At 43.2% G+C, this 288,358-nt stretch overlaps 1 protein-coding gene and 1 long non-coding RNA gene across 2 annotated transcripts; one reads left to right on the top strand and one right to left on the bottom strand.

Moving 5' to 3' along the window:
- The first annotated feature begins 59,707 nt into the window (after window positions 1-59,707).
- LOC134602677 (uncharacterized) lies at window positions 59,708-203,220 on the top strand. Its single transcript, XR_010090436.1, has 3 exons — window positions 59,708-59,782; window positions 60,235-60,323; window positions 203,027-203,220. It is a non-coding gene; the product is annotated as an uncharacterized LOC134602677 (long non-coding RNA).
- Window positions 171,411-174,573, bottom strand: LOC134602676 (shaker-related potassium channel tsha2-like). Its single transcript, XM_063447805.1, has one exon. It carries the CDS (start codon window positions 174,105-174,107, stop codon window positions 172,659-172,661), a length of 1,449 nt encoding a protein of 482 aa, XP_063303875.1. The 5' UTR covers window positions 174,108-174,573; the 3' UTR covers window positions 171,411-172,658.
- Window positions 203,221-288,358: the final 85,138 nt, after the last annotated feature.

Below are 288,358 nucleotides of genomic sequence, written 5' to 3'. Positions count from 1 at the left end.
TTCCCCAATGCAGCTCTATGAAACATCTTTGCAATACAGGTGCTCTGGTCAATTGCATACCAACCCAACATTTTAAATGGACAAAGAGGGACACTTTAATTTTATAAGTGTAAGTAAAGTTGTGGCCAGAGACAGGGTTTTTCTGAGAAATTTTAGGTGATTTACTAATAATTTATGCAACTAAAAGTTATAACAAGAATGTATATTATTCAGACAGACTTGATATCTAAACAGTTATTGCAGTTTAAAGATACATAACTGTGAGTATTATTACTTTATTGCTCTGTTATGCGCTCAGGCACACAAACAATGTCTACCTCCTAGAAGTATAATTAAGATAGAAAAGAGAGACAGGGGGAATCGAGTTCTATTTTGGATTTATTTTTCCAAAACAAGGAATGTCCCTAGGCAAAGTTGGGAGGTATGCAATTGTCTGTCTGTTGAGTTAATAAGCTCCACTGAGCTAAATCAACCCGGAAGTAACAGGACTGGTTGTCTAATTGACAGCGAGGAGGTGTAACAAAGTAATCAATTTCTAGTGAAATATGCACTTTTTCTACTAGGACTCTTTATCCTTAGCACTAATCCCCCTAACCGCCAATTATATAACTATATCCACTAACTTTCACCCAAATCCCATTTCCATAACCCTAATCCCCCAAACCCTTGACATCGACTTGAAACCCTTGACTATCCCTTGACTATCCTCCTAATCTTATGGCTAATCTCGCTAACCATGCACATCCAATAACTCTACTCTACTCTTACTTCTAACACCAATCCAACCTTTAAACCCCCCATAACCTAATCAACCACAAACTATGTTCTCAAACCTCTAATGAGGGGAACCTGGGGGGCTAGATGGTGGTTTTAACCCTATAGGATCAGGAATACATGTTTGTGTTCCTGATCATATAGTGCTCCTTTTTAATCAGGAATACAAACATGTATTCCTGATCCTATAGGGTTAAAACCACCATCTAGCCCCCCTGGTCCCCTCATGCCTCCCTAAATATAGTAAATCTTACTATTGTTCAAGCCTGAAGCTGCTGGCTTTGTCACTGTTTCCTTTAGACCTGCCCACTGCCTGCTGACATCATCAGAAGTGGTAGCCTGATCCAATCACAATGCTTCCCCATAGGATTGGCTGAGACTGACAAAGAGGCAGATCAGGGGCAGAGCCAGCACAATTCAAACACAGTCCTGGCCAATCAGAATCTCCTCATAGAGATGAATTGAATCAATGAATCTCTGTGAGGAAAGTTCAGTGTCTGCATGCAGAGGGTGGAGATACTGAATGTTTGGATGCATTTTAGGCAGCCACGACCCAGGAAGGATCTCTAACAGCCATCTGAGGAGTGGCCAGTGAAGTTATCACTAGGCTGTAATGTAAACACTGCATTTTCTTTGAAAAGACAGTGTTTACAGCAAAAAGCCTGAAGGTAATGATTCTACTCACCAGAACAATTTCAATAAGCTGTAGTTGTTCTGGTGACTATAGAGTCCCTTTAATCCTAAATGCTCAAAGCCTAAACAAAAACAACTCTAAAGTTAAACCCTAATTTTAAACCTAAGTTTTTATAACTCTCAACACCTACATCATAACAACACCACTAATTTTATTCAAAATGTATGCTTCCTCCTATTTCTTTACCCTGGGTCAGGATGGGGCCATGAGATCCCTGGCGATCCAGGTTAGGAAAAGCACTGTGTCTGTGCGTCTCTTAATCTGGCACAGTGATTCTCACTGATTCTGTGTACATGTGAAATACAGTGACATCATGACCCCACTGTGATTCAGATGATGCTGGGCAGATGATGCCCTGCTACCAGAGGCGGCTCTCTAATTAGGCGGTTTAGGCGGCCGCCTAAGGCCTCGCGCTGGCGGGGGCCTCGCGGCCGCCTAAACCGCCTGTTGGTAGAGTGTGTCAGGTCCTCGGTCACTGACCGAGGACCTGACTACAGGAGGGGGCCCGGCGGCTTGGCCGGTATGCCGCCGGGTGCGAGGCCCCTCCTGGCTGCCCGGCCACCATCGCAGACACTGGTCTGCAGCTTCGCAGTGTGCAGAGCTGCAGACCATGTGACTCGCGAGAATTGGCCAATCAGAGCGTTGCCGCGGGTTACCACGGCAACGCTCTGAAATCTCGCGAGATTACACGGTCTGCAGCTCTGAGGAGCTGCAGACCGTGAGCAGTGGCCACCGGACCACCAGGGAGCCCACTGGACCTCCAGGGAAAGGTAGGCTCTCCCTCCCCATCACACCCCACCACCCTCAGGCTCACCCCCAGCTTCACCACCCTCAGCCTCACCCCCCACCATCATCACCCCCACCACCCTCAGCCTCACCCCCACTTCCACCATCACCCCCCACCACCATCACCCCCACCACCCTCAGCCTCACCCCCACCACCATCACCCCACCACCCCTCCCCACCCTCACCATCACCCCCACCACCCTCAGCCTCACCCCCCACCACCACCATCACCCCCCACCACCCTCAGCTTCACCCCCCACCACCATCACCCCCACCACCCTCAGCCTCACCACCCACCACCACCATCACCCCCCACCACCCTCAGCCTCACCCCCACCACCATCACCCCCACCACCATCAGCCTCACCACCCACCACCACCATCACCCCCCACCACCCTCAGCCTCACTCCCCACCACCATCACCCTCAGCTTCACCCCCACCACCCTCAGCCTCACCCCCACCACCATCACCCCTCCTCAGCCTCACCCCCACCACCATCACCCCTCCCCTCCCCACCCTCAGCCTCACCCCCCACCACCCTCAGCCTCACCCCCCACCACCCTCAGCCTCACCCCCACCATACCACTCTCAGCCTCACCACCACCATCACCCCCCACCACCCTCAGCCTCACTCCCCACCACCATCACCCTCAGCTTCACCCCCACCACCATCACCCCCCACCACCATCACCCCCACCACCCTCAGCTTCACCCCCCACCGCCATCACCCCCACCACCCTCAGCCTCACCCCCCACCACCACCATCACCCCCACCACCCTCAGCCTCACCCCCCACCACCACCATCACCCCCCACCACCCTCAGCCTCACCACCCACCACTACCATCACCCCCACCACCCTCAGCCTCACTCCCCACCACCATCACCCTCAGCTTCACCCCCCACCACCATCACCCCCACCACCCTCAGCCTCACCCCCACCACCATCACCCCTCCTCAGCCTCACCCCCACCACCATCACCCCTCCCCACCCTCCCCATCACCCCCCGCTCCCTCTCACCATCACACCCCCCGCTCCATCTCACCATCACACCCCCCGCTCCCTCTCACCATCACACCCCCTGCTCCCTCTCACCATCAGCTACCCCATACACATAGGGTCTCAGACAAAAATGCAAACATGCTCACAGAGACATACATTCGCACACACAAGGATACTCTCTGTCAGACACACTCTCAGGCACATACACAGGTAGACAGTGCATCAATGTGTATATGTGACACTTTTTTGTTAGTGGGGCCTCATGTTTGCGTTTCGCCTAAGGCCTCATAAAGTCTAGAGCCGCCTCTGCCTGCTACCATAGTTGTTGGCCTGATGAGATCTTTTGATCTCCCAGTCCACTACATACAGTCCTCCATGGGTTGGTGCTTCGGGCAAATACCATGAACTCCTAAAGGTTGTGCTGACCTTGCAGTTAACACTTTGTAACGCAAATGAGGAAAAACACCTGTTCGCTATCTTCAGTAAATGCACACGCAGGTATCCGTAAAATGCGTTGAGGAAGGTACTGTACTATGCAGTTCTCACCTTCAACACAGCGAAACTGGCAAAAGAAAAACCCCCTTCGTGTTCAAGGGGGTACATTAAAATATGCACAGATCACATCATAAATATATTGCTTTATGATATGGTGATTTAAATATATTCTGACTTTATAATAGCAGTTTATATATATATTTACAAAGATTAATGTTTGAAATAGTTAAGAATATATCCATGCATAGCTTTGAATAGGTGAGGTATTTAAAAACTGGACTGCCAGTGGTTTGCAATTTACAATAAACGCTTCCTGTGTTTTTACCTGCAGAGTTATGGGTGTTGCAGCGTAAGAACAGTTAAAGGTCTATTATTTTGAACACCTCAACCAAAATAATGCATTGTTTGAGGGATTTGTTTGTCCCATGAGCACCCGTTGTTGAATAATTCCATCATAACAAACCATCCTTTGAAGATTGTATAATAAATAAATAAATGCCCCACTTATTAACCATGACAGAAATGTATATACATGCAAATGTTAACTGAAAAGGACATACTGTAACATAGTTTTATGACAGCATACATATATCTGCCATAAGGGTTTAAAGAGTGAACGTATTCAGTGCTTGTATAATGGTGCTATTAGAAAATCTGTATTATTTAAACCCCTTAAGGACCATACTTCTGGAATAAAAGGTAATCACGACATGTCACACGTGTCATGTGTCCTTAAGGGGTTAAAATATGACATGTTATGAAGGCACAGTTGCTCAATTCAATCGTATAAGCAACGCAGCACATTTTTATATCTCAGATCTAGTAAAGGAACCTAACAATGGGAAAACATTGTCATGTCAATTGTCAACAGAATACTATAAAATCATTGCAGTTTAACGCGTTTCTGGTTAGCAGAGGGTTAAATATCTGCAGCAACACTTTGCTCAGCTTGACTTGCAGCCACAACAAGATGAGCTAATGTGTATGTCATGTTCATGCGGCAAAGAGGAGACTATACCATTGCAAAGATTCAGTAGGTGTGAAAGGAAATCCTATATTTTTATACGAAAGCAAAGATTGTTTTATAAGCACCCAAGTGGAATCCTGAATTAATTCAGTTGACAAATGAGCACAATATTATTGTGATACCCACATGAATGAGTCTTAATGAAGTATTATTTATGAATACCACCCCCACCACCCCCCACACACACATTGCTTTTCTTATTTGTTTTACTATGTTCCAACCCTCTGTAAGGTCTTTTTAAAAATAGCTCATGGAGACTCTAGGGAATAATCTCAGTGTCTATATTTAGCAGCAAGGTTGGGAGTATGTGCTCTGAGATGACATCATTCATGTCACTGAAGAGAGGGGTTCCCTAGTAAGATGGATGCAACTGGAAATCAATTATTTCTTACAATTATCCTTTAACTTCTCGAACAAATTATGCTGTCGTTTGTTGCCATGCTGGTATATACATGGTACATCTTTCTGTGTACACTCTAAACATCAATTTCAATTAAGATGATTTTTATGTTTTTTTTTTTTTGTTTTTTTTTAATCCTGTCAGTGCTCAGTATCACAGTATCATCAAATAAGTGTTTTATGTCAAAGGAGATATTCCAGGTTATTCACCAAACTGGAAATTCTGGAGAATTGTCAATGGAAGATTTTTATACGCTCAAAAAAAATAGCCAAACTGGGGGGGGGGGGGAAGAGGGGAATAGTGAATAGATGCACATTTTTCCAATTCAGCTACTTTGACCTAAAATGATCATTCTTTTTTAAATTATCCTCAGTTACTGGGAATCTCTACTTATTGTTAGGTAGTCAAATTGTGTTGCTAAAATGTATGGCCACTAAGCAGCTAACAGCTGTCAAATGCAGGTCACTTGCCCAAATTTGTGGTTTCAACTAAAAGCTGAAAATTGTGCAATGTAAAATGAATTTAAATATTTACAAAAGGCAAATGTGCTTATTTCACCATTTGTTTTAGCTTTATAGTTATTTGTTTAAATCAGCCAAATTTTTTTATAACATTTTGTATAAATTTGTCAGTTTGTTTATTCAAATAGCCAAATGCAACCAAGTTGCAACTTAATCCCCTTCATTTGCTTGATCTAATACCCCAATACAGACCAAGGGGTATTAGATCAAAATAGAAATATTCCGTCATGATTCCTTTTTATTTCAGAAGTTGTGTCTTTAAAGGGACTCTCCAGTCCCAGGAAAACAATCTGTTTTCCTAGCACTGCAGGTCCCCTCTCCCTTCCACCACCCATCCCCGGTTGCTGAAAGGGTGAAAACCCCTTCAGTGACTTACCTGAGACCCCCACCGATGTCTCTCGGCGGTGGTTTTGTGTCGCCGCCGCTCCTTCACTTCATCGTGTCAGCCGGCGGGGGAGACTGATCCTGCCCGCCGGCTGAGACCTAATGCGCATTAGAGCTCTCCATAGGAAAGCATTGAAAATGGGGAATTGAGCAACACTGGAGGTCCTCACACAGCGTGAGGACGTCCAGCGACGCTCTAGCACAGAAAACCTGTGCTATGAATCAGGAAGTGCCCTCTAGTGGCTGTCTAGTAGACAGCCACTAGAGGAGGAGTTAACCATGCAATGTAATTATTGCAGTTTATGAAAACTACAATAATTACAGTTGCAGGGTTAAGGGTAGTGGGAGTTGGCACCCAGACCACTCCAATGGGCAGAAGTGGTCTGGGTGCCTGGAGTGTCCATTTAAGGGGTTAAAACATCTCTTCAAAGGCCACCCTTGCAATGTAATAATCACTCTAACAGTAAATCCTCCCCAAACCGTACTCTTACCTTAGTGGAATCCTTTTTTCTAAATCAGGGACATTCAGATGGTACATGATTGTATACAATTCCATTGGCTATCTCGGCGGGCCTCTTTGTATCTTGTTTGTGTTCATGTTAATTTGTTTGACATGTATTTGCTAGTATTTATCCCTCACATTGTACTGTACAACAGATTAAATTGGAATTGCAGTTGTATGCAAAAATGTCAGCAGCCCAACAAAATAATATGGATTTGTTAATTTTCCGTGTGAAAAATTGTTACTACCTGTTTAGGGTGGGAAAATGTGAATATACACATTTCTGCATATTTAAAGCAGCACTGTCATGCGGTACTTACCTTTTTCCAATCGCTTCCTCTTCTCTTCCTCTTTCCTACTCTTTATTTTATTATTATTTTTTTTATTTCTAACTAAAAACATAAGACAAAGTAAGGACTACTTTGTCTTATGTGTTTTTCTTATGCCTCACTTTCTTAGTGACGGCTAGAGGGAATTGCCTCTGTCTATGGAGGATCCCGCGGTCTTGCTGGATCTTCCACAGACCTCAATGCTGTTCTCATGCCTGCAGTGAAGATGGCAGCTCCCGCAAGGAACAGGTCAAGGTAAAAAAAAAATCAACTTTTCCTGCCCCCCTTGCGGGTCTTCGGACCTACAGCGGCCATGTCACCATCGGGGGTCTTTGCAAATTCTGCAATGTCTACAGATATATTTGGCAGAAATCACAGCCACAAAACACTTCTTGTAGACACCTATCAGTCTCTCATCATTGCTTAATACGTATGTATTTCATGGTTCAAATTGAGGTGTGTTTTGGATAATGTCTTATTAGGATATCTATCACCTTCAACTTTAATTTCTTCACTTACTGTGGGACATCAGCTTCCAGAATGCAGTGGAACCTCGGAACTCGAACTTAATCCATTCCAGAATACTGTTCGAGTTCCGATTTGTCCGAGAACAGAATCAACATTTCCCATAAGAATTAAGGCAAATTTGATTAATCTGTTACAGACTCCCAAAATTACTGCACTTTAACACACATTTTACAATAAATGCCTTACATGCATAAAATCATATAGAAAAAATAATAATAAACACAATGTTCAGTAACTGAAAAGAAAATATAACTTTAAGTTACCTGTAATGGGGATTGGTAACTGTTCTTCTGGCATTTAAAATGTGTCTAAATTGAGACATAGCTTTATAATGGTTTCACTTTTAATCAGATGTCACAGCACAGTGTGTTTACTTCAGCAGGTTTTATCTCCGGCACTATTAATTGCACATTAATCATAACCAGGAGGCCACTGTGGACTCTACCAGGCTGTAACAGAGCAGTAAAAAATGCATTCTAAATTAAACAGACTGTGCAAAGAAGGAGGTTTTCTCTTTACAGGAAATGTGTAGGGAGGGACTGAGTAGGTCACATGTAGGGAAGTGTGACTAGGGCTGCATTAATAAAGAGATTTAACTCCTAAATGGCAGCGAATGGAGCAGTTATACTGCATGGGCATGATCTATACACCAAGACCACTCCATTAAGCAATTTTTTGGGGTACTTGTAGTGTTAATTTAACAGCTGTGAAAGTCTCATCTCAAAATAATTTGCTTCCAGAATGCCTTTAGCAATGCAACGTTTCGATCTATACTGAGATCTTTTTCGGCTTGAAAAAGATCTCAGCAGAGATTAAAACGTTGTGTTATTTTCCTGTTGTTTCAATAAAACTGCTGCGTAAGTGATCCAGAGTGCCTGGACCAGGGCCGCCATCAGGGGGTGACAACCATAACGGTTGTCACGGGCCCGGCGGCCCTGGGGGGCCCGGGCCCCACGTGTAGCAGATGAATTGCCGCCGGTGCAGTTGCACCGGGCCCGCACGCTGATGGGGTCCATGCACTTAACCACCCAATGGGCCCTATATCTTCAGGGGCCCGGTCAGCGCTGTGGCCGTGTAATAGCGCGACCGGGCCCCTTTTAAAAAAAAAAAAAATGCAGCCACAGCACGAATGCGGCTGCATTTTTTTTTTAAAGAGGCCCGGTCGCGCTGTTACACGGCCACAGCGCTGAACGGGCCCCTGAAGATATAGGGCCCATCGGGTGGTTAAGTGCATGGACCCCATCAGCGTGCGGGCTCGGTGCAACTGCACCGGCGGCAATTCATCTGCTACACGTGGGGCCCGGGCCCCCCGGGGCCGCCCGGCCCGTGACAACCGTTATGGTTGTCACCCCCTGATGGCGGCCCTGGTCCAGGCACTCTGGATCACTTACGCAGCAGTTTTATTGAAACAACAGGAAAATAAGCCTCACTCTGCGGCGCGCGAGGGAACTGAGCAGACAGCTCAGAGGAAGTGCTCCCTCGCCAGCCGCCCGCCAGCGCCGCCCGACCGCCCAGCAGCACGCCAGCATGTCTGTTAGCTGCAAGGCTAACAAGACATTTGCCTTGGGCATTTGGGGGCGGCTTTTTTTTACCGCCCCCTGGAAAATGCCGCCCAAAGCAAATGCCTTGTTTGCCTCGCGGCTAAAACGTCCCTGAATGTATGTATGTGTATGTATGTGTGTATGGATGTCAGTATATGCATTTATGTATGCCAGTATGAATGTATGTCAGTATGAATGTATGTCTGTATTGATGTCAGTGTCTGTATGCATGTCTGTATGTATGTATGTATGCGTGCATGTATGTCGGTGTCTGTATGTATGTCAGTATGTATGTGTCTGTATGTCCTTATGAATGTGTGTCTGTATGTATGTTAGTATGTGTCTGTCTATCACTATGTATGCCTGTGTGTCTGTATATGTGTGTATGTCTTAGTATGTGTGTGTCAGTATGTATGCCTATATGCGTATATGTCTGTTTCAGTATGTGTGTCTGTTAGTATGTATCTGTGTGTGTGTGTGTTTGCGCCTGTGTGTGTGTATTCCTGCGGGCGGGATTTGGAGGCGGACCCCCGGGGGGCCCAGACCCTTAGCTGAGTTAGGGGCCCCAAAAATTCTGGTGGCGGCCCTGGCCTGGACAATATTGTTCTTTTTACCATTGGAGTCAGGTTAGCCAGCCCCAGATCTGCAAGCACCAGGACCAGTAGGAAATAAGAGTGCATATTCCTCTTTATGTTTGTGACCTTTTTAAAAAAACACAAAAAAAAACAACACAGTCAAGACAATTTGATGTGACAGATTAATATATGAATGTTTTATTTATTATAAAAAAATATGGAAAAAAACAAAAACTAAACATTTTCTCCACATTTTCTGGCAATAATAATTGTGTATAATTAGTGTAGCTTAAGAAAAATCCTAAACTTGACAGAGGGGTGTCCCAGGTATTAAATGATATCTGGGATTCTCAGGGAAATAGACCCTGCTGGTAAAATGCCGCATGATGGAACTATTTCATCATGGATTCTTAAGAGAAGGACAACTAAGACAAAATAATTCTGTCATGTGTTGATAAGGGGTTAATTACACTATTCCTTTTTTTTTCCTCTCAGCAGTCTGATACCCATATTTCTTTTTGTTTAAATGTCGTTATTTGATAAATTCCCATATATTATATTATTTAATAATAATTAAATCTCTTACAGAAAATTTTATTTGTTTCCCCTTTTCATAAGAACTTTCAGTCAGGTTTAGTGCTATTCACCTTTAGAAACTCCTTTTATTCTGCGATAATGACAGATTTGAGAAAATTAAGGGGCTTCTGTACCAGCCTTAAATCGATAGCAGTACTCTTAGTCTCTGTGTCTGCCTGTTCCCTAGCAACCGGACCGATCGGACGCAACGCATGACGTCAGGACATCAGAACGCGCCAGAGATTGGGAGGAGTGTCCAAGATGGCGAGGGGGCGTCAGAAGGAGCTGTTTTTCACTGAATGGAAAAGGGGAGATGCTGGGTATTATGGTCTGTCTTGTTGTATTCTGTCTCTTTATTATTATTGCCATTTATATAGCGCCAACAGATTCCGTACCGCTTTACAATATTAGGTGAGTGTGAGTGTTTATTATAGTTGTAAGGAGTTGCTTTGAGAAAGGTCTCTACTTTCTGTCCTTCAATAACTCTGTATGTAGCACTTGGTGTACACATTTGCAACTGATACCGCTGCCCTCATTGTTTCTTTTTTACTTTTAATGGGAAATCTGCTGACTTGGTTCTTAAGACTACTATCAAGAGATTCTATTTTATACCTATTCAACATCTTTCTACATCCATGATTATGCAGCTTTAAACTAGCAAAACAGGAGCCTCTGTGTCTTGTAATAAAATGATAGGATTTTACGTAAAGTCATGATTTTATTAAAGACACAGAGGTGAGTATTATGCCTCTCTTTATGATTTTTACTTCCTTTACAAATTTGTTCCCACCCAACAAGTTTATCTACTATGTAAACATTTTAGTACTATTTACATAGTTTCTAATCTATTTGTTTTAGAATGTTGTGTTACATAGCATTTCCTGCATTTATTAGTGTCACGTTAGCAATATGAAACCTTAAGTGCAGTACTTGTAGTAGTAGCCAATAAAATAAAGTCCAAGGCAAACAAATCCAGCAGGGGCAAGGCAAAGGCAAGGTCAGGTCTAATATCCAGGCAGCAAAGGTTCAGAAATGGAGGGGCAGGCCAGAGGTCATGACTCCATGACTGCTGACCCCGGACAAAACCCCCACCACCCGTTGCCCAATAAATACACAACACCTTTTGTATGGGTAAGGGCAACGGCCACAGCTTTATTAATAGATTATTATAGATTATCGCCAGCGTCCACAACCTGTCAGCTGTTGGGGGATTACCAACAGACAGCTCTATCAAAATGACCCACGAGTCCGGAGCAGCCTGCCCCCGCCATCAGCTCTCAGCAGGCTGCGACTCCCCAAGCCGCTTGGGCACTTTCTTCCAAACCTCTTCGCTGGCCAGGACTACCGCCACCGCGGTTCCTCCCTACCTACTCCCCTGGGAGGGACCACGCCGCCCGCAGCCAGCGCCTCCTCAATACCAGACTCTAGTCCCGCATTTAGGATATCCAAACCTATGAGGGAGAGGTGTACCCCATCCTTACGCATCAAGTTGGAATTGTCCCCTTCCAGTTCTTTGTGCCTAACGACAAACCAGGCGATGCGGCGAACAAATTTTCCAATGGCCACATTTAGCTTGCGCCTACTACGCTCCACGCCCTTTGCGTGAGGCAGCGAATGCCAACACGGCCTGGACACTATGTCCGACCAAATAAGGGTCAATTCGGGGAAAAGGGCCATACACCGAGCCAGATCATGCCTAATTGCATGCAGGAGGTCCACTGACCTGCTGCGCCCTAGGTCATTTCCCCCTGCATGAATAACTAGAGTCACTCGCTCAACACGTACCTACGAAGGGATATGCACTCGGAATACATCTGCTGCCATAACATACCCCTAATACCCCTCCACCTTACCCTGGCTATCTCGTAGGGAAAACCCAAATTTCTCCCATAGGGACGCTCCTCAGCTCGCCGCGCTGCCCAATACACAAATGAATGTCGCACTATCCAAATGCAGCGGGGCCGAGGTCCTACGGAGAAAATGCGTTATAGTAAATGAGGTCTGACATAGGACCTGTAGCGGTTTGAACCCCATCTACCCAAGCGCTGAATCGCTGCGTCCGAGTAACCCCACAAACTAGCCTGGGTGGCTGCCCTTATCCGAAAAGAGTATTGGCGAGGATTTACCCCGCACTCAGCCAGAGCAGCACGTAACCTGGCTGAGAACTGTTAGCGTGTGAGGGGGGACCCATCCCTATGAACCAGAAAGGAGAGACACCACAGCGGCCTAATCTGCAAATAATCCAAGAAAAGACGGACTGGACAAAACACGCCACCCGTAGCGCCGATACGTCTCCAACCCCGGATAACTCGCTGGATACCAAACCACCGTGAAACGTCTTGCCAACCCATAAACCGACACAGAAAAGATAGAGCGGTCAATTACTTTTCGGCCGCAGAACAGGACTTACCCTGCGCAAGCATCGTCTCCAGCATTGTCAGAGTCGCCTCCAATCGCCCGGACTCCGACCCCAGCACCAGGCCCTGTGAGAACGAGGACAGCCATGTCCGCCAGATGGTTTGATATGCCTTCCACGAAGAGTCAGCTAAGGAGTCCGACGGCTAAGCTTCTCAATCCTCCAAATCAATCTCCCATAAGGAAACTGAACATCTGATACCCACTGCCTCCGCAGCTGGCGCCGACTCCCGAAAACGGTCCCACTGAAACCGAGAAAGAGAGTCATCTACCACGTTATGAACACCCGGGACATGACATGCTTTAATCCAAATATTAAATTTTAAGGAAAGAAGGCCCAACCGGCGCAGCAGCGCAAGAACCGTAGTGTAACTGGAGACCACGATGGGAAACAGCTCTAAAAACGTCAGATTGCGCATCACATCCAATCCCAGCCATTGTGCTGGCCATGCCTCAGTGCACCATTTGCCCTGAAAGTAAGCCCCAAACCCCACGGGGCTGGACGCGTCTGTGAAGAGGTTCAACTCTGAGTTAGACGCAGCCTCCAGCAACCAGCAGGAGCGACCATTGTAGCGCTCCAAAAAGGAGCTCCACACCTGAAGGTCCGCGTGCAGACGCCGTGTGACCCGGATAAAATGAAAGGGCTCCTGAACCCCTACCGTGGACAGAGAAAGGCGCCTGCAGAATGCCTGCCCCATGGGAAGAACTCGGCACGCGAAGGCCAAGTGCCCCAGAAGCACCTGCATTTGTCGCAGCTGTACCTTCTTCGCCCCGCGAACCTGGTCAATCAGTCGCAAGAGGACCGACAATTTTTCTTCTGGCAGACGGAAAACCATACCGACAGAGTCGATCTCTATCCCTAAAAACAACAGAACCTGAACCGGGCCCACCGTCTTAGCCTCCGCGACAGGGACCCCGAAATATCCCATGACTGCCCTAAATGCTTAAAACGCGTAAAAGCCGCTCACACTCACCCGAACCCGGTGGGCCAACGAATAGAAAGTCATCCAAGTAATGAGTAGCCGATGCCAAACCCGCCTCCTGTCTCGTAACCCATTCCAGAAACACGAAAACATTTCAAAATAAAAACAAGAAATTGAACAGCCCATGGGTAAACACATATCGTAGTAAAAAAAAAACTGGAAAGAAGAGCCTAATAGGTGAAAACAGGAGGGGTGAACAGGCAAAAGTCAGAAAACTGATGCTATGTCGGATTTCGCCAACAAAGCACCTTGACCGGCCTGACGAACCAACTCCAAAGCCCTGTCAAATGATGCATATCGCACACGACAAATGTCCTTTCCAATGGCATCATTTACCGACTCACCCGACGGATAGGACAGGTGCTGGATCAACTGAAAGGAACCTGGTTCCTTTTTGGGAACCAGGCCCAGAGGGGAGATGCGTAGGTTAGAAAAAGGTGGCGCAGTAAATGGGCCAGCCATGCGTCCCGCCTTCACCTCAACATGCAACTTTTCTCTCTCTTCCTTGCCCTTAACCGAGCGGAGATTGTCCGCAAACTGAGGCAAGGAAGAGGGAACAAAGGGGATCCAGAAACCTACCTGAAAACCGTCGAACATTGTCTGCGCATCGCGACCCCTATGATACCGGGCGAGCCAAGGGCGCATCTTTAGGGCGTCCACCGGCGTCCTCTCCCCTAGGTATGTCATCTCGAGAGGGACCCTTCCCGGACACTGGCTTCCCCTTTCTGAAGCAGCGCACAGCTGGGTTCCCCCCCCCCCCTGCAGTGTGCACATTCATGGCGAAACCTACAGGAGCTGTACCAGCGGCAGTGGCTCTCGTTAAAGAGCCAACACACACCTTTCTTTTGCCCTGCAGAGGAGCCGGAGGTCCTTCCGGCAGGCCCGGGAAAGAGGGATGGTCTACTGGGAGTCATAATTAACAGCCAGAGACTGCCATCCTGAACGCCGAAATCCATACCTGGGCACACCGCCATTTTTTGACGAAATTGCTGGTCATACCTAAACCAGCATTGTCCCCCATAGATTTTATATGCCCCCCATATCAGGTCGAGGTAGCCAAATAGTGAAGGGGCCTTGTCAGGGAAACGGCGCACCAGAATGCTTGAAAAAACATTAAAACCTTGCAACCAGTTGCCAAAGGTCCTGGGGATATTATTACCCTTATCCGCCTCTGGGACTTCACCCCGGCGCGGTCTGTCCACGGAATCCTTGTCGGGAGAGACCAAGGACAGCAGATCCACATACTCACCTCTCCAAATTTTTTCCTGGATATCCTGCGGAACATGCAACCCTAAAGGAGCTAGGTCACATCCCACAGTACCAGCGCGAAATGCCCCTGCGGCTGGCTGACCCCTGGAAACCTGGACCCCTGGATCCTGAACCCCAGAATGTAAGGACCCTCTATGTAGCCCTGTGCCCTGCGCTGTGAGCCTGCTATCTTGCCCCATGGAGTCCCTACTCCCAGTAATCTCCTGTGGAAACCTATCCACTAGGGCCCTAAGCAGGCGCAACCACTCCCCTGGGTGCTCTAGGGCACCAGCGCCGGCGCTACTAAACTCACCGAACCGCTGGGGAACCGCAGGCACTGGAAGCTCCTCTTCCTCCGATACAGACTCTGACCTGGATCTTCTCTGGTCGTCAATTGCAGGACCTGAGTTGCTCTCCAGGTGAATGCTTCCGAATCCGGCTGCCTGGGGGTGATGGGAGTGTCCTCTCCTTCGTGCCGACCGTCCTCCTCATCTGGCGCCCTGAGCGCCGATGCTGCACCTCACTTCCGGGTTCGCCGACTGAAGACGTCCGGCGCTCACTTCCGGGTTCGCCGACTGATGACGTCCGGCGCTCACTTCCGGGTTCGCCGACTGATGACGTCCGGCGCTCACTTCCGGGTTCGCCGACTGATGACGTCCGGCGCCCTGACGTCTGCCATGTTCACGGGAGCCGGCGCTTACCGTCACTTCCGGCGTCCTCTGTCTTCCCACCATTTGGACCGGAAGAAACGGCAGGCTCCTGGATCTCACCGCCACGCCGTCATCTTGTCCTTCAACGATGGTGCCAGGATCCGACCTCCGGCTCACTCGTCCACGAACTGGTGAAGTCCTGGCAGTGACGATCCGCTCCCCTTGCTGCCGACCACGCCGTCTGGACACTGGACTCGGTGACAAGCGTGTAGGAGGCCTGGAACGCTGGGCCCTCCTACCGCCCTCTGGCACATCCTCTACCGTCTCCGACCTCGTAGTTGACGTCGGTCGGGCCTCAAGACCGGCAATCACCTCCTCCAATGAGCCGGCTCCAACACTACACCTCTGCCCGGGAACTGGTGAGTACCCTCCCCTTTCTCCCCTTCTTAATGTACCCCAGGTGCCACAATGTATCCCCTTATGACCCAACCCCTTATCCCTGCCAGCAGTCATGTCCTCCCTTCCTTAAGTTTCCAGGGAGGTACTGGAGAGCAGAAATAACACAGGTAGTTGCAGGGAAGTAGTACAGAGCAACTGAGCAATGACAGCTCAGCTGTTTACATTGTAAGTAAGGTGCCAAACTAATGGCACACCTCTTCTGACATGCCTCCATAACACCCTGTTGGTGTTATGCGCTGTCAGTCATCAGGGATTTCCATGGGAGGTAATGTGGTTTAATTTGTCCCATTTTTCTTTGTTTAAATTGCCTTAATTGATAAATATGTATTTACTTCCCTAATACTGTATTATATTATTTAATAATAATTAAATCTCTTACAGAAAATGTTATTTATTTCACAGGCAGCGAAGGGAATGGAGGTAAGTCTTGACAATTATACGCTATAACATGTGTGGGCAACCTTATAGTAGTACTGTGCCAAAACACAATTTTGAAATACCTTGGTGTGTCAACCTATTTTTTTTAAATTGAGGTGTGTGGCTAGATTGCACTGGTGTTATTTATTTATTTAAGTGCTGTTATTTATTTATTTAAGTGCTGCAGTTGTTTTGTAACGTTGTATTTGTGTGTTTTTGGGCTGTTATATTGTGTATGTTCATGAGTAGTCTTTAGTATTTTGTATGATATCAATGAATGGGGGCTGCTTATGGAATTGGGTGTGTGGATGACATGTCACATTGTGTGTATTGCACATGTATGTGGATTGTCAGTGGTGTTGAGTTTATGAGGACTGTGTGTGTGTTTGTATGTGGACTGTTTGTATATTTTTCATGAGAGAGAGGATTCTTCTGCAGCTCTGTGTATATCTTGCAGTGTGGTCCAGTGGGGACCAGGCTGGCCAGGTAAAGCTCAAGGGCAAGAGCTGCAGTGCATGAATTGAGAATTGTCCCTCACCATGTGCAATCACCGCTCGGGTAGCACTAGAGTATATCTGAAGGCACACTGGGACTCTTGATAGACCAGAGCCTGTTTGGTTCTGGCAGACTTGAGTGCGGTGCAAAGGCACCTCGAGTGTCATGCATGGCACACGTGCCATAAGTTGTTGACCCCTGCTCTATATTATTAACTTTGTTTTGTTCTTTTTCAATGTTTTAATGTTTCTAATGTTTTTCGGCCTTTCACGAAGAATAGATAGTGTTCTTCAGAGGATACTTATTCAATCCTCATTTTCCAAATTTTCTTAGTCTCCAAATTTTCTAACTTTTCAGCATTTTTGGAAAGAATAGTTGATGTTTGAATGTTGACTTTGGCTTATGTAACCTTGTATGAGCTGTTATTGGATGTCATTGTTTGATATCTTTTATTCAGTTTCTTTATTCATTTGTTTCTCTGCTACTTTCCCAAGTGATCCATGTCTCTGTTCCCTGATGGGTTTTATTTTAACAAGGACAGTCTAGTGCATGCACCATGTGATCTGTCCGTACATTCTAAGGTGCCTGGGGAAAATTCCCAATATTAGTATAAATATCCATGTGGTGTATATTGCCCCCTGACCACCTACTCCCCCTTATATAGCCTTGTGGTCTAATGACGTTAAGTTTGAAATTCCCCTTAATTCCTTATTCCGAGCAGGACATGGGTATTTTAACTATATATATATATATATATATATATATATATATATATATATATATATATATATATATAACAGCTTTTTTTTCATCCTACATACACTTTAAGATAAACTGAATCCCTAAATACAAAATCCATTGTGCTCTCAAATTTACATAATATGGGCAGAAAATATAAATGTCTGATGTGTTTAAAATTAAAAGTAGGTCTCTGAATATGCATGTTTCCTAATGTTGGGAGGTATAAAAAAAAAGGGTAGAGGGTGTGGCTGACCGCCTGGCACCCCAACTGGGTGCCTCCACCAATCGATGTGTCACGTTCACAGTAAATGATGTGGAACACAACTGCAGATTTCTTAGGACTTTTATTAAGACACTTAGATGGAACTGAGACTTCAGTTCCAGAATTACAGTTACTGTTTCTTTAAATAATAAACGGTTTGTTTCATTTAGCATTGACAAGGTTCAGAATTCATTAGAGTCCGTTATTCTTGTTAACAGTTCAAATTATAAGAGATTATATACATTGGAATTATCAGTAGCAAGAATGGTGCAGCAAAACTTAAATAGTACTTGTTTTGAGGGATGCTGTAGCAGGATTGCTGGACAACTTGATAGCAGACTTTAGTATGAAGAAATAAGATTATCTGTAGCAAAACAGGTACAGCTGAACTTGAATAATACTTGATTTGAGGAAAGCTGTAGCAGGATTGCTGGACAACTTGATAGCAGACTTTAGTATGAAGAAATAAGATTATTTGTAGCAAGACAGGTACAGCTGAACTTGAATAATACTTGATTTGAGGAAAGCGGTAGCAGGATTGCTGGACAACTTGATAGCAGACTTTAGTATGAAGAAATAAGATTATTTGTAGCAAGACAGGTACAGCTGAACTTGAATAATACTTGATTTGAGGAAAGCTGTAGCAGGATTGCTGGACAACTTGATAGCAGACTTTAGTATGAAGAAATAAGATTATTTGTAGCAAGACAGGTACAGCTGAACTTGAATAATACTTGATATGAGGAAAGCTGTAGCAGGATTGCTGGACAACTTGATAGCAGACTTTAGTAAGTCGAAATAAATCTTTAGCATTGTTAGCTCTTAACTCAGAGACTGTAAGTTACTTAACTTCTAGAAGTAGAGGGATTGTGTCCCCAGCTCTCCTCAGAGGCGGTTGCTTCAGTGAATGGTTGCCGAGAGTGCTGGTAGTTGTATGTGATGAGGAGAGATGATGGGGACTTGAATATTCCTCCAGTCCGGTCTAGTAGCGAGTGGTCGTCTCAGCGAGGTATGTGAGCCGGTGAGTTTGGCGCGGTACGCGTTTCAATAATCCAGCGTCTATCAGCTGGTGCGGTCGCATTAAATAGCAGACCGCGGCAATGGGGGTGTGGCTAAGCTCCGTCAAACCCGGAAGTATGAGGAGACATCGGGAGGCTTAAGGCCTGACACGATGCTTCTTAGTGCTCACAAGTACTCCAAGCACTCCACCAGACACCATAACCACCATAAAACTCTGCAGTCTGCATTACAGCTTGGTTGAGGTCTCTCTGTCCTCCACTCACCCTGGACCCAAGACCGGGAACCAGCTTCCAGTGGGCAGACCTCTCCTACTCCAGAGAGTATAGCAGGATAGTGTCAGGATCGGGACAGGGATCCAACACGCAGAGTACAAACAGGTACAGGATACGTATACCGGACCTTAGAATGGCCGGACTAACATATGGAGAATATAGAGAATAGTCAAAGACAAGCCGAGGTCGAGGGAACAAGAAGACAGGTAAGCGAGGAACAAGCCGGGTCAAGGGTAACAGAGATAAACAGAGTAAGTCAAACAAGCCGGGTCAGAACCAAAGGGATAACAGAAATACAAGAGCACTGTGTGACTAGGCAGACTAGAACCACGACAGGGCAATGAGCAAATGGGAGAAGCAAGTTTAAATACCCTGGCTCGGAAGGGTAGACACGCCTCCGACGAGTCCTGATTAGTCTCTGAAGGATTGAGTGACAGGTCGTTCCGGGTTGGCGTCATGACGTCGGTTTCCGGACGTCATGCTAGAAAAGGAAGTGAGTCCCTCGCGGCCGGCGTTTACGTGACCGGATGGACCGCGAGGAACAGAGGAAACAGCCCGTCCGGACGGATGGATGTCTAAGTCTCTACCTCTCTCGGAGGTAGAGACTTCAGGTACCCTGACAGTACCCCCCCTCTCAGATACGCCCACCGGGCGGAAGGAACCGGGACGAGATGGGAAGCGGGAGTGAAACGCCCTGCGGAGACGAGGAGCATGAACATCCTCCTGAGGTACCCAACTCCTCTCCTCAGGACCATATCCCTTCCAATCGACCAGATATTGTACTCTCCCCCGGGAGATTCGACAATCGATAATAGAGTTAACCTCATACTCCTCCTGACCCTCCACCTGAACAGAGCGAGGAGAGGATGATGTGGAGGAAAATCTGTTACAGACTAGTGGTTTCAACAATGAAACATGAAATGAGTTAGGGATGCGTAAGGCAGTTGGAAGAGCTAGACGATACGCAACTGGGTTAATGCGAGTTAGCACCCTGTAAGGTCCAATATAACGAGGAGCGAACTTCATGGAAGGCACTTTTAAACGGATGTTTCTTGTACTCAACCATACGAACACCGGAGCCGCCCTTCTACGTTTATCAGCGTGTTTCTTAACCAGCATAGAATTGTGCAGAAGAATCTGTCGAGTCTGATCCCACAACTTCCTCAAATTGGCAACATGAACATCAACCGACGGCACCCCCTGGGAAGAAGAAGCCGAAGGGAGAATAGATGGATGAAAGCCATAATTCATGAAAAAGGGGCTTGAACGAGTAGAATCACAAACGAGATTGTTGTGTGCAAACTCCGCCCAAGGAATCAAACCAACCCAATCGTCCTGGTGTTCGGAAACAAAACAACGTAAATATTGTTCAATCTTTTGGTTGGTGCGTTCAGCAGCTCCGTTGGACTGAGGATGATAGGCAGAAGAGAAATTCAATTTGATACCCAGTTGAGAGCAGAAGGACCTCCAAAAACGGGAAACAAATTGAGAACCTCTGTCAGATACAATTTGGGAGGGTATCCCATGTAATCGAAAAATCTCCCTTGCGAATATCTCCGCCAATTCGGGAGAAGACGGGAGTTTAGGCAGAGGAACGAAGTGGGCCATCTTGGTGAATCTGTCAACCACGGTGAGGATAACAGTCTGTTTTTTAGAGATAGGTAAATCGACAATAAAGTCCATAGCCAAACAGGACCATGGCTTCTCTGGAACCTCTAAGGGGTGCAGAAATCCACAGGGAAGGGTATGAGGTTGCTTGGTCTTAGTACAAACCTCACATGCACCGATGAAATCTTTAATATCCTTCCGTAAATCAGGCCACCAGAAGTCCTTAGAGATCAAAGCACATGTCTTGCGAATACCAGGATGTCCAGCCACCTTGCTGTTGTGGAAACATTGCAACAGTTCCAGTTGTAGAGCAGGAGGAACGAAACGTCGACCTTCAGGAGTCTGTTTAGGAGCTAGATGTTGCAGTTTAATGATCTCGGCAAGTAACGGAGAGTGAATCCTGAGATTCGTGTTGGCGATAATATTGCATTTCGGAACTATAGAGGAAAGAACCGGTTCAGATATAGTACAAGGTTCATATTGGTGAGACAAAGCATCGGCTTTGGAGTTCTTAGAACCAGGTCTATAAGTAAGCACATAATTGAAGTGGGTCAGGAATAAGGACCAACGAGCTTGTCTGGCGGACAGTCGCTTAGCTTCCCCAATATAAGACAAGTTCTTGTGATCCGTCAAAATAGTAACAGGATGTAAGGTCCCCTCCAATAAATGTCTCCTTTAAGGCCATAATGACCGCTAAGAGTTCCCTGTCGCCAATGTCATATCTACTTTCAGGCCCAGACAGTTTCTTAGAAAAAAAACCACAAGGGTGTAGTGGTTTATCCACCCCTAACCTTTGCGACAGAACAGCCCCTACGCCTGTCTCAGAGGCATCGACCTCGAGTAGGAACGGCAGAGTCGTATCAGGATGGACTAGAATTGGAGCAGAAGCAAAAAGATCCTTGAGAGTCTTGAAAGCAGCGAGAGCTTCATTAGACCAAGTCTTAGTGTCAGCCCCCTGTCTGGTCATATTGGTAATAGGTGCAATAATAGAAGAGTATCCCTTAATGAAGCACCTATAATAATTGGAGAAACCAATAAACCTCTGAATAGCCTTGAGTCCCTTAGGCAAAGGCCACTCTAAAATGGACTGGAGTTTGTCAGGGTCCATCTTAAAGCCTTCCCCAGAAATCACGTATCCAAGAAAGTCTATCTGAGACTGGTCAAAGCTACATTTCTCCAATTTACAGTATAAGCCATGTTGCAGGAGTTTCTGTAATACCTTTCTGACCTGTCTGTGGTGGGTCTCAACCTCTCTAGAGTGTATCAGTATGTCATCCAGGTATACAATAACACAATCATGTTGAAATTCCCTAAGAACCTCATTAATCAAATCCTGAAAAACTGCAGGTGCGTTACAAAGACCAAAAGGCATGACCGTGTATTCATAATGCCCATAACGGGTATTGAACGCTGTCATCCACTCGTGTCCTTGCTGGATTCTTACCAAGTTATATGCCCCTCTGAGGTCCAACTTGGTGAAAATTTTAAAGCCTTTCAGACGATCAAACAGCTCGGTAATCAAGGGAATCGGATAGGCATTTCTGATGGTTATCTTATTCAAACCTCGGTAATCAATGCAAGGTCTTAGTGAACCATCCTTCTTTTCAAAAAAAAAAACCAGCCCCGGCAGGAGAAGAAGATCTCCTAATGAATCCCTTGTCTAGATTCTCCCGAATATACTCCTCTAGAACTGAATTCTCCTTAGTGGATAGGGGGTATACATTGCCCCTCGGAGGCATGGTACCAGGTAGTAAGTTAATTTTACAATCAAAGGTCCTGTGTGGAGGTAGAGTATCAGCATTCTTTTTGTCGAATACTGCTCTTAAGTCTAGGTACAGGGGCGGTATCTGTATCTCTGTAGACTGGGTAGAACTACCTGGTGTGTTAATTACACCCAATGGGGAAACCCTCCGTAAACAATTCTCCTGGCAACCCTGGCCCCATGAGAGTATCTCCCCTAACTCCCAATCAATAATAGGGTTATGTCTTTTTAACCATGGGTAACCCAGGACTATGGGAACAGAAGGAGAAGAAATAAGCATAAGCTATAAGTTTTCCTCGTGTAAGATACCAACAGTTAAGCTAACTGGGATGGTCTCACGAGAGATAACAGGCTCAAGTAAAGGTCTACCATCTATGGCCTCAACGGCCAAGGGTGTATCCCTTAACTGGGATGGGATAGTGTGTTTAGTAGCAAAGGCTTGATCGATAAAATTCTCAGCAGCACCGGAATCTATCAAAGCCATGGTCCTTAGTACTCCCCTCTCCCAAGTTAAAGAAACTGGTAGCAGAAGCCTGTGATCTTTATAATTATGCGTAGAGGACAAAATAGAAACACCCAAGGCCTGTCCTCTAGAGAAACTTAGGTGCGAGCGTTTCCCGAACGATTAGGACAATTCAGGCGTAGGTGACCTCTGACTCCACAATACATGCATAATCCCTCCCTTCTCCTGTACTGCCTCTCCTCCTCTGAGAGGCGAGTATTGCCTATCTGCATAGGTTCAGGACATAGTGAGGTAGTGGAATCAGGACTGCGGGAGCTAATTTAAATGAAGGTCTAAGGTTCCTCTCTCGAGTGTTCTGTCTCTCTCTTAAACGCTCATCAATACGAGAAATGAATGAAATTAAATCCTCCAAATTTTCAGGAAGCTCTCTAGTAGCAACCTCGTCGAGGATTACATCTGATAACCCATTCAAAAATACATCTATATATGCCTGCTCGTTCCACTTAACTTCTGCCGCCAAAGACCTGAACTCTAGTGCATAATCCACAAGAGTTCGGTTCTCTTGTCTCAGGCGCAACAGTAATCTAGCTGCATTGACCTTTCTACCAGGAGGGTCAAAAGTTCTTCCAAAGGCAGCTACAAAGGCATTATAATTATATACCAAAGGGTTATCATTCTCCCATAATGGGTTGGCCCATCTCAGAGCTTTCTCAATGAGTAAGGTGATAATAAATCCAACCTTCGCCCTATCTGTAGGATAGGAGCGAGGTTGTAATTCAAAGTGGATACTGACCTGGTTAAGGAAACCACGACACTTCTCAGGTGAGCCACCATAACGTACTGGTGGTGTAATACGGGAAGAGGCACCTACAGTGGCTACCTCTAGGCCTGAGCTCACAGGAGAAATAGAAGTAGTACGCGTCTCCTCTGGCGGGTTATTAGCACGAGACAATAACGCCTGTAGTGCTAGCGCCATCTGATCCATTCTGTGCTCCATGGCTTCGAACCTAGGATCAGAAGGACCAAGCTGACTGTTTGTACTTGCAGGATCCATTGGCCCTGTCGTAATGTCAGGATCGGGACAGGGATCCAACACGCAGAGTACAAACAGGTACAGGATACGTATACCGGACCTTAGAATGGCTGGACTAACGTACGGAGAATATAGAGAATAGTCAAAGACAAGCCGAGGTCGAGGGAACGAGAAGACAGGTAAGCGAGGAACAAGCCGGGTCAAGGGTAACAGAGATAAACAGAGTAAGTCAAACAAGCCGGGTCAGAACCAAAGGGATAACATAAATACAAGAGCACTGTGTGACTAGGCAGACTAGAACCACGACAGGGCAATGAGCAAATGGGAGAAGCAAGTTTAAATACCCTGGCTCGGAAGGGTAGACACGCCTCCGACGAGTCCTGATTAGTCTCTGAAGGATTGAGTGACAGGTTGTTCCGGGTTGGCGTCATGACGTCGGTTTCCGGACGTCATGCTAGAAAAGGAAGTGAGTCCCTCGCGGCCGGCGTTTACGTGACCGGATGGACCGCGAGGAACAGAGGAAACAGCCCGTCCGGACGGATGGACGTCTAAGTCTCTACCTCTCTCGGAGGTAGAGACTTCAGGTACCCTGACAGATAGCTCTTAAAGAGCTAGTGATTAAAATCAAAGGGAGTATAGTGAATATAGAAATCCCCAGAGTGAATATAGCTGTTCCCTCCAAGCATGATATGAGGCTCTATGTGGAGGGTGAAGGAGAACTGGTTTATTGGGAGCCAAATGCAGCCCTATATGCAACTCCCCATGCAAGGGGTTTCCGGATACATATTCTAGGGCCCTTACCCTCTGGACCTGAGAGGAGACTACAGTAAAACATACACATAATTACATTGGCTCTCAGGTCCAGGACACTCCCACACAAAACAGGGCAATCCCTTTCCTGTGCCTAAGAGATAATTGAGTCAGTAACTTTACTAAACTCATTTATCTCCAGGCACAGAAAACATACATTTTAACAACATCCCGAAAGTACCCCCAAAACACATGTAAACCCCACAAAAGACAACATCCCCTGATAGACACGATCTGGGAGACCAACATATCAAAAAATCACCTAGATCGGTTCAGGGATTTGGGATTTCCATAATTTTGACCTACCGTGCACATGGTCCTATGCCCAAAACAGTTCCAGGGAATCAGGGCTAACGGTCGGTCTCTCTTTCTGAAGTACAAAAGTACATACATCACATGAACGGAGCCTTTTAAAGTGCATTGGGCGAGGTTCTGTTCGCCACATATCTCTCCCCCAAGGGAAGACTAACCAGGTACCTAACCTGCTGTCGGTCGGGACCTGAGTTAGTCGGGCAGCCCACCCAACAACAAGTAGTTGACCTGGTGACCTCGGCGCTGTCCTATATGTCCAAGTCTGCAGAGTGGGGGTCCGTCACTCCCGGTCTCTCTTGTACTCCCAGGCATGAAGTTGTGGGTACTTGGTGGGCAGAAGCCAGCGTTGCAGCTGGGTAGGTCTGTGTAATATCAGACCCTAGATAAAGGGAAAGGAGAGGGCAGAGGCCAACTGCTTCTGCCCGGATGCCAGCTCTTCCACAGGGATGGAGATTGCCATCCCATCCACTATCTCTAGAGCTGAGTTGGGCATCTGTCGTGGGGAAGTGGGACCGGTCGTCTCCACCATCAGGGGCTCTCCCTGTACCTGGGGACAGGGGCCATTGGCCCGTGGCGAGGTTCTGTTCACCACAGAGGGTATATAGAGGAGTGTGCCAGTGGTGGTGCTGCTCATTAATGCATGCCAAGTTACCTAACATAGACTTAATGCCCGGTGCAGTTTGCTCGGTGCAAGTGCCTTTAATTATGCATTTATGCTGTGCTTGGTTCCTGTTCTCTCTAGATACGGCACACCAGGTAACAATCCAAGAATGATGGGCAGGCCCGCCATCAGGGTGAAATGGATGCTGGAACCTGGTTCTAAACATGTAGATCATTAGAAAACTTTTTTTTTTCAAAATGTCTGCTTATGGCAACAATTAATATACATATTAAAGGGACACTCTAGTCACCAGAACAACTACAGCTTATTGAATTTGTTCTTGTGAGTAGAATCATTACCGTCAGGCTTTTTGCTGTAAACACTGTCTTTTCAAAGAAAATGCAGTGTTTACATTACAGCCTAGTGATAACTTCACTGGCCACTCCTCAGATGGCTGTTAGAGATCCTTCCTGGGTCATGGCTGCCTTAAATGCATCCAAACATTCAGTATCTCCTCCCTCTGCATGCAGACACTGAACTTTCCTCATAGAGATTTATTGATTCAATTCATCTCTATGAGGAGATGCTGAGTGGCCAGGGCTGTGTTCGAATCATGCTGGCTCTGCCCCTGATCTTCCTCTTTGTAAGTCTCAGCCAATCCTATGGGGAAGCATTGTGATTGGATCAGGCCACCACTTCTGATGATGTCAACAGACTGCTTGTTTTTCTCAGTCTAACAGCATGCAGAGCACAACAATCATGCTGGCTCTGCCCCTGATCTGCCTCTTTGTCAGTTTCAGCCAATCCTATAGGGAAGCATTGTGATTGGATCAGGCCACCACTTCTGATGATGTCAGCAGACTGCTTGTTTTTCTGAGTCTAACAGCGTGTAGAGTTACAGCTTCAGGCTTGAATACAGTAAGATTTATGCTATATTTATGGAGGCATGAGGGGCCCGGGGGGGCTAGATGGTGGTGTTAACACTATAGGGTCAGGAATACATGTTTGTTCTTTAACTTTTCAGCCAATCAGGTTATAACACATGCTGAAAAAAGTAAAACAAGTTAAAGAAATAGCAGTGTGAGGGTAAGTAATATATTGCTGCCCACCTGTTCTATTATCATTAGAGACACTAATGCCTATGGTGTCAGGGATTACCATATCTCCTAATGGTAATCCATATTTGTTTTTTAATTTATAATTTAGATCATAACAATTAAAATATTTTTTTTTGTTGTTTCACCAGCAAAAGTCATGCAAAATGTTTGTGAATAAGCTTCATCCTGGAATGAATTTGAACAAATTTGGTGATTCTTTTTTTTTTCATTTATTGCATTTTCAAATTCTATACTATTTCATAACATTTATCATTGAATTGCCCTTATTGAATGTGCATGTTTGGCATGATTTGCCAATTTTGTTTTCCAGATCAGCCTAAAGTAAATATTCAGTTTGCAAATCAAGGGGTTATCCAGTGATTTCTACAAAATTTTGCTCAGGCAGGACATATTTCGACTACAGTAAATATACCCCTGTAAATCCTTTAGCTGGCATGAAAAGACACATGGCACCAAAACAGATCTCTCAAAGGGTAAAACTTTCCCATTAGTTGGCTATAATGAAAGAGACATATGTTGTTGTTTTTTGTTTGTTTTAGAATGCAGCACCTGCTTACATTCAAGCCATTTATCATGCAGAATTTTTGGCTAAAATATGCCTTAATATGCTTTACAGTCTCTTTTAAAGAGGTGCTTTATCATTTGCGAAGAGTACGTACATTGTCTTGTGGCTAGTATGGGTGGCCACATGTATCTGCATTACGTACACCTGCAAGACTGTTTTAATAAAGTTTGGTAGAGATCTCTAAAATTGACATTATGAATATGCATTTGACATATACACAATCGCTCTGTCAGTACATATGATCTAATAGGCTGAATCCTGCTTAGACATACAAATATTTACATAATTAGGAAGAGGAATGATTATGAAGTCCCAAACTGAGAGGGCGAGTACTGGGAAATCCTATGATTTTTGTCATCCTGCTTGAAAATTTTTTATGAAAACCAGAGAGACTAAATACTTAACAACTACAACAAACTGGTAGCTATGCAGATTGAAATATAAAATAATACAAATTTATATGTATCATCTGTAATACAGATTTGTGATGCTTCGTTCCGTAGATTCCAGGGATCACTTAAAAAAAAAATATATATATATATATTTCCCTTGAATTTGGCCAATCTTGGAGTGCCAACAATGTCAACACTGTCTTTCTTGTTACTATTGCATTGTGAAATATAAAAGTTCCAAATGAAATGTGAATTATAATTTCTGAAACAAAAATTTTAAAAGTGAAAATCGTGAAATGCATGTTTTGAAATTATGTTTATTTAGCTACATTACTCTATAGAGATAAAAGCATATATACAGTTGTTGCATTCGTATTACTTCAATAGGCAGCTTATGTGAAACATTAACAAACACGTTGATAATAAGCCAAGGAGAGGGTCAAGTTTGTGTAAATAATGGAATTCACTATGTATTAAGGTATTACAAATATACTGCAGCATACTTGATAATTTTCCATGGAACTGCTCCACAAATTGCAATAGTCTTCCATTCAACAACAGGTTAGTCATCACTACATCACCTGGTCTAAGGTGGCCCATATTTGGCAAAGTGTTTCTCAAAGGAATATAGCACTCAGTATCATTCCAGCTCACAACATAACTAGTCAGTAATAAAAGGTGGACACTCTATAAGGATTCATTGATCAGATGTGGACTTTTTTATTGGTCCCTTAGGAAAAGCCCACCTTGTAAAATAATCCCCAACAAGACAGCCAGATAGTTACCAGCCATAGTATATCTCCTCTCTATCTTAACCCTATTATAACTGGAAGCTGAAATTCTAAACATAGCAGCAGATGTTTATTAGCTGAATTTTCCATAATGATCAGTCAGTCTGAGTAGAGTAAAGAGTACCAAAAATTATAACATGCTTACCAAAGGATGCAACATGGGGTATGAAGTGGCTGGAAGATGTTTGTAGTGCTAATGCCAAAAAGATGAAATGCCATGGGCGCTATGTCCATAAGCATCATACGCAGCATTGTTATGTTTAGTCAATAAATGTCATAGGAGGGGGACAGTCAAAAGTCATAGGAGGGGAACAGCATACAATGGGATTGAAAAGTAGAGAGAGACCTACAGAGGAGGCAGAGAACATGGAGAGACACACATGGTGGCAAGAAGGAGGGAGAAACACAATAGGGTATATTGAGAAAGAGTGGCACAAAATGATTATTATTATTAGCATTTATATAGAGCCAACATATTTGAAAACAAGTAATTAACATACAGAATATTAACAGAGAGAAGAGGTAAAGAAGGTCTTGTTTAAATAAACTTATTTAAAAGAAAAAAAAGAGTGGAAATAAAGAGAAAAACAAGGGGATGAGGACAAAGAAAGAGATACAGAACAAAGATGGAAAAATAAATACATTGGGGAGACAGGGAGAGACTTTCAAGGGTGGAGATTGAACGAGACGTGCAAAGGGGTGAGAGAGAGACACAAGGGTAATGGAGATGCAGAAAACACAAGGACTGAGATTGGTAGAGTGTTACTGGTGGAGTCTTGGCAGGATTTGAGCACTGTAAATGGACAGGCAGAGATGCATTCAAAGTCACACACTTGCACCATGAAATGCAATACTGCATTCACAGACACACTTGCAATGCACAAAAATGCCACACTGCAGTACACAATAATACTACCTTGTATTTACATACACTTTGCAATACACAAACACACATTCACCCCTACTTAAATTGCACACACGCCACACAAGTATAACCCTGCATTCACTCCTTACAAATACTTTTCCTACATTACAGATTTTGCAACAAACAAAAATATCACCTTACAGTCTCACTCATGCGCACACTACACTGAAAACACCACTACATCCACACATACTGACTATAGAGATAAATAAGAACACTCATGTTAGAGTGCAAAGAGTGATGTAAGGGGGGAAAGGAGATTCTTGTTTTCCTGCATGCTTGTTTTCGGACCTGATCATTGTTAGGGAGAGCATGTCATATTAACAGCCAATAAGAACCTGGGATTTCAACGTATGAGTAGATTAGCATTCAGCATTTTGCTGTGCAGAAAAATAGAAAATTGGTTTCCTTCCTTCTGCCTGATGATCCTAATTGCCATCTGTGCCATAAGAAAATCCAGGTTATAATCTTTTATTCAATTTTAATGAAAAACTGCTGAACAGATTGGGGGAAAAAAAATATCAATACAAAGTATAATGCTATGCAATGGAAATTTCTGATGACAGAGTAATTTTAACTTTATCTCTAAGGTAATCTGTAAATGTATGAGCTAGGCGGGCATAATTATTCCCTCCAATGTATAGCTGCAAACCGGTATTTATCGTGTTTCCTCATGGGAACATTTCTCTCATCTGATAATGGTTCTCTAATAGAAATGAGATCTGTGCTGCAGTCCTGCTTCCCAGTTAGAGGCTTATGTTAAAGAAAACCATCAAAATATTTGTTGATGCAGATTTATGGATTGAGCTGTGTACTTCCGAAGTAGGACACTCCTTGCAGTCCCAAGCACTTTTAGAAACTGCAGCCTCTCAGTTTGAAGTGCTGGCCTCTGTGGTAACATCCCTGGGCTGAGTTAATGTGCTTTATATTTTGATGAAATTACTTCTGTATCTAATGCAATTGCGATCAATAAGAGACTCCTTGAAGGTAGGGGCGATAAATTACTCATGAAAAAAAATCATGCTCTGCAAGCACGTTCTTCCATTTTACTAAAAGGCCTTGTGAGCACTGACAGCCTCAATGATGACATCACTTCTGTCCTCTTAGAGCTAATCTTGATCACATCAAGCATCTCCTCAGGATCTCAGTAACACGTACTTTGTTACAACAGTTTTACATAACTAAATATTCAAACAGTATCTAGATGCTATGTAGAAAAAGGATATCTAGATACATATCCAACAAAGGACTTAAAGAAACACTCAGGGCACCATAACAACGTCATAGAAATGAAGTTGTTATGGTGCCAGGAGGTCCCTAAAACTGGCTCACATTTAGGGGTTAAGCCATTCACAAATGGTTTAACCCCAAAGTCTGTGTTCCAGCGCCAGATCACCTTGCAACTTTCCCCTCTCTACCCCCCTTCCTTATTCTACCTGACATCCTAGATAACAGAAGTTTGGGCAGGGCGCTGCTGATTGGCTTTGAGTTATCAGCTGGTGCACTAAGTCAGTCAGTTGCTCCCCATTAATAAAAAAAGTACAAAGTTGGAGCTACTGATTGGCTTAGAGCGTCAGCTGACCAATTTAATCCAATCAGTGGTGCTTGTGCCCGAGCCTTCTGTTATATAGAATGTCAGAGAGCGGAAGGACATGAGGGCAGAGTGATCCGGCCCTGAAACACAGACTTTGGGGTTAAACTGTTCATATATGGTTTAAACCCAAAGGTGAGCCAACCGAATAATGAAAACCAGTAACCTCCTGACACCATAACAACTTAATTTCAATTAAGTGGTTATGGTGCCCCAAACTGGTCCTTTAATACATAAAAAAGGACCAAGCTGCAAATGCACAACTGCTCTTGGCAATGTCAATCATCATTGAGTTTTATCTGTTTGCTTTTTAAAAAAATATAATGTTCAAATATCACACATAACAAAATTAAACATCTGTGTTTAATCTACAGCAGGTCTGTTTATCGTTTTGATGAAGAATGCACTATATTTTCAATGTTTTGACACTGCATAATTAATTCCTTAATATCTGACAACACAGTGGTTCTGTATTTGTTTACTTTTGTATAACAATAATGAATGCAACCTTTGTGCTCAGAAGGATTTAGAAATATATTGAAAGGTTCTTTCCCATAAATCCTTTATTATTGGATGTGACAAAGTGTCCCCACATTGTAGACCTTTTTGACACTAGTGCACTTAAAGCACAAACTCTACCCGGATATCCTGTTAGGGAGTTAACCATAAGTTCTATTCACGGTTCCCCTGGTTCAGTGCCTTCCCTCTCCCGAATGCAGTCGAACACTCGGCACCCTAGCAGTCGTTGTAAAACCTTGCAAACAGTCTGCAGCAGAACTTAGCCGCGACCGATGTGGAACTCAAATCGGCTATAGGTTGTCACGGCTCCGAGTCATCCTTACACCGTGTAATGACCCCTTTACCAACGTCCATATACATGGTTCAGGAAATGTATATAGCATGTTCCTTGTGGTTTGGTTAAATCTGGTTTTTGATGTGGCTTATTATTGACTCTCCTGATCTCTGGTATTCTTGACCTGACTTGTCTCATCATTAAGTCTGTTCTCTGGTATCTCTCAACCTTAATTTGCCTCTGGTTATTCTCTCATTCTACACTTTCTTAAAAGCATTAAGCCTAGCCATCCTAAGGACTGGTAATATGCTTCTATATGTCTCAGGATAGTATGGGTACAAGTATGGCATGTTGAGGTGCACAGTATCAGGACGTTAGCACAATGTATAATGCCAGATGATTTGGACATATTTTCTTTTCTTCTGACAGTAGTCTTAAAATGCCTGAAACTACAATGACAAATAATGTTTGCATAGTATAGCCAGAGGTTTATACTAGGAATACTAACCAGCCGTGAGTAGCACAGTTAAGAACTGCCACAACTGTTTGTGGTGTTTTTTAGTGCATTTATTACTGTAAAAATATTGGTGATAAAATATTACATGGAACACTGAAACAGAGAAAAGACCTGCGACAGAGAGGCTGCATGAAGCATTTTCTTCCAGGTGTTAGAGAAATTATTTTCGATACTGATGTTGTTTCAATAAACCTTACTGACATGGACAGTAAACACAGGTGACTGTGTTGGAAGCATATGTGTAGTAGGATGCAGACCACTAAATCCTTACATGTTTTGAGCTGCTAAAGTAATTAATGTTTGGGAATAGCAAATGGATAAAAAAACTTATAGAAAACGGTACATGCAGTGATAACACCACAAATAAATCAGTAAATGAATAAAAAAGAAGAGTAGCAGCTACACACCCACTCTAGCGACTTGATGAGTTATATACTCAGAAATGGAAAATAGGGTGTGTGCGCTTAAGATTATAAAACTAGATAAATAGTATAAAAATTATCAAAAATAATTTATTAATTAAGTAAAAAATAAATCAACAAAGGACTAATTCCGATCACCACAGCAAATGGATGCAAAACTTTTTTTGGTAAGGAGGGCAACAGCTTAATGCTTGTCTAGGACACGTGTTAAGTATCTATCTGTTTATCTATCTATCTATCTATCTATCTATCTATCTATCTTTCTGTTAGTTTTAGAGAGTAATTATCCATGATTCTATTCGAATGAACAATCCATAAATGAGTCATTTCCATCTTAAGTCTTTGTTACGAGGGTTCAGGCCACTTTGACCACTCCAGAGAAGCTATATGGAACAAAATGGTAGTCAAACACTTCTTTTCTATCAACCATTCATGAATGTTTCCACTCAAACATAACCGCAGCAGGTAGCACCCATTGGGATGCATAATCCCACAGTTGCCTGTTAACTTCTTTTGGGATCCTGTGTTTATGGGGATACACAATTCCTGTATGTACACATCTATATGCAGCAGCAGAAACACAATATGGCTCCCAATATGTTTTGTTTTTTTTTTGTATCAAGGGGAGTACCGGGATTACTCAAACAGGATGTAATATATCTGCCTGCTAGAGCAGTGGTAACAAACGAGGACACCCTGGTTGAAATCCCAGTCAGACCACCTTACCAGTAAGTGTCCTTGGGCAAGAGACACAACACTATCCACCTACCTCAAATCTTCACAGATTGTTTAAGCAGGCCTTTTTCACCTCTACCCCTTTCTTTAATTGTAAAGTGCCATATACATGATAGCCTCCACATAGTTATATGGACTATCACGTGTATCATATGTATTTTATGTCTTTGTTATTGCTTGAAAAAATTAAAATCCAGCACACTCCCTTATCTACTAAACAGCTACTTTGGTGCTGACAGATTTTGCTAGTTTTATTAAAAACACCTAATCTAGGCAAAAAATAATGGGGGTTTAGTTACATTATATGATCATAGATTGCATAAGCCTGCCACAACGTCAATGTACCCCATCTTTGGCAGGTCCTACTCTTACAACCAACTGTCTACTAAATGAGCTACTCACTTGGGGAAATCCTTCCATCTCGAGTTCTCTGCAGTACAAGCCTAAATAGGGTCCTGAGATGAGGCACCTGTGACAGGGAGGGGTGGAAAACCAAGGAGCTGGCTAGACTCCTAAATATATATATATGGGAAAACATATTTGCTTGAAAACACAATGGCCCACTGCAAACACAATCACTTAATTAAAAGAACTAATGAGACTTAGTATAGAAACCATATGAAATGGTTATAGAAACCAGACTCACAAGAGATACCTCAAGAATAAATACAATATAGGGTAAAACAACATTGAAAGGTGGTGTGGGTACAAATGAGAGGCCTATTTCCAGGACTTTATAGTGGATGGGGTCTAAACAGTGTGTAGAAAGGTTGTAATTTAGAAATGTTTGTTGTGTTGGGTATGGGGTTGGTGGCTAATATCTCCTCGTCCTCCCCCCTCCTCTGGGATTCCGTGTCTGATTTCTTGTTCTTTGACTTGGAAAGCCCTTCTGGTTGCCCAGTGCTAAAAAACTAACCACTTTCTTAAGGATACCCTTAGGGTTATTGTTAGATGTGGGGTTGGAGATCTGAGGTTGGAGCTCTGAAGAGTTGGATTGACTCCCAGAATCTGTATCTGAGGAGTCGTAATCAGAGGTCATATTATTTTTAGAATTGATTCTAGTTCAATGGTTATAGAATTTATAAACGCTCCCAGTCTGGTAATCTTTTGAGTCTCTAATACATTTTTGGTGTTTTCTAGTTTTGATGGACTCTTGGTATCTATCTAGGTTTTGTTTTAATATAGTCTCTAGATAGTTAAAATTAGGGTCATCTTGGAGCTTTCTGATTTTTTCGACCTCTTTGTCTATAATTTCCATAAATTTCTTTGAACAAGCCCCAGCCGCGGACTCCCATTCTTTATAAAATTCAGTATTGTCAGAGTAGGAGGAGGGGATAGTATGAACCCTTTGGCACCTGGGAATAATCTCTTTTTTGATGTAATTCTCAAGAGATGAGATTTCCCAGCAGGTCCTAATTTGTTGTTTATAAAGTTTGTTTAGGTTGTTAAAGGATTGATTCATGTCAGGTAGTGAAGTGTTTGTGTCCAAAGTTTCATTTGCAAAGACACTATCAGCGTCCCTGCACCAAATGTTACTTTCTAATTTGTTTGACAAGAAGGTCCCCAAAAAATCGTCTAGAGACACCCATCTCTTGACACCTAAAAGAATATCAACGGGGGTACCCCAAGGGTATGAGGTTCTGTGGTTTGGAGTTAGTCAAACGTGAACAGAGACATGGTGACTATGATAAAATTCTTAGACAAAGGGAATGCAGATGGATCTACAAGCTCAAAACCTTCAACCGTTGGGACTTAATGAGGGGTTCTCCTTCTCTCCATTTAGCTAGTGTAGTACTGTGTCCCCAAAAGAGATATAAATGTTTTCAAACAAGTTGTTTTAAATAATTTCTTTAGTATTTGACACTAATATGCCAAATAGGTGCTGATTTATTTCCACTTGGGATTCTGCTCTTTATCAGTTTCATGGTAATTTAATAATTCTTTATTGATTTTGTGTGCATTCACTCATAACTTTAAACCCTTTTTAAATTGACCACGGGCACATATATGATATATACGCATGAGGTGACTGACCCCCTCTTTTAAGCAGTGGAGGTTGATTTCTCTCTGTATACATGGAAGATACTAACCTCTACTACTACATTTATGAATACACATTGTGCCAGCATATGAAGTTACTCTAGGAACTAACACTAATATGGGCAGATGTATTTATGTCTGCTATAGACCTAATAATCATTGAAAGTTGGGTTATGTATATTTAATTGTAAGTATATATTTAAGTATGGACTGTAATGCTATATATATTCATTTTACATTTAAATCCACCAAGACGTCTCAACATGTTACCTTATGGTCTACCACATTCAACACTGTTGCTGGCACTTTAACAGATATTGTCCCGTGTTGTAATGTGGATTTGTCTTTAAATAATAGAAGACTGGACGCATTATATGCTCATGCACAATCTAATAGAAACTCTTTTCTATTTTCTTGGGGTAATCATATGCCATATTAATGCAGTATGGCAACGAGCTTTCGGTTTTTCCGAAACCATGCTGTGCCACGCAAGCGCACAAGTTCCCACTGTACTCTCCACCTCTCAGATTGCGATCCCTCCCATTTTAAAGTGGACGAGCCAGGAGATTGGCCGTCCCCATTCTGTGCGGTGTTGATTCACCGATAAATGCGGTTTGTGCGGAGTGAATGTCCTTCAGCTATTGACAAAGGCGGGGTTACCGCCGAAACACACGTCGGGCTGCCGATACTAAACTTATCTAATGCGTGGACACAGCCCCCAGACCACTTCAATGTGCCTACAGTGTCCCTTTAACAGACAACTATGTGCATCTGTTTCTGTTGGAACAGATGCCTTAATCTGTACAGGGCCGGTGCATCCTATAAGCCTAAGGCGCACCGCCAGTGCCAAATTTGAGTGACCGTTAGGAGAGGAGTGCACAGCCAGGCGGCGCGGACCGCGGTACAGGAGTTCTGTTTCTGATACCTGGCAGGACTGAAAGGAAGTGTTCTCTCAGTGAGGGGTGGGGGGGGGGGGGGGAGTGGGAGAGAGACCAGGAGGGGAGGGAGAGAGAGAGAGCACCAGAAAGAGACCACCATTGGAGGGAGAGGGGGAGACACCACCAGGGAGGGGGTCAGAGAGAGAGAGAGACCACCAAGGGAGGAGGGAGAGTCCACCAGGGGTGGGGGAAGGGAGAGAAAGAGACCACCAGGGGAGGGAGGGGGAGAGACCACCAGGGGGAGTGGGGTGGAGAGGATAGACCACTAAGGGACAGGGGAGAGGAGAGACCACTAAGGGACAGGGGGGCGGGGAGCTCACTAAGGAACATGGAAGCAGAGGAGAGCACTTAGGGACAGGAGGGGAGGGAAGATTACTAAGGGACCCACAGATGGGCTCAGGAGGGAGACACACAGAGGGACCTAGGGGTGGGAGGGGAAACCACAAACCCTCTCTTTCACACTACACACATACACAATGCATCCCTACACACACACACATATGCACAGAAACATACAATGCATGCCTATTCACACACCAAAACATACAGTGAATTCTACACACACACAGAAACACACCATGCTTCCCTTACACACTCACCTTTATACACAATACATCCCTTACACACCTACAATACATACCTCACAAACACACACACACACAATGCAGCCTTTGCACACATACACAGAAGCACACAATGCATCCCTTACACACACGCACACATACTGCTTCTCTCAATGCATCTCTTACACACACTCAATGCACCCATTGCATACACACACTGCATTACACAGAAACACACCTTGTATCCCGTATACATACAAACACAGATTCACACAATGCATCCCTTACACACACACACACACACACTACATCCCATACACTAACTGGCATCCCTATACACTACATTCCATAAGAACACAAACATATTACATCTTCTACAATAACACATAACACATCCCCTACACATATAAACTCCACTCTCTGTGAGCAAACTCATGGCTTGGCCCTGTAGGCATAAGGCCTCTGGACGGGCCTTGTAGGCATACTCATGGTCAGGCCCTGGGGGCCCAGACCGTTATCTGTGTAAGGGGCCCCAAAAAATGGAGCTGCCTCCTGTTCATTGATACTTGTTAGTACTGTCTCCAGAGAGCCTGTTTTAACACCAGACCAGTGGAGCCAGACTGCAGCCTGAGCCCATAATCACCCTCTTGTCCCCATCTGGTGGTAAGTAGGCAATCCAGTATATTATTAGTGGCACTAATCTCTAATTTACCTCACATTAAAGGGACACTATAGTCACCAGAACCACTGCAGCTTAATGTAGTGGTTCTGTGTCTATAGCCTGTCCCTGCAGGCTTTTTAATGTAAACACACTGCCTTTTTAGAGAAAAGACACTGTGTGCAGAACTGGCGTCGGCTCATATGGCAGATAATATGGGTGGGGCATTGTGATGTCACATGGTGGGCAGAGCATATGGTGGGGGGGAGGGGGCAGAATTTCTTTTGCACCGGCCCTGATTCTGTAACCCGATTATTTATCCTTTTCTTTTCTAACTAGCCTTTTAATGCAATTGTTTTTTCTTGGATGCTTATAGCTTTATCTAGGTTATTATTTATACAATGATTTTTTGCATATTTTGCTCTAATATTTTATATTGAGTCTATTAAAAGTTATGTTTTATCCGCTCATGGGTTGCTTGAATCTATGAAGGGTTAGGTTTGAGAGGTATTTAATACTGTTCACCTTTAACTCTCCATTCATCTTTCCATTTAGTTATTGTATATTATAATTAGGGGTTACCCCCTCATTACATTTAGCAACCTGACACACTCTCCCTGACTATATCAGTTTGTGTGATATTTGTATATTGCAACAATGAAGAAACAAAGTCCATAATGAAAAAAAACAACAGTAACAATGTCAGTGTCACACAAACATTTTAATTTGTGCACTAAACATACCAATAAAGTAGGTTTGCCCAGATTTACATATTGGGGATTTCATACAACTAAATGTAATCAAACATTATGTATTGGTATGTTTAGTACTCCAACACAAAAAAATTTGTTTGCGTGGCCTTTTAGCTTTGGGGTCATAAAGATACATGAATTGTTTGCACCAGCCAATATTGTTGGTGTTACTGGTGATGCAGCATATGGTTACTATAAAGAGAAAATATTTTTTAATCCTTGAGTCCGCACTTTATATCCATACCATAAAAACGAGAACATAACAGATATGCTATAATAACCATCATCCCGTCTTCTCTGACCTGTCATAATAATTGCATGCACTTTCTTGCAGCCTTTTTGACTTTCTTCTTTCTATTATTCCACCTCTGGGGATTGTCATTGATTTGACATTGAAAGCAATAATTCATGTAAACTTTCTGCATAAATTAAGCAATGCAATAAGACCTTTTAGCTTTAAAATCCATTATTAATGTAATGTAAAATAATGTAAAACCATGCATGTAAAATAACTAGAAGCATGTAGCTCCTTCTGAGAATTTGTATACTTTGTGACTGTTTTTTTCTGTTCTTTTCTTTTAGAGTACAATATCTCCTGTTTCCAGCGTGACCTACAGGCTGGTGACTCACAGATAAATATTTATTCTACTGATTTACGTACATCTTGAATCCAGACTCCAAGGTACATGGACATCGCTGGAACAACGAGGAAGTATTGGTGGAATAATGTGGAGATGGGGATGTCCTAAGATGAAAGTTAAAGAAGAAAGTCAAACAGTCATGAACATGACAGAACATGACTGGTAGCACAGATCACATAAACTGGCATATGGCTTAAACCACTGAGCAGAGTTGTCTTTCCTCGTTTTGAAGTTGTCGTCGCATTTTCACCTAAATCATCTAAAATTCATCTCTTGAATGACTACTCTGTTTTTCCAAAGCTGTATTTTGCTGTGAAGCCTTGCACTATTTTGTCAGTCTTCCTTCAAGTTTATAGCACTACTTTAAATCATACCCTACAAAATAACTGCTTTAAATTTGTAACTGTTGTTATTTCTCTTGCAGTACACAAAATAGCCTAATCTGTGCCCTTTAATCTTTGTGCTACCCCGTGCAGTACACGTAAACACAGTGATTATCCATTTAGACAGCATACAACAATAACTCTCTCTCTCTATCAGACTTGTATGTGCCCTCTTTACCCAGTTGTAGTACATAACAAATTCTTCTTTTAGGACTACCATACTTACTAAATGCAATTCTGACAGCTCGCCCATCTGCCAGTCCTTATATTAATTTATCATGTTCCTTAAGCTTCACCAAAACTGTACCCCAGGGGATGGGGCCTGACCTGCATGGCGGCTGGACGCGTTATGAAAGAGCTCCAAGCTTAACCACTGATTTTCTTATGCTTCATGCCCCTTGGGGCCCTTATTTTTCAGCTGTTTGTGCCTTACTAACACCCTGCCACAACAGGACTCTTGTGGAGCGTCTAAAATCTGGCCTACCTTTACAATCTACAGAGGATGCAGCGAAGCCTGGTTGCCGGATGGGAGAGGCGGCCAGACACTGGATTACCGCTATATCCAACTGCAGCCCCTCCCCCCCCCCCCCTTGGCCCGGTGGGGGTGATGTTGGTCCTCACCCCAGAGGCCCCCTTGCTCATCCTGCAAGCCGCTATGGATCAAGCTTTCTAAATCCGGAACACTCTTGTAATGGCGGACGCCATGTGCACTATAGCCCCCAGCAATGAAACTGTCGATACCCTCACCAAGTTGGATCTTATCTTTGCAAGGTTCTGGAGCATGGTGAGTGAGCGGGTGCAACTACCTACACACCATGTGCCGACACATGGTTCACATAAGCCATGTGCCGACAGGCGGTGCAAATAAGCGTCCAGTACACAGCCGCATTGGGAAGAGAGTGTCAGCGACTCCTGTAAGAGTCAGGATCAAGCGGAGGAAGAAGCCTTATCCCCTACCTGGCAAAGAAGCACCCAGATATGCCTCAGGCCTGGGTCAACAGGCTCTACACCTGGGACCCCACGCACCAACACGCAGTCAACTGAGATCTTCATCACCTCAAGGCTTAACCCTTCTCCTTACCACAACATTGCTGCAGCAATTCCTCTGGTGGAGTAGTGGAATACATCTAAGGCTCCAGTGGGAGAACAAATTTCCCCTGATTGGCATTGGCTGAGATGGACTATCCCGCACACACTCTACAGCGTGGCAAGATGACTAGCTGCTGCTGTTCAGTATTTTATTTTGTTTATTTTGCTTTCCATTTATTACCATGTCTCTGATTTTGCATGTGCCTTTAAATTTGCTTCATGGTGGACTGCTACTAGCTTGACGCAGGGCCTCTCAGGCGGGCACAAGTATACTTATCTACACTGATATCCCAATCTGTTATTTGCTTGTGCAACTTAATTAGTATTAGCCCTGGGAAACATAGCTCACTTATAAGTCTCTTGGTTTTCACACTCAAACCCACCCCCCCCCCAAAAAAAAGAGCGCAGTTCTAATATGTGACATATTATTCTATGTATACTTTCTTTTTTTATATGTCTCAACCTGATTGCACACTCATCTTGCACTGCAAAAAAAAAGAATTAAAAAAAAAAAAAAGAACTGCACCCCAAACTACCTATTCTTACCAATCATCACAAACCATCTTGGTCCCTCTACTCTACAAAGTGCATCTGCTCACATCCCCTCCTGCCAGGGCTAGTGCTACCATAAGGTAATACAGGGGCCGCCTTAGTGCACAGTTGCCCATGGGGAAGGGGGGGAGGGTGAGGTGATGGACTATGGTAAAGGATCTTATTGTCATCTACCCGGTCTGACAGGGAAGCTGCTCGTTGAGAGACACCAGGAGGGCAGCACTACAACTGGGGGTAAGCAGTCATGCAGACTGGGTAAGATGCACACAGAGGGGCTGGGGGGAGAGAATAAGTTGCACAAAGGAACTAGGGGGAGAAATAGACACACAAAACACCATGGGGAAGTAAGAGACACACAAAGGGGCTGGGGGAGCAGCACTACAACTGAGGGTAAGCAGTCATGCAGACTGGGTAAGATACACACAAAGGGTCTGGGGGAGAGAAAACGTTGCACAAAGGAACTAGGGGGAGAAATAGACACACAAAAGACCAGGGGGAAGTAAGATACACACAAAGGGACGGGGGGGGGGAGAAAAAGTTGCACAAAGGAACTAGTTGGAGAAATAGACATATAAAAGACCAGGGGGAAGTAAGAGACACACAAAGGGGCTTGGTGAAGTAAGAGAGACACAAAGGAGCTGGGGGAGTAATAGGCATACAAAGGGTCTGGAGGGAAGTAAGAAACACATGAATGAGCTGGGAGCACCTCAGAGGCCTGGAGGCAAATAAGAGACATAAGGATTGGGTGAAAGTAAGAGACACTCAAAAGGGCTCTGGGATCGAAAGATAAACAAAGGGGCTGGGTGGAGTAAGAGACACAAATATGCTGGGGGAAGTAAAAGCCATATAAAGGGGCTGGGGGAAAGGTAAAAGACACACAAAGGGGCGAGGGAGTAAGAAGCACAAGGAGGGTGTAAGACATACAAACGTTGGTATAAAATACACTGAAAGGGATTAAAGACACACAAAAGGGCATACGGTACACTAAAAGGGGGATTAAGACACAAAAGGGGGATAAAATAGATTAACTAGGTAAGAAATTAAAAAGAGTGGTTAACAAAAACACAGGTGAGATGCATTTGGGGGAGGAGAGGCACCATTATTACAGTATGTTCCTCCTCTTAAAATATCCCTTGGACTCCAGTCTTATAAGAAAACCATAACAACCCAATTATTTGGTAAATATATCATTTAATTTATTCCTCTAACTATATTAATCCATTCTGGCTCACATTGTGTAACTTGTTATCCCACTGTCTTCTTTGTATTCTAGCTCTTTCATTTTCTTACTGTAAACTAACGTTGTAGATTTTGTTAGTACGCATCAAAATCTATCTTTCCTTTTACATGCATTGTACTTTACCTTTTCAAGTACATATAATCAAATTCCTGTAAAGTGCTAATTCATGTGAGCAAAACCTTACTCATCACTTATTCCAGAACATTTAACTTGATTTATCAGAATTTATGCCATGTTTTTTAATCATCGCACAATATCGTGGAAGATGTCATCAGCGTAGAAATAGAAATAATAATGTACACACCTTTGTAAGACTGATTATATACTGTTGAAAGTAGCTCAAATCCAAATCTGTGCAATGCAGATACATTCACTGCACAATGTTTAGACATCCGATAAATGCTGTGTTTATAAAATATACATTTTGGTATATGTTATTGCACATCATAAGTCTGCTATGTTTGTTTTGGTCTGTATACTGTGTATTATCCAAGTGACATACACCATGTAATGTTTGTAAAACAGAGCTATCTCTCAAACCATTGTATGCAAAGGGCAATGAAGAGTCTTAAAGAAAATATGCAGGGGGAATTCCTATAGATCCTGCTGGCAATATGATCACTAGAGCAATTAAATAAGTTATATTGGGTATGGGTCCAAGCAGCTGGTCTAGTTATAAACTTATTAGTACTACTAGCCTGGTGATAAGTTCTTCCTGTGTTTAGTCCTTGTTTAGTCCTTGAGTTGATTTGATAACAGGGTCAGTTTGTGGCCATATTGCTCAAAACTAAGTTAGAACTAGTTGCACAAAAATTATTAATACATTTCACATCCCACAGATGTTTTTGCAACTGATTTGTGTGTGTCTGCCCCCATCCAAGAACTAGTAGAGTTATTCCAATCCTAACTTGATATCACGATAATTTAGAACCCCAAGTACCCGAAACACAGTAAAAAATTGAAGAAAATAACATTGAGTATTACTGGTCCTTAGAGTTGCCAGAAATAACAAATATAATGGTCTGAATGATAGGAGATCCCAGAATAAAGGCTAGACAAGTCAGTAAGTGAGTAGTATGGAGATCAGAAAAAATGGGTCTCACGTTAAAGTCAAAACTTGAGCATAAAGCTATATTGGGCAAACAAGAACCACAACAGACAGAGAAAGCTTAAATAAGGGAAGCTAGAGTCTGATTGAATCACATCATCCACAGGAGGTGGAATGCTAGTTTGGTGTCATTGGTGACATCAGAGGAGTGCACCAAACTTGTAGCCATGGAAACGTCATGTGGACGCGACCCCAGAAGTGCATAAGAGCGTGTGCACTTGATATGTGCTCCGATATGTAGCCCTTGCTTTAAATTACATTCTAACCCTATATGTAATACTATGTAACACTATCATCAATCATGCAGTGTGACGTAATTGTCTGGGTTTGAGTTATGGTTATTCTAGGATACTCAATTTGCCAGGGAGATATGCAAGTAGTCTCAATGTCTCACACCTATGGGTGGTTAAAGGAGAGTAACGATATACAGCAGTGGCCAGAGTGAATCCCTGTTTACTTCTGCTATCTAAGGTACTGAAGAATGGGAGGAGTCTTGAACCCCTTAGTCGAAATAATAATTGACCATTAAGTGCCTATTCTCCTGACTCCCCATGGTGTTCCTCTCTAGCCATGTCCTGGTGTTCCTCTCTAGCCATGTTCTGAAATACTTTTAGTTCTTACTAGTTCTAGAAAATAGTAGTGTGTTGAATACAGTAAGGCTTTTGAGCTAATAGAACTATCACTTTTTTCTCCCACTGGGGAGTTTAAAACAGTGTAGGGAAAAGCATAAGTATTTCTGAGGTGAGCTTTTGGGGTTGAAGTCTCAGATTCTACGGCTGGTATTGGGGGCTGGAGGAAATTTGTGTTTTACTTTTAAATCAGGCAGCTGATTCTTAAAAGTAAGATCAGTAGAATAGGGGTTCTCTTCTCCTTTTGTATTAGTTTATATATTCCCCTGTCTATATAATTACCAATGTTCTTTTTTCATAAATTGTAAAGTACTCAGGATACAAGAGCTATATGAGAACTCTTCAATAAGTAGTGCTCCTCCTGTCTATGTAGGTGGAAGGGTTGGTGCCCCAGGTGATTGTTGCAAAGGGATGAGAAGAGACAACATTATGCTGCACATTCCTCTTAACCAGTGGTGTATCCTGGTTTTGTGCTGCCCTAGCCATGGCAAAACTCAGGTGCCCAATGTGCCTTAACTGGTGACATAGGCTTGCCCGATTAAGATATTAAATCTATGGCTATCTATATACATATATACGTATTTCCTTTCTAAATTTTATTTAAGAGACAAAGTATATTTAGAATGCTACTTACCTTGGTCCACATTATTAAGAGTAGGAAAATTATATAAGCATGTTTATAAAATATTCTATATAGTGTGCATGTGACTACTAAAATCAATGCAGTAAACAATCACATCATTCTGAGTTACACCTACATCTCTGTTATCCCATGTGAGCACCTTCTGCATCAGGACAGATTGGGCCTTAGGTTTACTAGAAAGGCACTTTAATATGCAAACAGAGATCTGCGTATAAGGTAGTAAGTCAATTCTCTCTTTTAACCCTTCCGTTAACGTACATTCAACTGTTTTAGAGGTTTGTAAAGGTATTCAATCCATCCTATAGTTGACATTTCCCCAAATCTGTGCTGCAGATGACACTGTATTCAAAAATTAGTTTTAAGTCACTAATGACTCACTATGTATTGTGCAATATCCTTAAAACCACCAAAAACTCAAGAAGATTTTTTTTAGCATATACATGAATATTAAAGTTTTTCTTCAGGACTACAGGAAATAAGTGAGATATCCTTAATGTGTTGAGTTGAAGATCCAGTAGGAAGTCACGGGATCCCACTGTTTAATGTATATCTTAAACCAAGAGGGCTGCACTCACCTGAACAAGCAAATATTATAGGGTGCTGCTGGGGCCAATTCATACAAAACACAACAGCCACTCATTCACTAAACAGCAATTTCAAAGGTCACAGAATAATAGCTTTTAGGCAAAAATAAAGAGGGTTTAGTTACTGTATATAATCATGCATTGCATATGCCTCTAATGTACCCCTTTCTCGGCTGGCCCTATTCTAGCAAACAAATACCTGCTCGTAAGATTAATTCACTTACTTGGAAAATTCTTCCTCCTATTTAACCTAGCCCTGCAGACAGTGGCGTACACCTGACCCATGGGGCCCCGGTGCGAAAATTGATCCGTGGGCCCCCCCCCCCTCGCGCTTACTCTGCGCGGGCCGGGGCAGCAACACATGGCGGCGGGCACCTGGTCGCAGGGGTTGCGACCGCGGTATGTACGCCACTGCATGCAGATGCACACACACTTAAAGGACCACTACAGACACCCAGATCACATCAGCTCAATTAAGTGGTCCCTCTAGTTTTAACCCTGCAGCTGAAAGCATAGCAGTTTCAGAGAAACTGTTATGTTTCACTGAGGGTTAATCCAGCCTCAGTCTCACTGACAGCCGCTAGAGGCGCTTCCGCCATTTTAAGACACTGAACGTCCATAGGAAAGCATTGAGTAATGCTTTCCTATGGGCGGTTTGAATGCGTGCGCGGCTCTTGCCGTGCATGCGCATTCGGAGCTGAGAGGCAGAGGGATCCCCAGCGCCATGGGAGTCCGGCGCTGGAGAAAGGTAAGTGCTGAAGACACACACACACACACACTCTCACGAACAAATGTATACACACTAGCTAACAGACACACACATTTACTGACAAAGACACACTCAGCGGCAGACATACATACACACTCACTTACAAAACATACACTCACTGACAAACACACACTCACTAACAGACATCAAACAGACTCACTAACACACACACACACACACACACAAACACACTCAGTAACAGACACACACAGTAACACACTCACTGACACTAGCACACACTCTAACACAAACACTCACACTAACACACACACACACTAATGCTCACACACACACTAACACACACACACGCACTAACACACACACACTAACACTCACTCACTCACACACACACACACTAACACTCACTCACACACACACACACTAACACTCACTCACACACACACTAACACTCACACACACTAACACTCACACACACTAACACTAACACACACTAACACTAACACACACTCACACACTAACACACACACACACTAACACTCACACACACACTAACACACACACACACTAACACTCACACACACACTAACACTCACACACACTTACACTCACACACACACACTAACACTCACACACACACTAACACTCACACACACACTAACACTCACACACACACTAACACTCACACACACTAACACTAACACACACTAACACTAACACACACTCACACACTAACACACACACACACACTAACACTCACACACACACTAACACACACACACACTAACACTCACACACACACTAACACTCACACACACTTACACTCACACACACACTAACACTCACACACACACTAACACTCACACACACTTACACTCACACACACACTAACACTCACACACACACTAACACTCACACACACTTACACTTACACATGTTTTTTTTATTTAATCCCCCCAGCCTCCTTACCTTTGGAGTGCTGAGGGGATTCCCTGGGGTCCAGTGGTGCTGCTGGGCTCCTGGGGGGGCCGGTCACCCGGCGGGCTGGCTGGTCCTGCGGGCGCGCGAGGGAGCACTCTCCCCTGAGTGCTTCCTCTTCAGCTCCCTCGCGCGCCGCGTACTGATACCGGCGCCGGAAGATGACGTCATCTTCCGGCTCCGGTATCAGTGCGGTGCGCGAGGGAGCTGAAGAGGAAGCACTCAGGGGAGAGTGCTCCCTCGCGCACCAGCCGGCCGCCGGGTGTAAGCAGGGCCAGCCTCGGGGGGCCCGGAGGTGGCCGGCTCCTGGGCCCCCCAGGAGAAGAGGCTGGCGGAGAGCGTACATACCGGGTCGCAGGGGCGGCCGGGCCCCCTGGTGGGCCGGGCCCGGTCGCAGTCGCGACCCCTGCGACCCTGGTATGTACGCCACTGCCTGCAGAGAGACCCAGGAGGAAGCATTTTCCAAGTAAGTGGGTTAATCTTATATGAGCAGTAATTAGGTTGTTAGAGTAGGACCTGACAAGAATTGGGTGTAAAATGCAATGTAAAATCATATATTGTAACCAGAGCCGAGAGATGGGGCCATGGTCCCAGGTGGCACTTTAACAGGGGCAGCATTTTGTTTCCCCTGGGGAAAGTCCTTGTCTTCCCCAATTAGCCCACTTTGTCGGGGAGGGCTAGGTCGGCCGCCCAAAATGTAAAAAAATCAGGGGCTTCGAGAGGGGGAGGCTGACCTGGGGTTGGCCAGGGACTCAGGGTTAAAGACATTTTTTTCACTGAAGTTCCAGAGCTCTGAAATTACTTGCTGTGTGTGCCAGGACTTCAGTGGTTGGTTTACTTAACGTAATGTTTATTTTAACAGTTGAAACCCTCTTTGTTTGTTTTTTTGTATATTTACTTACAGTAAATTATGGCAGTGTTGTGGGCTGGCTCAACTGCCTTCCAGGTCAGAGTGGCAGAATTCCCTCTGTGTCTGGCTATCTATGTACTGCAGTTGGCCACCAACAGAACAGCATAGGCCACCCACATATCAGCATGGGCCACCCACAGAGCAACACATAGCAGCAGTGGTATAGCTGCTAGGAGTCAGTCCGGACTCCACTCCAGCCAAAAGCCACACAACCGCACCCCAAATACAACAAGTGATTGGCTGCAGTGCACACATAGTGTGCTGCACATATTAAGCCAATCCCCAGCACACAGACACACACTTCATCCAGGGCACACAAACAGACACATGCTTCATCACCAGCTTACACAGAGACAGACACTTCATCCACAGCACTAACACCTATACACACTTCATCCCCAGAACACACACAGACATACATTGCATCTAAAGCACACACATACACACTACATGAACAGACACTCAAACTACTTTCAAAAGCATTCACACAGACAATGCATCCCCTAGACACACTGCATCACCAGCACACACACACTATACATTCCCTAAACACACACTAGATCCCCTAATTCATTCTACATTCCCAACACACCGCATCATCAGCACACAAATATATTCCTTCAACATACACTGCATTCCCAGCAAAAATACACTACCTCCCCTATACACACACACAGTACTTCCTATACACACGCAAAGTCCCGCATACACATAGTGATGAAATTTGCTCCGAACAAACACTCACACTATAGAAATACAGAACTAGCATCAATAAATCCAAAAACAGCACATATGATGCCCATTATTATCCACAACTAACTACTACCCAAACTGCTACTCATTTTATAAGCCAGGAGTGATTTACACACACCAAACTAGCTATAATTTAAAGGAATAACAGACAGAAATACAAAACTTTATTTTAACAGTTGAAACCCCATTTGTTTGTTTTTTTTGATTACTTTATTACCAGCCTGTCTGCAACACAACAGTCACAAAATACCAAAAACAATGCCTGTCAGGGGTACCAGGAGATGGAGGCACACTCTCACTGTATCCTCTAGACACCCACTGTATCACCAGCACACACACAAAACATTATCTACACATTTTGCATCCCCTGTCTAATGCAACATCCCCAACACAGACACACTGCATCACCAGTAAACACAAAACATCCCTTACACACTACATCCTCTACCCACACAGACTGCATTACAAACAAAAGCACACAACATCCCATTCACACTGTGTCCCCTATACACAAACACACTGCATCCACTACCCATGCACTACATCCCCCACACATGCACTGCTCATTGGCATGATATACCAAGTTTATGTATTTACTGCTGATTGCCCTGATATAAAGTCATGGGGAAAGGAAAGTACACTATCTTTGAATTCTATGGTTTTACATATCAGGACATAGTAACAATTATCATTCCTTAGCAGATCTTAAAATTAGGTGTTCATGCACAGTTTAATCCTGTAAAAATCATTCAGGACTCATAAAATGCTTGTTTTGTTGGGGAAGTTTTCCTTAATGATTTGTGATGTCCAAGTGCCAATTGGGCAGGGCAATTGCTCACTGTGTTCTCTCTAGCCACTTTTCACATGTAAATGCCCAAGTGTATAGCACTTTAATTCTTTCAATTCAGTTAGCAGTTAGTTGTATGTCTATCAACACATCTATTTTGTTTGTGCACTTGTGTCCATCGCTGATTGTGATTGAGCTCCTATATGCTGACTGAGAACTTTCGCCAAGTCTGCTTACTCACTACTACAAGGTACTCTGAGCACTTTAGACCCATTAACAACGCTTGACTGGGGTCTCTTAGGAACTCTTTCACCCGACCATGCTGCAGCTCTCTTCTTCCAGGCAGGTATCATCCCCTCTGCATTTGCCTCTTCAGCTCTTCTCCCAGAAATGGAACCAAGGAAACGGAGGATTCAGTTACACTGATGATAATGGGTGGGTTAGTAAAATTGCATTATGGGTCACTAAATTGTTGCCAGCCCTTCCCTGCTCCACCTGCTTGCCTGTCAGCCCAGGAAGCAGTCATTTTGTACCACAGATGTGCCTCTATGAAACATGGCCCCGTGGCCACTGGTTGCATATTGTATATTGAATAGGGGGCCCAGTGCATGCTATCTTCAGTTTCCGACACCACCTCTCACCAAGTCTTGGAGAGAGGATCTGCCGGAATCTGAAGATAGCGTGTGCTGCACCCTCTTTTCAATATAGAAGCTCCTGGCAGTCTGCACAAAGCCACTACACCACCAGGGAGTGTAATGTTTCCCCTCTGTGGTCACAGGTAAGAAGCAGGGAGGGAGGAATAACATTCAAATTAATTTTTTTAAATTAAAAAAAACTACATATTTATTCACATACACACAAACACAGACACACACAAACTGATTACACTACACAAACACACTGCACCCACTACTCACTCTCTGCATCCTACCAGGGCCGGACTGGCCCACCGGTAAATTTCCCGGTGGGCCGTCGGCACCTGGGGCCGGGGAGACATGTGGGTGTCCTGCGGCCGCATGGAGAGCTTGGATGGCGGCTGCAGGGGAAGCTCTTCTGGCAGCCGCAGGGGAAGCTCTTCTGTCAGCCGCTGGGGGAGCAGGCTGTTCTGTCTCTGCTCCCCCTTCCTCGCGCGCTAGAAAGAGACCGGGGCCGGAATATGACGTCATATTCCGTCCCCGGTCTCATTAAGCTGCACGCGAGGGAAGGGGAGCAGAGACAGAACAGCCTGCTCCCCCAGCGGCCGCCAGAAGAGCTTCCCCTGCGGCCGACATCCAAGCTCTCCATGCGGCCGCCAGCACAGCTATCAGTCTGCCCACCCACAGGTACCAAAAAGTATGTATGTCAGTGGGAGGGTGTGTGTGTCATGCTGTGTGTGTGTCATGGTGTGTGTGTGTCATGCTGTGTGTGTGTGTGTGTCTGTGTCATGGTGTGTGTGTGTGTGCCATGCTGTGTGTGTCTGTGTCATGCTGTGTGTGTGTCATGCTATGTGTGTGTCATGCTGTGTGTGTCTGTCTGTGTCATGCTGTGTGTGTGTCATGCTGTGTGTGTGTGTCTGTGTCATGGTGTGTGTGTCATGCTGTTTGTGTCTGTCTGTGTCATGCTGTGTGTGTGTCATGCTGTGTGTGTGTCATGCTGTGTGTGTGTCATGCTGTGTGTGTCTGTCTGTGTCATTGTGTGTGTGTCATGCTGTGTGTGTCTGTCTGTGGCATGCCGTGTGTGTCTGTCTGTCATGGTGTGTGTGTCTGTGTCATGGTGTGTGTGTCATGGTGTGTGTGTCTGTGTCATGGTGTGTGTCATGCTGTGTGTGTCTGTCTGTGTCATGCTGTGTGTGTCTGTGTCATGGTGTGTGTGTCATGCTGTGTGTGTCTGTCTGGGTCATGGTGTCTGTGTCATGCTGTGTGTGTCTGTCTGGGTCATGGTGTCTGTGTCATGGTGTGTGTGTCTGTGTCATGGTGTGTGTGTCTGTGTCATGCTGTGTGTGTCATGCTGTGTGTGTCTGTCTGTCATGGTGTGTGTGTCATGCTGTGTGTGTCTGTCTGTGTCATGCTGTGTGTCTGTCTGTGTCATGGTGTATGTGTGTCTGTCTATGTCATGCTGTGTGTGTCTGTCTGGGTCATGGTGTGTGTGTGTGTGTCTGCCTGGGTCATGGTGTGTGTCTGTGTCGTGTGTGTGTCTGTGTCACGATGTGTCTGTATCATGGTGTGTGTGTCTGTCTGTGTCACGGTGTGTGTGTGTGTCTGTCATGGTGTGTGTGTGTGTGTGTCTGTGTCATGGTCTGTGTCATGGTGTGTCTGTCATGGTGTGTGTGTGTCTGTCATGGTGTGTGTGTGTCTGTCGTGGTGTGTGTGTATGTGTCGTGGTGTGTGTGTGTGTCAGTCATGGTGTCTGTGTGTGTTTTTAAAAATAGTGTTTTACTCACCTTTATTTTTTTCCAACGTCGTGCTGGTCTCTGCCTCTATGACTGAGATCATCAAGCTTGATGATCTCAGCCAATCTGCAGTGACACAGGAAGCGCCTCTAGTGACCGTCTGAGTGTCTGTCACTAGAGGTGTCACTAGGAAGCAATGTAAACACTGCCTTTTCTCTGAAAAGTCAGTATTTACATTCAAAAGCCTGCAGGGACAGGCTATAGACACCAAAACCACTACATTAAGCTGTGTGTGTGTGTGCGCCTGCTAGTGAGTGAGCTTGCTTGAATGTGTGTGTGTGCCTGCTAGTGAGTGAGCTTGTGTTTTTATGTCAATGAGCTTATGTATATTAGTGAAATTGTTTGTCTATGAGGCTGTGTATCAATGAGCTTGTGTGTGTCAGTGAGATTGTCTGTGTCTGCATGTGAGTATGCTTACTGTGTAATTAAATGTTTTACTCAAAAAGGACCAATATTTTATATTAGAAAAAGCAATATATATATATATATATATATATATATATATATATATATATATATATATATATATATAACTCAATCATCTGGGGTGGCAAGACATAGCCCTACATATTACATGCGACAATATATGGCGCAATGACCTATGGGGCTGGCATAGATTTTTTTTTCCAGGGCTGTTTTGTATCCCCAGTCCGGCCCTGCATCCTACTACACTATTCTACACATGCTGCATTCACTCTACACACACACTGCATCCTTGCAAGTGCAGGCACCGGGAGCCCAGGTCTTGAGCTCTGTAAGGGGTCGTAAAATTCTGATGACAGCCCTGCACGTAACCATGGAAGACATTCTGAAAAAACAACAGAAATATGCTTCTAATTCTAACCGCCCACTAATGCATCTTTCTTGATGGAAAAATTTCCTTACCGCCCACCAGTTTTCGCGCAAGTGCAGAATATTTACTTAGCTTACTTAGCTTTCTACGGTTTTTTGAGGCCAAAAGAATTTACTGTTGAAAAAGCATCCAACCTTCAAGCATGCCTTAAGCAAAAGAATTTAAAGAAAATCAACGATCATTACATTCTATCATACTCATCATACATTCTATCATACTAAAACATGCCAATCCGGTCCTCCAGTAGAAATCCCATATTATCCTACTTTTTCTAAATGGCGCCCAGTTCATATTTTAGATTCATTAATCAAAAACCAGGTTAGCTAGGACCCTAATTACCCCTTACTATATTTACAAGGTAAACCGCTTACCACCAAACAATTCATGCTATATATTTGTACATTAATACTTCGTCTATGCCTTAATCCAGCCTCCTTCTCGGGCCACTCATTCCGTATCGGAGCAACAACAGCAGCCTCTAGTAATCATGTTCTAACACACATAATTGTGTTGGAAATCCTCTGCATACAATAGGTACATTCCGAACCCAGAGAAAGAAATAATATGACAAAATGATTGTTAATTGTGAAAAATAAATAAACTTGTTTTCATATTTTTTGCCCTCTTTTATTGCCGGTCTAAACTCTCGTTGGTTTTCAGCACACCTCAACCAACTTATGTTCATATAAAAGTGCATACATTTGATTATTATACGGCTTATAGTGTCCCGGACACAAGAGGAAGTCATAAACCTGAAATTGTGGGAGGGGTTTTGTGGCTTATTTGAAACCCTGGTAACCCCTACTTACCTGTTGGCGCCGATTTTGGAAGTTCCCCTCCCACCTCACCCATTATTATTATATAATCATTATTATTTTTATTATATTAATTTCCTAAGGTGGGCCCTCTTTTACTGCAGGTCTAACCTCGTGTCCATTTCAGCACACCTCAACCAACTTATGTTCATATCGAAATGCATACATTTGATTATTATGCATACACTTGATTATTATACCTCAATCTCCCCAATATAACAATGGGAATCAGTGATTTCTGCCTTATTAGGCTGATTAAATCCTCCCCACAATTAGAACAACATTGTACAATACTCTACAGATGGCACATTGTAACAACCAGGCTGCATGAGATCTTCCTAACTAGTCCTGCTGTCTGCTGCAGATGCAAAAGCCCTAAGGGCACAATGTTCCACATATGGTGGCAATGTGGCCTCCTGCAGCAATACTGGAAAGCGGTACACTCCCTAATCAATGGCACCACCAACTGCAACCTGAACTTCTTATCTAGCACCTACCTTCTGCTTGTCTTGCCAGAATTGATTGTCACAAACTAAAAGTAATTGTACAAATTAACTGCCAAATTAACAGCCAATTAGAGCGAGTAAAAAGGAAATCCCCAACACCTCCAAGATTATTACATGTGATTAAAGCCTTCCACAAACAGTGCATTTATGAGAGAGCCTACACATCTCTCTTCCCCTCCTCTGCAATATTTATATAAGCATGGGTGCTCTGGTACACATTGAGATTGGCCAATCCTCACTTACTGTAAATAATATGTATATATGTTTGTAAATGTAAATTTAATAGTTTTACCCTGTAATAACTTTGAGATATGCCTTATGCAAATATGCAAAAGAGGAACAAGGATTCTAGAGGCGCATAACTGAGGAGATACCCTGAGTGCTGTAACCAACACTCATGTATTATACCTGTTCATGTCCTAACAAACACAAGCTACTAACACAAACACCTACTACTAACATGATGGTTTGCATTAACTTATCTCCTCCCAAAGATGATATACTAAATATATACAAGCTTCAGCAATAGAGACAGGCGGATCTCAACTGTCTAATGTTGCAAACTAAGGTAATCATATTGAGATCTCCACAGGAGCACAGAATACCTCCTAGACAAGATGCCATAACACTACTGTACCATAACATGTTTTGGCTGTATTTCACCTGCTCTATCTTACAAACAGCTAACACTGTTATCCAGCTGTCAATGTCCTGATGTATATTCAAAAAGAAAATTCCAATAAATATACATATTTGCAATTACTCTGTAATTTTTCCCTTCCCCCACCCCATTTTTTCTGTACCTCCTCCCTTATACTTAAGAAGTAGATAAAAATGTATTTAAATGGAAACATTTTTTTTTTTTTTTAGCAAGTTATTCAGGGCAAATAATGCAAATGAAGAGGTGAAATAGAAACATTGTTTAATATATCTCGTCTCTGTGTGTTGTTTTTTTATGTTGACTGCCAAGTGCTAAGCACATAGCTTATTATGATGATTGACAGGGAGCTAAGATGGAGGCAACTAGTGTGGATTTCTGCATTTCATTTTACTTTCCACAGCTCACAAATACATGTTTGTTAATATAGGGATAAGTAAACATGAAGTTAAAAATCCAGAGGAACGGCAGTTCAACTTTAAATTTGGAACAATTCATTGTTTAGGCAATAACAAATAAAATAAGAACTGTTTTCTTTGCATTGTGCAAATTTATATTTAAAGGGACACTATAGGCACTCAGACCACTTTATGCCATTGAAGTGGTCTGGGTGGAGTGTCCCTGTCTCCTTAACCCTGCAATTGCAATTATTGAAGTTATTGAGAAACTGCAATAATTACCTTGCAGGGTTAACTCCACCTGTAGTGGATGTCTAACACTACAGGTGGTGCTTCCGGGTCCTTAGTAGACAATTGGCCGACTAAATGACGCTGGACATCCTCACACTTTGCATGAGGACATCCAGCATCAGCTAAAACCCCATAGGAAAGCATCAATTCAATGCTATTCTATGGGGAAGTCCTAATACGATCGCAGTGCTTGCCGCAAATGTGCTTAGGTCACCTCTTCCAATAGCTGACGTCGTGGAGGAGAGCGGAAGTGGAGCCTGACCAGGCGCCGAGGGACATTGGCTCTGGAATCAGGTAAGTAAGTGATAAAAGTGTTTTTATCCCTTTATGAGCTGCGGAGGGTGAGGTGTTTGCAAGGGAGGGGGTGTCAGAGGGCCCTATAGTTTACCTCTAAGAAAATATATTAGGGTTGGCCCCTGGTGAAAATAATGTTAACTGCTGTCAATAAACAATGTCTTACAAGCAGATCATATACCAGTGTCATTTTGGGATATTATCAGTAATGTACAAAGCATTCATCACAATGTCAGCAAGAAATACTGAAATTTGACACTTCTTTCCCCAATATGGTAAATGACAATGAAAACACAAATAGAATTTAAACAAAACAACAGATTTTAATATAGGTCATGGGTATTCTAGTGGCAACTAAGGATTTCATCATAGCTGGCAAGTTATTAACAGTAAGAACTAGTACATAAACATATAAATGTATAATGATCAAATATATATATTTTTTAAATGTGTAGCTAATTGTAAATGCCACTTATACTTTGAATACAATGTTACACGTACCAAAATTACCAGTTGTTGGGTATTATGACTCCCCCCATGAACACAGGGAGCAGCTCTAAAATATATATTCTAAAGAGCACATAGACATAACCACTGCACCCTGGTGCAAGAATAAAGAAGACCCCTTCTGCACCCCCTTTTAGAATACCCATTATTTAGATGTGTGTGGTGGCTGAATGTGATTGTGGTGGTTGGCTATATGATAGTGAGTGTGGGCCTGGCTTAATGTGATTTTGTGTGATTGTGTTAGTGTGCATAGAGTTGACTGAGTGTGGTTGTGTGTGAGGTTGGCTAAGTGTGATTGAGTGTGATGTTGGCTAAGTGTGATTGTGTCTGGAGTTGTCTGAGTGTGATTGTTTGTGGTGTTGACTGAGTTTGTTTGTGTGTGCGTTTTTTTGTGTTTGTTAAAAGCAGCACTGTAATTAAAATTCTCTTTAAATAAATCCTGTTAATAGAGAATAATATAATTTTATGTAACTATATTACAGTAACCCTAGCTGTGATTACCACGTAAAGATTTTTTGTTGTTGTTGAGATGGCCTTCTTGGAACTGAATTCCAAAAATCATACCTCAGCAACAGTAACAGATTAAAAAGCAAAAAGGATTGTAGTGAACATGTGATGTGAGTAGGCGTCGGTTGATCAGAATCTGTGATATACTCAGGTGAACTGATTAGTTCCCAGCATTCCACTGCATAGAAAGAGGAGAAACTTGTCTGAATTGTATGATGTTACTATATGTCCTTTGTTGGGTTGCAAAATAAACTTTATTTGCATAATGCCAGTTGTACATATACAGTATTGGAGCTTGCATACATGCTATTGGCAGATAATGCAATTAAGCAGATTTACAATTTTGAAAGGTTAAATATGTTACCCATAGAATGCAATTAATGTATATATTTATTCAGTATATCTAATCAATCTATATAATAGATAGGCATTGTCCCTTCTAGCCCCAATATATATAGAATGTTAAAAAAGACAGGAGCCAGCAGTAATATATTTTAGGAGCCAGTGCTCCCTGACTCTTATTTGTCATGCTTAGTCTATATGGTGATATCAAAGAACTCTCTTATTTTTCATTCAGAGACTCCTGATTGCTTCACTTTCAGACAAAAATGTGGCAGGTAATTCTGCTGAACTTCTTCTTCTTTGTCTTGTCATATTGTCCAGATCAGCTGTGAATATATATATGAGAAATTGATAGCCAAAGAATGCAAAACCAACCCTCAAATTTCTTTCAAGTACATCAATTCTAAAAGAACAAAAAATGAAAGTGTAGGTACACTGGAAACAGAGATGGGTCTGTTAGCTAATGAAGACCAGGAAAAGGAAGAAATTTTAAATAATTATTTTTCTTCAGTATATATTAATGAGGATCCTATGGCAAGAGATATGCAAATGATTGCTTCAAAAAACTTGCAGATAACTTGTGAGTGGATGACTCAAGACAAGGTGCTACAGCAGTTAAAGAAAATTAATGTAAAAAAAAAAATCCAGGGCCTGACGGTATTCACCCACGAGTACTTAAGGAGCTAAGTGGGGAAATAAGTGAACCTCTGTATTTAATTTTTCAAGATTCTTTTGTTTCAGGTATTGTACTAGAGGATTGGATGAAGGAAGATGTTGTTCCTATATTTTAAAAGGGTTCAAAATCCTTGCCTGCAAATTATAGTGAAAAAACAAAATATCACCACTGTGAATATTAGTGAATTATAAACAATATTTAGCTTCAAAAATGCAAAACAGCCTCCCCAGGTCTTTACCCAAAACCGACCTTTACATAGCATATATACAACCAACAGTACTGTTGGTTGTATATATTCCCTGGAAATTATAGACCTGTGAGCTTCTGTGACTTGGAAAATTTTTGAAGGGCTATTAGGGGATAATATTCAAGGATTCATTGGGAAGAACTTTGTTATTAGCAATAATTAGCATGGTTTTATGAAACATAGGTCATGTCAAGCTAACCTAATTGCATTCTACGAAGAAGTAAGTAGAAGTACAGATCAGGGTGTTGCAGTGGATGTGATCTTCTTGGATTTTGCCAAGGCTTTGGTATGGTTCCTCACAATGCCAATCTGCAGTTGCTAAGGCCAGTAAGGTTTTGTTATGTATATATATAGGGGCATAAATTCTCAGGATGAAAATATAATTTTGCATCTTTATAAATCGCTGGTAAGACCACACTTGAATATGCTGTGCAATTTTGGGCACCTGTTCTAAAGAAGTATATCATGGCACTAGAATAAGTGCAGAGACGAGCTCGAAAAAGCAAAAAAGGAATGGAGCATTTTAGTTACGAATAAAGGTTAACAAATTTAAGGCCATTGGAGTAACTAAATGACCTCAATTTGTTTAAATACACATAGGGATTTAGGAGAGAGCGCAGGTAATGTTTTCTTAGTTTTTTACTGCATTTATTGGGGCTGATGTGTACTGTGGTTGTTGCTGCCACCCAGGAGTGATGGGAGTGAGCACAGGACTTATCTTTTTGTATTTGTATTCACTTTTTGTATCACACAGCTTTGTTACAATGCTGCCGCCCATCCCATGTGTTCCCTATTAAGGGTTAATAAGTATAAAGGGTGTATATAAAAAATACCCCTCTTTGTCTCATTAGAGATATCTTTCCAGAATCTCAAGGAAACAAGGTGAAATGTCAGTGTAGGACCCGCCTAGGGGGGGTCTGCCTTGACATTGGCAGGCGGGCATCCCTCCAATGGCCATTGGAGTAACTAAATGACCTTCATTTGTTTAAATATACATAGGGATTTAGGACAGAGTGCAGGTAACTTTTTCTTTGTTTTTTTAAAAATGTAAGTCTCTTTAGTTTGGAAAAACGGCGCCTAAGAGGGGATATGATAACATTATACAAATATATTCGGGCCAGTAGAAACCATTATCTGGAAATCTATTCATAAACAGGGATATACATAGGATATATAATGATGTGTAATTCTCTGCCTGAAGAGGTGGTTTTATCAGAGTCCATACAGATGTTTAAACTGCAATTGGATAAATACTTGCAAAAACATGACATACAGGGATATACTTTCTAATTAGTGGGATAATAGCTGCTTGATCCAAGGAGACATCTGACTGCTATTTTGGGGTCCAAAGTGTCCCTTTAAATCACAGATCTAAATACACATCCCTTGTGCATTTGTGAAATTCCAAAAACCGGTACTGCATCACCTTCAAGAACAGATTTGGGGCCGTATTTCAAGAACCTCTGAAAAAGAAGAGATTGCAGAACAGAAATGATTATAGTAATAACAGAAAAATAAATATGAATCTCTGCTGCTTAACAAATTTAAAACTAACAGAAAATAAACTTTTTTTTTTTTATTTAAGATAAAAGTTAAATACTAGCAAGTGCTGCATTTAGCTGCATAATATAAACCCCACCCACTATATAGTCAGTGCCTGTAACAAAATCTAGCCAGGATACTGACAAAGCACACTCGCCCCCAAGAGCATCCCAGCATACAACACAGGAAGCAAAGATCCCATCATGGTACGTTATATTGCATCAGCTATAAACCTGACTATATGCTCTCATTATAAATGTGTGTGTACACAGAGTACATGTATATATACACACACATACATTTTTACAAAGAAACATACATATGCATACCACAGATGTTTGACTATGACTAATATATGCCACATACATAGGTTTGATCAGACCGCATTCATAAAATGACATTTCTTAATTGTAGTTTTAAATGTTTTATTTATTTGCATTGTTTATATGCTGTACGCTTTCATTCTGGTACTTTGTACATATGTCGAATTTCTGATATTTAATGACAAGAAATACACTGCAGACTGCAGCATGCAGAATAACGGTATACTGTATACTTAGAATCATGCAACATTAAACCTCACACTGCTAAACCACAGGGGCCGTGTTAATCCATTGCTTGTAAGATTTCACTGAACTGGCTGTTTTCATTAGAAAAGATGCTGAATAAGGGTATGAGAAGAAGAAGCTGAACTTGACGCACAACTGAATCTGTTCAGCAACATCAAGGGGTTCTATTCACTAAACAGTGAGTATTTGTGAGTTGACAAATAATTTTTCAAAATACATGCATAGATGTGCTAAAAAAAGTGAACTGTTTTAGATTTTCCATCTGTTTTATTTTTGTCTAAATTTTTCATCTCACTTGTTTCAGTGTATACACATCATCCTGGTACACTAAACATAAGTATGCACAAGGGGTGTGCTAGGTGTGCTCAAACACACCATAATGGAGGGCTAAGCTCCCCCCTCTTTTCTCCATTTAGATCAATCCCAAATATTTGCATCAGTCTAAGTTGGACACTTCGGATGTTGTGGTCTACATCTGCCCTGATGCGTTGCCAGCATTATGTCTGTAAGAGCATTAAAGGAGCTGTAGTCCACAATATCTGAAAGCTGCCTATCCCTGAACTATAGTGTAGCTAATTAAAACAATATATTCAGTTAACGTTGAGTTTAATGAATAAAATACATGTCCATATCTTATATATAAAAAATTATTGTGGTGATGAACACCCAAATGATATGTATAATATGCTTCATCATGATACCAATTACCTTTGAAACTAAAAAGTCAATATTTAGATTAAGGTTTACTAAAATGTAAATAAAATGAATATCATATTTGTTGGAATCATAAAGTAGATAGATAAGCTCCACATGGTAATACTGAATTCAAATTTTTGTACTTGACATTGATTATATTTGATTTATTCTAATACCAACTTAACTTTGAATAAAAGCTTCATAGCCCTCCTACACTATATAAAAATGTACCTCCTAACAATCTAGTAAAGAAGCAGTTAAAAGAAAATGTATAAAAAAAACAAAGTCTGCAGAAGTTGCTCAGCGCAAATGTCAGGGTAAAGATTCCACGCTGATTCTTTTTTTGAGTACTGGACCGAACCCAAAAATGTTTTCAGGATAAATATTGGTTCTGTAGCTCTCTTATATTGTCTATTGTGATTCTAAAAAAATGGTTGTACTCAGAAAAATCAATAAACCATGATATGTACATTTTATATCAATTTATATCTTGCAATACAACGATTGAGGATGTTTTGAAATTTCAAATTAAGAATAATGCTTTTCTCTTTAGCACTCGCATAAACATCTCCAAAAATATGTCTTTTAACACTGATTAGCAATTTGACATTAGTGATGTCCCAAACTATTCGCTGGCGAATAGTTCCTGGCGAACATAGCATGTAAAATGACACAGAGCACTGTGATTGGATGGCTTGAAATCCATCCAATCACAGTGCTCTTTGTCATTTTACACAGCGTGGGAAAGTTCTTTGGCATTTTCCCACGCTGTGTAAAATGACAAAGAGCACTCTGATTGGTGGGCTTGAAATCCATCCAATCCCAGTGCTCTGTGTCATTTTACACAGCGTGGGAAAATTCCAAAGAACTTTCCCATGCTGTGTAAAATGACACGAGCACTGTGATTGGATGGATTTCAAGCCATCCAATCCCAGTGCTCTGTGTCATTTTACACAATGTGGGAAAGTTCTTTGGAATTATCCCACGCTGTGTAAAATGACAAAGAGCACTCTGATTGGCTTAAACCAGCCAATCAGAGTGGTCTTAGCCTAATTGCAGGGCGTGGCAAGGCTTTATAAGCCTTCCCCCGACCTGCAGAGCTCAGTCTGCGTGGAGCCCTCCATGGGTGAAGATGGATTATTATTTTTTGCGCTCGTTTTTTTTATTTTATTTTTTTATTGCGTCGGTTATTATGGTTTTTTATTTGGCCTTTTTTGGGGCTGAAAAAATAAGATTTTAGAAGAAAGAAAACATCGAATGGTAAGAATGGTTGTACTGCTCAATGTAGACGCTTGGGTGGAATCATCCCCACCTAAGGATTCTTTAGGCTTCTCGTCAGGTGGACAATATATGTATAGTCAGGGTGAAAAAGGAAAGAAAATGGCTATAAAGTGTTTTATGCCAAAATAATTTCTTTATTTGTGAAGTAATAAAATTAATATCTAAACGCGTTTCGCCTCAAGGGCTTCTTCAAGTAGATAATAGTAAAAAGCCTTTTTACTATTATCTACTTGAAGAAGCCTTTGAGGCGAAAAGCCTTTTTACTATTATCTACTTGAAGAAGCCCTTGAGGCGAAACGCGTTTAGATATTAATTTTATTACTTCACAAATAAAGAAATTATTTTGGCATAAAACACTTTATAGCCATTTTCTTTCCTTTTTAACCCTGACTATACATATATTGTCCACCTGACGAGAAGCCTAAAGAATCCTTAGGTGGGGATGATGACACCCAAGCGCCTACATTGAGCAGTACAAGTCTGCTCTGTATACTGTGAGTAGTATATTTATTCTCTTTTTATACTTTTAACTATCATACAGAGATCACTATATACTCTATATTTTTTTTTCCTGGGTCGAATAATACTAACTTGGACGCCGAATCTGAGCCAGATACTTGCCAAGCAATATTACTCTGCATATCCTTGAGTGGGGATTATTCCACTTCACGTTCGCTATATCAGAGCTAGGTTTTAGCTCTGAAAAATGTGAGTAAGACTACTTTTATTCTATTTTATATACCATTTTATTCATCTATATACTGTGCCATGGGAGTTCCTTTTGTCTTTTTCTCCACATATCACTTCACTGGATTTCAAGTACACCATTGTGAAGACACACTCCATTTTACGCCTCAGGATCCCTGTTTTTATACATGGCATCTACCTTTATGGACTTATGATAAGTGTTTTGGACTATTGCCTATCATTTATTTATATTTCATTCTATATTTGATATTACATTGTACTATTTTATATTATTTATTATAACACTCATATGTTTTACTGTATATTTTAGGCGCAACCTTTCTTTGTTTTGTTTTGTATCACTTCTTACCATTAGGGGATTATAGGGGCCTCCGCTTTAAGGTTTGCAGCCTTACTATTATTTAATTGTGTGGCAACCTAGCGCTGATTTTTTTCTTTTCCATCTTTAGTGCTTGTCTAAATGACTGGATCTTTCCATTCTGGAATAGGATGTTAAAATAACATTTTGTTATGATGGCATTAGGCCTTCATTGCTCCTTAATTGGTTAATATTTGTCCTAACAAGGGAGTTTTTAGAGCTTAAAAGATGAAGGCAGATCTCTGCAGTTTGTTCTGTATATAATACTTGTTAAATGTGAGCCAAGTTATCTTTACATATCCTATAGCTGAATTGGACAGTTAGTCCAAATCATATAATATACCTATAAGTGTTGGGAAATTGTTGGCATAAGAAATAAAACTTATGTATATCTTTAAGCCTACCTTTCCTTTCTCTCTGGAAGTGATGGTCCCTTGTTCCTTTATTCCACTGCATGCTATTGAAGTTCTGGGGTGAATAATGCAGCAATCATGGGGAAAAAAAACACATTTACTTCCACTACACTTTTGTATTCATGCCAACCCATGATGCTCTGCTCTCCCATGAGAACAAAACATCAAAAAGCCATCTATATTCTGTGAGCTAGGTAACCTGGTTACTATATTTTATTCAGGACCTAAATATAAGATTGATGCTGTCCTAAAATGTATTATACACATCCTATTATATGGCTTGCAAGACTACATTGGTTTCAATTTCTAGCCAAATTACAAAGGGTCCAGCACTTTTAGACCCAGGATTTTAACATTCTATTTCCAATTTCTCTTCAGTGTAACAGGGATGCGGATCCACCACAAACCATGTAAGCTAGGACTTGGCAATAGTGTTCCCAATGGTGTCCTATATTATACTCCAATGGCTTTTACAGAGTTCATCAGAATCTTGCAGCACTATGCAGACTTACAGTAATAGTGACCTCAGAAGAACTTAAGCTTATGTTTTTTTTGTCAAGAAACTCATTTGAAGTGCATGTCATTGAACATTATTAACTGAGAAGATATATATATATATATATATATATATATATATATATATATATAGATATGTAAAAAAATACAAATATGTCCTTGCACTCAGACAGAGCAGTTTGAAAAAAGTGCCGGGTGGATAACATCTATAGCCCAAAAATACAAACATACAAAAATGGCTTGCACTCGCGGTCTTAGATGTATTTAAAAATATTTCTTTATTGTAGTAATTCCATTAAAAATTTACGTTTCAGCCCTCGTTCGGGGCTTTCCTCAGGATCAGCCCCGAACGAGGGCTGAAACGTTGTTTTTTTTAATGGAATTATTGCAATAAAGGAATATTTTGGGAATATTTTTAAATACATCTAAGACCGTAAGTGCAAGCTATTTTTTGTATGTTTATATATATATATATTGGAGATTGGATGAGCCATATTAGTCCCGTAGGCAAGTTTCCAAAATACCAGATTATTGCAGATTCAAGAGTATAGCAATCAAGGAATGAGCCAGTACATAACAAAACAAGGTACAGAGAATCATCTATAGTATAGGTTTGGGATCATCAATGGAACCACTCTATAAATTTAATAGCATAGGAATAAACTTGGGCGAGTGTGACAGTCAGTTAGTAAACCTATTAAAATGCAATTATTAGGACACCTGCTCCATTCAAACTCTTCTTTCACAAGGGCATGGAAGTATTTTGTAACATATGTAGTTGCCATAAGTCAATCCCCTTCAGGAACAAATATTATTCAAACAGATCTTATGGGTTAACCATTTTGGTATTCGAACTATGCAAAAGAAATGTTGTCATAAATCAGTCTAAATCACCTGAAACAGTGCCGGCGCTAGGATTTTTGGCTACACAGGTGAAGATGCATTTTGCGGCTCTCAAAAATGAGTCCTCACTTGTGTAGGCCTGTGTGTCTTCTAACCTGACTAATACCCATTTTGCACTTTCTACCCATTCTTTTGCTACATGTAAGTATATTACTCCCTTTTGTGTCTTTCCCCCTCTTTTAAAGGACCACTCTAGGCACCCAGACCACTTCAGCTTAATGAAGTGGTCTGGGTGCCAGGTCCAGCTAGGGTTAACCCATTTTTTTATAAACATAGCAGTTTCAGAGAAACTGCTATGTTTATTAATGGGTTAAGCCTTCCCCCTAATCCTCTAGTGGCTGTCTCATTGACAGCCGCTAGAGGCGCTTGCGTGATTCTCACTGTGAAAATCACAGTGAGAGCACGCAAGCGTCCATAGGAAAGTATTGTAAATGCTTTCCTATGCGACAGGCTGAATGCGCGCGCAGCTCTTGCCGCGCGTGCGCATTCAGCCGACGGGGCAGAGAGGAGGCGGAGAGGAGGAGGAGAGCTCCCTGCCCAGCACTGGAAAAAGGTAAGTTTTACCCCTTTTCCCCTTTCCAGAGCCGGGTGGGAGGGGGACCCTGAGGGTGGGGGCACCCTCAGGGCACTATAGTGCCCGGAAAACGAGTATGTTTAATAATTGTATCCCATTTTGTCATTCCTATACCTGCTTTTGTGTCTTTACCTCCTTTTGTGCTCTTACCACCTCATTTGTCTCTTATCCCCCTTTTGAATATCTTGCCCCCCCTTTAGTGTATCATATTCTCCTTTTGCCCCTTTTTTGTATCTTAACCACATCTTTACTCCCCTGTGTTTCTTAACCCATCCTTGCATCACTCACTCCCCACTTCACTCGTTGCTCCTCGCACCTCCCCACAACTCTTCCATGGTTGGGGATATTAAGCAGCCGCCCACCAGCCCTGGTATAGAACATCCCCATAGGAAATATCCCATGGGGCCAGTGCATCCCTGCAGGTGGGATAGGGAAGCTCTGTGCAGCTCTGTGACAAAGTGAGCCTTAAGGCCACCTGTGCCTCCTCATGGTAGCACTGGCCCTAAACTGAAAGATAGTGCAGCCAGCCCTTAAATGAGCATTACTGTACAAATGTAACATATTCCAAATTATTAAATATTGTGCTTTAACCCCTTAAGGACCAAACTTCTGGAATAAAAGGGAAGCATGACATGTCAAATATGTCATGTGTCCTTAAGGGGTTAATGGTCAAGTGTCAGTATAGCGACACTGAAATGTCCTTGTATTAAAAACAAATACACCAGAAATACAGCACTTTTAACAACCTAGTTCAGGCATAGGCAACCTCCAGCACTCCAGATGTTTTGGACTATACCTCCCATGATGCTTTGCCAGCATTATGGGTGTAAGAGAAACATGGGGGATGTAGTCTACAACGTTTGGAGTGCCAAAAGTTGCCTATCCCTGACCTAGTTTATACACTGCCACTAAGGTAAAGTTACAATTGTTGAAATAAATTAAAGTAATGTTAGGATCATGTGGATATTGAGTAACAATAGGGTAAAAGATGGTTAAAGCAAGATTTTGGTTGGTTATATGCTGTAATAATTCTAGTCTCAATTAAAATGGCACTATGAAAATTCTGCATAATTCACTATTTTTATAGAGAATCTGGCAGACACCCAGACACTGTTCTCTTGAGTGTGTCAGACTTGTGCATAGTTCCCTGAAGGTGCAAATCTGATACTGAGCCCACTGGACCACCATGGTTCAACCTTCCCCCCTCCCTGGACAAAGGTAAGCAAGATGGAGAAGGCAAAAACGTTAGTTTTTTTTTTTTGCCAATCCTAAAGCACCTATAACCCCTGTAATACTGCCACTGTGCCACATATCCCCTCTGACAACTGCTTCTATCTCACTTGTTGCCCTGTTGAATATACAGTACAGCCCCTATATACCTCCACTCATATATACCTCCACTCATTACAGCCCATGTTGCCCCCACACTACAGCCCCTATCCACCAACCACAATTTATAGCCACTATCCCCCACACACACTACAGTACCTATTAGTCCCCACACAAACTACACCCCCTATTAACCCCCACACACTATAACCCCTGCACCCCCTTTACACACTACAGCCAATATCCCCCACTCTTTCTTTCTCTACATGTCTGCTCATTGTGTCTTCGCCCTAAAAAGTTGCATAGTCTGTCTGAGTTTTTTGAAAGGTCTTGTCATTCTGTCTTTTTTTTTTTTCTAAATATCTTCCAACTTCACTAAAGTCCAAATGGCCCCATACCGAATATGACAAAACCATCCTATTGCGTACGGGGACATTGTTCATGCAATTTACCATTGTTTGGATTTTTTAATTCAGATCACGAATAGGTATGAATTTGGTCCGTATTTCAGCCCTAGTAGCCAGTGGGCAAATAATTAAAAAAACTACGTGGAGTAAGGGTTAATTGTCTGCTGGCCAGCACTTGCATATCAGCCTCCACATTGAAAAAAGGAAATGAATAAATGAAATAAATAGGCAAATAGGTCCTTCTCTCTGAATATTGTTAGGGTCCCCATCCACCATCAATGGGGTTGGGGGCTGGGTGAACACTTGATCCTTTACCTGATTATTACTATAGTGCCCCTCACTGCGCGAATGGGTACAGGTGGGGGGTGGGACACTAAAATATCCCCATTTTATTTTATCACATATCTCCACCAATTGGCTGCAGGGCGGAGGGACAGTAATCTGTCAATCCCCCACAATACTCATTTACAACTCCCCAACCTGATGCCCACCCAAAAACCCTTGGGTCTTGGCAAAGTGCCTTTTGGCATGATACGTTTTGATCATTGTGGTGGGGTTTGCTGTAAGCCATATACCACTTTATATCACTGATGGTAAGTAATTTTATATTTCAAATAAGCAGTGATTCTGAAATTACATTCGCTATGTTATTTATTTATTGGTATTTATATAGTGCTTGCTTATTCCGCAGCACTTTACAATAACAGGGGAATATACCATGTGGTGAAACCAGCCTCGCCACTGGGCATTGGAGAATACTGATTGCCAGCCTCCTACCCTGTTACTATGGCCCCATGTTAAAATGCTTGATTTTCCCCTGCAAAGTCCCGAAAGCCAGGTCATTCTGTACTTTCCCTATGTGAGCAGTGTTACCCCAGATAGCTATGCCATGGAGCCCATTCGTATAACGAAAGACTATGTGAAAGACTTTGGCTCCATGGCAATTGAACTGTATGTATGTGATCTGAGCGCCATTCAGTCATAATGTGCACTCAGATCTTTTATGCAATAGCTGCACAGTTATATATTTTTATGTATTTTATTGTATTTTGCTACCATGTGGCTAATGGAGTTTTGCCTCTGTTCTTGGAGATAATTGGATTACTTCCCAATTATCTCCAGGATAGAAGACTCTGTGAAACTGGTTTTGGGCAGAAAAGCCATGCTTCATTTGGTCAAATAGGACTTTCCCTTAACTTTTTAACCCCTGGATGGAATTGGCTGAATTTTGACTATGTTTATAATTAAAGTGTGCTGAGTTTGAATATGTGATTTTTGTGGCATGTATATTTTGGAAGTTATTAATATTTGGTAAAAACTGCATTTCTCTGCCTGTGATAATTATATTAAACATTGTGTTCAGTAATCACATCACAGGCAGAGGGGAGGATTTTGTGTGGGAGTGTCTGTGTGTATTGTATGGATTAATTGGTTGTTCTGTAAAACCCTGTGGGCAGTACTAAGTTTGTGGATTGGGAATAAAATAGGCTGTATGTGCCAGTACAGTCAGTTCTGCTTGACCTCAAAACGAAGTGTTGTCTCGTTATTGGGGGAATTGGATCGTATGCTGATTGCCAGGAGTGTAAGCTGATTGTATGCTTTTCCTGTTCAGCTGTTTATAGCATTCATATGCTTGAGAGCATTGGACTGAAGAATCTAGACATTGTTCACTCTGGCTGAAATCTTGACCAAATGCTTTAAATCCAGGATCAGATGCTTCAAACCGGGGCAGAAATACAGGGGCAGAGCAGTTATACCGGTGCCTGGGACCTGCATAACAACTTCATTGTGATTAAGTTTGTGACAAGAGCAATCTCGCCACATTGCATTGGAGAAGCCTGGTTGCCCGCCTGCTGCCTTTGGACTATGGACCAGACTTTAAAAGGCTTTATTTTTCCCTGCAGAAAGGCTATTTCGTGCCTTTCTGCCAGGGTGTTCAGTAGATTTTATCTACCGAACAAACTGCCGAAGGCGCGACCACCCGGGAGCTGGAGTGTGCCGCCAATTGACCGCCCTGAAGCTGCGGTTAACCGCAGCTTAATTGACGAATGCAGGGTGGTCTTTGTTCGTTTACTGAACATGTGGCGGCGCCCATTTTAAAAGTCCCGTACGGCCAGCGGTGTTCGGTGCTTAAACTATGGAACTAAAAACGGACACTTATTTGCACGAACACCGCTGAGCCGTCCGCCGCCTGGTTCTTATTCGAACAGATCTAACGAATACATGTCCATTCAGTATTTTATGTTATGTAAATGTGTTAACCCAGATATGCCATGGAGCCCATTCGTGTAGTTAAAGACTTTGGTTCCATGGCAATTGAACTGTGTGAATAGGATCTGAGCGCTATTCGGTAGTTTTGTGCACTCAGATCCCAGCTATCTGGGGATATGTGACATGTCTGTGTTTAGTGTATAAAATTTAACTGTGTATTTTATGGTGTTTTACTGTCTTTGTGTCCCCACGTGTATAGTGGCGATTTGCCTTTGTCCTGGGAGATAATTGAATTACTTCTCAAATATCTCCAGGGCAGAAGGGAGGAAGCCAGGATGCCTTGTGGGAAAGTATTGTGACTGTATGTCCTAAATTGATACCTGTCTGTCTTTTGTTACAGTCTCCTATTTAGTCCCCTAGGGGAGTGTCCACCAAGTGGGAGACCTGCATAAATACTGGGCAGGTTGCCCATAGTAAACCAGACCACTGCTTGACCCTCAACACGGAGCCTTGTCTCGTTCTTGGGGGGATTCACTGTATGCTGATAGAGACTGATTGCCAGGAGTGTAAGCCGCTTGGGAGCTTTTCCTGTTCGTCTGCTAGCAGCTATTCGTGAGGTTTCGGTTCGGGAGTTTGGAGTGCTACCTTATTCCCTTGTATGCAGTTCGGGAGTTTGGTGCATTCACTTGTATTCAATTCGGGAGTTTGGTGTTCTACAGTAGCTGCCTTTATATCTGAAAGGGGAATATCGCCTAAACGGATTTTAACCCCTTGTCTGCTGAAACGGTCCGTTACAAAGTTGTTTTGGTGCCCTGAGTGTCCTTATAAAATAAAAACATTAGGAACACTGTTAAATCCACCAATGTAGAGAAGCATTGCAGACATTAAGCTTAGTATTTGCTTCTGAGTGATAATCCATAGAAACAGATCTCAAAGGGAAGCAGTGGGTACGCAAGAACCATTAGATATAAGCGCACTACGCATTTTGATGTTGGATGTAAAATAGATTTCATTATTTACTCTATTTCAGTAAAAGCCCTAGGTTGCCTTACTCTGCTCTAGTGGCTGTCTGTGGAACAGCCACTACAAAAAGGAGATCTGCAAAATGTAAACAATGCCATTTCTTATAAACACTGTTTTGAAGTGCAAGGCTGCAAGAGCAGGGTTTATGCTACAAAATCACTTCATTAAAGGGACACTATAGTCACCAGAACCACTTCAGTTTAATGTAGTGGTTCTGGTGTCTGTAGCCTGTCCCTGTCGGCTTGTTAATGTAAACACTGCCACAGAATGCTTGGTTGTATAGGGAGAGGTATTAGCAGTAGAAAGAGGGAAGTGCTCATGCCATTGTACAGAACACTGGTGAGACCTCACTTGGAGTATTGTATGCAGTACTGGAGACAGGGCCGGATTAACATAGGGGCTGATGGAGCTGCAGCTCCAGGCCCAGGCCCATGGAATAGGCCCATTTAAAAAAAAAAAAAAAAAAAAAAAAATTTAATTTTTTTTTTTTTTTTTTACACACTACTCTTAGGTTTGCCACCTGACTGGTATTTTACTGGCACAGCCGGTATTTGAGGCTGTCTGGCCGTGCCGGTATTGCAGTAATACCAGCAATACAAATGCAGGTATTTTTCTCAGAATAAATAAAAAAAGAGATTACTCTGCAATACCAGCACCGGCCAGTAGGGGTCACTGTGTGTGGAGAGAGGCAGGTATAGGAAGTTACAGCATATCCCTGCCTCTCTCTACTACTCACTGATCCATGAGGGAGCAGCAACACAGCACAGAGTCCAGACAACAGCTCTACAGTAAGTGAGGGATGGGGGGAAAGATAGTAGGGACACATGGGGACACTGAGACACTAGGGGACATATGGGGACACAGACACTAGGGGACACTGAGACACTAGGACATATGGGGACACAGACACTGGGAGACCTGGGAACAGACACATGGGGACACTGGAAAACATGGGGACACTGAGACACTAGGGGACACTGGGACACATGGGGATGCTGAGACACATGGGGATGCTATGAGACATTGGGACATGGAGACACTATGTCCCCATTTCTCCCAGTGTCCCCATGTCCCCCAGCCAGTGTCCCTAGTGTTTCAGTGTCCCCAGGTCTCCCAGTGTCTGTGTCCAATGTCTCTCAGTGTGCCTAGTGTCCCCATGTGTCCCTATATGTCCCAGTGTCCCCATGTCTATGTCCACAACTGTCCCCATGTCTCCCAGTGTCTCCCAGTGTCCCCTAGTCTCCCAGTGTCTGTGTTCCCATGTCTCTGTGTCCCTAGTGTCTTAGTGTCCCCAAATGTTTCAGTGTCCCCATGTCTCTCAGTGTCCCCAAGTGTCTGTCTTCCAGCCAGTGTCCCCTAGTCTCCCAGTGTCTGTGTTCCCATGTCTCTGTGTCCCTAGCGTCTTAGTGTCCCCAAATGTTTCAGTGTCCCCATGTCTCTCAGTGTCCCCAAGTGTCTGTCTCCCAGCCAGTGTCCCCCAGTCTCCCAGTGTCTGTGTTCCCATGTCTCTGTGTCCCTAGTGTCTTAGTGTCTCCAAATGTTGCAGTGTCCCCATGTCTCCCAGTGTCTGTGTTCCTAGTGTCTCAGTGTGCCTAGTGTCCTTATGTGTCCCAGTGTCCCCATGTCTATGTCCACAACTGTCCCCATGTCTCCCAGTGTTCCCAAGTGTCTGTCTCCCAGCCAGTGTCCCCTAGTCTCCCAGTCTCTGTGTCCCTAGTGTCTTAGTGTCCCCATGTCTCAGTGTCTGTGTCCCTAGTGTCTCAGTGTCCCCATTTCTCCCAGTTTCCCTAAATGTCTCAGTGTCCCCATGTCTCCCAGTGTCCCCATGTATGTGTTTTCCCGGGTCTCTGAGTGTCCCCATGTCTCTCAGTGTCCCCGGATCTCACTGTGTCCCCAGTGTCCTAGTGACATGGGGACACACTAAGACATTGGGACACTGGGAGAAATGGGGACACTGAGAGACTAGGGGACTGGGCGACATGGGGACACTGACACTGCGATACATAGGGACACTGAGACACTGGGTGACTTGCGAGACTGAGACACTGGGAGACAGGGAGACATTGGGAGCAATCCATCTATACAGCAGAATCAAACTGTGAGTAGTTTGTTGGTGATTTTACAGAATTTTCTCTGATGTCACTCCTTGTTATTATACAAATGATTAAGGCTGCGATTTTTTCCCAAGAAAGGTGGCAACCCTAACTACTCTTCACATACTCTTGCTTAAAGGAGCACTACAGGGTCAGGAACACAATCATGTATTTCTGACCCTATTATGTTAAAACCACCACCCTGGCCCCTTCTTGCCTCCCTATAGTATAGTAACATATAACTTGTATTCAAGTCTGCAGCTGCTGGCTCTGCCTCTGAACTGACTGTCTGCTGACATCATCAGAAGTCGTGGTCTGAGCAAATTACAATACTTGCCCATAGGATTGGCTGAGACTGTCAACTAGGCAGATCAGGGGCAGAGCCAGCACAAGTCCAACATAGCCCTGGCCAATCAGCATCTCCTCATAAAGATAAATTGAATCAATGCATCTCTATGAGGAAAGTTCAGTGTCTGCATGCAGAGGGTGGAGACACTGAATGGCAGTGCTGCACACTATGCAGTACTGCCCCAGGAAGCACCTCTAGCAGCCATCCAAGGAGTGGCCAGTGGAGTTATTTTCTCTGAAAAGACAGTGTTTACTGCAAAAGGCCTGAATGGAATGATTCTACTTACCAGAACAAATACAATAAGCTGTAGTTGTTCTGGTGACTATAGTGTCCCTTTAAGTTTGGAAGCTTAAGAGGGATGTATGTGAACAAAACCTGTGTGGACTGGCTGACAATAAAATTAGTTTAGGTAATGCTGTTTGTCTCTCTAACACTGTGGTATGTCCCCTCCTTTCTTCTACACTCACTACATACACCTTTTCTCTGTCTCAGACTGTATACCAGGAACATCTGCCTGCTAGTAAGAAGATAGGAGACAAGTGGACCAGCGAGTGCTAGGGGACAGTCCTTAGAAAGCATGGAGTGAGCGCATCATTAGACGCATTTATGTCAAGCTCAGAATGCTGCCTGCATAGTATGCCCTTAGTTGGCCAGCCTGCAGGATTGGCGGGCAGCCTGACATGCATTCATGCCAGGCTGTCCTTCAAATTCTTTGGACAGACATGCCCCCTTTTTGGGCATGTTCTCCCCTTTTGACAGATCTGGTGACGTGATTCGCACCAGTGGCCCACCCTTTTACCCCGCCCATTGACTTCCTGCTTCACTGGACACTGCTGTTAGGGGGTATGGATTTACTTGAAAGATGAAAGCATAAATTAGAGAGAGATTAGCATAGAGTATGTGTTTTCTTATAGCTGCATCCTATGAGTTTCCCTCCAGCACCATCTCCATCAGATACATGACGCTTGTGAGGTATGACCGTTTTAGTGTTTTTGGTCGATAAGATTCTGTAAATAGGCCCATCATAATTGTCAGCACCAGGCCCACTGGGCTCTTAATCCGGCCCTGACTGGAGACCATATCTCCAGAAGGATATTGATACCTTAGAGAGTTCAGAGAAGGGCTACTAAACTGGTTCATAGATTGCAGGATAAAATTTACAAGGAAAGGTTAAAGAATCTTAACATGTATAGCTTGGAGGAAAGACAAGACAGGGGGGATATGATAGAAACATTTAAATACACAAAGGGAATCAACACAGTAAAGGAGGAGACCATATTTAAAAGAAGACAAACTACCACATAGTCTTAAATTAGAGGGGCAAAGGTTTAAAAATAACACAGTAACACAGTAAAGGAGTTTAAGTATGCGTGGGATAGGCATAAGACTATCCTAACTATGAGAGAAGGACGGGGAATCATGAAAGTATTTGAAAAAATTTGGCAGACTAGATGGGCCGAATGGTTCTTATCTGCCGTCATATTCTATGTTTCTATGTTTTACAAAAAAAAGCAGTGTTTACATTGCTGCCTAGGAACACCACTAGAGGGGCTTCATGTGTCAGTGCTGCATAGTGTGCCATAGTGAGACTGATGTGGTGAGGGAGAAAAAGTGGGTAAAACACCTTATTTCTCCACAGAAGGGAGTAGGATGCCTAAATAGCTATTTAACACTATAGTGTCAGGAATGTTTGTCTTCCTGAAAATATAGTGTTCCGTTAAGACTGACTCTTAATCACGATCTAGATAACCCACACTACATTAAAAGACTCCAAAGCAGTCACAGTATGTATGTCTCATACTGATCAAAGCAGAACAACTTATACTGTCAGATTGTATCAGTCACACATAACCAATGGATACACTTTCCTCAAACAGTAGGACAGAAGCCACTCTGAGGAATTATTCTCTAATATGCAATACATGTGAAGTTTAGTGGTTAGCCCCACCAAGCTCTGCCCTACCACTATATTGGGATACAAAACCAACTTATAAGACTACCCTTATCCTGTCCAGATAAACAAGAAAAGAGATGCCCGGGCTAATGATTCAACAGGGTTCCAAGTTATAACAGTAGAATTTTAATACATAGACTAATGCCTTTTAATGACAATGTTAGTGTAGGCATATTTTTTGTAGGACCTTGGTACTAAAGATGGGTTGCCTAGAGATGAATTGGCTATTTCAGGATTAAATGTCATCTAGTTGGTCAATGGGGGGGGCGGAGCCAAGCAGCGAACCAGAGCAGTCGCACTTCTCCCGTGCTCTGCAAACTATTGCCCTAAAACCTGCAAAAATCGAAAGAAATAAGTAAATTAAACTCCACTACTATACGCCTGACAGCATGGGGCGCAAAAACAAGCGACCAAAGGCTGACAAAAGCCCGGTAAGCCATGACATTGGCGAATTGTTCCGCTGCTCGCAGAGGGCCGCGTGGGACAAGATGGCGCTCCTTGATGAGGGCTCATCGTGCTCCTCGGAGGAATCCTCCCCAGGACTGAGGGACAGTGCCACTTCCAGTAAAAAGACGGGACCTACCCTCCCAACAGCGGGAGACAGAGAACCGGTCACGGCATCACAATTAAAGGCGATGCTCGCGGAACTCCGAGCAAACTTACAGGGTGACATGGCCCACTTCAGAAAGGCGATCGAAAACAACACCTCGAGGCTCACCCAGCTGGAAACCTCCAACACCGACCACACTGCCAGACTGACAGCGGTAGAACAAAGTCTGGAAAACCTACAACACAAACTACAGCAGACAAATGGCAGAATCAATGCACTGGAAGAGCACCGGAGGCGATACAACCTCAAGATAAGGGGAGTACCGGAATCACAGGGGATTACAGACTTACCTCATTTCATACGGCGGTTCATGGAAGCTTTCCTCCCTCCTAAACAGGCCAAAGCCATGAAACTGGACGGCATGTTCCGTCTCCCCAGGCCAGCAGAGGCCCCACAGGACATGACACCTGACCTCATCCTCCGATTCCAATCCCTGCAGGACAGGGCCTCACTATTGGCGGCTATCCGGAGGAAGACTCCGATAACTTTTGAAGGAGCGACGCTGCAGGTCTTTCCGGATCTCACAAGACACACACTGAGCTGGCGACGGTCCCTGAGACCCCTCTTGCAAGTGCTCCGGAACCGGGACATCCAATACAGGTGGGGCCAACCACACACCATCCTGCTCACCTTTAAAGGTGCAACACACAGGGCGGGAACGTATCGGGAGTTGGAGGACCTCATGAAGGCCCAGGGTATTATGCCGACGGCTGCGAATGGGGAGCCTAGCCTGGCTGGCCTGGACCCGGCAAGAATCCGGGAGTTTGTTCCCAGGACCGCACAAGCCACCCTGCCTGACAGAGCTGAGACCTGAAAACGGGGTCAACGGCCAAGAAGAGCTCCAGATATCCGTATACAGCCACGGACTGTCTGCTAAAGAGAACATTGGTTTACACTTCTTTCTTTCCTCACAATTCTGTAATGTGTAATATATGTATTCCCACTACCCCAAGACCTCTTAGACTAAAGGGTCGCCCAAACTAGGATGCAATTACCCACTGCCCACAAATAGCCCACACGGACCAGACACGATATAGGAACACCTCCTTGACTGACTCGCCACCCTGACTCTCACCAGGACAGAGCCCATCGCACCCCTCCCCCCCTTCCCATCTGCGACCACACTACGCAACTACCTTGTCCCCCACATAGGGCATATTCCTGCAATAAGGGCCGTACGCCACCCAGCTACATCTCAGCTTGACCGCAGTAACATAGCCCTTCACCGGGTGGCATGCTGCCCAGACAGGGAGAAGGCCTACCGTCCCCCTGCCATACTGCAACAGCCTACCGTGGAAACGCGAAACCACAAATAAGGCTACAACAGCCTAGCAATTTAATTACAACCCGCCAAAATGGCTTAACCAAATTGGAATGTCACCTCACCGCCCTGCCAAACAGGCCACCAGTTGTGGTGAGTGCCACTTCCCAGAGGTAGCTCCCGCTCCTTAGTCTTCTGGAACAGCCCCCAATAGATAATAGATAATTGTCCTACCCGTCCGCTTGGCGGCGTTAGTGCCACTAAATGTTTGACAACTATCCACGCTCCGCTTAACTCTTATGTGATGCAAGCCTGTCTCAGCAGGCACAGTTTAGAATTAAATAATATTTGTATTCTTACATAGCGCATTTGTGCAAAATGTTGATGGTTTAATATGTTTTCAAAAAAAAAAAGTGCAGTATTATAACACTAATGCTAACTAATTTATATAAAAATTGTGCAGAATACTTCACATGCCAACCAAATGTTAATTGTCTGTATATATGCTGGTCAAAGCTGTTGGGGCATGACGAGCCCACTTGTTATACTTTCATGCACGCTAAAAATAAAGAATTTAAAAAAAAAAAAAAAAATGTCATCTAGTTATGGGAATAGGAATTCTCCATATTGCACTCTAGAAAAACAGAAACAGGCTGATTGTTTGCTACATTTATACAGAAAACTGCACACCTACCTATTTACAAGTATAACACAAACACAGCCTTTTAGATGTAAGAGATCAATTATTCATTACTATCTGCTGTATTAATGGTTTATTATGGGAATTTCTGCTATGTCATCAAAGGAACCAAGTGCTTGCTAAATTAGTAATGAAATTATTGATTCTCGTGGAGCCAGATGTTACAATCTTTTGGAATAGCAGGAGTGCTTGGGAGAGGATGAGAATAGCTCTTTCCCCTTCTCGCTAGGCACCCACGGCGGAAGGTCGAATACAGCCGAATGAACTGCAAGTGTAATGATATTGATGTTACAAAGTTTTGGAGTCCAGTAGCCAGATCAGCAATGTTTTCTGCCAGAGGTAGCCACTCGTTACCCAGGTGGTTGAGCCCCTGAGCCTTGAGTGGCCTTCTGGTCTTAAGCAGAGATGGGAGACTGGAACAGAGAGATGATAATCGTAGTGAGGCAAGCCGAGGTCAGTGGGAAGGAGAAGCAGCAAAGTCAAAACGGTCCAAAATCAGCAACAGGTAGGAGAAACAGGAACAAGCTTGATTAGAGAGTACAGGAACCACAATAATCTGGCAAAGGTACAGAGACAGGAAGTGGCTTTTATAGGCCAAGAACCAGACACATGACCAGACACAGCTGAAGAGACTTGTCACTGATACCAATGCTTGTAGAGTCGAGATTACCAGATCTCAGGTACATTTGCAAAAGGCAGGCTGGTGTACTGGTAAGGAAGAGGTTTAGCAGCGTGTAAACCAGGGTTTGAAACCCAGCAGAGTCAGTTCCTCACAGCAAGAGAGCACGCGGAGATTCATAATCCTGTGCAACCTTCTGTACTTCCAGCTGCCTGTGGGGGAGAAAGAAAAGGAGGATGAGTGAGAAATGAGGAGAATGAAGGGAGCAACAAGTGAGGGATGGAGAGAGTGAAGGGGGGACAAGTAAAGGAAGAGGTGAAGAAAGGGGGAACAATTGGAGAAAGGGAGGGTTATGGGGAAAGGGCATAAGTTAAGAAAATGGCAAGAGGAACATGTCTGAAGGGGAGATAAATTAATAGAGGGAGCTGGAGAGTGATAAAACAGACAGATGGGAATTGGAAACATAGTGCACTAACAACTATACATGCACACTAATTACTCACACATGCACACTCAAACTTAACACAAATATGCTCCTACTTGCACTCTATAACAAAACGCTACTAAATTCACACACTGGCACCTGCCATTCACATTCACTAACACTACAGACAAATATGCTTGTACGTACACACTGCTATTCAGCCACTCAACCAGCCACTCGAACTGATCATATTTCCATATTCACCCAGCCAGATAGTCTCATCTTACCTCCTAGCCAAACCCACTCACTCTGTCACATTTACACACTTGGCCACATAACATATCACCCACCGCCTCACACCTTGTACTTATTGCTATCCAACCACCCACCTGGTCATAATTACCATACAGTCATATCCCAAATTAGTTACAGTTATCCATCTGATCACATACCCCAAACTAGTCACATTCAACCTTCCAATAACATACACCAAACTTGTCAGATTGATCCTCCCAATCACATACACCAAGCTTCAATACATAACAGACTGGGACGCATTGAGGAAACTGGCCTTGGGGCAGCAGAGTTGGTAAATCAGGCACTGTCGGCGGGATTAGAGGTCGGAGTATTTGGAAAGGCTTTTGACAAGAGATCTGCAACTTTGCAAGCTGTTTTTATATATATCCCCAATGAAAAAATGCATAATTAAATGCATGCATGCATGTTTTTACTGGGGTGACTAAATAATGTTGTTGTTTTTTCTTGGGGGGGGGGGGGTATTTGGGAATTGGAGTGTCCCTTTAAAGAATGTTGTCAGCATTATTCACTAAAGTGTGGGTTGTTGGGAATTCAAAGTGAAATTTAAAAATTGGGTAGACAAAGTAGTTAAACTGAAAACATAAGATTTTGTCCAATTTAGCAATTTTTGATAATTCACACTTTAGATAATAACTATGTGTGAGATGAAAAAAACACTAGAATGTTAATCTCATGCCTACTCAACTGTCTTTGTGAATAAAAATCTTAAAGGGTTTATTCACCAAACCATGATTAGTAGCGAATTAAAAACGAAATCACAAAACTTACAAATTTTGCAATTCAATGTTCAATGCTCTACAATTCTTGTAATCTCTAAACTCTTAGAAGCTGTGCAGTCTTCATTGTTTTATAAGTCACCAGTAATTGGCATTGGTTTTTCATTGCACAGAGCTGTTTATACTGTGGTGTGTTGTAAATGCTAAAATTAGTTCTATATATTCAGCACTAGATGGCGCTGTTTGTGGATTTTAAGATAAATCTAAAAGAAAAATCACAAAATATGTGTAAAATTAATAATATATACCAAAATTATGTTATTTTCTCAGAGTTTTATTTGATAATGTAAGTTATTGTATCTATTTTAAAAATATATGACATAATTGGTTTGATCTGCCCAAATAGAAAGATTACCTAATAGTACAGTAAGATATATCCCAGGCTTCCTGAGATTGATAGGTATTACACTCCTACACAGCTGTTATTAATTCTCTGCTTTTCGCACACTCACAAATTATGGGTTAAAGGTTAAGAATTGAGAGAGACAGATTTTTTCCACTGATGGGCCTCGACAATAAAACATATATTGTGTAAGTCCCCTCGTGCTGCTAATACAGCTCTGATGGACTCCACAAGATCTTTGAGTGTATCCTGTAGTGTCTATCACCAAGACATTAGCAGCAGATCTTTTAATACAAATCAATTATGGCCTTACATTAGAACTTCACTTTGTATTCTCACATTAGTGAATAACCCTCTGCAAGCCACTTCTAACAGTGGTTCACTAAGAAGAGGGGTCAAGTGTGGGAAATCATCCAAGATACAACCTCCCCCCCTCCACCCCAAAAAAAATATAATAAATAATATATATATATACACGCTCATATGCAGTGTGCCATGGTTACGGAGGCTAATGTGCCAGGGTAAGGAAGGTTAGTATGGTAGGGTTAGGAAGGTTAGAGGGTTAGTAAGACAGGGGGATTAAAAATACAGGGTTAGGGAGCTTAGTGTGGCAGGGTTAGGGAGGTAAGTATGGCGGGGTTAATGAGACAGGGTTAGGGGGTTAGAGAGACAGGGTTAGGGGATTAAAAATACAGGTTTAGGGAGCTTAGTGTGGTAGGGTTAGGGAGGTAAGTATGGCAGGATTTGGAAGGTTAGGGGGTTTGAGAGACAGGGTTAGGGGGTTAGAGAGACAGTGTTAGGGGGGCTAGTAAAACAGGGTTAGGGGCTTAGAGAGACATGGTTAGGGGCTTAGAGAGACATGGTTAGGGGGACTAGTGAGACAGGGTTAGGGGGACTAGTGAGACAGGGTTAGGGGGTTTGAGAGACAGGGTTAGGGGGTTTGAGAGACAGGGTTAGGGGGGCTAGTGAGACAGGATTGGTGGGTTAGAGAGACGGGGATAGGAGGTTAGAAAGACAGGGTTAGGGGGGCTAGTAGGACAAGGTTAGGGGGTTAGAGAGACAGGGTTGGGGAACTGGTGAGATAGGGTTAGGGGGTTAAATAAAAATTAATTTCATGGTGGTCCAGTGGGTACCTGGTGGTCCAGTGTGCTGCTGGTTCGGTCCCTGGTGGTCCAGTGTGCTGCCAGTAAACTCCCTGGTGGTCCAGTGTGCTGCTGGGGCTGCTGCACGCCCTCACGGTTCTGGCGCTCTGTGATGAGGTTAGAGCGCAGGCTGGGAACACGGTGCCTGTGCCTTGACACTCACAGTGCGCCTGAACTGCGAGGGGGTGCGGCAGCCCCAGCATCACACTGGACCACCAGGGAGTTTGTTACAGATGGCAGAAGATATTTTGATCTCCCTGCTGGCTCAAGGAAGGGGGCGCGATCAGAGCCTGCAGGACTAAAAGTGCAGTAACACCATTCCAATGCGTTCCTGTAGGATGCGAGCCCTGACTAAGATCACATTCGTTTTCCATTCTGATGCTTTGTTTGAAGAGCAAGTGAACATCTTGAACATGTATGCATGTTTGTAGGAATGTATGTGCTGTTATACGATTGGCTACTGTAGATTTACAATAATAAGCAGGTGTACAGGTGTACGTAATAAGGGTCACTAGGTGTATATATCCTTTGTTATGTTTTAGCTTGTGTCTGCTTTTATTTTGAAGTTTGTCTACTCAAAATTGGTCTTTATGCATGGACAGCTAGCAAAGCAATCCTTTTCTGCAAAGATATAATAATATTAGAAGGATAAATGATTCCTGTGGTCTGTTTTCAGACATAGTCTGTCCTGTGAGCACCATCTTGTGGCCAATGTTGTTTTGCAATTCTAATTTGAATTTAAATTTACACTACACAATGTCTCAAGGCATATACTCTGAAACTGACATCAATGTTGTTACATTAAATGCATTCCTTCTGATATGCAAATTACATTAGACAATATTGTACTTTGTTTTAAATTTACTGGCTTACACACAATATCATTAATAACACACTTATGTTTAGCTCTAATACTATAGTAAATGTGTTTATTGAATTCTGTGCAAACGTCTTTAAAGCCACCCTTGTGAAAGAGTGCGTTATACAATGTAACAGTGCCAACATGTGCAAGCACTTGCATAAAAAATACAACTTAAGTGATTTTACACTTTGTGAATGAAAAATAAATAAATATATATTATCATTATTGGCATTTATATAGCGCCAACTTATTACGCAGCGCTTTACAATATTAGAAAAAGGGGAAATTTAACAATAAGTTAGATAGGTTGATGAGGTCTCTGCTCAAACGAGCTAACAGTATAATGTGTATCTATATATAAACACACAAGCAGCACTTTAATGCAGCACTTTAAAAACAAGTGTCATCCAATCCAACACCCAATAATATAGAAAATACATGACAAAGAACAAAAAAAAAAATAGAGTGTGCAATGAAAATAAATAAATAAGTGAATTGTGATAAAAAAAGGTGTGTATATCTCTTTTAGTAGTTGCAGCACCAAATATTTAGCACAGCAACTACTTAAAGGGGTATACACACTTTTTACGTGACAACTCATACCATGTTTAGCTAAATGTGCATAGTAAATTTGTAATTTGTCAAGATGATTCTAGTAACTTTCCATAGTGGAACCTCAGGTCAGTCACAATTTTACATGTAACAAACAAGTATCCAGTCTAGGGAACACATAGAGTTCTCTTTTTTTTTTATCTTGTTTTTATTTAAATTTTTATGTTGATTACATCGGTCATTGAAGATATAACCCCAAAAAAATAATCAAATACATAGGATACAGAAAAGAAAAACAAGGGCGGGGGGCAGACCGTAACATTTTTGCCAATTGAATATAGATTTATAAACAATATCATCACATGCAGTATCATTTATCTCTCTTATGTATATTGCAAACCATTATCTTGTCTTGTTTACAAGTGGGGAAGGGAAAAAAAATAGATTAAAAAGATTTATTTCTTTACTTTCTCTTTTCCTTTTCATATTTTTTTTTTAAGGGCTTTGTAGCAATATTCATCATTGGCACATACTGATCTCTTATTTCCAACCACTGATGCCATCTTCGTTTGTATAGATCAGGGGTAGGCAACCTATGGCACTAGTGCCATGCACGGCACTCGAGGTGTCTTTGCACGGCACTCAAGGCTGCTAGAGTCAAACAGGCTCTGGCCTATCAGGAGTCCCAGTAAAACTTCAGATATCTGCTAATTCGAAGGGGTGGTGAAGGACAATCCTCAATTTATGCATTGCAGCACGTAGAGGTAGTGATCTCAGATCACTTCCTCCCAGCACTTGTGAATAGGAAGCCACACTGTAGTAGAGCAGCTCGCAGTTGCTGTTGAAGCTCCTGTCCTTGACATGTACCTGGCCGGACTAGTCCCCACTGGAACCCAGGGAAGCCACCCACACTGCTAGATATACACAGAAATGCAGAATAACCCTCCCCTCATACAAATAATACGGACAGCCCACACACAAACATGCACACAATCCGCACAAACGAAACACCACTAACAATCCACATACATGCACACAACCCCACATGCAATACCCCATACAGCCCCCACACACTACCAAACACACACTTTGACATATCCATCCACACACACACAATTCCACAAGCAGCACCCATACACAGCTTACATTCATATGTATCATACACAATACCATAAACTACTCATGAACATAAACAATATAATAGCTCAAATACGCAGGGCCTTCTTTAACGCGGGGCAAACTGGGCAGCTGCACCATGAGCCCTGCTGGCCTCAACTATTTCTAACCCTCTGGCTGGTAATCTGCACACTAAGGAGGCCCACCGGGTGGCCCATGCACAAAGGACCACCCGCTGGGCTTCTGTCAGCAGGGACCCGGCACACGCTGAGGTGCTTTAACAGCGCGAGCGGGCCCCTTGCTTTTCGGCAGCAAGCTGGGAGGAAGTGACGGCCACGCATCACTTCCTCCCACAAAGAGAGGAGCGCGCAGGAAAGAAGAGTAGGCAGATTGGAGGGGTACTGGCCAAGAGCTCTAGACCCCAACTCCCAATGCCTTCAGCCACCAGCAGGAAAGGTAGGAAACTGGAGGGTAAGTTTTAAAGTGTATGTCTGTGTCAGTATGTCTGTCAGTGTGTGTGTGTCAGTATGTTTGTGTGTCAGCATGTCTTTGTGTGTCAGCATGTCTGTGTGTCTTTGTGTGTGTCAGTATGTCTGTGTGTGTGTGTCAGTATATCTGTGTCAGTATATCTGTGTGTGTGTCAGTATGTTTGTATGTCAGCATCTCTGTGTGTGTCAGTATATCTGTGTCAGTATATCTGTGTGTGTGTGTGTGTCAGTATGTTTGTATGACAGCATGTCTGTGTGTATGTCAGTATGTCTCTGTGTGTGTCAGTATATCTATGTGTGTGTGTGTGTGCTTGCAATCACGCCAACACCACATACACACATATTTCACAAAAACACACAAAAACTGCTTAGTGCTAAATACAGACCTGCAAACATGAGTAAATGGTAGAGCCCCAGCTGTCAATGCATTTCTGGAGTTGCACGCCAGACTGGGATCTACCTTTTAATCACCCGTGCAACAGGGAGACCGCCAAGAATTCTTGCAATTCTTTAGGTCCGCCACTGTGTTGAGGTGGAGGACGTGATTGCATGCCTGGGAAGGGGGGACAGGGTCCAGGGGGCCCTAAGCAAATGCTTTGCCCAGGGTCCTGTCATTATTAAAGACAGCCCTGCATATATATGCACAAATACAACGATACAAAGCAATTACAGTACAAATAACACAAGCAGAATACGGCAGCACACACACCTCGATTTATAAAAAAAATAGTACCGGCACGCTACGGGACATCACAATCCTATATCGGCACAGTGCTGCTAAAAGGTTGCCTACCCCTGGTATAGATCCTACCCTTAACTCGGCTTGCCATTTTTTCATAGAGGCTAAAAGAATCAAATCTGCTCAAGACCTCTGATATTGTTGATGTTTGTGTTTGTTTCCATTTATAAGCAATGGTAATTTTTGTTGCTGTTAAGCAATGAATAATTGCTTCTTCCTTGAGTTGTCTAGGAAATATATGGAGTAAAAAACATTCTGGTCTGAATGGAATAGTAACCTTCAATGCTATCCTAAAAAAAATTTCTATATCCTCCCATTGTTTAGTAATGCTCGGGCAAAGCCAAAAAATCTGAAGTATAGACCCTTCGTGTTTTAAACAACGCCAGCATAAGTTGCTCGTCCCTGGAAAAGTATGTGCTAATTTGGCTGGCACCCAGTACCATTGCATAATAATTTTGCAGTAAGTTTCCCAGTGATTAAGACTACAGGAAACCTCTTTAGTTTTCCTTTGTGCCTGAAACCAAGTTGTTAGCGGGAATGATTCCCCTAAATCATTTTCCCATTTTAGAACATATTTCTGTTTCTTAGGTTCCCCCTGTGTTAGCAGAGTGTTATAACAAAAAGACAATGATTTGCTGTTAGGCAATTTCCTCATGCATTTTAGTGCAAACGGTGCTGGTGACTGAATCTCTTTAATTTTGTTTGTGTGTAGAATATTCCTAATCCTTAGATATGTGAATATTTCTCTGGGTGGTAGGGAGTACTCTTTAACCAATTCGGTAAATGATTTAGCACCTGAGCTATTAAGTAATGACCGTATATGGCATACGCCTAGCTGTGTCCAAGGTTCCAGCTGCAGGTCTGGTGTAAAAACAGTCAGAGTCTGCAGGGGTGCAACGAATAATAAATCTTGTCCTACTGAAAGTTTAAGAATTGACTCTCTCCATATATGGAGAAGAGTTTTTGTAGTTGGGAACAACTCTGTTGCCTTATTAGGTACTATACTCCCAGACCATAGTGCGAACGATAATGAGCCTTGTAAAAACCGTGCACTTTCTAGTGTCAGCCATAACGGAGGAGAAACCCTTTCAAGTATTGAAAGACCTTGAGCAAGTAGTGTACCCTTATAATAAGTTTTAACATTTGGAACACCTAAACCACCTTTCGCAAATGGGGGCCAAAGCTGGTCTTGTGCGATTCGTGGGGGTTTCCTTTTCCAGATATGCGCATTGATAAGTGCCTAGAACTTCCGAAGTATGGTATTTGGAATGGTAATTGGTAATGTCCGAAAAAGATATAGAATATAGGGCAAAATCATCATTTTTATTGTTTGTATACGACCCAACCAGAATATTTCTTTATTTTCCCATTTTTTGAGTTGGTGGTCTACTTTATGTATTAATGGTAGATGGTTTTCTTTTATTATCAGCGTTTGTGTTATGGGAAGTTTGATACCTAAATAGGATATGGATGTTTTGCCCCAGTCAAATGGGTATAGTGATTTTAAGCGTTGTGTAGTAGCTGTTGAGAGCCCTAATACCAATGCCTGTGATTTTTTTTAATTATTTTTATAATATGACAATTGGCCATATCTTTCAAGCATGCTCAATAATTGAGGTATTGATGATTCTGGATCTGATAGAAATAATAGGACATCGTCCGCAAAAAGAGCGATTTTTAAATCCCCTATTGGGGTATTTAAACCCTTAATTCCTTTCTGGGCTTTGATATGTCTTACTAGGGGTTCCATGCACAAAATGAAAATCAGTGGGGATAGTGGGCATCCTTGTCTGGATCCATTTGTAATTTGAAATGATCTGGCCAAAAATCAAGTTTTATATATTTTGGCCACAGGATTAGAATAAAGAACCCTTATATTATTCAAAAAGGCTAGGGGGAACCCCATTCTTAGCAATACTTCCTGCATATAAGACCAGTTTAGTCGATCAAACGCTTTCTCTGCGTCGAGGGCTAATAATAAACCCTTCTGTTTGCTGACTTGTGCCCAAGTGATTAAATTTAATAAATGGCGGGTATTGTCTCTTGGTTCTCTTGACGGTACAAACCCTGATCGCTCCGGTGAAATCAAATCTGCTAACATAGGTTTTATTCGTGTAGCCAAAATTTTTGCATATATTTTTATGTCTGTATTTAGTAGAGAAATCTGTCTTAAATAAACACATTCATTGGGCACTTTACCTGGTTTGGGTAAAGTAATAATATGGGCCAAAAGCATTTCTTCCGGTAAAGACCCAGCTACCTTAAAATAATTAAATAAATTTGCAAGATGTGGTGTAAGTTGAGCTTCAAAAATTACATAGAAATTATTTGAAAACCCATCTGGGCCCAGAGCTTTATTTTTTAGGAAGTGTATATATCGCCTTTCTTACTTCATCTTCAGAAAACTGTTCAGAAAGAACATTAATTCACTAAGTTTGTTTAAGAGACTTTCTTTATCTGCCAATATCTTTCTTTTCTGTATTGAGCCTGCTTGAATAAATAACCCTCTCAGGACTGCCTTAAGTGTCATCCATTTTATTACAGTGCTTGAAGTATCAAAGAGATGATCATTATAAAAATACCTAATTGCCGTGCTTATTTGGGAGACTAGGTTTGTTAGATTTAAGAGAGATTCATTAAGGCGCCATGTGCTTCTATCCCTTACTGCGAATTGTGTTCTAAAAGTGGTGACAACCAGTGCATGATCAGACCAAACCCTAGTCCCTATTTTTATCTCAGAGACATTCATTAATGTTAATTTCTCCACTAGACACATGTCTATCCGAGAGTAAGTGCTATGTGCATTTGAAAAAAAGGTGTAATCTTTATCGTTTGGGTATAAACTGTGCCATGTATCATACAAATTAATGAGTTTAGAAAATTTTGTACTCAGGAGGGTGGTCTGGTATAACGGATGTTTACCATTACTCCTCTTTATGTCCATGTTTGGATCCAATATTCAGTTAAAATCACCGCATATTATAGTATGACCTTTGCGAAGAGTTATGATTTTAGAAAATGCTCTACTCAAAAAATAAATTTGTGACTTATTAGGGGCATATATTGAGGCAACTGTTAATTGTATTTCATTTAAGTTTCCTACCACAACTAGTAGCCTCCCTAGCTTGTCCCTATATATTAAATCCTTTTTAAATATCCAATCCTGATGGAACATTATAGAGACCCCTTTTGATTTATGAGGTGAGAAAGCATGGTAAATCTGTGGGTATTTAATGGGTTTAACCCCTTAAGGACACATGACATGTGTGACATGTCATGATACCCTTTTATTCCAGAAGTTTGGTCCTTAAGGGGTTAAAGGTAGGAGGGTTCCTTATACAAAAAATGTGTTTCTTGAAAGCATAGTATTGATGCTTTAGAGTTATTTATCTCCTGTAGTGCTGCTCGTCTCTTAAACGGGCTATTTAACCCGTTGACATTCATAGACATACAATTGAAATATTGAGCCATATTAAGAAAAAAATAATTGTTAGCTTTAACTTGTAATAGCCAGGCATATCTCTGTGAATATAGGTTCTTTTATGTTTAATTTGACAAGGAGATTTATCTTTCTTTCTTTTCTTTTCCTTCTCCCCTTCCCCTATCTTTCCCCTCCCATTTCCCTTTATTATCTTTGCATGGTTGTAACATATAAAAGCAGAACGCATTAGCTATAAACTTTCAGTCATATATGCCCCAGTTATATATCTAATATTTCTGAACCATATGTGTCATTACAGCAAAAAAAAAGGAAATTAATTAATTAAGATATTTTTATTATTATTATTATTATTATTGCCATTTATATAGCGCCAACAGATTCCGTAGAGCTGTACAATATTTTGAGAGGGGATTTAACTATAAATAGGACAATTACAAATAAACTTACAGGAACAATAGGTTGAAGAGGACCCTGCTCAAGCGAGCTTACATTCTATAGGAGGTGGGGTGTAAAACACATTAGGACAGGAATTTGCAATCAAATAAGGTGGGCTGCCCTTTAGGAGAGGGCAAGAGACAGGTATGTGAGGTAGGGGTTAGTCTTGGAGGCCATAAACTTTCCTAAAGAGATGGGTTTTAAGGCACTTCTTAAAAGATGCAAGACTAGGGGAGAGTCTGATGGCGGTAGGCAGGCTATTCCATAGGAAGGGAGCCGCCCGCGAGAAGTCCTGCAAGCGCGAGTTGGCCGTACGGGTGCGGACAACGGACAGGAGGTGGTCATGGGCAGAGCGGAAAGACCGAGAAGGGACATACCTATGGATCTGTGAGGAGATATAAGAGGGGCTAGAGTTGTTCAGTACTTTATAGGTGTGAGTTAGTACCTTGAATTGACTCCTATAGCATACAGGAAGCCAATGTAAGGACTGGCAGAGGTGTGAGAGAAACGACTAGAGAGGAAAATCAGTCTAGCAGCAGCGTTCATTACGGACTGTAGGGGTGCAGTACAGCTTTTGGGAAGACCAATCAGGAGAGGGTTACAATAATCCATGCAGGAAATTACTAGAGCATGGACAAGCTCCTTGGTAGTATCTGGTGCAAGAAAGGGGGCGGATGCGGGCTATGTTTTTAAGATGGAATCTACAGGATTTGGCAACATGCTGGATGTGAGGCTCAAAGGTGAGACCAGAGTCAAGTATGACGCCAAGACAGCGCGCTTGCAAGGATGGACTGATGTTGGTACCACAAACTTGAAGGGAGGGCGAAAGAGGAGGATCAGTATTAGGAGGAGGAAAGACAAGGTGCTCAGTTTTTGAGAGATTGAGTTTCAGAAAGCGGGAGGACATCCAGTCAGAGATGGAAGAAAGGCAAGCAGTGACACGTTGCAGGACGGCAGGGGAGAGGTCCGGGGAGGAGAGATATAGCTGGGTGTCATCAGCGTACAGGTGGTAGTGGAATCCAAAAGAGGTAATAAGTTTGCCAAGAGATGCAGTATAAAGAGAAAATAGAAGGGGACCAAGGACGGAGCCTTGGGGGACTCCAACCGAGACAGGGTGAGGGGAGGAGGTATCATTAGAAAAAGAGACACTGAATGAGCGTTGGGAGAGATAAGAGGAAAACCACGAGAGGACAGAGTCACAGAGACCAAGTGATTGAAGAGTTTCAAGAAGGAGAGCATGATCAACGGTGTCAAAGGCCACTGAGAGGTCAAGAAGAATTAGTATGGAGTAGTGGCCTTTGGATTTAGCTGCGATTAGGTCCTTAGTAACTTTGATAAGGGAAGTCTCTGTAGAGTGGAGAGGGCGGAAGCCAGATTGAAGGGGGTCAAGGAGAGAGTTGGAATTGAGGAAATGAGACACACGGGTAAAGACAAGTCTTTCCAGAAGCTTTGAGGAAAAAGGGAGCAGGGATATGGGACGGTAGTTAGAGAGGGTGGATGGGTCGAGGGATGTTTTTTTTAGTATAGGTACTACAGTGGCATGTTTAAGGTCAGCAGGGATGATGCCAGAAGAGAGCGAGCAGTTGAAGATGTGTGTTAGAGAAGGCACGAGACAAGTGGAGAGAGATCTGATAAGGTGAGATGGGACAGGATCGAGCGGGCAAGTGGTGGGGCGAGGGGAGCAAAGAAGAGCAGCCACCTCTTGGTCAGTAGCTGGGGAGAATGTCTGAAGGGTAGGAAAGGCATGATCTATGTGTGATTGAGAAACAGAAAGGCAAGGAGGGGAGAATTCTTTCCTTAGCTGTTCAATCTTGTCAGTGAAGTAACATGCAAAGTTATCAACAGTAAGGTTAGTTTTGGGGGTGGCCACAGCAGGGCGAAGAAGAGAATTAAAGGTTTTTAAAGAGTCGCCTGGGGTTGCGGGAACATGAACTAATGAGAGAGGAAAAATAGGACTGTTTGGCAAGGGCAAGGGCTGCACTGTATGAACACAATATGAATCTATAATGGAGAAAGTCTGATTGGGTACGAGACTTCCTCCAGGAGCGTTCAGCACAACGGGAGCATCTTTGCAGGTAGCGCGTTGATTTAGTATTCCATGGTTGGGGGCGGGTCCTCCTTGAGGTGCTTGTTTGGAGTGGCGCTGCAGTGTTCAAGGCAGATGTAAGAGTAGAGTTATATATGGAAATGGCCAGTGAAGGACAGGAGAGGGAAGGGATGGACAGCAGTTGTGAATCAATGTCAGCTGACAACTGTTGGAGATCAAGAGAATTAAGGTCCCTCCTGAGTTGAGGGGGGTTAGGCTGAGGTTGTTGGGTGAGGGGGTACGCGAGAGCAAATGATAAGAGGTGGTGATCAGAGAGTGGATATGGAGTGTTGCAGATATTAGATACTGTACATGCATAAGTAAAGATTAGGTCAAGGGTATTGCCAGCTAAATGGGTGGGAGATATAAACTTACTAGTGTGTATGCTGCTGCTAAATCAAAACATAGCTCCCGGCAGCAAGCTACTTAAGAGAATAGCCTCGGGTGCAAAGTCTGTCCCTTATCAATTCTACAATATACCGGCTGGTCAAAATAAACCAGTTAAATGAGACTTTTATTTATGTCCCAGCTAACCTGGCTAGTCCTGCTTTAAATCCTCTTTGATTTATAGCTTTAAATTATAACTGTAAAATAAAATTAGAAAGCCTCTTCTCTTTAAAGTGTAACCTAGCACATCAATTACTTGTTACCTATTCAATTAATCAGTTAATAATTCCTTTGATATCCAAAAAATAAAAAATAATTACATTAAATTATGTCCACTATTAATTATTAATAAAGTAAATATAACAACATAATTATCTGTTTCTATAAGCAAAAATATTGGAAAAGTAGTGGAAAAGAGAGAGAAGAAAAGAGAATACCATAATGTAAAAAAAAGAAAAAAAAAACTGTTTAAACATAGTATACCAGACTGCCAGTATTATCTGTCTTTAGTCCCGAGGTCTGTCTTGTCATGTAAAAATCCACTGCAGGAGTCTTATAAGATTAGTTGCGGGTGACATTGCCACAGTTATTATACTTCACAGACTCACTGTAACTGATTTATATCCGGCTTGTTAAACGTTCGTGGTGCTTGAAGTTAGCAGGTAATAACAGCGATGCTGAATCTGAAAGTTTTTTCTTATGTTTTAAACATTATTTCCCTTGCAGTTGTTACGACTGCTTTTGCCGGGGGTGCTCTCAACCATCAACCATTCTGGCTGAATCTTCTTAGGGAAATACTTGGATACGGCTAGTGCCGTTCTGGACTCTTTAATTTCAGCTTCTTGAGTAATCTCTATACCCCACTCCTTTAAAGTGACCATCATTGATGGTGGTCAGTTTGTTGTTATTCCAAATCAGCAGCTTTGTTGGGAAGCCCCATCGATAAGCCATTTTGTGATCACGAAGATGCTTGGTAATGTATGCAAACTCTCTTCGTCTGGCCATAGTTAATGTTGATAAGTCTGTAAATAGCGATATCCCGCTATAAGGTGCTGGTAAGGTTGGTTTTGATCTTGTCTCTTTAGGTGCCTCTTTAGAATTATAATGATGAAGTCGCACAATTATGTCCCTTGGAAGATCTGCTGCAAGCCTGCGTGGTTTTGGCAGACGATGTGCCCTATCCAATTCCCACAGATTGACATTTAAAGCTGGTACCAGCTCAGAGCACATAGTCATAATGTAAGTCTGAATTTTATCACCTGTTACAGACTCTGCTACACCACGAAGACTGTTATTCCGGCGAGACCTGTCTTCCAGATCTGCCATTTTATGCCAAAGTTTGGCATTCTCCTCCTCAAGTTTGTGGAGTTTATCTACCACCTTGTTGCTCAGAGCTTAGCTTCTCAGCTCCCTTCTCCAAACAATCAGTCTGATCTCCTAATTCAGCCAATTCTCAATGGAGGGTTGAAGTGATATTAGTGAGGTCATCTCGGGTGGTAACCCTCAAGTCTTGGAGTATTTGCTTCAGGTATTCTTTAGTCACCTGCCCGTCTTCCATGCTACTTTGTGGCGAGTCTGTGTCTATTTGACTTTCCGTCTGATCCCCTGACTCCGGAGAATGAGCTCTGATCTGGGCGCCTTGGGCGTCCTCTTGGGACTGTTTTTGGCGCTCCCTCTTGCTATACCGTGCTGTATCTGTCAGCTTAGTTTGTTTAGCTGGAGACATACCAAACAGTTTTTAGCAATCTATAGCAGTCTCAAACCGGGAGCTATTTTTTTTTTTTTTTTAAATACCTCGTAAGCTTCCCTAAATCGCCGGCTTTCTATGCACTGGAGGCAGTAACAGCAGCAAAGGCAGCAGATAAACGTTAGACTGTAAGTAGTGGCCAAAACGCTTCTCTAGCGAAACACTCGCTTCTCGAGGCTCTCACGGAACGGAGCTCTCACTCCATGCGTCCGATGATGCCGGAAGTCAGGCACACCCCCCGACTGCCAGGGAACACAAAGAGTTCTGAATTAACTAACTGCAAACACACATCTTATTTATCTATAATGTGAAAATCACAAAAAAATCCAGAACAGTGAAAAGCAAAAAGGGATATACCCCAAAGCACTTCCTCTGGTCTCCAAACATATATATATATATATATATATTTGTTCATGTTTATAATTTTTCTTTTTTTGTATATCACTTCATTTTATATATATATATATACATACATATATATATATATATATATATATATATATTATTTTTTTTTAAATTCTGTTTTTCTTGTGCATTTGATTATTTAACAGAGAGGCCTGTAGCGCCACAACAGTGTTTACAGGCGTTTCATTGGCATACATAGTCATGGCATAAAGTAACCACACACATTTTTTTTAAAGAGATAAAACAGGCTAGTAACACATTAAGGTTCATAAACATACTGAGTACAGGCTAGCTTTGCTTGTCTATTGTGTTGGGTCACGGTGGGGTCATCCAGGTTAGTACAATAAACATGCTATGATTCCAACATGTATAGTAGTGATTAGTGACGTTTAAACATTGCCTAACTGGCTGAAAATATTATCGCGGTTATCCGCCAGCATGGCATTAAACCAGCAGCATATTGTTGTTTACTGAGCAAGCAATATATTCAATTATGAAATAACATGAAATAACAGGAGATTAGTTCTACAGGTTAGAGCGTTGATACCCAGACTCACAATACTAACACAACTTAAGTGGGCAGTTATTCTAGCATGATGTTACATTAGTTAGGTGTAAGCTGGGTGTGCAGTTCAGTGGCGGCTCTAGACTTTATGAGGCCTTAGGCGAAAGTCAAACAAGAGGCCCCCACTAAAACTCATAGTAAAAAAACATATAGGGGTTGCATCGTGTGTGTATAATGAGCTGCTGTTATATTGAATGACAGGCTTGCAGCACTGGATACAGAGATTTACTCTCTGTATTCACTGTTGGGGTGAGTGTGGCACGGTTGAAGGAGAAAGTGTACCAGTGCGAGGGTAGGTGAGAGTGACAGGATGAGGGAGGGTTATGTGGCAGGGTGAGTGTGGCATGTCTAGGCAGGATGAGTGACAGGATAGGAGAAGTTAATGTGATAGGGTGAGTGTGGAAGAGCGAGGGCCGGTTATTGTGGTATGGATGGAGAGGGTGAGAGCAACAAGATTAGGAGAGGTTGGGTGAAGGGGGCATGACAGCATGTGGGGGGTGAGGCTGTGTAAAGGGGGCATGACAGCATGTGGGGGGTGACAGTGTGGGGGTGGCTGTATGTGTGTGGAATTGTGACGGTGGGTAGGTGAGAGTGTGGGAGGCAGTGTTGAAAAGGGTGACAGTGTGTGCAGGGGCAGTGTGTGGGAGGAGTGACTATGTATTGGTGACTGTGTTGGGGGCTGACAATATGGGGTGCAAGTGTGTGAAAGGGTAACAGGGTGAGGGAGCAGTGTAGAGGAATGTGACAGTTTAGGGGGCAGGGTGTGAGTGGGTGATAGTGAGGAGGAAGATGGCAGTGTGGAGGATGGCGACAGTGTGTGACAGTGTGGGGGGCAGAGGCGGCTCTCTAATTAGGCGGTTTAGGCGGCCGCCTAAGGCCTCGCGCTGGCGGGGGCCTCGCGGCCGCCTAAACCGCCTGTTGGCAGAGTGTGTCAGGTCCTCGGTCAGTGACCGAGGACCTGACACCAGGAGGGGGCCCGGCGGCTTGCCCGGTATGCCGCCGGGTGCGAGGCCCCTCCTGGCTGCCCGGCCACCATCGCAGACACTGGTCTGCAGCTCCGCAGTGTGCAGAGCTGCAGACCATGTGACTCGCGAGAATTGGCCAATCAGAGCGTTGCCGCGGGTTACCACGGCAACGCTCTGAAATCTCGCGAGACTACTCGGTCTGCAGCTCTGCAGACCGAGAGCAGTGGCCACCGGACCACCAGGGAGCCCACTGGACCACCAGGGAAATCAAGGTAGGCTCTCCCTCCCCATCACCCCCCAACACACTCAGCCTCACCCCCCCAGTCACCATCACCACACTCAGCCTTACCCCCAGCCTCACCATCCCCCCACCACCACCCTCAGCCTCACCACCCCACCACCATCACCCCCACCACCCTCAGCCTCACCACCCCTAGCCCCCACCACCCTCACCATCACCCCCCACCACCACCCCCACCACCCTCAGCATCACCCCCCTCAGTCTCACCCCCAGCCCCCCTCAGCCTCACCCCCCACCACCCTCAGCCTCACCACCCCTAGACCCCACCACCCTCAGCATCACCCCCACCACCCTCACCACTACCCCCACCACCCTCAGCCTCACCCCCAGTCCCCTTCAGCCTCACCCCCACCACCCTCAGCCTCACCACCCCTAGCCCCCACCACCCTCACCATCAACCCCCACCAACCCTAGCCCCCACCACCCTCACCACCACCCTCAGCATCACCCCCCTCAGTCTCACCCCCAGCCCGACTCAGTCTCACCCCCAGCCCCCCTCAGCCTCACCCCCAGCCCCCCTCAGCCTCGCCCCCCACCCCCCCTCAGCATCATCCCCCTCAGCCTCACCCCCACCATCCTCAGCCTCACCCCCCACCACCCTCAGCCTCACCATCACCCCACCACCCTCACCCCCTCACCCCCTCACCATCACCCCCCTCACCCCCTCACCATCACCCCACCACCCTCAGCATCACCCTCAGCATCACCCCCCCACCACCCTCAGCATCACCCCCCCACCACCCTCAGCATCACCCCCCACCACCCTCAGCATCACCTCCCCCCACCAGCCTCACCCCCACCACCCTCAGCCTCACCACCCCCCACCACCCTCACCATCACCCCCACCACCCTCAGCCTCACCACCCACCACCCTCAGCATCACCCCCCACCACCCTCAGCATCACACCCCTCACCACCCTCAGCATCACACCCCTCACCACCCTCAGCATCACACCCCTCACCACCCTCAGCCTCACCACCCACCACCCTCAGCATCACCCCCCACCACCCTCAGCATCACACCCCTCACCACCCTCAGCATCACACCCCTCACCACCCTCAGCCTCACCACCCCCACCACCCTCAGCATCACCACCCCCACCACCCTCAGCATCACCACCCCACCACCCTCAGCATCACTACCCCACCACCCTCAGCATCACCCCCCACCACCACCCTCAGCATCACCCCCCCCCCCACCACCCTCAGGCTCAGCCTCACCCCCTCTCACTCTCACATTATCCCCCCTCTCACTCTCACATTATCTCCCCTCTCACTCTCACATTATCCCCCCTCTCACTCTCACATTATCCCCCCTCTCACTCTCACATTACCCCCTCTCACTCTCACATTACCATTACCCTCCCTCTCACCATCAACCCCCCGCTCCCTCTCACCATCAACCCCCCGCTCCCTCTCACCATCAACCCCCTCTCCCTCTCACCATCACCCCCCTCTCCCTCTCACCATCACCCCCCCTCTCCCTCTCACCATCAACCCCCCTCTTCCTCTCACCATTACTCCCCCTCTCCCTCTCACCATCACCCCCCCTTTCACCATCACCCCCGTCTCCCTCTCACCATCACCCCCCTCTCCCTCTCGCCATCACCCCCCTCTCCCTCTCACCATCACCCCCCCTCTCCCTCTCACCATCACCCCCCCTCTCCCTCTCACCATCACCCCCTCTCACCATCACCCCCCCTCCCTCTCACCATCACCCCCCCTCCCTCTCACCATCACCCCCCCTCCCTCTCACCATCACCCCCCCTCCCTCTCACATCACCCCCCTCTCCCTCTCACCATCACCCCCCCTCTCCCTCTCCCTCTCACCATCAACCCCCCTCTCACCATCAACCCCCCTCTCACCATCACCCCCACACCATCACCCCCTCTCACCATCACCCGCCTCTCCCCCCCCCCCCATACAGACAACACACTTCAAGCAGCTACCCCATACACATAGGGTCTCAGACAAAAACGCAAACATGTTCAGAGACATACATTCACACACACAAGGATACTCTTTGTCAGACACACTCTCAGGCACATACACAGGTAGACAGTGCATCAATGTGTATATGTGACACTTTTTTTTGTTAGTGGGGCCTCATGTTTGCGTCTCGCCTAAGGCCTCATAAAGTCTAGAGCCGCCTCTGGTGGGGGGTCAGGGTGTGTAACAGTGTGGGAGGGCAAGGTGTGTGGGACACAGTGTAGAGAGGGCAGGGTGTGCGACAGCATGAGGGGGCAGTGTGTACGACAGTGTAGGGGGGGAAGGGTGTGTGACCGTGTGGGTGGCAAAGTGTGTGGAAGACAGTGGAGGGGGCAGTGTTTGTGACAGTGGAGGGGGCAGTGTGTGTGACAGTGGAGGGGGCAGTGTGTGTGACAGTGGGGGGGCATTTTGTGTGAGAAACTGTGTGGGGGCAGAGTGTGTGAGAGACAGTGTGTATGACAGTGTGGGGTGCAGGGTGTGTGAGAGTGATTGAGTCAGGGGAGGAGGCAGAATGTGTGGGAGACAGTGTGGGGGGCAGGGTATGTGGGGTGCAGTGTGGGGGTCAGGGTATGAGGTGGTCATTGTGGGGGGCAGGGAATGTGGTGGTCATTGTGGGGGACAGTTTCTGTGTTGGTCAGTGTGGGGGGCAGTGTATGTGGTGGTCAGTGTGGGGGTCAGGGTATGTGATGGTCAATGTGGGGGGCAGTGTATGTGGTCGTCAGTGTGGGGGCAGTGTATGTGGTGGTCAGTGTGGGGGCATTGTATGTGGTTGTCAGTGTATGCGGTGGTCAGTGTTTGGGGTAGGGTATGTGGTGGTCAGTGTGGGGGGCAGTGTATGTGGTGGTCAGTGTGGGGGGCAGTGTATGTGGGGGTCATCAGTGTGGGGGACAGTGTATGTGGTGGTCAGTGTGGGGGGCAGTGTATGTGGGGGTCATCAGTGTGGGGGGCAGTGTATGTGGTGGTCAGTGTATGTGGGGGCAGGGTATGTGGCTGGCAGGGAAACGTAGGTGCAGTGTACGTGGTGGGCAGGGCAGTGTGGGGGCAGGCAATGTGGGTGGCAGGGCAACATGGGTGCAGTGTATGTGGTGAGCAGGGCAGTGTGGGGGGCAGGGTATGTGGGTGGCAGGGTAGTGTGGGGGTGGGAGGGCAGTGTTGGGGGCAGTGGGGGTGGGAGGGCAGTGTTGGGGCAGGGAAGTGGGGGGTGGGAGGGCAGTGTTGGGGCAGTGGGGGTGGGAGGGCAGTGTTGGGGACAGGGCAGTGGGGGTGGGAGGGCAGTGTTGGGGACAGGGCAGTGGAGGTGGGAGGGCAGTGTTGAGGACAGGGCAGTGGGGGTGGGAGGGCAGTGTTGGGGACAGGGCAGTGGGGGTGGGAGGGCAGTGTTGGGGACAGGGCAGTGGGGGTGGGAGGGTAGTGTTGGGGCAGTGGGGGTGGGAGGGCAGTGTTTGGGCAGTGGGTGTGGGAGGGCAGTTTTGGGGCAGGGCAGTGGGGGGATGGGAGGGCAGTGTTGGGGACAGGGCAGTGTTGAGGACAGGGCAGTGGGGGTGGGAGGGCAGTGTTGAGGACAGGGCAGTGGGGGTGGGAGGGCAGTGTTGAGGACAGGGCAGTGTTGAGGACAGGGCAGTGGGGGTGGGAGGGCATTGTTGAGGACAGGGCAGTGTTGAGGACAGGGCAGTGTTGAGGACAGGGCAGTGGGGGTGGGAGGGCAGTGGGAGGGCAGTGTTGGGGGAGGGCAGTGTTGGGGACAGGGTAGTGTTGGGGGAGGGCAGTGGGGGTGGGAGGGTAGTGTTGGGGACAGGGCAGTGGGGGTGGGAGGACAGTGTTGGGGACAGGGCAGTGGGGGTGGGAGGGCAGTGGGGGTGGAGGCTGTAACAAGCCTCCACACAATTAAATACCTTATTTTTGACCCTGGTGGTCCTGTGGTTGAAGTCCCTGGTGGTCCGGTGGGATAACTGTTCCGTCTGCAGCTCCGCGAGAGCTGCAGACCTTGTTCTCGCGAGTGCCTATCAGAGCGTTGCCGTGGTAAACCGCGGCAACGCTCTGTGTGCTCGCGAGAACCACATTTGATCTGCAGCTCTGCACTCGGCGGAGCTGCAGATCTGTGGGCAGACCATGTGGAGGGGCCACCCGGCGGCATACTGGGCAAGCCGCCGGGCCCCCTCTCACTGTCGGATCCTCGGTCATGGACCGAAGATCCGACAGTTCAGTCTGCCCTAAGGCGATTTAGGCGGCCGCGAGGCCCCAGCAAGCGCGAGGCCTTAGGCGGCCGCCTAAATCGCCTAATTAGAGATCCGCCTCTGGTGCAGTTAGTAAGATCCTGTGGAAAACAGACATGCGTACAGACGTTTTTATCCAGTAAATAGCTTAGCTAGGGCAATTATTCAAATAAGATAAAGTAGAGTAAAATAAAATAAAATGACACCAGGCAGATCGCGGCACATTGGGTCGTCATCTGCGATAGGGTGGAAAAGACCGCTATGTGTTGCCGGTTTGGCTATGGCATTACTAACGTTTATGTCCGTGTAGCGGTGCATGCCGCCAGAGTGTCCCTTGGTGAGGCTGTCTGCGATGAGTGCCTTTCATGACTTCCGTAGTGTGAAGTTAGGGCAGCCATCGTTGCTTGCGTCGTGCATGTTGTTGATAGGCATCCTCTTCACAGGCATGGGGGTACACCCTGCAGGTCACTCAAAGTCCACTGGGCCCCGACGGCCCGCCACAGGGCATAATGTCCGGGGGTCGCTGTGGTCGTGTTACCCAGTCGTGGGGTGAGTATGGGTGTTGTGCTGTACCATCCACAATGTCCAGGTGCGAGTAGCGGTGTAAATAAGCTGTTACAAGGGGATATATTTTCTGGGCCTTCCCCCAGTGATGGTCTATGGTCTCGGTGGTAGGAGGCTGAGGTAAGGCATTCTCGCTTGGGGCATGTGCTGAGCTTGCAGTGCGAATAGGCAGTAGAGTTGTAGGCTGCCGTCTTCTCCTCTCCACCACATTTGCATTCTGGGGGTGTTCATAGATTCAGCTGTGTGGTGTGTGGGGTCTGCATCGGCGCGGCCTGCACAGCCCAACTCCAGTGGCCTGTGGGGTAGTCGCATCTCGTTCGGCCGAGCGACCCAGGAGCGCCTTAAGGGAATTTGCTTGCCTGGTGGGGACCGGGATAACCCCCACCGGTCCAAAGGGGGGGGTGGGTGAACGGGGCCACAAGGGCCCCAGTTGCATTGTGATTCCTTTTAGCTGGGGTGGAAAGCGAGGCAGCGGCCGTCTTCTCCACTCCCCTCCCGGGTAGGCCTCAGTCCCCAAGGCATCTCACCAGGACCCAGATCCACCCGATATCAGGTGCTCTAGCTGCACCGGGACACACCAGGATCTTGTGCCACGAGTTTCCAGGGTGTTTCAAGCTGAGTTAAGTGGGTATTTGCCCAATATTAGCTGAATTCCTAGGGAGCCGTAGTGACTTGCAGCCTGCTGCCGCCCCCCCCCCCCATATATTTAAGTTTATACATTTTCTTTATATTTTTAATTTTTTAAAATTTCTCATTCCATACATTTCTCATTTTACATAAATTTTGAAAGTTTTTTTAATATATATTATCATGTTCATGGTCAGACTTGTGGGTCTTCTTATATCTTTATTCCCTATTTATTCTTTTCATATATGTATGCTTATGGAGAGACTATTGGAGCAGAAATCATTGTTATATTTGCGAAATGTATTAGAGACTCCAGCATGGACAAGTGGAATGCACTGTCAGACGCAATATTTCTAGGTTTGGAAATGAGAGAAAGTCACTGTGGTGCGCCTGCATTGATGGAACGCATGATGATATGCATGGCGTTGTTGCGTCTTGAACGTGATGACTTCTTTGTGCCCAAAACAGATTTATCACAGAAAATAACTCGATCCAACTAGACAAAGAGAACACCAATGGGAGTTGGTGGAAAATAATTAGAAGGGTTTATACTGATGCCAGGGTGCATGGGGGATTGTATTTTTTTTCCAGTAACACATGCATCTTCCCTGAGGAACTCCCTAAAAGGGTGAAATGCATAGGACAACTTTTGAAGTGATTGTTGTGAACCAAGATGTAAGTGAATAAACTATTTTGGATTTATTTCTACGTATATGTTATATTCCTTTGTCCATCTTCTTCATATCCATTGTTGCGTAATGCTGGGAGTGAATATTGATCTTGGAAATCTGAAATATGATCAATTAAAGGCATACCAACATTCTCACTGCACTGGACTGCACTACGTTTATAAGGATATATAATGTGACATACCAAGTGTGAGTGGCAAATTGGAAACATAGTATTATATTTGATTTTTCACAGTTCAACACTATGTTTTGGTATTCTTTTCTGTAATCCTAGCATTTCCCCCTACTATTTTTGCATTTACACGTCTGCTTTATCCTGGTAAAGTCTTCCTTAATATTTTAAAGGGTTACCTACTGAGTTCCTAAAAGGTTACAAGTTGAGAATTTGGATAAGTGTTTCATTTTATAGTGTTACATGGAACTGTAAAAGATAAATTCCTAGAAATAAACATGACTTGTCATTGATTCATTAAATAGTGATCACAATTCTATTAAATTGTTTCCAATAAAATACAAACATATCCTTCATTTTTTTTTTTATAAGGGCCATCTGTGTCTAATAAGGAACCGTTTTTCCTACGCAGTTAAACATTTACATCTGTGCATTTCCGCTTTAAAATAGGTCATAAAATGTTTATTATATTTTACTGGTAAATTGTATATTCATTTGTTGTAGGGCATATAGCTGTGAGAAGAATTCCACCAAAGTTTTGAGACCCTACAAATGTTAAGGGACATCATTGCAATATACACAATGTTATTTTCTAGGTCCACCCAGCCTCCCTTTTCTTACCTTGACAAGGAGAGCTGGATTGAAACCCCATTCCTGATGTCCAGCGGGGAGCTGTGGAAGCTGCAGAGATCGCTCTGTAGTGATTGCCTAGCTCCCTGCATGCAGCAGGGGTGGTATCATGTTCTCACTCCAGCATCAGTAGAGGAGGGACTGACGGACCTGGGAAATCCCAGCACCCCCTCAGCTCTTACTCCACATCCAGCTTCAGTTTAGTGGTAGATCAGGCCCCAGCCACACAGTACAACCACCAGTAATGCCCAGTCAGAGGGTGCCTGCTCCTGCTGGAGACAGATGCTCTGCTCTGTGCACCCACCTCCCCCTACTAGTATGCTATTGCTCTAGACCTCAAATCAACCAGCCAGCTCTTGGGCACCCAAATCTCATGGGGGTGGACCGCCCCATCTCGCTTTCTCTTCTTATTAGTACGCTGCTGCTATAGAACTCAAAACAACATGCCAGCTCTCAACACAGTTTTTCCATTTTTATTGCATTCAACTTAATAATAATTACACTGATCAGCCACAACATTAAAACTAACCTTCCTAATATTGTGTAGGTCCCCCTCGTGCTGCCAAAACAGCTCTGATGCATTGACGCATGGACTCCACAAGACCTCTGACTGTATCCTACCAAGTAGATCCTTCAAGCCCTGCAAGTTGTGAAGCGAGGCCTCTAGGATAGAGTTTGTGGTTCCAGCATAACCTACAAATGAGTGAGTGAGTCACATTGAGATCTGGGGAATTTGGAGGCAAAGGCAATACCTTGAACTATTTGTTAATGTTTTTCAAACCTATCCTGAACAAGTTTTGCAGTGTGGCAGGGTGCTTTACTCTTCTGAAAAAGGCCACTGACATCAGGGAACACCATTGCCATGAAGGGGTTACATGGTCTGCAATAATCTTTAGGTAGGTTTTACGTATTAAAGTAACATCCACAAAATTGCCAGGACCCAAAGTTTACCACCAGAGGATAGCACTGATTTCTTCCCATTGTGTATCCTGCTGCCATATCTACCCCAGGTATATGACGCACACGAACTTGGACATCCACCTGATCTAAAAGAAAACATGATTCATCAGATCAGGCAACCTTCTTCTCTTTCTGATGCTCACATCCCCATTGAAGGTGCTGTTGTTGGTGGACAGGGGTCATCATAGGCACTTTGACCAATTTGTGTCTATCAGCCCCATACACAGCAATGTATTCTGACACCTTTTCATCATGGCCAGCATTAAATTCTTCAACAATTGGAGCTACGATAGCTCTTCTATGTAATCGGACCAGACGAGCTAGCCTTCACTCCCTGTGTGCATCTATGAGCCTTGTGTGCGCATGTCCCAGACGCCAGTTCACCAGTTTTCCTTCCTTACACCACTTTTGGTAGGTACTGACCACTGCATACAGGGAACACACCACAAGACTTGCCATTTTCAAGATGCTCTCACCCAGTTGTCAAGCCTTTACTATATAGCCCTTGTCAAAGTCACTCAGATCTTTCCACTTGCCCATTTTTCTTGACTTCAACACATGAAATTCAAGAACTGACTGTTCACTTGCTGTCTAATATATCCCACCCTTTGGCAGCTACCATTGCAACAATATAATCAATGTTATTCACTTCATATGTCAGTGGTTTTAATTTTGTAGCTGACCAGTGTATATCAGGATTTGCAGAGTGGATAGTGGGAACCGCACTCAATCCCAACAGCTAAGGGTGCTCCGGATCAGGACCAGCAATCCCAGGATAATATACAAAAAAGAGAAGACCACAGGCACTCCAAATTAAAGCCGTATGCAGATTTATTGGGAAAAAATGCAACGCCAAGCAACGTTTCGACCAACAGAGGTCTTTTTCAAGCTTGAAAAAAAGCTTCTCTTTTTTGTATATCAGGATTTGCATCATATGGAAAAACAAATATCAATGATAAAAACAAATTTGTACAGTACTTTGTTAAAAGCATGTGTGAACCTCTTCCAATGAGTGGTTAAATCTATATTGGTCACTCCCACTGCTGAAAACTGTATAAAATACACAACCATAAGGTCCCATACAAAACTCTGGCAGAAGAATGGCCTATGGCACATATCTGCATTCCTTCTTTCCATCAAGTGCAGAGCTCCAAACTGTTTCTAGAAGCAGATGTACAAGAACTGTTTGTTAGACACGTCTTTAAATGGTCTTCCTTGGCTGAGCACACAAGTGACACTGTGCAATTCCATTGATCATCTTCAATTACTTCTGTGATTTTCATGGCACAGTATTGGTCAGGGGTAGCAGCATTTGGCTTTCCAGATGTTGTGATCTCCACTAATGCTCTGACAGCCTTAATGCTGGCAAAGAATCAGGGGATATGTAGTCCACCACAACTGGAGTGCCAATGGCTGGTCTTGGTAATTGCTTCTCAATCCTTAGTACACCCTAGAGTCCAGCGGGGATACTGACAGAACTGCCTGCCTACCCCCATCAGACTCTCCCTCAGTCTTCAATTGTTTAAGAAGTCCCGCAAAGCACATCTGTTCAGAAATGCTTATGCACTCCCAGAGTAACTTAGCTATACTTATCCATATATGTCTACACACTCCACTCTCACCCCCAGTTCTGCTACTTTTCCACCTTGTTTGGTGGCTGTCACCCTAGCTGTTGTGTATTTGTACCCCACCTCATCTAGACTGTAAGCTTGTTTGAGCAGGGTCCTCATATACCTATTGCTCCTGTGTCACTGTGTAATTGTCTTATTTATTGTACATTTCCCCCCCTTTCATAATATTGTAAAGCACTGCAGAATTAGTTGGCGCTTAATAAATGCCAATAATAATAATAATAATAATAATAACATAATGCACAATGACAATCATGATTGGTAATTGCAGCAAAGTGGCAACATTTTGAACATGTTGAATATATCACCAACACTGAGAAAGACTGATGCAAAAATGGTTTGCCACGATTAACGTAGAAGAATATGACTGAACTACACAGAACCTAAATTTCTAACTTATTGAACAACTTTGGATGAATTGGAAATCAGACTGTGAGCAAGACCTAGTTACCCAAAAAAAATCACCAGTGTTCTAGTTGTTGAATAATAGCAAAACTATATAATTAATTACATCTCTATAAAAGTCTCCTACGGGTCCGAAAACCTCTTGTAGCGGCAAATTGGAACATACTCCATATTAATAACCATGAATCTAGAAAATGGCCATAGCAATGTATCTTATTAGTGGTGTTCCCCCGAGTCTTGAGAGGAGTCACTTTGCTAAAAATCTGTAAACACTTTAAAAAATAATAATGTTTATTTTATTGCAGAGACACTGGTGATAGGTGAAATTCAGTTCCACTCAACGGACTATGTTAACAGTGCAGTGCTGGAATTACTGTTATAATATTCCGTGTTAATGAGGTATCATTACACTTCAAATAATTAAATACGTGCTGTTAAATATATCAGAATTAATATTTAGCATCCTGTGCTATTTCCACTTGTTTATCAAAACAGAAAAGGTTTGCACATGCATATATTATCTATTTGAATACATTTAATTCTTATTTTGCTTCTTTAAAGGATAACTATTTCTAAAACAAATTGATTAAAAAAATAGACCTGTAGAAATTTAGTCAATTAAGAAACCACTAGCAAGATGCTGTAGATTGTAAATGTCACAATATTCACAAGAACAATTCCACCAACAATTCTTTACTGAACACTGTACATATTCATTAAAGTACAGCGGTAGTGCATTTAAATATAGTGATGTTGCGAACATAAAACTTTCGGTTCGCGAACGGCGAACGCAAACTTCTGCAAACGTTCGCGAACCGGCGAACCGGGCGAACCGATATAGACTTCAATGGGCAGGCGAATTTTAAAACCCACAGGGACTCTTTCTGGCCACAATAGTGATGGAAAAGTTGTTTCAAGGGGACTAACACCTGGACTATGGCATGCCGGAGGGGGATCCATGGCAAAACTCCCATGGAAAATTACACAGTTGATGCAGAGTCTGGTTTTAATCCATAAAGGGCATAAATCACCTAACATTCCTAAATCACAATGGATATGGATTGACACCTGACATATGACATATTGACACCTTGACATATGGATTGACACCTGTCCTCAGAGACCCTGATACACACTGACACAGAGCAGAATAGGGACTGTTCCCCCTACATAGGGTCACTTGGCAGATATGGATTGACACCTGTCCTCAGGGACCCTGATACACACTGACACAGAGCAGAATAGGGACTGTTCCCCCTACATAGGGTCACTTGGCAGATATGGATTGACACCTGTCCTCAGAGACCCTGATACACACTGACACAGAGCAGAATAGGGACTATCCCCCCTTGGCAGATATGGATTGACACCTGTCCTCAGGGACCCTGATACACACTGACACAGAGCAGAATAGGGACTGTTCCTCCTAAATAGGGTCACTTGGCAGATATGGATTGGCACCTGTCCTCAGGGACCCTGATACACACTGACACAGAGCAAAATAGGGACTGTTCCTCCTACATAGGGTCACTTGGCAGATATGGATTGACACCTGTCCTCAGGGACCCTGATACACACTGACACAGAGCAGAATAGGGACTATTCCCCCTACATAGGGTCACTAGGCAGATATGGATTGACACCTGTCCTCAGGGACCCTGATACACACTGACACAGAGCAGAATAGGGACTATCCCCCCTTGGCAGATATGGATTGACACCTGTCCTCAGGGACCCTGATACACACTGACACAGAGCAGAATAGGGACTGTTCCTCCTACATAGGGTCACTTGGCAGATATGGATTGACACCTGTCCTCAGGGACCCTGATACACACTGACACAGAGCAGAATAGGGACTATTCCCCCTACATAGGGTCACTAGGCAGATATGGATTGACACCTGTCCTCAGGGACCCTGATACACACTGACACAGAGCAGAATAGGGACTGTTCCTCTTACATAGGGTCACTTGGCAGATATGGATTGACACCTGTCCTCAGGGACCCTGATACATACTGACACAGAGCAGAATAGGGAATGTTCCCCATACATAGGGTCACTTGGCAGATATGGATTGACACCTGTCCTCAGGGACCCTGATACACACTGACACAGAGCAGAATAGGGACTGTTCTCCCTACATAGGGTCACTTGGCAGATATGGATTGACACCTGTCCTCAGGGACCCTGATACACACTGACACAGAGCAGAATAAGGACTGTTCCTCCTACATATGGTCACTTGGCAGATATGGATTGACACCTGTCCTCAGGGACCCTGATACACACTGCCACAGAGCAGAATAGGGACTGTTCCCCCTACATAGGGTCACTTGGCAGATATGGATTGACACCTGTCCTCAGAGACCCTGATACACACTGACACAGAGCAGAATAGGGAATGTTCCCCCAACATAGGGTCACTTGGCAAATATGGATTGACACCTGTCCTCAGGGACCCTGATACACACTGACACAGAGCAGAAAAGGGACTGTTCCTCCTATATAGGGTCACTTGGCAGATATGGATTGACACCTGTCCTCAGAGACCCTGATACACACTGACACAGAGCAGAATAGGGACTGTTCCCCCTACATAGGGTCACTTGGTAGATATGGATTGACACCTGTCCTCAGGGACCCTGATACACACTGACACAGAGCAGAATAGGGACTGTTCCTCCTACATAGGGACACCATTTTTAGCCCAAGGCAGCTCATCTCATCAGGCCTTTTTAGTTGAACGTATCGCCCACTGTCAGTCCCTTCGGGATCCATCCCTCATTCATCTTAATAAAGGTGAGGTAATCTAGACTTTTTTGACCTAGGCGACTTCTCTTCTCAGTGACAATATCTCCTGCTGCACTGAAGGTCCTTTCTGACAGGACACTTGAAGCGGGGCAGGCCAGAAGTTCTATTGCAAATTGGGATAGCTCAGGCTACAGGTCAAGCCTGCACACCCAGTAGTCAAGGGGTTCATCGCTCCTCAGAGTGTCGATATCTGCAGTTAAGGCGAGGTAGTCTGCTACCTGTCGGTCGAGTCGTTCTCTGAGGGTGGATCCCGAAGGGCTGTGGCGATGCGTAGGACTTAAAAAGCTCCGCATGTCCTCCATCAACAACACGTCTTTAAAGCGTCCTGTCCTTGCCGGCGTGGTCGTGGGAGGAGGAGGATTACTTTCACCTCTTCCCCTGTTAGATTCCCGTTGTGCTGTGACATCACCCTTATACGCTGTGTAAAGCATACTTTTTAATTTATTTTGCAAATGCTGCATCCTTTCCGACTTGTTGTAATTTGGTAACATTTCAGCCACTTTCTGCTTATACTGGGGGTCTAGTAGCGTGGACACCCAGTACAGGTCGTTCTCCTTCAGCCTTTTTATACGAGGGTCCCTCAACAGGCACGACAGCATGAAAGACCCCATTTGCGCAAGGTTGGATGCCGAGCTACTCCTTTCCCGTTCCTCCTCCTCAGTGATCTCAATGAAGGTATGTTCTTCCCCCCAGCCACATACAACACCACGGGTACCAGATAGTTGACAACGAGCACCCTGGGATGCCTGTTGTGGTTGGTCTTCCTCCTCCTCCTCAAAGCCACATTCCTCCTCTGACTCCTCTTCCTCACAATCCTCTTCCAGCATTGCCGCAGGTCCAGCAAGCGATGCTGATAAGGCTGTTTCTGGTGGTGATGGTGACCACACCTCTTCCTCTTCCTCTTCACGCTCATCTACGGCCTGATCCAGCACTCTTCGCAGGGCACGCTCCAGGAAGAAAACAAATGGTATGATGTCGCTGATGGTGCCTTCGGTGCGACTGACTAGGTTTGTCACCTCCTCAAAAGGACGCATGAGCCTACAGGCATTGCGCATGAGCGTCCAGTAACGTGTCAAAAAAATTCCCTGCTCCCCAGAGGCTCATTAACGGCTTTTTCTTGTTGGAGCAGGCGGTCGAACATTAGGAGTGCTGAATTCCAACGCGTCGGGCTGTCGCAAATGAAGCGCCTCACAGTCATGTTGTTTTGCCGCTGGATATCTGCAAAGTGCGCCATGGCCGTGTAGGAACGCCTGAAATGGCCACACACCTTCCTGGCCTGCTTCAGGACGTCCTGTAAGCCTGTGTACTTATTCACAAAGCGTTGTACGATCAGATTACACACATGTGCCATGCACGGCACATGTGTCAACTTGCCCAACTTCAATGCCGCCAACAAATTTGTTCCGTTGTCACAAACCACTTTGCCAATATCCAGTTGCTGCGGAGTCAGCCACTTTTCCACCAGTGTGTTCAGGGCGGACAGGAGTGCTTGTCCGGTGTGACTCTCTGCTTTCAAGCAAGTCAAACCCAAGACGGCGTGACACTGCCGTATCCGGGAAGTGGAATAGTACCTGGGGAGCTGGGGGGGTGCCGTTGATGTCGAGCAAGACGCAGCAGCAGAAGAGGACTCAGCCGAGGAGGTTATGGAACAGGATGGAGTAGGAGGAGTAGAGGAGGTGGTAGCAGGCCTGCCTGCAAGTCGTGGCGGTGTCACCAACTCCTCTGCAGAGCCACGCAATCCATGCTTGGCAGCCGTCAGCAGGTTTACCCAATGCGCAGTGTAGGTGATATACCTGCCCTGACCATGCTTTGCAGACCAGGTATTCGTGGTCAGATGGACCCTTGCCCCAACACTGTGGGCCAGACATGCCATTACTTCCTTTTGCACAATCGAGTACAGGTGTGGTATTGCCTTTTGTGAAAAGAAATTTCGTTCGGGTACCTTCCACTGCGGTGTCCCAATAGCCACAAATTTTTTGAACGACTCAGACTCCACCAGCTTGTATGGTAAAAGCTGGCGGGCTAATAGTTCAGACAAGCCAGCTGTCAGACGCTGGGCAAGGGGGTGACTTTCTGACATTGGCTTCTTACGCTCAAACATGTCCTTGACAGACATCTGACTGTGGGCAGATGAGCGGGAACTGCGGAGACGGAGTGGCGGATGGTTGAAAGGGGGCAAGGAGGACAGCAGTGGTTGATGTGGCTGAAGATGGTGGACCAGGAGGAGGATGGCGGCTTTGAGTTTGTGTGCTGCCTGTACTCATGTGTTGATCCCATAGGCATTTGTGATGTGCGATCATGTGCCTACGCAAAGCAGTTGTACCTAGGTGGGTGTTGGACTTCCCACGACTCAGTTTCTTTTGGCACAGGTTGCAAATGGCATTGCTGTTGTCAGAGGCAGACACACAAAAAAAATGCAACACTGCTGAGCTCTGCAATGACGGCATTCTGGTGGTGGACACAGCATCCGTTTATTGGCGTGCTGTCGGGCTGACCCCGGGTGCCGATGCATGCTGTCTGACTGTGCCACTAGCTCCTTGCGACGACCTCCCCCTGCTTCCAACTCATCTCCTTCTCCTCCTCTCTGTCTCCTCATCTGAACTTTCACCCTGTTCTTCTTCTTGCCGAGTGGGCACCCACGTGACATCCATGGACGCATCGTCATCATCAACCGCTTCACTTGTATCTGACAACTCAGCAAAGGAAGCAGCAGCGGGTACAACATCATCATCATCACAGCGTACGTCCATGTGTGTAATGCTGCCTGACTGAGACATATCTCTGTTATCTACATCCTCTGGCAATAATGGTTGCGCATCACTCATTTCTTCAAACGGATGTGTAAATAACTCCTCTGACAGATAAAGTGAAGCGGCTGTGGTGCTAGTGTTGGTGGTGGCAGCAGGCGGGTGAGTGGTATCTTGAGAGGTGCCCGAAGCTAAGCTGGAGGTGGATGGTGCGTCAAGGTTCCGAGCGGAAGCTGTAGAAGATTGGGTGTCCTTTGTTACGGTACGTGGCCTCTGAAAATTGGGCATTATTCTAGGGCAAAAGGGAATCACAGCACCACGACTACGACGGCCCCTGCGGGGTTGCCTGCCTCTGCCTGTCATTTTTCTTGGATTAGTGGTACTATGCGTGCAAGCTACTGTGAGACCAGATATGAGTGGCAATGTGCACTGGCAGAGGTTGGCAGAGTACATGCTATAGGCCTGACACCCGCTTGAAGACAACTAACTGCTATTCAATCTATAACAGTGGAAAAAGTTTTTTGGTTTTAAATGCACGTTATTGTGACACCAGATATGAGTGTCAATGTGCACTGGCAGAGGTTGGCAGAGTACACGCTGTAGGCCTGACACAGCCGCTTGAAGACAACTAACTGCTATTCAATCTATAACAGTGAAAAAAGTTTTTTGGTTTTAAATGCACGCTATTGTGACACCAGATATGAGTGGCAATGTGCACTTGCAGAGGTTGGCAGAGTACACGCTGTAGGCCTGACACCCGCTTGCAGACAAGTAACTGCTATTCAATCTATAACAGTAAAAAAAGTTTTGGGGTTTTAAATGCACGCTATTGTGACACCAGATATGAGTGGCAATGTGCACTTGCAGAGGTTGGCAGAGTACACGCTGTAGGCCTGACACACCCGCTTGAAGACAACTAACTGCTATTCAATCTATAACAGTGAAAAAAGTTTTTTGGTTTTAAATGCACGCTATTGTGACACCAGATATGAGTGGCAATGTGCACTTGGAGAGGTTGGCAGAGTACACGCTGTAGGCCTGACACCCGCTTGCAGACAAGTAACTGCTATTCAATCTATAACAGTGAAAAAAGTTTTTTGGTTTTTAAATGCAATCTATTGCGACACCAGATAAGAGGGGCAATGTGTACTTGCAGAGGTTGGCAGAGTACACGCTGTAGGCATGACACACCCGCTTGAAGACAACTAACTGCTATTCAATCTATAACAGTGAAAAAAGTTTTTTGGTTTTAAATGTACGCTATTGTGACACCAGATATGAGTGGCAGTGTGCACTTGCAGAGGTTGGCAGAGTACACGCTGTAGGCCTGACACCCGCTTGAAGACAACTAACTGCTGTTCAATCTATAACAGTGGAAACAGTTTTTTGGTTTTAAATGCACGCTATTGAGACACCAGATATGAGTGGCAATGTGCACTGGCAGAGTTTGGCAGAGTACACGCTGTAGGCCTGACACACCCGTTTGAAGACAACTAACTGCTATTCAATCTATAACAGTGAAAAAAGTTTTTTGGTTTTAAATGCACGCTATTGTGACACCAGATATGCGTGGCAATATGCACTTGGAGAGGTTGGCAGAGTACACGCTGTAGGCCTGACACCCGCTTGCAGACAAGTAACTGATATTCAATCTATAACAGTGAAAAATTTTTTTGGTTTTTAAATGCAATCTATTGCGACACCAGATAAGAGTGGCAATGTGTACTTGCAGAGGTTGGCAGAGTACACGCTGGAGGCATGACACACTCGGTTGAAGACAACTAACTGCTATTCAATCTATAACAGTGGAAAAAGTTTTTTGGTTTTAAATGCACGCTATTGTGACACCAGATATGAGTGGCAATGTGCACTTGCAGAGGTTGGCAGAGTACATGCTGTAGGCCTGACACCCGCTTGAAGACAACTAACTGCTATTCAATCTATAACAGTGGAAAAGGTTTTTTGGTTTTAAATGCACGCTATTGTGACACCAGATATGAGTGGCAATGTGCACTGGCAGAGGTTGGCAGAGTACACGCTGTAGGCCTGACACAGCCGCTTGAAGACAACTAACTGCTATTCAATCTATAACAGTGAAAAAAGTTTTTGGGTTTTAAATGCACGCTATTGTGACACCAGATATGAGTGGCAATGTGCACTTGGAGAGGTTGGCAGAGTACACGCTGTAGGCCTGACACCCGCTTGCAGACAAGTAACTGCTATTCAATCTATAACAGTGAAAAATGTTTTTTGGTTTTAAATGCACGCTATTGTGACACCAGATATGAGTGGCAATGTGCACTTGCAGAGGTTGGCAGAGTACACGCTGTTGGCCTGACAAACAGACGCTTGCAGACAACTAACTGCTATTCAATCTATTACAGTGAAAAAAAAGTTTTGGGGTTTTTAAATGCACGCTATTGTGCCACCAGATATGAGTGGCACTGTGCACTGCCAGAGTACACGCTGTTGGCCTGACACACAGACACTTGCAGACAACTAACTGCTATTCAATCTATAACAGTGAAAAAAAATTTTTTGTTTTTAAATGCACGCTATTGTGACACCAGATATGAGTGGCACTGTGCACTGGCAGAGGTTGGCAGAGTACACGCTGTAGGCCTGACACACAGACGCTTGCAGACAACTAACTGCTATTCAATCTATTACAGTGAAAAAAAAAATGTTTTTGAATGCAAGCTATTGTGACACCAGATATGAGTGGTGGCACTGGGCAAGTGGGCACAGTATCCACTGTGAGCCTGACACAGAAGCTGGCAGGCAGGCAGGCAACTGCAATTAGATTACACACAATAAAAAAAAAAAAAAAACAGACTGATGTTCTAGCCCTAAAAAGGGCTTTTTGGGGTGCTGTCCTTACAGCAGAGATCAGATGAGTCCTTCAGGACTGTAGTGGACACTGAATACACTAGCCTAGCTATACATTTCCCTATCAAATGAGCAGCAGCTACACTTTCCCTCCTCTATCTAAGAATGCAGCTTCAGAATGAATCTAAAATGGATGCTGTACAGGAGGTGGGAGAGTCTGGAAGGGAGGGTCTGCTGCTGATTGGCTGGAATGTGTCTACTGACTGTGAGGCACAGGGTCAAAGTTTAGTCAATGATGACGAATAGGGGGCGGATCGAACCGCGCATGTGTTCGCCCGCCGTGGCGAACGCGAACACGCTATGTTCGCCGGGAACTTTTCGCCAGCGAACAGTTCGGTACATCAGTATTTAAATATACCAATTGTTGCATTTTACAGCTCAGGAAAAATATTTAAAATAATATATATATACTGAACATATTTCATTATATACCATTACCATTTTTTACCATATACCATTTTAAATATTTTGCCCCATATGTATTTGGTATATTTTATGTACTATTTTATATGATTTTATTGATACTAAAATGTGTGTCTATTTTTTTTTTTTACTTTCTTTCAAACCACTATTTTTATTTTTATTTTTGTAATTCTTGCTTTATTGGAGTCCAAAAGTATTTGCATTTGACATTAATATGTGACAAATCAAATAACAAATATTGTAGAAATTACGCATATCCAACCAACTAAGATAGTACAGAAATTGGAATGGTGTGCTAATATTGATTAACTGAAGGATATGAAATTGTGTTACTGAAGGGAGTAAAAAAGAAAAAAGGAACATGCTTTCACTCTTTCTGTTCCTGTTCCCTTCTTCATTTATCTTGTTTGAAGGGGTGGGATACTACAGGTAGTAGAGTGGAATAGGGAATAGAGGGAAAGGAGGAAAGGGGAAAAAAGAGGGGGGTTGGGTCGATCATTAATCCAAGGCCCATGCACATACTAGTGTAATGTAGCAGCGGTTGTCTCTATGTGTGCTCCTGTGTCCCTGTTACAGGTGTAATGATCCCTAAGGACAGCTAACACATCCACTATAACCAGGTTGAGTTGTATTTCTGGAGGTTGTTTGAAAAGAACAAAATGAACTCTTCTATTGAGCATTATCCATCCACTCTAGTGACCCAGTCTTGGACCATAGGTGCAGACCTCTTCCACTAGAACATCAGAATTAGACATTTACTAGATATAGAAACACAGATTTATGGTATTGTCTGACCGGGATTTGAGTGCAATAGATACACCTCTGGTGTAAACAAAATAGTTTTGTCAGTGCGGTCTGAGATTACATTGTAGATGTGCTCCCAGAAGGACTGTATATTGGGGCATTCCCACCAAAAGTGGAAAAATGTTGTGAGTTATCTTTTGCATCTCCAACACTCCAAGTGTTAGTCTAGCAAGAACATTGAAATCTCATCTGGTGTTGTGTACCAGTGGGTAAGCATTTTATACTAGAATTCTTGAAATGTGTTGCAAATTGAAGACTTGTGTGTTAGTGTGAATAGGTTACCCATTCCTCAATTGTGGATAGGATGAGTGTTTCAGATCTCTCTCTCAGATCTCAGTATAGTACAGCTGTGTTCTTCGGCGGGGCGGGGGGAGGGGGAGTTGGTGGGTAGGGGGGAGACCTGGTCTGCATATAATAGGGTTTAGCGTGATGAGGATGAAATGTGTGTTCACATTTCATAGGGATTCAAACTTGGTTTGTAGGCGCAGGGAGATAGGGAGGTTTTGTTAATCCAGGAGAATTTGTGTAAGCTGGAAAAAGCTAAATTATGTCAGCAAATGATGTGGTTGTGACATATTTAGGTACAATAGTGTGCAGAGGTGGTCATCTATGTATACGTCCTGATATGGGAAAAGGTATAGAAAACCTAGTGAAGTAACAAAGCATTTGGAAATGCCCTGCAGAAATTGTGGGTTCCTGGTGATGGGTAGTTAGAGGAGACAAAGGTGGTGAAAGTGAGGTTTTTTATGGCTATTCATTTCCAGAGGGAAGTAATGTTTGGTATGGTAGGGTGGTTTTGTGAGACGTTGGGATGCACCCCAATTCATATAGTGGAATGTCAATGAATTTGGATTCTAACTGTATCCAGAGTTGGCTGGGTGGGGCTATGTGCCATTCAGCAAGTCTCTGTAGGTAGACCGCTTTGATGTATTTTGCTAGGGTAGACAGTCCCAAGCCCCCTTGGTGATTCGATTGATGAGAATTTCGTATTGCAGAAAACATTTACGACCTTGCCAGACGTATTCCATGAACGTCTTGCATATTTGTTCTGAAAAAAGATTGCGGAATGCATATCGGTAGAAGTTAGGTTTGTAGAAGTTAAAAAAACTGTGGGAGTATGTTCATCTTCAGAACAACAATTCTACCACACCAAGTGATATGTGAAGGGCCCAGAAACTTAAGTCTCTTTTGACTCTCTCCAGCAGTGGGGGGGGGGGGGGGGAGGGAGAGTTTAATTTGAACTCGCAGAGACCCATGGGGACCAGGGTTTTTAAATACTTAATCACAGGGCCGTCTTTAAGGAGGGGCAAACGGGGCAACTGCCCTGGGCCCAGTTACTCATGGGGGGCCCAAAGCAGCTGCCCCATGGGCCCCGCCACCTGCAATACATTTTTTTTTTGTAAAAAATATTTTCCTACCTAATGGGCCCGCGGTGCTAGTATTGCGACTGCACCGGGGCCCGCACACTAAGGGGGCCCACCGGGTGGCCCATACCCTTAGGGCCACCCAGTGAGCATGTTCCAGCAGGGGTCCGGTCGGCACTGTGGCCCTTTAACAGCGCGACTGGGCCCTTGCTTAACGGCTGCATGGGAGGAAGTGACGTCCGCGAATCACTTTCTCCCACTTCACAGACATCGGGCCGCGCAGGAGGCTGATGAGCCAGGATCCAGTGAGGAGGGGGAGCAAGCAGAGCCAGACTCCCAACTACCCCAGACAGCACACTGGATCCCAGGGAGGGAAGCCTCTTTCAAAAGTAGGAAACTGAAGAGTGTCTGTCTGTGTGTGTGTGTGTGTGTGTCAGTATGTTTGTCTGTGTGTCAGTATGTCTGTCTGTGTGTGTCAGTATGTCTGTGTGTGTGTGTCAGTATGTTTGTCTGTGTGTCAGCATGTATGTCTGTGTGTGTCAGTATGTCTGTGTGTGTGTGTGTCAGTATGCCTGTGTGTGTGTCAGTATGTATGTCTGTGTGTGTGTCAGTATGTCTGTGTGTGTGTGTGTGTCAGTATGTCTGTCTGTGTGTCAGTATGTATGTCTGTGTGTGTCAGTATGTATGTGTGTGTGTCAGTATGTCTGTCTGTGTGTCAGTATGTATGTCTGTGTGTCAGTTTGTATGTCTGTGTGTGTGTGTCAGTATGTATGTCTTTGTGTGTGTCAGTATGTCTGTGTGTGTGTGTCAGTATGTATGTCTTTGTGTGTCAGTATGTCTGTGTGTGTGTCAGTATGTATGTATGTCTGTGTGTTTGTCAGTATGTATGTCTTTGTGTGTGTCAGTATGTCTGTGTGTGTGTCAGTATGTATGTCTGTATGTATGTATGTCTGTGTGTGTGTCAGTATGTATGTGTCAGTCATCATATGTCTGTGTGTCAGTTTGTATGTCTTTGTGTGTGTCAGTATGTATGTGTGTGTGTCAGTATGTATGTAGGTCTGTGTGTGTCAGTATATATGTGTCAGTCAGTATATGTCTGTGTGTCAGTATGTATGTCTGTGTGTATGTCAGTATGTCTGTGTGTGTCAGTTTGTGTGTCTGTATGTATGTCGGTGTGCCAGTCAGTATGTCTGTGTATGTGTCAGTATGTATGACTGTCACAGTGTCAGTATGTCGGTCACAGTGTCTGTGTGTGTGTGTCAGTGTGTATCTGTATGTTGTCAGTATGTATGTATCTGTGTGTGTGCCAGTGTGTATACCTGTGCATGTATCTGTATGTAGCCAATGTGTGTATCTGCATGTGTGTCAGTGTTTGTATCTGCATTTGTCAGGTTATGTATCTGTGTGTCTGTATGTTGTTATTGTGTGTGTCTGTGTATCTGTATGTTGTCAGTGTATCTGCGTGTGTGTCAGTGTGTGCATCTGTGTGTGTGCGCATCTGTGTGTCTGCATGTGTGCCATGTTCTGTCTCTGTATGTGTGTGTGTCAGTGTGTGTAAATGTGTCTGTATAGCTGCATCTGTAGGATTGTGTATATCTGTGTATCTGCAAGTGTTTCTGTGTGTGTATGTGTATCACAGTGTGTGTGTTTGTGACCGTGCATGTGTATTTGTGCATACATCTCAGCATTTAACACTACACGCAAATACACAACTGCATTCAAAACTCAAAATTCAAACTTCAACACTACATATAAACACACCTCTTTTTTTAAACAACAAAATTATATATAAACACACCAGTGTATTCATAAACCAACACTACACATAAATGCATACTTGCATTTAAATGCCATCTCCACATACAAACACACCCCTACATTCACACAAACATACTCCATACAAAAACATGCCAACACTCAAACACACAAATACTGCTCAGTGCTAAATACAACCCTGCATGCGTGGGAAAATGGTAGCGCCCCATTGTTGGAGTTGCATCACAGATGGGGATCTACCTTTTGCCCCCTCTTGCCCAAAATAATTCATGCACCAGAGCCCTCTCTACTTTACGTCCGCCTCTGCATTGGGGTGGGGGGCATGATTGCATGCCAGGGAGGGGACGACAGGGTTATTATTGATAAAATTATTTATAAAATATTTTACCAGGAAAGATACATTGAGATTTCTCTCGTTTTCAAGTATGTCCTGGGCTCAGGGGGCCCAAGCAAATGTTTGCCCAGGGTCCAATCCATATTAAAGACGGCCCTGCTTAATCATTCCTGTACACCATCAGAGATTATACTTATTTTGCATTTTAATGACTAGCTGAACATTATGAGTATCTCCGTCTTGGTGAAATTTATTTTCAGGTTCAATATGGACTCAGAAGTGTGAAATGCTTGCATTATAGAAGGTAGGAATTCTACAGGGTTTGTAATAGTGAAAAGTAAAACATCTATCACTTGACCGCCTCCTAACCATTTCTCCTAACTCACTCTATCACTTGACTGCCTCCTAAAACTTCCCTTGATATTCGCGTTAGTGAGTATTGCATTCAAGAAGAGTAGTTGTAGAAGTAGTCCTTCCGCCTCTCGCTTGGCATTGGAACTACCTGGCCAGTGAGCAAGATCTCCGATCTCCCCACCAGCCTTGAAGATTGGTGAGATACACAGGGGGAGCAAGACACAATCCGGGGGATATCAATTGCACCCTTTAGCAACACATATGGCTGACAAGAACTATATGAATGCTTTTTCATACTCTTGTCCAAATGAATGACACAGAGAGTAGGCATATGATATCATACACTATCAGTCCCTGATGTGGAAGAACTATCCAGGTTTTGGGGTCCTGTCTCTCTGTTAATGGTTGGTTCCCTGGTGTCTTACAGCATGATTGTGTCTAATGATGTGCTCATGCTGTGCTGGGGGGACATAGTATGCCTCGAGCTGGTCCGACCAGTGAGGCACAGCGTAATTAGCTATTGCACCTCTCAGCATTGCCAAAGGGTAGACCTACTTGCAGATCCTATATATGAGCATATGTGCTGGGGAGAATCATATATCCTGACTATGCCCCCGAAAAGTTACAAAATGCAAGAAATCAACCAGTGTGGATGAGAAAATCAAGTGCATGCTGGGAAATAATATGTTCTAAACACAAGTTACAGTTATATATACTTTAAGCACTGAAAAATAAAGAATAATGATTTTATAGGTAACAAATTAACCTTGAATGACGATATTCAGTAAGCCTCGAAATTAAAAAATATGCAAATGTAAATTCTCAATATAATAACCAGATGGTTTGCAACAGAAACATAGATTAAGCAAACTGCACCGACTGAATCCAGTGGCATTTTATTTTGTTGCACAAAGACTTGTTTGCCAAATTCCAAAGGAGAACCTGGGCCAAAAATTCATGAATACCTGAGTGCTTGCCCAAACCTATTAAAGATGTGGATGTAACATAAGCTGCCAGAAAAGTTAATACCTTTGTAATAGACTCTTCCTGTGTTCTACGGTATAGAATTACTATTAAATATAAAGGGACGCTTCCATTTAGGTTTATATACGATCATACGTAGAGACATTTACTTGTATATCATAACGTTAATGAGTATGCATATTTCATTGCTTTTGGAAGTCTACATTTTATAGCACAAATTGATTTTCCATTTGTTTATCCTCACCTTTGCACTTTCCGAACAATAGCCATTATTTCAATTCTGGCAGTATTCCATGTGGCTAAAAACCCCACAAACCAATCAGAAAACAGATAATTAAAATGGGGCGGATCTAATTTTTTTGTGTTGTTTTTCCTTTTTGTATCTCTCTCTCTATAGATCTCATTATCGTATTTTGCCAAAATGTAGGACCTTTTGTTGAAAGCATAAGTTCTCAGTTTTCATAACATAGAAACATATTTAAATTTATATTGACATGTTCATGCCCAAATCTATTAGCTAAAATAACATACAAGCTTCTCTAAAAAATGTCTATTATGTTTAGAAAATGCACAATGCACTGAAAAGGAGAAAGGTAAAGGAAGGTTCCCTCCCAGACCGCTGGACAATATATGAAATTTCATATTTCTGACAGGTATGTAAATGTATTTCTTAGAAATAAATGTATGAATGTTCTATTACATGATTTGATATGTATTGAATATATGTAATTTATCGAGTTACTTGATAATGGCTATCCAAACTGAAGAGTTGTTTAATAACCACAGAATTTAAAATAATTTCACCAAGAGAGAAATTATAGTCAAATTAAAAAGGCAGCCAAGGTACTTTAACAATTATATGTTAAGGTAGCAGTTATAGTACTAGTACTAGGTTGTACTATAGTTAGGTTGTGGGCACCGTCCAAAGGTTTTCTATTAAACCACATTCATATGGTGACCAAATTATGAGCTAGAAAAATCCTGGAGGCAGTTTTGAGGACTATGTGTGTGACTGTAATTGTGTGTGTGACTCTAATTGTGTGTGTGCCTGTAACTGGATAACTCTAACTGTGTGTGTGCCTGTAAGTGTGTGTGGCTATCAATGAGTGTGTGACTGTAACTGTGTGTGACTGTGAATCCTTGTAACATTGACTATGTCCTTGTAACAGACTATGTTTGTGACTGTGTGACCGTGAATATGTGTGTGGTGTCTGACTGTGTTTGTGCCTGTAACGATATGTTTGACTATGTGTGGTGTGTGCATATGTCTGTGTTTGTATGTTATAAAGTGTATGTATTTGACTGTGTGCACCTGACTACTTTGTGACTGTGTCTATCTTACAAAATGAGAAGTAAGAACAGCACCTACCAACCAAACAATGGTGCAAGGAATCTGGCCCCGCCTTATACCAGTATGCACTATATATTCAGAAAAGTATAAAAATAAATTCTAGCAGTTCCTTTTGAAAGTACTGGCCATTTATTTAGGCGCTTTTAGTGTAAAACAGCCGCATTTGGACCGTGCAACTTGTAACAGATCACCTGGCACCCCGACTGGGTGCCTCCGTTGAAGGATGCTCCTAGCGTTTCCTGAGGACTTCAAGCAGTGCAGCAGACACCATAACCACCGTAGACTCCTCCAGAGAGCAAAACAGGAACCAGCGCTTACAAGAGCTTAGCAGTGATTCAGCAAGGGAATATGACAAGCATAGCAATCCCTTCTAGCAGATTCCCCCAATAAGATGGGGAGCACTCCAAATTGAGGGTAAAGTAGAACTCAGGTTTAATGACATACACTCTGCTTTTATGCAATTCTTCTCTGCAAGGGAGACACCCACATACAATTATCCATTACCCAATCACAAAATGGTTACATCCCACAGATTCCCTCCCCTTAGCCTGAGAGGTAACCCAATTATACGTACAGTTTAAACATACTTTTTACTCAACTTTCATAACTCTAAAACCATACATCCAATATTAATAACAGTTAAATATTATTAATCAGCACATTCCAAATACAAACATATCCAAAAATCGTTCGAATCCGTTCAGCCGTTCGGGAGATAAGTATAAGTCACTTTTGACCGACCGCAGGCACATTTTCATGCCCAAAACAGTTCCATGGATTTGGGCTGTGCGGTCGGTCTATTTTACACCGAGAAAACGACTAAGTCCCATTCGAACGAGCGTTCGAATCTTCAAACGGGACTTAGTCTCCAGCCACAGTGTCGAAGTAGGTACGGGTCAGCGGTGTTCGTGCAATTGGGTAGCCGCAAACAGTTCCATAGATTTGGCTGCACACACCGCTGACCGCGTTCGAATAAGTTAAAATGGCCGCCGCCACGTGTTTGTTTGTCGAATGGCGGCCACTTCAACGACTTCGGCACTTCAACGACTTCGACTGCATTGAAGTGCCAGTTTAAAAGTTGTAACACTGCTCCCAATTATTTAAAGAGCCAGGAACAGCATACAAAAATCCATTGTGCCCAAATACACTTCTTAAAGGGTAAATACAGCAGGAGGCTAGCAACCAGGCTTCTCCAGTTCACAGTGGCGAGGTTGGTTCCGTCACACAACTGTCTTTATCTGACTCTGTATTTCTGGATGTGTAATCGTGTGTGTGTATGTGACCATGTGCCTGTGTATGTTTGTTGGACTATATGCATGTGACCTTTCTGTGTCCGTGTGTATGTATGTGTATGTGTATGTATGTGACTGTGTGTCTAGGTATATATGTGTAAATGACTGTGTTTAATTGTGTAATTATTTATGTTGTGACTGTGTGTCTGTGTATGTGACAGTGCATGTTTATGTTTGTATGTGAGTGCATATATGATTGCATATCTATATATGCATACATGTCACTGTATATGTATGTGACATGGATAAAAGCAGGGAGAAACAATAACCTTTGAATCCAAATATTTGGACCTTACAGAATGCAGTAGACACACACACTAGGGATATAGCATGACAAGTCCACAACTCTTCCTTGATATAGAGCATTGATAAAATAAATAGTGGGGATATTGTAATAAAAATGTATATGTATATGTATAATATGTATGTAGTGGTTTATAAAAATACCCCTCGAGATTTTTTACCCTGAAGTTGAAAGCAGTAAGGTGAATTGTTAGCATAGGACTCACCCAAGAGGTTTTCCTTGACCTGGCAGGTGAGCTTACATCTAATGGCCATTGGAGTGATACTAAAAGCCTCCAGTAAATTAAATATTCATAGGGATTTGGGATGCTGAGCAACAAACTCTTTTCTTTGTTTTTTTTTTGCAAAGAAATATAAAAACTGATATAAATATGTATATAAAAGTCATATTTGAATCACTTCATGCCGACCCTAAAATCCACCACTTATTGTTACTACACTATTTTCATGCAGTGTGGGCAAAAGAGAAGGTCCACCTATGGCACCAATGGCACGTCCCCACGTGCAGGAGTTACTAATCTGAAAATCTACTTCTGGCTTAGCAATATCAGTGTTATCTATATTTGTATTGCAAGGATTGGCTTAGCAGGTCATATGATACCGTTAGTGTTTCAATAACATTCAAATATGGATGACATTGACATAAATAATAATAGGATAGCAAAATTTCCACATTAGCTATACTGGTGAGCAGAGGCCAGTCTGCCGGTGTCTTGAGGACCTCCAGTATTAGTCAAATCACTCCAAAATGGATTAACCAAGAACTAGGGGATTTTACTCAATGCCTAACTGTACCATAACCACTACATTGACAGGTAGTGATTCTATTGCTCCAATTACTTTCTAGAAAAAGGAGGTTTTTTTTATTTAACGGTGCCCCTAACTTTAGCACATCTGTAATCAACACTCCAAGGTCCCTTTCTGTGTGCGGTTGTTAACAAATATATATTCTTTTTTTTTTATAATTCACATTTTTATTGAGGCATATAGCTTAAAATCACAGGATTGTACAGCAGTGACATTTTGGTTTTTCAGACAAACAATGAGTAGACAGGCTTCATAGTACGATTCAGTGGCTAAGCATCAATTGCACAGGCTAAGTGATGTATCTAGCAACTCAGGATAGTACATTATGTCACGTACAGGTGATAGAGGCCTTGTTTTATGGTAAAGGGAATTAAACTAAAAAGTGACCACGATTATATTTGTTACTATACATAGGATCTCAATAACAGAAATCAAGAGATAACCAGTGGATTTGTAAAACACGTTAGGATATCACAATTGATGATAAACTAGAAGTAAGGACATGAGTAGGCAATATAAACACCAATCTTGGTTAAGTGTCTAGGCATTAGATGAGCCAAGTGTTGTTTCTCTCCCCAGAGTCCGGTATGATGCTGGTAATCTATAATAACAATAAGAAATTTCAAACAGATCTGTGTGAGCATGTGCATGCCAATTCACAGTTTAAGGAGACTATCGCTCAGTGTATGTTACATTCATGGACGTGATTGGCACTGGAACAACTTCCACTTCTACCCAGTACAGCTGGTATGCAAGTATTTGCCTGCTGGGCATTTAGGGACTGCCAGTCCCGGTGCAGGTTATTCACACGGCATTACGCCGTCTAAAAGGGTTGATGTCTATGGGTCCTATGTCGCAGGATGCTCTGAGGATCTACAATTGTAGGGACCTCTATCCGAACTCAGAGGTCCCCGTTACTCATTCAATACCCATTGTTAAGCGCTACGGAATCGGAAGGCGCTATATATAAATACATGATATAATGATATAATGGTAATTCACAACCCATTGATTGGCTTGCTATGTCTGTGCCCCATTGTTTGGCCTGCTATGTCTGTGCCCATAAGAACGGCCTGCTATGTCTGTGCCCATAAGAACGGTCTGCTATGTCTGTGCCCATAAGATCGGCCTGCTATGTCTGTGCCCATAAGATCGGCCTGCTATGTCTGTGCCCATAAGATCAGCCTGCTATGTCTGTGCCCATTAGAACGGCCTGCTATGGCTGTGCCCACTAAAACGGCCTGCTATGCCTGCGCCCATTAAATCGGCCTGCTATGTCTGTGCCCATTAACACGGCCTGCCATGTCTGCGCCCATTAAAACGGCCTGTTTTGTCTTTGCCCAATTGATTGGCCTGCTATGTCTGTGCCCCATTGATTTGCCTGCTTTGTCTGTGCTCCATTGAATGGCCTCTATGTCTGTGACTATTTGCTTGGCGAACCATTCTGTGTCCATTCGTTTGGCCTGCTGGGCCTATGCCCTAATGACGGGCCTGCACTATTGGTACCGAACCCCTTTTGGCCGCAGGCCTGGGGGAATATCACTGAGGAAAACCCAGTGCCCACCGGTGACATGGAGATGGGCAGGTGTCCAGACAAACACCATTGCCATAGTATTCAAGAGGACACCAGTATACGGCCATCTGTATATGGTGGGAAGGGTGAAGGCCCTAAACCTCATGCCTGAAGGGCAAAGTTTCTTATGAAGATCTGGACACATCCACGGTTTACTTCAAACCGGCGTGGGCACATCTCCAAGGAGAACATCACACAGGCAAGGACCGGTACTCAGACACCTACAGGATAATGCAGTGTTTTTTCTTTGTCTTTACTAGCTACTCCGTATCTGCCTCCCGGACTCCTTATAGGTGTCGGTAGTTTTTTCCTGCGTTGGGTTAGCTCCTGGCCCTGCCCAGTGGGACTTACTTTTTCTACCTCCCGGCCTGCTATTTGCCTTCTAGTCGAGATAGAAATGGTGTTTTATTTCTCTTATCTACGTTAATTGTTGCCTTTTGTTTTTTTCATGACTTCTTTTTCCTTTTCGCTCGGGTTGTCGTGAGGCCTGACTTGACCTCCTCCGACCTCCCGGGCACTCGTGGATTGCGGAGAACATCTCCAGCTTTCCTCAGACTACCAACGGTCTACCTGGACCCCGCGCGAGCGCACGGGTTTCGGATAGTCGGTTGATAGTTTTCCATCGTTGTTTCCGTAGATTGCCCTCAGCCTTATGCTGACGTTAATAAGTGGTGTGCCCTTCAGTTTGGTCACCCTGAGTCTCTAGGGACTCTGGTTTGCATCACAGGAGGGTGCGGCCCTCCATCACCTCGATCCGAGTATATTTATTTTCTGGAACAGAGGGCGAACCCTCTTATACAGATCCGGATGCTGATTTCTTATTAGGGGGTGCAGCCCCTCCCTCGACCTCAGATACTGGGCTGGATACAGAGGACAGGTTTGGAGGCCTCATTCTCATGGTGAGAACCGGTCACAGAGGTAGACTCTGCTGTTGGTTATTAACGGGTGCGTCCCGCTCAGGCTAGCAGCCGGACGCTATCACGGTATGCGATCACATTAGTAGAGAGCACGGCTCTCTCATACGCTCGACGCTCTACAGTACCGGCCTTTTGTTCGTCACGCAGGGTTGTACCTGTCCAAGACATGGATGACTACATAGAGGGGCGTCCCTCCTGCATTCAATTAGAGCTGACATCCAGGCTGCTGACTTCGTTCTAGAGGACTGCCTGGTCATGCAAGATATACATATTAGACTGGATCCCTCTATTCTATCTCCTGTAATGGATCTACTGGATCCAGACCGCTGTACCACATGCGAGTAATACTCTCAGGGGTACAACGGGGGGAGTCTCCCACTTATTTACACACACTCCTGGAGATGGTACGGCTAACGGATGGTCCTCCGGTATTACGAGAGTACAGGTTTTTGGTATATTCTGCACCATATAATACAGAGAATTGCTTTCTGTTTTGGATATCCAGACCATTACGAACAAACTGCGCAGACAGTTTCTCCCATGTCAAGATGTCAGGGGATACGGGGACCTTCATGGAGCAAACGAGCACTACCTTGCTCGGGTAACAAGATTAAGGAAGGCATATTACCCGGTCTGAAGGTAAAACCATATGTATGGATTACATGGTAAGTCCGGAAACCCCGGTTGTCTTGACTTCCCCGGTCATTACGATCTTGGGATAAGATGGCTGGACTGCCCCGTCTACTCGGAGCGCATACCTGGTGAACATGGTTCGGAGATGGAGGACCCTCCGTCTATATTCTATTTATCCCTCACGGGAGACGTTTTGTTGGAAAAAAGGAGAAAAAGAATATTCATGCTAAACATGTGACACAGGGGCAATCTTGTACCGTGGAGGCCCTATGCATGTATCCACTTTGCTCAGAAGGGTGACAGCTGCTGCAAGAGCTGTGTCTCGGCCTCTGGTAGGTATGCCAGCTCACGGGGGGATGCAGTCAGCCAATGCCTCGACTTGGCATGATACTTGGGTAGTAGTCCAGGCTGTCCAAGAGGGCCACACAGCGGAGCCTGGGTGAGGCACCCCTCAAGCCCCAGACCCCTTTGAGAACCGGTTCCACCTTTCCACTGACCCGGTATCTTCTCAAGTCCATGCCCTTCCCCTGTGGGGGACAACATGATGCTCTACGCCATTGCTTTCGGAAGCATTTGGAGTTCCTCCGCTGGCGTCGGTGGTATATTGGGGTCAGACCCCGAGTGGCTCTCTGCCTGGGTGGGCTATCAGTAGTGGAAGGAGTAGAGACGACTTCTGCTTTGCCCGGTTGGGGCCTATCTGGCTTTACTCCGCCGATCTTTCCCTCTGTCACAGCAGATCGAGACTCCATTTGCTGCTTTCGGCTCCTCAGCTTTGCCCAAAATATTTTTCTGCAGAGGATAGAGGTGAGCTTGTTGGATTAGGTGGTTTTGGCGCCAAGACCCGGGTCGCCCATTCATGAGCGTCAGCCATCTTGTTTTATGCAAGGTTTAGCTTTGCTGGGATTTGGTAACAGAGGCAGCTTTAATATGCAGAACTGCACGGATCTGGCCAAGCGGAGACCGGGATAACCCCCACCGGCCGAAAGGGGGGGAAGCGCGACCCAAACAGTAGACGCGTCTTCAAGGCGAGTGATCGGCCGCGTCCCTCGCCTCGGTACAGGCAGCAGGCCACAGGGATCCTCTGGGCCTGGTAAGTATGTGGCAGTGCCAACTGAGTCAGCCCAGTGAGAGCATAAGTTCTCTTTATACAACCTTATATATTTTTAGTCACCAGGTTTGCAGAATTATATGCTTTTAAAGCTTAAATTGTGGTCTGAACAGAGGAGCTCCCCTGGCCCACGTCCTGCTTGCTTGATGGTCAGGCCACGCCCCTGTTAACAAATATATATTCTATATACAAATAAATGCTTGCAGCATCATTGACAATTTACTTTACACTCCATTAATTTGCATTTACCCAAGACCCCTAAAGCTTTGAAAAGATAATACATTGTGTAATTATATTATGTTATTTTATATTATTAATAATTATAATCAACTCCTGGTTAAAGGCCAAGAATTTTTTTTAAACAAACTCCTCAAAGATTTAATTAATTGTCATGAGTTGCAATACCAATTTCGAGAAGCCCACAAGGGACTCTCTAGTTCATTTAATTTGTGAGAAACAAATTGAGTACATCTTCCATGCAGATAATATTCATGGGTAATCTTGCTGCCAATACCTAACAAGAACGCTGTCATTTATGCAAAAAAAAAAAAAAAAAGTCCTACTCCTTTTAAATTTAAATACACAATGCTCTATGTAAATGAGCCCACCCTTTTGGCATTACTATCGTCTCCTAAAGCAAGGGTGTGTAACCTTGACCTTTTAGCTGACTGTTTCCAAACAATTATTGGAAAAGGTATCCAAAAAAAGTTCAATAATGGCTAGTCCTAATCCCAATTCATTACAAAGGGCCAATAATCAGGTCTATTTTTCCTCTATTTCTCACAAAAAATACCTCTCGCCATTCCTTATTCCTGCACCGAATGTATTTTTAAGGGAGAAGGGTTTCTCAGGGCACCAAGGCTATTATAGGGCTATTTACTTAAGAGAGAATTCAAAGAAAATGTAAAATGTAAAGGAACACTACAGGCATGCTGAACACTTCATCTCAATGAAATGGTCTGGGCAGGGCCGGCCTTAGGGGTGTGCGAGCTGTGCGGTCGCACAGGGGGCACCATGCAGCTGACACAGCTCACACATGGCCGGGTGACAGTAGTGCAGGGGGGCGCTAAAGCAGGTAACCGGGTGGAGGATTTCATTATTCGTCACCTGGGTCTATGAAAAAAATATCGAGGTGGTGGGGGCGGGGATTACCGAGTGGCAGGGCGATGCTTATCGTGAGGTGGAGGTGGAGCTTAAACCTACCAGAAGCCCCTGGTAACTTCTGCACAGGAAGGAAGGAGCCCCTGCTTCCCCAACAACCAACTGCCTCCACTCCCTCTTCCAGCCATAATGGAAAGAGGTAAGTGTGTGCTTGTGTGTGTGTGTGTGTGTGTGTGTGTGTGTGACTGTCTGTCTGTGTGACTGTCTGCCTGCCTGTGTGACTGCCTATGTGTGTTACTGCCTGCCTGTGTGTGACTGTCTGCCTGCCTGTGTGTGTGTGACTGCCTGCCTGTGTGTGACTGTCTGCCTTCCTGTGTGTGTCTGTCTGTGTGTGTGACTGTCTGCCTGTGTTTGTGTGTGTGTGTGTGTGACTGCCTACCTGCCTGTGTGTGACTGTCTGCCTGCTTGTGTTGTATGTGTGTGACTTCCTGCCTGTGTGTCACTGCCTGCCTGTGTGTGTGTGACTGCCTGCCTGTGTGTGACTGTAACTGTTTGTGTCGCTGTAGCTGTGCCTTTGTGTGTGCTAGTGCCTTTATGTGAGACTGCAACTGTGTTTGTGACTATCTGCCTTTAACGGATGCAGGGCCGTCTATAATATGATTAGGACCCTGGGCAATGCATTTTCTTGGGCCCCCTGGGCCCTGCCCCTCCTATCCCTCCCCCCAATTACGCCCAATGCGCAATCACACTGACAGACGTACTGGCACATACAGACACAGACAGACATTAAAACATTCACAGATACACACTGACACACAAATATATACTGGCAGACATACTGACACACACACACATACATACATACATACACACAAAGACACACACTGGCAGACATACTGACAGATATACTGACACACACAGACACATACACTGACAGACGTATTGACACACACACACACACAGGCATACTGACACACACACAGGCATACTGACATACACATAGACAGACGTACTGGCACATACACACAGACAGACATTAAAACATTCACAGATACATACTGACACACACATACATTGACACACAAATATATACTGGCAGACATACTGACACACACACAGACATACATACATACACACACAGGCACATACACTGACAGATAAACTGACACACAGACACATACACTGACAGACGTATTGACACACACATACATACACACACAGACTCATACACTGACAGATATACTGACACACACAGACACATACACTGACACACACAGACACATACACTGACAGAAGTATTGACACACACACAGGCATACTGATATACACATAGACAGACATACTGACACACACAGGCCTACTGACATACACACACACATACATACACAGACAGACATACTGACACACACAGACATACTTACACACAAGCATACATTTAGCCACCCTCCAGGTTCTTACCTTTTCCTGGAGGGTGGTTTCCCTGGGGTACAGTGGCAGGCTGATGCAGATGGGAGTTCTCCTCTGGAACTCCCCTCCCTGCCATTCTCCTCCCGCGCGGCTGTGCTCTCCATCCAGGAAGGGGCCCGGTCGCGCTGTTTCAGCGTCACAGCGCCAGACCGGGCCCCTGCTCACACATGCTCCCCGGGTGGCCCTTAGTGCATGAGCCACCCGGGAGCCTCCTCAGCGTGCGGGCCGGTGCGGCTCTGTGCAGCCGCACCGCCGGGTCCAAGGGGGGCTGCGCAAATCGCGGGGCCCACGGGGCAGCTGCTCTGGGCCCCCCAGGAGCAACTGGGCCTGGGGCAGCTGCCCCGTTTGCCCCGCGTTAAAGACGGCCCTGAACGGATGTGTGTGTGCCTATCAGTGTGCGTGAGTGTCTGCCTGCCTGTAACCGAGTGTGTGTGACAGTCTGCTTGTAATGGAATATGTGTGACTGTTTGCTTGTGAATGTGTGACTGTCTACCTGTAACTGTGTGTGTGACTGTGTGCCTGTAATTGTTCGTGATTGTGTGTCTGTAACTGTGTGTGACTGTCTGCCTGTAACTGTGTGTTTGTCTCTGTGACTGTCTGCCTGTAACTGAACATGTGTGACTGTCTGCCTGTAACTCTGTGTTTGTGTCTGCCTGTCTGCCTGTAACTGAGCATGTCTGACAGCCTGCTTGTAACTGTTTGTGTGACTATCTGCCTGTAACTGTGTGTCACAGTATAATGTGACATACTTAGTCTGCCCCTCTGTTAGCTGCAGACCATAAGTAGCTGTCTTCTGAACTCCGGACAATCTCTGCGGATTACCAGTGTAAACTCTAACACTGTAAGTGCCTGAGCTAACAAGACAGTTACTTGTAGTCTGCACACGTTGAAGGGGCAGACCAGATTCCCAGCACACACTGGACCACCAGAGATCTTCATCCCCCCCACACTGCAAGTTAACAGGGGAGGGGGGAATGAATATTTGTTTTTAAATCCTTATTAATTTAATAATTCACCTATACAAACCAACACCCCTATACACGCACACACATATGGATGAAGGTGCATGGCCGGAAAGGATGAAGGAGGTGGGGGGGAGGAATTGGACTTTTCACACAGGGCGCCTTATGGCCTAAGGCCGGCCCTGATTTCATACTTACAGCCACTAGAGGTGCTCCAGCAAAATAACAGAGTAAAACTGCTATTTCTATCAAATGGTTTCAGAAGAATGACAACTTGTAAGACATAAAATCAAATTGATTAAATAAAATCATAACATTTAAATAAGTCTATATTCTTTCAATCCAAACGCAGATATTTTAGATATTCCTATTAGGATTCACAACCCATTGATATAAAATTCCCACAGAATGGTAAAGAAGTGTTATTTTTTTTCAGTAAAAAATATATATTCAGGAAATCCGTGCAGTCATTTTAACACGACAGCATATTCATGTGACACCTGTGGATTTAGCTTTTGCTGTCTATCACTGTCACTATGTGAACAATCTAGAGAACTGTAGACTGTAAGCTCACATAAGCAGGGCTTTTCCTGCAGCATAAATATTTTTATATCTGTGCTATTCTCATTGAAAATACCCTCCAAACTATACACCTCCTTGGAATATGCTGAAACTTTTAAAAATGAAATTGTAAAAACTCGGGCCAATGTCAGCAGTCAAATATATAAATACATAAATAAATAGATGACTATTTACCCATTTATCATATAGCCACACATGCGCGCAGCGCACTAGTGCTTAACAATCTATTATATTTTATGGATTCTACAATCTGAACTGACCTTTGTCGAATCTTGGCAAACTACCCAGAGTTTATTTCAGTAGATAAATGCAGAAGAAATACAAGCAAGTTGACTTTATTGATTGCTTGCATTGGTATTTGTCATTTTTGAATACAATAATTATCAACTCAACCCGATGTTTCACAGACAGAATACCATTATTTATTTTAAAAAATCCCTAAGTCATTCATGAACAATCTTGTATGAGCTATGATGACGTTGTACATTTTGTAAGGGTAAAGGACATTAAAGGAAAACTCCACTATGTTGCTCTCCAGATTTATTTTTCAAAAAAGTTTAGATCAGTTTGACGATTCTTGACACATCTAGTCTTCTTCTGCATCGGAAGCTGAATGCCAGCAATGAGCTTATCCTGTCATTTCAAGTAGTCCAGATCCAGTTGGCAGAACCTTGCTTATTGGCTAAGAGAACTCAACTAACACTTGACACTAACTTTCAGCCAATAAGCGCTGCCCTGTATGAACATCAAGCAGACTCTGAAAGCAAGGGCTTACAGGCACAGGCCCCCAGCGGAACCCAGGTAAGTTGTCAAACTAAAAGAGTTTTGATAAATTATACACTCTGAGAGGGTGCAGGCACATTTCTGGAACCATAACCACTAACGTGGGCTGTAGTGGTTATGATGCTTATGAAGTGTTCCTTTAAGGACTGTAAAATTACAAATTTCCTTTAGTTGTACCCCCGGAACAAAAAATGCAGATGTTATGGAAAAAAGATTAAAGGGATACTATAGGCACCCAGGCCACTCATTGATCTGTGTGCACTGTCCCAGTTCCCTAAACCCTGCAATCATAATTATTGCAGTTATTGATAAACTGCAATAATTACCTTGCAGGGTTACCTCTACCTCTAGTGGCTGTCTACCAGACAGCCACTAGAGAGCGTTCCAGGTGGATAGGCGACTGGTAACCTAACTTACGCTGGATGTCCTTACGTCCAGTGTAAGTTAGGACGTGCCGGCTAACGTCGGTGGAGGACGAGCAGGCGCATCGGTGCTGGAATCAGGTAAGTGACAAAACAGCTTTCAACCCTTCCAGCGCCATGGGGCAAGGGTGACGCGAGGAAGCAGAGCATTGTATGCCACTATAGTGCTAGGAAAATAACTTTGTGATCCTAGCACTATAATTTTCCTTCAGACAAATTGTCTCTCCAAACATAATACAAATCAAGCATTACATATTAAATCTTTAAAGGATAATTTTGTGGGTTAATATGAGCAAGTCTCCATAATGCAATTCTCATGCTCAGCGCGCATTTCAAAGTGACCTCATATATCTGGTCTTATAAAAGGATATAACTGTAGAAACATTTCTCATGGTAATTTATGCTGGCCTAGAACCAAGTAATGGCAATGCTTAATGTTAAACTATAAAGGTTTATTAGCTAAGAGTAATTTTAATTTAAACAATGCATGTTCCCATGATTTAAAGGGAATTATCATTAAAGGATTTATAGTTGTGTTTGTGTATATATGTATATGTGTGTGTGTTTCACAATAAACATTCTAAAAACTATTCACAAGATTGCATGTTGGCAAAGTTTAAAACAGTTTTAGATAATATATACTTGTGGTCGGTTAATATCGTATAGTGAAATACCTTGTGATTGGAATTAAGTCGGTGTGGTGTGCCGGAACCGACGTAGGGGGTAGGCCTGTAAAAGAGGGCCTCCCCGAATGAATTGTATAAGAGGGAGAGGTGGGTGGGGTGAACAGCGGCAAGGTAGGAAGGGGGGAGTAGCGTTTATATAGGAACGTTAACTCCTCCCACAAATACAGGCCTTACGGCCTTAAACTTGTGGTCGGTTAATATCGTATAGTGAAATACCTTGTAAGTGTGGTGTGCTGGAACCGACGTAGGGGGTAGGCCTGTAAAAGAGGGCAAAAGGAAATGCAAGAAAACACACTTATTGCAATATCATTATCATATAAAATCCATTTGCCTTACTTCTTATCCGTTCCTGTTCCTGTATAATGTAGCTGATTCTAGTGACTCTAATTATGTGTACCGGCGTACTGCTTCTGGATGCCGTGCTTATTGAAAGGATGTGCTAAATAGGAGCCAGTGGTCCCAACCTACTCTAATGCCAGGAGTATGAATGTAGAACCGTATTGAGAAGTATTTAGGAAAGGATTAGTAGGTCAAGTGTCTTGATTGTCTGGTTTGAATGTTGGCGTGACATGATGTAGTGTTTGTACCTTCTTCCTTGAGGAGACGTGATTTGCCGGTCTGATTAGTTGTGATCGTGGAGTTGTAGGGTTCCGGAACCCTTGTATGGTTGCAGGCACCTAGATTTAAGACCTGGTTGTGTGGTGCGGATGCTGTTTAGGGAGTCTGATACTGCCCAGAATTCCCATCTGTGGACGTACGTTACTGTAGAGTGATAAACCAATTATTTATCTTATGGTAAGACGGGGTATGGTTTGAAAGGCTTGTCAGAACGTGTTATTGTATGTCAGTTCGGTATAGTGCGATCGTGTAGTACGAAGGTTTGAATAAAAGGTGGCAAAAAAGCAGAATAGACTACAATTGTACAGTATGCCTGTGTTCCACTGAGTCTTGTAAGAATGTCACGTTCTGTCGTACGTATTCTTAGTGCAATTGAAAAAACGCTATAGGTGATCACTTGTTGTCGAGTCCCAAGAGCCGGGTGACCGAAAGAGGATGTTAAAAATGCAGATTATGAAATGCGGAAAGTAGTAGTGATGACCAGGAACTGGGTGTTGTAAGTTGGGTGAGGTACTAAGCCAATTGACTCTTGACCAGGAATCCCTAATAGTTATGTGGATGCTTCCAACCAGGATATTGGTTTAACTGTGCAAATTGGGAGTTGGTCGGAACCAGGCGGATGAACTCATAACCGAATTCAAGCTCTATTGACTCCCTCTACCTGACCCGGACTGCAACGCCGAAGGACCTTCTAACCCTGTTTCCGTCAGTCTGCGAACCATCTACCCAAAGGTTGAGAAGGTGAATTATTGTACTGAATATGTTGCAGACCGCCATGCCGTCGGCCTAACCTTCAACTAACCTGCTTGACTAGGGGTCTGTCTGTTAATGCGGCTACCGCTATTGGTAAGCTTGACTAAGGCCGGTATTGCCATAGACTGAGCGCCACTTAACCGGCAGTCCCCAACCAATAGTTTGTAGGGATGAATGTCACGTGGAGGAGTTGGTGATCTCCGTCCTGCTAGCTGCTAGGCCAAGCAGTTACGCCTGTCCATGATATGCTCCAATCGCTAGTGATTATAGTATCGAGAGAATTGGGTGATGATATTTAAGGCAGAGGATGCGACTGAAAGCAGAACAGACAAAGTAGTGCTGAGGCGATGTTTATTAGTATATCCGGTGGCGCATATTAAATAATACGTGATTAGCTTAGGAGATATGGACATTTAGGGTGCACAGTGTGAGTGACCCCCACCTAGTGTAGAATCCGTGTGATGAATATACCACCAAGTGCCGGACGGATGTGACTCCCGAAAATGTTAAGTTGCAAGTTTGGAATTCATGATGTTCGATACAACGTGTATGGGTAGACGGTCTTGACATGAGTCCCGAGGCATATAGCACATACGTGAAGTAACCCACAGTTGGCAGGCCTACATATGCCCAGGTTAAAATCATTGCAAATAAGCGGGTGAGTACCCAGACCGTGAGGGGGTGTGAAAGGTGATGCGGGGGGCCAACTCTGTGGGGTGGAGGGAATGAGCGTGTGTGGAGGGCCTATATGAGCCGGGCTGGTGTTCTCTAAGACGGAGAGTCTATTATTGAACGACTGAAGATTGGCCAGAATGGTGTTTAGACTTCCTATTATGGCAGAAATTCCTCCTTGTGAGCCGATCCCCAACACAGAATCCCCCGGGTTCGGTTCAGTAGTCGTACAAGGGAGGAATGGTTCGTCTCCCATATTACCTTCTTGGGATGTGCTAAAAAAAAAACATCACAACAACAAAGAATTGATTAATAACAAAACAGTTGAATAAGCGTAGAACTGGCTGGCTAACTAGTGCCAAAGCGAAAAGCTCTCTACCCCGTGACAGGTGAGGCCCTGCTAGTTGCCAAGCAGCTGGTGAGAGGCTCTACCTATGATTTGGGCGTGGGGCTTGAGCCACTAGCGTGGTGGTGGGGTGTTGGCCTCTCGGTGACAGTAAAGATCCAAATACGTGTGGCCGTGTCAGGTGAGGCCCTAGCTATGAACCCGATAGGTGGGCTAATGCGAGGCTCTAACTATGATTTGGGCCGAGGGGCAAAATCTCTGTGTTGAGATTGGGGAGTTGGCCTCGCGGGACCCGATCCGTAGTACAACTAAGGCCAGCAACCTAACCCTAAACAGCCAGTTCTCTAACCCTAGACAGGGGCTTGATGAGGGTGGAACGTAACGTATTCAGCAAACCGATTCGAGGTTGATAGGCACCGTGAGGAGGTTGATAGGAACTGTGAGGTTCATATTACAGGGAGGTAAAAAAGAGATTAGAAGAAGAGGAGGAACTGGGATAGAAGAGAGAAAAGTATGAGCAGCCCAGTGTAGTTGTTGGAGATGTGGATAATAGCATAGTAACCATAGACCCTGAGGGTACTGAAGAAACACAGGATATAACCCTGAAGGGAGATTTTCAGGAAGGCGTTGTGCCAAGAAAAGCATGATAGTATCAGAGGGGGAGAGGAGGTTGACAAGAGTGAGGCTTGTGTGAAACAGGAAGACTGTCCATAGATAGCGAGTTTGAGTAAACGTATAATGAGTTATCGAGTAGAGCCGTGGCCTGTCAAGGCAAGGTGGGAAATCAAGCCCCCGTACCACAATACCCCAACGTGTAAATTCGTGGCCTTGATGAGGCAGTAAATGAACGAAAAGTATTCCTTGTTCGGCAGAATTAAATGAATGACCGTTTTAACGAATGAACAACTGTTCGCATGTATTGGGAAGGAAAACCGCTGAATAAAAATGTGGAACGGCGGGAATAGCCCGAACGCGGCTATTCTTGCCGATTACCTGGTGTTCGTTTGTTTGTGCGAACGAGGGTGCCGACTGGCGGGAAAAGCTGCGAGGATGATGGGAGCGGAAGAGCTCTGACGGGAACCCGAAGTTCGCTGACAAGGGGAGGCGAGCAGGCCCGGAGGTGAACAGCGTGCGTACGGCAAGGTAGGAAGGGGGGAGTAGCGTTTATATAGGAACGCTAAGCCCTACCACAAATACAGGCCTTACGGCCTTAAACATGTGTACAAAAGAGGGTTTTTTGGGGGGGAGGAGGAGGGGAGGTTATGGTACTTCTCGCAGGACCCAAATACTGTTAATTTTGATGCTGTGGTAAGGGTTTTGGGATAAGAATCTTTTACCAGTTTTCAGTTGACATTTTCTTTTATTATTATTTTTGTGAAATGCATAGCTGTTTTATAGCTAATGTTCTTAACTGGGTAATGTGTACTGGGGCCATTACATGCTAAGGCATCTGTGTTAAGGATCATTGAGATGGGGGCAAAAAAATATATAAATAGATGTGGCGATTTTGTTTATGTGCATTAAAATATTTATGCGTTTTGTACCTAGCTCCCTAATTTAGTATCCTTAAATATGGCAATCCCGCATAAGAATCTGCTAAAAAGCTGAGAATAAATAAGAATATAAAATAAGTACCAGTTTTAACAGCACATGAAGAAGATACTGCTGGGTATATTTAGTTTAATACACGAAAGGTACTACATGTTTGTGACATCATCAAGTACTTATAAGCAAATTAATTATTGAATGAATAATTCTAAATTTGCTAATTGGGCTCCATGTAGCACTATAGACAGGACCAATTAACAATAACAGTGGAGCTTGGAGCCGGCACTGATAAGATGCCATATCTGACAGCCCCAACATAGCTGCTGAAAATCAACAAATATCTTATCTTGTGCATGCCATCCAACCTTCTCTGCTTCAAGCTGCATCAATAGATGCCTTCGAGCTTCGAGCTGCATCGATAGATGGCTTTCTTTCAGCTCCGAATTTGACAAACATAGGCGCAGATCTGGGTGCTACCTCATGCTGGCCATCGCTGGTTTGGAGAAACTCCTCAGTGGAGCTGGCGTGAGCGGAGAGCCTGGCACAGTGGGGTTCCTTTCACATGCCTACTGCAACACCCCAGTGACCATGAGGCGAAGCACACAGAAATCACAACCTAGTTCCTCTGCTGAACAACCCGATATAGTTGGGGTTGTTCAGCTTAAGTTTTCGTGAAATATCTAATGTTTTCATACCTCGTCCAAAGCATTGAACTATTTCACTCTTTTCGGCAGCAGAAAGATCTTTTTTCCCCCATATTGCATGAAAATGGTGCTCTGCTTAATAATGTGGAACACCTCCTTTAGTAGTTTTTCCTTAAATTGGGCTCACCTGGCAATCTAATTATCACAGGTGTCCGAGATCAAAAGAGCCCTGAGAAACAATGCCATCCATGAGTTAAACTGAAAAACAAAATATTTAATCTTTGTTACACTTAAATAGAATTTGCATAATAATTTGGAACAGGGTGTAATTAGGGATTACCAGCAATCCTATGTCCTAAAATGTACCCAATGAACCCTATTTTTCGACCTGCCTTTAATTATTTCTGATCTCGCTGGCAATCAGATGGAGCTCTCGACATGTAGGCTTTGTAAGTTACTATCCAACATTTTTAAATGTTCTCTGATTCTCATTCATGTTTGATTTTTATTATTATTTTCTTTTCTTTTAATCTCTGAGCCTAGCATTGAGAACTCACTCTAATATATCTACATATACTATACGATAACACTACTTTTGCTACACCATGCCAATAACAATCGCTAGGACATTATCATTTTGTACTTCATTTAAAATGAGGTCTCTATGTTCAATACTATTTGTACAACATATCGAGCTAAGACAGGGGTGGGCAATCTGCGGCCCTCCAAATGTTTTGGACTACATCTCCCATAATGCTCTTAGGGTCATAATGCTAGCGAAGCATCAAGGGAGATGTAGTCCAAAACATCTGGAGGCCGCTAAGATATTCATGTGATAACTTGTTATGCTTAAAAAGTGCTTGTGCTGCTTCTTTCACATGCCTCAATAATAAAAATAGATTGACAAAAATAATTTAACAAGCTTTTGCCAATAGTGATGTACCGAACTGTTCGCTGGCGAATAGTTCCTGGCGAACATAGCGTGTTCGCGTTCGCCACGGCGGGCGAACACATGTGCGGTTCGATCCGCCCCTATTCATCATCATTGAGTAAACTTTGACCCTGTGCCTTACGGTCAGCAGACACATTCCAGCAAATTAGCAGCAGACCCTCCCTTCCAGACCCTCCCACCTCCTGTACAGCATCCATTTTAGATTCATTCTGAAGCTGCATTCTTAGATAGAGGAGGGAAAGTGTAGCTGCTGCTCATTTGATAGGGAAATTGATAGCTAGGCTAGGGTATTCAGTGTCCACTACAGTCCTGAAGGACTCATCTGATCTCTGCTGTAAGGACAGCACCCCAAAAAGCCCTTTTTAGGGCTAGAACACCAGTCTGCTTTTTTTTTTCTGTGTAAAGTAATTGCAGTTGCCTGCCTGCCAGCTTCTGTGTCAGGCTCACAGTGGATACTGTGCCCACTTGCCCAGTGCCACCACTCATATCTGGTGTCACAATAGCTTAAGCTTGCATTTAAAAACCAAAAAAAATGTTTCACTGTAATAGATTGAATAGCAGTTAGTTGTCTGCAAGTGTCTGGGTGTCAGGCCTTCAGCGTGTACTCTGCCAACCTCTGCCAGTGTACTTTGCCACTCATATCTGGTGTCACTATAGCGTGCCTTTAAAAAGAAAAAAAGTTTTTCACTGTAAGCTAATAGCAGTCAGTGTCCCTAAAGCGGTTGTCAAGCCTTCAGCGTGTGCTCTGCCAGCTCTGCAAGTGCACTTTGCCACTCATATCTGGTGTCACTATAGCGTGCCTTTAAAAAGAAAAAAAGTTTTTCACTGTAAGTTAATAGCAGTCAGTGTCCTTAAAGCGGGTGTCAGGCCTTCAGCGTGTGCTCTGCCAACCTCTGCAAGTGCACTTTGACACTCATATCTGGTGTCACTATAGCGTGCTTTTAAAAAGAAAAAAAAGTTTTTCACTGTAAGCTAATAGCAGTCAGTGTCCTTAAAGCGGGTGTCAGGCCTTCAGAGTGTGCTCTGCCAACCTCTGCAAGTGCACTTTGCCACTCATATCTGGTGTCACTATAGCGTGCCTTTAAAAAGAAAAAACGTTTTTCACTGTAAGCTAATAGCAGTCAGTGTCCTTAAAGCGGGTGCCAGGCCTTCAGCGTGTGCTCTGCCAACCTCTGCAAGTGCACTTTGCCACTCATATCTGGTGTCACAATAGCGTTGATTTAAAAACAAAAAAAATGTTTTCACTGTTATAGATTGAATAGCAGTTAGTTGTCTTTAAGCGGGTGTGTCAGGCCTACAGCGTGTACTCTGCCAACCTCTGCCACTGCACAGTGCCACTCATATCTGGTCGCACAGTAGCTTGCACGCATAGTACCACTAGTCCAAAAAAAAATGACAGCCAGAGGCAAGCCACCCCGCAGGGGCCATCGTGGTCCTGGTGCTGTGATTCTCTTTTGCCCTAGAATAATGCCCAGTTTTCAGAGGCCACATACCCTGAACTTGAAAAGTTCTGAGGACATAGTTGACTGGCTAACACAGGACACCCAATTTTCTACAGCTTCCGCTCGGAACCTTGACACACCATCCTCCTCCAGCTTAGCTTCGGGCACCTCTCAAAATACCACTCACCCGCCTGCCGCCACCACCAACACTAGCACCGCAGCCGCTTCACTTGGTATGTCAGAGGAGTTATTTACACATCCGTTTGAAGAAATGAGTGATGCGCAACCATTATTGCCAGAGGATGTAGATAACAGGGATATATCTCAGGCAGGCAGCATTACACACATGGACGTACGGTGTGATGATGATGATGATGTTGTACCCGCTGCTGCTTCCTTTTCTGAGTTGTCAGATACAAGTGAAGCGGTTGATGATGACGATGCGTCCATGGATGTCACGTGGGTGCCCGCTCGACAAGAAGTTCAAGAAGTTCATATGGGGAGACAGAGAGGAGGAGGAGGAGACAAGTTGGAAGCGGGGGGAGGTCGTCGCAAGGAGCTAGTGTCACAGTCAGACAGCATGCATCGGCACCCGGGGTCAGCCCGACAGCACGCCAATCAACGCATGCTGTGTCCACAACCAGAATGCCGTCATTGTAGAGCACATTTTTTTTGTGTGTCTGCCTCTGACAACAGCGATGCCATTTGCAACCTGTGCCAAAAGAAACTGAGTCGTGGGAAGTCCAACACCCACCTAGGTACAACTGCTTTGCGTAGGCACATGATCGCACACCACAAATGCCAATGGGATCAACACATGAGTACAAGCAGCACACAAACTCAAAGCCGCCATCCTCCCCTTGGTCCAGCATCTTCAGCCACGTCAACCACTGCTGTCCTCCTTGCCCCCTCTCAACCATCCGCCACTCCGTCTCTCGCCTTGAGCAGTTCCCGCTCATCTGCCCACAGTCAGGTGTCTGTCAAGGACATGTTTGAGAGTAAGAAGCCAATGTCAGAAAGTCACCCCCTTGCCCAGCGTCTGACAGCTGGCTTGTCTGAACTATTAGCCCGCCAGCTTTTACCATACAAGCTGGTTGAGTCTGAGGCATTCCAAAAATTTGTAGCTATTGGGACACCGCAGTGGAAGGTACCCGGACGAAACTTATTTTCACAAAAGGCAATCCCCAACCTGTACTCGATTGTGCAAAAGGAAGTAATGGCATTTCTGGCACACAGTGTTGGGGCAAGGGTCCATCTGACCACTGATACCTGGTCTGCAAAGCATGGTCAGGGCAGGTATATCACCTACACTGCGCATTGGGTAAACCTGCTGATGGCTGCCAAGCATGGAATGCGTGGCTCTGCAGAGGAGTTGGTGACACCGCCACGACTTGCAGGCAGGCCTGCTGCCACCTCCTCTACTCCTCCTACTCCATCCTCTTCCATAACCTCCTCGGCTGAGTCCTCTTCTGCTGCTGCATCTTGCTCCACATCAACGGCACCCCCCCAGCTCCCCAGGTACTGTTCCACATCCCGGATACGGCAGTGTCACGCATTCTTGGGTTTGACTTGCTTGAAAGCAGAGAGTCACACCGGACAAGCACTCCTGTCCGCCCTGAACGCACAGGTGGAAAAGTGGTTGACTCCACAGCAACTGGATATCGGCAAAGTGGTTTGTGACAACGGAACAAATTTGTTGGCGGCATTGAAGTTGGGCAAGTTGACACATGTGCCGTGCATGGCACATGTGTGTAATCTGATCGTACAATGCTTTGTGCAAAAGTACACAGGCTTACAGGACGTCCTGAAGCAGGCCAGGAAGGTGTGTGGCCATTTCAGACGTTCCTACACGGCCATGGCGCACTTTGCAGATATCCAGCGGCGAAACAACATGCCAGTGAGGTGCTTGATTTGCGACAGCCCGACACGTTGGAATTCAACACTCCTAATGTTCGACCACCTGCTCCAACAAGAAAAAGCCGTTAATGAATATTTGTATGACCGGGGTGCTCGGGCAGCCTCTGGGGAGCTGGAATTTTTTTTGCCACGTTACTGGACGCTCAAGAGCAATGCCTGTAGGCTCATGCGTCCTTTTGAGGAGGTGACAAACCTAGTCAGTCGAACCGAAGGCACTATCAGCGACATCATACCATTTGTTTTCTTCCTGCATCGTGCCCTGCGAAGAGTGCTGAATCAGGCCGTAGATCAGCGTGAAGAGGAAGAGGAAGAGTTGTGGTCACCATCACCACCAGAAACAGCCTTATCAGCATCGCTTGCTGGACCTGCGGCAATGCTGGAAGAGGATTGTGAGGAAGAAGAGTCAGAGGAGGAATGTGGCTTTGAGGAGGAGGAGGAAGACCAACCACAACAGGCATCCCAGGGTGCTCGTTGTCACCTATCTGGTACCCGTGGTGTTGTACGTGGCTGGGAGGAAGAACATACCTTCATTGAGATCACTGAGGAGGAGGAACGGGAAATGAGTAGCTCGGCATCCAACCTTGTGCAAATGGGGTCTTTCATGCTGTCGTGCCTGTTGAGGGACACTCGTATAAAAAGGCTGAAAGAGAACGACCTGTACTGGGTGTCCACGCTACTAGACCCCCGGTATAAGCAGAAAGTGGCGGAAATGTTACCAAATTACAACAAGTCGGAAAGAATGCAGCATTTGCTAAATAAATTAAAAAGTATGCTTTACACAGCATATAAGGGTGATGTCACAGCACAATGGGAATCTAACAGGGGGAGAGGTGAAAGTCATCCTCCTCCTCCCATGACCACGCCGGCAAGGACAGGATGCTTTAAAGACGTGTTGTTGATGGAGGACATGCGGAGCTTTTTAAGTCCTACGCATCACCACAGCCCTTCGGGATCCACCCTCAGAGAACAACTCGACCGACAGGTAGCAGACTACCTCGCCTTAACTGCAGATATCGACACTTTGAGGAGAGATGAACCCCTTGACTACTGGGTGTGCAGGCTTGACCTGTGGCCTGAGCTATCCCAATTTGCGATAGAACTTCTGGCCTGCCCCGCTTCAAGTGTCCTGTCAGAAAGGACCTTCAGTGCAGCAGGAGGTATTGTCACTGAGAAGAGAAGTCGCCTAGGTCAAAAAAGTCTAGATTACCTCACCTTTATTAAGATGAATGAGGGATGGATCCCGAAGGGACTGACAGTGGGCGATACATTCGACTAAAAAAGGCCTGATGAGATGAGCTGCCTTGGGATTAAAATGGTCCACACGCTGCTGTATTTTAGCTCTGAATGCCGGTTGACTTGCGTGACTTATCCACCACCAACTAGGGTTCAAGCCGCAATGTTTTAGGGCACTTTCTGCCTGGGAAACAAACATCAAATTTTATGGCCGCTGCAACAGCTGTAGCAGCGGCTGCAACAATACCTAATTTTTCAGGCATGTGTACATGCCTAATTTTTCGGCCCTCTGGTGCTGCACTGTGGCTTCAAAAACTAAACCAAAAAAAAGGCACATAACAGGGATTAAAATGATAGGAATAGTACTACTTAACACACCACTCCTATCTGGTGGCACATTAGATTGCACGCGCAGTGCCCCAAATTTGAAGTAGGAGGACTGACCAAGCATCTTTTTCCATCTCCCGGTTCCTAAAATCGATGCCATATACACGTCCCCTGATAGGGCGCCAGCTCGTTATTCTCTTGGGCGCCAGCTCGTTATTCTCTTTTTCACTTCACTAGGGACACTTTACTGCACTATGGGCACTTAGACCCACTCTTTGTCTTGCACACTGTTATTCCTAGCCAGCATCTGTGATGGGAAATCAGGCAGTCATCTAAACGTTTAGATTGAGCTTTAGCTTAGAACACCCTTGAAGGTGTTTAGGGGATTAGGGCTAGTTTAGAGGATTCTTCTTAGACCTCTCTGAGTCTTTATAGCCCTTCTACCTATCCAGCATTTCTGGAAACGAGCTAAGAGAAAGGGTGGCTGTGTGTCTGTGATACATTTAACTTTATATCACCTTATTGACACTTTATCACTCCGGTCTCCATATTCTCTGCCTATACCCATCTATTTAGAGGGAATTTCCTTGCCCCTGCCAATATTATATAATAGGTAATAGTATTACCATTATTACACAATTAGGTCTCTGAGGACAGGTGTCAATCCATATCTGCCAAGTGACCCTATGCAGGGGGAACAGTCCCTATTCTGCTCTGTGTCAGTGTGTATCAGGGATCCTTAGGATAGGTGTCAATCCATACCTGCCAAGTGACCCTATGTAGGGTGAACAGTCCCTATTCTGCTCTGTGTCAGTGTGTATCAGGGTCCCAGAGGACAGGTGTCAATCCATACCTGCCAAGTGACCCTATGTGGGGGGAACAGTCCCTATTCTGCTCTGTGTCAGTGTGTATCAGGGGCTCTGAGGACAGGTGTCAATCCATATCTTCCAAGTGACTCTATGTAGGGGGAACAGTCTCTATTCTGCTCTGTGTCAGTGTGTATCATGATCTCTGAGGACAGGTGTCAATCCATATCTGCCAAGTGACCTTATGTAGGGGAAACAGTCTCTATTCTGCTCTGTGTCAGTGTGTATCATGATCTCTGAGGACAGGTGTCAATCCATATCTGCCAAGTGACCCTATGTAGGGGGAACAGTCTCTATTCTGCTCTGTGTCAGTGTGTATCATGGTCTCTGAGGACAGGTGTCAATCCATATCTGCCAAGTGACCCTATGTAGGGGGAACAGTCTCTATTCTGCTCTGTGTCACTGTGTATCATGGTCTCTGAGGACAGGTGTCAATCCATATCTGCCAAGTGACCCTATGTAGGGGAAACAGTCTCTATTCTGCTCCATGTCAGTGTGTATCATGGTCTCTGAGGACAGGTGTCAATCCATATCTGCCAAGTGACCCTATGTAGGGTGAACAGTCCCTATTCTTCTCTGTGTCAGTGTGTATCAGGGGCTCTGAGGACAGGTGTCAATCCATATCTGCCAAGTGACCCTATGTAGGGGGAACAGTCTCTATTCTGCTCTGTGTCGGTGTGTATCATGATCTCTGAGGACAGGTGTCAATCCATATCTGCCAAGTGACCCTATGTAGGGGGAACAGTCCCTATTCTGCTCTGTGTCAGTGTGTATCAGGGGCTCTGAGGACAGGTGTCAATCCATATCTGCCAAGTGACCCTATGTAGGGGGAACAGTCTCTATTCTGCTCTGTGTCAGTGTGTATCATGATCTCTGAGGACAGGTGTCAATCCATATCTGCCAAGTGACCCCATGTAGGGGGAACAGTTTCTATTCTGCTCTGTGTCACTGTGTATCATGGTCTCTGAGGACAGGTGTCAATCCATATCTGCCAAGTGACCCTATGTAAGGGGAACAGTCTCTATTCTGCTCTGTGTCAGTGTGTATCATGGTCTCTGAGGACAGGTGTCAATCCATATCTGCCAAGTGACCCTATGTAGGGGGAACAGTCTCTATTCTGCTCTGTGTCAGTGTGTATCATGGTCTCTGAGGACAGGTGTCAATCAATATCTGCCAAGTGACCATATGTAGGGGGAACAGTCCCTATTCTGCTCTGTGTCAGTGTGTATCAGGGATCCTTAGGATAGGTGTCAATCCATACCTGCCAAGTGACCCTATGTAGGGTGAACAGTCCCTATTCTGCTCTGTGTCAGTGTGTATCAGGGTCTCTGAGGACAGGTGTCAATCCATATGTCAAGGTGTCAATATGTCATATGCCAGGTGTCAATCCATATCCATTGTGATTTAGGAATGTTAGGTGATTTCTGCCCTTTATGGATTAAAACCAGACTCTGCATCAACTGTGTAATTTTCCATGGGAGTTTTGCCATGGATCCCCCTCCGGCATGCCACAGTCCAGGTGTTAGTCCCCTTGAAACAACTTTTCCATCACTTTTGTGGCCAGAAAGAGTCCCTGTGGGTTTTAAAATTCGCTTGCCAATTGAAGTCTATGGCGGTTCGCCCGGTTTGCCGGTTCGCGAACATTTGCGGCAGTTCGCGTTCGCCGTTCGCCAACCGAAAATTTTGTGTTCGCGACATCACTATTTGCCAACTAACTCTGGAACAAAAATTCAGGCTACAGTGGATAGAAGCATAGGTCCCCTTTATAGTCAAGCCAGCGGCAGCGGAAACATTAGAAGCATTTTAAATTGGCACTAACAGCTGAGCCTCTAATACATCTGGTTTATATTCAGTTTTTCATCTGACGTTTGATGATTAACAAACCTGTATTTTTACAGCATGTGGTGATTAGCATAAACTGATGTAAACCAGTCTCACAAAAAAAAAAAAAGAAGTGGAATGGTTTACATCTAACTTACGGGAAATCATTTTTACTAGAGAACGCATGCATCAGATGTCATTTCACACAGCACAAGCTGCAACTTCTGTAATTGCTATGAGTAATCTATCTCCCTTTCACCTTACGCCCCCCTCTTCCATTGTCTGCTACTGATTCTCCAACAGAAAATTCTAATCCAGAAATCATTTTTATTTTTCCAAAGATAAATTTACTGGCTTAGAAAGACAACAAGGAACTAGCATTTGCTTCATAGCAATGGAATCTAGAAACAGTTCCAAAACCGGCAGACATTTTAAATTAAATATATTTTCTATGAGAAAAAAAAGAGGACTATGTAAGATTTTTAATAAAAAGCAAAAAATGGTGTGTGTGTGTCTGTGATTATGTGTGTATGTCTGATTGTGTGTGCTTATGTGTAATTGTGTTGGTGTGTGTGTGTATGTTTGTGTGTGATTGTGTGTTCATATATCTGTGTGTATGTCTGTGGTTATGGGTGTGTGTATGTCTGTGGTTATGTGTATGTATGTCTATGATTATGTATGTATATGTCTGATTATGTGTGTGTTAGTCTGATTATGTATGTGCATGAAAATGTTTTTGTTTACTATGTGTTTAGTAGCTAGTTTGCTATCCATAATATGACAATGCCACATAAGGATAGCAAATAAGAGAGTTATCTACTAAACAGATGAGAGAACAAAATTAAGAGAGGTGTAATTATGCAGTCCAAAACAAGAATTCCCTGTGACTGATGTGAATTCTGTGCAAATTTGGTGCCTGACATCAGTATGCATAGCATGCTGGTGCCAGACAGCCAATGGCGGACCATTATCAGTCAGCCTGGCCACTCTCTTTCAGAGTAGTCCTGACACTTTTGATGGTGGACCCATCCCTTTGAAAGGCAGGCTCACTACCTAGATGAGCCAACAAGCTGACTGCACAGAGCCTGCTGTGTTTCCTACCAACCAGTGGCGGAAGAACTGCCGGTGTAGCCACACTTTGGCCCATGTGCTGAGCGGGCCCTTTGGGTAGGCTATGCACTTAGCGCATTGCTAAATCCCTGTAGAACTGCCGATGCTGGGAGAAAGGGAAAGCCTGTCACTTCCTCACAGATACAGAGGGACATATGAAGGAGTTTTACTCAGAGAGGAAGTGGTGACACAGGCAGGAGGGGAAGTAGAAGCAGCAAAGAGTGTGTTTTCCAGCCAGTACGACCCATGGAAGCCACCCTCCTGCACATAAAAAGGTAGGCAAACATCTTTCCTTGGTATCGCCCATCTAGGAAAGAGATTTTTAGCTGTTAGTTTGTTGTATGTTTTTCTTTCTGTTTATGTAATAATTATTGCCTGTTTTGTTTGTTTTCTCTTGTATATATAATACAATTATTAAAAAAAAAATTTTTAAATGGTATGTAAACACGAGGGTAGCTAATATTATAAAAAATATTTTATGTTTAAATTATACATATTGTACTAATGTGTGTGTATCTATGTGTTTGCCAGTGTGTATGTGCTAGTGTGTGTACCTATGTGCATGGGCTTCCACATGAATTTTTCCAGGGGTGGCATAATTGTAATGACATACATGACAGTGTCATAAAAGAGAAGGGGCATAGTCATTATCACATAAAGCCAGGGTGAATAGCGTTTTCACAACTATGGTGTCAGGAATACATGTTTGTATTCCTGACACTATAGTGTTCCTTTAAGCAAATTAAAGGAACATTCTGGTCACCATAACAACTTCATCTAAATAAAAAAGGCTATGATGCCAGGAAGCCCATGGGTGCTCTCTGTTCTTTAAGGGGTTAAACCGCTCTCAAATGGTTTAACCCCAAAGGCTTCCTCCAGCTCCAGATCTCCAGGTCGCTCAGTGGTATTCGGCTTCTGAAACGGAGTGTCAGGAAGTGCAGATTGACATCAGGCATGGGTGCCACTGATTGGCTAGAGTGGTCCATTGATGCTCTAAGCCAATTACTAGTTCCCGGTTCATAAAAATGTTTTACTTACTTACTCAGTAAATAAAAGTGAACACATTAACACTGATATTTTTGTTACCTGGGGAGATGAGAAGGTCCAAAGTTTTCCTGCCAGGCCCAGGTACCAAAGCCTTATGATGTGGTGTCCAGAATAAAGTGGAGAGTTCACTTCACATGTCCTTCCTGCTCCAATCTTCTTTTCTTTTCCTTCATTTGACACAGTCTTCTTTTTCTTCTGACACTGTCTTCTCTCCTCCTTGGCTCCTTCTTCTCCTTTACCTTTCTGCTACTTTCTGCTTATTTTGCGCCCTTCTGCTCCTTTCTCCTACTGATCCCTTTCTGTTCCTTGCAGACCCTTTCTGCTCCTTCACCTACTTTACCTTAGTGCTCCTTGCTACCCTTTTCTGCTCCTTCTCCTACTTTACCTTTGTGCCCCTTCTGATTATTTCTGCTCCTTTACCTTTGTGCTCCTTCTGTTCCTTTCTGCCCTTTGCAGACCCTTCCTTCTCCTTGCAGACCCTTCATGTCCCTTGCAGACCCTCCCTGCTCCTTGCAGACCCTTCCTGCTTCTTGCTGCTTCTTCTTGCTCCTTGCAGACCTTTCCTACTTCTTGCTGCCCCTTCCTGCTCCTTGCTGCCCCTTCCTGCTCATTGCAGACCCTTTCTGCCCCTTTTCTGCTCATTTCTGTTCCTTCTCCTACTTTACCTTTGTGCTTCTTCTGTCCCTTCCTGCTCCTTGCTTCCCTTTCCAGCTCCTTGCTGACCCTTCCTGCTCCTTGCAGACCCTTCGTGCTCCTTGCAGACCATTCCTGCCCCTTGCAGACCCTTCATGCTCCTTGCAGACCCTTTCTGCTCCTTGCAGACCCTTCCTGCTCATTTCTGTTCATTTGTGCTTCTTCTCCTACTTTACCTTTTGTGCTCCTTGCTGTCCCTTCCAGCTCCTTGCTGCCACTTTCTGCTCCTTGATGTCCCCTCCTGCTCATTTCTGTTCCTTCTCCTTTCTGCTCCTTCTCTTACTATACCTTCCTGCTCCTTGCTGACCCTTCCTGTAGGCTGTCTCTCCCATCCCTCACTTACCTGATCTATAGGCTGTCTTCCCCCCCATCCCTCACTTACCTGATCTGTAGGTGGATCCCCCATCTCTCACTTACCTGATCTGTATGCTACACCCCCCATCTCTCACTTACGTAATCTATGGGCTGTCTTTCCCCTCCCCCTCCCTCACTTCCCTGATCTGTAGGCTGCCCCCATGACTCACTTCCCTGATCTATAGGCTGCCCCATATGCCTCACTTCCCTGATCTGTAGGCTGCCCCCCATGCCTCTCTTCCCTGATCTGTAGGCTGCCCCCCCATGCCTTACTTCCCTAAAATATAGGCTGCCCCCCATGCCTCACTTCCCTGATCTGTAGGCTGCCCCCCCATGCCTCACTTCCCTGATCTATAGGCTGCCCCCATGCATCACTTCCCTGTGGTTTAATATAAGAACAGTGACTGAGTCACACCACACAAAAAACAAAACAGACTTTTCTAAAATTAGAATATGTGTAAAGGAGTCATTATCAGACTGGATCAACTTAAATGGAGTCCAAAAGAAATGAGATTATTTAAAAGCTGCACTACTGAAGGCAACAGAAAATTGCATTAGGCTTGTCAGCAAAAGCAAAAAATTCAAGAAACCACTGTGGTACTCCGCAGATGTGGCCAAAATAGTAAAAAACTAAAAGTTAGCATTTAGTAATTATAAAAAAACCCAGAGTGAGGAAGACAGAATGACCTATAAGATTAGGCAGAAAGAGGCTAAGCAAGTTATAAGAGCTTCCAAATCACACACAGAAGAGAAAATAGCACAGTCAGTAAAAAAAGGGGGACAAAACTTTTATTAGATACATAAATGAGAAAAGAAAAGTAAAACAAGGATTAGTTAGATTAAAAACAAAAGAAGGAAGGTATGTAGATGAGGATAAAGGTCTAGCTGACTGCCTCAATGAATATTTTTGTTCGGTATTTACAGATGAAAATGAAGGAAAGGGACCTCAGTTAAGAAAATGGATGAATGAGTCATTTATTACACGTGAGTTTACAGAGGAAGAGGTTCTATTTCAACTGTCAAAAGTAAAGACAAATAAGTCAATGGGACATGATGGAATACACCCAAAGCTATTAAAAGAGCTTAGTGGTGTACTAGCAAAACCATTAACAGATTTATTTAACCAATCATTGTTAACAGGAGTAGTCCCAGAAGATTGGAAGTTAGGGAATGTTGTGCCCATTAACAAGAAAGGTAATAGAGAGGAGTCGGGCAACTATAGGCCAGTAAGCCTTACTTCAGTAGTGGGGAAAGTGATGGAAACCATGTTAAAGGATAGGATTGTTGAACATCTAAAAACACATGGATTTCAAGATCAGAGACAACATGGGTTTACTTCAGGGAGATCATGCCAAACTAATCTTATTGATTTTTTTGATTGGGTAACTAAAATTATAGATCAGGGTGGTGCAGTAGGCATTGCTTACCTAGATTTCAGTAAGGCTTTTGACACTGTTGCACATAGAAGGCTTATCAATAAACTGCAATCTTTGAGTTTGGATTCCAATATTGTTGAATGGGTAAGGCAGTGGCTGAGTGACAGGCAACAGAGGGTTGTAGTCAACTGAATATATTCGAAGCTTGGGCTTGTCACCAGTGGGGTACCTCAGGGATCTGTACTTGGACCCATTCGCTTTAATATTTTTATTAGTGGTATTGCAGAAGGTCTTGATGGTAAGGTGTGTCTTTTTGCGGATGATACTAAGATATATAACAGGGTTGATGTTCCAGGAGGGATAAGCCAAATGGCAAATGATTTAGGTAAACTAGAAAAATGGTCAGAGTTGTGGCAACTGACATTTAATGTGGATAAGTGCAAGATAATGCATCTTGGATGTAAAAACCCAAGAGCAGAGTACAGAATATTTGATAGAGTCCTAACCTCAACATCTGATGAAAGGGATTTAGGGGTGATTATTTCTGATGACTTAAAGGTAGGCAGACAATGTAATAGAGCAGCAGGAAATGCTAGCAGAATGCTTGGTTGTATAGGGAGAGGTATTAGCAGTAGAAAGAGGGAATTGCTCATGCCATTGTACAGAACACTGGTGAGACCTCACTTGGAGTACTGTACACAGTACTGGAGACCATATCTTCAGAAGGATATTGATACCTTAGAGAGAGTTCAAAGAAAGGCTACTAAACTGGTTCATGGATTGCAGGATAAAACTTACCAGGAAAGGTTAAAGGATCTTAACATGTATAGCTTGGAGTAAAGACGAGACAGGGGGGATATGATAGAAACATTTAAATACATAAAGGGAATCAACACAGTAGAGGAGGAGACTATATTTAAAAGAAGAAAAACTACCACAACAAGAGGACATAGTCTTAAATTAGAGGGACAAAGGTTTAAAAATAATATCAGGAAGTATTACTTTACTGAGAGGGTAGTGGATGCATTGAATAGCCTTCCAGCTGAAGTGGTAGAGGTTAACACATTAAAGGAGTTTAAGCATGCGTGGGATAGGCATAAGGCTATCCTAATTATAAGATAAGGCCAGGGACTAATGAAAGTATTTAGAAAACTGGGCAGACTAGATGGGCCGAATGGTTCTTATCTGCCGTCACATTCTATGTTTCTATGTTTCTATCTATTGGCTGCCCCCCATGCCTTACTTCCCTGATCTATTGGCTGCCCCCCAATGCCTCACTTCCCTGATCTTCAAGCTGCTCCCCCATGCCTCACTTCCCTGATCTACAAGCTGCCCCCCTATTCCTCACTTCCCTGATCTATAGCCTGCCCCTAATGCCTCACTTCTCTGATCTATAGGCTGCCCCCCATGCCTCACTTCTCTGATCTATAGGCTGCCCCCCATGCCTCACATCTCTGATCTATAGCCTGCCCCCAATGCCTCACTTCTCTGATCTATAGGCTGCCCCCCATGCCTCACTTCTCTGATCTATAGGCTATCTCTCCCCCATGCATCACTTTTTATGATCTATAGGCTCTCTCTCTCCCCCCATGCCTCACTTCCCTGATCTATAGGCTATCTCTCCCCCCCCCCCCCTCATGCCTCACTTACCTGATTTGTAGGCTGTCTCTGATGGCTGCATGTGTTGCTCCACTGCGGTTTCAGTCAGCAGAGAGAAGCATGGATAAGATGTAGATTCCTATCCCTGTCTCTCTCCATACACACCTACTGCCCGGTGCCGGTATTGCAGTGCATTTTCAATCTCACACGAAAAATAGCAGAACAAGCTGAAAAAGCCAGGGGGGGCGGCAAGTGCCACCCCCCCCCCCCTCTTACCCTCCCCTGCGGACGCCCATGGACAGAGATTTACCTTTTGGCCACCCTTGCACTAGAGAAGAACCCAAAAATATTCTCTCATTCCAACACACAACTCTCTACATTAACTCTGTCACTGCTACCCACCTCCATATTTTAATAACATGTCAAAATATCTTAATAGGGATTTGGATTCATTGTCAAGTGAAACCTTTATTTCAAGTGAAACCTTGTCAAGTGAAACCTTTATTTTACAGGCTGTTATATTGCTAATGGAAACCTACAAAAGTAAGTAGCAAGCATATAAGTACCGCACAATAACATACTCTTCAGTAAACTGAAAATTAAGCAAAACTATGAATGGCGGCTGAATAACATCCAGCTTTAGCTGGGCTGCAGAAACGAGCACTCAGCCAATGAATGAGTGCATGTTCATAGAATATGCACAAGATTAAAGTAGTTCTGTCGCCAAAATTAAACTTTATCTGCTTCTAAACAGCTACCTTTGCCTAAATCTCTTTTACTTTTTTATTAAGAGAGCTCAAGTTGCAGTTAAATACATAAGGACAAATAGTGACTATTCTTCCTCATGTACAGCAGTCAAAATGTGACAATTAGTAAAACTTAAATAAGGTTATGTTTCGGTTACCAATAAATTATTTAGATGATCCATCAGTAAAGTCAATCACACGGAAAAGCAAACAGCAGACATCATGGGCACAGGAGAGTAAAACAATGACTGCTCCCAAATACTGAGATCTGGGAAAAGGAAGAATATACTGGAGCAGACTTGTTCCCCGTTTGGTTGTCTGTACCCCCCTTGTTCATTTCCCGAATGAAGACAAGTTTTCCCCTTTTTCTACCCCCTGAACACCGACCACCCCCTGGCTTGTTAACTGCAAAGAAGTAATTAGCTCAAGTACTTTCCTTGGGTGGTCGCCATTCGTATAACCAAACACACGTGCTCTAGTGAATGGTGGCTATTTTTTTCTCCCGAACGTAAGCAGCGGTACATGGTCATTGAATGTCTGGAACTCCTTTCGGATACGTGATCCTGCGAACCCCAGGGAAAACTGCACCACTGCCTGTTCCGCTTACAGACGAATTAGGAGAGCGCTGTTCGGGAGAAAGATACTACCAACTGGGAGGGGCAGTTGCTCTCTAAGAGGCATGGGGAGCATTCGTTGGTGTTTGCACAGGAACTCCCGAAAGTTGACGAGCGGTTGCCTCTTTTTCTCTGGAACTGTTTTGGGTTACTACCTAGTGGCCGGTCCGTCCACGATATGGATCTGAGCGCTACTTGGACAATTTGGGCACTCAGATACGGGCTATTCGGGGATATAAGATTTATAGGGTTCCTGTGTAGTTTGAATTTATTTTTGGGGGGGTTTGTATATTTTATGTATGGTTTCCTGTAACATAGAAATAATTGAATTACCAGTCTTTTAGGATTTAAATAATTTTGTTTATACAGCCCAAGTCACACCTCCCTGTGTGTGACTTGTACAGTCTTCCTAAATATTTCCTGAAAAGGAACCTATATATTTCAGATTTTTTGTTTTCGTGCAGTCTGTTTAATTTAGCACAGTCTGTTTAACCCCTTAAGAACCAAACTTCTGGAATAAAAGGGAATTATGACATGTCACACATGTCATGTGTCCTTAAGGGGTTAATTTCTCATCTACTGCTCTATTAATAGCCCCCTCAGCCTGCTCTGTGCGATGAACTTTTAATTTACAGAGCAGGTGATAAAAACTTCTAAAGACAGTTAACATCTGATTGAAAATTAAATTGTTTTTTTCATGCAGGCTGTGTGAGTCACCGTGGCTAGGACTTCATAAACAAGAACAAAAGTAATTTAAGTCATAAACGGCAGATAATGGAGCAGTGAGATTGCAGGGATATGATCTATACACTAAAACTGTTTCATTAAACTAAAGTAATAGTGATGCCTATAGTGTCCCTAAAAACTGCAGACATCGTGGATCTTAGCACTTCATTCCAGTTTATTAGAATACCTGGTTTCTCACACAATCCAGAGATTTGTATACTTTCTATCAACCCTGAGTCTGAAAACTATGCATATAAAATGTAGACTATATATAAGCCACTTCTAATTACATAGGTGCCACACAACTAGGGATGTATTTATTTCACCAGATGAATTAGCCAGGGACAGTTCATCCTCAGGAACTTGCTGTCTCTGACGTGGGGCCAATGCCTGGCAGGAGACTATTCTATCGGAGGAAAACACAGCTAAGCTGTTTTAGGGGATACACAAACATAGTCTATTTGCAATATGTATCCACAACAAAACTACATACAATCTGTGTGTTACATAGAGTATTAAACTGTTGCTGTTCATTTGTATTGTACTGCAGCAGCTGTTTCTATTCAATTATATTTATACCAAAAATGACTGACATAATCATTCCAAGTGCAAGAGGGATTGCTTGTTCAATGTTGTATTTCATTGTAAATCTATGTTGTTAACAGTTACAAAATACCCTTGTTATCTTTTTTTTTAATGAAAATTCTAAATCTTTAGCTGTCAATCCTGGCAGATAATAAGGGGATTGTTTACCAATTTGGTCACAGAGGAGAATTGGCATGATAATTGCTAATTACAAGTATTAAAATATGACACCATTATTTCAGACATTTGGGGGAAGTATTAGAAATGTAAAAAGATCACTATCATATAGTTTAAGGAAATCTACAAAATGTTATTTTTTTTTTCTTTCTGACACTGTTTGGTGTAAATTGGATTTATTTTGCTATAATTGTATTTGTTAATGTTTCCATGTCTGCTGTTTGGCAGACACTTCACTGCATTCGCCTGGGAGTTCCAATGACATTATGAGTATCAATGTTGTATTCCTAACACTATATTGTTCCTTTAGATTGCAATTGGATGGATTTCAAGTCATTCAATCACAGTGCTCTGTGTCATTTTACACAGCGTGGGAAAGTTCTTTGGAATTTTCCCACGCTGTGTAAAATGACAAAGAGCACTGTGATTGGATGGATTTCAAGCCATCCAATCACAGTGCTCTGTGTCATTTTACACAGCATGGGAAAGTTCTTTGGAATTTTCCCACGCTGTGTAAAATGACAAAGAGCACTCTGATTGGCTTAAACCAGCCAATCAGAGTGTTCTTAGCCTAATTGCAGGGCGTGGGAAGGCTTTATAAACCTTCCCCCACCCTGCAGAGCTCAGTCTGCGCGGAGCCCTCCATGGGTGAAGATGGATTTTTTGGGGGGCGCTCGTTTTTTTTTGGGGGGGGGGGTAATTGCGTCGGTTATTATGGTTTTTTTCCCCCTTTTTTGGGGCTGAAAAAATAAGTTTTTAGAAGAAAGAAAACATCGAATGGTAAGTTTTTTTTTTCAAATTTTTTTGACAGGTTCTTAGTTAAAGGTCCCCCCCTCAATATTTTTAGGGTGAGGGGGGTAGGTAGGGGGATATATTTTTTTGTGGGGGAGGGGTGACTAGGGCCCCCCCATTTGTATTTAGGGCCCCCACCCGCCGCTCAGGGGTGGGGGCCAGGGGGAGGACATTAGGTCCCCCCCCTTGTTAGTATTTAGGGCCCCCACCCACCGCTCAGGGGTGGGGGCCGGGGGGGGAAGTAGGTCCCCCTTATTGTTTTTTTAGGGCCCCCACCCACCGCTCAGGGGTGGGGGCCGGGGGGGTACAGTAGGTCCCCCCTTATTGTTTTTTTTAGGGCCCCCACCCACCGCTCAGGGGTGGTGGCCGGGGGGGAAAAGTAGGTCCCCCGCTTATTGTTTTTTTAGGGCCCCCACCCACCGCTCAGAGGTGTGGGCTGGGGGGGACAGTAGGTCCCCCCATTGTGATTTATGGCCCACACCCACCGCGCAGGGGTGGGGGCTGGGGGGAGGACAGTAGGTCCCCCCTCATTATTTTTATGGCCCCCACCCACTGCGCAGGGGTGGGGGGGAGAACAGTAGGTCCCCCTCTCATTATTTTTATGGCCCCCACCCAACGCTCACGGGTGGGGGGGAGGACAGTAGGTCCCCCATTGTGATTTATGGCCCCCACCCACCGTGCAGGGGTGGGGGCCGGGGTGGAGGACAGTAGGTCCCCCCCTTATTGTTTTTTTGATGACGAATAGCGGGCGAATCGAACATCGCATGTGTTCGCCCTCGGTGGCGAACGCGAACATGCTATTTTCGCCAGGAACTATTCGCCAGCGAATAGTTCGGGACATCACTAGTAGTGGTTACTGTGCCAGGAATGCCTTGCTGCTGCCCAGTGTAAATAGGTAAACCATTTGCTAACAGGTTGACTTCTAATCTTGGGTCCGCTGGGCGCCGCTTCCTGTCTCACTGCAGAAGGAAATTCTTTACATTAAGCTAAGCCTAGCAGTGCCTCTCAGGCTAAGTGCAGTCAGCTGTCAGGATTTGCTCAGGAGAGCTAACAGATGCTTCTAGCATGGATTGTATGGCTACAGATAGGCAGCGAGTGGAGCTCTACTTGGCAGAGCCCAACAGGAATCAAACCATCTTCAAATGGCTTGACTATTAACATTAAAGAATGTTTAAAAAGACACAAGAAATGAAGGTGATATAAATACTTTGGTTTATAGAATTTTTGACAAAAATGAAACTAAATCAATATGTTCCATTGCTATTGATTTGATTGGACAAGTGTATTCAGATATTCACCCTACAGCTAAAAAGCAATGGGAAAAGATGGTAATATTAAATTATCTGACAAGAGTTGGTGCTCACCTATGAAATGACTTAGAAAACATATACATTGCTTAAATTTAATCAAAACTTTTTTTAAAGTTCTTCACAGGTGGTACCTAGTACCAACAAGGTTGGCCAAGATATCCTCGTATAATTCCTCCCTGTGTTGGAGATGTTTAACACATGAGGGAGACATGTTACATATCTGGTGGGGTTGCCCAAAAATTAGCACCTTATTGGAATCAGTATATCTTTTTTTGGAGTTCTTCAATATTAAAGTTAAAAAATGCCCACAGGCAGGTCTACTCCATCTTAATTGGGATAGACTCCCAAGACACCAATTAGTTTTGACCATCCACTCCTTAATTATGGCAAAAATACTAATAGCAAGAACTTGGAAACAAATAACCACACCAGATACGAAACAGTTTATAGCTCAATTGTTATTCCAGCTTGAAATGGAGAAAAGAGTTGCATGTTTAAATAATAATTGAAAATACATACATCATTTTTGATAATTGGATAAAAAAGATTAAAGAATGTTTCCAATAAATATTGATTCTCCTTATCATAATAGATAACATAGGTTTTTTCTTCAAACTATTTTTCTTTTGTCAAATATATAGATTCCAACCAATAACTATGAATGACTGCTATGTTTGTTAAGTATGTCTTGTTACGTGTTAAGTAATTGCAATCTTTTTTTATATATATATATATTAATGGTAACTAAAGTAATTCTATGTATTTATAAATATTAAAAAATATTTCAATAAAGAGAAATTTAAAATACAAAAAAAATAAGACACAAAAGCACATTCAAAATCTGATCATCATAATAGTGTTTCCATGAGAAATTAATATGTGAAAATATGTGAACAAAAAAACACTTACTTGTATGTTTCATCATAGTCATTGACTTTATCTCCAAGCTTCATTCAAGTCCACAGAGCATCTTTTATGAATAAAGATTTTGAATCTCAATTTAACTTCTTTTAAATGGACACCTTGGTACTTAAAAGGTCGTCAGCTGGGGTGTTTTGCTAATTAATCTCTCAATGTAACAGTAATGATGCAAATTCAGAGAAGACTCTGTTCTTTTGTCCGTAGGTCAACATGCACAAGGTTGGTCTTCATACAGCTCAAATTACGTTGTAACATTCTTTAGCAATTCCTGCTATGCTAAAACTGTAGCTTCCCATTGAAATTATAGACTGACCTTAAAACTTTATGACTTTCTAAAAAAAACACTGAACAACTATGGTATTTTACATTTGAAGATGTTTTGCCTTTTTTTGGTCCTTTCCTTTTGAGTCAACAACTGAAAAATAGGAGGATAACCAGAGCCAATGGCAAAATATTTTTGGAGATGCACAAAATTAAATATTCATTAACATTTTACATTTCATATTGGTGGAAATGTGAACTGCATGATTGCAGAAGAGATACATAATATATTTTCTATGCATCTGGTAGAACTGGGAAAATATTTAAAGACCTCTAAAAACTCGTGACATACTTGCTTCTTGTTCCCCACCTTGGCAGACATTTTTTGCGGAGTTTTGGGTGGGCAGGGGGGTTGTTTGGTGAACTACCAAGAGGAATTGTACTTTTTTTTTCTCTACTGCTGTTTCTGAAATGCATACGTGATTGTGCATAAAAAGTTTTATTGGACCTTTCAAGTTTAGTTTTTGTTTGTTTTTTAAATGGGTTTGTGGGGGGTTTTGGGGGGAGAGGGGGTGAAGGGTTAATAAATAATAAATAGCAAATGTATGTTTATTAAATCGTTCACTAAGTGGTTGTTTTAACACAGGGCCAACGGTGACTGGGAAGGGGGAGTTACAGAGGGAAAAGTTGAGATACATTATAAGATGCATTTGAGACCACCCAAAAAGGCATGTCATTTGTCTAGCACTCAAAGCAACCAGGCTTCCTTTTACATACTTTATATTTATTATATTGATACATAAAATTTGTATATAGGCATTTGTAATTCAATTATATTTATGCACTTTTTTAGCGCGACAGACAGATGATGCACTAAAAAAATACTTACAATTAAATGTATTGTATTTGTGTATGTAGCTTCTGGAATGAGTTAAATGTTCATTTAACTTTATTTAGATCTGCTATGGGTATCCCAAAAACAGTACTGGGAGTTATGTTCAGTTGTCACCTTTCTAATATGGAGAGGAAACAGCCGAACTGCATTTTATAAAAACCTAAACTAGTGTATTATGTAGTACAGCATTATATTATTTACAACATTTTAGGAGCAGAGAGACATAAAGGGTAAGTTTGTAAAGCAAAATAAATTAATTAAAAAAGAAAACAAGATTTATTGAACCAAACACGTGTGGTTGGCCAGACTGCCTATTCAAGGTGTATTAAACTATCCATGAGTTTAATTGCACAGGTAAATGGCACATCTATTGAAAGTATTAAGTGGGTTAACAAGGAATTGCAGAAAGTGGGCTGTATCTTTTAGGAAATTTAGCCTTAGAATATTTACTTGTAGCCAATGTCAGAAGGTACACAGAACAGTCTGGATTGGTTGCTATAGAAACTAAAATCTCTGGAGAGGCCTGCTTTCGAAAAGGCACGCACTGGTTTGAAATGGAAATTTACTTTTATACAGCCTGTGTATAAATCAATTATATCCATGTAATATTTGTTTAGGATATATTTTTAAATAATTTATAATTTTTTTATTTTTGTTGTTGTTGCTACAATCATGATAATATTGCTTTGGAAATAAATGTAAGCCATTACATTGTTAAATGCTGCAAGACAAAAGGCTTGTCTTTTAATTTGTCTTTGCAATTCAGTTAACCTTGGGTAAGGAAGGAAATTATAGTAGAGGGCATTTTAAAAGGTGATGTTATTCACATGAGATAGCAACGGATGAATCTGTCTCTATGAGTATCCTTTCCTTTGTCCCCTATCTGAGAGTTGCTGTGCATAAAGGTTTATTACTTGTGAAATATTTGCATTATGTTGTGTTGGAATTGACCAGATAACTGATTATGCACCACAACTGTTACAGTTGTTTATAGAATGGTGGCAGAGAGGTTATAGGCTTGCAGATATTGGCGGGAATCTACCATGCTAAGAGTTTTTAGCTAATTTTGCTATTCATAACATGGACATTTCCAGTAATTCAATATTAAACTATTTAAGGGACCAATCTTGGGGAACAACTCACAAGGGCCTCTTGAAAATCTGGATTCTAGTGGGGTTAAAATTAAAGGAACACTCTAAGCACTATAACCACTACAGCCAACTGTAGTGGTTGTGGTGCCTACAGCGCACTGCAACATCCAAGTGTAATTTGACAAACCGTTTTTGAATGGTTTGACAAATTACTTGGGTGACCACAGCCATGTTCCCTGCTCTGGATTCTCCTGCAGAAGAATCTGGATAGCTCTACTGAACTAAAGAGGGCAATGCATGTCTGAGACCATCAGTAAAGAGCTCTCAGCCAAAGAGCATGGTCAAGTATTGGTAAGGTGTAACTGCAGAGAGACATCTAACTTCTGCTAGGGAAGAAAGGTTGCGGCATCAGGCACTCCTGACACCATAATCACTACAGTGGGTAGTAGTGCTTACGTTGGGAGTGTTTCTTTAAGCATAGGAAAAGTCCAAGATGTTTGGCATGTAGTTTATAGGCCTAGTATCTCATAATAAATGAATTATATGTTTTCCAAAAGTTTCTATAGGTTTTTTTTTGGCTAAATGACGATGTCTAGTAAATAGTTTGTCTAGTGTTGTGCTTTAGAAAACTGCAAAAAAAAAAAAAAAAAAGAAAACTGCAAAGTTACAATGACCTAACACAGCATCAGATAGAATAGAAGGAATTCCATAGGGAGGCAGACATAGCAACACAGAATTTGTAGTGCCTGAGAATGGCTCTCCTTGATTTCAAGTGCTATCTATCGGATACAATTACCAATCCAAACTGTGTAGTGTGATAAGGAGATATAAAAATTACTGAGGCATTTTACACACTATTCTAGGCCAGGCATAGGCAACCTTTGGCACTGCAGATGTTTTGGACTACACCTCCCATGATGCTTTGCCAGCATTATAGCTGTAAGAGCATTGTGGGAGATGTAGTCCACAACATCTGGAGTGCCGAAGGTTGCCTACCTAGCACAACAACATTTTGTTATAAGAAGATTCCAAAGCTGCACGAACTGAGACATATTTGAGCCTGAGCTCAAAAGGGTTAATTTGCTGAACAATATGTTGCTCCCATTTCAGTTGTCAGCTTACTGAAACTCTATGTAAATCACAGATCTGTATCTAAACAATCCCGTATTTTCAAATTGCCCTATATATATCTTTCAGCCTTTAAATCTTTCACTTTATGATCTCTGAATAACGTGTTCCCGTTTTTTGTTTTTTTTACGGGATATTATATGAAATCTTTCAAAAAGATTGATGAAATTAGTTTTTTTCCAGATCATTGAAATCGACCTAACAGTGTTATAACAATAAACTTTACAATAAAATCAAATGAGAAAAGATTTATTGAAAATTAATGTAAAAGGGATGGCTAATGGCTGGTATTTCCAATTGCTGTTGACTATGAGCCATATGTATAAAGAGAATTTTTGAGAAAGTGCTAAAAGTGGAGCAATCATCGGGAACATTTCCTGGTGATTTACACATTTAGGACTTTGATGCATATTTGTCTTAATACAATATGGCTCTATAAATACTATCATGGCCAGCAGCAATATGAGTCATGCTCTACAACAAATAGACTTTCAGAGCATGTCTACCTGACTACATAACATTCTAGTCATTCCAATTAAACACATATATTGGAAGACACATTGTACACGTAGACATAAATAACATATTTGATTGTTACACATTACAACCATACATCTTTAAAATTATGTATTCATTTTCTTTTTAATCTGTACCATATCTTTTAAAATGTGCATATTTAATTAAATACATATTATTAGCAATTTTATGTATATATCATGTTATTATAACATACGTTGACTAGACTTCACCTTCAACTGAAGACACATAAAACATACACCCTTCAAACAGATAATTATAATCGTGATTTCAACAAAGCCCTGCAATATATACATATAGATATAGCTTTTTTTCTCATTACCCTATATCAACATCTAGCAATTTAACAGTTAATAATTTAATTTAAAAAGTCTATTAGGATTTTGTCTTTTTTTAAATCTCGAACATATTTATTGATATGGTTTATTTTGTCACAATTTATGTATTACCCATTGTACAGCGCTGCGGGATTAGTTGGCGCTTTATAAATAATAATAATAGTTCATATTTTTGGTGCTCTTTTATGAATCAAGGGTAATGTATATGTACAATAAATGTAGCATAGTAAGAAACACAGTGAATTATTCATGTGATGCCACTTAAAGGTCTATCGTAAATAAGTTATCTTGTACTGGCAGACATACACTTAACTTATTTAGCTATGGATGGATTGAGCAAAATAACTCAAATGTGCAAACTCTTTACTGCTGATGAAAAGATGCAAAGCTTTGTTCAGCTTATTATATAATACTGTAGTTGATGTAAGAACATGAAAACAAGACTATAAATCAAGACAAGAAAATCATAAAGATCATGTCCTACAACTCTTTCCCAAAGTAAGGAGTTGTGATAAGCTGATATGCAAATGTCACAAATTGGACTTAAAGAGTCTAATAGATAAAAAAAATCTTGGAATAAGAGTTATTCACTAAACTGGAAACTGTTAGGAATTGGTCATGGAGTTAAACATCTTGGCCAAGATATCTGAGTTTTAAAATTCTTCTGTTCAGCTATTATTCAGAAATGCCATTGTTGGCATCAATTTCCAATTCTCTGATGTTCTATATTCCCAATAAACCTGGAAATCAAAAATGTTTGAGACTAATGTTACCTTTATTAAATTGGGTTAATGCTCAGCTCATTACAGCATCATGTCTGATTAAAATGAAACTAGAGTGTTTTTATTTCTAATTTTAGCCATGCTTGATATATATCTACTATATATATTGCTAAATAGCAGAAAATATGGCAAAATATCAATCTAACGGCAAAATGCTTGGTAACGCATCACCACTGACCTAAAATTACATCAATATTTTTCATGCTTATTTTTCTTTAAGCACAAACCGTGAAAACCCAAACAGCAAGATGTGAAATTTTGTTTTATTGCTGGTTGTTTTCAATGTACATATTTGAGTTGGACCTTAAGCAGTGGCTAACATTAATTAACATTTTGTTTGTTTCTGTCATTTTGGAAGAATATGCTGTATCATGTATCATTCCTCCACAAGGCTTTTCCCTTTCAATGGCTTTACTGGAATATAGTGTGTGTACATGTGCACATGTTTGTAAGGGCAGGTAAACAGGTAGAAAAAAGAAAGCTGAGGACCCAAACATTTTATTTTTTTTACTATTTATAACTGCTATTTTTTTTTAATATCACTTTATGTATTATAGCCAAATTAATGTTCTAATAAATATGTATTAAATACTTGAGATGTATTTACATAAAACTACATCTTATTTTTGGAGCGTGCAACGAAACATAAATTACCTAATATTAATACAGGCGTTTCTCGTGGGTAAACCACGCAAATAAAAAAAGATGAAATATAATCTAAATCTGTGTGGATAAAATATATGTTATATATTAATGAATAAATATGTGGTGATTTCCAAATGGCGACTCACATAATACAGAGCCAAAAACAATTGGGTTTGTGATATCACACATAACTTGAATGGTTTAAAACCAGAGTCACCACAGCAGCTAAACGCTGATTGAGGAAGCTGATATATGCAGTGAAACTCATATCGGAGGATTACAGGGATCTTTGATTTTACTGTTTTTTTTATTTTATATGTACAGCAAAGGGGATTTATTTATACTGTAAGCAATAAAGTTCTTTTACTCTATATATTGATCTGATTGTCTGAAGTTTGTAGCTGTGTTCCTGCTATCTGGAGAAGCTGTTGCTATCCCTATAAAGCACACTGCTATATACCCTTAACCCAGGATTTATAGGCTCTTGGTTATGTGAGTTTTGACAACTTACTTTATTCAAATATTCCTGATGTACATAACCATCTGCACTAGTGGATCTTTGTATTTCCGTTTATCCAGCAACATCATTCATCCACAAGGTAGGATGTAACCTTTAAGACACCAACTGCTACACTACCTAAAGCCAGGTGTTTTTTGGCTCTGTATTATGTGAGTTGCTATTTGGAAATCACCACATATTTATATATGTTATCCACACAGATTTACATTATATTTATTCTTCTTTATTTCTATAGTTTACCTGTGAGAAACTCCTGTTTCCAATATTAATATTAGGTCATTTATGTTTCTTTGCACACTCCATCATTGAGGTTTTTGTGTACATTAGAGTTGTTTGTAACATTTGTTATTATGCACATTGTATACCATCACATATTGTCATTTTATATGTTTTTACATATCCAAACCATTGATTCAACCTCTTCGACACAGGCCAAATTAACATGCATAGCCTTAGTTTGGCAACATAATAAATAACACACTAAGAACTATAGCCACTATAGCCCGCTGTAATGTCATGGTAACAGGAACGTCCTAGCATAATCTCTTAGTAGGTAGAAAAACCATTTTAGAATGGGTTGACAACTTAACTGGGTCCCACAGTCAGTCTGGTTGCACCTGATCTTCTACTGCAGGAGGATCTGGATGTCTCTACACAGCTAAACAGGGCCAATGCAGGACCATACTCAGTGGCTGAGAGCATCAGCTGAGCTTTCTCAGCCAATGAGGTCAGTCCTGCCTGGCTCTACTTAGCTTTGTAGAGCTAACCATATTTTGCCCAGTGGGAACCAGGTAAGTTGTCAAACAGTTTGACTACTTGAAATGGGACAGTGTCAGGGCACATCCCTGCAGAATTTATTGGTGCTTTATAAAAAAACAATAACAGGCTGTACTGGTTATAGTGCTTGGATTGTTCTTTCTCCAGTGCACCGGGGAAGGTAGTGCTACCATTCTAAAGAATTTATTGTGAGTAGTTATCTGAGGCCTGATGAATGAGATGTGTACAGGCTAAAGATTCGGGACTCACTGAAAAAATATGGGAACTAATATGGGTACTATCCACGGGCTTATGAACCACTGTGTTAGACAGACAGACAGATTCTAGTCACTGAACGATGAAAACTGGTGAATTGACAACAACTGTACAAAATGTAGATAAAGAGCTTGATAGATAGAATAATCAACTCAGGTATTCAGCAATATTTTTTTTTCAAACTTAGCTATTTTGGAAAAAAAATCTACACCTTAATTCTTTTCTAAGTGACTTAATTCCAAAAAGAAACAGAAATATGGAAAGATAGATATGCACGCAAGTGGCATTTCCATACCCTCTAAAATCACCAGTGCTCAGCTATAGAACATACATTATTCATGTATGATATTTACTGCTTATGTCTACACAACAGCAAGTCGTAGGTCAAGCACGTGCACTGTTCTAAGATCTATCATAGAGGAATTTACCTCTGCACACATAAAGGTCTATTCATTGCTTCACATCAGGCAGGTTGTCATGGAAACCAGCAAAATGGATAAGGGAGGGAGCTTGGTTGAGCATAACCACTAAGAGATAGAAATTGGATGAGCATAGCGTGAACCAATTACCATAGTTTGGCTGGCATAATTCCACAGATCTAAACATAATTAGGTAAAAAAAATATATATGCAAATAAAAATATTTTGATGTGTATTAGACACAGAGGCTCCCATTAACAGGCCAACTGTGCATGTATTGTTAAACTATTTGGGACATGTTTATATATGATTTTATTATGATATTGATAGATAAAATGACATTAAAGGAAAAAGTCAATTTATTTCTGAAATGCTTTTTACCATTCACAAATTAAATCTGAAAAGCATTGGTATCTTAAAAGATAGCTCATGGCTTTGAGAGAGGGGAAGAGATAAGAGTGTATTTGTTGTGCATTTTCTGTACAAACAGTTGTATTAGTTAGTTCCTGAGATACTAAATGTAGGCCAAAATGCACCAACTGCAAACATAGTTCACTTGTAGAATACAATGCAGATATTATTGTCTACATATTGCAATTTGATTGTATAGTGAATAAATCACTTTATGGCAGTCGTCAAATACCATAACATCTCTGCATGGAAAGTAGTGAAATCATGTCTTTATCATCACTAAAGCTGTACCGTGTTTGGCATCACCACAATCATTTTGGTACCTAGCGTTTTGCTAAAGGAAAGTGGTGGTAAGTAAAGACATAATTCCACCACTTAGTGTGGTGAAAATTCATCTTCTTAAATTCACCATTGGTGAAGGTAAGCCATCACCCTGTGTTTCACAATTGTGGTCATTGGCGGTTTACTCCACTTACATACAAGCCAAAAACAAATCTTGACATCACTAAAAGACATACAGGTAGGGTAAGAACTTTTACCATTGGATACCAAGTAAATAATAGGATCACAGAAAATAAATTTAGAAGTTTCATAATATTAAAAGTGCTATTAGAATCCACACAAAACATTTCGAACAGAGACACGTTAGAAAAAAGAAAGATGATTTTCACTGGGAGTTTCAGATACTCGTATTATAACCTGTTATATTAGGATGCAAACTATTCGCCATTTTAGACAATAGATACACAATGGTACATATAGTCCAGTGATTCTTGATGGACTAAGTTCTCAACAGATGTTTTGACTATATATTTACCATCCTAAAAAAAGTTCACAAAATAAAGAAAAAACTTAATTCAGAGCAGCATTAGAAAATAACAGAAGGGAATATAAAAGGTGTAAACAAAATCTAAAAAGAACCAAAATGTTTAATATATAAAAATATAATGATATAAAAGACCTTTCAACTCAGGATAAAATATGTAATGTTCTTATATTTGAACCAAACGCCTAATATCAAATACTAAGACAAATAAAGACATGAGATCATATGGGAGTTATTTATCAATGATGCAGAAGGAATGAAGATTCTAAACATGTATATATTATATGTCTTAACTTCCGTAAAAAAAATTAATAACTATGTGCAAATTGTGCCAGTTCGTATTCTCCTCTTGCTATACACTTGTGTAATTTTCAAGTGCAGAATAAGATTGTTAATGTATTTAGTGTTTCTACAAATAAAAACAGTATTTTCAAAGGAATTGGATATAAAAAATAACTCTCGATGAGACAAATGATCAAAAGGCACAAATGACTGTGAGAAGTATATGTCTACTGTATTAATATTCCCTCGTATGTATGACACCTATATGTCTGTTTTTGTTACCGAAAAAAAAAAGGACTGACTATATGAATTATATATGAAATAGAGTATATTATATATATTTTTACTAACACTAATATTAGACCTTGTGCAATTTATTTGTGCTGAAAATATTTAGTAGAAAAACTTTATATGACAATCAAAAAGTATGTTTCCTATAAAGAAAATGTAGACTTTCTAGCAAAAGAAATTATAAAATTGGCACACACCCAGAAAAGCCTCATGAGGTTTTCCACATAATGTATGAAATAAAAATGAAAGGTTGTTGAGATATGTATCATATCTTCCTATGAGGTTGATGGGTTTTCAAACTGTGCTGCTATTTCTGATTCTATGCTTAGCAACAGTATATTGCATAAAATGTTTTAGATATAATGTGAGAGGTACTAATTAGACACATTTGTAAAAAATGATTGTGTATATGAAAAGTATGTGAAAGAAAAGTTTGTCTGATTTCCCTAATTATTAGCTTACCAATAAAAAAAAATAATTTTGCCAATACAATTTAGCAAATGTGATGAATAGTGAAATAAAGCATATATAGTAGACATCCTTTGCGCAAAAAAATTGTATGTTTGTTAACGAACACATTGCTGAATATTTCAAAGTTTTAAAGTGTGGTCAATGTGGTCAAATTGTTCACATTTTTGAATATATGTCCAGAGTTACAATTCACTTAGTAAATTACTACAAGTGATAAATTTAAAAAATAACTGATTATTTGTTAATGTTTCCCATTGAATCTACCAGACATTGTAATTATATTGTGTGTCATACTTCACAATTTGTATATAAGTATAATTCAATCATTGAAGGGATTGACAGTAATTTTAAAGTTTATTCACGTACTATATTACCACATCCTTTATAGTTCTATTTAAAAACAATAAACTATCCTAAAATCTTGTAAGATCAATGGGAATGTTCATATTAGGCTATTGGATTTATTAGGAAAAGTGTAAATTCCAGGAACGTTTCTGAATTGCTGGAATCAAAATCACATTTATGCCAAGATAACCAAGAATAATACTGACTTTTTCCAATTTGGGCCAAAATTTTAAATTAACTTTGAATTCACTTTATTTTCATGAATATTCACACTTTACAAAATAACTTGTGTATTCTTTTTTTTTGTGATATTAAAATAGTGATTTTTGCACAATGCCTATCCATTTATAATAGTTTTAGAGATAGTATAATTAATAGTAAGAATACATTTCATCTGAAGAAATGTATATTGTACCATGTTTGGTCTAGTGTGGAAAGTCCTGTGCAATTACATATTTGTGTTATATCTAAACTATTTCTAAGCTATCTGCAGTGGTTGTTCTCTTTAATAAACATCAGAATGTTAACTGAACCTACCACACACCTGCTACAGTTCACAATGAATTTGGTAAAATGCACGTCTTAGAATGAAGACAAAGTTTGTATGAATTAGCTAAGAAATGTGCTCACTACAGAATTAACATTAAAGGACCACTCTAGGCACCCAGACCACTTCAGCTTAATGAAGTGGTCTGGGTGCCAGGTCCCTCTAGGATTAATCCTTTTTTTTTATAAACATAGCAGTTTCAGAGAAACTACTATGTTTATAATAGGGGTTAATCCAGCCTCCAAATCCTCTAGTGGCTGTCTCATTGACAGCCGCTAGAGGCGCTTGCGTGATTCTCACTGTGAAAATCAGCTCTTGCCGCGCATGCGCATTCAGCCGAAAGGGAGGATCGGAGGCGGAGAGGAGGAGGAGAGCTCCCCGCCCAGCGCTGGAGAAATGTAAGTGTTTAACCCCTTCCTCTCCCCAGAGCCCGGCGTGGGGGCACCCTCAGGGCACTATAGTGCCAGGAAAACGAGTATGTTTTCCTGGCACTATAGTGGTCCTTTAATTTTACCACCATCTAGTTATTGACATTTTGCTGTCAATTAACTTTCCAAATAGCTTAAAATATTAATGCTAACCTAATGATGTGTGAGCTTGATGTGCAGTTAATAGGCATCATAGTAAAGGTTCACTAACATTTAATATATATATATATAGTGATTACTGATGATAGCAGCAGAAGGTGAGTTAGGGAATATGTGCCTAAATTCACAATATCTTTTTTGATAAGAAATGTTAATAGTGCCAAGGATGTCCAACATTGGCTTTCCAACTATTGGTGGACTATATTTCCCAGATTTCTCTGCCAGTGAAAGGTCAGGTTTGGACACCCTTAGATGATTTTTAAAAATCCTATATTTGATTTTCTTGCAACTCTACAGAATGAAAGATACACCATAGGGAACACCAAATTGTAAAATTTTAGCAAAAATAGCTGATTTTGAAATACATCCAAGTCAAGCATAATCACAGTTTGGTTATTTTTTGCCATATGTAACAATTTGGTTTTCAATCCACTGCAGTACACAGTTTAGTGGATAAACCTTTTTGTTTTCAGTGTATCCTAATGTGAGTGCAGGTGGGTCTAGGGATTGGAAGGTTAAAAACATATAGAGCTGGGAGGATGTTCATTAACAGAAAGTAAAAAAATAAATAAAAACATATATATACATATATACATATATATATATATATATATATATATATATATATATGTATATGTATATGTATATGTATATAAATATGTATTTGTATATATATATATGTATATGTGTATGTATATATATATATATATGTGTGTATATATATATATATATATGTGTGTGTGTGTATATATATATATATATTAGTGATATAAATAGACATCAGATTTTTTAATCAAAACAATACTATTAATCAAGGATGTGCTGTGCATTATGTTAAAATCTGCTTTGCTTCCATCTCATTGATAAAAAAAAAAAACACTCCCACGTGTCTAAATTAGGCATAATTGATATATTAAAATATGGCAGTAACAAACAATCACTTCTCTGTCATTCCTGCTGATGTTGAGTACAACCCTCACAATATGCTTCATCAGGCATAAAACTGCATAAGCATCATGGAAGTTGCAGAACAGAGCAGCTGGAAAAACAGGGGTTGTAAATTACAAGTAATTGGCCTAACCCAGTGGTTTTCACACCAGTTTGAAAAAGTGCCAATGGTCCTTCTTTTATTGATATACTTCTTTAACAGAATCTCTAAAACCTGAACCATTAGTTATATCATTGAGAACCACTGGCCTAGTCAACACACGGAGAGGGGAACAGAAAACTATGCTCAGACATTACCTTGCAAATCAAGGCACTTACAGATATGAATATTTGGTTGTAAAAATAAAATAAACCCCTTTTTTTCCAGCTGAAGAGGCAAGCAGTGCAGAGATCTCTAGCAGCAAATGGGTTCACAATGCCCTGGCTGGCACCCATGTAAACAAAAAAAAACACTAAACGCTGTGCAAAAATCGCAGATGTTCATAGGATGGGGTGAGGAAATTAACTTAATACCAGCTCCTCCATGCCATTAAATGTAAATTTCTAAAGTGCTTACAATGATTATTATTTTGTGTGTGTTTGTTTGTGGGCAACAAAACAAGAGATACCCTTGCAATGCCAGGTTCTAAGAGACAGGACCATACCATTCGAATTAAAAAAAGAGGGAGATTTTGAGGTTGAGTTTTCATCACCTCCCAAAGACAACTGTTGTTCCCTCTGTGGCTTGTAACAGTCCTCACAGAACATACTCTTGTTGTGACAGGCTTTCCATTAGACACAAGTAATGGCACGGATGCAAAAATGTATCTGTAGCAGTTAATACCACTTAAATGATGTTAGCTAGTGTGATTGTGGTAGAATGGCATCTCTGTGAACACTGTTATGATATTCCTTGGGAAATACTGAGCCACACATAGTAACTATGTCCTCATTCAGGAACACCTGCCAGGATCATCATGAGGGCATTGTCCTTGATAAGAAGGTACGAGATTCATTGATACAATCATACTGAACCAGTCCTGCCATGGATTTTCATAGGGTCATAGTATCATACTGAGTAGATAGCAGTAAGAGGTAAAAATCTGTAGCTCCAGCTGCCGCAGACTGCTACTCCCAGCAAGCTCAGGAAGCTGTGTCAGCTTGCTGGGAGTTGCACTCTGCGGCTGTTGTAACTCTAACGTTTTCTTGCCATGGGCAAATGGTACATTTGCACATTAGACATATAGCTACAACATGTACAGAATCAAGACCATTAGTTGTAAATTATGTTGTCTGTTTGTAGCATTCCCTCCTACACACAAAAAAAAAATAAAAAAATAAAGTAATCTCAGGCATATCAATTTTCTATGTTTTCTCCCAGCACATGAAACCCCATTGTATACAATGTCACCTGCCTAAAATCTCTACCCTTTTAAGTATCACTTTATGAGTGATGAGGTCATCCTCATAGTCAAACAGACCTATTTTGATCAGAAGTCCTTGTGTGTGCATGTGTGTATGTTCATCAGTATTTCATACTTCAGTTAACTTTTTTTGCTCTGGATAATGTTGGTTTTCTGTGTACTGGTGGTGGTATTTTGCTTCGTCAGGGTCTTCTGAGTCCATGTAATTTGATTTATTAAACGATTGTTTGCTATCACTCTTTTTTAGCTCCCCAAAAGAGCTAGGTTGCTGGCCACAGGTGACATGGGTGTACTGTGTTTGCTCCTCGTGATCTGTCTCCCTGTGGTAGAAATAGTTAAAATTAGAAACGATAACTGGGACTGGGAGAGCAATGGTCAACACACCTGCTATGGCACACAGGGAACCAACGATTTTGCCACCTATGGTGAGGGGGTACATGTCCCCATAGCCAACAGTGGTCATGGACACCACAGCCCACCAGAATGCATCAGGGATGCTGGTGAACAATGACTCGGGGTCATCAGTTTCTGCAAAATAGACAGCACTGGAAAACAAGATGACACCGATGAAAAGGAAAAATATGAGAAGTCCCAGCTCCCTCATACTGGCCTGTAGAGTTTTCCCCAAGATCTGTAGTCCTTTGGAGTGCCTGGACAGCTTGAAGATCCTAAACACACGAACCAACCTAATGACCCTCAAGATAGCCAAGGACATGGCCTGTTGCCCATTGTTTCCTTGTTGCTCAGCCAGCTCTGTCCCCAGAGTGATGAAGTAAGGGATGATGGCTACAATGTCTATGACATTCATCATGTTCTTGAAAAAAGCTGGCTTGCTAGGGCAGGCTAAGAACCTCACCAGGAGCTCAAAGGAGAACCAGATGATGCACAGGGTCTCGGTGAGAAAGAAAGGGTCGGTGAATGGACTTTCCTTGAAGGTCTTGGTTCCATTGATCATAATGTGCTCTCCAGACAACCTGACCTCTTCTCTGAACTCGGGCAGGGTCTCCATGCAGAAAATGACGATGGAGATGAGGATGATGAGAACAGAGACAATGGCAATGCCCCTGGCAGGTCCAGAGCTCTCAGGGTATTCAAAGAGTAACCAGACCTGTCTCTGGAAGTCATTGTCAGGCAAGGGTCTCTCTTCTTCCTTGATGAAACCTTCATCATCTCGAAATATCTCTATCACTTCTTCTCCCAGCTCATAAAACTTAATTTCCTCCAGGAAAATATCCACAGGGACGTTAACAGGTCTCCTGAGCCTACCTCCTGACTGGTAGTAATAGAGGATAGCGTCAAAACAAGGACGATTGCGATCAAAGAAGTACTCATTCCTCAAGGGGTCAAAGAAGCGCATCCTTTTCCTGGGGTCCCCCAGCAAGGTTTGGGGGAACTGAGACAAGGTCCTCAGCTGGGTTTCGAATCTAAGTCCTGAGATGTTGATGACCACCCTTTCACAGCAGTCCTGGGTCACTCTTTCTGGGTCATATCCTTCCTGACCCAGGGCACTCAGGGACACCAGCGTCTCATCCACGTTCTCTCCGGACACCACAGTCATCTCTTCAGCTTGTAGATGACCTCAGGGTCTTCTTCTGATGGTGCCACACTGTATCTCTCCACTCCAGCTTCTGGAAGGCTGGGAAAACCTTCAGCAGCCGCACCCCAACAATGAGAAGATGCCACGGTGCCTGGTCCTATTCCTCTAGGCTATGGCTGGGCACAGTCTCTGATTGTCTCTATTGCTCCCGAGCTGCTGAAGCAACATCTGCTCCATTCCTGAAGACCACATTGATTGATGCCTCTTATCACCTCTGTTTAATTCTATTTTCCGACAGGCATATTTGTGCTTGCAATCACTCAGCTGCAGCCATTCATTTCCCATCAGCGTTCTTCTTCTCTCTGCTCCTAATGTCAGTGTTCCACAATCTGTTGATTGTAAAAAGTCTCTCTTTTTTCTCTCTTTTCTTTCACCTTAACTGTTTCCCTCCCCTGTCTGTGTGACTGTGTATGTGCTGCTCCACTGCACTGGCTGCCACCAACTGCTCCAACCAGCTCCTGTCTCTCGCCCTCCCCAGGAGCTCTGTGACGTCCAGACGCCCAATAAGAGAGGGTGGGAGTGTGGGTGTCACACTGGAAGCAGCCACCTCTCATTCCGAGCACTGCTACTCCTCTCATCCTCAGCAGCAGCACTCACACCACTGGAGCAATGCTTGGTGCTATAGACACAAAGAGGATGACTGCGAGAGTTGGCAGATCTGCCTGCCAGACTGAGAGTGATAAGGGGCAATTAGTACGCTGGGTCTATACCATATAGAAATGCAAGTGTTTGCACTGCCAGCTGGAGTGAACTATGACTATAATGACTATCAGCAAACGAAAAGTTCGGCTGAGAACTACAGGAGTTATAATCCACAGCAACAATAATGCAAAGCGTTCCATTCCTGGCCAAACGAGATATGACTATCAGATGTGACTGTCCCTGGCTGGGATTAATTGGAGTCATACACATCAGCAACATTGGAGCAAAGGTAGAATGTGCTTACTAAAAAAACATATACTATAGATTGCCAACTACTGCCTATGAGACTGAGAAGCATGTTGATGCTGTGGAACCTCTTAAACAGGTACAGCTAATCAATCAGTGTCTGTTTAATAGCACTCCCCTCAAATGATCACTGTATCCAAGAGCAGAATGGAGATTGACAGTTGTGTCCCCGAAGACATTCAGCATGCATTTGTTACCCCATTAAAATTTCACATATATAGATGTCTATCTCTGTCAAGGGTATTCAACATTAATAGTGGTAATAGAATTGTTTAGAAATAGAGTGGGCATTTCACAGGAAGGAACTATTGAGAAACATTTAAAGACAACATGATGTATTACTGGTGGTGTATTCTGTCAGGTACAGTATTTGTTCCTTGTCAGAGAAACAGCTGTGATGCCTATTGGAAGGATAACACCAAGGTCATAGTGTGAATCTGAATGCTCAGTGCAAACATTTTTCCTGCTCCTAACAATGTCATGCTTGATTTCATTGCTAATTAAATGTTTTACACTTGACTCAGTTTGCTATCTAAGATCGGTGAACAGAAAGATAGAAAAAGCTCATACACTGGTTGAATACCCAATTATAACTAATGCTACTTCTGCTTACTCCCTAAATGTAATGTTTACAGGGAGTCTGCCACCTTAACAGTGATTGCAGTGCATCAAGGGGATACAATATTTCCATGCTGGTTGGCCTGGCTAAGTTTATGACCTCATCATTTTATGCAAATGAGTCAACAGAATCCAGAATAATTAAAGAGAAATGTCATCATGATTAATAATAAAGAAAAATAATGTTACAACTTGCCCTTTAATTGAAATAGAATTTTATCAATAATGATATAAAAAAAAATATACACTTTAGAAACACCAACATGTAAATGTATCTCTTTTGTAACAAATGAATGGGATCTGATGATTTTCCTGTGATGTGATGTCTGATTCAATTAGGTAATGGCTGAGATCTCTCAGCCAATTCCCGGTGTCACTGCACACACATTTAAATAATTTAACAAATTAGGAAGTATAAACAATATGTTTTTTATGATCTTGCACGCTTTTTCATATCAGTAGTTTACAGCACACCTTGCCAGCACTCAATTTAAATTAATATTTTTGTTGATCCAGCATAGAGATTTTAAAATGCTATGGGTGTTACTTACTTTAAAAGAAGTAAGCAACATTCCATTAAGTTCCATAGTGATTGTTCAACTTTACATTTTCTAATATTTCTTCAGAGTCGCTATATATATTACACAAGATCCAGCGCACTCCCTTATCCACTAAATAGCAACTTCAATGCTGACAGATTTTATTAGTTTTTTTCTTTATTTTTTTTTTAAACATCTAATCTAGGCAAAAATAATGGGGGTTTAGTTACATTATATGATCATATATTGCATAAGCCTGCCACAACGTCAATGTACCCCATCTTTGACAGGTCCTACTCTAACAGCCTAATGTCTGCTCTTATGAGATTAACCCACTTACTCGAGGGGAGAGGGCGAGTGGATATACATATATATATATATATATATATATATACAAAACCTAGAATTTTAATTTTATTATTAGTTTATAATTTTTCCAGAATATCTCTAAGGTTGATAAAGAAAAAAATAGATTTTCTTGCTAGTTTACTAAGGATTAATAGTTGAAAAAAAAAAATCAATAATACGTCACATAATTTAAAAGTGGAATTATTTGCATACTTTAGAGAAAGAAAATATGTTATTTTTCTCACGGCTCTCAGACTAGACTACGACAGCCATCCCTGCTCTTCGTAACAGATGCTTGATACAAATGGCACCAAAGCAATAACATACTGTTTCCACTCTAATTTTAGTCCAGATCTTTGGAAAGTAACCCACATATTTTATTTCCTGTCAAGATATTTCTCCTTCTGTTTTGATATTTAGTGCTGTTTATTGTAGCAGAAAAATATTTCAAAGGGATATTCCAAGCTGGAGTTGACACATTCTTTTTCAAACCGTTCTATAGATAATGTATAACAATGATGCTAGGATACAGAAAATATAACAAAAAATAGTAATGATAATTAAAGATACCTACTAATAAATGTATTGCAAATTCCTATACTCCACAGTTTTGGAATGAGCTCTCACCAAGCCAGAGAGTTACTCAGGTCTCCTGTAACAGGGCATGGGAACACCATTCCCTTACTATATTTGTCATTTTGCAGTCGGGAATAATATTCTCACACTTCCTACTATACTCAGTCTTTTTACTGGATAGAGACATAAGTGGATAGAGGTGGGGGGAAGAGGAACAAGGGGAAAGGATGAATGTACTGAGAGACACAAATGGATCAGATAGAGAGATGTGTAGGAGAATGGGGTAAATAGACAAGGGAGAGGGATAAAAAAATTGGATCAGATAGAGACATGTGGAAGAATGAGGTAAATAGACCAGGGAGAGGGATAAAAATGAATCAGATAGAGAGATGTGTTGGAGAATGGGGTAAATAGACAAGGGAATTGGATAAAAATGAATCAGATAGAGAGATATGTTGGAGAATGGGGTAAATAGACAAGGGAATGGGATAAAAATGGATCAGATAGAGATATGTGGGAGAATGAGGCAAAAAGACCTGGGAGAGAGACACAAATGGATCAGATACAGAGACATGTGGGAGAATGGGGTAAATAGACCAGGGAGATAGATACAAATGGATTAGATAAAGACGTGGAAGAATAGACTAGGGAGAGAGACACAAATGGATCAGATAGAGAGATGTGTAGGAGAATGGAGTAAATAGACCAGGGATAGAGACACAAATAGAGGACTAGAGAAGGGTGGCCGAAGTAACCTCTTACTGGAAAAAACCCACAAGCTGTTAAAAGATAGGAGAAAAATAGTATGAGATTGATGGACACAGTCACATAATGGAAGGTATGTGATATAGAGACACAACCCCAATAAACCTAGGCCTGGGTCAAACCATTTTAGGGGGTTTGACATAAAGCGAGAGTCCCCCAGGCACCCACAGCCCAGACCTTTCTCTGCTGAATTGTTAAAGGGACACTATAAGCATCTAGACCACTTCAGCTCATTGATTGGCATTGGGAAGGTTTTTTTTAACCCTTTTCATGCCAGGGAGGGGGACTAGAGGGAACTATGGTGTTAGGAATACAACTTTGTATTCCTTGCACTATAGAATCCCTTTAATGCGCAACTTACACTTCCTCATTAGTAATGTAAATTTTATACATACAGTGGAACCTCAGAACTTGAACGTTCCCGTTCTCGAACAATTCAGAAGTCAAACTTACATTTCACATAAAAAATGTCTCGGTACGCGAACAATCCTCGGTACCCGAACACATCACGTGACATTCACAGAGGGATACAAGTGTGAGATGAGGAAATATGGGCAGATGGACTATGTAAAGGGATAGGGGGGAATACAGGGAGAGGAAAACCAGAGAGCAGAGGGACACAAGTAAAGGGTGAAGGGATACGGACAGAAATATTATGCAAGGAGAAAGAGGAAAATATAAGGAGAATGATACCAGAGGACAAAGGGACACGAGTGAAGGGAAGAGGGTCTACGGACATAAGGATACAAGCAGAGGAAAGAGGGGCATTAGATATTTTGAACCTGATACAGCCATTTTATATGCTTTTGTATGCCAGAAGAACAGTTATCTATCCTCATCCATGTAATTTTGGGGGTCTGGAACGAATTAAACAAATTTACATTAATTCCTATGGGAAATGTTGATTTGGTTCTCCAACAAATCATAACTCGAACAGCCTTCTGGAACAGATTAAGTTCGAGTTCCAAGGTACCACTGTATTTGGATGACACTTTCTTGCCGAGAGCATTAGCTTACAGGCTAGCATAATAATAATTAGCTGACTATATAGACCAAATGATTTTCATCTGATTTCAGATTTTCAGCCCTTACAGTACTACATTACATTGCATTGGTGCACCAATCATAATAATTCAATTTGCTTGTTCTATTGACAGAAGAATTATGTGAAACCAGAATGAATTAAAAAAAAAAAAAACAACTAAAAATGCACCGGCTAACTTCTCTTTTCTATAGCTATTTATCTATATGTGCTGCCATAGTGACAAGCATTAGGGTTGCAAGCATTGGAAATCTTCTGGCAAAATTGGGACAGTCGGAAGTCAATATAGAAATGATAACAACAAGAGTCGAGATCACATTGTACTGTAAAAGCATTAGTGAGCTGACTCATTTCCTACAAATTGCTTTAAGCAGTGCCTTTCTATTCTGTGCAAATACAAAGATTTCAGTATCAACTGAGTTTGGACACAAGAACAACAACTGTGGGGGGAAGAGCCTGACAACCAAGATGGCCGGACGTGTTTTCTAAGAGCTCCAGCACCGGTGGGCTAATAAACACTAATCCTGGCTAAACTACTAACGCTACTGAATCACGGTGATCAGAGAGCGACAAAGGAACAACCGGAGAACAGGATGATACCGGAGAACGAGACGATATTGCCTGAACCGGCCATGCGGCCTAAGCCAGTGCGGAGCCTGATGCCTGGGGGAGGCGGCCGGTCTCCCGGCGGAGGGCACACTCACACACTCGATACAGCTCTGCTACCCCCCCCCCCCCTCTGGACCGGCGGGGGTCATCCCGGTCCTCGTTGGGGACGATCACCCCTATAACACAGCCCGCAACTCACCAGACTCAGAGTACCGCCGGGACCACTGCCGTGAGAGCTCCTGGTCGACTCAGAGAGAGTACAGAGAAACCTGCAGAATGCCACGCAGAGCAAGCTGACTATACAGCAAGGCTGGAAGCAATATTTACAGCTTTTTGGCAGAAGCTTGAAAGGCGCATGTAGCAGCACGCCGATGCCACACACGGATTTCGTCCATCAAAGCGACCACGAGGAGAACACAAAATGGCTACCGCATACTCACCTCAGCGCTCACAGGGCCAACTCTGGTGCAGGCTAGCAAGTAAGCAGCAACAGCCTGTTCGGAACCAGCCGGGTGACCACTCGCGGCACAAGCCGACCCCAGCTACAAAGCAAAAGACCGCAGTGACGACACCCACCCGAGCACTATCATGGCGGCGAGGCGGGAGACGCGCCAAGCCGAGTGGCGCACATACCCACCCGGGTGGATTCCCAAAGGGTGAAAGCCTGCCTCGGGGTTACCCCCCAACATCAGCAATGGTACCAGTGGGAGCAAGTTCATCATGGGGACGCAACTTCCATAATGCCCTCCACAAGCACCGATACCCACAATACACAAGGTACCTCAGCTGAAACAGAGGCATAAATACACCACCTGCTCACCGCACCGCCGGCTCCACAGCCCTGAGGGACAGAGATACACAGCCACCCGACACTCATCCAGCCAAAGATGGATCCTTGCTACAGGTAGGACAAGGGACGCCACAGCCGAACAGTACCTGCATGTACAAGGCCCTACACCGGCAGCAGATTCATTAGACGGCGAAGGGGATCACAGCTGCACCTCCCGCATACCAGAGGCTCCTGCCGAAAGCCGGAGTTGGGTGAACCCCCGAGACTGAGGTCCCAGTGACTGTAAGCACCAACCATTGTGGACTCACGATGCGACCTACCAATGATACTACCTTCCTCTTTGCCCTTTAGCCTAGGGTGTATTACCCTCTAATCTTGCATAGTTATTCCTGTACCTAATCAGTGTAGCAGGTCTTTTATATATTTCCTATATATCTCTCATTAGGTGCCATATACCAACCAGCTACCACCATACTGCAAAACATGCTAATATGCTATACTAACCTAGTATTGTCAATCATCAATCATTTTAGTTACGTACTTAGCCTGTATACCCTCATACAACTACAAAAATGTTTTCTTAACGTTAGAAATATGTTTCAACTGACATGCCATTATACCGTTGCCCCTGTAGTTTTGAAGTATCAACACCCTTGATACCTACACTTTCTTCTCGCCTGCAGCCTATACAAACTACAGGACCAAACATGATGCTAATTACTGTTATCTTTATTTTGTTTTTGTTTTTTTTACTTTTTATGAATCTTGCTGTTGAGACCAGTATAGCGAGGGAACAGAATTATTCATAGTCCTTTGCATTGTTCTTGCAGATACACTAGCCTATACACTAAATCTCTCTCACAGGAGTTTCCCGCTCTGCTAACTTAACTCAATTCGTGCATAAGAATAGCCTATCAATTGCATAGTAATACACCCGGCAATCACCGCGGGTATGGTGGATTACACCGCTGAGCCCGTTTCCCACTGTGTGGCTTCCCTATACCTGCATTAGCTAGCAGTGTTCAGCCTATATTTCATTGTAGACTAAATGTTTATCATCTAGCTAATTAGACAGTGAATCTTACAATACAAATCTACTGTACCAGCGTACACGGAGTATGAATGTTAAGCCTGATTTAATAATATATTTTCTAAGCATGTAAATTAATACTCACACGCTTACTTTTCGATTGGTTACCTTTTTATTTAAAAATATATGCAAACCCAACATGCCACAATACTGGTATGTTATGACCATGAAAATCGAGCCTGCTGATGCCGTTGTGGCGATACAGGCACTGTTTTACTCACCTGCATATCAAAAAAAAAGAATAAAAAAAAAGAACAACAACTGTAAAAATGATACCAGATACTAAGGTTGATAAATAGTTCTATGCTGGTCAAAGGCAATAGCTTAAAAGGAATCACATACACAGGATTAATTATCTTAAGAGCATTGAATACTCAACCTTATAGTCACTTTTGTGACCTTTGCCCCTTGACATGACCAACAATAACTCAAACTTCATGACATGGAGCAATTTATTCTGCTACTGAGTGTTAGTGCAAGAAGCAAATGTATATTATTGAGTTCAGTCAACATTTCATGGAGGAACTGTTTGTGATCTCCTAAGATGCTTGAGAGAACACGTCTGTGTGGATATAACGATCACAATCTAAATTAAAATAAAAAGGTTAGAAGTGTCTTCAAGACTCTGCCTTTCATCCATTGCTAGATGGGTTATAATTACATGAGGACATGTGGAAACTACAGACAGCTAAATGTACCTATACTAGCTAATTACTTTGGCAATTCTATTATTACTGTTATTGTTATCATTATAATGTAGCAGGCAATTCTGGAATAAATCTAGTATGCCAGCCACTATTGACTGATGCTTAATTTATTTTTTTATTAAAGCTCCATACCACTTTCCTGGAAAAATTAGCAGTTATATTCTAGTGAATCAATATTTCTAAGCCCAAGAGGTACAGTGTTGGCTTTCCAACTGGCTGGCAGAAACAACAGCTGAAGGGCCAAAGCTGGATTCTCTTTGCCAATATTGGTCATCTTTGTTCCATTGCACTGGATTTGACAATACCCAAAATATGTTTGCATTGCGTTAGATTGTGTTATGGAATCAATTACCATCCTAATATTATAGAGGAGAAGGTTGAACGGACTGGTTCCCTAGGTGGGCGGGCTGCATGCATGTGTTAATCAATTTACTCCCACCCCCCTGTTTTCTGCCATATTTTCTCCCCTTTCTCTAACTTCTTCTTCTCATTAGACATGCTGATGGGGCACAACCCTTTTATGCAATCTCTCAGGTGCTAAACCTGGATGAGGGACATCTCGTATGTCCCGTGGGAGTTGTGTGTTTCATTTTGACATGCCCGCCATAATCTCCACCTGCCTCCATCTCTGATGATACAAACAAATTATACCTGTCAGCTCTGTTTGCTGGTAGAATGGAGCTGTTTGCAGACAAAATGGAGCTGTTTGCAGACAGAATGGAGCTCTATTCGCAGACAGAATGGAGCTCTGTTCATTTTGTCTAGTGCTAGGAGGCGATGCGTCCCACTACCAGTGCCCCTCCCAAGATTAGGTTCTGGATCTGCCCCTGTCCAGAAGTGAGGTTCCACTGTATATATATATATATATGTATATCAAGTAGGGTGGCTCAATATTGAGGTAACAGCCGTGCAGCAAATTGGCAACAAATAAATAAATCTCAAATAGCACTCATAATAATAATCTTAAATGCAGGATACCTCAGCAACAGGAGAAACCTTGTTTTATTCAACAAGAAATTATACCATTAGTTTATATAGTTAAATAATTTTGTTTATTATAATTCTTGAAAGTGGACCATGTTTAAAGTGGTAAGTATAATATAATTTTATACCCTAGGAAAACAGTACCATGTATATTAAACATATGTCTATGCTGTTCATAAATACATGCAAAATTGAATCTGTTGTATTTATTAGAGACAGAACGTTTCGAAACTCCTTGCAGGGAGCTTTTCATTCCCCGTTTGGATACAATTTATTGTGAAATATCCTTTGTTCCATTATGTCAGCATCAGTATGTACAGAGCAATAAAATGGCAATTACAGATTAGATCATTTTTTTTATGTCTAGCACATGATTGTAACAGATGAAATTAATCTAACAATCAGTCTTTTGGGGGAAATGTATCCAGGCAAAGTAGGTGCTATCCTGAGTGCAATGTGGAAAATTTTGAGAGACACTGTTGGTTTCCATGGTGATTGCTCTTTATTTAGCATTGTCCTCCAAAATCGCACCGGCCTTTGACCTTTGAGTGCTAAATTAGCATTAAAGCAATGGGATGTTCATCCCATAGTGTCACAGAGTTAACACAGCGAGTATTTGGGGTGATTTGAAGAAAAGATGTGAGTTCTTGGTAGCATTTAGGTTTTTTTTTTTTATTTAAAAAAGTGTTATGGAATTATTTTAATGCATTCCAATTCTTAAAAATAAGTTCTTACAGTGCCAGGCAGGAATGGACTTAACCAAATAAAGCAGACTCTGTAGGCCTCTATCCAAATCTGAGCAGGTGAACCTTGATATTTTGACTGCTGCCAGGAACACATTCTGCTCCGCATTCATTCTTTTTGAAACTGTTTTCGAGAGACATTTTTAACCAACACATGCTAACCATTTTTCATGAGAGACTTGTCACGCCATTTATCACAGTTCCTTTTCATAGGATGATTGCCATCCTGTTGTCTAGACAGATTCTCATATATACATAGACATTGGAGAATTTATTTATTGTTTCTTCATTTATTGTGTTTGAAAATTCGTGTTGAATTTAAGAAAATTAGTCTGATATAAATTAATTACTGCATGGGATAGATATTCACAGAACAGTAATGTTAAGTGCTAGCAAACTTAGCCACTTATGCTAATTTCCTATTTACTACTTTGGCAAGCTCTGCCATACAGCTATTGTGGTTTTAAACCCAGTGATTCAGCCAGTTGCTCCATGGCTAATTCACTAATTCAGCCTTGTACAAAAATTTTCTAAACAATGTGTTTTAGAATATTTTTTTGGCTTTGTTAATTTTGCCTTAATTTAGCCAGTTTCCTGCTCATTTTATTGAATAAAATCAATTACTTTGTGAAGTAGCAAATCTAATTCTGCTTGATGAATGTCCTTAGATTAAAAACTAGGTCAAGGTGAGTCCATGCTGGACTGTGCTTGTCAAATAATTTTGTTGCACACGGAGACAAAATGCTTGAAATCACAAATGACCTTAATGTATTTGTCCAAAAGACTTGAGTACTAAGTGACTCAGAGCTGTATAATTTAAAAGATTGCCTATTAATAGAAGTTAACTACATCCAGAACCTAAAAATTATTTTTGCAAATAAGGCAAGGTAAGTAAAATATTGCCAGGCATTTACTATTATTTATGGGACAATTATGCTTTGCTATATAAAGGTAACCAGGCATATAATTAATTACGGTAAATCAAATGCAATAAATAATGTGTTTCCCAAATATTTTAAGAAGATTATGCTGTAGGCGCATCTTTTATTAATGATTGCTTGATTGCTCAAATATTGATTTTTTTTTTATTATTATTTGCATTTACCCTGCTTTCCTACTAGTGTCCCTAATGTCCCTATTATTCAAAGCAGAAATGTAACTACAATTCAAGACTTTCCTAGTCTTGATGTCAGAAAATATAGATTTTATTAAAGACAGGAGGCGAGTATTATGCATAAACTTTCTTTACTTAACTCCAGCAGCAAAGACATTTTTTCAATAAAGTTTAATGAATAAAAAAGGTAAAACAACAGAGTAACTGAGATGGAACGTTGGTAGCCAATCAGCATCCAGCATAGTCCATATAGTGAATGATCCCCCAATATTCTCCCTCTTTCGAGCTGCGAATGTAGAAGAAGTGTCTAGTAGAGTAACTCCAAGGATAGAATGATGAAACTCCAAACAGGATTAAGCTGAAATATAAATAACAGGGTGGGTTAATAGTCGCCTCCTGTCTTTAATAAAATCTATATTTTCTGACGTCAAGACTAGGAAAATCTTGAATTTTATAACAAGACAGGAGGCTCGTATTATGCATGTTCAAAGCTATGTAGTCATAATATAACATACATCAGAAGTTATTACAATATTATTTTTGAAACATGCTGGCTAGGTCTAAAATAAAACTGTTTAAATGTAGATTCTGAAGACCAATCTGCCGTTTTTAATAGATCTGATAAAGAGCCTCCTGCTTGAAACACTTTAGTAGTCATAGCTCCTCTTGATGAGTGAGCTCCAAACATTGAAATATTAATACCTGCCATAGACATGGTTTGTCGTACCCATCTAGCTAAAGATGTAGAGGCGACAGGTAGAAAAGGTTTACGAAAGGAGATTAGTAATTGTGAGAAATTATAATTTCGAATCAAAGAGGTTTTAAACTCATATGTTTGAAGACAACTAACAACACATAGAAGAGGATGGTCAGGAAATGAAGGATAGAATACAGTACGGAGATTAGTTTTGGTACGTCTAGCAATAAAAAATTTAACACCATCAGGAGTATATTGTCTATTATTTAAGTCTAAAGCCTTAACGTCAGAAACTCTTTTGAAAGAGATGAGACCTAGTAAAGTGGTAAGTTTAAACAAAAGCAATTTTAAGGATAATGAATCATTGCCCCCCCATGATTCTATCAACTGGAGTACCAGAGTAACATCCCAGGTGGAATTATATTTAGGGCATGGAGGACGTTTAAATCTGATACCCTTCATAAGTCTGCAGACTAGAGGATGTTTACCCACAGGGAAAAATTCAATAGGGTCGTGATTCGCTGAGATAGCGGATCTATAGATATTAATGGTGCGATAAGCTTTCCCTGAGTCAAAAGAGGCTGACAAAAAATTTAGAATGTTTGCTAAATCTGAATGTATGGCATCCACTGCCCGTTCCATGCACCAATTAAGCCAAATTTTCCAGGCTGATCTGTAATTTGCACGGGTTCCCGGTGCCCATGCTTCTGAGAGAATGTTTCTAGTAGTGTTTGAAAATTCACTATGAGATTCGAATGACCCGAAATGAGGGATGCAATCAAGGGTAGTTGGCCCGACAGTACTAGAGGATGACAATTTCCCTCCGGGTCGCGAAGCGAATCCCGACGCATCTGTATGAGTCAAGGGTAGTCTATCAGCATGCTGAGAAGCTGAGGGAACCATGGTTGTGATGGCCAGAGAGGGGTTATAATCACTAAGGTCGATTTCTGGGACCATGCTTTCAGAAGTACCCGGGATATCATCGTAAATGGGGGAAAGCATAATTGACTCCATCCTTCCAACATTGGAGGAAAGCATCTTAATCTACTGCTTCTGGATCCGGCCGCAAACTGAATTTTTTTTCCAATTGGCGATTGAGCCGTGATGCAAAGAGGTCGTATTGAAATGGACCCCACAGAGTAAGTATTCGTTGGAAGATGTTGGGATCCAACATCCAGTCGCTGTAATCCACTAGGAAGCGGGAATTCCAATCTGCTACTGTATTGGAAAGGCCGGGAAGGTATTCTGCTCGTAACGTCATGCTTCGATCAAGGCAAAAATGCCGTAATTCTTTGGCAATGTCGGCCAGTTGCTTGGATTTTGTACCTCCTAAGCGATTTATATATTGGACTGCTGATATGTTGTCCATCTTGAAAAGGATACAACAATGGGATTTGTGTTTCGCAAAACTGCGTAGAGCGAAAAACCCTGCCATGAGTTCCAGGCAGTTTATATGCATATTCGTCTCTTCTAGAGACCATTTGCCTCCTGTGGAATTCCCTCCACAATGAGCTCCCCAGCCTAAACGACTTGCGTCGGATTCTATAGTTAGGTCTGGGAATGACGTTAAAAATTGGCTTTCCCGTTCCAAATTTGAACGTGATCTAACCACCAGGAAAGTTCTATTCTTGTCTCTGAAGTTGGAGAAATCTCATCTGAATAAAGGAGACCATTGTTTAGATGTTCTCTTTTCAATCTTTGAAGAGCCCGATAGTGAAGGGGGGCTGGAAAGATAGCCTGGATCGAGGCTGATAAAAGTCCTACAATCCTTGCTAACGACCTGATGGAAATTAATTCCTTCTTTAGAACTGACCTGATCTCTTTTCAAATTGTTTTCAACTTTCGTGATGGAAGGCTGAGAGTGGCTAAATTGGAGTTTACTAGAAATCCTAAAAATTCTATCTCCTGAGAGGGAGTTAAAATCGATTTTCCGTAATTTATTACAAAGCCAAGGCTTGTTAACAGATTCAATGTCCATTGAGAATGTAGTTGAAGAGTTTGCACACTCTGTGACATAATCAGTATGTCGTCTAGATATATTATCATTCTTATTCCCCTGCTTCGAAGTAGGGATATTACTGGTTTCAGTAATTTGGTGAAACACCAAGGTGCAGAGGATAAACCAAATGGCAATCATTTGAATTGCCATTTTTTCCCTTGCCATAGGAATTGTAAATATTTCTGACATGAATGGTGGATAGGTACCGTAAGGTAAGCATTCTTCAAATCTATTTTGATCAACCAGTCGTTGAATATCAACAGGTCTTTGAGGTAATAAATTCCCTCCATTTTGAAATGGTGGTATCTGACAAAATTGTTTAAGTATTTCAAGTTTATGACTGGTCTGTGACCAGAATCTTTCTTTTCCACCATGAATAAATTGCTTATGAAGCCTGGGCTGTTCATGGGCACCTGTATGATGGCATTTTTTGAACATAAACTTAATATTTCTGGTCCTGGGCCAAAAATTTTATCGGGAAAGGCATGTTTCTTTGGACGGGGAATGATATAAAATCTATTTTGTAACCTAGAACCGTGTCTAGTATCCAAGAGTCGTTTGTAACCTGACTCCAGACATGGAAAAAAACAGTGAGTCTGCCCCCTAACCTTACTGGGAAAGAACGGTTAGTTGTCATACTCACCGGATGAAGATCTGAAGCGAGACATTCCTTGATGGCCTCTTGATCTCCAAGGTCTGCCATGTAGTGGAAAGAAAGGAGTTGATTGTTGGGTGTCATATGAGGATCTGGAGGGTTGAAAAGTGTTCCTTGGAACCTGTCTATGCTGAAAGGAATGGCTGGAAGAACGGTTCCTTCCTCTTCCAGCCCTTATGAAAACCTTAGGGTTGAAAGCTTTCTTCAGGGATGACTGAGCCTTATCAAGGGAACTAAATAGATTCACATATTTATTAATGTCTTTAAGAAAGGATTCTCCGAATAGGAGACCTTCCGCAGCTGGACCAGGTTCGGAAGTAGCTAGATTTGACAGTTGAGGGTCAATTTTCATTAAAATAGACCTGCGGCATTCGCTGGTCAGCGCTGCATTACCATTCCCCAAAAGACATATAATGCGTTGGGTCCAGCCTCTCAAAGTATCAATGCTGGGAGGATTCCCAGAAGCTGCCGCATATTCCAAAGTTTCAAACATTTTAGTCACAAGATTTCAGTGACCTGTCAAGGCCTTTATTTGGGTTCTTCCCTGATTTTGATAAAAAATTGTACAATAGTAGGATCTAGATCAGGGGTCTGTGCGACTTTCTTTGATAAGGTCGGTCAAGGGCATTTCTAGTCGCTTGGTCAAGGGGTTTCCTTAACCAGTGTTCAGGATATTTGGCTACATGAGCCATAGGGACCCATTCGTCTGACCTGGGGTGTTTAATATAGTCTGGGTCAAATAATGGTTTACCATTAAAATCCAAAATAATGTTTTCATCGTCAGATTTAGAAATAAGCTCAGGTGTCTCTGAGATATATGAACAAATTGAGGCAGAATCAGAGTCAGACTTTTCATCCTCTGAGATTGATGATTCACTATCTGAGGAGGTTTTATAGGAATCAGGTTTGTTCCTGTGAACAGGGCCGGCGCTACCTGTTAGGCGTACTAGGCAGCCGCCTAGGGCGCCCCTTGGGAAGGGGCGCCGCCAGGAGCGCCGGCCCCTCTCATGCTGCAGCCGCCAGAGCGCTCTGCAGCGAGCCTCAGGCGGCTGCAGCTTTGCCCGGGCTGGTGCGTCCATGAGGGCGCACCGCCCGGGCGCAGCATGAGGAGAGGGGCTGACAGGAGGGAAGCGCTCAGTGCTCCCTCCTGTCACTCCCTCACTGTAGCGTGGCCGAGCCCTGTATGGTCTGCGGGTACAGGGAGCATCTGTATCCTGTACCTGGCCGGACTAACAGGAAGTGCACACTTATCTCTACTGGAGCAGCAAAGAAAGAGGGAGAATATTGGGGGATCATTCACTATATGGACTATGCTGGATGCTGATTGGCTACCAACGTTCCATTTCAGTTACTCTGTTGTTTTACCTTTTTTATTCACTAAACTTTATTGAAAAAATGTCTTTGCTGCTGCAGTTAAGTAAAGAAAGTTTATGCATAATACGAGCCTCCTGTCTTGTTATAAAATCAAGGAATTACAAAATTATTTTCTTTTGAGAGTAAAACCATAAACACAAAAGACACAGAATGAAGCTCACAGAGGTCTGCAAGGCACCTACGTGTACAATACAGGACTGACATATGAGCTCCATTAGCACTCAATAAAAAAATAATAAGCTGTGACTTATCTAACCTGAGGTTCCTACATATGACCTACATCCTTTAGTTCATCAGAAGGTCTTCAATGTCCGTGACGAAGCAGCAGAAACACTCCATGACCCATTAAACCTGGGCTTTTGGTGTTCCTTGAGAACTAATGTTCTATAACAAAGATGTTGTGAAATTAGGCTTTTAGTGAAAAAAAATAAGTGTTCTTGTCAGGTCCCCTGCCTCATGCCACTTGCAGTAGCTTCATAGCCTCACAGCAAATCTTCACATTTCCACTTACTGCGAGCGGATGCTTCCAGTAGCCTTGAAGCGTGTTTAAATAGGCGCCCGAGTCAGCCACCTGACTCGGAGTGCAAAAGTGACATCACAGGTCAAAGTGGGAGGTACAGGTACCTCCTACGTGTGATAGTTAATTCCAGTTGGAGACGGGTCATTCAGGATCACCCTAACCCTATTTAACCCCTTAAGGACACATGACATGTGTGACACGTCATGATTCCCTTTTATTCCAGAAGTTTGGTCCTTAAGGGGTTAAACTTACCTCCTCCTTGCCTTGTTGCCCTGTTGTGATTTTCTGTTAGCCCAACAGCGCAATATGCTTTGATTAATTACTGGTTACTGGACTTAAGCTTTGTTTCTCATTTATTCTGTCTTCTGTGATCCTTGACCTCGGCTTGTTCTATCATGTTCCGTATCTCCGTTATCCTTGACCTTTGCTTGTACTCTGACTACTCTTTCTCTCTGCATAGCCTGGCCACTCTAAGGACTGGTATTGCAATCCTGTCTGTCGTGATCTAACTGTGTGTTAGGTTCCCAGGAAACCGTGGCAATTCTAGTACATTTGAGGCTTAGATTTAGCTATCTGCTACAAAAAAAGATGGTTAAATTCTGACATATGTATTAAAGTGTTTTAAAAGTCATTGAAAAAGCTGTGTTTTTTTCTGTAGTAAATTCCACCCGTTTTCACAGACATTTCTATTTTAGAAAACCACTAAATGTAGAATGGCACTAAAAAGAGTAGTGAAACAAAACACTTAAAATAGGCAGGCGGGGGGCGTGGCCTAGCAGCGGAGCGGAATGGCTGCCTAATCTCTGAGCTCCTCCGTACTCGCCCTGCAAATCGCTAGAAAGCTGCCCCAAACGCAAATATGGGGAAACACACTAAGGCTGGGGGTACCCCCAAACCAGCGGCCACCCGCCCACCTGCAATCCAGGCATCGGTCAGGCAATACATGACCACACAGCCGGACCCATCTTCCCAGGCCTCCGCTGAGGCCTTCCTGTACTCGGAGGCCTCATCCATGAGCCCGAACTCCCAGGTCGGCGACGCGAGCGGAGAACCCACAGAACACCCGCCGGCAGACTGGATGGCCCTGTTGAGAGCACTGCCTACCAGAGCTGATCTGACCCAAGCCACATCGGCCCTCCATGCCTCGATCCGGGCCGACCTCCAACTGATGAGAGCGGACATGCAGGGTATGGCGGACCGCATGGCGCGGCTGGAAGAGGAACAAGACAACCTCACTGTGGCCCACACAACCACAGAGTCCACGCTTCTCAGCCACACTGCCCACTTACAAGCCATGGCGCGCCATGTAGAAGATCTCGACAACAGGGGCCGCAGAAACAACCTGCGGATCCGAGGCCTACCTGAAGGCGAAGAACCCTCAACCCGGCTCACCGACACACTTACCTCCTTATTCAACGACCTTCTAGGCCGTCCTACGGACACGCCGATTGACTTTGTCCGTGCACACAGGGCATTAAGACCCAGAGGCCCTGAAGGAGCGCCGCCAAGAGATGTTATATGCTGCTTAACTATCTTCTCCCTCAAAGAAGACATACTACAGGCGGCTCGTAATGCGGGATCCATTACCCATGAGGACCACCCGATCCAGATATTTCCTGATCTCTGCCCGGCCACATTGGGCTACCGCAGGGCCCTGAAACCCCTCACTCGAGCCCTGACGGCTCAGAAGGTGAGATACCGATGGACTTTCCCGACCGGCCTAATTGCTCACACCCCTAATGGTCCCATGCCGGTACGCAACCAACAGGACCTGCAAGATCTCACCATTGAGCTCCAGCTACCACCTTTAAACATGCCTTGGCCGGACCCATTGGACTTCTACGTAGGCCCACCGAGGCCGGCACGAGACAACCCACTGCCACAAAGAAGAACCAGATCTAGACTGGAGACGGCGCGACCAGTCGGCAACACCCGCTGAGTTCTACGGCTCCTAAGAGACTTTGAGACCCACAGTTTGAGGTACCTGCCTATGAACAATGACCCGCTGGGGAGCTTCCCATAAGGTATCTCACAAACCACACTGAACTGCCGGACTCCCTCTCTTGTTACACTTTTGGGTGGGGGGCTGAAACGGGGGATTTGATGACTCTGAGGCTCACGCTATGCCCCGACTGCCACTCAGAAGGGGAACATTCTCTTAACCGGCTGCGTTGCCATAGAGGGATTGACATTGCCACACCACCAAACACGAGCCGCAGAGACGGGGAGACTCGGTGCCACCGGCACATTTTGTGACTACTAATAATGGTGATATAGGGTCTTTGTCGGAGGGCCCAACCTCCCCCTCTATTGAAGTGGATGGGTATATACCATGGGGAAGGATAGGCAGGAGGGAAACACAACCACCACACACACGCCTGACGCTAGAGCTCAGGGCCACAACACGACACGCCACCCAACTAGACACGCCATGATGCTCGCACACACGCACGACTCACAAGGCTCGAAGCCTGGTCCACACGACATGCATAATCTTTACGATACCCCACTCACAAGATCACAGATAACCTAGGGGCTAGAGTATTTTTTGGGCGGGGCGGGTAGGGGGTAGCCAGAGGGGCCTTCCACGTGGGAGTTTTTCTTTTTTTTGTTGTCACCGCTGTAGGTGACCCCACGGGGAAACACCTCGTTTCTTTTCTCCTTTTTATCCTTTCCTCTCCCCTCTCTGAACCGGGACCCCGGAGAGAGACCGGGTATATCCGAGAGGCATTCAGTAACCAGTAGGCCACGTTCCCACCTGGTCGGGGTGTCAGGTAGAAAGGCAAGGGGACTCGACCGAACCGCTAGTACGGACGGGACGACTCCACCTCGGCCTACACCCGAGCCATTATTTTGTATAGTGTTGTTTTATTGTTCATTGTTTACTTATTGTTTACATAGTGTTTATTTTATTTTTCTTTTTTTTGTTGTCTCTGTATCTAATCCTAGGCACTCAAAGTCCGGCTGCGGTGTCCGCGTGGGGACTCGGGAAGGGGCCTCATCAAGGACCACCCGTCCAGGTAACACCCTTTCCCTGTACCTCTGACACGCTCCTCCCCTGAACCCACCCACCACCTGAGTGGTACTGCAAACCGTAGGCCCACCATTTATCTGCCCGCACTACCCCTCCCAGAGTAGTCCACAGGTACTCCGTCATGCAGAACCCGAAACCGGTAACCAGAGCAGACATCAACATTATCTCTATTAACGCCAAGGGCCTTAACCAACCTGAGAAACGATCACAGGCGCTCCGCCACTTTCACAGCCAAAGAGCCCACATAGTATTCATACAGGAGACACATTTCAAGGAAGGTCTGACACCTAGAATGACTGACAAACGGTTCGCCCAATGCTATCTCAGCAACAACCCCTTAGGAAAATCCAAAGGCACGGCCATCCTCCTTCATAAATCCCTACATTTCACACCCACAGCAACCATGAAAGATGACTGGGGAAGGTATATATGTGTTAAGGGAACGATAGCTGACCGTACGTACACGCTAGCCAACCTGTATGCTCCTAACACTGCGCAACACCGTTTTATGACTAAATCACTGAAAGCCATCATGGCCTTTACGGAGGGTTGTCTGATCATGGGAGGAGACCTAAATGTGGCCCTACAACCGAGCCTAGACACCTCTACGGGCACCTCGACGATACCCAGACATGTGTTGACCACTATCAACAAAACCCTTAGAGACCAACGCCTGACCGACTGTTGGAGAGCGACACACCCTGATGACAGAGACTTCACCTTCTATTCCAATCCAAACAAGACGTACTCCAGACTTGACTACTTTTTCCTACAACACTACTACCTGACAGATGTTAAGTCTGTGACGATTGGGACAGCGACATGGTCCGACCACGCACCACTCACCATGACGCTAACGTCTCCCCTCTATAAGCCGACGTGCAGCAACTGGCGACTGAACGAAGCCCTACTTAACGACCTAACAGTAGCCACGGAATCCCGAACCGCACTTACTCAATACTTCACTGACAATGTTACCCCAGATGTGACACCCCTCTGTGTGTGGGAGGCCCACAAATGCGTGATACGAGGCTACTTCATAGCTAAAAGCGCAGCCCTGAAAAAAGCAAAGGCTGCCAGACTGGCGACCATAATCACGGAGATACAGGTGGTGGAAGCCAGGCACAAACTTACACGGCTCCAGAGCGATGGTGCCAAGCTACTGACACTACGCAGGGAACTGGCATCCATCATGAATGCCTACCACCAAAGGGCGCACCTGCGCACCAAAGCCTTCTTTCACACACACGCCAACAAATGCGGGACCTTGCTGGCCCGTATGATCGCCAAAAAGAGAGCAGAATCCTACATACCTAAAATTCGTGATAAAGAAGGGCGACTGAAACATCTCCCGGGAGACATGGCGGCGGCTATACGGGAATATTATGCGGAGCTTTATGCCATACACCCCGACAGGGAGCCACCACGCCAAGGTGACGCCTTACCAGAGACTAGACAATACCTACGCACACGCATACATAACCGACTTCCCAGGGAAGCTACGAATGCCCTTGACGAACCGATCACACCTCGCGAGTTAGCCTGGGCCATAAAAGAGTCGAAATTGGGCAAATGCCCGGGCCCTGACGGTCTCCCCACTAGATACTATAAAAAATTTGCTGACGTGTTATCCCCACATCTCTTGACTGCCCTTAACACCTTACGTGACGGAGCCAGCCTACCCACACAGACTCTAGAGGCCAACATCTCCCTAATCCCAAAGGAAGGTAAGAACCCGGAACTCTGTGCGAGCTACAGACCTATCTCCCTACTAAATTGTGACCTTAAACTCTTCACAAAAATACTAGCCCGCAGACTACAAACCTACCTCCCTGATCTCATACATAGAGACCAGGCAGGGTTCACGCCCCAGAGAGAAGCGAGAGACAACACCATCAGGACACTAGATCTCATCCACAAGGCACAAGACAGTCGGGAGGGCCTCCTCTTGCTCTCCACAGACGCGGAGAAGGCCTTCGACCGCATAGATTGGGGCTACATGCTGGCGGTATTGGAAGAGATAGGTCTGGGCCCGCACATGATGAGCTGGATACGAGCACTATACTCCAAACCCACAGCAAGGGTATGCGTGAACGGACTGTTCACGAACCCGTTCCCCATCCGGAACGGCACAAGACAGGGATGCCCCTTGTCCCCATTGCTGTTTGTACTGGCACTGGAGCCCTTTCTTAACTCTGTCCGGGACAACCAAGCCATAAAAGGGATACAGATAGGGCAGACGAGACACGTAGTGGCTGCCTTTGCAGATGATCTGCTGTTTTATGTCACTCAGCCTGAAACATCAATGCCAGCAATTATGGCAGAGTTCCAGCTCTACGGCCAATTGTCGAATTTCAAAGTCAACCTCGCCAAATCTTCGGTTCTGAATGTCTCGATCCCACCCAATAGAGTTGCAGCCCTGAAGCACACGCTCCCATTCCAATGGTCTGACACTACTATAAGATACTTAGGCACCTCCATACCAAGAGACCTGTCACAAATATACACCGCTAATTTTCAACCCCTCCTAACCACAATGCGTAGAGACCTGGAGGAATGGACTAAAGTTCGCCTCTCCTGGTTTGGACGCATTGGAGTGTTAAAAATGAACATTCTACCCAGGCTGCTCTACTTGTTCCAGACACTGCCAATTCACATACCTGAGGCATACTTCTCAACGCTGCGCTCCATGGCACTCAGATTCACATGGCACAACCTACAGGCACGGGTCAAACACGACACTCTCACATTACCAAAACGGAAGGGCGGCCTGGCCCTCCCAGACTTCCAGGTTTATTACAAGGCAACCCATCTCCAGAGGGTGATGGAATGGTCCAAATCGGAGGTCCACAAGTTATGGAAGGAAATAGAGTCAGACCAAATATCCAGACCAATAGGGCTCCTACCGTGGCTAGATCACCACCAGGGCAGACAGCTGGCTAACCCACACCCGCTAATTAGAGCGACCTTAATGGTTTGGCACAAAGTGGGGACACCCTCCTCCCTCACCACGCCCATCTCACCACTCTTACCCCTGACGCATAATGACGCCTTCCCACCTGGACTAGACGCAGGCCCGTTCCAACAACTGTTAGGAAACTCACTGCCTAGACTCTGCCACGCTACCACCAATGGCACGATACGGACTCTTGAGTCCCTGCTGCCCGTGGGGAGACCGACGTTCATGCTGCAGTTCAGATACAAACAACTATCCGCTTACCTACTAATAGTCACCAAAGACATCCATGCCCACAGGCCGCTCACAGACTTTGAAAGGCTCTGCCATGACCCAAGCCCACTGGCCAGGGGACTGTCCACACTCTACAGCCTCCTCATGGACGCAAAGAGACTTCCCCCACCGAGCTTCATGAGTAAATGGGAAACCGACCTGGGAATTACACTCTCGCCAGCCCAATGGGAAAAGATCTGTACCCTGTCCCTTCACTGTTCAACATCCAGCGGCATACAAGAAACGGCCTATAAGGTACTGTCTCGCTGGTACCGCACGCCACTGGCCACCCATTCCTACGACCCAACCGCCACCAACAACTGTTGGAGATGTGAGAAAGCCCTAGGCACTCTCTTCCATATCTGGTGGACGTGCCCCCTGATACGACCCTACTGGGCAGCGATCCACACGATCATCACCAAATTTTCTGATACTCCCCCCCACTTAGACCCAGCAGCCTTTCTCCTGCACCACACCTCCACCCGTAGCTCAGCTTACAAATATTCCCTAACGATCAGGATCTTAAATACAGCCAAGAGTCTCATTCCCTTATACTGGAAACAAAAGACCCCACCACCTGTGTCGACCTGGTTTAAGCGCATGGAAGAGCTCAGGGCACTAGAGGAACTCACCTCACACGCAGAGGGGAGGGAACAGTCGTATATGACGACCTGGACACACTGGATACTGACCACGACGAAACCCGACTTCCAGACGCTTATCACAGACTGAGTAGACGTCAGAGGGGACATGACCCGAGACGATGGGTAGGGGTGACAAGGAAGGACCGACAAGACAGCGCACGTCATACATAAAGCTACCACTGACAGAAGTTAACTCGACAATTCTGGCCCTGACAGAGACGAAGGACCACATAAACCTAAAGGGAAGGGAGGACGCTTTCTCAAACGCTGAGGGATCCCCCCCCCCATTTTTTCTCCCCCCCCCCCCCCTCTCTCCCCCCCCCCTCTCCCCCCCCTCCCCCCCCCCCTTCCCGGGTGGACTTGCGGGCCGCGCAGCCGGACCAGGATACAGCAGACCACAGGTATGCCATTAAATGCTTAACTACGCATGTTCCGACCTGGAAACCTGCGCGTTTCCCTGCATTACTTTACCGACACCTCGGAATCGCTAACAATGTGCCTTATTACCTGTATCTGCCAGTTGTTGGAAACGTGCGTGTTTCACTGAACCACACTTGAGACGTTTACCTTTATTGATATTTGCAAATTTATTCTTGAAAATCTGAATAAAACTTAATTCACAAAAAAAAAAAAAAAATAGGCAGGCGAATTTTAAAACCCACAGGGACTCTTTCTGGCCACAATAGTGATGGAAAAGTTGTTTCAAGGGGACTAACACCTGGACTGTGGCATGCCGGAGGGGGATCCATGGCAAAACTCCCATGGAAAATTACATAGTTGACGCAGAGTCTGGATTTAATCCATAAAGGGCATAAATCACCTAACATTCCTAAATTGTTTGGAATAACGTGCTTTAAAACATCAGGTATGATGTTGTATCGATCAGGTAGTGTAAGGGTTACGCCCGCTTCACAGTGACAGACCAAACTCCCCGTTTAACGCACCGCAAACAACCATAAACAGTCCATTTGCACAACCGCAAACTCCCCATTTGCACAAGGTTGGATACCAAGCTAGCCATGTCCCGTTCCTTGTCCTCACTGATGTCATTGAAGGTCTCTTCCTCCACCCAGCCACGTACAACACCAAGGGTCCCCGAAAGGTGACAACAAGCCCCCTGTATTATTATTTTTTTTTTAAATGTACACTACTGTTACACCAGATATGAGTTGCACTGGTGTGACACTGTGCCCTGGCAGGCCCTGAAACGCACACGTGTGAAGGAAACTGACTGCTATTATTTCACAGTCAAATTTCTAGTTTTTTTTTATGTACACTACTGTTACACCAGTGATTTGCCCACGTCATGCTTACGCCCCCAAAACGTTCGTGTGTGGGGGTGCTGGAATGACGTGGGCCAATGGGAGCCTGAATCAACTTTTGGCTCCCACTGCCCCTTTAAGAGTGAGCTTGTGACTCGAGACGTGCTCCTAGAGCCAGGCGGGCTACGTGACCGATCACTGCGGTCAGTGCACGCAGCTAAGTCAGAAGAGAAGATCAAGCCGCATGCGGCTCGTGTGGAGGCAGGAGTGATCCAGCCACGCGCGGCTCAAGCTTAGGAGCCAGGCCGGTCCCAGGATAAGGTTAATACTGCCACAACCACTTATCCCAATCACATACCTTTCCTAACGTCCTATCCCATTAAAAGCATATTACCGCGTATTTAATAAAACAGATAGACCCCCTACTTCATCCAGGTTACCAATCGATGGTTCTGAGCCCTCTCTGATTTACTGTACATGACTATTCAATATTCCCACGAATTTTATATAGCATTTTATGTTTGTTTGAGACCACCTTAAAAATATTGGATATCGCTAAAAATCTGGATCACTATATACTTTCTCTACAAACCTCTAAAACGAACCAAACTACTCATCCATCCGCTATACCACTTCATCCCACCTAGAACTAGTGCCCAGTTAAAATACTTGACTCTTACTTACCCACACTCAGTCATGCCACACACATTTCACCACTACTCTCACTGAATCCCTCTGACTACGGCTAAATTCATCTTCTACATCAGAACACTACTCCTAAGATTGGGTTGTATCCATGTCTCGGGTCTTTCATTTAGAATAGGGGCAGCTTCAGCCTCCTTCAACACTGACACTCCAGTGCATATTATTAAAAGATTGGGCAGATAAAATCCTCAGTCTACAACCGATATATTCCTCATCCCGAGAAAGAAATGAGGAAAGCTTTTAAAAGTTTGGCTTTGTAAATTTGATGCAATAAGTGTGTTTTTCTTTAATACTTTTTCACCCTCTTTGCATGAACCCGATTTACATATATTACTAATATGTTTCTGAACATATATATTATATTATTCACTCACTCACTCACTCACTCACTCTCTGGGCCGGCCTAAGACATCATGCTGCCTAGGTCCAACGATAAATGACTATGGGGGATAATGTATAGTAAACACAGGTTACTGGCTATGGGGGGATAATGTATAATAAACACAGGTTACTGGCTATAGGAGGGATAATGTATAATAAACACAGGTTACTGGCTATGGGAGGATACTGTATAATAAGCACATGTTACTGGCTATGGAGGGATAATGTATAATAAACACAGGTTACTGGCTATGGGGGGATAATGTATAATAAACACAGGTTACTGGTTGTGGTGGGATAATGTATAATAAACACAGGTTACTGGTTGTGGGGGGGATAATGTATAATAAACACAGGTTACTGGCTATGGGGGAGATAATGTATAATAAGCACAGGTTACTGGCTATGGGAGGATAATGTATAATAAACACAGGTTACTGGCTATGGGAGGATAATGTATAATAAACACAGGTTACTGGCTACGGGAGGATAATGTATAATAAACCCAGGTTACTGGCTATGGGAGGGATAATGTATAATAAACACAGGTTACTGGCTATGGGAGGATAATGTATAATAAACACAGGTTACTGGCTATGGGGGGGATAATGTATAATAAACACAGGTTACTGGCTATGGGAGGGATAATGTATAATAAACACAGGTTACTGGCTATGGGAGGATAATGTATAATAAACACAGGTTACTGGCTATGGGAGGATAATGTATAATAAACACAGGTTACTGGCTATGGGGATAATGTATAATAAACACAGGTTACTGGCTATGGAGGATAATGTATAATAAACACAAAAAAAGAAAAAAAAAAAATACAAAAAAAAAAAAAGAATGCAGCTTCAGAATTAATCTAAATTGTATGCTGTCTAGGAGGTGGGAGGGAGGGTCTGCTGCTGATTGGCTGGAATGTGTCTGCTGACTGTGAGGTACAGGGTCAAAGTTTACTCAATGATGACGAATAGGGGGCGGACCGAACATCGCATATGTTCGCCATCCGTGGCGAACGCGAACACGCTATGTTCGCCAGGAACTAGTCACCAGCGAACCATTCGGGACATCACTACTGTTGTGTTGCCAAAAAAATTGTTAATTAAAAAATTATGGTTAGGGAGCAAATGATGCAAAGGATGAAAAAGTCCAAAACAATTAATGAACTGCACAGAAAATTGGTTGTAAAAGTTCAGTGACAACCCGCCCGAATCGACTGATACCCGACTCACCACCCGGGATGACCGGGAGCCATACCAGCAAACTGAGGCCTACCACAGGAGGTGGCGAGGTGAGACGGCCGCTCTCCCGCCAACCGCAAGCAGCCACAGCAGAACGACACGAACCCCCCCCCCCTATGGACCGGTGGGGGACATCCCGGTCCCCGTCAGACAGGGAGCCTCGGGCCCTAGACCTCTTGACTAAGCCTTCAAATTACCCAAGCAAAGAGGGTCCCAAGGCCTCCAAGATGGCGGACACACACGCCCTAACAAGGCAATGCAAGCAACCATTTATAGTGATGGGCACAGGCACCGACTACTCCATAGTGGACGATTCACTCACCACAGCCCAACGCGAGATCTGGGGGGAAACCGAGCTCCGCTACAGCCGCCTATTCAGAGCACTATGGGTAAGGCTGGAGGCCCTCATGCAGACCCCCATAACGGAGACCACGTCAGGTGCCGCACTACAGGGCCCGACGCACAGCCATGGCGCCCGATCACCAAGGGTGCTGACACATGGCAAGACAGCTCAAATAAGCCCTCACCACCCACGAAATCGCCCACGAAGGCGGCGCTCATACGCTGCAGCGACCAGGCGACGGGGTAGCACACGCCAGATGGCAGGGCAGAGGCGACAAAAGGGTCACATTCGACTAAAGCCGACATGCGGAACCACCGACCCCAACAAGGCGGATCTAAAGAGCCAACATGCCAAGTCTCCTAACCTGCCCACAATCAGCCATAACACACCTCGGCAGCCCGGGCCTGGGACGCCGCGGATGATGCAGCGGGCCAACACGTCAGCGCAAGGGAAACCCTGCACCCATCAGAAAATCCAATGGCACCCTTGCAGGGTGGGAATTGGATGAAGGGGACTCGCCCGGGCTTCGTGGCCAACTCTGGCCCATTCTCAGCATGGCATATGAACGTTGGACTCTTGTGGCACACCCTATCACACCCCTGAAAGTTCTATGCCTCATATCTTCCTGGCATCCTCTCTCATGTTGGGATTGTGGGCAGTTAAGTGTGGGACCAGCTCCTGTAGCAAATTATTAATATGCTTATTCTGCTTGTTTTATTAATTTTCTTTTGTTCACCACCTCATGATCAAAACGATATATGCATCCCCCACTATGCTCTGTGATGGACCGCCATAAGCCCATGCATCCACGAGCCTAGTCCTTCATATGCAATGTAGAGATAAATTGGATTCAGGGAAGCAAAGCCTCCGAAATCCAGGCCAACATCACTGTACAGCTACTCGGGAGGAGTCAGTTAGCTCAGCTATATGCGCCATAGCTGGCATAGCGCACAGGTAAAACAGATTACCCAGCATTTTTAGAGTGTGTTCCTGCAGCATGACATAGCTTTGCCTCACCTTGATTTTAGCAAATCAAAACAGCATACTCATGCGACAATTAACTCCTGTTTATTAGCCCCTCAAATTGCGCAAGTTCACCCTCGTATGAGTTCGTAGCCAGAAGTATTTCCAAATTAAGTTGCTCCTAGACTCAGCATGTACACTTCTATTATGTTGCCTTACCGTTAATAAGCTTGTTTTCTTCTTTAAAAAAAAAAAAAATGTGCAGCAATTACTGACCGTATTTTGTTTAAACTTTGTTATATCTCTTGTCATAAGTCATTACGTCATTACTAAAGCTTGTATCTCTCACTGCACGTCCAAAATAAAGAATTAAAAAAAAAAAAAAAAAAGTTCAGTGACATTTTAATAAATCTCCCCCTTTGGCTGAAAGTAATGGACCCTTTTCACTTTTATATGAACAGATGGGAACATTAGCTGAAGTTCGCTTTAATTCCCCACCATTGGACAGAATCCTGTATCTAACAAACCAAGGTTCCACTGTCAAGAACTAGCATTCAAATTGTTTACTTGTAGTACAGAATGCAATGTCAATGTTGTTTTCTAATTACATCCCCTACCAATGTCCAGTTACTCATTAGTACTGTTTCCTTGAAAAAAAAATAGCTATCATGTCAAGATAGAAGAAACCAACATTTATTATCTTGAAATATGTCCTGACATTTAACGGGGTCCAACAAGGCTTCTAATCTTGAGATGAACTCACAAATCTTTAGATTCTACCAATAACCATGAAAAACCGACTCGAAGGAAAAATGCCTAATGTTAAATTGTCTATTCCCAATGCTATCATATTTGAAATGTAGTTAAAATGTATTTGTGTGAATTGATATGTCCATTAATGTATATATGATTATAAATTAATGTTTTAAAACATTTTTTTTTTTTCCCCCTGAGAAATATGCATGGAAATACAAAGAGTGAAAAATGTTGAACCTGAACGAGGTCACGGTTTATCTTGAATGAAGAAATGACAGACTACACAACTGGGAAATTGCCTTGTAGATTAAATGGGAAGAAGCTGAAATTGCCGTAATGCAGATGGGAAGTCTATGACCAAAAAAGAAATGCAACATCTATCATAGTTATGGTGATCACTCGATGCATAGCAATGGATATGTGTCAATGTGAGTAATTACAATAATAATTAAAGTGTTTCACCAGGAAGGTAAATATGTTTTTCTGAATTTAGGAGTATTTTGTTATGCATCTCAATATTACTCATTTTATTGACCAGAAGGTTAAGTTGATTGCTTGGTTGCTAGGAAACAAAATTACATTTATTAGGCTGGAATAAGTACTACAGTATTTCAAACAAGTCATTAAACAATGCTTTGTGTACAGAATCAGATTTTTCATATTTCCAGGTAATTGCTCTGATGCTTACGCAACGCTCTTCCAACAACATCAACTTTTACTTCTTAGTTTTTGCTATTCAGATCCTGATGGGACAGGGTGATCAGATCCACCATGTTTTCTGGGACACATATCACATGTACACACTGTACGGCAGCACATAAAAAGGGTAGCCCTGTAGTATGTAGAATTCAGAAGACGATGTATAAGTTTAAGCAATTAGGCAATGAAGAATGCTACAAAATATGAACTATACATACTGCAGGGTAACCCTTTTCATGCATTTTCATAAATGTGACACAATTATATGTATCCCTGTTAACATGGTGGATCTGGTCAACTTGTGATGGGCTCATGGCTCAACTCCTTGCTACAATGTATAGTGAGGTAATTATTAAGGGAGAAATTGGATAGGGTGGACTGTACACTACGGAATTAAAACTATTACCAGGTACACTTAACATTAATAGTATATTTTGCAGGACATTCATATTTCAGGGCAAAACTGGAGTAATTCTAAGGCAAATTTCAGAATTTCAAGAAATCAGCTGGCACACTTCATTGGTTGGTAAAGTGACTGCTCTGTATTTAACACTTTGCTCCAGGATTGTTTAACTTTCATACACACACAAACAAGTATATCCCAAAGTGTGAAACTGCTCAAACACCAGTGAGGTATCCCCTTCACCTTCACAAATACAGTAATATTATACAACAAAAATAGGTGGAGCGGTGAGTAACAAATATTGTAAATACTTTCCTCTCTTCAATATTACAGCCAAAAAATAAAACTGAAACAGAAACAGAGGGAGATACAATAGTGTAAATCTGATAAAACAAAAGTATGTCACTATATCTTTAAAATGGCACACTCACAAAAATAGAGCCATAAAATAACCTGGCTCTAGTCTGGATTGCAGTAGGATCCTTAAGGGAGATCCAAATCCCACTCCAGTGGATGGAAAGGATGATGCAAGAACAATAACTGCTTCAAAATTAATACATTTATTTCAAAAAATAAAAGAAAAGCGTAAAACAAAGTCCATATAGTCACCAAAACGCGTTTCGCCGAATAGGCTTCCTCAGTTGGTGAGTATTCAATATAAAAAGTCTCTTTCTTCTTTAATATACTTGATTCTGGCGCCTTTTTTATCCGTGGACCGCATGACATCAACTTCCGGTTTCGTCTGTGGAACGCATCGCTTCCGGCTTGGCGTTCAATTCCTATATTGTCCAGTCATGTGATCGGGTAGCGTGGTACTTGTGGAACGCACATGCGTTCCATCCCTCCCCACATCCGCTTCCTACTCCAAAAGACCGGCGGACATGACGACCGTGGAACGCACATGCGTTCCACCCACGGGAATTTAAAGAAACATGTGCCTTCAAACAAAAAATCATTCTTAATGGGAGCCCACTTGCACAAAAGTGCATTGCTCACTTATAATGTAAGAAAGACATAATAAACTCTCATCTTAAAATCATACAAAGAGATCAATTAGAATAATAGTAGAATAACATCTTGATATGTAAAAGTGATAGTAAAAAATAAAATAAAAAATAAATGCAAAGTGTCTTTATAAGAAATGGAATATAAAAACAAAGAGCAGGAAGGAGAATATATGAATAAAATGCCAATGTACAATGTTTTAAAAATATATACAAAAACTTATAAAAAAACAATATGTACCACAAACATACATTGTAAAAGGCTTTATAAGAAATATATAATCAAAAACATTATAAAAAGTGGCATAATTCAAAGTCTTGATTCAGACCATTTGGAATAAGAGTATTGAAATTATATATACATCTCATTTCTTCTTCACCAATCCTTTTAGTGAAATCTCCTCCCCTCCAATTTTTTGAGACTAATTTAATTGCACAAAACATTAATTTCTTTGGATTGCTGTTGTGACATTTTTTATAATGTTGTGAGACGCTATGTGTCTCTAGACCTTTTTTTATATTCCGTATATGTTCGGCAATTCTAGTGTGTAGGCATCTAATGGTTCGTCCAACATAAATTAAGTTACAGGGACATTTTAAAATATAAATCACATTTTTTGAGAAACAAATTAACTGATCTTTAATAATAAATAATTTTTTATCTTTATATGTAAATGAAGTGATATGTCTTTTGGTACTATTGGTTTCCCTACAAGCAAGACAGGATCCGCATCCATAAAACCCTTTATGTCTATTTAAAAAATGTGTTGAAGGTTGTGCTCTAAAACTACTTTTCACTAAAAACTGTTTTAAATTCCTACATCCGCGATAAACCATTTTCGGTCGATTAGGTAAAATTTGTCTTAATACTGGATCTTCTTTTAAAATTGGCCAATATTTAGTAACGATTTTATTAATTTTATGATTATTACCACTGTGGTTGCATATAAAGGGCATATTCAGTATATGTTTATCGGCAGTTTTCTTGTATGGCTTTTTATAACGTATAAGGTCTTTTCTATCAATCTTTTTAACTTCTTCAATGCAGTTCTGTAAGGTTCCAGTCTCATACCCCTTATCTAAAAACTGCTCTTTAATTTTTCCTACCTGTGAAATATAGTCAGTTTCTTGTGTACAGTTCCTACGTACTCGTAGAAACTGACTTTTTGGTACATTCTTTAGCCATGGTGGATAATGGCAACTGCTCATTTTGATGTAACTATTGGCATCAACATCTTTAAAGTGATTCCTAGTGTTAATAGTAGAATTTAAAATAAAAACCTCTAAATCTAAAAAATTAATATGGTTTGTGCTATATGTGGAAGTTAAAAGGATCCCCCAGTTGTTAACATTCAAATCATTTAAAAATAGATTGAGGCTTTCTTCTCCTCCTTTCCAAATTAAAAATATGTCATCGATATATCGATGATAGGACACCAAATTCGTAGCAGCAAGATGTGAAAACACTATTTTATCCTCCCAGTATGCCATAAAAAGATTGGCATAACTGGGAGCGAATTTGGTGCCCATAGCAGTAACAGTAATTTGCATAAAAAATGAGTATTTGAACCAAAATATATATTTTTTTTTTCTAAAATCAGTAAAATTCCTTCAAGTATAAAATCTATTTGCTCCTGTTTAAAACTCGATTTCTCTAAAAAATATTGCACTGCTTGTATACCTATATTGTGGGGTATTATACTGTATAAAGTGCTAGCATCGCAGGTGACTAATAAATATTCATCTCTCCATACTATATCTTTAAGAATCTGTAATATATGTATAGTATCTTTGAGGTAGGAAATTGTTTTCACTACCACAGGTTGCAATAAGACATCGATGTACTCTGATACCCTGGATGAAACAGAATCTACTCCGGCAATAATCGGCCTTCCTGGTGGATTAATTTTATCTTTGTGTACTTTAGGAAGATAATAGAAAACCGGAATTATGGGATATTTAATACACAAATATTCTGCTTCTTTTTCTTTAAGAATCTTCATTTCTAACCCCTTCTTTATATACTGTTCAAACTTTGTCTGTATGCTTGGACCTGGATTATTGGGTATTTTTTTATAAGTACTGGTGTCTAAAAGAATTCTTTCTGCCTCTTTGACATAGTCCTCTTTATTCAAGATCACTATGCCTCCTCCTTTATCAGCAGGTTTAATAATATGTTGGTCATTATTAAGTGTTTTTATAGCTTTCTGTTCTTTAATAGAGAGATTTTTTTGGAATTTGTTCAATTTCTTAATTTTTTGTACATCTTTCATAATCAATTTTTCAAAAGTTTTCATTTCATCTGAGACCATGAATCTAGGATAAAACTGTGATTTTTGTTTAAGCTCTGTATGTATGTATTCTTCATTTGATATTTCGGTAGTGCTAAAATCTTTATTAAAACATTTTTTTTTAAGAGATACATTTCTAATAAATCTATTTAAATCTATAAAACAATTCAATTCATTAAACTCTGTGGTGGGAGCAAATTTAAGACCTTTATTTCAAACTTGTATATGATCTGGTTCTAAAGAGGATCCTGTCAAATTAAAAATACCCTCTGTTGTTAATTCCTTCCTCTTTTTGGTAGTAGGTTTTCGTCTACTTCTCCTTCTTCAAGGGACCTTCTCCGTTTGCCCAGAGATTCCCATGTTTGATGGTGTGTTAATCGTTTTAATTGAATTGGGTCCTGTTGAAAAAAAGGATCTGTTGGGAGATTTTCCAAACATTGGAATCTATTATTAGTCATAATCCCTTTTGAAGGAGGGGTTCTCTCTTCCTCTTCTCTATATCTCAAGTTCTGTGTTCTTCTATTGGGTATTCTCTCCTCATTGCTCCTAAATTTTAAATTCCGTGTTCTTTCAACAGGCCTTTGGTAATGGTTGACATTTCTTACTACTTCACTATAACTTCTGTTGGTATTAGTTACCTCATTTGAATGTCTGTTAATGTTTCGGGAGGGGAGTCTATTCTCTCCATTTTTTTTCCTCATATAATGTGATTGTGTTCCTTGGATATTATCCCCTATTCTTTGAATGGTATTTCTGTTTCTCCTATTTTCATTATATTGATTTGATTTATTTTGTTCCTTTTTATGGTATATCCTCACATTTCCTGTTTTATAATCGTTAATATCTCTAAGATATTTTTTCTTTTGTTTAACTTTCAAGCTGATAAAGATGGCACTCATTTTTTCAGTACAAGGTTTGAAAGTTAAATGCAACATACAGAATGGATTTATGAATACATAAATATGTAACATATATAATGGGGGTAGAAACAGCCTTTTTATTAGAATACATGAATATTGGCAACATAACATTCAGCTACTAGCTGCTGATATTATCATTAAAAGCAAATGTCTCTCACATGAGAACTTGTGAGGCCCAGGTCTTCACCCGCATAGAAAACCTCACGTTTCCAAATTGAAGGTGCATAATATATATTTTATTGTACATTATATCACTGACACTTAAGGTGCACTTACACTTTTGTTTTTAATGTTTCTCCTAGATTGGCTGACTGCAAATAACATGGTTGGAAAAATATCCAAATTCCATTTTTTTTCCAATTTGACTATTTTTATTATTTTTGGGGTAAAGGATGAGGTGGTACAATGCATAAAATGTATACAATACTGTCATCTCACCAGCACAGATTGCATGACTGCTGACCCAACCAGTCCCAACCAACAACCCACAGCTTTATTTAAATAAACAATTTTACCCAGTCCAAATCTGCCAGCTGTTGGGTGTTTGCCCAACAGGCAGTTTTCACACATTCGGTACCATGAGCCTCGACAGTCAGCTCCTCGCCATCAGCTCCGTGCCGGCTGTCGTCTCCCCAATGTCCTTTCTTCCTCTGCGCTGTCCAGGGAAACCGCCAAGCTGTGACAACACAAAAACAACAGCACGAGACACAAGCCACAACACCAGAAACAGGGAGGGAGGGTGGGAAAACAGTCAGGAGCCCTCAACTGATCCTGCCGACTGGTAAGTCCCCTCCCTCTCCCTTTCCTTAAGAACCCCCCAACCTTGGCAACATTGTATCTTCCCTGATCCATCCCACAATCTTGGGCAGCAGTCATGTTCCCTTTTCCTTATTATTCCAGGGGGAATCTTTACATCAAGTACGGTATACCTTATGATCCCAAACATCAATATGCAAACAATATACCTGGTACATTGTGTTTCAAGCAGTTCCCCTAGGTCATTAGCTAATCAACCAATTTTCCTCCTTTGTGGTTCAGTGTGTCTCATCTGCGATTGAGGTCTATGGTGGTAGAACTTTGTAATATATAGGGTGGGCAGCTGCCCAGGTTAACCTTCTAATGTATCTACAACTGTTTCCTTGATTGAAGTCAAGGTTGTCGGTATTTGGGTGTTGTGATGGCTCCCATTAATCATGGCTGTGTTCCACGGGTATCTCGTGTCACGGGCCTAGGTTGGGGTTTGGAAAGGGGTGCAGGGGTGGTGTGCGCACTTTCAGAAAGTGCCCTCTCCTCTTCAGCATGTAGGTATACATTATGTTGTAGGTTGGTTTTACCAGGGGGTCTGTGGGCGCTGGGTGGACAGTATCCACAATTTTTCTTTTCTTTTTTATCGAGGTTAAAACATCAGGGTACAGAAAGTAAAAGGGTAAAAGGCTATTACTAGGGGGGAATGGTCATCCATTATTCACATATCTTCACTCGGTAATATACTTGCAAGTGTTGGCATGGGCTTATGTATAGCATATGTGACACTTGTAGAATACAAATAACTTATGCATGCAGAGAGTAGGGTCATACCATGCTTGTGAAACCCTGTAGGTTATTAAGCGTACATGTCGGTTTACAGGGTGGATCCCAGCTTTTCCCCACAGAAAAATGGGATTATTTAAAAGTTGCACTGTTGAAGGCAACAGAAAATTGCATTAGGCTTGTCAGTAAAAGCAAAAGATTCAAGAAACCACTGTGGTACTCTGCAGATGTGGCCAAAATAGTAAAAAACAAAGAGTTAGCATTTAGTAATTATAAAAAAGGTCAGAGTGAGGAAGACAGAATGATCTAAAGATTAGGCAGAAAGAGGCTAAGCAAGTTATAAGAGCTTCCAAATCACACACAGAAGAGAAAATAGCACAGTCAGTAAAAAAAGGGGACAAAATTTTTTTAGATACATAAATGAGAAAAGGAACGTAAAACAAGGATTAGTTAGATTAAAAACAAAAGAAGGCAGGTATGTAGAAGAGGATAAAGGTCTAGCTTACTGCCTCAATCAATATTTTTGTTCAGTATTTACAGATGAAAATTAAGGAAAGTGACCTCCGTTAAGATAAAGTACAAATGAGTCATATATTACATGCAGTGGCGTACATACCAGGGTCGCAGGGGTCGCGGCTGCGACCGGGCCCGGCCCACCAGGGGGCCCGGCCGCCCCTGCGACCCTGTATGTACCCACTGGGCCAGCCTCTTCTCCTGGGGGGGCCTGAAGCCGGCCACCTCCGGGCCCCCCGAGGCTGGCCCTGCTTACACCCGGCGGGCAGTCAGGCTGGCCGGTGCGCGAGGGAGCACTCTCCCCTGAGTGCTTCCTCTTCAGCTCCCTCGCGCACCGCACTGATACCGGAGCCGGAAGATGACGTCATCTTCCGGCGCCGGCATCCCTACGCGGCGCGCGAGGGAGCTGAAGAGGAAGCACTCAGGGGAGAGTGCTCCCTCGCGCACCGGCCAGCCTGACTGCCCGCCTAGGAGCCCAGCAGCACCACTGGACCCCAGGGAATCCCCCTCAGCACTCCAAAAGGTAGGGAGGCTGGGGGGATTAAATTAAAAAAAATGTGTAAGTGTGTGTGAGTGTTAGTGTGTGAGTGTGTGTAAGTGTGTGAGTGAGTGTGTGTGAGTGTTAGTGTGTTAGTGTGTGTTAGTGTGTGTTAGTGTGAGTGTTAGTGTGTGTTAGTGTGAGTGTTAGTGTGAGTGTTAGTGTGTGTGTGTGTTAGTGTGTGTGTTAGTGTGAGAGTTGGTGTTTGTGTTAGAGTGTGTGTGTCTGCTAGTGAGTGTCAGTGAGTGTGTTACTGTGTGTGTTTGTGTGTGTGTTAGTGAGTCTGTTTGATGTCTGTTAGTGAGTGTGTGTTTGTCAGTGAGAGTGTATGTTTTGTAAGTGAGTGTGTATGTATGTCTGCCGCTGAGTGTGTCTCTGTCAGTAAATGTGTGTGTCTGTTAGCTAGTGTGTATGCATTTGTTCGTGAGAGTGTGTGTGTGTGTCTTCAGCACTTACCTTTCTCCAGCGCCGGACTCCCATGGCGCTGGGGATCCCTCCGCCTCTCAGCTCCGAATGCGCATGCACGGCAAGAGCCGTGCACGCATTCCAACCGCCCATAGGAAAGCATTACTCAATGCTTTCCTATGGACGTTCAGTGTCTTAAAATGGCGGAAGCGCCTCTAGCGGCTGTCAGTGAGACAGCCACTAGAGGCTGGATTAACCCTCAGTGAAACATAACCGTTTCTCTGAAACTGCTATGCTTTCAGCTGCAGGGTTAAAACTAGAGGGACCTGACACCCAGACCACTTCATTGAGCTGATGTGATCTGGGTGTCTGTAGTGGTCCTTTAAGTGTGTGTGCATCTGCATGCACTGGCGTACATACCGCGGTCGCAGCCCTGCAACCCCTGCGACCAGGTGCCCGCCGCCATGTGTTGCTGCCCCGGCCCGCGCAGTATAAGCGTGAGGGGGGGGGGCCCATGGATCAATTTTCGCACCGGGGCCCCATGGGTCATGTGTACGCCACTGATTACATGTAAGTTTACAGAGGAAGAGGTTCTATTTCAACTGTCAAAAGTAAAGACAAATAAGTCAATGGGACCTGATGGAATACACCCAAAGGGATAAGCCAAATGGCAAATGATTTAGGTAAACTAGAAAGATGGTCAGAGTTGTGGCAACTGACATTTAATGTGGATAAGTGCAAGATAATGCATCTTGAACGTAAAAACCCAAGAGCAGAGTACAGAGTATTTGATAGAGTCCTAACCTCAACATCTGAGGAAAGGGATTTAGGGGTGATTATTTCTGATGACTTAAAGGTAGGCAGACAATGTAATAGAGCAGCAGGAAATGCTAGCAGAATGCTTGGTTGTATAGGGAGAGGTATTAGCAGTAGAAAGAGGGAAGTGCTCATGCCATTGTACAGAACACTGGTGAGACCTCACTTGGAGTATTGTACGCAGTACTGGAGACCGTATCTTCAGAAGGATATTGATACTTTAGAGAGATTTCAAAGAAGGGCTACTAAACTGGTTCATGGATTGCATGATAAAACTTACCAGGAAAGGTTAAAGAATCTTATCATGTATAGCTTGGAGGAAAGACGAGACAGGGGGGATATGATAGAAACATTTAAATACATAAAGGGAATCAACACAGTAAAGGAGGACACCATATTTAAAAGTATAAAAACTACCACAACAAGAGGACATAGTCTTAAATTAGAGGGGCAAAGGTTTAAAAATAATATCAGGAAGTATTACTTTACTGAGAGGGTAGTGGATGCATGGAATAGCCTTCCAGCTGAAGTGGTAGAGGTTAACACAGTAAAGGAGTTTAAGCATGCGTGTGATAGGCATAAGGCTATCCTAACTATAAGATAAGGCTAGGGACTAATGAAAGTATTTAGAAAATTGAGCAGTCTAGATGGGCCGGATGGTTCTTATCTGCCGTCACATTCTATGTTTCTATGTCTTGGTGTTTGTCGTGGGCCTACCCATGTTCAGTTGGTCCCTCCCTCTGCAGTTGTCTTTTATGTTAATCTCCAGTTATAAATTAGGTAAGGGTGAAAGGTGTGGGGGGCAAGTATCACCGCTGGTAGTCATGGATGTATGCCACTCTGTGTCTGGTTGTGGGTATTTACCCTTCTATCTATGGTTGGTTGTTTCTCGGGATAACCCTCCTTCCCCCAGCACGGGATAACTTTAACTATATACACTATATATAAAACGTGGGAGTATTGCAAGCGTAAGTCTGCGAGACCTGTGAGTATCAGCGAAAGTTGGTATAGCTAGAGAGTTATGTCGTGCCTTTCCACTGCAGAGAGGGCATCTACGGGCTTGGGGGCAATTTTTTTTCTGTCCCCTCTCAACTTCCAGTCATGTCATGGGTAGTGCTAGGTATTGTCTCCATTTCGCTTTCACGTCTGATATATGTTTCCCTGATCTAAGGTGTGTTCTTGTCATATGTTTATAATCTAAGTTAATTGTGATTTGCTGTACAAGGGCACTCCATGATGGGGTATCAGCCTCCCTCCATACATTTGCTATTAGTGTGACAGCTGCTATCAGGATATGGAACACTAGGGTGGAGTCATCGTGTTTGAAATCCTTTAGTCCCATAAATAGAAGTCCAAGTTCGGGTTTAAGGGTAAAGTCCATTTTTACTAGGTCTGCTAGTATGGTCGGAGGTGCATGCACGGCCACCAAATGTGGTGCATTGTACATCTGTCGGTAGTTCCGGGGTAAATGTGTGCCAGCCTTTCAGGCTCCACATACCATCTGTAGTCTATTTTCCTGATTTGTTCTACGTGTGTGGTGCATGCTGTCCCAACTCTTGGCTTTTGGCAATAATACAGTGTAGACACGCCTGCCAGGCCTGTTGGTGTGCGTATGATGGAGATGTGGTGCAGTTAAGTAGCGAGTTATAGCAGAGGGACATCGCATTCGTTGGAGTGTCATGGGCCAGACATATTTTTTTTCGAAAGGGAGTTATGGTACCCGGTGGGTCGTTAATCTGCGTTTGGTTGTGTAATATCGATTTAATTTGTAGATAAGGAAAGATTGCTCTTTGTGGGAGATTAAATTTAGTTACTAAGTCTGGCAATTGTAACAATGACCCCTTAGAGTACAATTGTTGAATGTGGTTACATCCTCCCTTGCCCCAAACGGTGGTCAAATGTTGGATGTGCTACCTGTACACTTTAAATGGGTATTACGGGTGACCAGGGTGCGCTAGAGCACATCCAGTGGCGAACCGAGTCCCAGGCTTTAAGCAACAAGTCTGTACTTGGTAGTATTGATTCCCACTTCTGTCTTTGCCACTTGGGTATCCAGAACAAATATTTCAGTTCTGTTCGTGCCCAGTGAGACTCTATCTCCACCCATTGTGGTGATCGCTGCTCGTCATGGGTCGTCAGAATAGACAACAATATGTATTATATTTGGATGTTGGGTAAATCCAGCCCTCCTTCGTCAACCGGGCATTGTAAAATTTTGGTCGCTGCTCTAATTCTCTTTTTGGCCCAGACAAATTGTACTATCTGCCCCTGGACATTGTCTAGGAAGGTCGTAGGTAGTTTAATTTGTAAGGTCCTGAAGAGGTATTGGAGTTTTAGCAAAAGAGACATTTTCACTGCTGCAATTCTGCCCCTCCATGTCAAGTATTTGCCTTCACAGTTTCGTAGTGTGGTAGTCAGCTCTGTTTTTAATGCTTCATAATTAGACTGGTATAGATTATCTAAATTTTATGTCATTTTTATTCTCCGGAAAGTTGACGTAGTCATCCCTCCAGTCCAGGGCGAAGGTTTCCTTTAGGACTTTTAGTGTGTCCGCTTTCATTCCCACCCTCATGGCCTGGGTTTTTAGCACATTGAGTTTATAATATGAATTTTCTCCATAAACCGCAATTTCGTTTAGGAGATTAGGGGAGGATATTTGGGGTTGTGTTAGGGTTAGCAATACGTCATTGGCAAAAAGGTTAGCTTTATATTCTTTGTCTCCGATTTGGATACCCCATATGCAGTGTGCCAGTGGCTCTAATGCCATTAAGTACAACAGTGGTCAAACCGGACATCCCTGCTCGTCCCATTGGTTATTTGGAGTGGTTCCGAGAGAAACCCGGCGTTCAGTACTTGGGCTGTTGGTGAGTTATATAGTGCCTGTACTGCTGAGAGAAACACACCCGAGACTCGGAATCTGCACATGACCTCCCCCAAGAATTTCCAATGCAGGAGGTCAAACACTTTCTCCACATTCAGGGATTCGAGTCCTCCCCCTATCTTAAGCTGGTTAAGGCTATACAGTATGTCCAGAACTTTGCGTGTGTCCTTGTCTCCCAGCCACGAAGCCCACCTGGTCAGTATGGACTATGTAAGGCAGGAGGGCCCCCTACTCTAGTGGCCAGTAGTTTTGCAAATATTTTGGCATCAGTGTTTAGCAATGATATGGGTCTAAAATTTTGGGGTTGCGTAGGGGTTTGCTTGGCTTAGGTAAGGTTTTGATATGTGCCGCAAGCATGTCTTTGTGTAGTGTCTGGTTCACATTTGCGTCTCTAAAGGTTTTTACGAGATGTGGGGTCAGGATAGTAGTAAAGGTCTTGTAATACAGGTTGTCAAACCCATCTGGCCAGGGCGATTTGCCTAGAGGGAGGGTCTTAATTGCAGCTGCGACCTCGTCCTCTGTGATTTAATTGGTGAGTGTTGCACATTGTTGCGGTGTTAGTTTAGGAAGGTCTACTGTGTCCAGATAAGCGTCAATGGTGTCTGTGAGCGGTTGATGCGTGTTTGGGTTGTAGAGGTTGGCGTAATAATGAGCAAACACGTCACTAATCTCTTTGGGAATCATGATTCCCCCCCCCCCCCCAGTTTTTGATACTAGGTACACTATTTTTTGTTGTACTTGTTTGGCCTTGAGGTTATGCACGAATACTCTACCAGCTTTGTTTCCCTGGGCAAAGGAGGTGGCCCTGAGTTTTCATAGGTAAAGCCCTGTTTTATCTAAGGCATGCTGATGCAGATTCCTAGCTACTTGGGCAATTTTAGATTTTATGTCTTGTGATGGGTTAATCTGGTTTTGGGCGTTCAGGTGGTATAGTTCCTTCTGCCACTTTTGAAATTGTTGTCGTGCCTGTTTGCGCAGGTACGTTGCTTTGCTTATTAGAATTCCCCTAGATACAGCTTTGTGTGCAACCCATATAGTGCTGAGGGAGATACCCGGTGTGTAATTCTCTGTAAAGTAGTGTTGGAGTGCTCTCCTTAGGTGGTGTGTAAAAGTTGTGTCATGTAACATTGTGGATTGGTGCTTAAAGTTATATTGGTCTTTTAGTTCCAGCGTAACCAGCGCGTGGTCCAACAATGTTATGTCTCCTACGTTACACTTCTCTTCTAGAGACAGGGCTGTCTTGTGCATTAAGAACCCGTCTATCCTTGAATATGAATTGTGCACTGGGGAGAAGTGAGTGTAAGTGCATTCGCCCATATGTGTAATTCTCGAAATGTCATACATGTGGCGGAAGAAAAGAGTTTTGTAACTGTTTACATTGTTTTTTAAGGGTTCTAAATCTGTTGCTATGTATAGATAAAGTTGTGTCAACAGTGGGATCAAGGACGTGGTTAAAGTCCCCACATATGACCATTATCCCCTGCTGTATCCATGACAGTTTTTGTAGTATGCTACGTGAGATGTTTTTTTGGCTGTTGTTTGGTGCGTAGATGTTAGCAATTGTGTAAAGCATGTTGTTGAAGAGACCTGTGATTATGACGAATCGTCCCTGGTCATCTATATCTTCCACCTGTAATGTGAAGGTGATAGAATTGCTGATCAGGATTGATGCCCTTTTGATTTTGTGGGTGCAGTAGAATAAAACTGCCAGGGGTATCATGTCTGCAGCATGTTGGGGTGGTCGTTTGTCCTGTAGTGTGTCTCTTGCAGGCACACCACATCAGCCCTCTGTGATCTGAGTTCCCTCCCCAATAAATGCCTTTTTACTGGGATATTTAATCCACTAATGTTCAGTGAACTTATTTTTTCATGGGGGCTTGTATGAGAGATGTGCGCAGTGGTAGCATGGGCCTGAATTTACCTTATATGGGAGACTCACTCGTCCCAGATCTTTCGAGCCGATTGTCCTGCCCCTAGAAGAGTGCGTGTGGTGAGTTCGCTGTATACAGTCCGCGGTCTCAGGGTCTGCATTTGCATAGTCAGCGCTCACTCTCAGCACTTTCCTAGCACGAGAGCTGACCTCTCTGTGGCCTCCCACATGGCCATGAAAATTAACAGTTACACCTTGAGTGATACAGATAAGCAACAAAAAACAATAGAAAAACAAAAAAACTGAACTGTCTGGTTGGTGGCTGGGCACTGTGGAGTGGTGCCCCAGGGGCAGAAGAACATGGCTTCTTCCTAGAAGAACAGAATGCTCTGAACAGTGGCCAAGATAATCTTGGTATTAATATTTTAGGCTCATCATTTTATGTTAAGGAGGCATTGACCGGCATTGAGCACAACAAGACCCAGTTGGCTAGTTATGCTGACTTTTCCCATATGTGTCCTCCCCAACCCAGTGCCATCTCTCACGACTTAAAAGTTAGGGGTCATATATTTCTTGTCTGCCTTGGGGTGCTAGGAGTGGCCTTGCTATGCCCTTTTTTTTTTAAAATAGTTTTTGGTCATTCCCTGTATCCTCTACCCCCTACTAGTTGAGCCGCAGTGCTCTGGGTGCTTAATTCCCATAAGATAATCTGGGGAAGAGGAGGTGGATTGTAGTGCCAGGTCAGGCCCCTCACTACCCATAGAACACCCCAGCATAAGGGTTACATCAAAAATACTTGCTGTTGTCGTTCAGCCCACTACAGTCTGTGTGTATGCCAGTGCCAGTAAGCAGTATCAATGTATTTTCGTTTTCTTCCACTCTGGAGATAGTCTTCCTATCTGCAGTGAGTGGTTTGGGGTGTGTCCGTTTTCCAGTCCCCAGCTCCTCAGGACCCGGTCACCTTCCTCTGGGCTCTGGATCACGGTAGTCTATCCATTTCTGTTGACCAGTAGCTTTACAGGAAAACCCCATCTGTAGGCTAGGTGGTGTGATCTTAGCGTTGTTGTGATGGTCCTGGAAGTCCCTTTGGCATTTCAGTGTGGCTGCAGAAATATCAGAGAACAGTAAAAGCCATTATAGGGTTCAGTCAGGGTCTTTCTGGTCCTGCTTGCTTTCAGGATCGCCTCCTTAGCTTAGTAGTAGTGCATACGCACCAACACATCTTGAGGCGTTGTGGGAGAAACCTGGGCCTTGCTGTTCGGTGTGCTCTATCCAGCAGGAGTATGTCATGAGACAGGTCCCGTACAAGGGATTGCAGGAGCCCATGATGTAAGTTGCGAGGTCAGCCGGAGTGACCGCTTCAGCCAACCTGCTGATGTTGTTACGGCGTCCCCTGTCCTCTAGGCCGCCATTTTAGCCTCATGCGAGTCTATTCTGGCAAGGAGGCTTTCCACCTTTCCCGCAAGGTCATTATGCATTTCGTCCATTTCCGCCGTCTTCTACCGCTGATGTCCTGTTGCCAAGCTCTTGGACGTCTCTTTTTTTTTTTTTTTTTTTATAAATTCTTTATTTTGAATTTTTCAGTAGTATTGGGGTTAGGGTACAGAAAGTAGAACTTGGGAGCAAGGTTAATTTTACAGAGTCCATAGATCGTATTAGCATTACCCGTAACAGTCGAAGAGAAAAAGTAATTACACGGCAGTTTACTTTTTGTTACCATAGCAGTCCTTTGCTGTCACTGTTTGACTCTTTTCCTTTTAGGGGGAGGGTTCTAAAACGTAACTACAATAACGAGGTTACTGGTGGTTCACATGTTGTGTCGTTATGTTCATAGTGTGTCATTTTTCCTGATGTATGGTCGGTGTATGTTTATGAGGCTCCCTTCGGAGAGAGTTTGGGGTACTAGAAGGGGTGGGAACAGGAAGTAAGGGAAGGGGGGGGAGGGGGTAGTCTGGTAGGAGTACTGGTCCTTATGCCTAGTGTATAGACCTGGCGTCGTGTGGCGTCGTATGGCAGGGCATGGGCGTTTCTAGTGATTTTTTCTTCAGGGTTGCGTGATGTTGATTCGAGGTCATCTGTTGTCCTTCCTATGAACTTTGTGTGTAACTCTGCATGGGCTGCCACCTTGGATAGGGCGTGTTGGTCGGGGCCTCGTTGGGTGTTTCGTGATCAGTGTGTTGTGGGTGGCGGTCTGCTGATTTCGGCTTCATTGTATGTGGTCATTAGCTCCTTAGTTCTGGAGTCGTTGCTTCTGTCAAGAATGTTGTGTGTGTGTGTCCCGCTTGTTGTTCCCTTGTGTTGCGGCAGTTGGGGTGGGTGTGCTCATGACCCTATATAGGGTGGTGGTCTGTGTTGTTTTTGCTCAGGTCAGGGCTCGTGTTTTAGACGTCTCTTTTGAGGTCTCCAATGGCAGTTTGCAGGGTAATCAGCAGTTTGGTGGACATTGCATCCAGCATTGTTTGCATCACCGCTTGTGTTGGCGTGGCCGCCGGTTCCGGAGTCGGCTGTGGCTGATCAGATTCCTCGTCTGCGCCATCTTGGTCGAGTGACTGGGCCTGCTGAGACTTGGTCTGACCCTTCGAGAAGCGAAAAAACAGGATTTTTCAGACATGTCTTCATGGCTCTTGTTTTTGGGTTGGGACATGGTCCGTTTTAGTTTGGTAGGTAGAGCCTAATTTAATTTTTTTGGCCTGTTCATCACGGATCGCTCAAATCATGCGTCTGCGCTGTTCAGAGTCTAGGACACGGCCCCCCTCCAAATTACATTTTGACTGTTTTGGCCTTCATTTTCCAATTTGGTTATTGGTTTATCAAAACTTAGTTTTTTAGTGAACAAACAACCTTGGCAATAAGTCCTCAGACTTAAACCCAAAAGGAAAACAATAACCCCTACACTAACAGACAGTTGGGGATATCCTGTGAGATTTCCCTGCCTTTTTATGCTGTGTCCCATCCTCTACTCATGAGCAGCATGCTGCTGAAGCTCTCCAAGATCTTTGAGAAGCAGCTGCTTAATGTAAAATAAAAAAATAAAAAAATACTAATATCTTTTTGTACCAGCTGTGGAGATCAGGGGACAAAAAACCACACATCCTTTTGACAGCAAAGTCTGGTGGCAGCCATGTTAATTCATATAACTGAGGTGAATTATTAATTATTATTACCCAGAGTTCCCTGTACACATTAAAACTTACTTTATATTAGAGTCCAGATACTCACTTCCTGTTGATTGGTAAAGCTTCTGAAATGGAATTCTATTTATAGGAAAGCAGACACAGGATGGTATTATATGGGTAAAGGGAAATCCTTGCAAGAGGCAAGCTTTTGTGTTTATATATGAGTTTCTCAGAATTCCATAGAAACTCTTTGAACCTCCACAAAAGATTCCAATCACATTTTACAGAATGTCAAAATATAGATATACTGAGCACTGTAAATGAGGGCAACTGCTTAAATAAAAAGGTTTAAGTTGATCTATTGAGAATTAATGAAAATTTGCAGTCAATTAGACAGATGTGTGTTTCTTTCATGTCATCAGCTACTGTGTTTCCTGTTCTTATTAACAGAAGCTCCAGACAGCATCCATTAAGTCTATAAAGAACACAAACATCTCTCTATAGATATAAAGTAATGTGATAAAACTGTATAACCGTGTGTAGCAGTGTGGCCTACCCTGCTGCTTTTAGATGTGCAGATTTTATGCTCACAAAGGGAAGAGGTCTAATGAGGATTAAGCCAAAGCAGTAGACTTGTGTATGACGAAGAAAATTGGTTCATCCAAATTTATCTGTTAAAAACTAAATTGGTTGGGGATTCGGGATTCATCCATGTGGCGTTTAATGAATTTTATTAATGCAATTGTTTCGGTAAAAACTAATCAGAGGAACCAAGATGGCACAAAAATTGGTGAGTTTGTGTACTCCCATGTATTGTACTGTAAAATTTACAAAAATAAACAACCAATAAACTAGTCTGCTCTTGACAATGTCTCCTTGTTTATTATAGTTTGTCAATGGTTGCCTTGCCTTTCATAATACCAGATATTTACATTGTTAAATAACTGCCTGTTAATTGTTATTTGAACTGGACGGCTGAATATTCTGCTGTTTGTAAGTCAGTAACAGACCAAAGAAAGTACTATTCCAAGCCATGTCTCAGCATTTTAAATGCTTCTTGTCCATTGAGATCAGTGGTTCCCAAGCCAGTCCACATTGCCCAGTAATAATCTAGGGGCTTTCAGTATTTCCCTTTTCTATTCCAATGACGATTGTGACAAAACCTGGAATGTTGCAGGGCCATGAGAACTGGTTTAGTAAGCACTGATTTGGATGGACACTGTACTGTCGCAGCATTTTACATTCTGTCAAGTTTACTGTACCCTAATCTGACTTTGATCAAGCTCATTGGATGTGTAATTCATTAGCAGCCCTAGCAATATCAATATCCAAGTTCTCAGCTCATGGATCAAGAAACACAGTTCTACTACTACACCATGGATCATTTCCCTTGAATCAAATACCTGATTCCACTGAGTTGAGTCTAATTTCTTAAACTTAAATAAAGGCTGGGCCTATATATCTGATAACATAGATAAAATAGTTTTACATTATATAAACCTTGAGATCGTTAAATATAAGCCTTATAAATAAGGGAGAGTAAATGCAGATTATATATCTCTGTTTAGCACTCACAAGATGAACACATTTTTCTTTAAACTAAACAGTGATTTGTGATGAGATGTAAATACTTTGAAATATAGAGACCAATAAACAATTTGGAAATAAATAACCGTGTGCATTCTGTTTCAAACTTATTGGGATATATCTGAATTTGAGAGATTGGCGATTTATCCGAATTCCAAAGCTCTGAACTACTATATGGAAGAATCATGAAAGTACCAAAATGGACAAATTATGAAAAGTTTTGTTTGGTTTGTGATTTCAAATTCCATCATTGGTACCAAAAAAAAAGGATGATTGATGGAAAAAAAGATGATTGAGAGTTACAGGACAGCCACTAAATGTTTTATTTTATTTACAGATCATGTGAAAAGTGGCCAATACAGGTAATGAGGAGGAGCAGTAAAAATAAAATCTATATTTATATTTTGTATAAATATATATATATACATTTTTATACTGTTCTTCCATTTTTCCCTCTAGTGGTTACTTCTTTTAACTTGATCTGTGAACCAAATGGTGGGAAAATGTGCCTATCAGTGTACCACAAAATATATTCATAAATCACTATAAAAGGCATCATGGAAATAGCCAGATGGAGACACCCCAAGCTATTTTTCAAAAATGATAAAAAAAAAATACGGAATATGTCGAAGTCATGATATAGGCACAGGTTTGATACAAAATGTATTCCACATTTGCCATCAACCCTACATGGCTGAAGTATATACAACTGTGCATATAAATATAAAATATGGCAAACAGTTGGCTGGTTACATTTATCCAGGAAGAGAAGGGGGTGTGGTGGGGTTGTTCCCCAAGGTTACTTAGGTTGATTATCTATTATAGAAATAATTTTATGGAGGTGGTGAGGATCCATGGGGACCCGATGTTGACTGTTGTCAGTAGCGTTGACAGTAGCACTGCATACCAACTATCCTATGGAGTGAAGCCCCTCCTTCTTTGTGTACCAGGTACGTGAAAAGAAGGTACAGTATATTGGTTGTTTCCTGAACGGGGGTATTTGGTGCTTAGCTAAATAAAGGATTCTGATAGTAATTGATGGTTTTCTGAAGCCCTTCGTATGGTGGGTGGCATTAGAGAACATGATGATTTCATGTATAGCCCTTCAGTAACCCTGACTAATATGTCATTCCAACCAAATGTAAAGCAGGGATCTTGAAGCAACAGTTATCATCTTGAGTTGGAAAAACGTTCTTTACAAATGGTATGCTATGATGTGGGTAAGGTGCATTTGCGCGCTAACACCTTCACTCAAAATTGACACAGCCATATTAGCCTGGTTATCTAATTTCTCAGTATTATGTACATTGCACATTTGTTGATGAAACTCCTGTGTACATTTCTGTCATGTTCCCATTTAAAATCAGAAAATAAAGAACATAAAAAAGGTTGACCTGGGCCCAGTAATGTAATCAGTGGAAATAATAAATATGAAAACATTAGCTGGCATGCCTGCAGTTTGACCCTATAACTTTGTTAAATTCTGTTAAAAGTCAACACGGAGTAGTGTGTCTGTACTCAGGGGCAGTAGTAAAATATAAATCTAGGTAGTGGGATTCATGGTAGTGGGATTCAGTCCGTGAAATCTCTTGTGAAAATGAAAAATGTGAAAAAACAAAAATAATATGACCAGCATTTTGGCAGAGGTTGGTGTAATTAAAATGTGTACAAGTGATCTTAGATAAATAATCTGGAGGTTTGGATTATCTGACTGCTATTAGTCTCAGCTGCATAAATTGCAGCTGCATTTTGCAAAGGTATAAATTTAAATTGTAATTCACTTCATGAAATGTTTGTCTTCATGAAATGTTTTTCCTTACATTGATTGAAAGCAGACTCTATTAAGTAGACTCTTTCAAGTAGGAGTTAGAAAACCAGGAGTTCGTTGGAGAGTGGTTTGTATACTGTGGAGAGTGGTTTGTATTTTATTTTTGTTTAATCTGCTTTATTAGCCAAGGTTAAAAAAAAATGAGAATAAAGAAAATGTTTTGGTTTTTTTTTTTTTCTTCTTTTTTTTCTGTGTTCTGTTTTTTCCCTCCTTTGTGCTGCTGCTTGAGTAATTGGGGGAGTGTTAATTAATTGACACCTGTGTGGGATTTGTATTCCCATATAAGCACACCCCTAACTCACTGAGCTTGCTCACATTGCTTAAAAGCAGACTGTGTTAAGTAGACTCATTCAAGTAGGAGAAAACCAGGCATGTTGCTGACAGAGTGGATGGATTATTGGAAGGGGCTGGGGATGACCCAGCGGTCATGGTCCATGTTGGTACCAATGACAAAGTAAGAGGAAGATTAAAGGTCCTAAAGAATGATTTCAGGGAATTAGGTAGCAAACTTAAGAAAAGGACCTCCAAGGTGGTATTCTCTGAGATATTACCTGTTCCACGTGCTACAGTTGAAAGGCACGGGAGATTAGAGAGGTCAATGCGTGGCTGGAGTCTTGGTGCAGGAAGGAGGGTTTTTTTTTTTAGAGCACTAGGCCGACTTTGAGCTTGGGTACAACCTTTCTTAGCAGTGATGGATTGCACCTAAACGGGAGAGGGTCTGCAGTGCTGGGGGATAGGATGGCTAGAAGGTTGGAGGATATTTTAAACTAGTAGTAGGGGGGAGGGTCATAGCAATCTACAAAATGGAGATAGGACAGAAAGAAGATGGGCCTTCGCTCAGTATAAAGGAGGTCGAGATGGGGGGTGGGGCAAGCTCAGAACAGAGAAGGTATGTAATGTTGATAATTCACAAAAAGTACAAGTGACTCATGATATTAAATGTATGCTTACTAATGCAAGGAACCTAAATGACAAAATGGGGAACTAGAGGCAATAGCATACACTAAACAATATGACATAATAGGCATAACTGAAACATGGTGGGATAAGACACATGACTGGGCAGTTAACTTAAATGGATACATGTTATTTAGGAAGGACAGAAAAAACAGGAAAGGTGGTGGGGTATATTTGTATATCAACCATGAGTTAAAACCAAATCTTAAGCAAGTGGAATGTGATGAGGAAAATGTAGAAGCTTTATGGGTAAACATCTGTTTGGGGCAGAAGAATGGAAATCACCTATTGGTTGGGATATGTTATAAACCACCTAATGTTAATATTGACAAGGAACAACACCTGTTTGAGCAGTTTTGCATAAACTCTTTAGTGAAAAGAACACTGAGGATAAATGGAACATCTTCCAACAAATATTAGTAAGGTACATTATTCAGTATGTACCATTAGCTAAGAAGTATAAAAGAAAGAGATTGAAACTAATGTGGCTTAGTAGAGAAGTAAAACAAGAGATTAAAAATAAGAAAAGGGCATTTAAAGCATTTAAATCGGACAAATCAGATGCATCCTATAAAAGATATAAGGAAGCCATTAATGCGTGAAAAAAGGCAATTAGATTAGCTAAACTTCAAAATTACAAAATGATAGCCAAATAGAGCAAAACCAACCCCCAAGCATTCTTTAAGTACATAAATTCTAAAAAAACAAAAAAATAAAGTGTAGGTAGGTACACTAAAAACTGGAATGGGGTAGTTAGTTAATGAAGACCAGGAAAAGGCAGACATTTTAAATAACTATTTCTCCTCCGTATATATTAAGGAAGAACCCATGGCAATACATGAGAAAATGATTGCTGCTAAAAACTTGCAGAAAATTTGTAATTTGTTAACTCAAGGCAAGGTGCTGCAGCAACTAAAGAAAGTTAATATAAATAAAGCTCCAGGGCCTGACGGTATTCATCCACGACTACTTAAGGAAATAAGTGTAGAAATAAATGAACCTGTGTTTTTAGTCTTTCAAGATTCTTTTCTTTCAGGAAGTGTTCTGGAGGATTGGAGGAAGGTAGATGTGGTTCCCATATTCAAAAAGGGTTCAAAATCTTTGCCTGGAAATTATAGAACTGTGAGCTTAACGTCTGTGGCTGGAAAAGTATTTGAAAGGTTATTAAGGGATAATATTCAAGAATTCCATGAACATCTTGCCTTGTTCTGCGGATCAGTCTGGTGATGGCTTCTGGTATGCTGTACTCTTTTTACAATCCTTGCTTAGTTTTTTGGTTTTCTATTCTATGTCTGGTTTTCATTATGCTGGGTTTTTCTGGGTTCATTCCCGTAATCCGTCCCTGGAATTCCCAGTGTCCAGGTTTCCTTTAAATGTTTGTTTTATGTTGCCACACTCGTTTGTTTTCCATTTCCCTTTTGTTTCAGTCTGGATCTGCAGCAGTGTTTAAGTATCTGCCCTTTCTTGCAGGTGCTATTGTGGTTTAGTATGGTTCTTTTAGCGATCATTAGGCAGTGTAGGACCTGCCGAATATGGGCTACATTGGCGTTGTGGCAGGCTTATGCAATGAAAAGTTATGCACAAGCAATAATGTGCATAATGGAAGCGAATTAGGGAGAACAACACACGAAAAGGACTTGAGAATTTTTATAGACAACAAACTATGCAACAATATGCAATGTCAATCAGCAGTGGCTAAGGCCTGTAAGGTATTGTCATGCATGAAAAAGGGCATTCATTCTCGGGACGAGAATATAATTTTGCCTCTTTATGAATCACTGGTAAAACCACATATTGAATATGCTGTGCAATTTTAGGCACCCATTCTAAAGAAGGATATTATGGCACTAGAATAAGTGCAGAGGCGGGCTACAAAATTAATAAAAGAAATGGAACATATCGGCTATGAAGAAAGGTTAACACATTTAAACCTCTTTAGCCTGAGAGGGGATATGATAACATTATACAAATATATTCAGGGCCAATACAAACCATTGTGTGGAAATCTATTCACAAACCGGACTTTACATAGGACATGAGGTCATGCGTTTAGACTGGAAGAAAGAAGATTTAATGTAAGGCAAATAAAAGGTTTTTTTACTGTAAGAACAATAAGGATGTGGAATTCTCTGCCTGAAGAAGTGGTTTTATCAGAGTCCATGCAAATTTTCAAACAGCAAGTAGATGCATACTTGCAAAAACAGAATATTCAAGGATATAATTTTTCAATGTAGGGTAATAGCTTCTTGATCCAAGGATAAATCTGGCTGCCATTCTGGGGTCAAGAAGGAATATTTTTTGCTAGTTTGTTGCAAAATTGGAAGTTCTTCAAACTGGGTATTTTTCCCTTCTTTTGGATCAACAGCAAAAAAAACAAATGTCAGAAAGGCAGAAATTGATGGATGCAAGTCTCTTTTCAGCTATGTAACTATGTAACTTCCAAGAACAAAGTGGAGTCCTGGACATTTGAGGCATTTTAACAATCTGAAATATTAAGTACATCTATTTTTAGTTATTTTTTTTATTTCCAAAATTAAAAACAGAGTGAAAATGGTGCTAAACTCTGGGTAAAAGGCGCTGCTACACATCACCCAGTGTTAGGCCACTCAACATGACAAAAATAAATTATAATAATAATGTTTAAAAAAATAATCATACATTTACACCTTGCCCCCCCCCCCCCCCACACACACACACACACAATCCCTCCAGACATATTCACACACAGAACACACACACACAGCACACACAGCACCCTCAGACACACACACAGCACCCTCAGACATACACAGCACACTCACCCACACAGCCACCCTCAGACACACACATCACCGTTAGACACATACACAGCACACTAACAGCACCCTCAGACACACACACACTGCACCCTCACACACAGCACCCTCAGACACAAACATCACCCTCAAACACAGCACACTCACACTAACAGCACACTTACACACACAGCACACTTACACACACTTACACACTTACACACACTTACACACTTACACACACTTACACACACTTACCCACACAGAACCCTCACGCACACAGCACGCTCAAACAGACAGCACGCTCACACACACAGCACACTCATAAACACAGCACATTTAGACAAACACACAGCACCCTCACACAGCACACTTACCTACACAGCGCCCTCACGCACACACAGCACGCTCAAACACACAGCACCCTCGCACACACACAGCACAATCAGACACACACACATATATATATATATCATAAAAAATAACCCTCAGTGAATTAACAAAGATAATTAGACACATAGAATGTGATGGTAAGAACACCCTCACACACAACACACTGCACGATAATGCATCTTGGACGTAAAAACCCAAGGGCAGAGTACAGAATATTTGATAGACTCCTAAACTCAACATCTGAGGAAAGGGATTTAGGGGTGATTATTTCTGATGACTTAAAGGTAGGCAGACAATATAATAGAGCAGCAGGAAATGCTAGCAGAATGCTTGGTTGTATAGGCAGAGGTATTAACAGTAGAAAGAGGGAAGTGCTCATGCCATTGTACAGAACACTGGTGAGACCTCACTTGGAGTACTGTACACAGTACTGGAGACCATATCTTGAGAAGGATATTGATACCTTAGAGAGAGTTCAAAGAAGGGCTACTAAACTGGTTCATGGATTGCAGGATAAAACTTACCAGGAAAGGTTAAAGGATCTTAACATGTATAGCTTAGAGGAAAGACGAGACAGGGGGGATATGATAGAAACATTTAAATACATAAAGGGAATCAACACAGTAAAGGAGGAGACTATATTTAAAAGAAGAAAAACTACCACAACAAGAGGACATAGTCTTAAATTAGAGGGGCAAAGGTTTAAAAATAATACCAGGAAGTATTACTTTACTGAGAGGGTAGTGGATGCATGGAATAGCCTTCCATCTGAAGTGGTAGAGGTTAACACAGTAAAGGAGTTTAAGCATGTGTGGGATAGGCATAAGGCTATCCTAACTATAAGATAAGGCCAGGGACTAATGAAAGTATTTAGAAAACTGGGCAGACTAGATGGGCCGAATGGTTCTTATCTGCCGTCACATTCTATGTTTCACCCCTCACACACACATGCTGCACCCTTCCCACACAAGACACTGCACCCCTCACACACACATGCTGCACACAGCACACCCAACACACTGCACCCCTCACACACACATGCTGCACACAGCACACCCAACACGCTGCACCCCTCACACACACATGCCGCACACAACACACCCAACACACTGTGACCCTCACACACACATGCTGCACACAGCACACCTAACACATTGTGACCCTGACATATACATATATATTTGGATGTATATAGTCTATATATATATATATATATATATATATACACATACTATAGCACCCCTCACACTGCACCACTACACACATTAAGCTCCAGATACACGCTAGATCCCTTACCCAACTCTGGATCATCTAATCTGCACACACTACATTCCTTGTTAACAAACACATGCTACATTCTCTAAACACACACTCTTTACAACCCTTACACACACTACAGCCAGTATGCAGACACTCGCTACATTCCCAATACACACTATGCCCCCTATACACACACTCTACAGCCCCTAGCACGATACGCTTTCCTGGCCTTTTTGTCCTCTGGTATCCCACTTACTAAGACACCAGAGACAAGTGAAAAGCAAACACAGCGCAAGCATGTTATTTGCTTGCGCTGCACAGACCAAATACAGGGCCTTTTTCTCATGCTAGACCTCTTCAGCAGGGCTCTGCACATTGAACTAAGCTGCTCACTTTGAGAGGGGGTGTGCTTGTCCTTAGTGATGACAAAACACACCCTCTCTGGCCCCGCCCCCTTCTCAGGGGCCGCTGTGATTGAAAAATGCCCGGACCGAATTTTTTTCCCAGTCCAGCCCTGCCCATGAACCTGACTCCAGTTCACCAGTTGTTCCTTCTTGCAGCACTTTTGGTAGGTACTAACCACTGCATACTGGGAACACCCTACTTAAATGAACTTGCCGTTTTGGAGATGCTCTAACTCTAGTCATCCATTACTATTTGGCCCTTATTCAAGTTACTCAGACCTGTATGTTTGCCCATGAAATTCAAGAATCGACTTTTTACTTGCTGCCTAATATAGCCCACCCCTTTACCATTGTGACAATATACACAATATAGCGTCAACATTGCGGACCTACTCAAGACTCAAGTCTCAAGTGTCTTGAGAAAGGATCGAAAGCAGGTCAGAAACGTTGCCGCTACACAAATAAAACCAACAATTTTTTTCTACTAATTAAGACCTACGAGTGCCCACTTTGCTGTGTAAATATTTTGTTATATATTTGTTTCAGCGTGGTGCACCAAGCATTACAACTTTGGATTTTTTTCTGAAAAGAAATTGGATCATTGAGTGTCCTCATCCTTGCGTTATTGTATGTATGTGTGTGTGTGTATATATATATATATACACACATTATGTATGAGTGTATTTCATGGGAAAGAGGGAAAGTACAATGGAACAAACACATAGGCTTCAGTTATGAATGCATGGAACTTTGGAAAAGCTCCAGGCAAAAAGGGGACTACAGGAAGCTTTAGCCGGATAGAAGATACAGTCTACGTTAGCTATAGGCCCAGTGTCTGTTAATTTCTGTAGCAGAGAGATAACTTCACAATATAAGGCAGTGATGATTATCTGACAATAGCAGGGTCCAGCGTGGCCTAGAATAGTCAGATCACATGCTATTTATAGAGAATTAGACACAGCTGGAGTAGATAAGCAGATACCAGATCTCAGTAAAACAATGAAAGTATAATTATCAGCAGGTGTTCAGTCATATCGCTGATGCCCACAATTAAAAAAAAAAAAAAATGGGACATACATCCTCTTCTCATTAGGTTTTAAGAGGTGTGTGAGATTATACTTTTCAAATAGCACTGTCATCTCCTCCAGAGGATAGGCTACAGACAGTTGACACATTACAACAAACACAATGTTACAAACGCTTGTCACACTGTCATATACAGCACACTTGTGTTTATTGCTGTGTGTAACCGGTCATTTTACACACTTGTGTCAGACTGCATGTGACTATTTTCTGTATTGTACTAGGGCTGTTTCAAAAATAAAGAATTGGAAAAAAAATAGCACTGTCACTGGCAAGTTTAAAATGCTGTGCACAATTCAGTGGCAGAACTAATGTAGAGAAGGACTTGGTGCAAGAAATGTTTTGGACCATGTCTAGAGCAAGGGTGGCCAAAGGTTACATCCTCAGATATTGTACCACTTCCATGATACTTTATCAGCTGTAGATCTACCATTTGACCATCTTTACATGTGCGTAGATAGAGGGTATAGTGTATGGGCAATAAAACTAGAAACCCATCCGCTGATCCCCACTCTCTTTACCCTAAATAACCAAACCACAGACTTAGTTGGTGAAAAGAGGCCACAGCTTTATTAAATATTCTGAATGTATATATATCTTCAACATCAACTTTATAACATATTAACGTAGCATATAACTTACTCAGTAAATAAGTAACGTCACTGAGTTACCACCTTGCCAACCAAACACAATCAATTGGGCATCTGTCTCCCCCCTCGTCCCAACCAGCACAAAGGCCTTTCTTGGGCTTTCCATTGTCATAATGCTAACCACTAGCCGATCATTGGCTCAGTGGGCACGTATGTTATCCATACCTGTACCTGAAAATAGGGGTGGGATCAGCCCCGACCATACATATTTCAAAGGAACAGGGGCGTAACTGGAGCTTTTGGCACCAGGGTGGATATTATATTTTGCCCCTCCTCCATTCTGCCCTCCCTCCCCCACCTCTATTTTAAAATGTAAAAGCACCCACACTTTTTAAAAAAAATCTATTTAGCACTGAGCAGTGTTTGCCTTTTTTTTTATGTATTTAGCTCTGAGCAGTGTTTGTGTGTTTGAATGTAAGTATTTGTTTGTATGAAGTATGTGTGAGTGAATGTAGGGGTTTGCATGTAGTGTTGGCATTTAAATGCAGGTGTGCATTTTTGTGTAGTGTGTTTTTTCCATATGTGGTGTGTTTTTATGTAGTGTTGATATTTTATGTAGGGGTGTATTTGTGTGTAGTGTTGGCGAAATGCTGAGATGTATGCAAATATACACCCACTGGCACATACAGATACACAGACATATAGGTATACACATGCAGACACATAGAAACACAGTCATGCACAGATACAGATCAACACTGACACACATACAGATAGAGACATATAGATACAAAAACACACACTTACAGACACATACACACACTGACACACATGACACATAGGCACAGACACACATACAGATACACACATATAGATACACTGACACACAGATACAAACACAGATACACAGATACACAGACACACATACAGCTATGCATATACACACCCACATACATATACACAGACACACAGGTATAAGTGTGTATGTGTTTATTGTATGCAGTGTTTGTTTGTTTGTGTAGTGTATGTGTTTGTGTACTGTATGCAGTATGTGTGTGTATAGTGTATGTAGTGTGTGTGTGTGTGTGTGTGTGTCCCTCCCTGACTCTTACCTGTGTCCAGGGAGGGGGGACAAACTACATTCCCTGGTGGTAAGGTGGCACAGTATGGTTGCCCAGTGAAGAGGGGCCTGTCACATCATGCCATGTTCTGCGGAGATGTCTGGCTTTGGCTTCTGGTATCCAGTACTCTTTTTACATTTCTTGTTTAGTTTTTCTGTTTTTTTCTGGTTTTCTATTCTATGTCTGGTTTTCTTTATGCTGGGTTTTTCTGAGTTCATTCCAGTAATCCGTCCCTGGAATTCCCAGTGTCCAGGTTTCCTTTAAAGGAAACAGTGTTTGTTTTATGTTTTCCATCATTCCTTTTTTTTTTTTTTTTCATTCTTTATTTTTCGTTTTGCAAGAAATAACATTGCGTCTTACACTGCCACAACGGCGTATGTAAGCACAGTGATAATACAATCAGACATATATGTGGCATTATGGTTTCGGCACATTTTTTGTATATAGTGATAGTCCAGCAGTTTGTACTCGTCTGGTTGCAGGTCTAGACTATATACACAGCATAAGTAATACATATAAATGAAGCAAAAAGGCATGACCTGCTTAAAACTGGTGATTAGCTTACTATGTGAGGTGTCTGCGCTTCATGGGATTTAGACCCAGGCTATGTACTTCTATGTGGTCTGCAGGTGCAGTAATGGGTTAGAGAGAGCATAACAGGCATATGTGTTATAGGCATAGGGGTTGTCCTGCACCTTATATATATGGGAAACAATGCTAGGGGTGCAATACCCTATAGTACAGAATTGGGAGATAAAGAGCATGTGACTGGGAGTACATTAGGTGTTTGCGGTAAAAGCATACTTGCGTCAACTAAGTAAACTGAACTTTAGTAACTTATAGAGAAACATCGGGTGGTAATGAGCAGGATAGCTTTCATTTTGTGGGGGTTGCACGCCATATCACTTGGTTGACCATGGGACATGTTAGCCGATGCCTGCCCGAGGGTATACAAAGACCCGTAGCCAGATTATGTACCGTAGGCCATCCCAGATTGCTGTGAGTAGGTAGATGGAAACTGTCGCTGGGGGGGTCTCCCTGGTGCCGTCATTGAGCTGTTTTCTCTGGCGCATTCCGGCCGTTGTCATGGCTGTCGCTTATGGGGGTTCCCAGGCTTTGCTCTGTGTGGTCGGGTGGAGTGTCGGGCAGGCTGGAGGTGCTGCTCTCTCCGGATCCTGTTGCTAGCCCTCTTCAGCGTGTGAAGTCGGCTCCGCTGTAAGTGAGCTGTGCTTGGCGGCAAAGTTAATGGTCGCAGGCGGGGGTACTCGCTGTGCTGCCTCCCACTCCTCCAGCACTTCTGCCATAATCATTGGGGACAAACCCTCTCTGTTAGGTTGGTGGGAGGTCGTGTGGTGGAATCTCGGTAAAAAAATAAATTTAGTAGGCCGAGATTACCACGTGGCATGTGTACGTGCATATGCTGACGTATCGATCAGTTAGTTGCGCGTGGCAAGATACGATCAGTAGTGTACGGAGCATGTGCGAGAATACAGGATGTAGTATTCCCCTCCTCCATTGTGCTGGACAGGCCATGCGGTCAAGCAGGAAGTTAATTCTTATTTGTATTGATTGGTCAAGAGAATGTGCGGGTGGAGCTTAATATGGGAGGAGTTATATGCCTATATAAGGAGCCTGCACTATTGTCCGGGGCTCAGAACTTGCTGTATTTTGGTGACATTAGTCCCTCTGAGTCCCGATCGGTGAACCGAATAAAGAATCTCTTCCTTCCTGAAGAAACCTGTGTCCATCTCTCTGTGCTTGGCTTCCGTCAGTTTCTCCGGTATCATTTGGTGCATTGGCCGGGAAGCTCATCGTTCAACGGTAGCTGAGAAGCAGAGGCGTGAGACGGTCTATCTTTGCCCACGTTCTCTACGGCTGCACCCCTGAACTTCTGCGTGGACCTCCCTTCGTCTCGGCGCCACTGGTCTGTTGTCCAGGAGATCATCGGCCTCTACGTAGTAAGTGCTGGGGTGTCCCCGTCGATGAGTGTGAACTCAGGTTCAGGAACGAGGAGGTAAGACGACCGCTGTTTTAGACGGCGGACCCACTAGGGGTATAGCGATTGTGCGGTAGGCCCATAAGGGGTTAAATCTGTGTATGGAATCTGCCCCCTCTGTCGGAGGGAAGGAGCGAAGGCGCACCGCTCAATCGAACGCTCTTTAGTAAGACCGTTTGATTTGGTTTGGAGTCAGGCGGGGTTCTGTGTAAATAGCCCTAGCCGGACACCGGTGTCTTGTCTAGACTAGCGTTCTAGGGTGTACAATTTGTTCGCTAGGTCGGAGGGACCGGGAGACTAAGCAGACTCTGATGTACATTATCGTTTGCTATATCTCAACCTATCTTGGCTAAGTGGGAAGGCGTGTAAATTTGGAACCCACTAGACTATTGATAGAGTAGAAAGACTAAAAGGGTTCTGTTGTAAATTCTGCCCTCTAGTTCGCTATATGTGGTGCTTGGGCAGTGTGGCTAACCAAAACGGATGTAGATAGTTTTAGGTAGTCCATCAAGGTACTGGCCAATAGTTTAGTTGGGATTGTATATGTGTTAAAGATTGTTAGTAAAGTGTATATCTTGATAGATAGCGCGAGCTCAGCCATCTAGCGAGAGTGTTAATAGTGTGTTGCTGTATTATAGTGCACGGTACCATAACCTTGTATATTTACTGACACTGTATATAAGTACTAATCATTGTCGTCGATTGCATGTCTAACACCATAACCACTAATAATTGTATTGTGACCTTAAATTGTACTTTGAACTATGCTAACCGTACTGTAACTACTATTTGTAAAAGACGATGTTACTGGGGTGTGTTATAGACGGGTAATTCATATATAGAGAATTATAGCGTGGGTGACTGTATAGTTTCGCCAAAGGGCATAATATCGATTACTTAGTGACTGGTGTAACAGCTGTGTGTACGGGAATTCCCTGAGTGATTATCGTGTTATTGTGTACGTTTCACTTGGTAATTGTACCACATGGTGCTGTTGCCGGAAGAAACGGGTGTGACTGTTGAATAGAGCGTGTGTATAGTATTCGTTGTCAACGACACTCCATTGCTAAGTATGGGCGCGTCGGAGTCAACGATTTTGGATCCCTTAGGTTGTATGGTGAAGAATTTTAAAAAGGGATTTACAAAATGTGATTTTGGGGTTAAAATGTCTTCTGTACGTTTGGTCACTTTGTGCACTAGGTAGTGGCCTACTTTGGTCGCGGCGTGGCCGCCACGTGGCAGTTTGGATCCAAATCTGGTACAGCGTGTACACGTGGCTGTATCAGGTAGGCCTGAACTTTACGGACAGTTTCCATACATAGATTGTTGGAGGCAGGCCGTAAACGACTCGCCAAGATGGATTCGGATATGTCACGAGGAGCAATGTCGCCTCATGGTGGCCAGGACTTGTTTGTCCACTAGGACCATGGTTAAGCCCATTTTGGACACGCCCCCTGAGTCCGAGATCCCTATGCCGCCCCCTTACTTCCCTGTAGAGGGAAGTGATACAAGTACAGGAAGTTCCACACCCACTTGTCCGTTGTCCCCATCTACTTCCTCCTCCAGCTCAGAATCCATCCCACCCGTTATTAAACCTCCCCTTCCGGTACCAACCCCCGTTAAACCCATATATCCTGATTTGGCGGTAACTCAAGCTTCCGGTCAGGCTTTTTCTAGCCCGGCTCGGAATATTCTATTTACCGACCTTCCCCAAAATCAAGCTTCTACATCCTCATGTCTTACTACTCCCCGACCGGAACCTCTAACCGACGCCCCTCCACGTAGCCCTATACTAACTCGACAACTGACCGGTACCCAACGACCCAAACATTATCAGATGCCTCTTCGTTTGAATCCTGGGTCAGCCTATCTTGATGCCACAGGTCAAATGGTGTATGCTGACCCAGTCTTCGTATATGTCCCGTTCAAGACTACCGATCTCTTGAATTGGAAGACCCACAATTCCTCGTATACTGAGAAACCACAAGCCATGACTGACCTGTTCACCTCGATAGTCCAGACGCATAATCCAACCTGGGCTGATTGCCAGCAATTACTAATGACATTGTTTAATAATGAGGAGAGGACTAGGATTAACCAAGCGGCCATTAAAGCACTAGAGGAAGAAGCCCGTACTTTAAATCAAGCCAATCCAGCAGCATGGGCCGCAACTCATTATCCAAATACCGATCCCGAATGGAACGTTAATGGCGCAGATATGCGTCACCTAAAAGCCTATAGAGATGCTATAATTGCTGGCATGAAAGCCGGAGGGAAGAAAGCCATAAATATGTCGAAGACAGTTGAGGTGATTCAGAAAAGTGATGAAGCGCCCAGTGTCTTTTATGACCGATTATTGGAGGCATACCGCTTGTATACCCCCTTTAATCCGGAAGACGCTGATAATTCCCGAATGGTAAACTCTGCCTTTGTCAGCCAAGCCTACGGAGATATTAAGCGCAAGCTACAGAAGTTAGAAGGGTTTGCAGGAATGTCCATCACCCAACTAATGGAGGTAGCAAATAAGGTGTACATGAATAGGGAATCAGAAAGCAAGAAAGAGGAAGAGCGCAAGATGCGTAAAAAGGCGGATATGCTAGCGGTAGCGTTCGCAGGCGTAGATAGACGGGGCCCAGATAGAGGCGATAGTAGGTGGAATAGGGAGCCCCTGAGTGGGAATCAGTGCGCGTATTGCAGAGAAGAAGGGCATTGGAGAAGCGAGTGTCCGAAAAGAGAGCAGCACGAGAGAGACCCACCCAGGGCAGGTTATGGAAACTTTAGAGGCAGAGCGAGAGGTAGAGGAGGTCCCGGAGGGAGTAATGGTAATAGAGGGAGTGTAAGAGAGGATAGGTACTATCCCGCAGCGCAAAGATCCCGCGATAGAGAAGGTAGGGACTTTGTAGGATTGGCTGACACGGTCATGGAGGACTATTGATACCGACCGGACTCCATCCCCCTTGGTCGAGCGGAGCCTATGGTCGATGTATCAATAGGGGGAAAAGGAGTGCATTCATGATCGACACTGGTGCAGAACATTCGGTGGTGACTAACCTAGTTGCTCCTCCATCTGGAAGAACTATTACTGTAATAGGAGCAACTGGAAGGAGTGCTGCAAAACCGGTTCTTAAAAGTCGACTCTGTACATTGGGAGGCCACGTAGTAAGACATCAATTCCTTTACATGCCTGAATGTCCAGTCCAATTGCTGGGACGTGATTTGCTATCCAAATTACAAGCGCAGATTACGTTCCTACCAAACGGAACAACATCCTTAAAGTTTAATGGACCTTCAGGTATTATGACATTATCCATACCAAAGGAAGAAGAGTGGCGACTTTATACAGCGTTGACTAGCCAAAACCCTAGGAGTGATGAATCCTTATTCAACATACCAGGAGTTTGGGCAGAGAACAACCCACCAGGACTGGCCCGCAATATTCCACCTATTAAAATCGAACTAAAACTTGGGGTTTATCCAGTGAGCCTACGGCAATATCACATCCCGCAGAAGGCTAAGAAGAACATTCAATCTTATCTGGATAAGTTCATACGGTATGGTATCCTAAAATTCTGTACTTCCCCCTGGAACACCCCATTGCTGCCTGTTCAAAAGCCCGGTACAGATGAGTATCGCCCTGTGCAGGACTTGAGAGCAGTCAATGATGCGGTTGTTAGTATACATCCAGTTGTGCCCAATCCGTATAACCTGCTTGCTTTAATTCCGGGCGGGGCTACCTATTTTATAGTCTTAGACCTCAAAGATGCCTTCTTTTGCCTCCGAATTGCCGCAGAAAGCCAATGTATCTTCGCTTTCCAATGGGAAAATGCTGTAACGGGCTCAAAACGCCAGATGACTTGGACAAGACTGCCCCAAGGGTTTAAAAATTCACCTACCCTGTTCGGTTCAGCTCTAAGTCAAGATCTACTGGATTTCGAGTCAATCCCAGGAGAGTGTGTATTGTTACAATATGTAGATGACTTGTTGATAGCCGCAGTCACAAGGGAAATATGTCAGCAAGCCACGCACGATCTACTACACATTCTCTGGAAGGCAGGAAACAAAGTGTCTAGGAAGAAGGCTCAGTTGTGTCTGCCAACTGTCAAATATCTGGGATTCCATATCTCTGAAGGTCAAAGGATAATGGGGCCAGAGAGAAAAGAAGCTGTGTGCCAAATACCAACACCCAAGAATAGAAGACAAGTGCGAGAGTTCTTGGGGGCAGCAGGCTTCTGTAGGATATGGATTCCCAGTTACGCGATATTGGCAAAACCTCTGTATGCAGCTATCAAGGGTACAGAACACGATCCCTTCCTATGGACCCCAGAAACGCAAAAGGCATTTGAAGATGTGAAGAAGGCTTTGATGAGTGCCCCAGCATTAGGTCTGCCTGATCACACACGACCATTCTACCTGTATGTACACGAGCAAAGAAGAATGGCTGTGGGAGTATTGACACAGTACTTGGGATCATGGCAAAGACCCGTTGCCTACATGTCTAAGCAATTGGATGCAGTGGCCAGCGGACTTCCACCTTGTCTAAGAGCCATAGCTGCAGCCGCCTTGCTGGTAGCTGAAGCCGATAAACTCACTCTGGGTCAAGAACTTTATGTACGAGTCCCACATGCAGTACAGACGTTGTTGGATTACAAAGGAAATCATTGGTTTAGTAACAGCCGTATGACTAAGTATCAAGCAATGTTGTGTGAAAACCCAAGAGTGCATTTAGAGACTGTAAATACCTTAACCCCTTAAGGACACATGACATGTCTGACACGTCATAATTCCCTTTTATTCCAGAAGTTTGGTCCTTAAGGGGTTAAATCCAGCTACCCTTTTGCCACAACCTACTGAAAGTCAACATGATTGTTTGGAAGTGATGGATGAAGTATTCTCAAGTAGACCAGATCTTCGTGATTTTCCCATCCAGAACCCCGACGTTCAATATTACACAGACGGCAGTAGTTATGTGAAAGAAGGGATCCGCTATGCAGGATATGCAGTAACAACGATAGACAAGGTGATAGAAGCTCGGCCACTGGCAAAAGGAACATCAGCACAGAAAGCAGAATTGATAGCACTGACACGAGCGTTACAATTGGCTGAAGGTTTAAGAGTGAACATCTACACGGACTCCAAGTATGCGTTTTTAACCACTCATGCCCACGGAGCTTTGTATAAAGAAAGAGGACTATTGAATTCAGAGGGCAAAGAAATCAAGTACGCAGCTGAAATCCTACAACTATTGGAAGCAGTATGGGAACCGAAAGAAGTCGGAATTATACATTGTCGAGCGCATCTGAGAGGAGATGGTGATGTAACCAAAGGAAACCGGATGGCAGATAATGCAGCTAAGAGTGCCGCTGAATCAGGAAGACAGGAATATGTGGAACATATAGCTGCTCTTATACCAACCCCACTGTCTCAATGGACTCCAGTTTATACAGCTCAAGAAGAGGAGTGGTTAAAGACTGAACCTGGAAAGTATTTGGAGAACAAATGGTATCAGTTAGAAGATGGGAGAATAGTTATTCCAGCATCACTAGAAATTGTCCAAAACTATCGCAACGGGACACATTCTACAGAAGAATCTCTCAGAAAACATTTCTACATACCAAGATTGTCCAACTTAACTCAAGCCATTGTACGAAGATGTGTGACGTGTGCTAAAAATAATGCAAGGCAAGGACCAGTAAAGCCACCAGGAGTCCAGTTTATGGGGGGACTCCCTATGTCCGATCTACAAATTGACTATACAGTAATGCCTAAATCTGGTGGACATCGCTACCTACTAGTAGTTGTGTGCACCTATTCAGGCTGGGTAGAAGCATGTCCTACTCGTACCGAGAAAGCAGGAGAAGTTGTGAGATTCCTGTTACGAGAAATAATACCTTGATATGGACTACCCTGCTCTATAGGATCGGACAATGGTCCAGCTTTTGTTCATCAATGCCTACAACAACTGACTCATATGCTTGGTATAAAGTGGAGACTTCATACGGCATATAGACCTCAGAGTTCTGGTAAGGTAGAGAGAATGAATAGAACTATTAAGAACCAGTTGGCAAAAATGTGTCAGGAAACCCAACTTAAGTGGAATGTTCTTTTGCCTATAGCTCTGTTACGAATCCGCAGTACACCTACCAGAAGGATGGGCCTCTCTCCTTTTGAAATCATGTATGGGCGACCACCTCCCGTACTTGGTAACTTAAGGGGGGATTTGAGTCAGTTGGGAGAAGGAATTACTCGGCAGCAGGTTGTAGAGTTGGGTAAGACTATGGAGGAGGTACAGAAATGGGTACAAGATAGATTACCTGTGAATATTTATCCCCCTGTTCATAGTTATCACCCAGGAGACCAAGTGTGGATTAAAGAGTGGAATAATGTACCGTTAGGGCCCAAGTGGAGAGGTCCTTATGTTGTTCTTTTGTCTACCCCTACAGCGATAAAAGTGGCCGAAGTGACTCCGTGGATACATCACTCCAGGGTTAAACCAGCAGCAGTCGATTCTTGGCAAGTTACAGCAGATCCAGAGAATCCCTGCAAGATCCGGTTAAAGCGCACGACTCAGTCGGAGTGACGAGGAACCTTGTGGATTACAAATTTTATTGTTTCAGAGATTGGTAAGTGAGTGAGACGGCCATAATAAAGCCTTTCCACTCACCGACGTGTAGTTTAAAAGTCAGGAGAAGTCTCGAAGGGACCCCTGTGAAGACGAGCAGAACTCCATTCCCTGCAGCCCTTACATCCTGGAAGCTGAGGTGCCATCGCACGGACGAAGACTGAGGATGCTGACGAAAGATGTGCTTATGATAATGTTTATTTATATGTATTTTTATATTCAGGAAGGTAGAGGTACCGACACTCCTAGCTGTGAGGTATGCATTAAGACTACAAGAACAGGTAACCATATTTCCCAGACCCTAATTTGGCATTCGCAATATGAATGTAAAGGAGATGTATCTAGGTGTAGATATCTAAATGTAGAGTAGAGTGTATGCCATCTAGGGGTAGGAGAACCTAGGTGCTTCAATCCAGAGTATCAACCCCGTACAATTTGGTTGACTCTCAGGAATGGAGATCCTCAGGGGACCCTAATAAACAAAACGATGTTAGAATCCGTACATTCTTCGGGTGTTCTGCTATTTGATGCGTGTAAAGCGATATCAAGTGGTAGAAAGCCGTGGAATGTATGTGGGGATCTTAGATGGCCCAGAAGTCTCCACATTCAGCAGCAGCATGTCCTCTGTTCTCGCGGTCTGCAAGAGCGTTGCCGCTGGTTGCCTTAGCAATGCTCGGCAACACTCTAACAAATCGCGAGAACAGAGGACATGCTGCTGCTGGATATGGAGACTCCTGCAAGCGCCCCGGGAACCCCCCTTGTGACTGGAACCCGACGTGGACCACCCCCCCGCCCTTTGTACACCACTGCCAAGGACCTATGGCCATTTACCACCAGGCAAAAACAAAACAAACTAGACACAACCAACAAAAACACCACAAGGGGAGGGAGGGTGGGAAGCTGTTACCAACTGATAATTAAGATGGCTGCATGGCCTGCAAAATGCCCTCCTATTTATACTGTCACACCATTTAGCTCTAAACATCCACCCACCGTTCTTAAGACCACCTTACTATTTCCTTCTATACACTTCCCTCACTCTCACATGTCCCTGTTCTGTCATCAGTGTCATAAGTTTGTAGTGTGGCTGCATCGGTTCCACCACTGCCATTCAAGAATGGACCCTTTCGGATAAAGGGATGCATAGAGTTTTGGTAATCACATCCCTAGCCATGTTTAAAGGGACACTATAGGCACCCAGACCACTTCAGCTCATTGTGTATGAGTATATATATATATATATATATATATATATATATATATATATATGGCAAGAAAGGGAGCACTCACATGTCTTTTTTGTGCAAAATAAGTGTTGTGGTTTATTCCAAAATTTTACATTGCAGTGATAATTGCTCGATCGACGTTTCAACCCCTCAGGGTCTTTCTCAAGATGAAAATATAAAGTAAATGTGAAGGTTTATATTGGAAAATATAAAGTGTACTCACCAATAGAGTGTGTAGTTCTCCCTCTCGGATCCGTTTACAACCCGGAAGAGCGCCCGTAGGGTCACGTGACGTGACATGGATAGCGTGAAATGTGGTTGCTTAGTAACCCATGTATACAGTAAATTGTGAACCCAGACGCACTGATATCAGTACTAAACCTTTTTGTGGAAGAGAATAGTAAACGGTTTTAACGATATTTCTAATAGAAACACTATAGAGATAGCCAGAGGCGAGTATAGGAAAGAAAAGACCAAAAGTGATCATATAAGTGGACTAAATAAAGTGCCAAAAAACACACAGGGATGCAGATGTGTAGATAAAAACATAGTGAAAGAGATGATGTGATGTCCAAATCCTCTGGAACAGCATACAACTAAAAATAATATACACTATTATGATTAAACAAATTGTTCTAGAAATATATTCTTGTTTCCCGTTTAAATTACCTATATGTATACCAATGTACAAATAGCATGAAAGCAGTGTCATCATAGATCAAACAAATAGAAATAAATATATATGAAAAAATATCTGATGCATGAATTTTATACATGAATCTTATTAAAGAGAATACTAATATATCAAAAAGAAACTGTCTGATATTTACTACTTAATCTGTAGTAAAAAATAATTACCAGATTTTACTAATTACATGACGTAAAGTCATGATTTTATAAAGGACACGGAGGCGAATATTATGCTTATCTTTCTTTATTATACCTCAGCAGCAAAGAGAAGGTATAAGACATTCATAGAAAAAAATAGAAACAAGTACTCAAAGGGTTAACATAGCATCATAACCCTTAACCAATGGGAACAATCCACATATCAATAACCACCTATGTGATCTTAACTCTCCCCAGGGCCGGACTGGGGATACAAAGCAGCCCTGGAAAAAAAATCTATGCCAGCGCCAAAAGTCATCGCGCCATATATTGTCGCATGTAATATGCAAGGCTATGTCTTGCCCCCCTAGATGATTGATTTTATATATAATATTGCTTTTTCCAATATAAAATATTGGTCCTTTCAGAGTAAAATTTTTAATTATACAGTAAGCATACTCACATGCAGACACAGACAATCTCACTGACACAAGCTGATTGATACACAGCCTCATAGACAAACAAACATTCTCACTGATATACATAAGGTAATTGACATAAAAACACAAGCTCACTCAGTAGCAGGCACACACACACACACACACAAGCAAGCACACTCACTAGCAGGCGTGCAAACACACACAGCTTAATGTAGTGGTTATGGTGTCTATAGCCTGTCCCTGCAGGCTTTTCAATGTAAACACTGACTTTTTAGAGAAAAGGCAGTGTTTACATTGCTTCCTAGTGACAGACACTCAGACGTTCACTAAAGGTGCTTCCTGTGTCAGTGCGGATTGGCTGAGATCATCCAGCTTGATGATCTCAGCCATAGAGGCAGGGCCATTCGAGGGGAGACCAGCACGACGTGGGGGAAAAAAAAGGTGAGTAAAACACACATACACACACATACAGACACACACACACCACGACACAGAGAGACCGTGACACAGACACACACACACCGTGACACAGACAGACACACATTACATGACACAGACAGACACACACACATACCACGACAAACACACACACCATGACACAGACCGTGACACAGACACACATTACATGACAGATACACACACACACAATGACAGACACACATTGCATGACACAGACAGACACACACACCATGACAGACAGAGACACACACACACCATGACACAGACAGACACACACACACACACCATGACACAGACACACCATGACAGACAGAGACACACACACACAATGACACAGACAGACACACACCATGACAGACAGAGACACACACACATAATGACACAGACAGACACACAATGACACAGACAGAGACACACACACACACAATGACACAGACAGGCACACACACACACACACACTATGACACAGACAGACACACACACACTATGACACAGACAGACACACACCATGACACAGACACACACATACACTCACACTGACACTCATAATTTCTACCTTTGTGCTAGCGGCCGCATGGGGATGCAGGGAGCTCAGTATGATGGTGGCCGCCTGGGGGAGCTGGCTCTTCTGGCGGCCGCAGGGGAAGCTCTTTTGGCGGCCACTGGGGGAGCTGGCTGTTCTGTCTCTGCTCCCCCCTCCCAGCGCGCAGCTTAATGAGACTGGGGCCGGAATATGATGTCATATTACGGCCCGGTCTCTTTCTAGCGCGTGGGGGGGGGAAGCAGAGACAGAACAGCCAGCTCCCCCAGCGGCTGCCAAAAGAGCTTCCCCTGCGGCCACCAGAAGAGCCAGCTGCCTGCCCAGCCCCAGGTGCCGACGGCATCCCGGTGGGCCAGTCCGGCCCTGACTCTCCCTCTTTCTTTGGTCATGCTGAAGCCTAATCAGCTATTAAACTCTGGGCCGGTGCAAGGATTTTTGGGTACATAGGCGAAGATGCATTTTTCCGCCCCCCCCCCCCCCCTCTAAAATTAACATCTTCACCTATGTGCCTCCTAACCAGCCCCTCTCTCTTCCCTGTCCCTTAGTGTTCCTTTCCCCTCCCCCTCTTTTCCCTGTCCCTTGGTGTTTCTCCCCTTTTTGGTGTACCTCCTACCTGTCTTGTAGCGTTGCGGAGCAGATCCTCTACAGGAGCTTCAGTTTTCTGTACCTGGCTGGACTGACAGGAAGTGCTCTCTCAGTGAGCACTTCCTGTCAGTCTGGCCGGGTACAGGAAACACAAGCTCCTGTACTGCGCTCCGCTCCGCCACGCTACACTCAGTGGTGTATACACACTAACAGCCACACACACTCAATGACAAACACACAGACGTCACTGACAGACACAGACTCACTGATCTGACACACACTCATTCATTGACAGACACACACTCAATCACAAACATACTCTCACTGATTTGACAGACACTCACAAACACACACCGATAGACACACTCACACTGACAAAACACACTCATACACTGACAGACACACACATTCATACAATCATTCACAGACACACACACTCACAAATGCATAAACACACACACACTTACAGACACACACTCACAGACAAACACACACTCACAGACAAACACATACACAGACACACACACTCACAGACAAACACATACACTCACAGACAAACACATACACAGACACACATACACAGACACACACATACACAGACACTCACAGACACACACACTCACAGACAAACAGACACTCACAGACAAACACATACACACACATACACACACTCACAGACAAACACATACACAGACACACACACTCACAGACAAACACACAAACACACACTCACAGACAAACACATACACAGACACACACACTCACAGACACACACACTCACACACACTCACAGACAAACACATACACAGACACACACTCACACAATCACACATACACTTTCAGACACACATAAATTATTATTAATATCCACCCAGCCTCCCTACCTGGAGAGCTGGCGTGGATCCGTCCCTGGGGTCCAGTGGGGCTGCTGGGCGGCGTGCGGCAGTGTTCTAATGAGAGGCGGCGAGGGAGCTCTAACCTCTCTGCTCTGCTCCCTCGCGGGCTGTCTGCTGATGCCGCGGGAGACGGAATATGACGTCATATTCCGGCTCCTGCAGAATCAGCAAACGGCCCGCGAGGGAGCAGAGCAGACAGGTTAGAGCTCCCTCGCCACCTCGCATTAGAACACTGCCGCACGCCGGGGGTCCAGGAGGTGACCTGGCAGGAGGGAGAGCTTCCCTCCTGCCGGTCACTGGAATCTTGCGCCCCCAGAGCCGGTGCGCCCTAAGGCGGCCGCCTGTGCCGCCTTATGGACGCGCCTGCCCTGATTAAACTTGAGTATAACAAAAACTGGAAACAACATATCCGGTCGTCGCTGTGTCGAACTCCTCCATATGAACGGATCTTGTGAACTGATCCGTGTAAACTGTGAGGATAACTGGTCATCCAAGACGTCGACTGGTGTGCATCAAGCTGAAATGGGATAGAGAAAGGAAATGGTAAAATGTGGTCTAGAGACTATTTGTCACGATGATACTGATTAACGCATACTATACATGTTATTGTCTACAGACTAAATTACATGCTGTAGTTGCTACTGTATGCAATATATTTACGCCATACATAACAGAATTGAATCTAGACAAAACCCAAAGATGACTCTCAATTTTAAGACTTACCAGGGTGTTAATTTTTTTTTTTTTTTAGTTGGTAGAAAAATAGACTCGTACCGGGAGGGCTAATATTCGCCTCTGTGTCCTTTATAAAATCATGACTACATCATGTAATTAGTAAAATCTGGTAATTTTATTAAAGGACACGGAGGCTCATATTATGCTAGTGTAAAGCTGTGCAATAACCGTCGATGATACGTGGTCTGTAGGATGAAAATAATATTCCTTGAAGGTGGATTCGTGGGACCAATCTGCCGTTCTCAAAAGATCTTCTAATTTACATCCCAAAGTAAAAGCCTTAGACGCCATGGCTCCTCTAGTGGAGTGTGCCCCATATGTTGAGGTATCTATGTTCGCAGAGGTCATTATCCATCTCACCCATCGGGCTATTGTTACCGTAGATACTGGTTGGTGTGGTGTGTTAATGGCCAGAAACAATTATTTGTTATTGGGAGGGGCTGGGGATGATCCAGCTGTCATGGTCCATATTGGTACCGATGACAAAGTCAGAGGAAAATGGAAGGTCCTAAAGAGTGAGTTCAGGGATCTAGGAAGTAAGCTAAAGAATAGGACCTCCAAGGTAATATTTTCAGAAATATTACCTGTGCCGCGCGCTACAGCAGAAAGGCAGCGGGAGATTAGAGAGGTCAATGCGTGGCTGAAGTCTTGGTGCAGGAAAGAGGGTTTTGGGTTTTTAGAGCACTGGGCCCATTTTGCGCTTGGGTACAACCTGTATAGTCGTGATGGATTGCACCTAAACGGAAGAGGGTCTGCTGTGCTGGGGGATAGGATGACTAGAAGGTTGGAGGAGATTTTAAACTAGTAGTAGGGGGGGAGGGTCAAAGCAATCTAGAAAATGGAGATAGGATAGAAATGAGATGGGCTTATAACAAAATGGGGGAACTAGAGGCAATAGCATACACTAAACAATACGATATAATAGGTATAACAGAAACATGGTGGGATGAGACACATGACTGGGCAGTTAACTTAAATGGGTACTCCTTATTTAGGAAGGATAGGAAAAACAAGAAGGGTGGTGGGGTATGTTTGTATGTCAACCATGAGTTAAAGTCAAATCTTAGGCATGTGGAGTGTGACGAGGAAAATGTGGAAGCTTTATGGGTAGATATCTGCTTGGGGCAAACAAAGGGAAATACGTTATTGGTTGGGATATGTTATAAACCACCAAATGTAAATATTAATGAGGAAGAACTGCTGTTAGAGCAAATTGGTAAAGCTACAAATCGGGGTAACACGTTAATTATTGGAGATTTTAATTACCCGGACATAAATTGGGATAGAGGGACTAGTACTTCAGCAAAGGGAATCCGTTTTTGAATGTGTTAAATGACACCTTTATGTCACAACTGGTACAAGCACCAACTAGAAAGGATGCTTCTCTGGATCTCGTTATAACAAACAATGTTAATCTTTTAACCAACATTCAAGTAGGGGAGCATTTGGGAAATAGTGATCACAATATGGTCACTTTTGAAATAAACTCAAAAAAAGCAAAAGCACGTGAGGTATATTAAAACGTATAATTTTAAAAAAGCCAATTTGAATAAGATTAGGGCAGCTCTACAACATATCGACTGGCATATACTCCTTAGTGATAAAAACACTGAGGATAAATTGAAACTATTCGAACAAATATTAGAAAGGTACATTTCACAGTATGTACCATTGGGTAATAAATATAAAAGAAACAAATTAAAACCAATGTGGCTTAGTACAGGGCCGGACTGTAAATGAAAAGCAGCCCTGGAAAAAAATTCCATACCAGCCCCGTAATGCATCGCGCCAGCATAGTGCGCAGATATGGAAGCGGGAAAAAAACTGAAAACTATCACTCAAACATGAAAGAAATCGTTTGTGCGTGGAGGGGTGCTGTGTGCGTGAAGGGATGCTGTGTGCGTAAAGGGGTGCTGTGTGCGTGAAGGGATGCTGTGTGCGTAAAGGGGTGCTGTGTGCGTGAAGGGGTTCTGTGTGCGTGAAGGGGTGCTGTGTGCGTGGAGGGGTGCTTTTTATGTGTGGAGGGGTTCTGTGTGCGTGAAGGAGTTCTGTGTGCGTGAAGGGGTTCTGTGTTTGTGGAGGGTGCTGTTTATGTGTGGAGGGGTTCTGTGTGTGTGGAGGGGTTCTGTGTGCGTGGAGGGGTTCTGTGTGTGTAGGGGTTCTGTGTGCGTGAAGGGGTTATGTGTGCGTGGAGGGGTTCTGTGTGCGTGGAGGGGTTCTGTGTGCGTGAAGGGGTTCTGTGTATGGGGGGCATTCTGTGTGTGTGGAGGGATTCTGTGTGTGTGGGGGGTTCTGTGTGCGTGGAGGGGTGCTGTTTATGTGTGGAGGGGTTCTGTGTGCGTGAAGGAGTTCTGTGTGCGTGAAGGGGTTCTGTGTATGTGAAGGGGTTTTGTGTGTGTGAAGGTGTGAAGGGGTTCTGTGTGTGTGAAGGGGTTCTGTGTGTGTGAAGGTGTGAAGGGGTTCTGTGTGTGTGAAGGGGTTCTGTGTGTGGGGGGGTTCTGTGTGTGTGAAGGTGTGAAGGGGTTCTATGTGTGTGTGGGGGGTTCTGTGTGTGTGAAGGTGTGAAGGGGTTCTGTGTGTGTGAAGGTGTGAAAGGGTTCTGTGTGTGGGGGGGTTCTGTGTGTGTGAAGGTGTGAAGGGGTTCTATGTGTGTGGGGGGGTTCTGTGTGTGTGAAGGTGTGAAGGGGTTCTGTGTGTGTGAAGGTGTGAAGGGGTTCTGTGTGGGGGGGTTCTGTGTGTGTGTGGGGGGGTTCTGTGTGTGTGAAGGTGTGAAGGGGTTCTGTGTGTGTGGGGGGGATTCTGTGTGAGTGGGGGGTTCTGTGTGTGGGGGAGGTTATGTGTGAGTGGGGGGTTCTGTGTGTGGGGGGGTTTGTGTGTGTGTTGTGGGGGTTCTGTGTGTGTGAAGGTGTGAAGGGGCTCTGTGTGTGTGGGGGGGTGCTGTGTGTGTGGGGGGGGGTTCTGTGTGTGGGGGGGGTTCTGTGTGTGGGGAGGGGTGCTGTTGGTGGGGAGGAGGAGTGTAGTGTGTGTATGGGGGGGTTATAGCATTGATATATTTATATAAAAAAACTTTTTTTAATCCCCTCCCCCTTTACCTTTGGTCAGGGCCCAGGGGAGAGGGGGAACTTTTCAATCCCTGGTGGTCCAGTGGTGGCGCGTGCTGTTCAGCCTGCAGCTCCTCTGGCTGCAGGCTGACTTCGCTTTTCTCCCGCGAGAACAGCAGGCAGGTCGGAGCGTTGCCATGGTAACGCACGGCAATGCTCCAACCTGCCTGCTAGCGGGAGGAGCGTTCTCGCTTGCAGGTTCCTGTCAGACCGGGTAGGGGAACAGAAGCTCCCCTACCCAGTGGTGTACACATGACCTATGGGGCCCCGGTGCGAAAATTGATCCGTGGGCCCCCCCCGCACGCTTACTCTGCGCAGGCCGGGGCCGCAACACATGGCGGCGGGCACCTGGTCGCAGGGGTTGCAGGGTTGGACCAAACTTCTGTAATAAAAGGGAATCATGACATGTCACACAGGGGTTAAAGGACCACTACAGACACCCAGATCACATCAGCTCAATGAAGTGGTCTGGGTGTCAGGTCCCTCTAGTTTTAACCCTGCAGCTAAAAGCATAGCAGTTTTCAGAGAAACTGCTATGTTTCACTGAGGGTTAATCCAGCCTCTAGCGGCTGTCTCACTGACAGCCGCTAGAGGAGCTTCCGCGATTCTAAGACACTGAACACACACACTAACAAATTTTTTTTTATTTAATCCCCCCAGCCTCCTTACCTTTTGGAGTGCTGAGGGGATTCCCTGGGGTCCAGTGGTGCTGCTGGGCTCCTGGGGGGCCGGTCACCCGGCGTGCAGGCAGGCTGGCGGGCGCAAGAGGGAGCACTCTCCCCTGAGTGCTTCCTCTTCAGCTCTCTCGCGCACCGTACTGATACCGGCTCCGGCTCTCGAGTATAAGCCGACCCGAATATAAGCCGAGGCCCCTAATTTTACCCCAAAAAACTGGGAAAACTTATTGACTCGAGTATAAGACTAGGGTGGAAAATGCAGCAGCTACTGGTAAATTTCTAAATAAAATTAGATCCTAAAAAAGTTATATTAACTGAATATTTATTTACAGTGTGTGTATATAATGAATGCAGTGTGTGTGTGTGTATGAATGCAGTGTGTATATGTATTCTGTGTGTGTATGCAGTGTGTGTATGAATGCAGTGTGTATATAATGAATGGAGTGCAGTGTGTGTATATGAGTGCAGTGTGTGTGTATGAGTGCAGTGTGTGTGTATGAGTGCAGTGTGTGTGTATGAGTGCAGTGTGTATATAATGAATGCAGTGCAGTGTGTGTATATGAGTGCAGTGTGTGAGTGCAGCAGGGCCGGACTGGGGATACAAAGCAGCCCTGGGGAAAAAAATCTATGCCAGCCCCATAAATCATTGCGCCATATATTGTCGCATGTAATATGTAAGGCTATGTCTTGCCACCCCAGATGATTGAGTAATTTTATATATATATATATATATATATATATATATATATATTTATATATATATATATATATATATATATATATATATATAGCTTTTTCTAATATAATATATTGGTCCTTTCAGAGTAAAACATTTAATTATACAGTAAGCATACTCACATGCAGACACAGACAATCTCACTGACACACACAAGCTCATTGATACACAGCCTCATAGACAAACAATTTCACTAATATACATAAGCTCATTGACATAAAAATACAAGCTCACTCACTAGCAGACACACACACACATGCAAGCAAGCAAACTCACTAGCAGGCGCACACACACACACAGCTTAATGTAGTGGTTCTGGTGTCTATAGCCTGTCCCTGCAGGCTTTTGAATGTAAACACTGACTTTTCAGAGAAAAGGCAGTGTTTACATTGCTTCCTAGTGACACCTCTAGTGACAGACACTCAGACGGTCACTAGAGGCGCTTCCTGTGTCAGTGCGGATTGGCTGAGATCATCAAGCTTGATGATCTCAGTCATAGAGGCAGAGACCAGCATGACGTTGGAAAAAAAAAAGTGAGTAAAACACTATTTTTACAAACACACACAGACACTACGACTGACACACACACACCATGACAGACATACACACACCATGACACAGACAGACACACACACACACCATGATACAGACACACAGTGACACAGAGACACACACACACACAGCATGACACACACAGCATGACACAGACACACACACACAGCATGACACAGACACAGACACAGCATGACACACACACACACAGCATGACACAGAAACACACACAGCGTGACACAGACAGACACACACACAGCATGACACAGACAGACACACTCCCACTGACATACATACTTGTTGCTACCTGTGTGGGTGGGTGGGCAGACTGATAGGTGCCCCTCCCCTTCTGTGCCCTCTTTTGCCCCCTGTGTGCTTTTTAGCCCCTTCCCCTCCTGTGCCCTTATGTAGCACCCTCCCTTCCTGTGCCCTCTTTAGCCCCCTCCCGTGCCCTCTTTAGCCACCTTCCTTCCTGTGCCCTCTTTAGCCCCCCTTCCAACTTGTACCCTCTTCAGCCCCTTTTGTGCTCATCTTTTGGCCCCTCTCCCCTTCCTGTGACCTCTTAGCCCCCTCCCCTCCTGTGCCCTTTGTTACCCCCCCTCCCCTCCTGTGCCCTTTGTTACCCCCCCTCCCCTTCCTGTGACCTCTTCCTGTGACCTTCCTGTGACCTCCGCTCCTGTGCTCACCTTCCAGCCCAGCCAGTCTTCCTGAAGCTCTTCTCGCGGCCACAGGGGAAGCTCTTCTGGCGGCCGCTGGGGGAGCAGGCTGTTCTGTCTCTGCTCCCCCTCCCTCGCGCGCAGCTTAATGAGACCGGGGCCGGAATATGACGTCATATTCCGGCGCCGGTCTCTTTCTAGCGCGCGAGGGAGGGGGAGCAGAGACAGAACAGCCTGCTCCCCCAGCGGCCGCCAGAAGAGCTTCCCCTGCGGCCGCAAGGAGAGCTTCCCCTGCGGCCGCCATCCAAGCTCTCCATGCGGCCGCAGGACATCCACATGTCTCCCCGGCCCCAGGTGCCGACGGCCCACCGGGAAATTTCCCGGTATCCCGGTGGGCCAGTCCGGCCCTGGAGTGCAGTGTGTATATAATGAATGCCGTGCAGTGTGTGTATGAGTGCAGTGTGAATGCAGTGTGTATGTATGAGTGCAGTGTGTATGTATGAATGCAGTGTGTATGCAGTGTGTGTATGAATGCAGTGTGTGTATATAATGAATGCAGTGCAGTGTGTGTATGAGTGTGTGTATGAATGCAGTGTGTGAGTGCAGTGTGTGTGTGTGTGTGTGAGTGCAGAGCATTGGTGGGGGTGGGCATTTTATTAATTATTATTATTATTTAATTCTTATTGTAATATATATTTTTTTTATGTTATTATTTTTTTTATTATTATTATTTTTTTATTTTATTATTATTTGTTTTATTTATTTTTTCGTCCCCCCTCCCTGCTTGTTAGCTGGCCAGGGAGGGGGGTTCTCACTCCCTGGTGGTCCAGTGGAAGGGCTGTAGGAGGGGGGCTGTCAGGAAGCTGTAACTTACCTTCACCGCAGCTCCTGTCAGCTCCCTTCTCTCTCCTCCGTCCATGCAGCTCCCAGGTCAGCTTCCTCTGCAACTCTCGCGGCCGCACGGAGCTTTGCCACGGTAACCCGTGGCAACGCTCTGACCCCGCGGTCAGAGCGTTGCCACGGGTTACCGTGGCAACGCTCTGACCCCGCGGCTCTCGCGAGAGTTGCAGAGGAAGCTGACCTGGGAGCTGCACGGACGGAGGAGAGAGAAGGGAGCTGACAGGAGCTGCGGTGAAGGTAAGTTACAGCTTCCTGACAGCCCCCGGTCCTTGTCTGTATTATGGCAATGAAAATTGCCATAATACAGACAACTGACTCGAGTATAAGACGAGTGAGTGTTTTTCAGCACAAAAAATGTGCTGAAAAACTCGTCTTATACTCGAGTATATACGGTACATTAATTCTAAAAAAACAGAAAATGAAAGTGTAGGTACACTGAAAACAGAGATGGGTCTGTTAGTCAATGAAGACCAGGAAAAGGCAGAAATTTTAAATAACTTTTTTTCTTCAGTATTTATTAATGAGGATCCAATGGCAAGAGATATGCAAATGATTGCTGCAACAAACTTGCAGATAACTGTGATTGGACAAGGTGCTACAGCTAACTCGAGACAAGGTGCTACAGCTATTAAAGAAAATTAATGTAAATAAAGCTCCGGGGCCTGACGGTATCCACCCACGAGTACTTAAGGAGCTAAGTGGGGAAATAAGTGAACCTCTGTATTTAATTTTTCAAGATTCTTTTGTTTCAGGTATTGTACCGGAGGATTGGAGGAAGGCAGATGTTGTTCCTATATTTAAAAAGGGTTCAAAATCCTTGCCTGGAAATTATAGGCCTGTGAGCCTAACTTCTGTGACTGGGAAATTATTTGAACGGCTATTAAGGGATAATATTCAGGAATTCATTGGGAAGAACTGTGTTATTAGCAATAATCAGCATGGTTTTATGAAACATAGGTCATGTCAAACTAACCTAATTGCATTCTACGAAGAAGTAAGTAGAAATATAGATCAGGGTGTTGCAGTGGATGTGATCTACTTGGATTTTGCCAAGGCATTTGATACGGTTCCTCACAATAGGTTAGTCTTCAAACTAAAAGAAATTGGTCTAGATGAATATTCTTGTTCTTGGGTAGAACATTGGCTTAAGGATAGAGTACAACGAGTTGTCATAAATGGTAAATTTTCAAGCTGGACAAAAGTGGTAAGTGGTTTCCCTCAGGGTTCTGTTTTGGGACCGCTTCTATTTAACATATTTATGTTTCAGTGTTTGCAGATGACACAAAACTTTGTAAAGTAATAAAATGTGAGCAGGATATTGCCTTGCTGCAGAGGGATTTGGATAGATTGGGGGACCTGGCACTAAAATGGCAGATGAAATTTAACGTAGAAAAATGCAAAGTTATGCACTTCGGGGTTAAGAATGCACAAGCAATTTACACCCTAAATGGTAGTGAACTAGGGATAACCACACACGAGAAAGATTTGGGAATTGTTATAGACAATAAATTAGGTAGCAATATGCAATGTCAATCTGCCGTTGCTAAGGCCAGTAAGGTTTTGTCATGTATAAATAGGGGCATAAATTCTCGAGATGAAAATATAATTTTGCCTCTTTATAAATCGCTGGTAAGACCACACCTTGAATATGCTGTGCAATTTTGGGCACCTGTTCTAAAGAAAGAAATCATGGCACTAGAAAAAGTGCAGAGACGAGCTACAAAATTGATAAAAGGAATGGAGCATTTTAGTTATGAAGAAAGGTTAAAAAATTTAAATCTCTTTAGTTTGGAAAAACGGCGCCTGAGAGGGGATATGATAACATTATACAAATATATTCGGGGCCAGTACAAACCATTATCTGGAAATCTATTCATAAACAGGGCTATACATAGGACACGAGGTCACACATTTAGGCTTGAAGAAAGGAGATTTCATCTAAGGCAAAGAAAAGGTTTTTTTACAGTAAGAGCAATAAGGATATGGAATTCTTTGCCTGAAGAGGTGGTTTTGTCAGAGTCTATACAGATGTTTAAACTGCAATTGGATAAATACTTGCAAAAACATAACATACAGGGATATAATTTCTAATTAGTGGGGTAATAGCTGCTTGATCCAAGGAGACATCTGACTGCTATTTTGGGGTCAAGAAGGAATTTTTTCCTAGTTTGTTGCAAAATTGGAAGCGCTTCAGACTGGGTTTTTTTGCCTTCTTTTGGATCAACAGCAAAAGCATATGTGAGGAAGGCTGAACTTGATGGACGCAAGTCTCTTTTCAGCTATGTAACTATGTAACTATGTAATTCTCCTAGGGTTTTGAAATGCCTGTATCCGTTTCTCGTATTCCTTGAGACAGGCCACTGGACATTGGTTTTCATTGTGAGGGAATGCTGGGTATGACACTGATGAGATTGTTGATTTAGTCCGTCTGGAGATGTTGCATGTCACTCCCGTTTGGGTAAATGAGCGTGCATCAACATCCAATGCTCAGACATCTGAAACTCGTTTGCATGATATCAGGCAGAAGAGCATTGCCAATTTCGCTGATAGTTGTTTGTGTGAGATTTGTGTTCTATGGCCATTTTTCTAATAAGGTTAAGACTAGGTTAACGTCCCATACTGATGTATATCGACCAAGGCTGTGCTGTCCAGAATGGTGTTATGAGAACCAGGGACGTCCGTGAATGGTCGAGGTGTACCAGGGTCCGGGCCAACAGAGCGAAAGGGGGGAATGCGTACAGTCGTCTGTTTGGCCATGGTTGTAGGAATGCGTCCGTAGCTAAAGCCTTCGGGTCTGGTCTCCAGCTGAATAACTCTGGGAGTTGCGTATTCAATCGAGATGCAAACAGGTCTATGTATGTCAGACCCCAAAGCGTTTGTAGCAGTAGGAATGCTCCACGGTCCAGGCGCCAGTCGCTGGCATCCCGCAGGTGTCTGGAGTTCCAATCCGCTACGGTATTCAAGAGCCCCAGGATGTATCCGGCTCGTACTGATATGTTGCGCTCCAAGCAAAAATGCCAGAATTCTGTGGCCAAATCTGCCAATATTTTGGATCTGGTGCTGCCGAGGCAGTTGATGTAGCCTACCGCCGATATGTTGCCCATCCTCAAGATGATGGAGCAATGTGTCGTGGGACCTAAGAGGCTTTTCAGAGCGAATGATCCCGCCATGAGTTCCAGGCTGTTGATGTGTAGTTCCCTCTCCGATTGGGACCATTTTCCGCCTGTGGAGGTATGACCACAACACGCTCTCCAGCCTCGTGGGTTGGTGTATAGGATATATAGGATATAGGATGCAGAAAAAGAGGAGATTCCTTGGCAAGACAAACCTCTTCATGGGGTGTACCACAGGCAGTTAGTGACAGGGACTGAAAGACAGCACCAGGTCACTAATCCTAACAGAACAGGCACTCAGCACCAGATCAATAAAAGCTGGAGTCTACCACACCAGGCAATACCCAAGGAGCAGACTGTGCAAAGAGGCCTCTGAGACAGTCCAGCACCTAGTAGCCAGATGCAAGATGTTAGCAGGAACAGCATGCACGGAGAGACACAACCAAGTTGCTGGGATTGTGTACCGAAACATCTGCACAGAATATGGATTGGACCAGATGGGAGATACCATAAAGGGTAGTCGAGAATGACAGAGCTAAGATCCTGTGGGACTTCAAGATCCAGACAGACAAGCTGGCCAACGAACCCGACATCGTGGTGGAAGACAAGGAACGGAAGACTGCAGTTGTGGTGGATGTGGTAATACCCAGTGACTATAACACCAGGAATAAGGAACATGAGAAGGTGGAGAAATACTGAAAGAAGAACTAGAAAGGATATGGAAAGTGAAGTCCCAGTTGTGATAGGAGCACTCAGTGCTCACGGAGTGGCTTCAACAGATTCCAGGTGAGACATCTGAGATCACTGTCCGGAAGAGTGCATTTCTAGGAACAGCTAAGATACTGCGTAGAACCCTCAAACTCCCAGGCCTCTGGGAGACGATCCAAGAATGAGGAATAAACATACCACCCAGGATGGGTGAGAAAATCTATTTATATATATATATATATATATATATATATATATATATATATATATATATATATATATATATTTATCCTGCTTCTAAAGAAATTTCAAATTGGGAACTGATGCGTTGACATTTTCAAATATAATATGCAAATAAAGGAAACTTGGAATTGGAACACAGAGAATGCAGGCTGATCCCCTTGTATGCAGGGCCTGTGCTAGGATTTTTGACTACACAGACGAAAATGCATTTTGACCCCCCCCCCCCCCCCTTCTCTCCCCCACCAAAAAAAACAATGCATCTTCACCTCTGTGTCTTGTAGCCCCTCTTATGAATTTCTTACCACCATAAGTGTTGCATATCCACTCTCTTGAATGTCTTACCCCTTTGGCCCCTTTGTGCCTTACACCCCCCTTTAGTGTGTCTCCTACAACCCCTCTTATGTATTTCTTACTTCCCCGCCAGCCCCTTTCTGTCTCTTTCTTCCCCCCAGCCCCTATCTATCTCTCTTTTTCTCCCATATAGACATTGACATAGATACAGGCAGGGCCGTCTTTAATATTGATTGGGCCCTGGGCAAGCATTTGATGGGGCCCCCTGACCCCCACTCCCTGACATGCAATCACGCTCTCCACTTCCCAACGCAGTAGCGGAACCATTTTCCCATGCTTGCAGAGTTGTATTTAGCACTGAGATGTGTTTATGTGTTTGAATGGAAGCATGTTTTTGTATGGAGTATGTTTGTGTAAATGTAGGGGTGTGTTTGTAGGTGTTGTTGGTGTTTGAATGCAAGCATGCATCTATGTGTAGATTTTTTTGTTTTTGCTTTTTAATGCTGGGGTGTGTTTATATATATTTTTGGTGTTTATGTATTGTTGACGTTTCAATGCAGGACTGTGTTTGTATGTAGTGTTGAAGGTTGAATGCAGGGGTGTATTTGAGTGTAGTGTTGGCGATTTGAATGATGAGATGTATGCACATGTACACATACACTGCCACACACACACACACACACACACTGTGATACACATACACACACACTGAAGCACATGCAGACACACAGATATAAACACTGACACTCACACTAACACTAACACACATGCAGATACAGACTGACACAGATACACACACTAACACATACAGACACACAGATACACAACCTGACACACATACAGAGACATATATACAAACACTGACACATATGGATACTCAGACACACTGATGCATATACTGACACACATGCAGATACACAGATAAAAACACTGACTATATACAGATGCACACACAGATATACACACGCAGGTACACACACTGACAACATACAGATACACAAACTGACACACATACAGATACGCAGATACACAACCTGACACATATGCAGATACACAGACCACATAGAGAAACATAGATATACTAAATACAGATACAGAGATATACACACATAGATATACATACTGACAACAGAGATACACACTGGCAGACATACTGACACACTGACATAGTGACACACACTGACAGACAGGCATACTGATAAACACACAGAAATAGTGACACACACACACACAGACACCCTGACAGACATACTCACACACATACACAGACATACTAACACACACAGATATACTGACACACACAGACATACTGACAGACTGACACACACACACAAAGACACCCTGACAGACATACTCACACACAGACACAGACAGAAATAGTGACACACACACAGACACCTTGACAGACATACTTTTTGGGGGAAAACCTGGCACTGTAGGAAGTGGGTGACATGTGACCTTGGTTGGAGGTGGAGTGATTTCCATAGAAAATGGGTGTGATTAGAAGTGTTATGTTTGTAAAAGGGAGGAGTTCGCTATATAGCCACACCCACGGGGGAGGATGGCACCAAAAATATTCTTGCACCCAGGCATCAATGACCTCAGGATCGGCCCTGCCTGCAAGATGCTCTTGATGTAGAGACTGACTAAATAGTTAATGAGGGTGGAGGGGTTTAAAAAGCATTTATTTACAAAAAATGTGAACTGTTGTTGAGTTACAGTACAGCTGCTCTTTCTACCCAAATACCCATCACCATCAACTAGACACTGGATGGAGTGAAAAGGAATACTGCTTTATTTGAAAAACCCAGGAAATGTACACACACATTTGTTTAAACCGTAAACACATAAAAAAAAAAAAAAAAATCGCACTTAAAAATGTAGGCCAAAATAACTTGGATAGTTCATTTGTTCAGTTCATTTGCAGTTTTTCAAGCTTTATAATTCCAGCCAAAATTTTGCTCAATTGCCAACTTACCTCAACTCATTGTTTAGTGAGTAGACTCCTTCAGTAAACAATAGACATACACTGACGGTGAAGATTGTCCTTCCTCATCCCCTATAAATAAACATTCCCATTCCATGAACATTGTTCCTTCTGCTCACATTCAACAAATTCTTTGCTTTCTGTTGATTTTTCTTGGCTTCCTTTGACGTCATAATTTTAAAGACATAGATTGTCTCTGGTGGCAGTTTTAAAAGCAGCATTAACTGCTTGATGTAAAAATATGCTTTTAGCTAGACCAAATATACTCATTTGTTTTATCCGAATAAAAATTTATAGTTATAGATCAAAATTATTCAACCCTCATTGAATATCAGGATAAATGTCAAAATGTACAAACTTTCAGCTATTTGCAATGAACAAGTCAAACAAAATAAATTGAAATAGCTGAACACAACAAATTCTACAACTGAAAGTTATAATGACTTCTCCAGTCTCAAAATTATTCAACCCCCTCATGGCAAGCAACTTTAGTACTAAGTAGAGCAACCTTTTGTTGTTATAACTTGCTGCAAATAAGATGCATGGCCAGTCACAAGCTTATGGTAGTGTTCCTGAGACTGTCTGTTTATGCTCTTCATCCAACCGGACAACCATTTTCAGGTATCTTCAGAGATATTTTATAAAGTTAAAATCTGGGCTCTGGCTGGGCGAATGAAGATCATTCACAGATATGTCCCTAGACCACTCTTAAGTTGCCTTGGCTTAGGGCCATTGTCCTATTGTGAAATCTTGAGTGCTCTAGAACATGCTATCATTAAGGATATCTCTGTATTTTGTTGCATTCAACTGATTTCTATCCAATACCCTGCTGTTAAAAAAAAAAAACCCTAAGCATGATGCTACCACCGCCATGCTTTACTGTTGCGATGGTATAGTGCAGGTGATGAGTGGTGCCTGTTTTCCTCTAGACATGACGCTTTGAACTGAGGTCAAACAGTTCACTCCCTGTTCAATCAGACCAAATAATCTTATTTCTCATTGTATGAAAGTCCTTTAAGTGCTTTTTTTTTTGCAAATTCCAGATGAGAGGCTTCCATCAGGCCAATCATCCATAAAGGCTAAACCTTCTTCACCTGGACAACTAGCTTGCGAAACTGGATATGAAGACATGTCCTGTCGGTCCTTTTACACCCCTCTTGATGACGTTCTCTATGTTTCCTGTGACGCAACCAAACTTGGCACTTCACCTGCCTCCTCAGCTCGGATCCTTGGGACCTTCAAGAAACTACTGAAACCAGTGATCAATTACGTATGGGGAATGCGTTGCATTATTTCCCTGGACGATATCCTTCTGTTCGGTTCAGATAATTAAAGACTGCGTCAACATTCGCAATTCTCCGTGATCCGGCTTGAATCATTGTTTCATAATGTCTGTTTAACTTCTTAGGATTCGTAATCGACTCTGCGTCTTGCACACTGAAGCTTTTCCCTTCAAAGGTCTCCTCTATCTTCAAGGAAATTTACACGATCCTCCACTGCAACAGCACACACTCGCACGGATCGTGGGCTACTGCCCTCCTCCATCCAGGCTATCTTCCCAGATCTGCTACATTACCGGGACATGCAGCGCTTCCTGGTAAGGTTTCCTCGGGTGAACCCCTACGACCAACCAGACTTTGTTCTGGAGTCTGATACCAGCTTGTGGGGCTGCAGTGACAACCTGTGAGATCACACCCACAGAAAGCGTGTGCACAACTCAAGAATTCACCCTTCACATTGAATACCTGGAATTCTTAGTGGGGTCCTTCACTATCCCCAGACTGGTAAAGGAGTTCTCCATTTGTTGCATACTACTCCGGATAGACAGAGCATTTACATTCAGGTATATCATACGTCTGGACAGAGCCAGCTCCAGTCTCCTATCAGACATCATGAAAGGCATCTTCGATTTCTGCCTTCCTCGCAGGATCTCCCAGAGGACGGGCTAACTACCGGGGGAGACACATCTCAACACAGATTGGTTCTCCAACCTTCAGAGGGACCGCCAGAATTCAGTGTTCTTCAATTGGCTGCCGGATCCTTTCCTGCCAGCTGGGCCTCCCCGGGGGGCGTATGCTTTTCCCTCCTTCGCAAGGATTGCCAGGATTCTCCATTGCCTATGTGTTCAGCGAGTAACACTGCCTTGGCCATCCAGATGTGACAGTCAATTTTGTTTTCCGGACCTACGGGGATCGGCCGGTGAGATCTCCTCCTTGTCAGGGTACCTGAGGTCTCTACCTCTGAGAGAGGTAGAGACTTAGAAGTTTATCCCTCCAGAAGGGCTGTTTCCTCCGTTCCTCGCGGCTCTTCCGGTCATTTACACGCCGGCCGCGAGGGATCCACTTCCTTTTGTAACACGACGCCCAGCACTCGACGTCATGACGCCAACCCGGACCGACCTGTCACTCAATTGCCTGGAGACTAATCAGGACTCGTCGGAGGCGTGTCCACTCTCCTGAGCCAGGGTATTTAACAGTGCTTCTTCCATTTGCTCATTGCCCTGTCGTGGTTCTAGCCTGTCTAGTCACCCAGTGCTCTTGTATTCCAGTTATCCTTTTGGTTCCGACCCGGCTTGTTTGTATTACTCTGCTTATCTCTGTTACCCTTTGACTCGGCTTGTTCCTCGCTTACCTGTCTTCTCGTTCCCTCGACCTCGGCTTGCCTTTGACCATTCTCTATATCTCCGTACGTTAGTCCGGCCATTCTAAGGTCCGGTATACGTACCTTTCTACTGTCTGTACTCTGCGTGTTGGATCCCTGTCCCGATCCTGACATTACGACAGGGCCAATGGATCCTGCAAGTACAAACAGTCAGCTTGGTCCTTCCGATCCTAGGTTTGAAGCCATGGAACACAGAATGGATCAGATGGCCCTGGCACTACAGGCGTTATTATCTCGTGCTAATAACCCACCAGAGGAGATGCGTACTACTTCTATTTCCCCTGTGAGTTCAGGCCTAGAGGTAGCCACTGTAGGTGCCTCTTCCCGTATTACCCCACCAGTACGTTATGGTGGTTCACCTGAGAAGTGTCGTGGTTTTTTAAACCAGATCAGTATCCACTTTGAATTACAACCTCGCTCCTATCCTACAGATAGGGCGAAGGTTGGATTTATTATCACCTTACTCATTGAGAGAGCTCTGAGATGGGCCAACCCATTATGGGAGAATGATAACCCGTTAGTATATAATTATAATGCCTTTGTAGCTGCCTTTAGAAGAACTTTTGACCCCCCTGGTAGAAAGGTCAATGCAGCCAGATTACTTTTGCGCCTGAGACAAGAGAACCGAACACTTGTGGATTATGCACTAGAGTTCAGGTCTTTGGCGGCAGAAGTTAAGTGGAATGAGCAGGCTTATATAGATGTATTTTTGAACGGGCTATCAGATGTAATCCTTGACGAGGTTGCTACTAGAGAGCTTCCTGAAAATTTGGAGGATTTAATTTCGTTCATATCTCGCATTGATGAGCGTTTAAGAGAGAGACAGAACACTCGAGAGAGGAACTTTAGACCGTCCTTTAAATTAGCTCCCGCATTTCAAAGTCCTGATTCCACTACCTCACTGTTTCCTGAACCTATGCAGATAGGCAATACTCGCCTCTCAGAAGAGGAGAGACAGTACAGGAGAAGGGAGGGATTGTGTATGTATTGTGGAGTCAGAGGTCACTTACGCCTGAATTGTCCTAATCGCTCGGGAAACGCCCGCACCTAAGTTTCTCTAGAGGACAGGCCTTGGGTGTTTCTATTTTGTCCTCTACTCATAACTATAAAGATCACAGGCTTCTGCTACCAGTTTCTCTAACTTGGGAGAAGGGAGTACTAAAGACCATGGCTTTGATAGATTCCGGAGCTGCTGAGAATTTTATCGACCAGGCCTTTGCTACTAAACACACTATCCCATCCCAGTTAAGGGATACACCCTTGGCCGTTGAGGCCATAGATGGTAGACCTTTACTTGAGCCTGTTATCTTTCGTGAAACCATACCCGTTAACTTAACTGTTGGTATCTTACACGAGGAGAACTTATCGCTTATGCTTATTTCGTCCCCTTCTGTTCCCATAGTCCTGGGTTACCCATGGTTAAAGAGACATAACCCTATTATTGATTGGGAGTTAGGGGAGATACTCTCATGGGGCCAGGGTTGCCAGGAGAGGTGTTTACGGAGGGTTTCTCCATTGGGTGTAATTAACACACCAGGAATTTCTACCCAGTCTACAGATTTACAGATACCGCCTCTGTACCGGGATTTAAAAGCAGTATTCGACAAAAGGAATGCTGATACTCTACCTCCACACAGGACTTTTGACTGTAAAATTAATCTGCTACCTGGTACCATGCCTCCGAGGGGTAATGTATATCCTCTATCCACCAAAGAGAATTCAGTTCTAGAGGAATATATTCGGGAGAATCTAGACAAGGGGTTCATTAGGAGATCTTCTTCTCCTGCCGGGGCTGTTTTTTTTTTTGTTAAAAAGAAGGATGGTTCCCTAAGACCTTGCATTGATTACCGAGGTTTGAATAAAATAACCATCAGAAATGCCTATCCGATCCCCTTGATTACCGAGCTGTTTGATCGCTTAAAGGGCTCTAAAATTTTCACCAAGTTGGATCTCAGAGGGGCATATAACTTGGTGAGAATCCAGCAAGGACACGAGTGGATGACAGCGTTCAATACCCGTTATGGGCATTATGAATACACGGTCATGCCTTTTGGTCTTTGTAACGCACCGGCAGTATTTCAGGATTTGATTAATGAAGTTCTCAGGGAATTTCAACATGATTGTGTTATTGTGTACCTGGACGACATACTTATACACTCTAGGGAGATTGAGACCCACCACAGACAAGTCAGAAAGGTATTACACAAACTTCTTCAACATGGGTTATACTGCAAATTGGAGAAATGTAGTTTTGACCAGTCTCAGATAGACTTTCTTGGATACGTGATTTCTGGGGAAGGCTTTAAGATGGATCCCGACAAACTCCAGTCTATTTTAGATTGGCCATTGCCTAAGGGACTCAAGGCTATTCAGAGGTTTATTGGTTTCTCCAATTACTATAGGCGCTTCATTAAGGGATACTCTTCTATTATTGCGCCTATTACCAATATGACCAGACAGGGGGCTGACACTAAGACTTGGTCTACTGAAGCTCTCGTTGCTTTCAAGACTCTCAAGGAACTTTTTGCCTCTGCTCCAATTTTAGTCCACCCTGATACGACTCTGCCGTTCCTACTCGAGGTCGATGCCTCTGAGACAGGCGTAGGTGCTGTTCTGTCACAAAGGTTGGGGGTGGACAAACCACTACACCTTTATGGTTTTTTTTCCAAGAAACTGTCTGGCCCTGAGAGCAGGTATGACATCGGTGAAAGGGAATTATTAGCGGTCATTATGGCTTTAAAGGAGTGGAGACATTTATTGGAGGGGACCTTACACCCTGTTACCATTTTAACGGATCACAAGAACTTGTCCTATATTGGGGAGGCTAAGCGACTGTCCTCCAGACAAGCTCGTTGGTCCTTATTCCTGACCCACTTCAATTATGTACTTACTTATAGACCTGGTTCTAAGAACTCTAAAGCCGATGCTTTGTCTCGCCAATATGAACCTTCTACTATATCTGAACCTGTTCTTGCCTCTATAGTTCCGAAATGCAATATTATCGCTAACACGAATCTCAGGATTCACTCTCCGTTACTTGCCGAGATCTTAAAGCTGCAACATCTAGCCCCTAAACAGACTCCCGGGTGTCGACATTTCGTTCCTCCTGCTCTTCAACTGGAACTGTTACAATGTTTCCACAACAGCAAGGTGGCTGGACATCCTGGCATTCGCAAGACGTGCGCTTTGATCTCTAAAGACTTCTGGTGGCCTGCTTTACGTAGGGATATCAAAGATTTAATCGGTGCGTGTGAGGTTTGTACCAAGACCAAGCAACCTCATACGCTTCCATGTGGATTTCTGCATCCCTTAGAGGTTCCAGAGAAGCCCTGGTCCTGCTTGGCTATGGACTTTATTGTCGATTTACCTATATCTAAAAAACAGACTGTTATCCTCACCGTGGTTGACAGATTCACCAAGATGGCTCACTTCGTTCCTCTGCCTAAACTTCCATCTTCTCCCGAGTTGGCAGAGATATTCGCAAGGGAGATTTTTCGCTTACATGGGATACCCTCCCAAATTGTATCTGACAGAGGTTCCCAATTTGTTTCTCGTTTTTGGAGATCCTTCTGCTCTCAACTGGGTATCAAATTGAATTTCTCTTCCGCCTATCATCCTCAGTCCAACGGAGCTGCTGAACGCACCAACCAAAAGATTGAACAATATTTACGTTGTTTTGTTTCCGAACACCAGGACGATTGGGTCGGTTTGATTCCTTGGGCGGAGTTCGCGCACAACAATCTCGTTTGTGATTCTACTCATTCAAGCCCCTTCTTCATGAATTATGGCTTTCATCCATCCATTCTTCCCTCGGTTTCTCCTTCCCAATGGGTACCGTCGGTTGATGTTCATGTTGCCAATTTGAGGAAGTTGTGGGATCAGACTCGACAAATTCTTCTGCACAATTCTATGCTGGTTAAGAAACACGCTGATAAACGTAGAAGGTCGGCTCCGGTTTTTGTTCCAGGCGATAGAGTATGGTTAAGTACTAGAAACATTCGTTTAAAAGTGCCTTCCATGAAGTTCGCTCCTCGCTATATTGGACCTTACAGGGTTCTGACTAGAATTAACCCAGTTGCGTATCGTCTAGCTCTCCCATCTGCCTTACGCATCCCTAACTCCTTTCATGTTTCATTGCTGAAACCGCTAGTCTGCAACAGATTTTCCTCCACGGTATCCTCTCCTCGTTCTGTTCAGGTAGAGGGTCAGGAGGAGTATGAGGTCAACTCTATCATCGATTCTCGAATATCCCGGGGGAGGGTACAGTATCTGGTCGACTGGAAAGGATATGGTCCTGAGGAGAGGAGTTGGGTTCCTCAAGAGGATGTTCATGCTCCTCGCCTCCGCAGGGCGTTTCACTCCCGCTTCCCATCTCGTCCCGGTTCCTTCCGCCCGGTGGGCGTATCTGAGAGGGGGGGTACTGTCAGGGTACCTGAGGTCTCTACCTCTGAGAGAGGTAGAGACTTAGAAGTTTATCCCTCCAGAAGGGCTGTTTCCTCCGGTCATTTACACGCCGGCCGCGAGGGATCCACTTCCTTTTGTAACACGACGCCCAGCACTCGACGTCATGACGCCAACCCGGACCGACCTGTCACTCAATTGCCTGGAGACTAATCAGGACTCGTCAGAGGCGTGTCCACTCTCCTGAGCCAGGGTATTTAACAGTGCTTCTTCCATTTGCTCATTGCCCTGTCGTGGTTCTAGCCTGTCTAGTCACCCAGTGCTCTTGTATTCCAGTTATCCTTTTGGTTCCTACCCGGCTTGTTTGTATTACTCTGCTTATCTCTGTTACCCTTTGACTCGGCTTGTTCCTCGCTTACCTGTCTTCTCGTTCCCTCGACCTCGGCTTGCCTTTGACCATTCTCTATATCTCCGTACGTTAGTCCGGCCATTCTAAGGTCCGGTATACGTACCTTTCTACTGTCTGTACTCTGCGTGTTGGATCCCTGTCCCGATCCTGACACTCCTCCTACATTTATACCCGACTCTTCTCACGGAGCTGAAGGGGAACCAATATCTTCTATTCCTGGAGGGTAAGCTGGACTTGATTCTTTCTGGGGTTCTTGGCAGATCGGCGGACTATTGCAGGCTGCTAGGGATCTCTTAGGAGACTCTTGGGCCCCAGGGACGCGATAATGCTGCCTCTCCATCTGGGTATTTCCAGTCTGGTTGGTGTTTGGAACGAAACCTCGATCCATTATGTGGTGAGTTCGGACAGTTCAACAACCATTTCCCCGGTCTGGGGTTTCCTAATAGGCAAGGATCCTCTTGTTTATTAACTACTCCGTGACATCCACCTCCAGCTTATGGGAAGTGGAGATCGTTCTCCGTTTGCCTATGGGACTGGGCATCTACTGACTGACTTTTTTGCTTGGTCTGGTGTTTTTCCGTCATGTACCAGATGTTCGGGCGTTCGACGTGGATGGTTTTTCCTTATATACCGACAGTTTATGTCTATCGATGCACTATACAGATTCTTCATTAGTTTTGTATTCCTTTCTCAGCGTTAAAATGGCAAAATATTAAGCCTCCTGTCATGTGGTAAAATTGAAGATTATACTAGCTTTAGTGTACTAATAATCGAGTATTTTCCATCCCTGCTTTGCTGCCCACCCTTTCTGTTTGCTTTCTTTATATGTATCACTGGTCTAAGGTAGATTGGGCTCTTAATGTTTTGTGTTTACATTGATGATTTTATTTCCATTGGTAAGGAATTGTTATTGGAGTTTTAGATGATTGTTGTCCAGTTATCAGATTGTAGTTTACAAATTACTACTATGGAATGATGTATACTGTGTGTTATTTGGATTTCCACGTTCATGACTATGTATCTAAACCTGTCACACATTCTCTTTTCAGTTTGATTCGTCCCTTAAGACATTTTGGTTGTTTGTGTGGAATTCACGGGAAGTTTGCTCTTTCGGATGTTTGCTTCTGCTTGATGTCGCTTTTTGAAAGAGGATGTGATTAGGTCATTATACCTGATGTACATCCTACTCTCTTGTGATGGAGCTAGTAAAGAGAGATTATGCAAAATACTCGCCCCCTGTAAAATTAAGATTATTAGTACACTAAAGCTAGTATAATCTTCAATTTATTGAGATGATCATAGAAAAAAAAAATACCGTCAGAGTTAAATGATAAACAAGCCTACTAGGGACAGTGGGGCAAGTTATGAGGAGCAACCAGAGTGAGGATAGTCCTGAGAGATGTAAAACAAGCAGAGAAAAATGATGGAAAACATAAGAATATTATCAAATGCAATAGGGAATAGAATTCAAAATATATATAGTTTTGTTGTCATCACTTTTTACAATGTTGTGTAATTGCCTAATTCACAAGCGTAAAACGAGAAAGTTAGGGGAATGATAAAGGTAAAAGAGACTGTTGTAGTGGGGGAGGGTAAAAAGGGTTAACAGATAAAAAGAAGAGAAGGTACAGGATGATGAGGTTAGAAGAGTGTGAAGGGGAAGTGGAAGAAAAATAAGTCAGGGTGATGACGGGCCTGCTTGGAAAAAGGAGGGGACTGAGGTTTCCATTGTCTAGATGTGACTATCCAAATAGTCCAAATTAGAACAGGCTCCTCTAGCTCTTACTAGTCCCAGAGTGGCCACGGCATCTTGTAGGTGGTCCTCCGAGGTCTCAGGCACCCTCTGCTCCTCCCGTGCTCTCATTGCTTCTCCCCATCGTTTTAACCCATTTATATTACTTCCTTTCTATGTCTTTCTCCCCTTGGTTCTTTCCCATTTTGTTATTGTTATTCCCCTTTTGTGCTCTTAGCCCAGCATTTGTCTCGTATTCCCTCTTGTAAATGTCTGAGTTCTTTTAGTATGTCTTATCCCCCTTTTTGTCACTCTTGTCTCTTACTCCACCTTTTGCCACTTTTGTGTCTCTTACTCCCCTTTTGTTTGTCCCTTACCTCCCTGTTTCTATCATCCCATTGTGTTTCTTAATCCACTGTATCTCTTCACCTTCCATGTTGCTTGCTCTCCCCTTTTGTGTCTCTTAACCCCTTCCGTCTCTTACTCCACTGTGTTTCTTAAATCCTTTGCATCAGTTACTACCCCCCTTGGTGTCTCTTGACCCCCTGTGTCTCTTACTCCCCCTTTGTATCTCTTAACCACCTATGTACCTCTCTGCTCCCCTACTTGTCTCTCAACACACACAAGTTGACACATATAGTGACCAAAACATGCACTGCCACATATATAGTGACCCATATACAAAGTGACAGAATGGAAGAACATATCGTCTTCACATCCAGTAGCAGCAGATAATGTGGAGAGAAAGAACAGAAAACCAAAACGGTGGAGTATTAAAATCTATATTGAGTATAGAGTGTATCCTACTTATACAGTGTAGAAGTACTACTTATACAGTGTATCCTACTTACAATTTCCAGAGCAGGGTCCTGCTTTGGTGTTGTGGAGCTTGGGTGATATAATCCGCACCTAGGATGTGCAGATAACCATGAATCAATAGATGAAGTTAATAAATAAATAAATAAAAGTATTAATAAAAAAAAAAAGTATATAATAGCAATAATAGTTTATTTAGGCAAAATTAAAAAAGGGGGGGGAGGGAGTGAAGCCTGACAGCTGAGTAGGAACTCTCTTTAAGTAGTCGAGTACCCGACTTGTGGTCCACAGTTGCGGATTTTTAGAAACTGACTCTACCCGACAACCGGGAAGATCTTACCGAGGCTGACTTAGCTGAGAACCAGAACAGTCTCCTGTTGGGGACTGACCTGCAACCTGCAAGAGGCCTTTTCACAGACAACAGGAGGGAGGTGGCCAATCCCCCCCACCATCTGCATACCAACAATCACGTGGTCCTCCCCCTTCCCTACCAATGAGGTATATCCCGGTACCTACTGCCTGCGCTGTGGTTCCTACATAAGTGCCATAAGTGCCATCATACTACTACAGTTGTAGCTATACTATCTCTTACACAATAGCAAATGCCACGTGTAGTCTCACACCCCGCGACCTAACATCCTGGATAGTCTGGATAAATTATTTACAGACGTCTAGTCTGCACTCAAAGATCATTTGGGTACCACTGTTGAGGTTCCGTTGGCCAGTACCTTGCCTCTGACCACTCAGCCCTACACACCTCCCACCAAAGTGGGGATGCTCACAAGAAGAAAACTACTTTGAGTTCACCTCAAAAGCATCTGCGGAGGATAGTTGGGAAGTGACGTTCTGTCCATTATCGATGGGTTGTGCCATGGCCCTACAGATGGCCGCCATTACAAAACATCTTGAAGACACCATTACAGGCATCTCTGAGCTGCCCCTCACACCCATCTTAAACTGGCAACTTCTCACCAACATGGCCTGAAGTTCATTGGCAAGTCACCATCATGCTGGATATTTTTGATGTTTTTTACTAGCGTGTGTTCTATACTTTTGGAGGTCTACTCTCCAACCTGTGCCATGCTGTATGTTATATGATAATATCTTTTTTAAGCAACCTATACTCTCTAATTTTAAAAATGGTGCAGTAACCTGGACATGTATTGAGAATTGTTGTTGAAATGTTTTGATGCTATACTCTGTCATGTTTTCACTTACCTGTGATATATGCAATGCACTGCAGAAATAAAGAAAACAAATTAAACATCTGTCCTTCAGCTTTCCTAGATGGCCTATTCTCCCTTAATCTGCAGCAGGCTGGTCCCTTCCTTTTAACCCCATCCCGACCAAAGACGGACATTTTCCATCAAGCTTGTCCTTGCGTTAAGGACCCTTGACGGAAAATTTCCGTCATTTACTAAAGTTAACCCCAGATCACCGCGATCGCAGGGTTAATGCTCATGCGGTCTGCCTCGGTATTCGGTGCTCCCTGAAGTAAACCCATGTTGTCTCTGATCTTGAAATCCATGTGATTTTAGATGTTCAACAATCCTATCCTTTAACATGGTTTCCATTACTTTCCCCACTACTGAAGTAAGGCTTACTGGCCTATAGTTGCCCAACTCCTCCCTACTACCTTTATTGTGAATGGGCACAACATTCGCTCACTTCCAATCTTCTGGGACTACTCCTGTTAACAATGATTGTTAACATACTTGAAAACGAGAGAAATCTCAATGTATCTTTCCTGGTAAAATATTTTATAAATAAATAAATAAATAAATCTGTTAATGGTTTTGCTAGTACACCACTAAGCTCTTTTAATAACCCTGGGTGTATTCCATCAGGTCCCATTGACTTATTTGTCTTTACTTTTGACAGTTGAAATAGAACCTCTTCCTCTGTAAACTCACTTGTAACAAATTACTCATTTGTCCTTTTTCCTAACTGAGGCCCCTTTCCTTGATTTTCATCTGTAAATACTGAACAAAAATATTCATTGAGGCATTCAGCTAGACCTTTATCCTCTTCTACATACCTTACTTCTTTTGTTTTTAACCTAACTAATCCTTGTGTTACTTTCCTTTTCTCATTTATGTATCTAAAAAATGTTTTGTTTTTTACTGACTGTGCAATTTTCTCTTCTGTGTATGATTTGGAAGCTCTTATAACTTGCTTAGCCTCTTTCTGCCTAATCTTATAGATCATTCTGTCTTCCTCACTCTGTTTTTTTTTTATAATTACTAAATGCTAGCTTTTAGTTTTTTACTATTTTGGCCACATCTGTGGAGTACCACACTGGTTTCATAAATGTATTGCTTTTACTGACAAGCCTAATGCAATTTTCTGTTGCCTTCAGCAGTGCAATGTTTAAATAATCCCATTTCTCTTGGACTCCATTTAAATTGCTCCAATCTGATAATGACTCCTTTACACATATTCTAATTTGAGAAAAGTCTGTTTTTCTAAAGTCTAAAACTTTTGTTTTTGTGTGGTGTGACTCAGTCACTGTTCTTATATTAAACCACACTGACTGATGATCACTGGATCCTAAACTTTCACCTACAGTAATATCTGATACCAAATCTCCATTTGTTAACACTACATCTAGTATGGCCTCTTTACGAGTTGGCTCCTCAACGACTTGTTTTAGAGACAATCCCAGTAGGGAGTTTAGAATGTGTGCTCCTGGCACAAGCAGATATTTTGGTTTTCCAGTTCACATCATGAAGATTAAAGTCACCCATGATGATAACTTCCCTCTTCATGGTCATTTTAGCTATTTCCTCAACTAGTAGATTATCTAACTCTTCTATTTGTCCTGGGGGCCTGTAAATCACACTTACACGAGTTACTGTGTGATTACCAAATTCTAACGTAACCCAAACGGACTCTATGTTCGCCTCACTAAAAATAAACTATAACGAGTACCCTGGTATTGCTATGTCCCAGTCATTTTTCTCATTATACTATGTCTCAGTAACAGCGACTGAATCTACATTATCAGTTGCCATTATTGCCACAAGTTCATGGATCTTATTCCCTAAACTGCGAGCATTTATAGACATGACTCTAAGCTTATAATTTTTTAACACACTTGCTACAGACACCTTCTGTCCTTGTTTTGGGGGGCAATTGGACTGATGTTTTATCACTCTTTTGCCGCCCCCCCCCCCTTTCTAGTTTAAATACATCCCAGCAAAACCTCTGAACTGCGCACTGAGAACATTTGTTTATTTTTGAGAAAGATGCAAACCATCTTTTTTGTACAGTTTATTTCCATTCCAAGCAGAGCTACTATGAGAAATTAAGCCAAATCCTTGCTCCCGACACCATTCACCAAGCCACAAGGTAAAATCCCTAAAACGCATCCGCCTGTCGTTCTGAGTGTTATGCACAGGCAGAACTTCAGAGAATTACAGTGTGGAAGCAACCTGCCGTATATCATTGGCAAAAACACTAAAAACGTCCTTTAAACTTCCTTTACCCCTGAAACCTCATTGCAAGCCAAGTCATTTGTCCCTAGATGGACAAGTACATCCAATTGCCCTTCCTGCTTTGCTCGCTTAACAATGTTACAAATACGTCTCCTGTCCCTGTGAGCAGTAGCTCCGGGAAGACATCTCACAAGACCACCATTGTCCAGCTCCACACTTCTTATGATAGAATAGCCCAACAACTGCTGCTTTCTATTAGGCCTCACCATAGTCTCAAAGCCTGTCTCCACAACACCACTACCCTCAGTGCCTGAGCCTGTCTCCACAACACCACTACATTCAGTGCCTGACCCTGTCTCTATAACACCACTACACTTGGTGCCTGAGCCTCTCTCCATAACACACTTACACTCTGAAAGTGCTGAAAATGAATTATGTAAAGCAGCAGACTGTGCAATATGCCTTTTATCCACAATTCTAAGTCTACCAGATCCTACAGTAATCCATCTGCCATTCCTAGTACATCTCTGCGGCAGTGACTTTGCAGCAGTTCCAGCCAGAGTTTGTTTACCAGATAATTTACAAATCTCAGACTTCAAAAATACAATCTCCTGCCCAATGTAGAGAATTGTCTACAAATTAGACCGCATCCAAATCTCTAAAAAGTGGAACGGGAAACAAATGTATAACAACTATTACACTGAACTAAGTCTGCCATTTTAATGAGGTGAATAATTTAATAAAACAAGTCTTAATTTTTTTTATTTTTTTGTCCTCCTGTATACCTCAGAATACCTCCATAATATCTCCAATCACACACTTTGAAGCAGCACTCTCTGGAATATCTCCAACCACACACTTTAAAGCAGCACTTAGATGAAGCAACCAAGCTGTATTAGCCAAGCTAATGATCACAACCCTTATATAACTCCTAAAAGCACCACCCACTAGGAATGTTTAACACCTGGGTAGGCCTCTGCTTATTTGCAAACAATAGCTAATTAACCAACAATCAATAGCAAGTAGCTTACATAATCAAATCAAATGCCTTGTAATTACCAACAGGAAATCCAACCTTGTGCAATCAGTAACCTTTTCCTACAGATTAATCTTACCTGTAACAGTAAAAAAAGAAAACTCTTAGCACAACTCTTGTAAAACTCTCCAGAATATCTCCAACCACACACTTTGAAGAAGCACTTAGATGTAGCAACCAAGTTATACCAAGCCCACAATGCCTTCCCAAGAAGTATTCAACCTAAGTTACATTACAAATACAGTATTCAGATACTAGAACTTACATACTGCATCACACACACACACACACAACCATTCCTCACCACATTAGATATAATATAACATCATATGTTTAGTATAAATAAATATAAAGAAACAGACAAAGTTATAAATAACTAGCGCGTTATGTTATCTCTATATCTTTATCTCTATTTATATATCTAGCTCTATCTATATCTATCTCTGTCTCTCTATTTATATCTCTATCTATATCTCTAGCTATCTATCTAGGGAGGTTTGCTGACAAGGATTGGCAGGGAAGGGGTAGTGAGGTTGGCTGACATGGACTGGCAGGGAAGGGGTTAAATGGGGCTTGAGAAGAATGTATTACTTGTATTATAGGGAGGGAGGGAGAGGAGCACTTATGAACTCTAGCTGCGAGCATTCCTTACACTACAGAAGACATGCCTCTATTTTCAGTGGCTGAAAAAGCTATGTTTCTTTCAGAGACTGGGAATCAAGAATATGTTGATATTTGAGAGGGGTTGGCTAAGGAGGCTAGGTTACGCTTCTGCAAAACCAGAAAAACATTTTACAGCACTGCAGGAAAACTACACAGAATTGAAAGAAAAGAAACTAACCACATGAATTTGAGCTTATTAGCTTTAATTTAAGCTTAACTTGTTTAGCTCCCTGATGTGTCCCTTTAAAAATCAAGATAAATAATAAAAACAAATGCTAAAATATAAATTCAATGAAGGGGTACACCTAACGCTTTTTTTTTTTATGTTAATTGTAAGTAGCATCCTCTGGATACTTATCACTCCACTATTTTTGTTTTTCTTTCTTTCCACATTTTCTGATGCTACTGGTTGTGGAGACAATAAGTTCTACAGGACAACACCTCACACCCCAAGGCAGGGATTATACCAGTGACCCATGCATTATCCAACAGAACCCTTAGTAGCTCTTTTGTAGTGTGAATGTTTTTTCGGCATCCCCATTTCATATCTATCCTGTTTTAATATATTGCACCATTATTACACTCTACTATGTGCTAAGGATCATACCAATATATACTCTGTCCCATTGTGTTTGGAATTTTATTGTAAATTTTACTGTACAATTTGTGGCATGGTCTACCATTTTTTAGTTTTAGTTTTTTTATTATATTTATTCAAGGTAGTGGTAATCCGTGTGAGGTTTAATGCAGCTCCCATTTTTTTCTATTAAAGATAGCGCATATACATTATTCTTTTTTTTTTTTACTTTATAAAGTGGGTGAAGACTTTCAAGATAACCATTGAGTTTCTCATTTGCAGTCCACTGCCCATATAATTGGTGGCAGAACAACAGCAAAATGCTGTGGCCATCTGTGTGGCAATATGTTTGCTGCTTTATTGGGATAGCCCATAAATAGAATCTGTTCAACCCTTGGGGGTCGCAGGTTCATATCCTGGCAGTGTTGACTCAGCCTTTCATCCTTCCAAGGTAGATAAAATGAGTACCATTAAATTGGGTAATAGTAACAACCCCTGGATGTTGAGCAAAAGCAATATTCCCAGGACAAACTTAGAAACCAGAGAATAGGTAAACCTACCTTTCCTGGTTAAATACTTATTATTTTATGCAGTTGTGCTCAATTAACTGCAAGTGACCCTCGTATATGATTAGACTATGCAAAATTTGAACTACATTTAAAATGAAAAAATATATATAGTTAACCCCTTAAGGACCAAACTTCTGGAATAAAAGGGAATCATGACATGGCACACATGTCATGTGTCCTTAAGGGGTTAAAGTCCTTTTCTGCAAATCCCTGCGGGCATCATCTTCAGCCCATTGGGCATCTTTTATGTATGGAATAAAATATTTGTATCACAATCTACACACTGCGTGTTTGTCTCTATGGTATGTAGCCTATTTCAAAGTTTTCTATGTGCAGCCTCAATGATGCTCACAGTAAGGGTTTCTGGGATGTGTACTTCATTCGTCAACTTTGTACTTATAAAAGCTGCTGGTTGAGCTATAATTCCTAGAAAACTTTGCCATGGGACCTGATGATGTGCAACCTTTATAGTATTGAAGACAAACACTACAGGCTACAAATGAGGGACAAAAAGGAAACTATCGCCTGTTTTTCTTTTTTTTCAAAAACTATTCAGAATTCAACATAAACATAAAAACAGAGAATATTATTTGGGCCAAATGTTATAAAATACATATGTTGTATTGGTGCCAAGAGGGTCCTTTAAAATAATCAAATGTTTGCAAAATGTAGATTATATTAATAATAATGTCATTGTGCTATCAGCTGTGCATAACAATTTATTAGAAGTCTAGCAAAATAGTTACTTAGGGATGTAGAAAAATGTATACATTTTTATTGCACTTTTGACAAAACAGCATATTATATTTCATGTGATTTGCTTTTTTTTGGAAGTAGACTGAAAAATTCAATTCCATGACTTAGTGAGGTTGGGACTGTCTACATAACTTAGAGTCTCGCTGATACAAACAGAAAACAGACCCATCGTGTTTGGACGTAACAGCACAGAAAGTATTTATTGAAATGATTTATTTATTCAAATCAATTATGTTTGCTGCAAAATGCCTATTGAAATTTCCACTGTTTATCTATTTCTATTGTATCACTCTGTTGTGTAGTTTATTAAAAAATAAACACGTATATTTCTTATAAGAAACAGTCCTTGCAAACCTTTATTTTTAGATTTAATAAAGATTCATTAGTCCAAATTCAATTGTTGTTTATTTACTATGAAATCATCTCCATTAAGGTCTAATAAATGCCCTTCAGCATGCTTACTTACCATCGGTAATAATAGTGGATCAACCTTAAATGCAGGGCCGGCCCAAGACATTGTGCTGCCTGGGTCCAAAGATGAAATGCTGCCCGCCCTCAGTCCCCCCGCACCAAAAGCACGCCAACATCTATGATGTTATGCGGTGTGAGTAGTGAATGCAATGTCTGTGTATTGTATGCAGTGTGTGTAGTAAATGCAATGTGTTTGTATAATGTATGCAGTGTGTGCAGTGAATGCATTATGTGTGTGGTGGATGCCGGATGCAATGTATGTTTGTCATGGACACTGTATGTTTTTTGTGTTGTGGATTTAGTGTGTATTGTATGCAGTGTGTGTGTTGACTATATTGTCTGTGTGTGTGAAAGTGGATGCAGTGTATGTAGTGCATGCAGTGTGTCTAGTGAATGCCGTGTTTGTTTAGTGGATGCAGTGTCCATGTAGCGGATGAAGTGTATGTGTAGTGGATGTAGTGCCTGTCTGTATGTGGATGTAATATCTGTGTAGAGGATGTAGTGTCTGCGTAGTGGATGTGGATGTAATGTCTGTGTAGCGGATGTAGTGTAGTGGATGTAGTGTCTGTATGTGGATATAATATATGTGTAGTGAATGTAGTGTCTCCATAGTGGATGTAGTGTCTGTGTAGTGTTGGATAAGTGCTGGGGGGTGAGCAGCTTAAATTAAATTGGGCTTATCCCCCCTCCACCCCCCCCCCCCGCCTCTTACCTGTGGGCTGGAAGGGGGGGCAGTGTGTACGAAGGTGACAGTATAGTGGGCGGTATGTAGGAAGGCTGTGGGGGGCAGGCTGTGTGGGTGACAGTATGGGGGTACAGGCTGTGGAGTAGCAGGGTGTGGGGTGACAGGCTGTGGGAGATTGGGTGTGGGGTGGCAGGTTGTGGAGTGCCAGACTGTGAGGAGCAGACTGTGGGGGCAAGGTGTGGGAAGACAGACTGTAGGGGGGCAGATTGTGGAGTGGGGTGGCAGGCTGTGGGGTTGGGGGTAGGCTGTGGGGCAGGTTGTGGGGGTGCATGGGAGAAGGCTGTGGGGGTGCGCAGGTTGTGGGGAGGCTCTGATAAGCCTCCCCACATTGACATACATTTTCTCTGGTGGGCCAGTGGAATCACTCTTCTCTGCCGGGTGTGAGCTGCAGACCACATGTTCGAGTTCTCGCGAGCTCCAGTCAGAGCATTGCCGTGGTAACCTGCGGCAAGGCTCTGGGAGCTCGCGAGCCGTCTATCACATAGTCTGCAGCTCACACCCGGCGGATTTGCAGACTGGAGGCTCTCAGTCAAGGCAGACTGAGCAGAGGGGCCTTAAAAGAATGGAGGCATCTGTTAGAAGGGACTCTACAACCAGTTACTATTTTAACTGACCATAAGAATCTATCTTTCATCGGTGAGGTCAAAAGATTGTCCGCCAGACAGGCTCGTTGGTCCCTGTTCCTTGCCCATTTTAATTACATACTTACCTACAGACCGGGCTCCAAGAATACCAAGGCAGACGCTCGTCTGCCTTGGTATTCTTGGAGCCTGGTCTGTAGGTAAGTATGTAATTAAAATGGGCAAGGAACAGAGACCAACGAGCCTGTCTGGCGGAGTCCTGAGAGGAGCCCTGGGAACTAGTACCTGCAGGATCCATTGGCCCTGTTTAAATGTCAGGATCAAGACAGGGATCCAACCCGCAGTGTACTAAAACTATAAAGACGTATACCGGACCTTAGAGTGGCCGGACTAACGTCAAGCAAACAAGGAATGGTCAGGGACAAGCCGAGGTCGAGGGAACGAGAAGACAGGTAAGCATAAGCCGGGCCGAGTACAAGGATAGGAGAGGGAAGCAAAGTCAAGAAACAAGCCAAATCAAAACCGTAGAACACTAAGAGATATAAACTCACTGAGGGAACAGACAAGCTGAAACCACGACAGGGCAATGACTCACAGTAAGTGAGTACCTTTTATACCCTGTCTCTTTAATTGATATCCACACCCCCAGAATGTCCTGGTTTGAGATTTCCCACGGGTCGTGACGTCATTGACGTCATGACGTCGGCGGAGTTGCGCCGCATCATAAAAGGGGGCAGGGCTATCCAAAGTGCCAAAATTGCTGAAGGAGAAGTAGGTGTGAGTGGCAGGTACCATGACAGTACCTACCAAAAGTTGTGCAAGGATGGACAACTGGTAAACCAGCGTCAGGACAACTGGTAAGCCAGGGCTTATTGATTCCTGTGGGGAGTGAAGCCAAGTCCATCTGGTCACACAGAAGAGCTCCTGCAGCTCAAATTGCTTTCAAGCTTTATGCTGGCCACAGTAGAAAGGTGTCAGAACACACAGTGCACAGTGTGTATGGGGCTGCGTAGCCACAGACCAGTCAAAGTGCTCATGATGACACCTGTCCACTGCCAAAAGTGCCTTCAATGGAGACATGAGCATCAGAACTGGACCATGGAGCAATGTAAGAAGGTTGCCTGGTTTGATGACCTTAGAGATCAGGTGCATGGCCAGGCATATGTGTTTACCTGGGGTAAAGATGGCAGCAGGATGCACTATGGAAGAAGGCAGTATTATGTACTGGACAAAGTGGGTCCTAGCTTTCACTTTGATGTTACTTTAAAACTTACCATCTACCTAGAGATTGTTGCAGACCAAATGTACCCGTTAATGTCAATGATGTTCCTGATGGCAGTGGTAGAATTGATCCTGGTTGGGTGCAAATAGGTGAATCGGCAGGGTGTGCAGTGCTAGACTCAGCCCCCTCATGTTAGGTCTGGATTCTCTTGTTAGGTTCTGCCTCTCATAATCGGAAATGGGTGGCAGAGTTGGAAGGAAAAGGTTACAAGCTATTTGAGCTCAACATGCCATGGTATGGTTTGAGGAATATGATAAAGAGTTCATGGTGTTGCTTTGGCTTCCAAACTCCCCAAATCTCAATCTGATTGAGCATTTGTGGGATGTGCTGGAACACCAGATCTGATCCATGGAGGTCCAATCTCTCAACGTCCAGGACTTGGTGGATATGTGTCAGGGTCTTACCTGAGGTGGGAGTCTGTAGTGCAGATATGTTTGCTCACCCTTGCAGATAGACACAGTCCAAGGTGACCACGTAAGAAACCAGAAGGACTGTGAATCTGTGCACGGGTGCTGTGCAGGAAAGGTGTTCTAGAGCAGTACCGACAAGGTCACAAACAGCAGGATAGTCGAGGGATAGCCAAAGTCAAAGGATGCCAGAGGTCAGGATAAACAAAGTGTAGCCAAAGTCAAGTGATGCCAGAGGTCACGATAAACAAAGTGTAGCCGAAGTCAGAAGCTGGGGTTAATATGGAATACAAGTTCAGGAGACTAGAAAACAGGAACTAAACACATACACCAGGATCAAGGACTTGATAATGTCCTCGGGAGGGGCAGTTTACATACCATGCAGATGAATGATCAGTTTCAGGTGAAGCACAGCAATGACCATATAATAAGTCCAGCCCCCAGTGCTGCAGGCATAGCGAGGAATAATAGGGCTAGAACAGCTCAAAAGAATTGGAACTGCAGTGGCTCAAAGGCAGATAGCAGGCCCAGGACAGCAAAAGACCCAGGCTCAAATCCCTTGTTTGGTACTTGTGGGGCAACCACCTCTGGTTGTCTGTATGGTACGGTGAGAACCGTGACAATATGCTGCTATTGTCTTGTTGCCAGATACCACAGGGGAGGTTCAGAGGTTTTGTGGAGTCCATACCTTGACATATCAGAGCTATTTTGGCAGCACGAACGGGACATACACGATATAAGCCAGGTGGTTTTAATGTTGTGGCTGATCAGTATATCTGTGTGTTTCAGGGTACATACACTACACCCTTGCATTCACAAATGCAAAAACATGCAGACACCATATAGTAAATTATTGGCCACAAGTCAGGCGCATGTTAAGGGACAGTCAAGAGGAAATACTGTAGGAGAATAGGGGATTAAGGGGGGCACTGGTACAATTACATTCTGAAGACAGGATAAGCGAGTCTAAGGCCAGACAGGGCCAGCCTTAGGGGTGTGCGAGCTGTGCAACCTGTGCAGCCACCCAAGGCACCATGACAAAAGGGGCACCGGGCAGCAGGCATGGCACACGCAGGGGCCAGCAATGCAGAGTTTCTAAGGCCAGTTCAAAGTAAGCAAGTGGAGGCGGAGCTAAACGGGAGGTGGAGCTAAATGGACAACGGGGACGGGGATAAATGTGGCCTGAACCTAGTGCCCTCACTGCTGCACACTGAAAGGAAGCAGGAAGGATCTCTACGTCCCCCCTGACTACTACAGAACAGGGATTGCACAGTCTCCAAAAAGGTAACTGTGTGTGTGACTTTCTGCAAGTGTTTGTGTGTGTGTGTGTGTGTGTGTGTGTGTGTAACTGTCTGTCTGTAAGTGTGTGTGTGTGTGTGTGTGTGTGACTTACTGTCTTTAATGGTGTGTGTTTATGACTGTGTGCCTGTAACTGTGTGTGCGATTTCCTGTGACTGTGTGTGTGACTGTCTACCTGTGAATGTGTGTGTGACTGCATGTGACTGCATGTGACACTGCAAAAATATACACCTGCATTCAAACACAGGCCCACATGCATTTAAAAAAAAAAACTGAATAAAATCTGAATATCATTGACACTAATACAAATAAATTTAACACACAGTCAATACACCCATAACAAATATAACACATATGGATGCAGAGGCGCAGACCAGATTGCCATCACACAGGACCACTAGAAATCAGCATCCCCTCCCCCTCCCAAGGTCGCAAGGTCACAACAGGGAAGTAGCAACTAATATTTTTTTTATTTATAATTATTAATTTAATAAAGCCCCCTACACTATACATGGATGAGTGGGTGTAATTAAGGAGCAGCGCGGTGAACATTTTTCTCACAAGACGCCTAAAGGCCTTAGGATGGCCTAGATATCAATACCAATGCCAGATGACCCGGAATATTACTGACAATAAGTTAAATCATAAATATTATCATTAACAATGCATGACAATTATCGAAAATAACAAAATAGCTCAGTGACCAAAAAAAAACATGACACAAATAAAGCAGATCTGACACCATTGCAGAAAATTTACCAATGATTCTGTAGCATTGTCTGGCAGACGGAGTTATAATATTGTATCCTGAGACATCCCAGGTAATCCCCAAAATTTGCATTAACAAATTAATTCTGACATCTGCCAGTTCAGCTGAGAAAAGAACAGATTTAGTAGAAACAGCTAAGAAAGCAAAAAGTAAATTCATCAATTGAAAAACTACGTGTCAAACAAGAAATATAGTAGAAACATGTTGTGTTTCATTTTCATGTTAACAGATGTTGCTATTTTACATAACAGACACACAGTATTGGATATTATCATTAATTTTCATATAGAGATCACACTCCTGCAGTATCTAAACAGAAGGAAGGAACAAAATTTGGACACAAGTTCTACGTGATTCGCATGTGTCCCTTCTCTTTTATAGTGTATATTGGTCTAGAATGGAAGAAAAGGACAAAGTCTCCATTCTCCTCCTTAGAGAAGATTCTTGGTGTCGCCCATTCAATTGACTTTTAGCAGGGCCGCCATCAGGGGGTGACAACCATAACGGTTGTCACGGGCCCGGCGGTCCTGGGGGGGCCCGGACTGCTCTGGCAGTCCCGGGCCCCACTTTCCCTCTCTGCACACATAGATAGCGCAGAGGGGGGCCCACCACACTGCTTCTTCACACGCAGTTCATTGCCTCCAATAACTCTTGCGAGACCCGCAGCCTTCTGAGCGTTGCCACGGAATTACCATGAGCATGCAGGCCGTGGGTCTCGCGAGAGTTATTGGAACTGCGTGTGAAGAAGCATGCCACCGGACCACCAGGGATGGAATCTCCCCCCTCCCTGGACACAGATAAGCAGGGAGGGGGGAGAAACATTTAATTTAATTTAAAATTAATTTGAAAATGCCCCTTCATCCCCCCCCCCCCCATTGCACATTTACACACACACTGCATACACTACACTGACACACACTGCATGCACTACACTGACACACACTCTGCATTCACTACACTAACACATACACTGCATCCACTACACTATGCGCACACTCTGCATTCACTACACTGACACACCCACTGCATTCACTACACTAACACACCCACTGCATTCACTACACTAACACACACTGCATCCACTACACTGACACACACTCTGCATTCACTACACACTAACACACACTCTGCATTCACTACAATAACACACTGCATTCATTACACACTAACACACACTCTGCATTCACTACACTATGCACACACTCTGCATTTACTCTACTGACACACACTCTGCATTCACTACACTGACACACACTCTGCATTAACTATAGACACAGCATCCACTACACAAACATCCTCTATTCACAGTACACACACTACATCCACCACACATTGAAACACTCTGCATTCACTATACAGAGACACTGCGTCTAATACACACCCTACATCCACTACAGACACTGCATCCACTAAACACATTTCATCTAGTACACACAAACACTACATCCACTACACAAACACACACTACATCACTGTACTCACACTACATTCAGTACAGACACTGTATCCACTAAACACATTGCATCTAGTACACACAAACACTACATCCACTACACAAACACACACTACATCACTGTACACACACTACATCCACTACTCAAACACGCTCTGCGTTCACTATACACACTGCATCCGCTACACAAACACACACTCTGCATTCACTGCACAAACAGTATCTAATACACACAAACACTACATCCATTACACACATTCTAATTCACTTCCACTATACACACCACATTCAGTCCCGCATCATTGTCAGTGGACTAAGTAGGGTGTGGGCGGGCCTGGGGGGGGGGGTCAGAGAGGGGCCCCAGATCTTGTGCTTTGTCAGGGGCCCCAAAATTTCTGATGGCGGCCCTGCCTATTAGTACTTTACAGATCTGCTCAGTAAAAAGTTTGTATGAATGATAATTAAAGCCTGCATGGTTCTGGGTCTGTCTACCAAGCAGTTAACCACAAGCAGGGCAAAAGAGCGAACTCACGGGACCTAAGTCACCATAATATTTGTTGAGGGATCATAGTTACCATATTTTCCAGTGCAGTCTCTGGAATTAAAAAATGGCTGCAGGTGCTCCTGCTCTGAGGGCAACTCTATATGTTGTGGCTACATCATTTTCTAAGTGTCTGATTCATAGCAGGCAGCATTGCATTGTGTACCTGCGTCATGTACCTGCATGTAACTTCAAGTTCTAATGTTATGTGTATTCAAAGAGGATCCATAGACATCTATGACTTCCTTTGAACTGCTATAATTCACTTCTGACAACTGGTCAAGGAGCACCAAAAACCCACATCTGTAATATAGGGAAGAAAAGGGTTTACAATGATACTGTAACCACCAAAACAACTGTAGCTTAAAGGCTTTCTCCAACCAAAAAAAGTGTTTTAACAGTCGCTAGAGTAAGCCATGCTGACATGCCCCTCCACCCCAAAAAGATTTTATGGAGGATAAGCTGAGGGACGTAGGGGTATGCTTTTATTGGTCATCTCTCACTAGCATCTTAGGTGTACTAACAACACATGCCCAGTATGCACAAATTAACATTAGCGAGCTTGGAGCTCTGTGATGTTGCTAGCGGTGGCAAGCAGGAGTGGGGCAGCACAGCTGGTGGGAATTTGGCCACCCAACCCATTCCCTTGTTTCTTACTTAAATCACCTAGCCTCATAGCCATTCCAAAGCTAGAATAGATGGTGCAAAGGCCAGCAGACTGAGCGATGCCCAGTGTACCACACTTGATGGTGGAACTTGGTAAATATATTAGATATGGGTGTTCTGACATGTATATTGCTGCTCTTGGTGTCCTTCAGATGTCTGCTGGCTGGCTCTGGACTGCTCCCTCCCACTGGCTTCTAGTAGAGGCCGCATATAGGGAGAGACAGAGAGTATTGGTGACCTTTCTAATTGGCCCTAGGACCCAAACTACTTTTTTGAGAGCAGGCATCAACATTTTACATGATATATATATTTATACACAAACATATGAAACAAACCGCACTCAAATGATTTGATATAAGCAAACTTGTTATTTAATTAATTGATTGCCCGTTCCATAAAAGTTATATTTTTAAATCAATATGATGTATACAGTCGAGGCAAGGTGAAATGCTTAATAAATTACTTATAACATATAACCTATCACAACCAATTGAATAATCAGTGATACACCATACACAAATAAATCAACCACTATTGAGTCCGACTTGGTCAGTGGTGATAGTGCATAACCGCACTATATAAATGAGAGCCCAGGTTGCTTTCTGGGAAGATTTTGAAAAAACAAGATGTGACAATTGGAAAAAAAAAAAATGGAAAAAAATGGAAAAAAGAAAAAAATGTATACAAAAAAAAAATAATTAAAAAAATATATATTTACAGTCTCAGTGTGTACACACTAAAAATGGCAAGTGGTAAATATCATGTGTATAAGACACTTGGATGGACCAGTATTTCCACAGAGGCAGGTCCTGCTGCAAGTAAAGCTGTTAAATGCTTTAGCTTGTCCAAGCTCATATGAAGGTAACCCTTTATGCATTGATACAGGTAGCTGGTAATAAATGTTGGCCTGTTCATAGGAAAAGATGCCCGGGTAAACCGTTTTTCTCTGGGTCTTAGTGAGGTGCCTTGGGGCCATCAAAGGGACTATTAAGGTCCCGAGCGCACAACCCAGTACCCTACCGACGACAGGAGAGACCCCAAGGCGCCTCACTAAGACCCAGATAAAAATAGTTTACCCGGGCATCTTTTCCTATGAACAGGCCAAATTTTATTACCAACTACCTGTATCAACGCATAAAGCAGCCCATTTGACTACCAGGGACACCAATAGACTACCAGGGGTTGTATCATTGTCTCCCATTTACAAACAACACAACACAAGCAACTACTCCACACACATACTCAGGATGATCAGGCACATACACAGGTACACAATGCTAGGGACATAGGCACACTCAGTCAGAAATGCACACCTCTTAGGCACATATACAGGTAGATACCCTAAGCCTCCCCTAGCCCCCTACAGCTCTCAGACACTACACACGTTCTCAAACACACACAAACGACTCACAGATAAAGAGCCCAGGGCTCTAGGAGGGGTCCCAAATTTGGCAACTGTCTAGGGCCCTGGGCAACCTTTATCCGGTTCTGGCTAGTGGCACCAAAGTTCAAGCCAACAGCAGAAAATCAAGCCATCACAGCTTTATGTAATGTCTGTAAAAAACAGTAAAGGGAATAAAAAATAATGTCAAAAATGATTTGACTGTGAAATCACAATTTATTGAACTCTTAAGTCAAAAATCTTGGCGCCAATGCTTTTCCAAATTAGAACTGTGACTTTAGACATAGCACCTCTCTGCAAAGCACAATTGCATTAGATGTACTTGGAAGAAGTAAGATATCACATAATAAAAAGCTATGGAAATTACTATTTCACTTGCCAGGAAATAAAGCCAAAAGAAAGTATATTTTAATGGCTATAATTTCATATATTTTTTTTTTCTAGGAAACTCAAATAACATATTCTTATTGGAATGTGGTAGACGTACAGCCAAAGTTCAGATTTCATAAAAATCTTTTTTTTTTAGAATTTACAGTAGGCAGTTGGGCATTGCCAAATAATAACTAGCTGAACATAAACTGATGCTCTTAGATAAATAAAGTTAATTTAAAGTATTTATTAGTATGATTCACTTTTGCGCCTAAGACACTTCATAAATTTTGTTTGTTTGTTGGGAGACAATCTAGTCAATATTGGCAGCATTTCACTTTGATACAATTTTTTTTATGCATACATGTGTTAGTTGATTATAACATTGTAATGTGTAAATCTGAAATATAACCCTACATCTATCTTGCCAACACTGTGTGTTAGAGCTGGAAATGCTCCCCTAATTCAGTCGTGTGTGCAGGAACCCTCATATTTTTTAAGCACCCCGTCACTCACCCACTAATTATATAGATACTACAATGAAAATTGTAATTGTAACTGTAATTCCCAGGTCTCCTTTTCATTTGTGTGGAGAAATATGGGTCATGTGAACATTCAGGACAAAATATATGTGTGTAACAGTGGTGTTTCTAAGTTCCAGAAATACCTGGTGCTTGAGCCCAAAGCAAAATTCGATGACAGGTACACTAACAGAGAGGTGAGGCTATGTCATGACTCCATATTATGTTTCCTCCTCTCTACCAATGTACTAATGAACAGGGTTCTGTAATGTTCTCTGGGACCTAAACGAATGTACAATTATAAATAAATGAATTCTGCACAGCCAGGAAATCAATGCAATCCCACCATGCTACGTAAGTAATAGAGGACTCTCCCCAACCCCCCACCTCCTCCCTCTGCATACCCTCCCAACAGTTACACAACGTTACAGCACCATATATGCAGCTCCCTACTTTGCCGCCTGGCAGATCTGGTTGTGGTTACTAATGATGCAGATTTCCCATACAAACATAACAATAAAGTCCAGGTCATATAGAAACATTTTATTCTGTTTTAATAAAGTCCTGTGGGACTGATGTAACATTTATATACACATGGTATAGATAGATTTTAAAGCGTTATACAGTAGTGCAGAGTTCATATCTGGCGATAGAGCAATTTTATATAAACTAATTTCTCCTCCGTCGTGTGAGATGATTCCATTTACATTTTCAATACAGGAATAAATTACAACCCAATACTGTTACGATGCTATAAACAGCAGCCAGACAATGCAGTCTCACACTCATTCTGATCAGTTGTGATTTTCATTGGCTCCCGTTATACACTGGCTCCTGAGCAGATACGAAGCACTTAGGGGAAATAAAAGCACAGTGGTACAAAATGATGCGAGCACAGAATACTGTCTCTGGCAATTGTTCCCTAGGACATTTATTATAGTAATCTAGCACAACAGAGTGTTATGTCATCTTCGTAAACAAGTGCGGGCTTTGCAGCTGCTAGAAAATGAAGAGGTGACTTGCACAAACATGATAGCACAGTTACCAGAGGTTTAAGAGTGTTGATATATGTTCCCACCCACCACCCATTCCCTCCATATCCACTAGTTAAGGTCTGCACCCAACTAGGAAACTGGGTACCCAGTGCAACTAATGCCCCTTTACCACTTGTATGCACCTCCAACTTTGACTACCAATTTACAGGGACACTATAGGGTCAGGAACACAAATGTATTTCCCTTGCCCTCCAGAAGAACGCTGAAAACTTACCTTTTTTCCATCGCCGCACAGGTCAGTTGGTACTGGCTACGCCTCCGTTCCGCATCCTTGACTGAAATAATTTATTCTGATGATTTCAGCCCAGGAGGCGGGTCGGGGCCAGGATCAAATGTTCTCCTGGCCAAACAGCATCTACTCATAGAGCCTCACTGAGCCAATCCCATTTCTGGCCCTAATGTTGTTCCTTTGCAAAAGGTGCAATTAATATGCAAGATGTCTATTCATTAAAGTGAATCTCAAATTTATAATTCTTCATTTTTGTTGTGCACAGAGTGATATACATTTAAACTTGCAGTGCCACAACAGCAACAACAAGTGTGAAACACAAAATGTAAAATCTGGACATGGCATGCTATAACTCTGCACATTTTTAAAGTAGGAAGTGAACAGGCTAAACAAACATGGCTATATCATATT

This window comes from Pelobates fuscus, chromosome 3 (assembly GCF_036172605.1).
Source record: "Pelobates fuscus isolate aPelFus1 chromosome 3, aPelFus1.pri, whole genome shotgun sequence".
Taxonomy (NCBI): domain Eukaryota; kingdom Metazoa; phylum Chordata; class Amphibia; order Anura; family Pelobatidae; genus Pelobates; species Pelobates fuscus.
This window is presented reverse-complemented; position numbering and strand designations above follow the sequence as displayed.

Excerpts from the sequence above, each read along its gene's own strand:
- LOC134602676 (XM_063447805.1), bottom strand. The coding sequence starts at position 174,107 with ATGACTGTGGTGTCCGGAGAGAACGTGGATGAGACGCTGGTGTCCCTG.